Source organism: Leptonotus elevatus, chromosome 15 (assembly GCF_054856555.1).
Source record: "Leptonotus elevatus isolate MCC_2025b chromosome 15, RoL_Lele_1.0, whole genome shotgun sequence".
Taxonomy (NCBI): domain Eukaryota; kingdom Metazoa; phylum Chordata; class Actinopteri; order Syngnathiformes; family Syngnathidae; genus Leptonotus; species Leptonotus elevatus.
This window is the reverse complement of record NC_141253.1, coordinates 11,424,617-11,712,974: the sequence shown is the minus strand read 5'-3', so window position 1 is coordinate 11,712,974 and position 288,358 is coordinate 11,424,617. Positions and strand designations below refer to the sequence as shown.

Here is a 288,358-nt window from a genome sequence, read left to right as displayed (position 1 = left end):
CCTCGGGTCTCCTGGTGTTCGATTTAGGTGAACGGTATGAGATTTTTTTTTTTCTAATAGGTTTTCTGGTGAGCTAACAAACACACGCACGCACGCACGCACACACACATACTCACCCACACACACAAAAAAAAAAATGTATGTATGTATGTATGTATATATGTATGTATATATGTGTATATATATATATATATATATTTAAAAAAAAAAAAAAAAAAAAAGAGCAATGATGATGACATTTCCGAATGAACAATACTGAGCTCTAAAAAAGAAAAAAAAAAAAAAAGAAGAAGAATTTTTAGCTTTCATTTTGTGGTAGGGAATGAATGGAACTATTTAAAATTGGAACGGTTTGAAATGGTCAAAAAAAGTATAGAAATTAGAGGGGAAAAACTAACAAAAAACATCGTAATTTTGACTTTTATTTTGAAAATTTGCAAACTTTTGTGGTAGGAATGAGCTGAACAGTTAAAATTGGAACAGTTTGAATTCATCAAAAAAAAAGAAAAAAAGAATAAGAGGTAAAAATATTTATATTTTCGGCTTTTATTTTGAAATTTTGCTAAATTGTGGTGGGGATGATCTGAACAGTTTAAAGTTGGAACTGTTTGAAATGGTCAAAAAATAATGTAGAAATTTATGTATTTATTTTTGGCTTTGAAATTTAGCAAAATTTTGTCGCAGACATAATTTTTGGCTTTTATTTTGAAATTTTGCAAAATTGTGGTGGAGATGAGCTAAACAGTTTAAAGTTGGAATGGTTTGAAATTGTCAAAAAATGTGGGAATATAGAGGGTGGCATTTGAATTTCAGGTATTTACTTTTAAAATGCAACATTTTGTGATGGGAATGAGCTCTCCAACCTCTGGGCTGCAGACCATTTGATGGCTGAATAAAAAATATTTTAATGATTGATGGTGGACGAATTTTTTTTTTTGCATACGGGTGCATTCGCCTGCGCCAATAGTCAAAGTATTCATTTGGGTTTGGCGATAGGTGAGAAAGATAAACAAACATGCAAGCAAAAAAAAAAATACTTAAGCAGCTTAACTCATATTCCGCAAAGACAATATTAATCAGTGACATGTTTAGACTTGTGTGGGCGTTAGTTACATATCAATTTGTTAGGTTGTTATGTTGCTGCCGTAGCAACAGAACTTTGTTTTAAAGCGAAGATTCTCTGTAAAGGCCTCCACACTAAAAATAAAGAAGTTGGGTTGGGTCAGTTAGTCATGTATGAGGTGTGGAATCTCCCTGGACAAAGTAGCACCTTGTCCACGAGTCCGCGAGATCCGCCGGCCGACCTCTTTGAAGCGTGTTTATACAGGGAACACGCCTTTGAGCCGCTGGGCCTGTTAAAAGTGGGCGAATGCATACAGATGTTTTCATAACGATGCCGTTCAAAGCCTCCCTCGGGGCTTAACTTGTTTCCTGACTGTTTTTTTTTTTTTTTTTGCATGTTGGAAAAAAAAAAACGAAAAGAAGATGAAGGTTGCCTGGCAACAGGGTCGAGCCTGACAGTCGTTCGGCGGGAGCGCGGCTACAAAGACATCAGGTGGCACTTCCCGCCGCTCGTCCGCGGACACTTGCAGCGACATGCACACGCGACACTCGCTAACTGGGCTCCTTTCCCAAAGCTAATTATAGCGCGTGTGTTGATTTCTGCTTTAGTGATTAGTTGAGCTTAGCAAAGACACACACACACACCTCAGAGTATTCCGGTCAAGAGGAGCAGGAAAGCAAAGGAATTCCCGACCTCTTCCCACTTCCTCATTCCTTGCGTTGTTCCACTCTCATCCCTCAGCGCCACATTCCATCCGTTAGCGTTGGCAGCGGCGACATGGAAATAGCACAAGTCAGCCGAGCCGACGCTCGCGATAAGGACGTCACGTGTGTGCCCACTAGACGGCAACGTGTCGCATTCATGATTCTGAAGCGTGACCGAGTTGAAAGGAAGCGACAATCAAGACAATTAAGAGAATGAAATTGCCATTTGTATGATGAAAGTCTTAATTTACCCCCAAAATTGTAATTTTGTAAATACGAAAACAATTATTTTACAAGAATGAAGAATTTTTAGGAAAAATTATTGAAAAAAACCCCCTCAATTTTTTGTTAAAATTTTAAATATCACCATGGTCCCAAAATCGTATTTATATGTTTTTGTTGTTTGAAAAACAAAAAACAAAACCCGTTTTTTATGCTAGGGCATACAGAAGGCTTTGATGCAGCCTCTGACCTGAAAAGGTCGCTTAAAGCAATTGTAGTTATTACAAAAATCGGATAGCAGGTGGCAGCAGAGTATAAGAGATCAGCCATGTTGCATCAAGCTTTTTTTCCCCAGTGTTTACATTAGGTTTGTGAATAATGATGAAACTTAGCTATATTCGAATGCTAATTGCTGCAAAATGGAAACAGATACAGTAGAAATAAAAGAAGAGACTCTCTTTTGGTAGGTTCCATGTTTTTATAGCAATATAATACAAAAGTCTGAGGGCTTTGTAAAGTCAGTCAAAATCCAGTAAAACAGCTGGGAGCAAAGGGGGTTGGCTTCAGTGAAAATGGCTGGGAGTGAATGAGTTAATATCGAAAAAAGTTTTTTTTTATTTCTATGAAAAAAAATCATGACATTACCAAAAAATAAAACAAATCAAGTCAAATTTGATTTCAAAACAAGTCTGCTTAAGTTGCAATTTTACATAGTGTTTTTTTGTGTGTGTTAATATTAATAAAACAATATTAATATCAATAAAACTCATCATTTTACAAGACTATAGATTGAGGTTTTGGGACAAAAAAAGATGACATTTTTTGAAAAAAAGACAATTTTATGAGAAGAAAGTGACATTTTTGTATTATGTAATTTTTAAATTATTAAGAACTTAATCAGAAAGAATTATTATTTTTTTTTATATCATGAAGTAATTTCAATGTCAATAAGTCTCAATTCTGCCCGGAAAAACACTCAATAGTCAATAAAATGGCAAGAATCAGGGAGAGAAATGTCACCATTTTACAAGCTGCATCACTTCTTCTGAAATGGAGGACTCAACATCACCCAACGACGACAAACTCATTTCAGGCCTGAAGAGCCAAATGAACGACTTTCGTGTCTGACGTTGGTTGCACTGCAGCACTTGAAAAGCCCCCCCCCCCCCCATGCAGCGCACGGGGCGGGAGCGAGTGCTTGGCTCCATTTAATGCTTGATTTACTGACTCAGGAGTTCCTGCGCCCCAAAAGGGCCGCTGAGACACTTCATTCAGGAAGCGTAAAGGTCGTGATATCATTTCCTGCGCTGCCAGTCCAGGAAGCGGCGACACAGCTTTCCAGTTTCCGCTCGGGTTGACATCAGCTTCGAAAAGTTTCCCCCTTTTGAAAAAATGCTCTTTTTGAAAAATGTGTGAGCGCTCTTTGCATCACTGCCTCAATGATTTTTGAAAACAGTTTTCGACCGGGGTGTCCAGACTTTTCCCTCCAGAGCTGCATGCAGAAAATGGATGCATGTAAGGGCTACTTTAAAAACAGTGGTTCCCGTTTCCTATGCACATTCATCGAACCCTTCTGTCAACCATACATGTCCTTCACTTCCTGCTCATAGCTACCGAACAGCATTTACTGTTTCATGAGAAAGTCATCATCTAACTGTCTTGATTGCCGGCTGCTGTGTTGCAGCAATATCCCGCTTTGCAGACCTTCGGCAAAACAAGTGGATGTTCCAGGACAATGATTTGGAAGTAACAAGCGCCGCTGAGATGGAGAGGTCCAGAGGTCGAGCTGGAAGCGGCTGGGAGCCCACAGTTATTGATTTCTCTCCGAGATGAGTGTTCCCGCAGCCGAACATCTGGGGAGAAGCTTCTTCGGCTTTTTAACTCGACTCTCTCTTCCGCAATGCGCGGCCTCGGTGACCTCCGCACAGGCAAACCGAGTTGTTTTTTTTCCTACGCAGTGCACTGAGCTGCATGCCTGACCATCTTCAAAATTGTTTGATCAAAAAGACATAACTACTCCCAGAATGTTTAATTCTGTGAAATTATATATATATATTTTTAATGACCATTAGTATCTATCTCTGACAAAGAACATTATTTAGAACAGACTTTTGGATGCCCGAGTGCTGACTAGAATCCAACAATTCCAGTCTTTGAGCTACAGTAATTAATATTTTAAAACTAGGGGTGTCAAAATGTGTGCGTTAATTTTGAGTTAATTTAAAGTTCCTTTTTTTTTTTAACACCCCTTAATTTGGAAAGCCTGTACTGGAGGACTATAGTATTAAAACTGTAAATTGTATTTTACATTAATCGTGAGTTAACTATAGATGTAATGCAATTAATTACGACACCCCTCCTTAAAACCAATTTGAATCTTGCTACTACAACTTTAATCTTCTAATTTTATGACAATTTTCTCAAACTTTATTTTGAACATACAGAATTCATTCTTGGGAGAAAACTCAGACCCTCGACGACAACATATGAAAGTTTCAGCAGGAAAAGAACTCTGACGGTCCGTGTAACAGAGATGACCTTTGACCCCCAGATTCCACAAGCATCTGAGAATCAGTAAGCATTCAAAATCTATACGGTTCTTGCTTCGACACGGTGGAATAAGCTGGAAGGAAATGCGGTGTGCTGCCTGGATGCATGTGCATACCTCTCTGACCTTTTTATTTTTTTGGCTTAAAATCAATGAAGTTCTGTCAATCCTGAAAATCTGAAAGGAGGTTATTTAAGGAACGCACTCAGCGGAACTGAACTACACATACAGTATCCCTTAAAGCCAATAAGGATTTTACGCTAATGTTTGAAGGCGCTTTTTCCGAAACCTGAGTGATGCCTCGAATCATATCTTGATAGTCTAGCCTTTGATCTCCTTAACCTACACATCATAAATCCCTTAAACGCGATAAGGATCTTGTTCGACATAGCACAATCATCCTGAAAGTTTCAAGAGAAGCGCTCTTTGTGTGCCAACGAACTGTCTAGAATCATTTTACTACCAGTCAACTTCTTTGATCTCACAAATGTAACAAATCATATTCTTAAAACCAATAAAGATCTTGCTTCGACATAATCACTAAAAGTTTGCAAGTGTTTTTTTCTTGGATGCCCAAGCGCCGGCTAGAATCTTCTTTCTACCAGTCAGCGTCTTTGATCTCATTAACTCATTTGCTCCCAAAAACTTATAAATATGTTCTATTTTAAATATTATCCTGCTCCCAAAGACGTATTTGTATGTATTTTGTTTTTTGTGCTAGAGCATACAGAAGGCTTTGATGCAGCCTCTGAACTGAAGAGAATGCTTGAAGCAATGGTAGTTATTACAAAAATGGCCAGCAGGTGGCAGCAGAGTATAAGAGATCAACCAGGGCCATGTTGCAACAAGCTGTTTTTGCCCACAGTTTTAAGTTCTAATGCTAATTGCTGCAAAACGGAAACAGATACAAATATACTTTTTTTCCTGATGAAAGAAGAGACTTTAATCTTCCTTTTGGTAGGTTCCATGTTTTTATATCATGACGTCATCGTTTCCACCCACTAATGGCGGCATCTCCCCAGAGCTTGTCTGCGAGGGGAGACCTTGTTTTTAAGTACTTTCAACTTTTTATCAAGATGTTGCTTCAATAAAAGTGTCAACACTATCACAACTACTGTGCTAAATGACGAATGAACTCCCATCTTGATAAATCTAATTTTCGGGGGGTTGGATATATGGCAATTTAACTCTTTGACTGCCAGACGTTTTCAGAAAAGGGATGCCGCCAGTGCCAGCCGATTTAAGCATTTTGACTGATTTTCAAGGTCCACAGAAAATGTTCTGTTTGGACTATGGAAACACAACACAAACCAAATGAAAGATTGGACTTTCATCTTTCATCAGAAAAAAAGAGTTTGTTTCTACCTTATTCCGTTCTTTAGTAATCAACAATAGAAAATGGTTAGTTTGACCCAATTTCGCCTGTGTTGGACCAAAATACGGAGAAATCAAGCTTTTAGTGAAACGATATTATTTCATGCATTCTAGTGAATTTGACACTTCTTTTTGTCCATGAATGATGCCACAAACACCTAAATAGTGCTTTACTTCTATAAAACACTACCACCAAGAATGAAAAAGTGTTTTTTGATAGCAAAATACATTTATTTACATTCAACAGTGTAACAATTTGACAACAATTTGGCAAACTATTTACAAATGTGTGCAACTGTGGTGCTATTTACAAATATGTGGATGTTTCAACGACAGTTTTTCTTTTTGTAACACTCTCCTGCGTGCAAGGAGACGCAACAGCATTTGCACAAGATTGCCTCTTCGCGTGCGCCACTTTCTTGCCGGCCGTTTTTTTCCGGGGAATAGCAAGTATATACTGCAGTGTGTCATCAAGTCTAATATCAGGATCATGCTACGGTTACGTTACGGTGGTGTTACGTCTCGCTTCCCCGTGTCCTTCAGTTGCTATACCGGGTTGGTAGGAGATGTTCTGATCCATTTTATCCACTCCATTCATGGTGGCATCGTAGTCCAGAAACAGTGTCTTCTCCGTGATCAGACTGTACCCGCTCCTCCGATGAATATGCATTGGACTCGGGGTACTCTTCATTGTCCGATCGAATGTCCGCTTGTGCAGCTCCGCGTTTTCCGGCCTTAGCAGCGCTAGCCGCGCTAGCCGCGCTTTGCCGGTGGGGCTTACTACGTGTTCATAACAGTCACGTTGGCGTAGAGCTTCATCTTCATCATCATCATCAATCTGCATTGGTCGATGCCAACTCTCCATCGCCCGATCGAATGTCCGATTGTGTAGAAGTACCCGGCCGGCTATTGTGCGCGTTTTCCGGCCTTAGCAGCGCTAGCCGCGCTAGCCGCGCTTAGCCGTGAGGCTTACTACGTGTTCATAACAGTCACGCCAAAGCTTCCAACTTTGGCGTAGAGCTCGTTGTCATCATCATCGTTGACATCAATGCGCTTTTTAGTATTGATTGATGCTTTCCGTCTTTGAAAAAAATGCTCAAGCTGAGCTGCTTGTAACCGGTTGCTTGGTCAAGCCATTGTGGCTTGGATCAGCCATTGTCTCCTCAACACTCTAGCTCCGCCTCACGTCTTCTACTGACGCCCACGGTGGGCGGCCCATCCAACCTTGTGCAAAGAGAGTCATCGCTGCCCTCTAGGGGCCAAAACGAGTCTTTGACTAATCAGATCAGCCTGATTCTTTCAGCACAGCTGCCCAAGGCTTTCCTGCACCCGTTTTTGAAAAAAAAAAAAAAAAAACATAGGGGACGTCTTTTAACGTCCTCGGCGCCCTTCCCTAGGTTTATGCTAAACGTTTTATAACGTTTATGGCAGTCAAAGAGTTAAAATCCTTTTTTGGACATTTTATGGCAAATTTCCCCCCTGTATTTTTGTCCATCAATTTGTGTATATTGTATGGTAATTTTCAGTATTTTATAGTTACTTTTTAAAAGTTTTATTTTCTGAATTTTTGGCAATTTTCTGCTTTTGTTTCTTTCTTTCTTTACTATTCCATGTTCTGACATTTTTTGGCAATTTCATGGACATTTTACGGTAAATTTTTGCTTTTCCTCTCCCTTTTATGAACATTTTAGGTCAGTTTTAAAACTTTTTCATCTACCTGTCATCTCTCATTTTTGACTGATATATTTTTTAAAATATTTAAATCCATTTTTTTTAAACCTAAATCATTAATTCGCATGAAGAATATTTCATCTAAATAAAATAAAAATAAGTATGTAAAAAAATATATTAATTTCTACAATTTTTTGTTGTTGATTTTTTTTTTGAGATCCACAGAGAGCCACAGGACAAGTACGAAAGAGCCACATGTGGCTCCAGAGCCAAAGGTTGCAGACCCCTGGCCTAGAATCCCAGGCATGCTTCTGGACTACCCAAGGACAATAAAGTCCAAGGAGGCGGAATTACCACTCACAAGTGTCGTGTGGCTAACGTGCGACGCCGTAACGGCCAGCATGTAAATGAGGCTGGCATTGTTATCGCAAGGACCCACTGTGGTGCCGCGCTTGTCACGCGCTTCTGACGCTAATGACCCTGGAAACAATGTGTGCATCTGCCTTTTTGTCTTCGTAGAACTACACACACACACACACACAATATTTTTTTTCCACCACATCTTTTTGTCCTCTTTTTATTTTCCACAAATTCTGGAGGAAAAAGCAAAACAAACACCGAGTGGAGCCCCCGTTTTAATATTCATGACAATATGCAAACTGGGTTTGGGGTCCACGGGCACAGACAAGGAGGGGGCCACCCTCCCTTTATTTTTTGCATAACAAAAACTTGCATCGGTAACTAAACCACAGTAATCCCACCACTTACACACTTGCCTGCAAGCTAGGTATTACATCTGTTTCACAAGTCTTTTTTCCCCACATTTATAAATGAGCTTCACTTAAATAGAAAGCTAGAAATAAAACAAGACGGAAAAACAAGTTACCATCATCATGACATCATCATCCAAGAGATGATGTTTCTATTACACATGATCTGAATTCTTGATGCAAGACAGAAGAAATAATAATAATACAAAAAAAACATGCCATGTGTAAGCACAAGCATGTACACTGCGTGTTAGGGGTTCAAGGGTACTTGACGTCACATGCTAAGCTAAAGGCTAAATCTAGCTACAAGGCCGATTTATTTGGCTTTTGGGCTACTCGTCGCTCTTCAATTGAATATAAGGCACTAAAAACAACATTAAAAAAGGTCATTTGTCGGTCTTGGTACCGGTACATAACTTTTGTGTCACTTTGTCCTGATTCTGGGTTTAAATAATTCTGAAGGACAATTAGCGATCAGAATGCAAAGGGAGTCCAAATTCAAAGTAATTTTACAACTTCATTTGTGTAATCTTACTTTTTTCCCCTTTAACATTAATATTACAACCATTTGGTAGCTTTGCAATATTTTATTGGAATGGTCCAACTTTTTTCCTGGAGCATTTTGACTGTTATTGAAACATTACGACTTTTTCATGCAATATCACAACTTAATTCTCATAATCTTATGACATTTTTGCTGTAATTTTACAACACAACTCTTATACTACGACTGTTTCGTAGCTTGACAACTTTATTTTTTTAAATCATATACACACATCAAGTATTTTGTAGCTTAGAGATTTTCTTTTCTTGTAATGCTCAAACTTTATCTTCTTGTAGCTTTTTAACTTTTTTTCCCTGTAATAATTTATTATTGATGTAATATTGTGACTGTTTTGTATTATTATACACTGTGAATTTTGTAGATGAAACATCAATTTTGTCACATTACAACGATATTACCTGTCACAATGTTAAAACTTGTGGTACAAAAACTTTCTGTAAAAACTATTTTATTCTTGTAACTTTACGACTTTCAAAGCTTTGTGACTATTCTATATCATTACAACTTAATTAATGTAACTTTCCTTTTACTCTGTAATATCACTACTTTATTGTTGCAATATTACAACTATGTTGTAGCGTTCTGACTTTTCTCCTATTACTGTACAATTTTATTCACATTAGTTTTTTCCTGCAATATCACAACCTTACTCGTGAAATATTACGGCTATTTCGTAGCGCTGCAACTTTCATTGCTTTATTACTATTTCCTAACTTCTTGTAATATTTAGACAATTTCGAAGCTTTATGACTTTTTTCTTTGTAATTTACGATTTCAATTTGAGTAATTTTACAACTTTTTTTCTGAAAAAAACTAAACAAAAGAAAACTTCATGCTTGTCTTTACAACTAAAAGTACAGTTTTTTCCCCGGTAACATTCTGACAAATACATAGCTTGACAACTTTTGTCATCACGTTACTTGCATTCTTGTTTTTTGTTGTTGTTTTTTTTACAGAATGCCGCTTCTCAGTCGTATATATATAAAAACATGTTTAAAGGGGAAGTCAACCCCCCAAAAATTCTTGACAATTATATGTTCTATGTAGCCCCACTAGTCTAAATACGGTATTCTGGTTAATAAAGTGGCAGTGGAATATAAATTAGGCAGCAAAATCCAGCATTTTTTATCAATATCAGAAGGCGGCCATTTTGCCACTTGCTGTTGACTGAAAATTACATGGTTATTTGCTCAGCGCTTAGGTAACAACCAATCACGGCTCATCTTCAGAATTACGGGTGCGCCGTAATTGGCTGTTACCTGAGCAACTATGATGTCATCTTCAGTCGACAGCAAAATGGCCGCCTTCTGATATTGATAAAAACTGCTGGATTTTGCTGCCTAACTCATATTCCACTAATGCAATATTAACCAGAATACCGTATTTAGACTAGTGGGGCTACATAGAATTTTTTATTGCAAATAACATTTTTGGGTTCACTTCCCCTTTAAATGTAGCGGCACCAACATACACAGCATCGCGTTTTGACGTTCAACATATTCATTCTTCTTGCAACCTTAAGACTTCAGTTTCAAATATGTGGTGCTAGTAATGCTAACGTGCAGCCAACGAGCATCGGCGGTCATGGTCTCGACTGTCCCTATTTCACAAAGGTTGGTCGAACACATTCACAAAATCAACAAGCCTGGTAGAAATGTTTTCCCATAACAATTCTTTCGCTAACTTCAATTGTTGTTTTTTAAATACTTGCAAATATACTGAACGCAGATTACAGAGAGCCCATTTACTACATGTGCTACATGACCGATCATAGCGTATGTTAGCTTCACAGATATATATGTAGAGAATTGTTGGCTATGTGGTCTGCAAAATACACAGGTTAATAAATGCCATTATTCTTTAAACACAATAAAAATGATCAAATAGTGTTAATCCTGAACACAGCAAATATTCACAGCAAAGGATGCTGCAAGTAAATGTCAGCTACACTTCATTTGCCATCCCCAGCTTCTTTTCCTAAAAATAAAGTGTTATTTCCTTTTTAGCTCAACAATAGTTTCCTATAACTGCAGGGATGTTTTCTATTCATCGCATTTGTTTGTTTCAAGCAAACCGTCTCACAACAACTCAAACGTGTGCAATAAGGCCTAGTGTACATGTACATGTGTACATGTACATGTTGAAAATGCAGAAAACAAAGATTGAGAAGGTACACTGAGGAGTATTAGCGTCACACTGAAAAGGGAAAAAGAATCATGCGAGAATAGTGGATAGTGGTCTGTTATATTTTTGTGTAACATCACAACTGTGCTTCTCATAATAGAGAATTGCTTTCACATAATATTACAATTTTACTCTTGCAAAATTATAACTTATTTTTTGCCATTTACAACTTTGCGCAACATTTTTGTCATAGTATTACAACTTTGTTCACACCTTGTAATATTATAGCGTACATTGCAGCGAGACATTTTGGTTGTAATAGCGTTTTCCTATTCATGACACAGCAACTCAATATTACAAAGATATTAGCGTAACATTACTCTTTGTGTCATTTTATGTTGTTGCATACTTTATTGTCATGTTTCTTGTAGTATTACGTTTTCTCAGAACATTTTTCTCATATTACAATTCATATATTTTACTATTTTGTCAGTTTATAACTTGTTTCTTCTTGCATAATTTGCACAACCTTCCAACTTAATTTATATTATTGTTTGTTTTAAGGGTGCTATCTGATGCTTTTCCGTTGTTGTCTGTAAACACAACATTTTGAGGAAGCCGAGGATAGCAGCCAACCAGGAACGAGCGTGAAACCAGCCCACCAATCAGGAGGTGGAGTTTGCACAGCCGAATTAGACAAGACACGGGAATCAAAACTTCTCCGTACTTTCAATCCGTCCACCAATCAGGAGCAGGCGTTCGCACAGCGAAAATTTGCATATGAAAATGATCATAGCTTTTCTCCACCGCTTGGCTGGAAGGAAAATGTTGATTGTCCACCCAGAAACGTCCTGGACATGCCAAAACAGATCCTTCGGACTACACCGTTAACATTACAGGTGCATTTTTATAACACTACCAGCTTCATAACTACTTTCTCGTAATCATGCTTTAGCCCATTTTTCCTCTTCATTTTATTATTACATTTGCTATCAATATTACGTCTTTGTTCACTTAACATTGTGACTATCAAATTATTTCGACACCATTTACGATTTTCTTGTAATGGTGCACATTTTCTCTCAGAACATTGCATATTTCTTTCTCCTACGATAACTGTCGTGCAACTTTATTTACGTACAACTTCATTTTTATAAAGTACGTTTATTCTCAAAACTCTATGTCCTTTTTCTTGTATCATCACGTTTGTTTACGTCATTAAAACTTATCTCATAACATTACAAGTTTATTTTGTAATTTCACAACTTGTCTGTCTTGAAACATGACGACTTCATTCGTTTATTAGGACTCGTCTGTCAAGGTTGCATTTGGATTTTGAACAATAAAACTTTGTCAAAACACGACGGCGTTTTCCATTTGCATAACATTCCAGAGTTTTTCTTGTATCATGTATTTATTATTTATTCGCATACCATTGAGACTGTGATAAAATAAAAATAAAAATCCTCAGAATAGTTTATGTTGTTGATTTACAACTTGTTTTTCCTATTACGACTTGGTTTTCCTATTATAACTTTTATTGTCGTAATCATTTGTCTTCATTCATGTAACATAGCAACTTCCACAGAACTTTATGACCGCATTCTCAAAACACCACCATTATGAAATTTTTTCCACGGAACATAACATTTATTTTGTAGCTTTACAACTGGATTCTCTTATTACAAATCCATTCTCCTATGATAACTCTTTTGTCGTAATCTTACGTCTTTATTCACGTAACATTTCAACTTTCTTGCAATGTATTTGCACAACATGACAATTATATGATTGCAAGTTTATTCTCGTAATGTTAGCATTTATTTATTTTCGGTGTGGCACTAATACTCCTTGTAAGAATAAGATTAAAATCAAACGGTTATAATAAATATATAATTTTAAAAAACAGTAATCATGAATGTGGATGTGCACGGCTTGGGAGACAAAAACAAAAGGTTTAACAGCACTGTGCGTGTTTTTCTAATGCTCCTCTAATGCCGACGACCCCCCTCGTTTCCTCTTTTCTACTGGGGAGCCGTGCATGTGTGTGCAAGTGTCGATTGTGTGTGTGTCTCACAAGGGCTCATGCCGCCATCTGCCACCCTACTCGAGCAAGCCTGATCCTTATCCCGAGCCCAGCCTGGCCCAGCAGGCCCGCTGTCTCATCCCTACAAAAAAAGGCTTCCTGCTAAGGGAGGGAGACAAAGGGTGGGTGGGGGTTGGGAGGTTATGGGGGTTGCTGTAGGCGTGCAGGAGTCCCGCGGCGAGACCTCCTGACCCGGGGGTCCCTGCGGAGGGGAGGGCAGACGGCGCAGACAGACAGCACCGTGTCTGCGCCCTGCCTCCATTTTCTGTCTTTTATCAGCCACGAGGGCTGGAGGAAGGAATGAAAGGAGGGGGCAGATGACAATGAAGACAAAGACCCCCCCCCCCCCCCCCCAACATCTCTCTATTCCCAATGGACAAGCTGCTGCCGTCCTACACTGCCCCTAGCGGCCCAAAAACCATCATCTGTAGCAAGAGTCTGGGGAAAAAAATGGCATGTCTAGGCCGTGGTGAGTTTATGGATGGTGCGGTTGTAGTAGTGCGTGGTGACAGCTTCCAAAGGGCTCCAGTGGTGTGCGTGTAGCTCTACTACCTCCATTAAGAGCGAGCGGGTCAGGGGTGACTCGGCCGGGCTCAGCATCTTGTCGCGCACGGACGCAAGCAGCTCTGTCATCATCTCGGGCAGCTGCTCCTCCAAGAGGCGCCCGGCGCTCTGCAGCTGTAGGAGGAGCAAGAGAAAGTCTTGCACCTTTTAATCTGCGTCACATTCCGTCTTTTCCATTTCAATGAACACAGTAGTGGCAGATTATTTCTTCTCTCTCAATCAATCATATAACAGGAGCAGAATAGTTATAAAACAATTTGTTAAAATAATCGCCTAAATTATTTATTTTTGTTTTTCAGGAATCACAAAAAATTTAACCTTATGCATCACGAGGAGATGGTTTAAACAAAATGTTTTTTTTTAAATGACGGCCAATTATTTTAAGAGGGTGACGATTTGGAGAGAGATTAAGGCATACTATTGTCACGCAGGTACCTATCAAACATGCCCAACAAATTTCTAACTTCCTTTCATGTACAACACAAGATCAGGACTGCTTTTATGACTCGATTGTGCTTCTGAACAGGCGCCATGCTGTTTGTTATGTAAAGAAAAAAATGGCTAAAGACCCATCTTTTCAACATAAAAATTGTTATTAGATGAAGAATTTATAGGAATGCAGATAAATTAGTTGTCACTACACAGTCTGTGGCATATAAGTGGGAGGCTTTCAGAGCCTTTATTATGACACATTATTAGTTTCACAAGTTCAAAGCCAAAGAAACGTCACGAGGAGAGATTATAACTGAGGGAGAAAAAAAAAGTAAAATCTTTTTTTTTACGAGGGAAATAACCCAGAAAAGTAAACCGAGTTTGAACTGTGCATGAAGAGTAAAAAAAAAAGAAAAAAGAAGATCTGCATCTTGACAGGTGACAAATTTTGAAAGTGTTTACCTTTTCTCAACAGTGCACTGATTACTCTGCTACAGAAGCAAGTTAAACCAGCCAATTAGTTTAAAAATCTACAAGTTTCTTTATTTCTGATCTCCAAATTTTGAATCAGCGTTTGACAATAAAAAAAAAAAAGATTTTTTTTTAGTTACATATTAACAATGATCAAAACAGGTTTACGACAAACAAACAGAGCTTTCGTAACACAAGAAAGCTATGAAATATACATTATTACAAATAGATGCCAAGAACGTCTCTGATAGTGTGGAATGGTCTTTTTCTCTCTCAAAACATTAGAAAGATTTCAATTTGGTAACTCAATCATAAACTGGGTTAAATTATGTGTAACAAAAACAGCAGAAATGGTGCCCAATCGAAATATTTCAGCACACATAAATATTAAAAACGAGGCTGTTTGAATGGGGCTATGGGAATTCAGAGTTGCCCTTCTCGTTAACAACTTAATTTTAATCTCCGACTTGCCCTAGTCAATTCAAGATTTACTACATTTGACCAAATCCTTCAGCAAAAGCTCTATTAACAAAGTACATAATAGTAACTCTACTAAACATTTGGATTCCTTTAGTAATTCAATTCAATTCAGTTGACAAATTTGAATAATTAAGCGTTAAATTCTGCTGGACCAGGTTGATGATGCTATAATCATTCTCCCTTGATGAAGGAAATCAATGAGTCAATGAACGTGCTGCCAACATTTATTTCTCCTCTTCAAAACGTCCCTCTGCCACATCCATCACATTTATTCGCCAAATGAAAAATTTGACTTATACTTATTGAACCTACCAATTTGATCAAGAGGGTTTGAAATGTCCTAACTTGACTTGGTACGGGGCTTGGCAACACAAGACATGTGGTTCATGTTTTATTTCTCAGCAAATGACTCTCCCAGGTGAATCGACATTGATTTACAAGCTTGGGCATGGAACAAATTAACCACGTACGCCAAAGTACCACTGTAGTCCAACACTTACAAAAAAGAAAAAGAAAAGATTTTTCACTTTCAATTTTAGGCTCTGTTAAAGATAGAAAATGAAATTGACCACAAAGGACTGAATTTAATGTAATTTTTAATTTGTCAGACGTGTGTGGTCGTGAAATTTGGCAAGGATCCTACATTAGCTTGTTTGCGGCCACAACCACAATACCTCAAATGATTCATCAACAGTATTGCTTAGAGAAACAAAAAGAAATGACGGCTTGCACTGCTGTTACACCTGTTATTTGTTCAATCACATTGAAAAAGAAAGCAAAGATGTAATATAATCGCCAAAAAATCTTCTCGCTATAACTTTATTCGTGCATCATAACGACTTTGTTCTTGTAATATTACTTTTTGGCTGAACATTCCAGCTTTACTTCATGACATTACGACTTATTTCCCTCATAGCTTTACCATTTTATTTTTTTTTGCAATGTACTGGTAACGTCTTTCTCACATAACATTACAACTTCTCTTGTATTCTCACTTGTATAAAGTACTGTATGCCTTTTTGTCTGATCATTTTAACATTATATTCAGTGTGGCAGTAATTCCCTTTGGTAATCATGAAGCTGGTTATAATATCATGGTCATAATAATTTGATTTTAATATTTAAGTGATCAGGTTTATGTCATGGATCAATTCATGGATGGTGGCCCTGACTGACTGTGGAGGCTAACGAGCTATCTTTACTATGTAAGTTACCAAACTTCCATATCACATAAACATGACCAATTAAATATTAAATTCAAACTCAGTCAGTGCCCTGTTTTTCAATGTACTTTTTATCTGAGGCAACAATCAAATTGAATCTTGTTAGATTAAAACCAAATAGCGAATTGAGCAATCACTTCTGTTTTTTTATTTAATTTCAATAGGTCAATTTAAAATGGGACAAACTATGCACAGATTGACCTTGTTACTGCCAATGTGCGCCTGTTTTTAAAACTCATTTGGTCAAAAAGAGATTTCATCTATAATTCGGCTTCCCCTTTGCTATTTTATTATTCAGAAGACTCACGAGGACAAACAACAGGTACACCGTTGGAATACCAAATGCAACACCAGCTAAACCACGTCTAGATATTTTTTTTACTGCGTTAACCCCTCCTACACGTAAATTCATTTAAACTTGGTAAAACACACTTCTCAGCACAATGCAAGCACATTTCAACATGTGCGAAACAAAACAGCAAGCATAAGATGTGTAGAAAGTACTTGATGTATTATACAGTAACTGTGTGTTAAATACTACTACTACTCCTGGTGGGACGGCGTGAAAGAAAATGTCTCCCCTCTAAGAGGTCCATGCACCCAAAAAGTTAAGGAACTCCCAGTTTACAGTGTACTGTCTTGTGGTATGCAAATGGTTGTGTGTTTGTGTCTCACCTCCATAGCGCAGCACAGCACGGCATCCTCCTTGACGTCTTTGGACTGCAGCAGCTACATGGAACAAGAACAGACTCAGTGCCAATTTAGATTAGGGCCGATGCAAGCGTGCCGACATTGCGGTGACATCCAGCGTGGTGAGGAAGACGAGGAAGTAACAAGACAAGATGCAACTGTACAGTACGGTGTGCAAAAATAAGATCCATTTCAAGCACTTTTGTTTCTAACCGTGAGTCAAGAGTAAAAGTAAAGTTGTCATTTTATGAGAAAAAGTGTTGAAATATTGCATGAATAAAGTCGTAGTATTACAGCTTCATGTTTGCTAACAGCGTTAGCATCTGATAGCACAATATTCGGTCGCTCAGTGAGCTTGGGTGTTGAAAGCCGAACTTGCCATTGGCCCAGCACTATATTGGGCAGCGTACACAGTAGGGGTGGGAATCTTTGAATGTCTCACAATTCGATTCGATTCCGATTTCTGAGTCTGCGATTCGATTTACAATCGATTTTCGATTAAGAATGATTTTTGATTCTAAATGATTTGATTGACAATGATTTTTGCTTCAATCTATAGATGTGCAAGGAATTGTAATGATCTACTCCAGTCTTACTCGCTAATGCTAATTAGCGCGCTACTCGCGGCACTTTTATCACTCAAAAGAATGGCTCCACACTTCCTTCTACTCTAATGTGGCTACAACTTAACAGTGTATTAGACCACGTGGAACCACACTGCCCCTAAGTGGCCAAATCGGGTACAACATGAACAGCGCTCCAAATAGGGGCACACACAGACAAAACAGTATAAAATAATTAAAATAAAATAAATCTTTGGACATTTAAAATCGATTCTGAATCGTACTAAATGAAAATAGATTTTTTGGCACATAGTCACACACTTGCATAAGGCAGGCTAAATTTAGCAAGACAAGAAAGCAGGTGCGTAAAATGTGTCTAGAATTCTTGATACTTAGGGTATTTTGAGAAAAAAAGCATGTCACATCTGGGAAAGGGTCTAAATAAAAGTGTGAAAATAAAATGAATTATAATACATCTCCTTGAAAAGTAATGTCATGGAAACGCAGATTATAAAGCAAGCACAATTATATTCCAACTGTCATGTAACGCCTTTAGGCGTCACCTCAGCATACGTGGATGGACACTGTGACAGCATGACGATCCCACATAGGCGGGATGATCACCTAATGAGTTCTCTGGGGGATCTTGCACAGACGTTTAACTCAAATACAGTCATTAATCATCAATACTTCTATGAAACATTCTGATTAGATTTTTTTTAAATGTGGAAAAAGAACAAAGTTCAAAGCATCTCCTGACAAGCTGGGAGATCTGTGCCTGCTTGCTATTATATAACCAAGCTAGGAAAACCTTGGGAATTTCTTGTGATTCCCGTTTAGTTAGTCCCCACCCCCACCCCCTGCACCAATCCATCCTCCTGCATTCAAACGACATTTGATCAGAAAAGTGAAAAGTAGGACAGCTGTGATTTTTTGCAAACGTGAGTGAAGAACATCCATATTTATGCCAGCGATTCTGTCGTTGTTGTCATGGATCAAACGTCGGCGTGTTTGCCGAACAAATGACATGTCACTGATTGCTTTGTCAAAGAACGCTTTGATGGGATGCACCAATTTCCAGCTGAGACGCAAACATGTTTCATCGTTATACTAACAACAGACACACACACACAAACGCGCAGGCAGCGTTGGAAGTTGGAAGACTTCAAATGGGCTTCCAATAGTTGCATAGCAACACTATTTCTGGCATTGGGACCAGCGATCCCACCTTTTTCGTCAAGTATTAGCCTTTCTCTATCACATCCACTCCACTGAAGTGTATCAAACTAAAAGCAGACAATGGACACTTCATTAGGTACATACATACAGTACTTAATGCAGATTCACTCCACAATTATTGGGCCAAGGCACATAGTTTACATTCGAAAAAAAACAACATGGCACACCCACAAACAAAAATGTCACATTAAGTGGATACATGGTACATCACATGGCCATCTCAAGGAAGAGTATTTATTTATTGTTCTGCCTGTCACTTTACATTGCTGGCATATATAAATAAGCAAAGGTACATTATTTGTAATTAATTAATCATTATATGGCCAAATAGTTTAAACGGAATAATTTCCAATATTCAGTGCACAAGAAGAGGTAAACTTGGGGCTACTTTACCATAATAACATAGGAAGTGCTTGCAAGTGCTTGCATAGCAGCCACCCAAGAAGGAAGTCGCCCATGGCGTTTGGCATTTCATGTTAGCTAGCTGAACGCAAAAAAAAGCGGAACAACAGCTACCGGTAGTTTATCCAAAAACTTGTCAGGTCACTCATATCTCAAGGCTGTATATCCATTGTGACACCAGTCCCACAACTTTTCTATTCAGCCGGAACGAGTTAGGATAAAAACAACAGATTATTTTTCTCTTTCTGAAACAAGGTGACAAAATCTTATCTGAGAGGAGACTGAGGGCAACTACAGAATAGCGCAGCAGCAAAGAGGAGACTGTGGCAAGTCCACGGCATGCTAATTTTAGCATGTATGCGTCGAATCTGCTAGCTACCAGGAGACTACTCAAAATGGTACCCGGGTACTAACTGTTTTTTTCCAATGGAAAAGGTTCAATGAGTAGTAGTCATGCAGTGGAAAAGGAAGTCTCTGTGGTGTCACTGGTGTACTGATACTTCAGTAGGCTACACGCACACACACTCGTCACCAGCTTCAATAAAAGATGAGTTTTTTTTGCAGAAACAAGTTTCCTGCTAGAAGATATGCATCTAAAAAAGCAAAACAAATCCGTTGTATGTTTTTTCTTTGTCTCGCCTACACAACAACAGGCAATGCATCAATTAATCAAGCTTGTATTTAAGGCGACCGGCAAGAGGAAGTTGTTTCTGTACCGTGTTTTTGCTGCGGCAACATGCTGATACTTGATGAATAATTCAGAGACAAATATCCCGTTCTCAGTGATGTTCTCCTGTTTACGCTCCGAGGAAAAATGTATACAATTTAGCAGGGAAATGTATTGTTTAGATTGTCTTCAAACGTCCTCCAAAAACAGACCATTAATCTTCTAAGGCTGCATTTACACTACACGAATCAAATGACAAGCATGCTTTATGGGGATTGCTATGATGTGTTAACTGGCACTTGGCATTTCGGGGGCATTTCATAGTCGTCGTAAGCAACTAGTACAAGAGTGGCGCTTAATTTATTCACATTGCTCCCGGTAGTATCTTCCTGCAGGTGCCGCTGTTAATGAAAAAGCGTCAACAAACCCACTGTGCGGCACCTGCACTAAATGGATGAGCACTTGCCACCCGCTTGGTGGTCATAGTGGAGCACTTAGCGGCCAATAAGAGGATATTTCCCCCGGGGGTGACAACGAAACAGGAATGGGGGCGTCGGCGTTTCAATGCAAACTGACGCTAATGTGGCTAACAACACTTTTGTGTGGTTGACTTTAAATGTCAGTTGGTTTGCTTTTTTTCGTGTGTGATAACATCGCATAAGGGCACACGTGTGAACAATGAGGGAAAATGCAAGAACCGCGGAAGCAGATCTTTTTGTAACGTGGAACAGTTTTGCACATGTCACAGTCACATATGACAAGAGAGGAGTCTGGTGGAAGGTAATCACAGAATAATTTGCTCTGATCATTGTCAAAGACATGGTGCCCAATTATAAACTGCAAAAGCGGTGATTTAAAGACATGATGATCGAAATATTTGACCCGAGGTATGCGTTTCCAAACTGCAAATAATTTGCCAAGTTTGCCTGCCTCAACTCCAACATAAGACAGAAAAAAACTGAGCGAGACACCTCGAAGTGGTGCAGCGTTACATTTTCGACTACAGGCATGGATCAGACAGTATTGAAGTTCAATGGCTGATTTTATCATGTTAAAATGACGGTACATGTTTTCACAAAATGGACATTTTCCAAAGAGGAACCACTTCTTTTTTTAAGATTACCTGTAAAGAAAAATAAAATAAATAAATAAATATTTTTTAAGTTAATGTCAGTTAATGCTGGGGAAAATATATATTTTGGTATCAGGAGAAATACTGTAAAGCAAATCCCAAAACGGGGCAAAAAACAAAAGCTAAACTTTCTTTAGCATGTTTAATTTACCGAAAAATAATAATAAAATTAAAACCCAAACAGGCCCTATTGCCCAGCCCTAAGTAATAATAGTGTACTGGTATGTAATTAATTGTTTTATTATTAATTTTCTTTTTACACTTATAACAGGGTCACTAATAGTAATGCAGTACAGTTAACGGTTTGCACTGCACTGATTAACTAATTTTCTATTACTTCCAATGGAGAAAATTGATAGTACAGTAAATGCTTTATTATAGCTTGTGCTGCACATTGAAGTCAATTCATGCTGTTCTTCTACCTGTTTCATTGCCAGTTAACTTCCTGTACAGCAAATTCTGACCTGACCGCAGTTCTTCCCCGCAGCTTCCCCTCACCTCTTCTCTTTCTCCCCCCCTCCCCTGCTTCCTTCTTTCAATACCCCATAGGTCGCCTTCTGAACAGCGGTCACCCTGCTGTGGTGACCCTACCCATGGTTTCCATGGATACAGAGACGAACATGTGCAAGGCGGCGTGGCCTGCTGATGAGAATTAAACCCTGGGTCGTGCGCTTTCCTGGAAGCAATGGCGTCCTGGCAGGTTGCGCCACTAACGAAAAAGCCACTGCGGTGTATAGCGTCTAGACTGGGTCAGGACGCAAAACAGGAAACTAAACTTGCATGGTGCAATATGCGCTTAAGTGCTTTCTTCTTATTGGAAACATGTGGACAAGGATGGTTGACTGTAAATGGGACATTTTTAAAGGTGAGATTAAACAAACTTTACAAATTCACATATACTGTGGCAAGCTTTTGTCAAAATTCATCAAGGATCGAGAATTACAAGACACTTTAGGATATTTCTGGCTTGATGAAATTAACTTGTCTCGGTGGGGTTCCTGTCTCATGTAAATGAGCTAATGTTTAGCCCGCTCCACATATTGCTGGGCCATTAACAAGTACGGATTTCATTACCATGACCATGCAAACTACTAAGAACAAACAAGCGCCCCCCAAAACATCAGCATCAATTACATCAGTGTGTGGGGATCAGTGTATGTGACACATCTGCAAACACAACACAGCCTCACCCTCCGCATTGTCTTCAATAAGCTATCAGGTATGTGCTGCTAACCAGAAGCGAAAGCTAATCTGTGAATAAAACAAAACTCATTGCAGCAGACCGGATGCCACTGAGCCAGTGCTTAGCCTAGCTTCCAAGTCATGGGCGGACAAATTTGTTGGGGAAATTGGTATTATAGCTATCAGGTATGTGCTGCTAACCAGAAGCTAAAGCAAGTCTGTGCATAAAAAAATTGGTATTATAATTGTAAATTAGTGCCACTCGTATGTCACAATCCGGCAAAATAATCTGAAATACTAATTTTTCCAAGTACAAGTGCAAGGACAGTGATGTGGATGACGAGAAGTGTTTAGCGCTGTTACCCATTATTTCTTGGAAAGTTTCTACTTCCTGTTTTTGGCAATGATTAGATAAGACTATCTACTAAGTATCTACTAAGTATGCTGAGTAGCTTTTTGCAAAGGAGTGGATTTTCAGTTTGTGCTGTTTGACAAGAGAGAGCATTAAGTGACAATGTAGACTGCTAACGTTAGCTGCTCATGCTAGACTGTTTGGCAACTACATGCTTCTGGCATGTCACTTGTGATCAAAAGTGTTGAACTATCGGTCTTCATTTTACAAGAGAGTTCCATTCCTACGGCAGCGACGACACCCAAATTTGTACACAAGTCAAAATCAAAGTCAATCATCATTTGCAGTAGCAAAGTCATAATTATTATACATTTTGATGAAAAACAGTTCTTGGCCATTGATAACAATCAAATAAAAATGTAAGTACTGTGGTAACTTAGCTCATCCTCTTGTGCCCTGTATTCTTATCCCGCTGCACAATAGTAGCGCCCTGTTCATAATCTCAAAACGTGCAACAATACGCACCTCTCGCAGGCAGGTGTAGATGGGACACACTAAGACCCGAAAGGGCTCCCCGGAACTGCTTCTCATTGTCCCAAACACCTCGCACAGGAAGGTGATGAAGCCCAACCACGCCTCTGCATCCGACCGCTGCAGCTCCTCGCGGCGGGCGAAGTCCTTCTGTGGATCGTAATGGCAGGGAGAGAGATACGAGTTACGATTCTCCATCTCAGGGGTGTCCAAACTACTTATATGGAGCTTTGATAGATGTGCAAAGACACAAACAAAAATGTATTTCCATTTATTCAACCATTTATTTATTTACAACTCAAATAGTCACCAATTTTCTCTTCCGAATGCTGAGTAAAGATAATTCCATTTTGAAAGCACTTTATGCTCCTGTCTGATTTGTAAACGTTGCATGAATGAACACTGCTTTAATACATGTCGTTTTATGACAGATTGCTCTTGTTTTGGTTCTGAATGTGGAGATCTGCTCAGTGCAGGGGTACATCTACTGTAGTGGGGGTACAAGGCCATGGGCACTCCCCCAAATCCTAAACTATTTTGCCTTATTACCTTGAGCATAAAGCTGTAATATAGCAGATTTTTTTTTAAATACATACATATATAAACCAACAATATAAAATGGCTTAATGGATTGGTTTTGCACTTGCATTCTTCCATTTTTTCAAATGAGACCCTTAAATGAAAAAAAGTCTGGACACCCCTGCTTTATCTAGTAGGTGGATATTAGGAATGTTACATTTATTAGAAGCAGTAAAAACCAAATTTTTGTAGGTGGTGTAGGCATTAACCTTACAACAAAAATCCAGATAAAAAAAAGAAGAAGAAGAATTTCTAATGTTAATGCACTGTACAAGTCACGGCCAGTGAACCATGAGTGTTTGGGTTAATACTGGTTGAAGTGCAGCTATACAGATGTTGCGCCGGGAGTTACAAGTAAAACTTTGAAGAGTTCCTGCACTGACATCTGACATTTTTCTTGAATAACCTGCAAGAGTACGGCAACACATTCGCCCTCAAGTCAAGCAGAGGTGATAAAGTTGGTTGGAAAAGGCCGAGCTCTCTTAAAGATGACACGCACCAATCGACGTCTTGGCTACTAATGAGCAGAATGGTCACGCGATAATTGTCGCCCGCATTGACACATAGGTGAACCTTGAAATAATACCATTAGGCAGGGCCTTCGTGAATCCATGTGTGACATTTAAAGTGTTATGAAGTAAAATGTCAGGAGGACAAGAAAATTAAAAGAATGGAAAAGAAGTACAGTATTTCCTCAAATATTTGTGGTTCACTAGTCAGGTATACACCAATTAGCTTTTTTTTTTGGTGAAACTTATCCCAGTTATTTGACGAAAAAGTCATCTATTCACTTTTTTGTGCTCTTTCTGAAACACGTTGTCAAAGGAAGCCTGTTTAGTTAGGTGTTAAATAACTATTTAGAATTTATGCACCCCATTTGCCTATCTCAGCTGACTTGTGGCAAAAGGCAGGCTAGACCCTGGACTGGTTGCCAGCCAATCACAGAATTGACCTAATTCTTAACAATGAACTAATCAAATCCCAGTAAGATTTGCTGGAGTGAATCCCAGGTTAAAGATACAGCCATCAACGTTCACCCTCACCCTTCCTTCCGCTTCTATTCAAGCGTTAACTTTCAAAGTTGCGCTCTCGTGGCTTCCTCAAAGAAAGTACCATCTTAGCTGTTCCCCGGTGGCCTTCCTCAGCCCTCATGATCTCTGTGCTTCCCCATGCGATCGTCTCTCCTCACCCGCGACGTCACGGGCCACTGCCTCAATACAAGTCCACCACTCCTCCCTCGGTGTCTCCAGCCCATAAGCGCTCTCCTCTCTCAGCTCCAGCGAGTCGGACAAGACACCCAGGGCACAAAAGTGTCCTAAGGTGGTCGACTGAGACGAACATGTCCACGCTGTCTTCATGTGACATTTAAGGGTCCAAATGTCTCAACGGCAAGTCGCCCTCCACTTACTCCCATTGCACTCTCCTTATTTTTTTGTTTTTAAAACATATTTTTAGCACCTGGCGTGCACTTTTTGTGTTTCTTTGAAAATCATGTTGGAATTGTCTTCAGGATGCCAAATTGTGCTAGACACGTCAAGGAATTTCAATCCCTTGCCTTTGGTTTAGTTTTGAGAGCCATTCTTAAGTTTTCATTGCTTTAAAGGTATTATTTTACGCTATTTCAAGCCCATCCACAGTTAACTATAGGCATATAATGATTAAATCTTACCTTTGACACCATGGTGATGTAATTTTTTTATGAAATATTAGGTATTTTGCTGGCTATTTTTGTAACTCGGACGTAAAACGCCCGGTTCAGTAAACCCCCGCCTCTCCCCGTGTGGTTGCCGCACCCCTCTTGTCCGAGCCGGCTGCTGCGTGCCCCGCCCACAAAACTCTGGAGCGCTGCGTTCGAGTTCTCCTCTGAATGGCCACGAGAGCCAGTTAAATAAATAGAAACGTTTGAAACAAAATGGCACCTTGCCACAAGAAATAGTAGTGGAGGACAACGTAGAAGAGAGAGAGGGGGGGCGGTGGGTGTAGGGGTTGGGGGGTAAGACCCCCGAGTGGGGCGCCAACCCGGGACCTTCTAACCACTACACCATTCATTCAGTTAGGTTCAAAAGCGCAGAAATGTACTGGTAGTTTAGCCACGGAACCTCTGGGAATTTAAGACAATGCCAATTGGCATGGTAAATGTGTAGGATAATTGATTGTTTTGAATTTATTTGGACAGAATGATTACTGATAAAAGCCTACTTTTATCACTATTCTGCGAGCATGGAGGTCTCAGAGAAAGTGGGCGTGTGTTTAGTCCGCAGAGGAGGTGCGGGGATGGGGCCTCACCTAATGACATCATAGAGTGAGCACCCGCTTGTTTTCTCGAGTTGCGAGGGGCTGGTGCTTGGAGAACAGAATGATCAAAAATTTCTCATAGAGGGGTGAATGGAGGAAAACACCACTTTGGTGATGTTTTTGCTGAGGAATTAGTATTTTAACATGGCTAAAAGCTTCAAAAAGGTGATTTGTCATGTTACAGTCCCTTTATGCTGAGCCACGCAAAGATGTTGAAGTCTTTAATGTCAATGCATGAAGGCACAGATCATGCTTTTTTTTAAGATATGGCCTTACTAAGCGCTTCAATAAGAATTTGGTTGACTGTGAAATCGAGAGTTGATTAATCGTTTCTTGCATGCTACCAGATGCTAGCGTGGATGCCATTTTATTATCTGACTGTGGAATGCTGTTTAACTGTATGAAAGTACACCGAGTTGCAGCCGTATTCCACCACCATTAGATTATGTGTGTAAAAAAAAATAAGAGGCTTAAGGAGATCCTTTCTTGGTCTTTTTGTTATGGCTGAGGTGCAGAAATTTTGCGGAATCAAAGAGGATATAACATTTTTGCAATGTTTTAGTATTAACAGCCTCTTTTACAAAGCCTGTAAAACTGACCTTTTTTGTTTAGCTTTTTTTATGAGTTACTGTTCTGGACAAATAGCACTGACAAGAAATGAGGGATGAAGAATATTTCACCATCTGAGTATCATCTGAGTATCATCAGTGTAGTAACAGGTGGGATGTGTAAGGGAATGTCACAAGACACTAGAGCAGACATCTATTAATTATCTGATTGTGGGATGCTGTGTTAATGTGTGAAAATACCTACCATGTTTATATACAGTACATTGCACAAGACACTGGGGCTAATAATGCTGTGTCTCTGTGTGAACGCACACAGTTAACTAGGGATGTTCATTACCACTTTTTTCAGACCGATGTCAGTATGAGTATTCACGCTTTGAGCACTCACGGAGACTGAGTATTGGTGCGTTTAGTACTTTTGATATATAAAATATCATTTAACACATGAATGACTAAACTTTCTTTCTGAAGTATATGATGAATCGACTGTGTGAAACTGGTTATAGAAATGACACAGGCAGGTGTTCTGTATAAACAGCACTGACATTGAAATGGAGTGCAAAAGTCCTACAAACACTCTGCTTTTGGAGGTAGTATTAGAGTCGTAACGGCGGTGAAAGCGGTGCCTGTGTTTATGGGGTTACTGAAAAGGTGGGACAGGTGTCTGAAACTCCCTTCTCCCACCTTGTGGCGAAATAAATTAACATGTTTTTTATGTCACACTAGACAATGATGCAAATAATGTAGACATTTATGTAAAACGGTTACACACTGATAAATGCTGGATCCTTGTTATGCCTCTGATGCGGCACTTTAACGGGCTCTCTGAGAGAAAGCAGCTGAGGATTACCTGCAGCAAGTTGAGAAGCAGGGACCTGAACTTGGTCCCGTCCACCATAAAGAGTGCCATTTTGTCACACAGCTTGGCGGCGGTGGCGGCGAAACTCCGGTCCGACATGGCCTTGTCGTAGATGGTGCCAACAACTTGGGTCAGAGTTTCCTCGGAGCGCGCCGAGCTCTGTGCCTCCTCCATGAAGGAGGCCAGCTGCTCTTCAACACCGCTGCTGTTGCTCCTCATGCTGTTGAGCAACCTCAGCAGGCGGTCCATACTGGGTGCACTCGACATTTCCGTCAGCGCCTCCTCCTGGGGAAAGATAAGAGCTGAGTAACTCTTATTATCTGCACCCAGATTGGTCGGTTGCAAGTATTGACATCCACATTCACACCTATGGACAGTTTTGAGTTTTTCAAGGAAGCTACCATGAATGTTTATGGAATATGGGAAGTAGCCAGAAAATCTATGGTCAGATTTTTTTGTATAAAATATTAAAATAACCTTATTAAACGTTTAGTCATACCCAAATCTACAATGCTGACATTGAAAATAATGTTGTTGATTTAAGAAAAACTCAGATTTCATGGGTGTAAAAGTATGTGAACCTCTCACTTAATCGGACATTGCACCTCCTTTTGCAATGAGAACTTCATCCAAACACTTTCTTTAGTGATTAATCAGTCTTTCACATCTACATTGGGGGGATTTTTGCCACTCTTCCTTGCAAAATGCAGCCAGTTGAGAGACGTTGGATGGGCGTCTAGCATAAACTGCCCGCTTCAGGTCCTGCCACAGTATTTTGAAAGAATTTAAGTCAGGATTTTGACTGGGCACATCCAGAACATTAATCTTGTTGTTCTTCAGCCATTACTTGGTTGTATTGCTGGAATGCTTTGAGTTATTGTCATGTTGCATGATCCATCTTCTACCAGGCTGTAACTTCACAAAGAACGGCTTCAGGCTATGATCCAGGATTTCACAATATTCCTCTGAATTCATGATTATGTGGAGTTGTCCAGGTCCTGAGGATGAAAAGCCAGCCCAGAATTTAACATTCTCACCCCCATGCTTCACTCAAGGGTGAAGGTTCTTTTGCTGGTATGCAGTGTTGACTTTTCACCAACCATGACTGTTTAAGTTGTGACCAACAGAAGGGACTTCCAAAAAGCTTCAGTGTTGTCCAGGTACTCGTTGGCAAAGTTGAGATGGGCAACATTGATCTTTTTTGTGAGCAGAGGCTTCTACCTAGCAAGCCTTCCATGAAAACCTTGTCGATTTACCTTTCTTCTGATTGTTGAAGCATGCACATGTGTCCCAGATGCAGCAAAAGAGGTCTGCAAATCCCTTGATGTGATGTTCGGGTTGCCTTTTTACCTGAATTATCAATTTTCTTGTGTTTTTTTCTGATATTTTAGAAGGTCGCCCACTTCTAGGCAGGATTGTAGTAATTTTCATTGTTCTCTAGTTGCAGATTATCTGTTTCACAGTGGAATGATGAAGCAATTTTTTTTTAGATGACTTTTTAGCTTTCCCCAGACAGATGTGCTGTCACTACCCACTTCCTGAGGTCCCCTGAGATTTATTTTCCTCTCAGCATGACTGACCTGTATGGGTTTACCTGGGTAAGACTAAAGTGATGTGGTTTGGTCTCTGTTTCAGTCAATGATGCACAATTTCTTTGCTAAACCTCTCATTTCATGGGTCCATTTCAGTGGTTAGCTTAGCTACCAATTTGTTCTACCTGATCTACTTGACTGCTTATTTTAAAGTCCAAATTGTTCAAGAGGTTCACAAACCTTTGAGCAGCACTGTATGTGTATGTGTGCGTGTGTGTGTATACTGTGTATATATATATATATATATATATATATATATATATATATATATACATACATGATTAAAATCTATGGTTATAAGGTAAATTGTGTAAAGCAGTGGCTCAAGGGGTGTCACTGAAGATGAATGTTCATGAATCGTGCCTTTGTTGTCAGCTCTGAGCAGCCAAGCATCAGAGAACACAGCTGAGTCACGCAACAGTTGAGTCAACCCCCCCCCAAAACTGGATAAATGACTAAAGCACTGAGGTGTGTGTGTGTGTGTGTGTGTGATAAAGATGAAAGTAGCCTGCAAACATCCACACACGCACGTAGTCTTGATTGGCTTAATAGTGAAGGACATAAAGTAAGCAGCTTTCTCGAACCTTGTCCTTTAGTCTCCTCTGCAGCCTCTCCTTGGACGACTGCAGCAAGCTGATTTGGGGCTCCCTGGACGAGTGCTGGCCCGAGGAGCCGGGGCTTTCTTTGCCGGCTGTCACGTCTGACAAGGCGTTTGCGTCTGACTCAGCGGGACTCTTGCAGTCCCAAAGCTCCTCCATCTGTCGTGTGTGCTTGTCGCTTGTCACTTTTACATTCTCTGTCTCTTTGGTTGCTCTCAGAGGTTGTCCTCTATCAACACCAGCAGGGTTCTGCTGTCCTGGACCTTTCTGATTTGGGTGCCAGCGTCGGTTCTGGCTGTATCCGTGCACGGGTGCGCCCTGTCGTTGTACATGTCCGCCTTGATACTGGCGAGGCGACCAACTGTTGTTTTTGTTGTCTCCTGCTTCCGTTGGGCTGGGTGACTGCTGATCCCACTGGTGTTGCGGTGATGGAGATTGGTTCTTACCTCCTCCCTGAGCCCGCTGTTGTCTCCTGGAATGGGAGGTACGGTTATGGTTAGCTTGGTTGTGATGTAGCATCATGACATCAACTACCCCTAAACCACCACTATCCCAACATTTACATTAAGTAACACTTCTTACATGTGGATGCACGGTGAGGTTTCTTGTCCCGCATGGTTCTGTCCTACTGCTGTGCACTCTGTGTGCTTTGACAAGCCACTGACATATGGTTAGGGAGATTAACCACGCCGGCACCAAGAAGCTAACCTATTATCTACCTCAGCCTAAGCGTGAACAAACAACCAGCTATTGGTTTCACTCTTACCACTTCTATTTTGTTTAAGATCAAGTCTGACTTTGAAAAAATATGCTTGATATTAGATGGCCTTGATGGCTTAAACCAAAAATGTACACATTTTTCTTTGTATTTCACTTGGGAGAGGTCACAAAATCCTGATGTTAACCATCACATCATTTCAGTTTTTGGAGTCACAGTGTTGGTATGAAGCTTGACACTAATTGGCGGAAAGAGAATTATTTTTTCTATGTTAAGTTTAATGAATTTACTTTTTGCCAAGACTAATACAATAGTAGTTAGTACTTGTAGTAGCCAAGGAGGTGGGACAGAAGCAACGGCCCAGACATTGATCTCGAAACAACCTTTGTAAAGTTCCACAGCCTTCCTTGTTGCTCTTCATAGCCTCCCACAAGGCTGTGTTTTGCTTTAGTGTGTGTTTCTTTTCTTTAAGGCAATTTGAAGAAACCCAATTTTGTGTTGAGCGAGTAGTTGAATGTGTTGAGCGAGTAGTTGAATGTCTCGAGTCGGACTGAGAGCAGCTTTGTTGCTTTTTGGGTTCAACCAAAAAGTAAGGAATCAAAATAAAGCTATTACTGATAGAGCAACGTTGATCAAGGGGGAAGCATTCCAGACCAATCCACATTATAGAAAAATCATATTAAAAAAACTTCCAACAATAGCAAATTAAAACTTATATATTATATATTAAATTACTTTCATTTTTATTTTTACGTTTTGGTTAAACTCAAATGAAAAGGAACAAAGTTGGTCCCAGTCTGACTTGAGCCAGCCAAATACTCAACATAAGAGGCTTGCTTGAAATTGCCTTTTAAAAAGAGATAATGCACCCCTGTGGGAGGCTGTACTGATGATGAACAACACAGAAGGCCGTGGAACTTTACAGACGGTGTTGCAAGATCAATGACTGCGCGTCGGTTCCATCATTCCTCACAAAAGCCTGACCCTTTGCCTCGACATAAATGGCCACAGCTTTTAGTACCTTGTGAAAAATGCAACCAAAAAGAAAAAATGAATAGAAGCTAGATTCCTTGCAAAAGAAAACCAGAAAATTTTAACTTAATTAAAGACTTATTAAGCATTATGCAACCCTTTTAGATAGTTCAGTTGTTGGTGTGCTGGAGTCTATCCCACCTGACTTTGGGCAAGAGGCATGGTACACCTGGATTGCTCGCCAGCCAATCAGAGAGCACATATAGACAAGCACATTCACATTCACACCCATGACAAATTTTAGGGTCTAACTAACACTTGCTATTGGAATATGGGAGGAAGCCGGAGTACCTGGAGAAACCCCAAGCAAGCACAGGAAGAATATGTAAACTGAGTAGGAAATTCAAACCTAAATCTCCTGTCTATGAGGCACACATAACTAACCGCTTGGCTGACACGTGTAAAATTTTATTGACAATGCAAGTAAAGTGGAGCAGAAACAGGTGTTTACTGATTTTTGACAAATTAAACTCTGCGATGAGGACAACCACATACTGTATGTAGCTTTATCGAGGTTTATATGGCAGGTTCCCCCAATACATCATTTAACAAAAAACTGCATTAGAACACTGTTCTGTGCTGTGATTGGCCAGCCTCTATGGGGGTGTGGAAAGGTGAATTTGTCAAATAAGCTTTTGGAATCATATTAATTGAAATAAACACAAATCTGTTGTGTTTCTTTAAGACTAACCTATACAGTTAATAAAAAAATGTGAGTTAAGGGTTCACAGTCGTGCTATTTCGCAGACTTTTTTTGGGACATGTTTTTAATAACTTATGTTGTTCTAAATCTCGTCTATTTAGGGTGAAATTCTACTCTTGGTCTTAGATGGTAGCACACCACTTACTTAAAAAGAAGAAGATGATGATGATGATAATAATGAACGAAGAACAAAATCTGTAAATTGTCTGCCCAGCCTAGCTTTCGTTGAAAACTAATGTCATCCTGTGCAATTCTGCTTTTAATCGTTGCAGAAAGCAGCTTTCTCTCAATCTCTTATATGCGTTAAAACCGTTAAAATATATATATATATATATATATATTATTTGTGTATTTAAAGCCTTAAAAAAAAAAAAAGGTGTAAAAAACATTGCCTGGTAACCAGACTCACTGTACCAGTGAGTGAGTCTGGACAAAGTCATAATCAAGTGCATTTATGAGGCAGGGCCAACCTAATCAGACAGTGGAAAGAACCAATAAGCGGAGAGCAGAAATTACGTCTTCTGGCCACTTCCTATGTATTTTGACGTAGTGTTGTTGCCATAGTTGCGAAACAAATAGTCGACATTCTGCGCATTCTTACCGTTGAAATGTGCATGTAGCGCTTCTTCCAGTATTAACTGTGGCATTTTTGCCATAGAGACAGAAAATAACTTGAAAGAGAAAGCATTGTATTCAAGTTAGGTGGCCTTTGTGAGTGGCAACGTAAGGGGGCCGCCGGTGGCTTCACTCCCCGCGTCCCTGATCCTGACACACGTCTTCTTTTGAAATGCTTCGAGTGCCGTAAACTGCTGGGTTTTTTTATGATGTGTTTCTGGTCATTTAAAACAAAAAACAAACCCTAAAACAAACTATCGTCTTTCCCGCGCGCCATTTTAAATGGACTTTCGCCGCTAAAAAGTGATGTTTGCTCGCGAAGAATATGTCACAGAAAATAAACAAATTTGATAGCACGGTTCGTTTTGAACTGGGCCGAACAGCAGTCAATGGCAAGCTATCCAGACCCACTTTCTTTCTTTTAAGAAAGTGGGTGTGGCTCTCCGGGATAATAAAAACATGCCTAAGGAGTAGTTGACCTGTGTATTTGTCAGGAACGAAACCCCCATGATTGGGGAGGAATAATGTAATGCAATATCTGGTAATGGTAATTAATATACTATGTACAGTCGGCTGCCACCAAAAGAATAAAACTCCATCGTGAACCGAGGGCACTATGTACTCTGTTTTTAACTGAAAAGCCTGCTATAAGGAACGAAAAGTCTAAAAGGTAAGGAGGTGACTATTCAAAGGAGAGCTTAACTTCCTTATCAGACATCAAACAGACTTGTGTTTCAGAAATTTGCTTACTTTAAAGTATTTCTCCTCTTCATAAAAGCGCCAGCCCAAGTAAATGCAAATGCATTATATTTATAGGCCGCTTTGTATGCGTTCATTGGGTGTGCGTCCTTTCTGGCACCTCGGCTCCACTCTCCCGGGGAGGTTGGGAGACAGTTCATCTGGTGGTGAGCAAACAACTGCCTCAAATATTCAATATCTTTCTAAGACTGATGTTCGTTAAGCTGAGTGGAGGGCGGCTGTGTTTTTCTTCACCTCCTTCAATGAATAGACGGCTACAAAGCCGCTTTTCAAGGCCACGATATTTCCACCGGGGTTTTACGTGACTAATCCCAATCAGTCTTAATGCTGACCGACAGAAATGGCAAAATCGTGTTTAATGGGACTAAAGAGGTCGAGGTATTAGAATCTATCGTGGAGCCACGTGCCGCTCATAGGAGACGTCGTGAAAGTTGAGCAGGACAGTATCTCGCTCACACGCTAATGATTAATTTGATCTTTACGACAGCTGTTAGTAGAGGCTCACATCTCGTAAACCTTTCCCCAAAGCACCGCAGGCAAGGGGGTGAAAATGAGACGGTAATAAAACGTTAATAATATTTAATGACGGCTGAGCTCGGTGGCGGGGTTGCTCGCGCCGACCGTCCATCAGTCACATCACCGACGGGGAATCCGCGATGAAAACGTAACAACTGAGGCCGCTGATGAGCTTTCAAAGTCGCCTACACGTAAACTCAGTTGTCTCTGAAGCCATCAACTAATTAAATAGAAGTATTTTCTGCATAATGCGTTTTGTAGCATCAATGTAGTCATCATAATTAACTTGTTTGATGTTGTCTACACTGATGTTTTTTTTTTTTTTTGCTGCAGCTCATCAAGATAAAAAGACCTCCTTCAAGCCCCACAACAATCCTAAATTGGATCAGTACCAAATTGGAAACTCGAATGCATGAATCCCATTAAGATGTATGCATTATTCACAGAGAACATAGCAAAATATTTTTTCCCCCCACAAGCGTGAACTGAACTGAAGCCAAACTTTACGGGACCTTTGGTTTATTGGCCGAAGTCCAACCTTTATATTTTTATAAAAATCGGTTCAGTCGTTTTTACGTAATCCAGCTAAACCTAACATCCCCATCAGATACTTGCCATCAAAACTGTGCTTGTTGGTTTGTCTTATGAACATCTTTCTTTTACACACTAAACTACTCACATTAACTGTAATATGCCTGTCAGGCATGTAGTATGTTACTTCCTAAAGGAAAAAAATAAGTTTCTTACACATTACTACTGTTTTTAACATGGAAATGCTATTGCTTTAAAAAAACATCCACAAGACTAACATTTTTTTCCTTTAAAATTCAGCAATAAATAATAGAGATAACCAACTCAGTCAAAGTTAAACTAAATGTATACTGAGCAACAAATCCTCTTCGGAAAATGCTAAATGATGATCACTCTGACAATGCCGATCAAAATTAAGGATTATGATAGATTTATTATTATTATACAATTTTCAGCATTTGCAGAGACATGCTAATAATTTCCCAAATTTCCCAATTTTTGTCTCCACGCTTATTTCACGTTTTCAGGCTCAAGACTCATTGTCATGTAAACAAATGAACAAACTCCACTGTCTTTATCAGTTTTCAGTCAAAATTGTCTCTAGTAAAAGATAGTGGTTTAACATTTTCAAAGCACGTCAATATTGTGTTTTGAAAATGTACCAATGTTTGATCAGTCTTCCAGTGTAAGGTTTCAGTCAGGATATATGAAAAAGCATTTGTTGTCACTGTCCAATGAAAAACATGCAATGCCAAATTTGAATGTAATGATTTATCTGAAAAGCAACAAATGTTTTAATTCAAAAACAAAAGAGAGATGTTAAAAGATGATGATGCGTGCTTTTTACTGGACACTGGCATTATTTCGTGTCCCCTGTACCAAGACTAACCTGGCGTAGACGTGCCGTGTCCCCCCAGGGCCGGTAGGCAGAAGTATGGTTAATCGGTCGCTGTGATCTACTGTTCTAGAAGCAGGAGAGGAGGGGTGCGCCACAGTGTGGGTGAATGGAAGGATGGAGAGATGCATAGATGAGGAGTGCATTAAGTGTGAAGAATAATTAAAAAAAGGAGTATTTTTTGTAGGAGTCAAGCAAGGAGGCAAAGAGAGGACAAACAAAACTACAGGTTGATAACTATGTCATATGAACAACATGCAGAGAACTAGATGAAGTAAGGTTGCCATGGTGACTGAAGAGATGAATTGAATCATGGCTGTATGCCCGTGGGATATTGGTGATCGATCAGGGTTGCTGCTTTATTGGTTACCATTGGTTGACCCAGACAAATTGATTGGCCTGGGTGGATGGAGTAGGGCGACGGGAGCTTTGCAGGCAGACAGTCAATAATACAACACATAGCTTCAAACTGACCACTACACACTGCCCTTTAATGGAGTGTGAGGATTGCCTAACTCAGCCGTAGTGGTTCGGCCTCAATGTTAGAGGATCTTAGCTGAGATGATCAAGATGACATTGTCCAAAACATAAATGAATTTGATAATCATAATTAGTTTCTGATACTGTACATGAATAAGTACCATAAAAGTTGTCAGCCTATTTCAGACACCCTGTAAAAGTAGACATTTAATTCCCACTTTTATGCTGTGCCACTATTCTGCATGAATGGCACAGGCACAGAATGGGGAGTACAAACTCAACATAGCTTTGTCCTAACTATCAGAGCCGTAAGGCCGCATATGTTTACAGCCCATTTCACATGATTTGTGAAATGCATAATTTTCCTGCTTTTATTCTGTTGCTGTTCAATGAAACAGCACTGACACAGAATGGAGGGGAATTAAGTTGACTTTTAAATCTCCACCTTAAAAGCCAGTAAAGGATGCAATTATCTGTATTTTCTCTCTCTCTCTCTCTGTCGCTGTCTTGTGTAAACGGAACCAACACAGAATTGGGGGATGGAGTCAAATTTTCCACCTTTGGGGGTAGTATCCGAGCTGTAAAAGAGGCCAGACAACGCCTAGTGTAAAGCCCCTTTCCCACTGCCTGTAAATGACAAATTTTTCCGCTTTTTTTCTCTGTGTCACTGTTCTGTATAATTGGCATAGGCACAGAATAGGCCAAGCGGGATTTTCCCCACTTGCTGGTTTTATCAGAGCCAGACTGGAATACAACTGTGTGTAAAGGTTTCTCATATGCCACTAGTAAAAAGCAACAATTTTCTGTTTTTTTCTCCTGCGTCACTGTTTGAAATAAAGAAATTGGACACAAAACAGGGGGATGGAGTCACCTTTGGAGGGCGAATCAGATCCAGAGGTGGGATGATGCTAGTGTGTAAAGCCCCCTTTTACACTGACTGTCTTTTTTCAGTGGCGCTGTTTTGTATGAAAGGCACATGCACAAAATATGGAGAACGAAGTCTAAATTAATTTGACTAATTTCTTCTGGACTAGTAAGAGAACAGCTAAAGGCGGAGCTTAACGATACTCCAATCTTTAATAATTCAGGCCCGGGGCCAGTTTAGTACTTGGGACTCGGTGCCCATCCCTATCCGTGACACTAGACAATCGGGCTGTTGACATGTAATTCTGTAATAGTGAGATGGTGTGTGAAAGCACAAAACAATTGGTGCAACACCCTTTGCTGGGTTGTGCGTAAAAGGCACATGCAGATACATCTGAAGGGGCAACCTGACAACATCTCGGTGTAAAAGAGGCTTATTATATGTTACAGGATCTTGAAGACAGTCACCTGCCTATTGGTGATTTCAAGTACAGAAAACTTCTTAATGCATCTTCGCAATGGAAGAACAAAAAAAATCATGCAAAGACGAGTGCAGATATGCAAAGGCAACACAACAAAGAAATATGTTTAAAGAGTCGGGAAAGGAGCATATTGAGTCATACCTTGCCCCTTCTCTACAAGCAGCACATTCCAGTAAATCACAACTAATTTCAGCCCTGCTTGACGTGCCTTCTAAAGTAGAAACACATGTAGTGCCTTCCCTTCACTCCTCTTGCTAGACAGTGTTGCGCCTTATGGTACGCTTGCTATTTAACTTTGTTACAGGTTGCTCCTGTGTGTATTTTTAATCATATACATTTTAACAAAACGCCTGTTCACCATTTCTTTTAGACTGCACAAGATGTAGAGGGAGTAATTAACACTTGCATGCTCTCCAATGACCTGCAGAGGGTGATTCTTCGAGAAGCAAAGAAACACCACAGTGAAACCTCTAAGGTTGTTGTTGACGCTTGTCAAACTGATTTGTTTGGATCTGGAATACATTTTCTCCGAAGAGGAAATCATGGAAATAGAAAGTGTCCGTGCCAGGAACAAATGGCCGCCAACATAAAATCTTTAGTTACCATCAAGGCAATGTTAGAAGTACCGTAAAATTGAACATCATTATTATTATCATACAAGTGCCAAACGAAGTTAACTGCAACAATAAAATTGTTGTCAAACTTTGAAGACGTCTGGTACTTCACTTTTTAACATCTTAGATTATATGCAAACATAAAAATAAATTGTTAAACAAAAACTTTAAAACTATACATTGCGTACTTGCCCTTAAGTTTGTCACACGTACAGTAAGTGTAAGAATTCTGGAGTTTCGCATTTTGCATTTTGACTCAAACTTGCAGAAAAGGCTTTGGTTTTGTGTTGTTTAAGTACTTTTTCACTATAAATTAGCCTGGTATGCTTTGACACGAGTCTGCAAAAGAGAGTGATCTGACTCTTATTCGGCCAAGATTCTTAGCCAGAAGATCTGACATAAGTGTCTTGACAGTTAGGACTATGCTAATGAGTCAATGTGTTAATAAAAAATAAGACAATAAAAACAAACAGTTCTTGGAAGCAGCTGCACACCATACGCACAAAAACATGGATACAAGTGTGGTTGTAAATATTACGTTTCTGTTATTTTCCTCCTATATTTTTCAGCCGATGTACAAAAACATTGCCATGAACACCATAGTTCTGAACGGTGCCAATTATTTGCTGTGCTTTGCGCGTTGTCCATTTGGTACTTAGCTAAATTTCATTTGTCTTACCAAAAATACAACACAAATATTTTCCCTTTCCCGGTTGCTTGGCAACCCAAGAACAATTTTCCAGTGACATTATGGCAGGCAGCAAAAGAATCATGTTCCCACCGGCCCGTCCCCCGCTCTCAAGAAGCTCGTTTCAATGAAGTCGCAAATCAGATTTCATTGTGTATACAAAAAGAGCAGACGTGCCAGCACAAACTTACAGAACTGAATCAAAATGAAACATGTTTTAACATTTAAAAAAAAAATCTTAAATGTGTCTATTTTATTATTTGTCTGCAGTCTGCATTCCTGAGTGGACGCTGTTTGGCAGACGAGAGCTGTTAAGGCCAAAGGATTGGCTGCCTGACATCTGACTTCATCGCATTAAAACCTTCCCAGGAGTGTGTGTGGACTTCATGCGTCATTACCGTCGGTCGTTCCTCTTGCGTCGGAAGAGCTTTTTGGTGTGCGCAATCTCAGCCTCATTAGGAAGGGGTGGGAAGACCTGTTAGAAACAAATCATAGAGATAGCTGATGTCAAAACCAGCAATGTGCACTAGATCACTGTGTGGAAAATTTCTATACAAATGTGCATTGGAAACATGCTTGTTATATATGACATAATTCAAGATCTTTTTGCCCTTGGGTCTGCTTTTCATTGAATAGGAAGTACTTGATTTATTTGTTCTGTCAGAAAAATGTCTTACAGTTCAGTTTGGAACAATACACAGTTTGTTTGCTTTTCCACATGCAAAAGTTGTTAAGGGTACCAAAATAAGTAATAATAAATAACCAATATGGTTTAGTTCGGTATGCTTTTATCAGCCATTGTAAAGCAGGGGTAGCCATATACAGCCATCGCTGTCACTGGGCGAATTTCATGTCACTTATTACACAAAGCAAGTAATACCCTCAGGACCTGTAATTTTTCCAGTAGCACCTGCCTGGCAACTAGACTGTTACCGTTTGTGGAGTTATTGGGCGATGTACATTTAAACCCAGCAAAAATAAATTTACCGACAGGACCTGGAAACATGCTTGCACTGCAGTAAAATTTAATTTATGGTTGGACTGTCAACAATCATACCAAGCAACAAGGATTATCCTCAGGACCCGTTGACTCATTTACAGTAGCACATATCGTCTAGCAAGTATATGCCATTGAAAGAATGTCATAGAATGTAATTTATAGTTGGATTGTACAGTCATTAGCTGCCTCTTTAGTCACTTTTCATGAAGTCATTGGCAATCTGCATGTTAATTATCATTCTCAGGAACAAGTATGATCCTCGGAATCTGCTAATGTTTACAGTAGCATATAGTGCCTGGCAAGTAAATATAATTGATAGTTTGACTACTCTTTCATTGCCTGACATTGCTTATAAAGTCACTGGGTGATCTACATACATATGTCAATCATGATACCAAGCAAGAAGGATAGGATTATCCTTAGTAAATGTGAAGATGTTTACAGTTTGACTACACTGTCATCGCCCTGCTTTTCAGTCTAAGCTCCTAAAGTCATTAGACCAGGGATGGCGAGATCCGGAGTCCTGCAGGTCTTGGATATTTCCCTTCTTCAACACAGCTGATTCAAGGTCAGCTCATCAGCAAGCTCCGCATAAGACTGATAACGATCCTGTTAATTGGAATCAGCTGCAGTTTGAGTAGGGAAACCTCTAAAATCTGCAGGACTCCGGCCTTTGAGGACCACATTTTGCAATCCCTGCATTAGAAAAATAGGTGGAAACCCATTCAGTAACAAGGAAACTATGCAAACTGTACATAAACAGCCATTGTTACGTTTGATCTAATCACATAGTTGTGCTACTTTCTTAGGAAATACACTTCGGAGTAAGGCATTATACATGATTATGACATTAAGTTAATTATATGCTGTATAATCTATGAAACATCAGCGCTGCCAGTCAAACGGAGCACCCCTCAGCAACACTTTGCATCAATGTGTGTTGGTACCATGGTTACGCATCAGTCTGTAACCAGTGCTGTCGACTGGAGCCCTTCCACGTAAAATACTGGTGGCCAATTCAGCGACTGAGGAAAGCCTCAATAAACTGCTGGTCTTATCCATGTCCTCTGGCTAACATGACAGATTAGATATGAGTAAGTCTGTGCTCTGATCATCAACTCACATCTTAGCCCTGGACTTTATGGACTACCTCGACCTTGTCATCTTTATGGACGCGGCTCTCAAAAGCAATGGTCAACGCCAGGATGCTTTTTCTGGAGGTCAAACCTGACTGCCACATCATCATTGTCATTCAGAGGGCCTTGACGAGCCGGGAGAGTGCAGAGTCAGCGCATTCAGTCTCTGGAGGTGCAGTAGAGATGCAGCTCAGATACTTTATTAGCTATCTAATTAGTATGCGCAGAATAAAACACTATGCCTTACAAAGATAAGGTTAAATGTTGTATCGACCAAGAGGTATTCAGCTAGCAAAATGTGTGCCACAATTATTTAAAAAAAATATTTAGTTATGTATTTGTAAATCAACGCATGTGTGTATCCCAGTCAAAACTACAGCCAACAAACCATGCGCAGTGTGCACTGTATAATGCGCAGGCATGGAGTCTCAATGATAGGATGTTGACCTAGCCGTGAGAATTCCTAGAAAAATCAGACAGACAGCCCCCCGATGCTAGCGGGACAGCACGTCTTGTGCAGCCACGTAGTGCAAAGGAAACGATGTACGGTAGATAAACGGCCTCGCTTGAACCCGTCTGTACTGAAATATCCCAGGCCTATGTAGAAAGGTCATGATCTTATTACTATTGTTAATCATTTCATTAGAATTGATGCTGCTTTGCTTAAGAATGAAGTACGGAGAACAAGGAAGGAAGTCGGGAATGTCAACAGAAACTAGACTAACCGTTATATGGACTTTCTCGCAATAGCGCATAAAAATGAAGCGCATTGTCTTTTCCGTGCCTTCAAGTGGAACAACAATTCTGGCATAATTTCGGAGTACTCCATTGTTTCACTCTCTCTCCCTCTCAGCTTATTTATGTTGCCGGGGAACGTGGCCAAAAGCGATAAATATAAAAGTGCCCCAGGAGTGGCGTTACAGGACAGGTTGTTGAGAGCACTGAGGATTGGGGGGAGAAGTAGTGTAGGAATGACAACATGAGAGATTGTAAATTTAAGGGCGCGAGCATATACAGTAAAATCTAGAGGGAGGGATACGAAAATACAACATACAACATTTTTCCCACATTCCCACATACAGAAGATGAATGACATTTGTTTCAATCTACAAATGAGCTGCACCCCATAAAATCACATCTACATGCACAAAGGCGCATTTAAAAATAACACTAGTATTGTGTTCAAATAAAGACGTGTGTTTGTATGTGGTGAAAGTTTTATATGTTTAAACTGTGCTTGTGGATATAAAAAAAATGAACATTCACTGTAGACACAGAATATTGTATTTGTCGCTGCCTCTTTAGGAAAGCGACAAATTCTCATTTTAAAATTTATCCTGTGTGAGTGCCATACTAATACAGAAAACTAATAATTGATGACACACTTTGTGTGTATGTTTGCGTGTTTGTGTTGTGGATTGGGGGTTCAATAAAAAGAAGCAAAAAATAAGTAATTTTATTCATGGAAAAATAGTCTGAATCCCACACAATTGTCTTTTTATAAAGGAAAAAAAGGCAGAATAATGTAACAAAGAAGGGGTTTTTTCACAGCATAAATTGGAATCCTTCCAACTCCAATCTTTTTTATGGGGAAAAAAGGAGGCCTATTCTTCAACAACAAACCAAAAGAAAGATGTCATCTTTTGAGAAAAAAACACACTTTGTCATGAAGTCTCTTAATCCTTGAAGAACAAAGTTGTAACGTAAAAGTGAATTTTACTTTTCAAGAGAATTTTTTTCTCAGAGACAAATCATAATTATAGAAGTAATCAAGAATAAAGTCATATTTTGGGGGAAAGTAAAGGATAAGTATTCGTATAGCCATTTTTTGCCAGCGTAAATGAGCAATGCAAAGGAAGGATCTCATGTTATAGCCTGTTGTAGCCTATATAGACTCAAGTCCGTGCACTCCACTGAGAGTGTGTATGTTCGGAGAGGCAAAGTGCTCTCTGCTCCCATTAATTTCTGAACACACCAGTGTGTTGTATTAGCAAGACAACTACTAATACAACTACCCGGCTCAGCAGTTATCAACTCTCTAACCCACACAGTTAGCTAACATCAATGTTAGCCAGCCTAAAAACCACCAACTTAAGAAAAGTCCTAGACCTAGCGCCACTAAAGCACAAACTACCAAAAATAAAGTTCATAACGTGCCAACTTGAGAAGTATCCACGGTACACGAATGGTGGTGAATGCCAACATTTATATCCCCCGTCAGTCCACAACCCTCGCATCCTGCTAGCACCGTTTCAATCTTCTACTGCCCAATGCACTGGCGCACCGTGTCCCCAGTCGGAGTACTGACTGAGCACACTAGCACTCTGTTATTGGTGCACTGAATTTTTAAACGGCAAATTCGAGCAACGTGTTGAGTTTCCAAACGGTTTGAGCAAACCAGTGTGCACTCATGGCATATTTCTGAACGCACCAACAGTCTTCTGCTACTTTTATGACCTATCTAGAACAAATACAACTTCAACAACAACAAAAAAGGTTATCTGGGAAAACATTTTTTTATCATCTTCAAAAACACACCTTTCTTCTCAAAAAACTTTTCATCATTTTTTGGGGTTAAACTATTCAAGCATGGCCCTAATACGCTTGGGGAATCTAGGCATAGCTATAGCTTCACTTCAATCACCCATTTTTTCATGGTATGAGAAATGCTATTAAAAATCTATTTGATCAAAGACAACTTGACGAGCAGCACTTCAAGAGTAATCAGAAAATCTGCGCCGACAGTCGAGCGCTATTGCCGTCAACGGGAAGTCAAACTCAGACATGTTAGGTTTCACGTCAACGCGGAGAATTTCTTAGTGTTTTCTTGTAAAAATCCCTGTAGTATAGGATTCCCCGCAGTGTCGGATTTGCTTGGTGTTTGATGATCGCTACTCAGGGGCACTTTTGATCCAACTCTGTAAATGACGCTCGCCTGCAGTACAGAAAGGGGAGATTTGCAGCCATCACAGTCAGGTACAGTGGGTGATCGGTGCTAGGAGGCGAAAAGATTCGAGGTCCTGACATCCACATCTCATTAAATAGACGTGATCAGAGGCCAGCGCCACAACGGAGTGACAGATCGACAGCTACACCAAAGCAGCTGGTGGTCTGGATAAAGGAGGAGATGGAGCCATTGTGGGATCAAAGTGCCGATGTGGTGGGGACTGCAGTACCCTATAGAAATGTAATCATGTGACACCTACAGAGGCAGGTTTTATATGCTCACCCTCTGTTCTTGCTTTCAGTGAGACCTTCAATCATACATGCGCTCTGTGCTATAATACACTGACAGCCTGCTCATCATCTCGGATGAATCAAAGCTTTGTGCTTGTGCACTCTGGTTTACATTAATGTTGCATTTACGTGAAAACAACCAAGTAATGTCTGTGGCACGTCAAAATACCTCAAGGAACAACATTTTGAGTACAGTAAAGCCTCACTTTGTCATGGCTTGCTATTTATAGATTCACTTCGTCTGGGTTGTTGTTGGGTTTTTTGTTTTTTGTTTGTTTTTTGGTGAAAGCTATCCATCTATTTTCTCCAAAACCCACCTATTTACTTTTTTGTACTCTTCTGTAACTCCCTACGACTGTTCCAAATCCTGGCTAGTAGGAAAGTAGCAATTGGTGTGAAGAAGAGAGACTCAAGTACTTTGTTTAGTCAACATTTCAACATTTGAAGGATGTGAGGAACCGCGAAGGACGTCAAGGGTTGTTATATTGAGTGCTGTAGTTTGTTCAGAAAAAGAAGTAACATAACTACAAAACGTAAGAAGAATAAAGATATTTGATTGGAAAGAAAAGTAGTAATATTACAAGAAAGAAACAGACTGAATTCATGTTTTAAAAAAGTAATAAAAATAGAGTAAAAGTAGTATTATTATTAGATTACTTGATGGAAGTAACAAGAGAAAGAAAAAAAGAAAAGAAAAAAAGGAAGTTACAAGAATAAAGTCACATTTTGTTCAGAAGATGCAATAGGATGAGAAAAAGTTGTAAAGCTTGGGAATTGAAACAGTAAGTTTGAAAAGTAATATTACTACAGCAATGCAATTAGAAAAAAAGCTTACATTTACAAGTAATACTTTGCTCAGAAAAAAAGTAGTATTATATTATATATTATTATATAAAAAAAAAAAAGAGTAATGTAAATAACATCATAGTTAACAAAAAAAGTAGTACAATTAATAGAAAAGCTACATTTTTGTTTTCAGAAAAAGTAATATTACAAGGAAGAACGTCATGAGACTAAAGCACTTGAAAATTTATTAATTGTTTAATATTCTGACAATGAATAGAGGAAAGTCACATGACTTCTCTAGTAGTTGATACGCTCAATGTCTGATGAAAGGCATGTATCCTCATATTTTGGGAATTGCTTCTTTCTCACAAACACACAAAACAAGTATTTTTGTTTGTAAAAAAATCCAAATCTAAATCTGGAGATGCAGACTATTGATTGGATAGTGACGAGATGCAAAACCTTGCCGGTGACTAAGGTGGGAAAAGACCAAAGGGTCGTACTGCAGAAGTGACCAGCGCATAGTTAACATAGTGCAGGATCAAGAGCAGGGACAATAGCAGGAAGAGACCACAGGGTGGGGGGGCTACCGGTCACCGTGACCCCCCCACGCCTCCCTGAATACTGTTCCGCTGCCCATCAACATTTGAAGGATGTGGGGAACCGCGAAGGACGTCAAGTGGAGCACAGGGAGGGAGGATGAGACGCATGGAGAAGAAGGAGATGTCAAATATCAAGCGCGATGGGAGATAAAGTCAGATTGGTGGAAACATGAAAGAAACGGTATACGTGGAACAGAATGAACAGTGGAATGTAGTTGACAGCTGGCAGACACACTGCCACAAAGAGTCCAGCCCCAGCACCCCCCACCCTCCCTTGGTCCATTTCCCGACCCAAGTCCTGCTCGACTGCACGTACGCGTCCAGGCACAGGGGCCAGGCAGTCTGCGACACATCTCAGCTCCAGGCTGCTGCTTTGTTCCCGGGCCAGAGAGCGGATATGTCCTCAATGACTGCTCTCACTTAACCTTCCCTCTCTGCTGCCTTTCATTCTTTTAGGGCATTGTAATCATCTCCCTGACAAAGCCGTGCAACAAAACTGCTTAAGGCACCCAAAAAATGACAGCAGCAGGTCTGTGTGGTCATTTGGAATTGCAGGTTATATTTTCCTTGACGTGGCTTTGTGTGAAACTTCCAGGCAACAACCAGGTTTCATATGGTCCGGGGCCAACTAGGTATTCTTGCTCTAAGCCACTATGCTGTCATATACCTGTACAGTAAAACAAAAAAGGCATAGTTGGATATGACCACACTGTAATCCCCTCCCAGGACATCCTTCAAAACAAGTTTCATCCAGATCTAATCCAAACTGCAAATTTAACAGGGCAACACAAAAGTCAGCATGGTGATATATATTGTTTAGCACATCGGAGCAGTCCCTCTAATAGGCGCTGGGTGTGGGACCCTTTAATTGGCCGAACACTGGCACCTAATGTATGCAAAAGTTTTATGTTTGAGTTCAAAACCACAATGATTTTAGGCTTTTAGGCAGTTTCTGCAAATTTCGTAACACCGTCATTTAAAGTGAGACAACGTATCTAATCATCTTTTATTGGAGAGGCACACCCTTAACGTTTACTGTTGAGAGGCTCAAATTTAAGCATTTAAACCATTTTAAATTAAACAAGGTCTTGAACAATTAATTGACTAAAATAGTGGTCAATTGATTTGATAATCAATTAGATGTCCATTAATGGATTAACTGCTGCACCTCTACTGGTAGACTGAGTTTCTTCTGTGTGACCACTGACCACATATTTTCACACTGCTCAACAATCTAGTTCAATGTGTGCCATTTATAAGCTTGAAACGTCACATGCCGGGGCATTCGTAAACCAAATTGTTGGTATTCGGGTTTACAAAGTGTAATAAAACAATCTTAATCCAAAAGTAATCCAGACAGCAGATTTAGAAACAATCATGCAATGTAAATTGTGTATCTGGTAACATGTATAACATGCTTTTAGTATGACGTAATTAAAATTCATGGGACATAGCGAAAAGTGTTATTATTATAGATCGCTGAAGGAAGGGAAGACCAAGAGTTCCATGGTCTAATGCTGGCATACCCAATCCTACGCACACGTGAGGTCAACCCCATCTTTCTTGTCGGTCCAACATGAATAACTGGAAATGGCATTCTTGGCTCGTGATCTATACAATGAGGAAGCCATCCTTAACAGTGTGAGCAGGCCAGTCTTGGCTCAAAATGCCACGGTGCATAAAGGCAAAGATGACACAGAGGTTGAGAGGGGAAGGAAAGGGGAGCTAGTAGAAGACATTTTGGCTTGGACAGCGGGGAAGGAAGAGAGGGTGACATTGGCGAACGGAGGCTACTGCCTGACAACCCAGCCAAAAACAAATCACTTTTGTTCAACACAATACTACCCGTCTGACGATAGTAGAAACACATCTGCAAAAGCAGTTTCACACATTTGGTTCACTTGTTGACACTATCTTCAGGAAGACATTACTTCAGGAAGACATTATCTTGGAAATCCACTCACAGGGTATGTAGAGGAGAAACAAACTTAGTTTCTCTTATTTTGACAATTAGGTACCATATTTTTCAGACTTTAAATGACACTTTTTTTCCATAGTTTGGCTGGTCCTACTACTTATACACACTCGGGTGTGACTTGTATATATTTAAATTAAGAGCTTGGACAGGCACCCAAAGTGTCCATTCCCTATCGTGTTGACTTTCTGTGCATTAATACCACCGGCAGTAATACACCAAAAGTATTTGTCAAAGCAGCAAGAACTACCGCCGGTGGTGACCTTCTTTATAGCATGCTAAAAGGTGGCGTAATGCACCAAAAGAAGATAGAAGAAGAACTAGAAGATGAAGAACTGTAGTCATGGCAACTATTATGTAAAAAACCCAAAACATTTTGTCTGGCAATTTACAGAAAAATTTATCCAAACTAATAATCATCATGCTGCGACAAGACAATGACCCAAAACACACTGCTAGCACTACAACAAACACAGAAAGCAGAAGGGAGCAACCCCCAGAAACAAGAACTGAAAGAGACTGCAGTAAAGGCCTGGAAATTATAATTTTAAATGAAGAATGTAACAGTCTGGTGAAGTCAATGTGTGCAAGTAAGGGTTATGCCACCAAATATTAAATATTATTCACTTTGTGAATTTAGTCATGTCTTCTCTGTTCCAAATTCCATTATCCTCACTTGAAGTGACAACATGTTGGTTTCGAATTAGTGCTATGTCCTTCTTGTACAAATATCTTCCCTTGCATTTTTCTATTTCCTGTTTTCATTAATTTCATTCAATTGGTTGTGAAACAATGCTCATTTCCACCTTGTGGGACTAATAAAGGTTATATTATATAATATTATAAATATTTAATATACTTTTAACCTCCCTCCCTCAGCTGACACTTGTGGTGTGGGGCTAACTCATTTGCTGTTTTGTGTAGTGTTATTTTGCACTCTTTTTTTCTCTAGACACTTATTAATTTAAGACACTTATTAATTTGCTTATTATTATGCTATAATGCGGATCTGGCAAGAGCTACTGTATATGACAAGTGTAGTGTATCACCCAATCACTTAAGCAGTGCAGCACTCACTGGCCGTTGAAATGGTGAGAGCCAGCCTGCCAAGCGCCGCAACATAGGAGACAGTCAAAACAGTGTCCTAAATGATCTCCCTTGCCAGGGAGATCCAGCCAGCTTTTAAGCATACACCTGCCAGCGAGATGATGAAAGCTGTGCATGAAGTATCTCTTGTAGCAATGTTCAGGTTCTGGTAACAAAAGCCAAATTTGCCATTAGCCCATCAGTCTCAGGGGCTGGCTCACTTGTATGCGCCATGGCTGGCACCTAAAACTGGCCTGATTTAAGCAAACCTTTAGAGTGTACTATAACTTGTTCATTTTTTGATGCAATCATATCACAGACAAGTTATTGAGACACATGTGTACTGTTTTGTGAAAAAATGCCTATGTTAAATGGACCTGTTAATGTTGTACACACATAGAACCACCAGGTGGCAGTGGTGCATTTTGAAGCAGTGTACACCGCAGTTCGTCAATAAGCCACTAGATGTCACCAGAGGTTTATTTATAGACAGCCTCTCTTTAACTGGAGGTTATTATTTTTCCTCCATGGTGTCAAGGAATATGTAAAGGTTTCCCGCTTGTAAATTGTTTAACTTGTGTATGCCTACAATTATTAAATGTTTATATATCTTCTACCAAAAACAAAACACAACAAGAAATGGGTCTGTAACTCACAGAGCACAGATGGGGCAGGAACTTCTCTATGTCATTTAAGTCTAAGCAGTCGTCTTCCTCAAACTTGTTTTTGCTCATCCTGAAAACAGGGGGGGGGGAAAGAATGGACACCACAGAGATTACATCAAGATGCAAATGGCAACACAAAACTGGCCAAATTTTTAGCACAAAATGGTGGATCATACCCCTCTCGGTCGATGTGTGGCAGGTGCTTTGGCATAGCTCTTGTGTGTTTCCTATGGAAATGACTAAAGTCTAACTTCTCTGGCTGCACATCCCAACCTGTACCCCTGCAACCCACAAACATACATGACATGATAAAAATATATACAGTACAGTGAAACCCCGCTATTCGAGAGGGAAAATGACCAGACCTGCCTGTGAATTGTGAAAATCTGCATATCAATGACACCAACTGAAATGCATTGAAAATGAAAACAAACACACAAAATTTGACCCAAAAATTAATTTATATTTTTAATGAAAAAAAACTGTGCAAATTGGGGGGACAACCTACCCCCAAAAATATTTTTTTAAATGGGGGGAATACGCAGCTATGTGATCCCGCATGAGACAAACCGCAAGTCTGCAGGGTTGTACAGTATATAATTTAACTACGTAGTACGTACTGCCTGAATAAGACATCAACCTTCTTATTTTCCCAACACTGGCTTGACAGCTACAATACTCCAACCTAGGCAATAACAATATCATGTGAAAGCCCTCTTTAAAACAAAACGTGAAATTAAAAAAAAAAAATACACCAGCCCCTTTTAAAATTACAGTCAAGGCTGCAATTATTTTTCCTGTCTCTGTTCTCTATAAATAGCACCAAATTGGTGGACAAACCTGATTGGCAAATTTTCTCGTTTTGGGGGGCATTTGTGAAAGCAGAAAAATCCACCCGTTTTTATCCAGGGGGCTTCTATTTTGTCTTATACTGCCACTCACTGTCGAATGAAAATGACATCACAGTGCCTAGCAGCTCAGGGTACGAATGTCACGGCTCGTTAGTTTGATCATGTGACGTTCGCAATATGAATCAGAATGCTTTGTTTAGACTAGTGGGAGCACATTGAACATACATTAGCAAAACAAAAAGAAAAAAAAAGACGACTTCTGCTTTAAAGGTTTATCGTGTCACTGTTCGATATCAAAAGCACTAACAGAATTTGGGAACAAAGTTGCTCTGACAATTTCTCTCTTTGGCCATCGCCATAACAGGTGAGACACCATCTGTTGGGGTAGTGTAGTGATGCCTAAATCAGGACCAGGTTAGGTGAGGTGGAGGAGCAAAGCACGTACCCGCGTGAGTCCATTGTGTTAGCCGCCCAAATGTCTGTGCCTAGGATGTCAAAGGAGACTTCTTTGTTTCCATTCTAAAATGCAAACAACAGAAATGGGGGAAAAAAACACAACATATATCATCAGTATGTGACATATATTGTAGCTTAAACACACAGACATGACATGATTTGAGCTGGCACCTTGGCGGAGCCTTTGAACTGGTTGTTTCGACCCCTGCTGCCAGATCGAGAGCCGGAACCCGGTCTAGACCCAGAACTGGGCCTGGACCCTGAACTGCCGTTACTGCTGTGCTCCCACTCATCCTGCACAGGGGTGGTAAAATAATGTTTTTCTGTTCCATCCTGCTGGGAGAGAAGGCCAACTCCCGCCCTACTGAACACACACTTACTGGCTTAGAGGAGCTCCTCCCCTGTGACGACGTCCAGCTGCCATCTTTGTAGTCATTGCAGTCGTCCGTCCACTGGAAGAGAGAAACAACACATAGTGGGAATTACAACAATTACCCAACTGCTGGTATATTACATATACATAAACTACACCAACCAATAAATTTGATTTAACAACTAGTTTAATTGGTACTTTCTTATACAGTAGACTTCCAAACGTCCCTAAAGTGTTACAATTTGGACTTCAATCAAAATTGTACAAATATGTAGAGAAAAATCACAAACGTCAGTTCAAACCATCATCTTCAAGTAAGACATCAACAAATCTTGCAAGTCTACAGCGATGAAAGCATCTAAATGATTAATTTCAACAAAACCACATCATTTTTGCTTTTTCTTAGTCTTTTTGTGTTTTGTTTTTACGAATGAAGCAACCATAGAACGAGAAATATTCCCTGTGACATAGGAACACTAAGCACAACGAGTAATATGATATTTTACTAGCCAATACATTGAACAAGCTCATTTTACAAGCATATGCTGCCCTAAATATACATTATATATTATGCAACCTAATTCCAGCAGTACTGTGTAACAAAAGCCTGTTGGAACAGGAAAATCTTTTTATTTTATTTTTTTAAGATGCAAGTGCATCAAACCGAACAGCATCGAATGGTTCCACTTTTAAATACTGTATATTGAGAGACGTATCGAATCATCTTTTATTGTAACGATAAATCATAGAAGGTCACATTTACAGCACGTACTGACAAGTTCATTAAAATTATGTAAAATGACAACAAAAAAGTCATTGCATCATATCCTCTAGAACTGAGCCATACCATATTGAATCAAATCGAAATCCCACTGAGGCGAACCAAATCAAATGGTGCCACTTTCAAATGTAACCATCCTTAATAATAATGATAATAATAATAATAATAATAATAATAATAATAATAATGCCTCGGATTAATATAGCGCTTTTCTAGACGCTTTACAATGGAATGGATACATTATTCATGCACTCACACATTCACACTGTGGTGGCAGTAAGCTACTTAAGTTGGCAGGCTGACGGAAGCGTGGCTGCCAGTGTGCGCCTACGGCCCCTCCGACTACCACCAAACATTCGCACCCTCCATACACCAATGTGAATAGCGCTGGAGGCAATGTGTGTGAAGTGCCTTGCCCAAGGACATAACAACACATGACTTGGGGAAAGCAGGGATCGAACAGCCGACCTTCTGGCTACCGAACGACCCTCTCCACACCCTGAGCCACGGCCGCTTTAAGCGTTTCACACCCCAGGTATCAAAAACCTTCTCGAATCGTCTTTTGTGAAAAGATGCATGCCCCTAAGCAGTACCTATAAAACGGTACACGGTAACAACATCGTATTGCAAACACCTTCCTAATGCGGAGCTGCACCTGCCAGGTAAGTTCGGATCAAGATCGGACAATCGCTCCTTTTCATGAATTAAGTTACCTAATTTCAGAAGTCTCATCATAACGAAAAGCAAAGCATACAGCTTTGCTTTTCGTTATGATGAGAACTGTATGCTTTGCTTTTCGTAAGCATGCTGTCGCAGTAGTGTTTTATGAAGAAAACATATTGTAATTTGATCACTGTTGCAGACATATGATCACAAAATGTGTTATATACTGCAAGCCATCTTAAATTTAAATGTAGTGAGATGAGATGAAATACAAAATGAAAAGTAATTATATACACACTCGAACCGCTCACATGTTCATTTATTGTTGTTCTTAATAGCTCATCTCCAAATGCCTTGGCCTATCTGTCCATTTTAAAATTGGGCATTGTTGCTTATAAAGTATCACTGCCATTCATCGTTGAAATAATGCACTAACCTGTGGCACCTTCCCACCATCGTCCAGGTCCAAGTCACCGTCGACCTTGTCGCCCAGCAACCCTTGCACCTGGTACTCCAGCACGTAGCTGTCGATGAAGCGCTCCAGCTCCTCGATCTCCTGCGAGCGCGTACTGCCGGCTTCGGATGACGCCGACGCTACTGATGAGCTTTCCATGACAACCGAGGCGGCGGCGGCGGGTGGGTGGCGAGGAGGGGAAGGTGGGGAGGAAAGTGACCTAAGTGGTGAAAGATTGCAAGAGCAGTCAGCATCAGCAGGATATCATATTTTCTATAAACGCATCATAACAACGGCAAAGCTCTCACCTCATGATCTGAAAACAACGCATCACATTACTGCTGTCAACGAGCATCCATACACGCACCATCTTTTCACAACAGCCTTGACAGTTCTGAAATTTACATCAAAACCCTCACGCACCCCCTCTGCTACTGTCAACATCCACGCTTGCCTCTCTGTTAGTTTTTCCGCCTCATTTCACCGCCACTCCGCCCCACCCTTCTGTCAGGGTTGTTGTGTGCGATCACCTGACCCCCTGGCCCTCACCGCTAAGCTCCTTTACATCACAGCTTTGATCAGCGGCCATGCAAAGAGGATTTATCCCCATGGAGCATGCGGAGCGTTCTCTACCGATGCCTGGCGAGTCGCTGGGGAGTCCTCGGCCTTGGAAGGACAACTGACAGGGAGTATGGGTTTCACAACACTTCAAGCCAATGACAATGTTTCTATTAAAAACGGAGTAAAGAGTTAATTTGCAGGTCTACAGAATATGTGACTCACTTCTCCTTTGGCAAAAACAATCTGTAATACTGTGGCCCTTGGTGGGGTCACATCCAGGTTATGAAGGTATTTTGTGAATGAAGGAAACAAAATGCTAAGCTACGTTACTTGACACAACAAAATAATTGAAAAACAGGAGCTTTTCAAAGGGGTAAGATTTAAGGTAAGACACGTTTTTTTTTCTACCAAGAAAATGAAAGGCACCCTTTTGAAATGTATTCACTTTTGTTGAATTAATTTGCATTATAAACAGTTGTTGTTACCTATATTAATATTCCCTATTGAAATGAATTATTCTATTTAATCAGTTTCAGTCCCACAAAACACCACAAGTTTTGTTTTGTGTTTCCGATAAACAAAAATAGTACTGCTTTGTACAAAAACATAATAAAGGACAATGCAAAGACATAAAAAGTGGTTAAAAAGCTAATTACTGAACAGTGTACTTAAAGACAATTTGGAAATACAACAACTTTACATCTGAGCTGTCTGCCTTTAAGGGGCGTGGTTTAGTTGAGTGACATCATGAACCTGTTATTTTCTGCCTGAGCGAGCGTCCAGACATGAGTTTTGGCCACATATACGTGTTTTCATTTTGTATTAGTGTGTTCAGTAAAGGGTTAAAAGTGCATAACAGATTGCACTAGCAGTACATCTCTGTTTTTTCACTACATTTGTAAAGTTTAACAAATACTAAAAGTAAGTATTTTTAAACAATCGAATGCTCTGCCTGTAATTCATATCTTTATTGTCGTAAGTGTTATAGGACCAAAGAAAAAATAAGTTATTTTATTCATCCATCTTACTTTTTTTTTTTTGTTGGTCGGCAGATTAATCAGTTATTGGAATTTTATCCTGACAGATTTCATCATCAGCCTAAAAAATATATTTATCGGTCAAGTCCTACTCAGAAGTCAAGGCACCACCACTGTAATTTCCAACAATCGCATGATTTGCAAGTATGCAGCCCATCAATGTGGTTGATGCTCCGCCAGATTCTTTCATAACACTGCAGATCTGAACATAACAAAATGTTAATTGCTTAAACGTTGAATAATTCTGACTAAATCACCATCACAATCCTAGTATTTGAGACCTATACATCAATGCTAAATGATTAGGCTCCACATAACTTTTGTTTTTAATGACTGTATTTGCAGCCTAGTCAGACGTCCTTTACATGTAGGCTACACTGCCACAGGACAAAATTGCTATTGACCCGCCCATTAAATCCAATTTGCAATATTTAACCCAAACTGTGAGGTTTTCTTTTAGCTATTGTACTGTTAAACAACACCGCCACTTGTCTGGTAGCCTTTTAGACGGCTGTGGTTACACAACAAGCAGACATAAAGAAGCATAAGCCTGGAGCTAAAACAGTGGGAATGCAAGTCAGGGTTCTCACCACATACAGCGAGGGAGCGGCTAATACAGCTAATCTGGTCTACTACAGACTGGCTGTCTTAACAACCTCACACAGCGGGTTTACACCAAATTCGGCGTAGTCTATTTACCGAGAGCAGGGTCACGATGAGGGTTGTCGCTGTTTCTTGAACAGCAACAACATGTACCTGATTGAGTTAGTAAATTAAGATATATTATGATGATTTTACTAAGCTGATTTCTTGCTTAAACGTAGTGTTTAAAAGTCAAGTTAAAAATGGGACGGGTGTGGTGATGTGTTGTCAATTAAGTTCCTCCACATTCCTGCACATCATTTGCCAAACTTCTTGTTGGATTGACCTTCTCCATATTGTTTTTGGTCTACCTCTGCCTGTCTTTGCTTGCGGATTCCAATTTCGTTCTCGACATTCTACACTAGGTTTGCTGTTGGTTTCCTTCAACTGGCCTGAATACATGAGGGGGTAAAGAACAGCCTACATATGCCACATGGGAGTAAAAGGGGGCAGACTTGTTTGTGTATGGGGATGCTTGCCTATGTTTGTGTACACAATGGTCTATTGTCTCCGAGTGGCACAAAGCACTGTCAGTACAACTATTATTGCCATGTAGCACACACCCACAATCAAAATACAAAAGCTGTATCAAACTGATGCCTTTATAAAGTAGCAAGTTAAGGATTTATCAAAGCCAGCAAGGGCCGTTAGTGGTCATGGTTTGGTCACATACTAACACAACAAATAATGCCAGAGACAAAAGCTAAGCTACAATAAGACCACAACAATGAGCGTGGAGCTCCGCTAAGCTAAATGCATCATTGTTTTCAGTGGTGGCCTCCCTTTGGGCTCACTAACCTCTTTCACAGAAAGATTCCACATTAGAGCTGCAATAGAAAACTGGCAGTCTCCCTGATTTGTTGGAATTTAGATGTTTCTGGGGTTGGTGAAGAACTCTGGTTGGTGGCCCGGTGGGTGGTGTCTGGTCGGTGCTGGTTTTCACTTTCATTTGTTTTCTTTGGTCCTTCCTCGGGTCTCCTGACGGCGGTGTTCGGTTTAGGTGAACGGTATGGGATTTTTTTAATAGGTTTTTGGTGAACTAACGAATACACACACACACACACACTCGCACGCACATACAAAAATAAATAAAATTAAAAAGAGCAATGATGATGATATTACCGAATGAACAATACTGAGCTCTTTAAAAAAAAGAAAAAGAAGAAGAAAAAAACAATAACAAAAAAAGAAAACTGGCATTTATCCGACTTTGCATTTCACACAAAATGCAGTGAAGCTGGATATTGACGCAAACCATGTCAAACGCAACATCATTCAAACAGATAATTACATGATTAAGGTGCCAATAAAATACTTGAAACACACAACAAAATGCGATAAGTGAGTGACAGGGTGTTAAATGTCGCACCCTTGTCAAAACTTTCCGGTATTCCCTTGCATGTATGTTCTGTCAGGCCAGTGTTACAGCTCTGATACTACTTCCAAAACTAACTAAAATATTGCTTAAAATTGCTGGGTTGATGTCTTTGTGCCATTGAAAAGAGGTACAAAAAAAAGTCTTCATGCGCAGGCACCATCCAACCCGATTGTTGTTGTTTTAAAAAAAATACAAATTAACTTAACATATTATCACAATAAAAGACAAAGATAAAATGTTCTGCCTGTAATTAATTTTTTTATTGTTGTTCAGCATTAAAGAAACAGAAAAAATAAGTTACTTTATTCATTATATATTTTAAAATAAAAGGACCAAAAAAAGAAATTAATTCATTTATTATAAATGTTTTTGATTAATCAGCTATCAGAATTGTATTGTGCCAAATATCGAAATCTGAATCAGCATTAAAAAAAAATCCGTATCGGTCGGGTCTTACAACATTCCATGTCAGAGTGGTTTATTATACAAAACAGGAAAAAGGCGGCAAAATTAAGTCCTATATGGGAAGTGAAAAAGCCACAAATAAAACTGACGGGTCAACTTCAACTGTCCATTCCGTCCGTGTAGGTGGCCTTCCCACACTGACAGAGCAACAACTTAGCATGCAATGCCAGCTTTTAAAGGTAGTGTAAAAGGAGGCTAATCACTCCATCCTTATAGAGTGTTCTCCTGCTTTTTGTAGCCCTATGATGTGAGTAATGGTAAATGGCCTGAGGAAATAAACCTCCAACTCTCAACCTACAGCATCGTTCGTTTGGCGACAAGATAGCGCCATAGCACACATTAGACAGGGGTGGTGTATGAGCAGGAAGTTGGTGAGTTTTTCAGCGAATAAGATGACAGGTTTAAAAAACATCTGGGAATAGGTGGATTCATGAATTGTGATAAAGCAGGGGAACACTGTTCAGCTCAAGCAACTCCATCTTCTACCTTCACCAATGAAGCCACGAAGTACACGTGGCAAATGTGAATCATGACAACTGCTAATTATTCTCTCTTTCCCAGTCACTCTTTGACCTGCAGGGAGAGTCAATTGATTAATAGGCAGCAGCAGCGCTCTATTAAGTGCAACTATAGCTGAATCCCTAAAGCTTAAGACGACGGACGGCAAACATGTTTTTTCCATAGTACGCAATGGAATTTATCTGCTCTGCAACATGTTTAAAACACACACGCACACATTAACTCACAACGCGCACACCGTCTACATTTAATTCTGCATCGAGTGATTATGGATAGATGAAATGAACACCGTCGTACATTGCTTTAAAATTAGTTTTAGTTGAGTTGGTATTTTTCCTCTGGATTGCTGCATTTTAAGTTTACCTTTAATGAATTAATTGTTTTTCTTATTTTAAGTAAGTAAAAAAAAAAAATCAACAGTTATCGATATCAACCTATGTAAAAATACTTATGTCATGATATAGTACATTCAGTATTGTATTCGCGATGGTGGCTGATTCTGTAGGGCCTTTTTTTTGGGGGGGGGCATAAAAAGTGCAAGTGTAATTATTATTATTATCAGTATGGTATCTGTATTACTGACTACTCAAGAGTTGAGTACTTGTGGTATCGCTATGAAAAAAAATGCTGTATTGAACATCATCTCTAATGATTTCAGTGGCATGGCCAATGGCCCCCGGGGCCACTACATGACTGGGTCGGGCCACCTAAAGTTCACTGACGCAAGCTCGACTGGGCCAGTACACGTTCTTTTTACATAAATGCAATGGAATCGACATTAATGGCCCATTCATTCAAATCATATCTAAAAAATATACATATATATATATATATATATGTTTTTTTTTAAATAATAACAAACACTATTTTTTTTTTTGTTCTTTACAGCTGTGTTTACACTGACGGAACACATGAAATCATATTGATTACACGCATTTTTATTTGGCAGCGGATATTGTCATCCACTGGGAGTGATTCCTGCCTCGCGTCACCCCCTTCTGTGTCCTTTCACAAAGTTTTCATTTCATTTTATCACCATGATGCTCTTGTCATTACCAGCCTAACCATAACCATAACCCTTAGGCTGTTATCTGCATTATCATTATCAGCCTAACCCCTTCAGATCATATAGGATCTTGTCAAGAAATTGTAGTTAAAAAACAAATGTACAAAGCGGGTTTCAAACACATGACCACACACTTTTGCGGTAACCGCCTTAAAGCGGTAAACTAATAATTTATTCCATTTATTCAATTTCAAAACCCACTATATTTTCCATCACATCAATGTCCATTATTTATATATATATATATATATATATATATATATATATATATATATATATATATCACATCAATGTATATTATTCTTTATATAATCATAGCTCTAGTAATCACTAATTATATGACATGACTGGAGCCTCACCCTAAACAACAGTTTCGCCGCCATCTTTCTGCTACGGATGCTGAAAGGACAACTTGGTGGTTGTGTTTGCATCAAGTTGGTCGTTGCTGACTCCCATGATTCGGGCTCCCGCTGCGTGTAACCATCTGCTTTACTAGCTTTTCCCGCTAGCCGCTCGTTAGCCACTCCAGCCTATGGCTCTGACTATCTCACGCTAGCCGCGCTTGTTAGCTGCTGTGGCTAAATCCCGCTCGCCAGGCTTCACACTAGCTGCCAAGTCGCCGTCGCTTGCCGAGATGCTCGTTTGCTTGCGTAAAATACAGATTGGTGGTAAGCTTGCAGAGTGTGGTCTCTCTGAGACGCCGTAGTGTGCGTTCTTCTAAATGCATGCGCTTCGACTACGACATCTAGTGGTCAATTATTACACATTGTGCCTTTAACCACCATGCGCTAGTTACACATTCACTGGTGCACAATTTGTATTGTAGTTCTCGCGCGAATCACGGCAAAATAGCACTAAGAGGCGAGTTGCCGGTCCCGGCAGAATAGCCACTTCGTTTTTATATTCGCTGCCATGATGAACGCCCAAATGTGACTTTGAAACTTTGAACCATGCATAGTTCATCCAGCCTTGGATGCTGAGGGTCTTTAATATGCGGCATGCAGCGGCACGTGCACGTTCCAATTGCCTGCTAAAGTCATTCCTTGTGACAAGAATCCAAGGAATGTTACATGTATAAGAAGTCATACTTTTAGGCAGATGATGGGATGGTTTATTCAAGTTAGGTGACGGATTGGGAGCACACCATTTAATCTTAAGAACTGTTCGTCCAGTCCTGCTAATGTCAAATAAAGTCAATGAAAGCAAACAGAGAAAAAAAACAATTCCCATCAAAACAAACCCGTCAGTATCCTTGTACCATCTTCTGTACCATAACCACGCCCATATTGCCTGAAAAGCTACATTCGTTAGCCACGAGCTTTAGCATCCCACAATACATCCTCATAAACAACACAAAACACTATAATGTGAACAACATGCCAGTGTCCACACGTCGAGAAACAGACGAAGGTAAAACCCACTAATTGAGTCAACCCACGCGAGGAACACAACAATGCTGACCTGACGCCAACTTTGCGGCTAACCGGCCGGCTAATGCTAACAACCGCAAAACAACAAGAGCGCACATTATGGATTTAAAATCACATTATTAGCATGACAGAAAATGTCATAGCATAAGAAGACTACAAGAATATGCCATTTAACACGTCACCCATGTTATGTGTGCTTGTTAGCACTGGAAACAACATACACATACACCGGTTTATAATGAGATTAATGCTCACCCGAATTGAGAATGTGTCTCTAAAACCCGGGTTCACCTCCTTCTCGTATCAAACCTTCCGCGCCATGAGTGTGTTTGTTTAAAAAAAAAGGAAGGAAGTGTATAAAAAGGGGAGCTGGGTTAGCTATGGAGTTAATGACAACGTAGAAAAACCGGAGGGGGGAAAGGGAATGCAGGAATGTGACGTCTGGTCCGGTTTGCTGGCAGCGTTGACACGTGCAAGCAGGGTGGGGTGCATCATGGGAAATGTAGTCAATGCCACCATAAGTGAGGTCAATTGATTATTTTGTTAAACGAGAAGTGCTCACGAACAGATTTAGACAGATGTGTGAACAATATTTAAGACAAATAGCCCTTTTGAGCAGATAGGAATTTTTATTTTATTTAGTTTGGCTCATGCTGGGAACAAAAAACGTTTATGTTTTTGCTCAGTACAAGATTAAAAATAACCAGAGATAGGTTCAATTAAATACACTCTTGTGAGAAAAATAATGTACAGTATTGTGGCTTACATTTACTATTTGTATGACATTACTAATATGAAACCAACACTCAGCTCACTGCTGGCCAACAGGCAAAAAAAAGTTAAAGAAAGATATTAAGATAGTAATACTTTGTATACATTTGATGAACATTTTTGATAATTAATGGAAATAATTTGGAAAACAAAATAGAACAAATGACATATCATGAATAATTCAAATGTTTTTTATTTAAAGGTTATATGTACTGTATATACCCCCCTAACTAGAATTATTCCTCTATGGTTTTTAACGTTGCCCCTATGTAAAGTTATGAATAATAAACAGTTTATCTATTTCCTATAAATTACAATATACTTCATTTAATTCTCATGAAAGGCTTTCTGTAATTTGGCCAGCCTAACTGTAATTAGTTTAGTACATACACGACAATATTTTATTGTTTACTGCGCATGGAATAATTGTTTAGTATCCCGTTAATTGCACTCTAAGTTTTTTTTTTCCAATTCAATTTTTTTAATTATGCTATTATTTTATACACTATTTCAACCATCCGATACTGTATTGTATATTTATAATTTTGGATAGAGCTCTTTGGATTATGCAGGTGTATCTAATTAAATGGTAGTGAATAGTGAATCATAAAGTAAATGATGCTGTACGCGACGGTAAAGAAGCACTTTAACAAAATCTGTAATCATGACCCCTTGTGGACGCTATGAGAAGTGGAGTTTGCTCAAAAGAACCTATGATGCTGCAAACAAGCATTTAGCTTTGTAACATGTGTAAAAACGAGTTCATTGCTATTGAACATAAACAGAAATGATAATGTGGTGAAATCTTGGCCTATATTCATTACTGCTTGTCGCTACTTGGGAGGTGAGTCCTTTCACATAAAGTCTGAAAGCAACTCATTTGTAACTGCATTCACACCTGTGGACAATTTAGAGTTTTCAATGAATCTACATAAACGTTTTTGGAATGTCGAAGAACCCGAACAAGGATGGGGAAACCATGCAAGATCTCAGATTCAAACCTCCAACCTCAGAACTAACTGTAAGGCGGATGTGCTTACCACTTGTGCCGCCCTTCATAGTAAACAAGCATGCATGACATAGAAGTAGCTATTTTTCATTGCTCCTCAGGCCGAGGGACGGTACCACCAAGGCACCAATTAGCAGTGATGATATTTCCGTGTGCCTGTGGCTCCAACTTCGTGTGTTATAAAAGGCAAAACCACTAACATGGACTTGAGACTGCATGCCGCTCCTAAGGTCACAGGCTCTTCCCACACAACACTGTCATCTGGCTTTTTTTCTCACACACCACACACACACAAAATAAATGTATATTTACTGTATACTGTACATCAACTCGTCTGCAGAGAATGAATGCAGTAACCCAGCATGCGTAGTAACGAAATAGTTCATTAGGCCTCGTGTTGCAATGCAGTTTGACTGTGGCGTGTGTCTGTGTGGGCAGCGACTGCCCACAGACAAATGGGCCCGGAGCCATGTTGTTGAGTAACAAAAACATCGTTAGATTTGCAGCCAGTAGGTGGGGGCAGCACACAAGCTGAGAGATAGCGCTCTGTATCTAATACAATACAGCATACTTCAGTGGGTGTCAACTCATTATATCATCATCATTACAAAACATGTGGCACGACAGAGCAGCTTCATGTGGGGAAAAAAATATCATAATAAAGCACTTAAATCTTTAACAGAATATTAATGTTACGTAATGTAAAGGTTATTTTAAATTTGATCCACACATGCAACTGAAACATCATAAGCTGTACAAGGTGTTTTTAAAACAATACATTTAATTGATAATCCCACCAGCCACAACATTAGGTAACACTTTAACAATCTAACACAAACTAATACAATATGCTAAAAATGTACAATTAATGCAAGCACAGACCTCCAAGGTAATCCCATATGTCACATTATAATTTGATTAAACGTGCTGCAATACATAAAGCAGTAAAGTACTACTAATAATAATAATCATAATATTTAACTATAGATTTATATCAGTTGCACATCATTTAAATGTGGTAAACTGAATGAAAATTCACACATTTTATCATGTGAACCCGACATGGTTTAATTAAGTACATTCAAAGGCAGGGAACACCACCCTTTAATTAACTGTTCCTGTGCCTCAGTAGGGGCTGCTGTTATGGTTAGCAAATAATGCGGCGGAAACTCCACACTTAACCTAGAGCAGGGGCCTGCAGGAACCTGCGGCTCTGGAGCCACTTGTGGCTCTTTAGTCCCTTTTCTGTGGATGTTAAAAAAAAAAAAAACAGTATAAATTATTTGTATATACATATTTATCTTTATTTTTAGATAAAATATTATTTAATTGATTTAATGATTTAGATTAAAAAAAAAAAAGAAGAAGATAAATATTCCCCAAAAATGTCAGACTCCAAATTTTTAAGTTGTCAGAAAAAGAGAGACGAAAGGTAGATTAATAAAAAAAAAAAAAAAAAAAAAAATGTCCAGAAAGGAAGAGGAAAAGCAGAAAACTACCATGAAATGTCCATGAAATTGCCAAAAATGGTCAGCAAATACATTTTTAAAAAGGCAGAAAAAAATATGTTTAAAAAGTAACTGTAAAATGTGAAAAAAAAGAAGAAATCCTGAAAATGACCATAAAATGTTCACAACATTGCCAAAATAAGTTTGAAAACTGATTTTAAGAAAAGGCAGGAAGGAAAATAATTATAAAGTAACTATAAAATGTCCACACACACCCCCCCTAAAAAAAAAAGACAGCAAACAAGGCAGAATTTTTTTAAAAAAATAACCGTAAATGTCCAAAAAAAAAAGGCAGAAGAGGCAGAAAATTACCACGTGCCCATAAAATTGTCACAAGTGTAAGAAATTTGATAGAAAGGCAGAAAAATCTAAAAATACAAAGTGTTGGATGCTGCATACTTTTCTGTTATGGTGTAACTCAAATTAGCACTGTCTTGGTCCCTCAGTACAACATTAACACATCGTTTCCTTCATCACAATCTTCAAATGTTTAGATTTTTGGTTACTTATTTGGCCTAAAATGGCTCTTTTGATACTAAAGGTGGCTTGTTGTTCACATGCCTCGGTAGATGCTGCTGTTTTGGTTAGCTCGCTCGGACACGCACGCACGCGCGCAACATTGTATATGTAACATATGGTAATGTAACATTTACAACTTGCGTACGTCTAAACACAACACAAGATTGTGATGCGATCACATGTCCGATATGAACGCAACATCCCTCATATGAGCTTTATATCCACACTTTATCTGCTCCTTGGAAGTTGCAGGCCCAAAGCTCTTGACACCCGGCAGCCCCCTCCCGCTGAGCGAGTGCACCACAGTGGCGATGCCTTGCCTGCGTGTGTGCGCTCGAGCACCCGTTGAGTAGGTGGGTCTGCTGCGAGGCAGTGGGAGAGGTGGCAAAGGGGCAGATGGAACACAGAGGGAAGTTCAACCGGCAAACACATAGCGAGGAGGGAGGCTGGAAGGATGGGGGTTTGTGATGGCGGATACGTGGGGGAGTTGAGGCTCTTGGGGTGGGGGTGAAAATGATATCAGGTGCAGGGAGGACTACAGGAAAGAGCATGGGAGGAAGGATACAGGATGGGAGAAGTATACTCGTGACCTTCAACACGTGACGAAGGAAATGTTATACAGTTCCCACGAATATCCGAGGGTTAAAAAAAATCGCCTTTATTTGCCTTTATTTCTGTAATGTGGCAATAAAAGTGTAAAAAAAAAAAGGGATTTTTCAGACCAATATCAGTTGGAGTACTCAACTCTTGATACTGATACCGATACCATGACTGATCATTTATCGTTTTAAAGACACACGTATACAGTATATCCCAATTTAGCATTTTCCTTAAAATGTCATGAAAGTAATAGCAATTTTCTAATCTTTTAATTTCTAATTTTTAGTTCCTGATTGTAAAAATAGCCACAAGATATTAGTATCAGTCACCATCGCGAGTACCGATACCTTCAAATCACATCCCTACAAAAAAAATTCTACATTTTGGGCCGAAATACTGTTTACAGTAATTATATGTGGGTCATTTTTATATCATTTGATTCATAATGGTAAAGACATGCCCCACAGAATTTCCTTTTGAATTAATCTATGCTGGCTATATATGCTTGACTTAATTGTCAAGTTAATGTAAATATGAAAGTCATCCACAGAAGATTTTATTCAAAGATCAAGATTCAACGACGGATGCCCACATTTTCAGCGAGTGCTTTATAAACTTCCGAAAATGTGGGCAACCGACGACAACGGGCCTGACGGAGAGACGGAAGTGCCCACCTCTGATCATAAATTTAGAAATATAGTATACAGTAACTAACCTGAGCACTTAATATAATTCAACGCAGCCTGGCGCACAGTTTGTAAGTTCGTCCGCTGCACCTGGGCAGCCAGGAAGGCTCATTTCATTCATGTTGCTCATCTTTGTTTACTTAATTGTGAAGCATTCCCACATTAGTTATTGTGATTTTTATTCCGCACAATTTTTTTCCCGTGAAACAACTCCCACATAATACTTCCGATTTAAATTTCAATTCCCGCCTCCCGGGGTGTATATCGTCTGATTCCACATGACTTAAAGTATTCGCACAATTTAATGTTAAATATAAACTTTTCCCCATTTATTTTCAATGGGACTGACATTTAACTTTTTCTAAGTACCACTTTCCACGCCCCCTTCCATGCATAGAACTAATTATTGCCAGGTGTCCGACACTGCTCGGTGGCGCAGTTGGTAAAGTGCATTGTCCAATAAGCAGGAGGTTGCAGGTTTGAATCCCATCTCTGATTGTACATTGCAAGTATATACATGGTTGTTATGCTAAGTGATATACATGTATACAAATTGACTTTCATATCAGGAAAAGGATTATGACACAGCACAAGCATTCAGCTAATAGTTTCTGTTTCAATTTCTGCAGAGCTTGCACTTTGTCAAGTTGTTTATATTAATTCCAATTTACTTTTCTTTTTTATTTGAAAAAAAGAGAGAATACTAAAAAATATTTCAAATTAAATTACACGACAGGTGAATTTTCACTCGATTTTGGCGCCCCTTAGAGTCCACGGCGCACTTAGCATCTGCCTATCTTACCTAATGGGCGAGCGGGTCCTTACTTCTTGACGTCTTTGGGTGGCCAGCCAATCAAGGACCAAATTTTTTGTATTTGTATAAAAATTATAATGCCTTTTAAATTGACTTGTCAAAGGATTTGAAGGGGTAGAAGAGTTGTTGTTGTTGTTGTTTTTAAATAGGAATAAAAATTAAATATTAACTTGATTGGAATATTTTTGTCCTGAACGAACCCATGTGTGGTTGCGTTGACCACATGAAAAGAAAAGCTATCAAACAGCCTACCTTGTACACACTAACCCCTCATGCCGTCCTATCAATTCATCTTTAGTGCTCTTGTTATCTTTTCTCCGTGTGTGTGTGAGTGTGCAATGGGTATCATTATGAGTGTATAATTGTGTTTCCATGCACCTGTATATGTGTGTGTGTATGTGTTCTGCATGGTAATTACACGGCAGTGGACCAGTGGTGGAGGACAGTAAATTAAGTGGAGAATGACTTAGAGCCCAAAGCGGTCATCGGGGTGGGATGCGCACTCAGAATAAACACTCTGTGTGTGTGTGAGTGTACACACATGTTTATAGCCAGTATGAAGTGGTGGGGAGAGAAATGTGTGCAGCCATAGAGGTCACGAAAAAAACAAAACTGCTTTGGTATAGCTACAGCCGCACACTTTTCTGCTATAAAAAAAAAAAACTCTGCAAAAGCCACAATGAAAGACGCATCTCACCATCGAAAAAAAAAGTTTGCCCATTTTATGAGGTGGGCCGGCCTTGTGGAAGTGCAACCATGGGCTATTTTTATGATAATGCATGTACAGTATTTCAAAAATATTATGCAGTTACATTAAATGTCTTATTACAAAAGATGAATATAGTACTAGATGCATTCATTTGTGAATAATTTTTGTCACTGATTCAGTTTCAGGCAGTAGTGTCCAAACTATGGCCCGGGGGCCACTTACAGCCCGCAATACATTTTTTCTGTGACCCATGATATTCTAAAAATAACATTTAAAAATAAAAAAGTGGAGGTGGGCAGAGTGAGAAGAGTGGGTGTCAGAAAAATAGGTGCCACTACTACTGTAGTAATAAATTGGTTTATATTAAGGGTGTCAAAATTAGTGCGTTAATTAACGGCAATAATACTTTTAACGCTGGATTAACATCCGCCCCTTGCACTTTGCTGTCAACATGAAATGTTTATGCCATCTACTGGCAGAAAAATGACCTCAACATAAATCAATGTCTCACACTCTTTTTTTTTTCTTTTTTTTTTTACAGTAGAATACATCTTTTAACTTTAACTTCAAGCAGCTTTATGAAATGCTATGAAATTATTGTATCAGTGAACTAAACGATACAACCATATTTGTATTGTATTTTTTCACTTATATGTACATTTTATTTTATTGTGCATTTAGAACAGATATAAAACGTGTGTGAGTTAATTATTGAAGTCATATGATTAATTACAATAAAAAAATTAATCGACTGACACCCCTAGTTTATATACTTTAGAATTGTTCTAGATATGCAAATATACAAATAAACTATTCACGACTAAAATAATAAAACTATTTCTCTTCAAAACACTATGGTCAATAAATATGATTTAATTTCAGAATTTAAAATGGTTTCTTCCACTTTATGCTCTGTGCCAAGTTCTAATTTAAGAAAATTAATGATCCTGGTCATTTTTCTACAGTTTGTTCTTGCTTTGGTTCTGAATGTGGAGATGGGATTTGGTTACGGTTCGCTGCAGGGGTGGATCTAGTCTTGTGGGATGCAGGGCAGACTACACTCCAAAATCTCGAAAATCCTTAACTATTTGCCTGATTAGCTTTAACAGACAGGAACAATCTATAATTGCTTGGTTGCTTGATTTAAGTGTGTTTATTTAGTTAAAGTCAAAGAATTTCAAAGCAGCCCTTGCATGCTTTAATTTTTTTGTAAGTGGCTCTCAAATGAAAGTCACTCTTCAAGTAAGTCTACACGCCAATTAGCATGCATTCAATTGTATCAAGTAGCGCCCCGTGGAGCCGAGTAGGTACCATGCAGTGGTTGTGCATTTTGACTTTCTTGTTGAATGTTATGCTTAAACATGTCTTTTTTGTTTTGTTTTGTGTGTGTGTTTGTTTGTTTTAGTTTTTTGGGGGGCGGAGGAAGGTGAAATTGAAAGGGGGAAAAAAAAATCCCCGTACCTCCCCCTCCTCCTCCATTGTGGAGTCATTTCTCCTTGGGCCAGTCGTAGGCCGAGTCGGTACCGCCTGCGTGGCCGAGTCTGATTTGTTGCCCTCAAACCTGCAATTGTATTCAAGGCCAAATTTAGGGGTGGGAATGCAAGGGTGGGCTGTCTATGTGTCACACAACAAAGCTGCAGCTTGAGGGTGTAGCCCTCTCCCTTACATCCTCCCACCTAACCGCCTGGCATGGCCGACTTGTTTGTGCGTGTGTGTGTGTGTGTGTGAAGCTAGGTCCAAAACCCTCCCCACCATCCTCGACTCTCTGGTGAAGCCAGAGATTACACCCTCCCTCTCTTTCCTCGCCCCTCTGGCTGCTTTATTTGGAGACTTTCTCAGAGTCCCGTCTATAACATTGACCTTCACTGGCTCGCTTGCTCTCATTCCCCCATTTTTTTTTTATCTGTCTCACTCGTCCTTTCTTCATCCTTATCCCACTCGTTTGGAGTGTTGCCACTGACCTATGTTGGGAGAAATTCCAAAAGTCATGTATGACTTTGTGCTTTTTGTCATTGGCTGGCTTTTCAGGCATTGTTCATGCAGTTGTTGGGGGTGTCTTAATGTCACAAAAACAAGGATTACCCGGGGAGTCTGCTGACAATAAATTGACATTTAAATCTACATAACTCGTGTAACTGGTCATGCAGTCAATGGGCAGTTTATATCTAAAACATTATACCAAACAGTGGTTGCATATAGGAGCAGTTAACTGTAAGGGAGAATGAAATTTATCTTTAGACTGTATGGCCATTGAAAGTTTTCTTTTAAAAATCACATTTGGTCCCAAACTGTCATTTAAATTATTGACATTTAAGGCAACAAAGGAAGCATTTTTTTTTTGTCCAAATCATCTTAAAACATTTTCAAATTTGACTGAAGTTTGTTGCCTTGAAACTTTGAGTACACTCACATTTTTGTTATTGTTGTTTTTATTTTATTTTTTACAGTGGGTACATGCCACCGTTATAATAGTTTTGCATATTTTATTATAGTTAATTTTTAGTTTTATTGGCTTTTATTTTTTAACTAAGTTAGTTTTAATACATTTTTAGAACAAGTTTATTAGCATTTTTATTTTAAGAAAATGCTTCATTTTAGTTTAGTTTTAGTTATAGTTTTTCTTCAAAGGTACTGTACGATGATTTTTCGTTGCTGTTTGTAAACACAACGTTCACAACTGATGCTCGAGGAAGACGAGGATAGCAGCCAACTAGCAACGAGCGTGAAAGCAGTCCACCAATCAGGAACGGGGTTTCGGACAACAAAATTAGCATATTCCACTGATAGTAGCTTGCCTCTGCTTGACTGGAGGGAAAACATTTAGTCTCCGCCCAGAAACGTCCTGGACAGGCCAAAAACAAATCGTCGGACTATAGGTTTAAATATATGGATTATATGTCAATTGCAAAAGACCAATAAGTATTATGTAATAAAGTAAACTACAATTTCCAAATTACAATGAAAAATACAATTTCCAATGCAACAACAACAACAACAATATACAGCAATATCAAAATAATACTTTGCTACTTTTATAAACGTGAAGTAGAGTTTCAGTTAGTTTTCGTTTTTATATAGCATTTTTGTTATTTTTTCTTTAAGGACATTTTTTTTTTCAATTTTAGTTTTAGTTTTTTGGGTGTTTATGTTAACTATAATAACATTGGTTCTTGCAATCACTGGGTTGTACTCTGGATTAGTTAACAAGTTTGCAGCTGTTCGTGTCCATTGTTCTGTCATCGCTTTTGACTTTACTTGAGTTAAAGTGCTGCAAATTAGTTTCCTTTTAGGTTAAATCATTGTTGATAAATAATGTGAGAGAAACATTAACAGGATCAGTGTCTTCACATACAGTCTACGAATATAATCATTAATATTAGAAATTAATAAATGTAATTTGAGCAAATTTGTTATTTCAGGAGTGTGTAGCCATTAGCCAATAGCATTAATCAGTACCCAGAAAGTAACTCCCAGTTTCAAAAAGGTTGGACCCCTGCAGTAGCATATGACGCCTAGTGGCAATTAAAGGTAGTGTGTTGTTTGACATCATTGGTCGGCCTTGGTCACTGTTCATTTATGCATTCAACTCGGTAACCGGTCAACGCGTTTACTGTAGCGCGTGACAACCTCATTTTTAGCTGGACTGTCCTGTCATCTTTTCGGTCTACATGTCAGTCTCGATATCCTGGGATGAGGCCTACTCTTGGGACCTGTTAACACATGTACAGTAGTGCATAACATATCTATTTTCAAATTAGTAACAGCAACGATGAACTTGGCCCAACACTGAGTGACTTGACGGAGCCAAAAATGAGCAGAAGTCTGTCAGAATGTCATCTGAGTCGCTTTCACACGGCAAAGTGGGAATAAACACAAACACGGAAGACCGTGATTTGTAGAATGTTATAAGCTGTTTTGGTGGAAGTCCCCTTTTATTACACACTAGAGAAAAACGAGTGGCCTTTAATGTCAGGAGATGATTATGGTCTACGCGCCAGGACATCCCGATGATGTGGCCGCCGAAAGCCACGCTGAGTCACATGGCTCGTGATAGGACGCGTATGCAGGCGACTAACATGCACGCATATGGCTGCAGCATCGACAAAAAAAACAAAAAAAACATTTTGGATATTTTCATCCGCCATATGCATTTTAATTTGGCATGGGTTAATTTTAGAAGCACACATACACACAAAAAAGCACTTTGAACAATAACTGTGAACTGTGATGAAACGACTCAAAGGATGACTCAGCAATTTGTTAAAATGCTATTAAATAATTTTGTAAGATGGAATTTTCCAAAAAAAAAATAATGCAAAGATCTATCTTCACCGTCACAAAGCCTTCAATAAGTCTACAGGCTATGCTTTAAGCAACATTTTAATAATCTTAAAGCAGCAAAACAAATGTCTACTCACCTTCTACGATGCATACTGTACTTCATTTTTCACATCAGGTTCTATGGTTGTCATCACACTTTTCCTCTGAGCCATCACTGGTACCCATCTGTTATGACATCACAAGGAATAATTATGACACAAGTCAAAAGATGCATCAAAGAAGAAACAAAAAAAATTAAAGTGCAAACCTATGATAATTAAATATTTTGTTTTGGGATAGATTAAAGTTGATAATTACAAAAAAACAACTGAAAACAGAAGTCATTTTTTTCTTGAAAAGGTCAAAACTTTTGGAACAAAAAAATCAGACAATATACTTGAGTGCTATTTTGTTTAAGATATTATATAAGAAAATAATGTTACATATTTTTGTGGTATGAAAAGTTTTAACTTTACTTGAGTACAAATCACAACTTAGAAGAATGACAAAAATGTCTTAACTTACAAAAATAAGGCAGCATCATTTTTTCAACCTAAAATATCGTGAGTTACGAGAATTGGTTATTGTTGTTGGTGGTGGCGGCAGTGGGGTGTACTGCAACTTACAAGATTTTTTTTCTGGAAAAAAAGTTTCGCTATTTTTGAGCACACGTTTCTAATCAAAATGAGCAACTTAAGAGATAAAATCATTTTTTTGAGAGTAGAAAAAATACCTTAGAACAGGCGTGTCTAAACATTTTCAGTTGAGGGCCACATACAGAATAACCGAAAGATGCTAGGGCCACTTTGACATTTCTTGATTGTTTGATTTGTCAAGCAGACTAAAATCAGTCAATCAAGCTATTGCATATGGTTTATATATTACAGTGTAAAAAACAACAACAACAACAAACTTCTACATAAACAATTTTCTGTAAGGCAAATAGTTTCGGATTTCAAAAGATTTTTGGGGGAAGGGGAGAGGGTGGGGGGGGCAATCCACCCCTGCACTGAACAGCAGTCAAATCCCAACTCTACATTCGAAGCCAAAACAGGAGCAATCTGTCGTAAGATGCCAATTTTTGAGGAGAAATATTACTTAATTTTAATTACTTAATTATCATTTTCATCATTGCAAATTTAGAAAAGCTCAACAGTATATTAAACAAATGTATCAGTTGCAGACGCCATTTTTATTAAATGCCATGGGCCGCTTAAAAATGGATGCCGGTTGACAAATGGACCCCGGGCCATAGTTTGGACAACACTGCTTTAGAAGAATAAAGTCAAAATTTTCAGAGAAAAAGTAAATCACCATTTTGGAAAATGGAGTCATATTTTTGGAGGGGGGAATCCCAACAGTTAGCCTCCATGGCATTAGCTCATTTCCAAGTGTGTTTGGCTTTTTCTTCTTTTTTTGGTGTCACGTCACCACAGATGGATACCAGTGATGACAAAGAGGAAAAGTCTGATGATAGCCATACACATCAAATGACGTCTTCAACCCCAAAAAAGCGGCGTTGGCCCTTTAATTTACACACACAAGCACACACGTACACTCCCATGAGAATGGCTTGTGTACGGGTCGGTCCTGCCACCCAAATGATGATAAGCCTCAAACATGCAGCGACAGCAGCTCCACCTGTGACTCACCTGCATGCGTGTGTTCGTCCTCACACCCACACTAACACACACACACACACACAGAGAAGTCAGTGATCCCACTGAGGGCAAGGTAGCAAGGGTGGCCGGCGGGGGTTGTAGGTGCAAGACGTCGCCCGCGTGTTTTAATTTTCACCTCCCCCACAATGACCCAATGCAACGGCTGACGCAGGTGGACCCTTGCCACACCTCCTCATCCTTCCTTCACATTGTCCTTTACCCACAACGCTTTAAGTTATCCCTTTTCAAAGATAATGCTCAGCTATGATTGGCAGAAATGCATTGTTGTGGAATCAAAAAAATAATAATTTCTAGGAATGAACTGGTTTAAAAAAAATGTAAGTCTCTCTCTCTCTCTCTCTCTCTCTTTCTCTCTCTCTCTTTCACTACCGAGTTGTGCAGTCCCCGGTGCATCTGGCAAATTGCTAAAAGAAAGTAAACTCGATTTTAGACTCGGTAAAAGCAGGTCTAAATGGTAACGCAGGTGATGTAATGCGATTTTGGTGCATTTGATTAAGATGCAGACACAATGAAGAGCAATGAAGTTTGTCCTGTAAAAATATTTATCCTTTGGAAATAAATCTCAGGAAAGTCATACTATTTTTAAAAAGTAAAACTTGGCTTGTGAAAAAAGCTTTAAAAAATGATGAAACAGGTAAAAAAAGATATATATATATATATATATATATATATTGAAAAATTCCCAAAATTGTAAATCTATCAACAATTCAAAAGTCTTAAAGACAGTCAGAGTTTTTGTTTTTTTAATAAAAAAAAAAAATGTAAATAGAAAAACATAATTTACGAGCTTTAATTCTGATGTGCTAAGCTATTTTAAAAAACACACACTGCACATAACATATGATAATCTTTTTTTTTTTTTTTATCATTTACGAAATGGCTCCACACTAACCCATCTGATAAAGTGTTTAGGTGCTGATGTTTTGGTGAGCAACAAAGTTCAAAAGGTTTCGGCATTAACTCTTTAATGTCTGCAAATGAACAATAAAGTTTATGAATGGTTTATTTCACATACATTCTTTTTTTTTGATGAAGGGAAGGGATCTTTTTAAGGGAGTCGTTTATTTGGCTAACATAGATGACGTACGTTACCCGTCCAACCTCAACTGCACTGCAACATATTGAGAGCGATTCCTAATATTTTGTCATACCCATGAGGTAAATGAGGTAGAAAATCAAAAGTGTCAATCAAAATTTTGGGATCTCATGTGCGTGTGTGAATGTGTGTGTGTGTGTGTGTGTGAGAAGGTGTTTACTGGCTTGTGTCTTTTAGCCTGGAGGGAGCCTGAGCACAGCGCGGTGGCGGCCACCACACACAAGCTTTAATTGGCCTTCTCACGCTGCATGAGCTTCATTACTTGCACCCCCCCGAACGCCCCTAAACACCCCCCCCCCCCCTCACATACACCCGCAATTTGCAATGCATAATGTGGAGCGGATGGGACGAATGCTAAAACTGTTTTGATTGGCTTCACTTTTTGGACGGAAGATGCTGGATGTAGAGGTCGTACACTGCCATTCGTATTTGAATGAGTTTATGAATGGAATGGTTTACTATGTAAATCTAATAAAAAAGAAAAAGTTGCATTTGCAGAGGAGAATAGAGTGCTTATTTTTAATCAGGAAAAAAGTTAGATGTAACAGAGTGATGTGCATTTTTTCATTACGAAATAAGTGTAAGTCTGTAAGCAGTTTTAATTTACTTGAAAAATGTTGGGAAAGGGAAAAATCCCTACTTAACATGGTAGGCCCTACTTTAGTTGCCAAGCACACTCGCACTTGGCAACTAAAAAATTGGCATGTTTAAATTTTTCTGCTAGGGGAAGTCTAGTTTAGCATTTGGGAATTTGGCAGACCATGCCACGCCTCGCTAGGCATTCCAGTAAGGTGAAAAAAAGTAGACTAGACTTTACACCAGGTGAAAGCAGGTCTAAGTTGTGGTGCAAGTGGAGAAACACAATTTCGGTGGATTTGATTGAGGCTCCACTGATGTATGTGTGTGCGGGATGTCACAGAATTTCAGTGTGCAGCAAATCATCTGAAGCAGTGTAGAAATCACTTCACTGAATAAATTACACACAGAAACATGAAAGATGGTATCCAAGCATCACTTCACATGAGCCAACTTTATCAATCGCAAATGGAGATGCAGTTCCCTATAAACATATTTTGACATATTTTTATCTTGTGTGATTCTAGCAAGTCCGTTATGCTTCCGCCATGTAGACTGCGCACCTGTTCTGTGCTGCTATCAGGCTTCTACACAGCTTGCTGATTAGCTGATTAGTTGAGTCAGCTGTGTTTGAGTGTAAGTTTTTGAGTGAAAAGTTGTAAATTTGAAATGAAAAAAAAAAGAGTGTTCTTTTCTGTGGGAAAATTGCCAGTACAAAACTTTCTTTTACAGAGAGAAACTATACGTTTTAGACAATAGAACCCCTTATTTAGAAGAACAGCTTTTTTTTATTTACCACCTGGAAATAAGTGTCAGTTTCCAGGAGAAAAGTTATAATTTGCCAGAAATTTTTTTTGCATCAATTTGGGAAATTTTGGGGGAATTTATCAGAAAAAATAGTCGGTTACCACATCAAATTTACCATAAGAAACATATTTTCTCAACAACAAAAAAAGTCTGACGTTACATGAAATAAATAAATAAATATCTATCTATCTATCTATCTATCTATATATATATATATACGTACACATTTTATTTTATTTATTTATTGAATTTAAATAATAATTAAATTTTGCAATTACCGAGAATAAATTCCTATTTATTGAAAGAAAAAGGTGGAACTATTGAAAATAAATTCCTTTCCTATGAAGAAAAAGGCCCAACTTTCTCGTTATGTTTTTGTGAGATTAAGATTAAAGTTAGAAAACATTCACACCACAATTACTTCACCTTTCAAGTTTACCATGACAAACAAACGTCCACAATCAAAGTCCACTTTCGATGGTAATTAAAAACGTTTTTAGTTTTGTTCTTTTTTTGGTCTCCTCTTCCTTCTAACTACTAGCTTCTTATTTGGTGCCGCCAAAATAAACGGCTGTTTGGCTACTGCAAACATAAAAAAAAATAAAAAAAGCCTGTAAAACAGCAATGACCGCATGCTCAGCGCAAGTGCACAGTATATGTATCACACTGCTGTAAATGTCTGTCGAGCAGAACGTCACACTAATTTGAGAATTTGCGTACAAAAGGCTGCTTTTTTTTGCCACCAGTAAAAGCTTCACTTGGCACACCAAATTTGACCACTTATACCTACCGGAATTTTGTTGCATACATGCACAATTTGCTAGGAAATAATGCTAACAGAAGTAATCTGTTGGAACTCATGAGCACAAAGTCTGGAATGGTGCTTGTTAAACCCTACATAACATACAATATAATCATGGCTAATACTGCACAGGCAAGTCAAACAAAAACTTACGAGAATCACTATTATTTCAGTCAAACAAATCATGATCTATGAGAATAAAGTCCAATATTTTTAGAAAAAAAAAGTTGGAAGAGGCTTGCGCCCAAAAAATTCCATAAACATGTCCAACACGTTCCCTGGAAGATGCTATATTTTATACACAAATACATCATTTCAAAATGGTTAGTGAGGCTTAGCACTTGCATATATTCACCCCCAAAATACAGTCATTCGGTTTTCTACTATTTACAGCGCATTTCTGTATAAAATCCAACTAAATTCCTGTGAAAAGACTTTTATATGTGGTTATATACAGTAATTACCGCGTGTGTTAAATGCACCAACTGGAAAGAAGAACTTAGCCATAAACATTGACATGACTGCTCATTTAAAAAAAACTAAAAAAAATTGTGAGCACTAAGTAAAAATAATATATATATATATTTTCTAAGCAGCCCTCCTAGTCCAAACACAACATTCTGATTAACATTGTGTTTGTTGAATATGAATTAAACATAAAAAATCAACCCATTTTAATCCATCTCAGAAGACAGCCGCAGTGCCTAAGGGCCTTAGTTTGTGAACGTCACATGACCAAACCCAGAAAACAGGTGAGCCCTGAGCAACTGTAATTTTCAGTCGACAGCAAGGGACAACATGAATAAATAAATAAAAACGGGTGGATTTTGCCGCTTCATTCATATTCTACAAATGCAACATTAATAGTCAAAGATGATGACAATAAAAAAATATAATTTCAGGAAAAAAGTTGTTCACAAATACCAACAAGTCATAACTTGCAAAAGTTGTATATTGTTGTAGCTTTTCACAAAAAAGTCATACCAAAATAAAGTAAAAATCACCATCTTGTGGCTGTTTAACTCATTGAATACCAGTCATTTTCTTTAGAGCAACCCCCTTCAATACCAGCCGTTTTACTGGATTTTGATTGATCTTGCAAGGCCCACAGAATATTGTGTTCTATTGCTATATAAACATGCCAAAAGAACGATTAAACTCTCTTCTTTCATCAGAAAAAAATAAGTGTATCTTTTTCCATTCTTTAGTTATCAGCGTTTGAATATAGCCATGTTTTGTCGAAATTCCTGAAAAAAAAACATAGAAAATGAGCTTTTTGTAAAACAAACATTTCAAGCACAACTTCTTCTACAACAAGATCCTTGCGTGATACTGGCTGATCTTATACTTGCTGCCACCTGCTGGCCGTTTCTTTTAAATAACATTGCAGTCAAGCCTAATCCTTCAGTCAGAAGCTGCGCCAGACACTCCTGTACACTCTTGCATAAAAAAAAAGCTTATGACGTATTGATACGTCATGTGTACGCGGCGACTGTGACGCTTATGACATATTGATACGTCATATGTATTGAGAGAGTTAATGATCAGGAACTAGAAATTATAACAATAGAAAATTGCTATCCATTTCAAGTAAGTTTAAGGAAAAAAATAATAGTCATTTTTATGAAATTTTCACAACTACTAATGGTATCGGTTCCTGGTATCCTTGGTGACTACTCAAGAGTTGAGACTTTTATCAATCTGAAAAAAAATAATCGAACATCCCTACTTATGAAAACAGCACATTATTTCGGGAAAACATAGTTTTATAGAATAAAAGACATAATTTCACTTTTCATAACTAACACAAATAAAAACAGCATCACAACAGAAATGTTGGTGCTTTACTTATAAGAGCGCATTTTTGTACAAAATACAAATCTCCCTTCCTGTGAAAAGGCTCTTGATTGTGGCATGCTACGTGTAGCATGTGACTACTGCATGCGTTGAATGTAACCAACCACAAGCAAAACCTTCAGCTTTTTCCCGTAGTTACCGACATGAGCCTGCACTCACTTTACACTAACAATATCTGACTTTTCAGATGTCTTACTAACGTCTTTATCATCACATGTTGCACCTCCTGAACATCCACCCTGTTCCCCTCCCATCATGGCGTCATGTACCATAAGTGGCAATGATGTCACTGTTAAAGACTTGAACAGATCATTAGTTCCTGTATGTCAAACCTCCAGCAGTGTCAGCGCTAATAGGCAGCGAGAACGACCGACTCCATTCTATTTCCCTCCGAGGTGGGATAATAGCGAGACACCCGGAAGACAAGTAATGGTCATCGTCCCCCCCGGGGGTCCCGGGGACGAGGTCAGCGCCTCGAGCTGCGCCTCTGCTTCTCAGGCGGCCAGGAAAGGCATCAGAGGCGGACGGGTGGAGGGATGAGGACATGGAAAAGGGTGGGAGGAGGAGGAGGAGGGGGGTGTGACGGAAAAGTCATCGTCTTACGACCAATGCTTAATATCGACACAGTGCGTGTGTAATGCTTGGAAAGATACAAAGTGTTTAGGTGTTTTTTTGTCATTGGCTGAGCAGTAGAAGGACTAAGAAAAGAAAAAAAAGACTACCTGTAGATTAAAGCATGTGTCAAGTTCGTAGAGCAAAAACCGAGTCGTGCGTGTATCAATTTGAGAAAGTCATGTGGTCGATGCAGGCGCTATATTGATACCTGTTACTAAGGCGCCAAACTTTCCAGCTTTCCTACTTACAAATGGTGATATAAGTTTCATCAGCTGGATGATATTTACTAATTGTTTAACTCTAACATAACAATATAATATTGCAAAATGTCGACATTTGGATTAAAGTGGTATAGTGTGTGGGCAAGATCTTATGCTAATACGCATATAGCTCTTCCTCATTAAAATCACTTGCATTTATAGTGTACCACTGCATATGGAATTGAACGAGCTGGAGGCCAGCTGTGTAAAAAGTACAAAAAGCCCAGGAGGTGTGTACAGTATGGGGCTCTTAAAAAAATATATATATATTTGGAGGTTGAGGGCAATCGATAGGCATCGGGAGACATACAGGCAGCCCCGAGCCAATTTAGCTGAGAGGTCAACAGGTCGCGTGCCCACCCGCCCACTCCTCCTCATTCCCCACAATGCACCACTGACACGGCGGAGCTCAAACCGGTGGTGGGCGTCGCTTATGGAAGGTGAGCACCGGGGTTACTTTGGCCATTGGAGTAACTTATCCGGGTGCATTTGGGTTTCTGCTTAGGTCGGATCACTTGTCACAGACCACCTTGCGACACATTAGATCGCATCTCAGGAATTTTGTCCAGTACTAGACCAGGGGTCAGCAACATTTTCTGTCAAAAGATTTAGATTAATTAGAGCTGTACCACAACACAACAATTTGCAACATCCAATACTTTGACAATCATTATTTATTTATTTCTTGTGTGTAATTTTTCATACTTAATTGCTCATACATTTTATACTTTTCTGCCTTGCTGTTGAATTTCTGATTATTATTTTTTTGACAAACAGTATTATGGTCATTTTATGCCTTTCTTTTTCAAGTTTTGGACATTTTCTGTTTTTTTTAATAATTTTTTTTAATGCTTTTTCTGCCAGGAAATTTCTGACACTCTTGGCCATTTTTTGGACATTTTATTACCATAAAAATGCCCCTTTTTTTCTGGATTTCTTCTTTCGTTTGTGGACATTTGTTGAACATATTATTTTCTGTCTTTTTCTTTTCTTATTTTTATCTGACTTTTGGGGAAATTCCCTCCCCCCACTCCCTTCAAAATAAAATAAAAATAAATAAATAAATAAAAAATGATAATAATTCTCTGCCTTTCTTTGTTTTGGGACATTTTAGGTTACTTTTTAAACATGTTATTTTCTGCTTCTTTTTTTTTCAATCCGCTGACATTTCATGGACATTTTATGGTAAATTTCTGCTTTTCCTCTTGCTTTTTGTACATTTTATGATCACTTTAAAAAAATGGACTATTGACATTTGTTAAAAATATTTAATTAATCTGCACTATACCAATAGGACACAATTGCACAGATGGACCGATGACTGTAAAACGTGACAAAGGGACATATATGGATGTATAAATGGACGATGAGATGAGAGATGATTATGATGGCAACATGCGCACGATGTCTAACACGCTAAAAGTGGGTCAAGATCTGCTGACTGTGAAGTTCACACATGATTCATCACCTTCATCTTTTCTGAATGTCATCCCTTACGTGTCTCTACTCATTTCATCAGGTCACGTTGCGTCTGTGCGAAATGAAAAACAACTTTTGTTCTTGCATTCAGTAAGCCTCCCAGCATTTTCAATCCAAGCGCATGAAATTCACTTCTCTGATGTTAGCTTATTCTTGTTTTGGTTAGCTTGGGAACAAGAGCATAGTAATAAATAAAATAAAATACAGCATTTTTTTTTTTTTAAATAAAGTTGGATTAAAAAAAAACAGTTATCTAGAAAAACTTTTAAGGAAAGAAATATATTACAAGAGGAAAGTGATAGTTTTTCAGGAATAGTTAAAGTTAAAAAAAAAAATCGCGACTATCTGAAATAAATTTGTACTTTGTATATTTTCAGGGGGGAAATGGAAGTTGTAAAAATAAAGTCTGATTTATTTAAGGGGGAAATTATGTAATTTTTCAAAATAATGTGCTTTTTCCTTTTAAACATTTTTTTACTTCTGAGAATGAAGATGCATTCAATAAGCATCTCGGCGCTCTCAGTCGAAGCAAACGAAATGTAGTTCTGTGTTCACTTTACAGGTTTCAAAACAGTTTACAGAAGATAAAGCTAATGTCCATGTAGTGTGCTCACTGCTATTTGGAAGAAAAAATAAATAAATTGTAAAATTAATTGAAATTGGCAAACAATTTGTCAAATTGGATTGAATTGGAATTATTTTGATGGCGAGTGTAAGGAAATGATAGGCTGATAAAGACCTGACACACTTGCGGTCAGCAAAAAGTCAAAGGAGCGCTAAAGAGCAGACAAACACAACGGAGACTCAACACGAGCTGTTGATGTGTGAGTCAACTCCAGCTTGTTGATGATTTCTTCGTCGCTGAATCATCGCTTCTTTATAATGGTCACATTATTTTTGATTGGATGAATACACAGTGAGGTTTGAAAGGATGTGCAGGGATATACAGTAGGGCGATAGGGCACAAGGGCGCAAGGACGCAAACGCACTAGCCTAGCTAGGACACAGTGAGGTCACAAGACCGGGACAAAAGGACACCAGGACATAAGTACACTGCAAGAAACATTACACTACTGCAAAAAGACACTAGGACACAAGTAAACTAGGACAGAAATGCAATAGGATAATTGGATGCTAGGCTGCTAAAATATGAGGTACACAAGTAAGCTAGGACACAAGTACAGGCAGCTGTGGCCATCGCCTCAATTCAGCTATTTCTTGAACTTTTTGATGAATTTCAATCAGGTTTCATACTTCATCTCTAACTAAAGTACTAAATGATATAAGATTCAACGCTGACACAGGGAAGGTGTCGGTGCTCGTCTTACTGGATCTGATCAGTGCAGCGTTTGACACAGTTGATCTTCAAATACTGTCTCAGGTTAGAAACTTGGGTGGGATTAAACTGAACGGTCCCAAAATGGTTGAGTTCCTGCTTGGGGAAAAGGAACTACTAGTATTTTGTGACCATTAGAAATTTTGAATCTGAGTAAATGGCCATGACATGTGGGGTGCCTCAAGGTTCAGTCCTTAGACTCCTTTTGTTCAATCTGTATTTGTTACCTTCGGGTCAAATACTTCAGAATGTCACGGTGGGGTTGGAGGACCCAAATGCAGTGAGGCAGGAGAACCACGGCAGGGATGCATGTAATACTGAAAACGATTTATTTAACAAAAAACACTAACAGGGGAACTGCGTAAAACTCTAAATAAACAAAACCAACAAAGTTATGAAAATACCAAAAATCAAAGTAACAACAAAACACAAGAGTGGTGACAGCGACAATGATCCAACCAAGACTGAACGAAACCAGGGAACTAAATACAAGCAGAGACACCTGGACAAGACACAAGTGGCTGGGGGAGATGATTGGACGACAAGGGAACAGGGAAGTTAAGTGGAAAATCTTCTGGACAATAATAACAACAAATATTTTTATCAGAATCAGCCATCAAAAAAAGGACATTCACCTACAAGTGCACTAGGAAATGAATACATTCGGCGATTTGGACGCTAAACCACAAGTACACTAGGACACAAGGATGTGCAACAAGTACAGCAGGTCACAAGACGGGAGTCGCCTGGACTACCTAATGAACTTGGGAATTTCGGGATAGATGAGATGAACGCAAACACTGACATGGAGATTGAAAAGTAGCTGACGGACAGACAAATATCTGGACAAATGGACGGACGGACGGTTAGACTGATGGAGGGAGGGTGGCATGTCGAGGAGAGGAGTGAGGGATGAGGCTGAGGTGTGAGTTTGGCTCAGCGAGAGCAGCTGTATAGAGGACACTGTGGGTGGAAGTGGTAGAGTCGTGGGTGAGCTTTGAGTTGAACTGCCAACACGCGCACTCGCTAAACTGTCCACACACGCACACGTATATGTAAGCGTTTGACTCTGGGTGTGAGCTTCGTTAGAGACGTGTGCTACAAAAATGTAAAGTGAACTTCTTGTTTTTTTTCATCTTTTTTTTAATTGGATATTCTTAAGAGTTTGGCAGGACATAAAAGCCGGGGCGGGGGTTTGCTCGCTAGTCAATTGTAGGTTGGAGACGATGATAAATAACGAGCGCGGCGCATCCTGAAATAGAGTCGCACCACCGCCAAACCCACCCCCCGTTCCCTCCTGGTCCCTGTGGTCCGCTCTCATGAAGCTCCCGTCCGGCCTGTGACTTTTCCGGGCCATCCCCTCCCTGCTGCCTCCTCTGTTATGGTTAGCATGCTGGCTAAATTTGTAGCCTTGCGCCTGTAATTAGGACTGCTCCTCCGCCGGATTGAGTGCTACACACTGGCAGCTGGTAGACAGGGGCCGTGCTAACATACACACATGCGCTTGGGGTCTGACAACATATCCATATTGTAAGGTATCGTATCTCTTACAATAATGTATTGATACAACAACCGAGGTTCATTGTCCACGGCCCACTAGTGTTAATTTCATCGGCCATTTTTTTTTATTTAGTCTCAGTTTTAGTCCAGTTTCAATCACGCTTGTTAGTCGTTGTTTTATCATAGTTAGTCAACCTCATCCCGTTTTTATTTAGTCAACTTTTAATCGACTATAAATCTAGCATTTCAGTCTTTATTTTAGTCCAAGAAAACATAATTTTATTCGTCTAGTTTTAGTCAACAAAAACTGTTGTTTTAGTCTAGTTTTGTCAGGACAATTATTTCATCCCTGCATATTTTTAGATCTAAAACTATTTCACATAAAATGTTCTCTCATCTTTTTGATGAAAAAAAACTTCACACACAATTACAGTGGCTACTATGGCTCCATGCTACGAGCTAGCAAGTTAGCTAGCATAGGGCTTTAAATGCCCACAGTTGACACATATTAACGACATCGCCTGATCGAAACACTTTTGGTCCGGTAAAAAAATGTGTGTTGACGAAAATATTTTTGTTCAGTTTTCGTTAACGAAACACTATACTACAGCCCACTACATTTTACATTTTTAAACTATCATATTTATGGGATTTTATAGTACACTACAAAAGCAAGTCCAAATTTAGAGATGTGCGCTTTCAGTGTAGTACCGTGCCGGGCAGCATTGAGGTCTACTGGAAGAGATGCAGCATAATTTAATATTAAATGTTGGTTGTTCCCACAGAGCAGAGAGAATATATGCTCAGGTTTTTTTTGTAGCAGTTTCAAGTTTTAAAATGACTGTAACGTCAATGGCAATTTCCATTTGCCGTCTATGGAATTTTAGCATTAAGCTAGCAGACTCTGTTTATGCTCCTGTTTTTTGTTGCAGGTTTAAAGTAAAATTCAAAAAGGAGTGACAAATAAAGAATTTGAATCAAGCACACTTTGTCCTTTATTTTGAGATATGTGCGAGTGAGTCTACTTTTTCCTTCAAGTCATGTCATACGATAGTCTCTCTCCCATTTCTTGATCGTGAGAGAGAGTGAGAACAGGCACTAAGTACTACACTAGGACAGAGGAGACAAGTCTAAATTGACGCAAGGACAAATGTATCGTAGTCTGGGAGACAAGTACACCCAGAAGCAATATTTTATCTATTTAATTTTGCTAGATTTTAAACTGTACTTTTTTTGTGTGTTTATCCATCATGGATGGTGATACAGTATTTGTCTTCCACTAGCTGCATCGTGATATTATCATTAGCGTCATAGATTACCAATATGATATTATCCCGCTCATCCTCCTTTGTCCTCGCTTCTCCTCCCACCTCCTCTCCTGCTCATCCCTACTGAGTGGGCACACAGACCTGGCAAACACACACACAAAATAAAAAATAAAATAAAAAAACGGAATTGGAATTATTAAGAGAGCTTATGACAGATAGCATCTATCTACAAGTGATGTTGCACAGTCGCACACCATCAATTAATGTTGTTCAAACCGGCCTCCAGTGACATCCAAGTGATCAGACAATAGAGAGAGGGAGAGAGAGAGAGAGAGAGAGAGAGAGAGAGAGAGAGAGAAAATTAAAAAAAAAATGAAAACATAAGCAATAGAGTATTTAACGGGGGGAGGACACTTGGTGTGGAGATACACTCCATGCTTTTTCTGCCAATAACCTATTATTAAAATCATTATGCTCATCCAGTGAAGAATACATATTTCCAAGTATTGATTTCATCACTCCACCTTCCCCTCAAAAAATACACCAAAGAATGATTTCCACATTTAAACAAGTTACCGAACTGACACACTGAAACATTATGAATATATGATTTTTTGTTTCATAACAACGAACAACAACAAAAAAAAATTCAAATGAAAGGAAAAAACTTACAAAATCAAGTGATACCAGTTTTCAATGGATGATAATGTTGACCTCAATTTAAAAGTTTTGTATTTTCTGCATTTATAAAAACAAGAATAAAAATAAATAAAAATAAAAATAAAACCATAAACAGAAAAACTAAAGGGAGATTGGAAAAACCAATAAAAATCATTTAAATGACAATGACTTAAAGTCCTAAATCTGGAGTTACATTTACCCGTGTTGCTAGGGGGGTACGTGTGATCTCAGGTAACATTTAAAATTGTTGGCGTACTAGAATAAAGTGTAATTGCACATCCACTACAGTAGATGGCGGTGGCTCTCATTGTCAGAATGTGCACAAGGAGTATTAGATCCTCTGCAGAGGCGTACTTACAACAATTTTATAGACAAATGATACTATTTATAGTCATGGAGGAGAGTTTGGGGGGGGGGGGGGGCGCAAAAATATTTTCTTCCTCCTAGGGGGCGTAGCAAAAAATAAGTGAGAATCATCGCATTAGGGTCAAAAGTTTAATACAGTACAGTTCTTGAAATTGGATCACATTTAATGTAATTACTCGTTAGCTTAGCATAAAGTTATTTTATAAGGCAACAAAACTCATCACCACTTGATATATTTTATAACAAGGTGCATTTATGTAAATTGCGGTGCTTTGTCGCGCACACTAAATAAACTCGGGCTTATGAAAACAGTTTGTGAAGTCAGCGTGTCATATAAAAGACAAACGCCTTCCTCCGTAAAATCCGCCACAGGGATGCTGGAATAAAATGCTTCCTGGCTTTTGGGCTCTGTATGTTTTGATACTGTTTTTTTTGGTGTGCTTTTGACGGACCGCCGCTTGTGTCTGAGCAGCGCCTCGGCTTCCCCGTTGAGATGAAAGCCACGGCAGGCCAGTCATTTGTGTCGTTTGTGTCAGTGCGCGGTTTGCACGCCGCTGCCAGCGCACTGCCATCGCCTCGCTAGTTTTCGCTGTCACCAGGTCCGTGGCTATTTTAGCCGCTCTGAGCCACAAGTGACCAGCGCCCTCTCCACTCTGCCGGCCATAATCATCATGTGGATATTGATAGAGCACGGTGATTATTATCATCTACTAAATATACTTTTATATTGTCCCGCATTGACTGGCCCCATCCTGAGGGGAGTAAACAAGTCAAAGCAACTCCTCTGTCTGCTCTGATGACTTTTATTGAAAACATCTATAGTAGTAAAATGTTCTTTCAATTTTTTGTGAGACAGACTGACACTGGGGTCCAGAGACCCAAGGGGATCCACAACCTGTTGCTTGGTAGTTTGCAAAACTGCGATGAATGGGTCTTTTCAAGAAAAGTGTATACCTACAGCTGGAGACCATTGGGCCAAAACAAACAAACCAATTGCTCCTACCTACTTTGGGCGAATTGAAAGCTCTGATATACTTGTGATGACGTAGCAGAAAAAAAATCCTGTTATGAGAAATGGTCCTACTTGTGTAAAGAACAAAAGGCATATTTTGTCGAGAATGTAGTCCTATTTTTCGAGAATAAAGTTCTGAAAGAAAGTCTTATAAAAGAGTATCATGTTACAAATTTCAAATTCACTTGTTGAATTGTGGTTCTCTTCCCATGTTAAACTTTGACTTTAATATGAATAAATATGACTTCATCTTGGAAAATATATAACTTTTAATATTCAAAAGATTTTGATTTTACCCTGAGAAAATACATTTTTAATCTTACTATTACAACTATTTTTCTTGAAAAATTATTCTTTTACTCTCATTGAATATCCATCCATCCATCCATTTTCTGTACCGCTTGTCCTCACAAGGGTCGCGGGGGTTGCTGGAGCCTATCCCAGCTGGCTTCGGGCAGTAGGCGGGGTACACCCTGTACTGGTTGCCAGCCAATTGCAGGGCACACAGAGACGAACAACCATACTCACAATCACACCTATGGACAATTTGGAGTGTCCAATTCACCTGCCATGCATGTTTTTGGAATGTGGGAGGAAACCGGAGTACCCGGAGAAAACCCACGCAAGCACGGGGAGAACTCTCATTGAATATATATTTTTAATTATATTGCACATTTTTGTATCCTGTTATGTGTTGATGTGGGCCTAAGCACAGAGAAGCAAGGTGACGAAGCAGGTCGAGCAAAAAAAAAAAAAAATGCTTTATCAAAATAGCAAGAGGGCAAAATGGTGCTTAGAAGAATAATTAATTAACAGAAGTCCAAAATAACAGCGAGAAAGTAACAAACCTATACACTAGTAAAACCAAGATTTGAGCAAAATTGAGGACGCAAACAAACACACAGGAAACATAACATATAGCAAGGACATGACATGGACAATAAACCAACAAGGACTGAAAGAAAGAAAGCATGGAACTAAATACACAAGAACTGACGAGACAACGAGGGACACCTGGACAAGGCTGAAGAACGGATTGGATTACACAAGGGACCGAGCAGGATGACAAGCAAAGGTTGACATGATAAAACTTGATGAGACATTGACAAAGGTAAACACAAGGACAACATGACAACGAAAATCCATCCAAAACCAAACAACACAGATCATGACAGTTTGTGATTATACTTGCTAATATCTATCATTAGCTAAATCAGTAGCGCCAGAGAGATGCAAGAAAGCTAAAGTGAATGACTTACAGAATATAAGAAGAGAGTAAAAATGCCAATGTAAACATCACAAAAATACAGCAGTAAATTGAGTGTTACAAAAAGAAAAGCTGCTTTAGTAGAATGCTTGAGCTCAAACAGTAGGATTAAAAATTCAAGTTAATGATAACTTCAATGAATATAAAACAGCTAGCTATATGCAATATTCACAATTATTGTGTGGTTGCTAATCATCGGTCGTGTATTATAGCCAACCTCATTAGCTCAAATAAAGCATAAAAAAAATAGCATTAACAATTTTAGAGAAGGCAAGACCGTGAGTCCCTACATCGCTCGCGTACTGACATGCGCATTTAACGGTAAAAGTAATGATTATTTTCGTGTGATTATTTTCAGGGGATAATTGTTTCCAAAAACGTACTCGTAACAATTAATATAAACTAAAAGGAAGACGAGTTGAGGCTCCGTTTTTAATTAGCCGACAATACCACTATAGCAGTTCTCCTGGCCCAAGATGGCCGACACAACGGCCCACTGCAGTCACATAAAAGAGGCCCACAAGAGAATCCAAAATCCCACTTAAATGATTTGAATCCTGTGTTGGCTGTCATCTACCTCCAAACCGCCACCCACCCTCGAAAGCACCTGATGGTGTTATTGCCCACCACGAGCTCTTCCACCCACCCCCTCGTCTCTCTTCCTCTCTCAGTGGGTCATCTGGGCCCGGCTTGTGTGGGACGACACTGTGTATTTAGGCAGAGGGGAGCTGTGTGAAATGTGTGTAGGAGAGGCTAAGAAAAACACCACGGCCTGGCAGGAGTGTGGGGGGAGTGGAGGACGGCAGGGACGGGTGGGATAGGGGGAACGGACGCATGGGTATGACGAAGCAAAGAGTGGGAGTGTGTGCTTGTCTCTTGAAGATGGAGGTGGTAATATCTTTGGGAGATTGTGTTTAAGTGGGTGGGGGGTTTATTGGTGAGGGAGGGGGTGGAGAGGCTGAAAGGGGGTGGGGGGCGATGATGGAGGGACTTCAGAGGTAAAATCAGAGTCATAACAGAAGCAAAGATGGCAGAGTATCAGTATCACAGTCCCTGTCACACTAACAGCAGAAGTCAACATTTACAACGCTGTTGTGTATGTAGCCTACAACACAAATACAGATTGAAGCGATGAAGTTGTACCTTCTACACGGCTAGCATTTTCCAGCCTTTTTCCGCAACACTGTTCTGAATGAAAATAGCAACAACAAAAAATAGCTGGTCAAAGTATACCAAGTTACAAGTATACACGTTTCTGCCTTCGCGGTTAGTAGAGTTGTAAAAGAGTCGGTATTTTGTGTCAAGCGCAAGGTTCAAAATAAGCATTTTGCGGGCCAAAATTTTCATTTGCATTAAAAGACAATAAATGGCAAAACTGAGAATCAAACAGCAAGACAAACGTCAAAAGAAAGTAGAAGAAGAAGAAACACCGAGATGGTTCCAAAATGCTTTGCTCGGCTGTCATTACCTACCGCAGGTAGTCAGAGGTTGAGGGAGGTTCTGCGCTACGCAGAAGTAGCAAGCGAGCAAAAGCTAGCTTGCTCCTAAGCACGTTGTGGAGTTGCACTTCAGTCAGTCATCATCACCTGCGTGGTCAATAAGCTACAATTACGACAAGTGTTTTGTCATCATACTCACGAAGAGATGATGAGAAAAGATGAAGAAGCCATGCTAAATGCTAAGCTAACCTATGTTAAGTTATTAACATTGTTTTTCAGTTTTAAATTATATTTTAGCCGTTTATAATTATGTTAACTCAGTATGGCTGTATGAATAGACCTATATTCTTATCTGTGTTACTTTCATGAGAAAGAGCAACGGGTCTGTCTATTCATTCGTAATCTAAAGGGAGGTTCTGGGGATTTTGCTGTGTCGGAAGGGAGTCAGGCTTATTATTATTGTATTCTTTTAATCTGATTTATACCCATGGGAACGGATTCTCTTGTATTCAGTTGTAACCAGGTGTGTTGTGGGCTGACCTTTTTCTGAACCCTTTTTGTGAATAAATAACGATGTGAGCTGGAGAGAGGGACACATTTGAACAGAGACATCGCTTGGATGGTTTGTCTATGTGGACCAGAAGCTTCTGGTAATTAAAACCTTTGCAAAGGAACTTCTTCAACAGAATCTCACCATTCAGTTAATTGAACACGCAAAGAGTACAATACTTAATATTGTCTACTCTAACAAATGGTGACCGCCGACGCTGAATTATAACGAATGGTCTCCTCCGTTGAACCAAACGGATGGTGTTGTTGACGATTGAGCAGGCTGCGGCGTTCCCTGACGGGCGGAATTTCTGGCGCCATATTAATTCCGGTAAGTGGAGATCTTTATCCACGTAGAAGAAATTTTGTCTGTCTGGTCCGCTACAGCTGGTTTTTTCGTCTTGCAAATTATCTAAATTTTAAAAGAGATCTGTGTGAACGAGTTGTAGTTTGATGTTGTGAGTTGTGATAATTCCGACGATATTGAACTACACACGTCGTGAGGCGGTGCATTGAAGTGCAGCCTGTAGATTATAGTATTGCGCTTCTGCTTTGGCTAGTAACATAATTGTTCATGGCTCTTGGTGTGAAAACGTCCTAAACACGTAATATTTTTTTTTGTTTGAAAAAGCGCCTGTTTGAAATTGAACAGTATTGAGGGTCCAGGTTGATTACAGTAATAATTGGATTTGTGTTACTGTATTTGCAATCGAGAGATTACGTGTAACTTTTTTTTTTTTTGGCGCTTTTATTGTGGTTTGAGGTCAGGATTCCCGTTTGAATTTCTTTTGTTCCACGGTTGAGTTCGTTAGCACGTGATAAATTTCATTATTTAATAAAGCGCCTTGCAGAAATTTTGCAATAAAGGGAGAACAGTTTAGCTCAGCGGGATTGGGTAACCGCTGTGTATAAACGAGAGGTCACGTAATTCTTATGTGTGTCTGTGTGTGGCCATATGTGTTAACATATTAAACTATTAATACTAAAAGTGAGACGTCACTGTATTAAAACCGAATGTATACATCAAAAACTACAAACAAAAATGGAGGCGATTTCGACCCGGATACAGAATGGTTTGTCCTGAATGCGCTTCCGGTTCAGCGAAAAAATAAAAGCGTCGATGAACAATGAAAAAACGAACTATGGATCGATTGTATACAAAGCTTTCGCTGGACAAAATGGTATGTCAGACTTTTGTATTTTCTTTGTTGGTAATGGAAAAAGGCTGAATTTGATGCTAAAATGACTCCAGCATTTGTGGAGCAGTTTACGGATGGGTTGTTCAAAGTTACCCGTTTACTGAAATCACCGTATAAAACTGCAGTTTAAATGCTATAAGATTTGTAGACAACGAATTGAAGGAATAACAACGTTTATTTTTTTATAATGACTGAAGAGTGTGTGCGTATGCATTTGAGTGTGTGACCTAGCTTCTAAAAAAAGGTGGGGGTTTGTAAGTGAGAAGTGTGCATATGGGGATTTTGTTTGTTTTTCTTCAATATTTTAACTAAGTTTGGTGTTGTTTTGTGTGAGATGAGACTGTTGTGATAGTGGCGTTTGTTTTATTAATGGGAATGTGATAAAATAGGTTTTGCGATTTATAATGTTAAGACCCCCCCCCCCCCCCCCCGTTTCTAGGTTAGAAAAAAAGGTGGGGGCTGGGCTGTGCGCTGTGAGCATAATGTGTCCTCGTAATGGGACTCTTTTTTTGTCAAAATGGTAAGAGAGGAATGATAAACAATATAAAATAAGTAATAGTATTTGACTGAGCTAATAAATCTTTACACTTTAATGATTGATGACGATGGTTAATTTGTTAACTTTCCCTTTTCGGGACAAATGAATAAAGAGTAATGATAAAATAATGGCATTTTGTTTGAGAGTTGATATAATTATGCCTACATCTTTATAGCTGTGGCTGGAAGTAAGATAGTTGAATAAGGAGTTATGAATGTTTTTGAAATTGACATGTTGATAATGATTTTTAATATTTGTTTTTTCTCTGAGTGTGTCATTTCAGAAACTGATGTTTGAGTTCCAAGGCAGATGAGGGTTTGATGGCCTTCACTGATTACAAACTGCGAACGGGATGCGCCCCAGCTGCTGATACGTTGTATGGCTAGTAGCTATTTGAAGGGGTATTGAAAAAAAAAGAGAAATGAATAAAGAGGCTGTGTTTTTTACGAAACATTTTTGAGAAAGCAGGGAGTGAACTGTCTTGCTATGATCCCATATCCTCAGTCTGGCATTTTTAAAGCATTGTATCAACGAATGTGCATTTTTTGATCAGGTGAGCTCTCAGAAAGACTGTGTGTCATCGGATCCACATTGCAGACAGCGTCTGAATGGATGTGGCAGAGATCAAAGGTCTAAAGCCGCAGAGCAACAGTCTTCTCGTCCTGTGCCTAAGAAAAACATGATGTTCAAATTCCTCAATGCCCAGTGACTGTGTATACGCCTCATTCTAGTGACTTCTCCCCTATGGCTGTTTTGCATCCAGAGGAAATCTAAATGCCTGCTCTGAACATTGCTGCCACAGCAGCCGCCCTGCTGGCCAGGACTGAACATTGACAACAGCTGCCGTCCTGCCTTTTGCTGGGGGTCTGGACAAAGAAAGTTGGTGGTCGGAATGAGATGTGATCCATTCAGTAAAGTGCTACATAGTGATATGCAGGGCATTTTTAATGTGTTGAGTGGGGATCTGTGATCTATAGCAAGATATTTCAGGAAATTGAAAACGACATATGTAAATTTGAAATGAGGGATTGAGAAAATTTATTTCAATCTATAGCCTACTAAATTTTTGCCTATATTTTTGGGAGAATCAGTTTCTGAATTGGTACAATGGGAATTTTATTAATATGTTATTATATGATATATTTTTATTTTCCCCGTGAGGAACTTTTTTGGACTTCGTCCAGCTGCAGCTATAGTATAAAATAAATAATAGAATAGAATAAGTAGTAACGAGTAAAAGACTAACTAAGAGTTTGATGGCTAAATTAGATTTTTTTTTAACAGCACTGTGATTTATAAATCCCAGAAATATTTTGTGTGCTGTGTTTTTTATGAGCCCCGCTAATATGTGAAAGATTAGATTTTATCCTCAGCCCCACTAATCTGTAAAAGAGGTGAGGTTGATTAGCAGTTTAAATAATTTTTGGGACTCTAGGAGAATTAGAGTAATATGGTTATCTCTATTTTTTATGGCCCCAAAGTCATCATATATTAGTGTCTTAAGTTGTATCTGCTTATGCTCAGTTTTATAGTGTTTTGTAGCTCTTTTGTTTATCTCATAGCCTGATTTAGAGGGTTGAGTTATTTATGATGTTTTTTGAGAAATGAGGTCTCTATTTTGTCCTCCCTTTATCTTGACGTGTTTGAAAAAATCAGTGAATCTTTGTCAAATGAGGGAGTTTATGTTTAAGAATTTAATCAATGTAGATGAGTTAGAAAATTAAAAACGAAATTAAAAAGGTTGTGGGGTATCGGCCTACACTCCAATTGACAGGATGAGTTTGAAAATGATAATCCACAGTTTGAAGAAATCTATCAGAGGAAATCGATCGCAAAGTAAGTCTGAAGCAAGCAAGGACAATAATGCATATTCGCCGAATGAAGGTAATTATATTATATTATATCTTTTATCTCAGAATCATATTTGAAAAATGTAATGTTTGGAGCCCAGTGTTTGCAAAAGAGTATAGATAATATGAATATATGTGAGTTTTTCCCAGCATGCCAGGATTCGGCCGGTCATGGGATTCTGGGAAGAGAATAAGAGATATGAAAGGCACAGTTATGCAAATTTAGAACAAATTAAGTCATGGTAAAAAAATTACCTATTATTGAACAAAACCTATTTGAAAGATAAATATTTACAAGCTCTGTCTTATATTAATGAATGAGCGAATGTCATTCAACTCAATCAAGGGCTGGGCTCTATTTTAATGTCACAAAAATAGATCTTTTCCTGTTCCAACAGCACAGGACCTACGGATCTTAATCAAATAACATTTACTAATCCCAACTAACAAAAACTATCAGGGTTTTTTCCTCCAAATAAAATTTATGTGAGTTTATGAGAAACTAAAAATGAAAAGTTTCTGCACTCAGGAGAACGGCCCCAGGGGGTTGATGAGGAGAAATTCCACAACTGGAAAGGAGATGTGCCAGGCTCGGCCATCTCATCAACTGATGCTCTCAGGTTGAAAGGAAAGAAATTCCACAACTGGAGCATCAATCTTATCACCTCCGACCTGGAGCCACGTCAGCTGAATCCGTGCCCGGTTCCGGAGCTGCCGTTTGAGGACATCAGTCAACGGATCAAGAGCAAGTGCCTTTTCTTGGGCAATCATTCCTTTGATCAGTCACATTTTGGGCAGAATAATCCCAGGTGACAAATCGAAGAATTTGGGTAGTCTACCCCAAATTCTTAAAGAAGAGACGAACTATTGCGACACTCTTTTCATTAAAAAAAAAAAAAAAAAAAAGACCTTCAAAGAACTTCATCACAAGATGGCTTCAAAGAACACATATTCGTCTGCCGATACATTGCGACACTTTTTAATGAACAACATTTTATGTTAAGCCTCACATATGCTATGCTTATTCCACTAAAAATCTTTTAAATGTATCAAATTGTTTTTTAATGTCATATGATTGCTAAACTACCTCCTCTTCTGCTAAAGGGATGTTTTAAGGATAATTATTTTTACCACACAACCATTGAAAAAAAATGTTTTAATGTGTTGAGCTCTCAAGAGCTCAAATGAGGGATTGTTAAGTTATTAACATTGTTTTTCAGTTTTAAATTATATTTTAGCCGTTTATAATTATGTTAACTCAGTATGGCTGTATGAATAGACCTATATTCTTATCTGTGTTACTTTCATGAGAAAGAGCAACGGGTCTGTCTATTCATTCGTAATCTAAAGGGAGGTTCCGGGGATTTTGCTGTGTCGGAAGGGAGTCAGGCTTATTATTATTGTATTCTTTTAATCTGATTTATACCCATGGGAACGGATTCTCTTGTATTCAGTTGTAACCAGGTGTGTTGTGGGCTGACCTTTTTCTGAACCCTTTTTGTGAATAAATAACGATGTGAGCTGGAGAGAGGGACACATTTGAACAGAGACATCGCTTGGATGGTTTGTCTATGTGGACCAGAAGCTTCTGGTAATTAAAACCTTTGCAAAGGAACTTCTTCAACAGAATCTCACCATTCAGTTAATTGAACACGCAAAGAGTACAATACTTAATATTGTCTACTCTAACACCTAGCTAACCAGACAGCTCTGTCTAGTTTTTTTTGTTGTAGTTTATTTTCCCCTGTGTCACTGTTCTGTATGAACGGCCTCAAATGGACCAAACTAATACTGCAGTCTGATGAAGAAGCTGCAAAACTGTCATTTTGATTATCCACTTTTATCTCATGTACAGTAAATCCCATTCCATTCCATTGGAAATCCCCCAATACCACTACAGGGGGGGCTAACACCCTCACTTCTCCTGCCGTGTTGTGTTGAAAGCAATTGTCACCGTCAGGCAACTAATTGACGGCACTCAGTTGCGGTAATATCACGCCTTTGCTGGCTTTGTTGCTTATATGAAGAACACGCGTCGGCGGGCAGATGAGAGCCAACCTGCCAACACAAAATAAAGAAAAGGAGTGGGGAAGAAAAAATACATAAATGGACACATTTGGTGGATGGAGATGGCAACTCCCACTCCCACTCCACAGGTGGCCGCGTGAAAGCGGCAGCAGCATGTGGGCGCTGCCTTGATTTGTTGTTGTCAGATTATTAGGAACAGCTTGGCGTGATGCGCAGCACAATAACAAGCATATTAGTTATATAATTTTTTGATGTCGTGAGGTGGAGCAGGTGAAGCTAATGATTTGTCGAAACACTTGCTTGTGTTTTCTCGTGTTTGTTGTTGTGACACTTGATGGGAATTTTGCACGTACAGCATTGTCCTTCCTCCCCTGCTGCCAGTTTGGCGTGAATGTCTGCTTCAAACGTGAGTCACACTTGTCGACCCTGAGGATCCCTCTCTTTTTTTTGGTGCCATTTTAATAAGGTTATGGCACATAAGTAACCTGCAAAAACACAGGTTAGACGTGCTTATTCAACACAATCCCAACAATCCATTCTAGACTTCCCGGTGGACAACAACCGCAATGTAACACCTCGGTGTGTATTCTAGATTTATTTTTCTTTTAAATGATGTCAAACACCCCCAAATTCAAACAAAATGTATGGAAAAAAGTCAAAAATCACCATCATTTTACACTTTTACACTTTGTGGCATTTAAATAGCCTTTTGTTGTTGTTGTTCATTTGTACTATTTTTTATTAATTCCGAAGCGACATTCTAATGTAGTTAGACCATTTTAAATATTTTACATTAGACATTTAAGAAAAAAAAAACACATTACAAATGACCTGGCCCGTTGTCCATTTCAAAATCAAATGTGGCCCTTAATTTGGCGGTGCGAACCCCCGCTCCTGATTGGTGGACTGGTTTCCCGCTTGTTCCTGGTTGGCTGCTGTCCTCGGCTTCCTCGAGCGTCAGTTTTGAACGGAAAATGTCAGACGGTACCTTAACCATTGAATCCCAAATCTATTCAAATGGGTTACTAATTGTACTTTTGCCGAAAAACACGTCATAGTCCAAAAAATTAAGTCCAAAAAATTAAAAGTCCAAAAAATTAAAAGTCCAAAAAATTAAAAGTCCAAAAAATTTAACGTCCTAAAAATTAAAAGTCCAATTTGATCATAATGGTAAATGGAGTAAGTACAAAGCTTTTCCTTTTTAGTTTAAATACTAAATAGTTAAAAACTAGCAGGCGTGTTTTTGTCATACTAGACCTAGAAATACTCCCTGCTTCTGTATTAAACACCATATTACAATATATTAAGATTATTAAACTATCAGTGTGCAATCATGAGTCATCACTTTCTCCTTAGCTGTAACCAGCCTCCCATTAGCAGCCCCCCCGGGGGCTAAGTTTTGGCATGTGTGTGCGTGTCACACCCTTACCCCTGAGCACAGGTGGACTTGTAGTGGAAGGCTGCCAAATAGTTTTGGTTTTGAAGGAGGAGGAGGAGGGAGGACCTAGTTGGGTGTAGCACTTCTTTTTTGTTATGTTATGTTTCTAAGATAACAGCTTTTTCTTTTTTTTTCTTTTTTTACAGCGCTACCTTTTCTCTCACTCACCCCTGAAATCTCCTCCTCTTTCACTCTTGACTTGAGTGAGTGAGTGTCAGACTTCCTGAACGAGCACTGAGCAGAGGAAGTGAATCAAAGAGTTATCTATTTGGGGAAAGGTCAGTGTCTTTTTAAATATGTTTTAGTGTTTTTATCTTAATTGTTTATATATTGAGCAAAGTGTCCAATCAGTGCGAAGGCGAGGGCTTGCCATTGTTGTCGAGGATGTGTGTTTGGGAGGCCTCATACTTATTTAATGCAGAGGTTCACAATGTGCAGCATATGTCAGCCAATAGCAGCGCTTCGTGCGTGCGTGCGTGCGTGTGTGGGCGTGTGTGTGTGTGTGTGTGCGTGTGTGTTGGTCACATCTATTATTAATATGACAGTAATACATTATGTAACCTTGTTACGTCTCTCCTACGGGAAGTTAAGTTAAACTCCCTATTTTTATTAATTTATTTATTTTTTGCATTTCCAAGAACACGCTTGCTTATCGTAATAGATGATGTCATCACGTCTAGTTGCCATTCAAATTATTAGTGTCACCTGATTTTAAAAAAAAAAAAAAAGCAACAAAGAAAACACACACACATATGGGATGTTTACGTCACTACGTTTACATCACATGACTTGCACTGACTTCATTTTATTTTATTTGCCATTACTTGACTTTTTTTGGCATCATGTGACTTAGATTTTCTCTACTTAAATTTACTCTCCTATGCATGACTTTACTTGACAGTAGTTTAACTTTATTGGTGTTACTTTACTTGTCTTGACTTTGTGTTAGGGGGTATGTAAACAAAAAAAGCATAACTGAATAGTGAGAAAAAGGCTTCATGCCCATAAAATCCAAAATACTGTGGCAATTTTTTTTGATATTTTCAGAGGTTGAAGTGGATTTGAGTAGAAATGTGCATGTGAATTTTGGTGACGATTCAAAGCAATTTTGTGCCACTCAGCGACATTCAGCTTTTGGACATTTACAGTTCTGCTCAACCTATGAGCAGTATGTAAACTTATGAGCACAACTGTACTTGGTGTTCCGTTATTTGACTTCACCAAATTTTATTAAACTGGTCTTACTTAACTTAACTTAACTTTGTCAATTCTTGAATTGATTCTTGTGCATCTCACACAATTTGGTGCCACTTTTGGGCCCAATTTTCATAGACAGGCACAAATGTGTTTGGCGTTTCTTCATTTTCGTGCCCGGTGTATTCTATTGCACGCCCATTTCTCCGTGACCAAAAGTAGACTAGATTTTAAAAGCAGGTCTAAGTTGGGGCGCAGGTGTTGATCTGAACAAGACGCATTTATTTATCGTATTTCATTCATAAATTTGACACCAGTGTGGGAAAATCCCTCTGAATCATCTTATCATCTTTAAAATATTTTTTTAACCCTCACCTCATGAGATCGTGCAGGTGCCTAATGAAGTGGGCGTACTTGTGACATGTGAGAGGAAGAACAGTGAAGGTGTGTCTCAGTGGAGGTCATTTGAGGACATCGTCAGTAGACACAACCGCACCTACTCTACAGTCGCACACATACTGTACACACGCTATGATGGAGCTCAGTGGGATGATGGGAATTCGAGCTGAGCCGCGCTGAACTTTTGTCTTGGGCAAACATCACCAGAGGCGTGTTGCACTCATGTTTGCACAATCTTTGTTGGCAATCGTCTGCGACACGAGATCCTCTCACTGTTTGACATGTCACGCTGCGCTGCAATCGTTCAGGTGTGTCGCAGTAAATATGAATGGGAGCAAATTCGGTGTTGTTATTTTTGATAAAAACAAATGTTTTGGCTAAAGTGCTAAAAAAATAAATAATCCATGCTTATCCTTTGATGACATTATGAGGCACCTTGTTATCATGCACTCACAAGGTTTGTTGAAGTCTTGTGAGATTTGGCAAGGTCTCGCATGGCAATGTTATTTTTTTTATAGTTAATACAGAGTAGCAATAATAAAAATGAATACAGATACATTTGACTTACAATTCTCATTGTATGCTTTAAAAAAAAGTTAGTGCATATAATTTAGCTTCTATTTCATCGACCTGTGAGGTGAACTCTGCCTAGCAACAAGTGACAGTTTTTTTTTTCCAATCAAAGTTGATTACTTTATCTCCTTTTTGCGCCAATGCTAGTTGCTGTTCAATTTTTTTGTTTTGTTAACTTAAAATGCCAAATTCCACGTGTGATCTCACTATTCCTCAATTCGAACCTTGTTTTTAATATAACCTTTTAACGCATCTCCCGTCTCTGATTGGACATTATTGGACGATAAGTAGCATGCACTTGCTACAATTAAAATGCAATCTTTAAAATGGAATGACAGTTCTTTTCAGCTCATAGTGGGTGAAAAAATGTTTTTTTTTCATGATTCACAATGTAAGTGTGGACATACAGTAGCACGAGTGTGTCTTAGCATGTCTCCAACAGTTATGTTTATGCGTGCGTGAGCATGCGTGTCGGCCTTCTCCTCCCCCGTACAGGAGTGAAGTCCAGGTTGCTTGTGCCGAGTGGGGCTGGCTGGCTGACTAAGCCGATGAATAGAGGATATATGGGCGGAAGCTTGAAGAGGCTGTTGTGGGTGGGAGGCCCGGGCCCTGCCTGCCTCCCTCCCCAAAAGCTTGGATTTGTGTACACCCGCATTCCTCTCTAAAAATCGCAGCAGCTGACTGGGAGGCGAGAGCTTGCGTGTAGGTCGGCCGATTGAGATGTCGTTACAGTATCTCCTCAACATCGTCACTATTTCCCAATAGCATACTGGGAATATTTTGACTGATTTAGTAACATGCAATGGAAACTTCAGATGGGTTGGGCTGTAAAGTTACAATGACTTTTCCCGTCCTGTTGAAAGCAATTGTCAAAGTGTTATTTTAGTTGGTGAATTATTTTGCAAAAAAAAAAAAAAAAAAACTGTGAATAACACCCCCCACCCTAAAAAAAATCAAAGTAGGTTTTTTCTCTATATACTTGTCACTCTGTTATTTAAAAAAATAATAATAATTCTATAAATTGAAGATTTGAATATTTAATTTTACTTTATTTTATGTGTTTCTTAAAATATAAATTTACTATTTTTTTCAAATAAATGTAATCATACAGTTTTAATTTAACTCAATTACATTAGTAGTTAATTCAGTAGTTACGTAACTACATGGTTTTATCTGTATTTCATTTATTTTGTACTTGGGTTTCTTAAACTTCATGTACTTGTCTGTATTTTTTTAATTATAAATTCCTTAAACTACAAATTCAATTATATAAACAACTGCATTAAATTAATTTTAACTTTATTAATGAACAGAAATGCAATTCAATTTATTCGTAGTTTCTTCAACTACATGTACTCATATGTATTTAATCAGATTATTGACTTCATTATTTATTTTCATCGACATACACTTGCCTGTTGTTAACAACTATTATTTATTTATTTATTTATACTTTTATGCATAACTATTATTTATTTATTATTATTTATTTATTTATTACTCATACGTATTCAATCTGATTATTTATTATTTTTGTCATTGATTTATAGGCTACTTGCCTGTTTTTTGTTAACGACTAGTATTTTACACATTATTTGCATGTAGTTTATTAAACGTAGAACCAAGCTGGGTTGTCGCATAGAAGAAGAAGAAGAAGAAGAGGGAGGCATAAAAACAAGCATGGTTTCATAACGCTTTGTAGAAGAAAGCTGCGGCGTGAATAAATGGGTCCACCCACCTGAAAGTAGAGCACGTGAACGGGTGTGTGGGATGGCCTCGCTCGGCCCGCTCCTGCCACCCCATGTCCGCACACTATGATCCGCCCACCTGGCCCCCCGCTAGCGCCAGTTAGCATGTTAGCATTTACAGCAACACCTTAAACGTAGACAGGTAACACGTCAGTGTCAACATTCTGCTGCTGTTTCCGACAAGACCTCCGCCAAGGCGCAACAATACTAAGAATGGGCAAGGAACCACATTTGGTCACTAATGAACTTGTGAAGTCAATTATACATAAACAACTAAATCAAAAATAAATAATATACAATATATATTATTGGCAAAGTATGTAAAAACACACAAAATAATTTGTCTTTGCAGTCACAACCCGAGCCTGAGGAACACGAAAAATAAGAGTGACCAACAGAGACAGGACGGGAAGCCTGGCGGTTCGCTACTTAGCGCCTCCAATTTCTTACATGGAAAAAAGGGGAAATGAGAAAGGAACAATGAGTCTGTGCAATCTGTGCTCCTTTAAAGATGAGCATGTGGTTGTGCTTGAAAGTTTACATACCCTATAGGGCTATGTAAACTTAAGAGCGCACTATATGGTGAGAAAAAGGCTTAAAGGTGCATTGTGGAGTTTGTGCTTGCAGCTGCCACCTCTGGCCTAAAGCGCAACTGCAGCCTCTGTGTCAAGCTCATGCATGTCTGAGCTGGAGTTTGGGCTATGCTCGGATCCGGCGTCTTCTTGATTTTTTTCAGTTTCTATCCCAATTGTGTCGTACGCTAACATTGCAGGTCTACGGGGACGAGCATGACATATTTTACTACTGATCAGCATTAGAAATTTGAAAGTGTAAAACATAAATAAATGTGATTTTAAACAGTTGTTGTTCAAAAATAATATTTTCATTGGGTACTAATTATACAAGTCAAAGTATCATAGTTCAATGGGTGCCCTATAACTAAAAACACAGACCTCCCCCAAGGCCACTTTTGAAATTTGCGTTTCTTACTAAATAGAAATCTAACAACGATCCAGATTCGCACCGAAACATCCTGCTAATTGCTACAAATCAACTTCCTGTTGGCCACATTTATCCTTTCACTTCACGTTTTGTGGCTTGTAGTAAAAGTAAGCTAATTAGTTAATAACATGATCATTCCCAAATTATATACTGTAGGCAAATTAGTAGTTTAACACGCGCTTTAATTGTGCTTAAACGAAAGGGTGTTCATTTTCTACTTGGCTGCGAGCATCTTGCTGTTTCGTGGTTACATAGATTCCATGTAAACCTGCTTACAAATTAAAGTTTCCTTGGTGGAGGTAATCAACAGAGTGGTCCCAATTGGTCGACATCGCATCCAAAGCAAGTAACGGCACACAAAAAAAACATTTATCTGCTTGATCTGTGCGGGGGTGGGTGGTTGATAGGGGGGGGGGGGGGGGGGTCTCTTACTTGGGCCCAAAATAGTTGACCTGTACCTCACACCTTGCGCATGTGTGAGCGCTGCCTAAGTGTGTGTGTGTGTTGACAGACATGTGTCTGGCCTGCCCTGCAGCCTGACTGCTTTTAATTAGGAGGTGCCATGGAGCCTCGGGGCTCTCCAGCTGACACACACATGCGCGCACACACACGGTACCTGAAGGCAGACGGAGGCTGTCCCACTATGGCGAGGTCTAGTCCTCGTTAGCCCTCATTCGACTCGCGCGCGCGCGCACACACATGGATGCAAAAACAAGCCAAAGAATACGCTCCGACACACCTGTGGAGTTCATCTCTAAATGCTGACTAAGCAGAATTCTTGTGACGTCTGCTTACCTTTCGCTGAATGTTGTCCAACGATAGGTTCCATTTCCTGTTCCATGGTTGTCGTCACACTTGCCTCGTGTCAATTGTAGCCTAAAGAAAAGCATATGTCTAAATATGGTAAAAAAAATAAAAAATTCACAGATCAAACCTAATAGTAATAGTAACTAATAATCAAACCTCATCTGATATTAAAGTCTAGATCTTATCTAGAGAAAAAAAAGAGGGAAAAAGGTTATTTTAGTCACATTTGGTTATTGTTAAAAATGCAGATTCATTTCCGCCTATTAAACTGCTTAGTCAGCTCATTGCTTTATTCTTACTTACATAATGCCCCTTAAACCCTTTTCATACTGCAATTAGCAGGGCGCAGCGCGCCATTGTCAAACCCCATTCATTCTGTGGGGCGTTACTGGGCGTGGCAAGTGCACTCAAATTGGAAACTCAGTGGCGGACAAGTAACGATTTGGTTCAACTATCCGAGTTCCTGCCGAGCCATTAGTTTTTCGCTACTGCTTCTTCTTGTAATGAGCAAAACAAGGACTTTCTTTTGCAACAATGAACTTAATCATCTCGTTGAGGTGCGGTCTAACCAGCATCAAATGTTCTACTTCCTGGTGGACTGCTACGTCCGCACTTCCAAATATGGGCATGCTGGCAACCAATCATTTCCTGTTCCACTGAGCCAATTCAGAGTGAAAACGGTTTGTAAAGATGACGTAACGCAGCTGTTTGCATTGGTCAAGTATTGAATTATTTTTGTTTTGTTTTGGCATTGCTCAGCGCCCTACAGTAGACTAGAGCAGGCAAAAAAGTGTGCCTATGTGGCACACCTGCTTTTTTTGTTTAATTCAGCTGAATCGCAACACTAGGTAAGAAGTGTGTTACTTTTTTCAAATTACCATGGAATGTATTCAATCTTGCACACTAGTAATACACATTTATTTAAAACGAAAACTAATACCAAAAACCAACTAAAACTATGTATTTTTTTAAATAACCTGAAAACTAATTAAAACTAATTAAATTTAAAAAAAACTAAACTCAAAACAAAATCAAAACTAACTATAATGATTAGATAGAAAAGCGCTAGATAAATCCAATGCATTATTATTATTATTATTATTATTATTGTTGTTATTATTATTATTATTATTATTATTATTATTATTATTATTATTATTATTATTATTAGTGTTATTATTATTATTTTTATTATTATTATTATCATCATAAAATTCCACAACTATAATCACCCTGGGCGCCAGTCGTGTGCATGTATCTTGAACTTACTATTTTTAGTATAGTACAGCCCTTATTAATGGCCTCTAATTGTAAAACAGAAGGGCTAACATTGTGGCTCATAAATGTGACCTGATGCACGCCATTATCTTCCCCCAAAGCGCCGACAACATAAGTTTGGATAAATTTGAAAACATTTCAAACGGTTTCAAGCTTTTTTCTTTACATATACAGTATTTACAATACTAGTTTGCACTGAGCATTTTCAGGCCATGAAAAAAGTTATTTGATTTTAACATACAACCCTTTCACCCAATTAGTCCATTAAATGAAGGTTCAACTGTATGACAGCAGTATAAAGTGTAATACCAACTTGAAAGATTGGGAACTCAAGCGAGATGATTTTTTGTTCTTCTGCGAAGTAGCGATTTTTGGAGAAAATTGTTTGCTCTCCTGCGGCACAGTAGTCATGTGACCTGTACAGTAACAGCCAGGTGTTGGAGGTCAACGCTGCAAACGAGCAGCAATGTCACATAATATCCAGTCCACTACTTCCTTGTCTGGCCCGTCCTGACCTCCTCACCTCATGACGACAACGATGGCCGACCGTCATTTAAGTCTGGCCGCTTTCTTGTTTTGCAGCATCCTGATTGGTCCAGCGGGAAGTGAACACATCCAGCGTCAAAGTGACACACAGGTCGATGGCGCCATTAAACCCCCAAGCGGGTGTGGGTTCATAAGAAGGCGCTCAACGCAGGTGCCACTTAGGGCGCGAGAATAGCCGGGCCGTCTTATGTTGTTTTTCTGTCCGTCTGGCCTGCTAGCAGTTAGTGGCTAACCCTCCGTTTATATATACTGGATGCCAGTGTGAGCCGGCCGCAGCAGTGTCACTCAGCAGGAGCGCGGGGCTCTGCCGCGGAGGGGAAGTGGGCTCGTCTTGTGTTGTTTTGTGCCGGCCAGCTGGACCACGGTCACACTGTATCAGTGCTACTGGACACAAAGAAATATCTCAGGCATGTTCACACTTGACAGTTTTGTTTCAGTTCAACCGCACTCTGCTGTGATAACGTTGAGTGTGTTTTGTTTCATCAAGTGTCCAAGATACCATCTGCCCTAACCCCAACCTTAACCCTTTTGAACCGAACTCCTAATCTTAAACCTATTCCTGCACCTAACCCTGAACTATAACCACTAAATCCAACCCAAATCCTACTCTCAACCCTGAAACGGAACTCTAGTGGTAACCTTTACCCCTTGCCCCTAACCCTTACACTTACCCCAAACCATACAACTAAAATGCTAAGTGCTAATGCTAGGCTAAACTCAACACTAATCCCTAATCTGCAGTCCTAACTTTAAAATGATACAACAGCACCTTGAAGTTCAATTTGTTTATTTATCACTCTTGTAACTCTTGTGCTTTCCTATTGAAATGAATGGAAATGCAATTAATATGTTCCAGCCCCCAAGAAAACAGCAACAACAAAAATTTTAACATTTTTAACTCATTTGCTCCCAAAAACCTATAAAATCGTTCTATATGAAATATTGCCATGGTCCCAAACACGTATTTATATGTTGTTGTTTTTTAAAATGTTTTTTTTATGCTAGAGCTGGGTTCACCAATTCGGCAGGGTTTAGATGTTTCCACCCACTAGCACACCTGATTCAGCTCTGGTATCGATCCTGATCTTTAGTATCAGGTGTGTTGTTAGGCGGAAACATCTCAAACCTGCAGGACTCTGAAACTCGAGGACCGGAATTGGTGAACTCTGTACTAGAGCATACAGAAGGACTTGATGCAGCTTCTGAACTGCAAAGCAATGGTAAGTATTACAAAAATGGCCAGCAGGTGGCAGCAGAGTATAAGAGATCAACCAGGGCCATGTTGCAAAAAGGCTCTTTTCCCCAGTGTTTTAAACAGATTTGTGAATAATGATAAAACTTAGCTATATTATAATGCTAATTGCTGCAAAACGGAAACAGATAGAAATATTTTTCCTGATGAAAGTAAATACTCAAATTTTTCTTTTGGTAGTTTCTATGTTTTTATAGCAATTGGACAATTATTCTGTGGGCCTTGCAAAATCAGTCAAAATCCAGTAAAACAGCCGGTAGCGAAGGGGGTTGCTTCTTTGAAAATGGCTGGGAGTTATGACTTAGAATAAAACAATTTATGCATCATAATAATTCAACGGGCATTGTGCTGCTCATTCTGGTGTGCACACATTGGCCACCAGGGAGCAGTATAATACATACAGATATACTACAGATGTATTTGATTTGTGTTGCTGTTGCTCGTGTTAAAATTGTACTTCAATATCAATTCTAGTTTTGTTAGCCCATCTATAGTGTCTTGCATTGTGTGTTAGCATTAAGCTAGCAGACTTTCACAAGAAAGTTAATGTGGTTTGGAGTTGGAGTAAACATCTTGAAACAAGTATAACTTGGACTCTGAAGGATTTTTCGCTACCGCCATAGTTAGCTAATAGCCAGATTGATATTGTGATTCACGCAAAGGAGTTCTCCACAATGTTTCGTCACAGCTGCATATCACGCCCCAAGCACAATGACGCTCTGTGATTGGGTGGTTCGGATCGTTGGAAATGAACAGGCTCGGTACAAGATGAATTCTCGGGAGTGCGTGAACTCACAAATACCGCGAGAATTCATCTTGTGGAGCAAGGTTAATAGCTAGCATTCAAAACGAACATTTTTGCTCATAAGTGACGGCTCGTATGTTGGAGACCACTTTATTCAATTAATTTTCTTTGCATCACATTTAAACATGTCATTTCAAAATGACCAAAAGAAAGATAAAAGAAAGATTGTGTAGCATTGTCATAAAACATTCCAACAAAGTACTTTTAAATTACAGTTGTGTTTCCGTCTCTATGCTGTCAGACATCCCAGTCCAGCTAAATCTCACTCGCCTTCTCTTTTTTTTTTTTCTCTCCTTCGGCCGCCTCCCTCCATCTCCCCAAACAACCCCTCGGAGTTCCTTTGCCCCCGGTCCCCTCGAACACCACTAAAAATTCATTTTTGTCTGACCTAAATCAGAGGGTGTCTGCGCCATGGGGCTTATTACACGGTGCACATACACTTGTGTTGTGGAGGAGGATGGGGTATTATTATCTTGCAGCTACCCACCCTGCTATAAAAACTAGCGGTGCGACATCTCCGCAGCGCAGTGCTGCTGCTCGGCCCTCCCCTCCCTTTCCTCTCCCCAGCGCTCCTTTCACACACACACTCACACACACAACCTGAGTCCCATGCTTGCCTCTTAACAACACACAGACTCAACAACCTGCGCTAAACGGCTGCTTCGCTTTTGGATTCTCCTCACTGGCTTATTTTTCTTGTTGTACATTTTTATGAATGGGAGCTTGAGACTGATTGATTGGCAGTCGAAAAGGGGGAAATGCTGAGAGGTCACGAAAGGGCAGCCAGAAGTTCACACTAGTCGGGACTGGATAAAAAGACAAGCGAGGTAAGGTGATAGAGCGCAAGAGTTTTTGAGTCTGTGTGTTTTTTTGCGGTTTGTTTGTGTGATAGTCGGCGTGAACGAGCGTGGTGGAGAACACGTGTGTGTGTGGCGCACGCATTTAGTTAAGTTCATGCCGCCTCGACGGGGGGCAAAGATGTTCATGAGTTGGGTTTGATTTTGTTATTTCTATTCTCCTATTTTTTTAATTACAATTCTATGTCTTTTATTATTTAAATTTCAACAGTTCAAAATTGTTTAAATTTTTTTTTTATTACTTTGGTGATTGTTGCTTTTCTATCACCAAGTCACATTATTTCACGTTATATGAACCTTATGATAACTTGTTTTTAAAATTAGAGATAGATGCTGAAAAGGATTTAAATTGGCACGCTACGTACTTATTAGTGTGACTCTTATTGCTCTAATTTTACAGGCTACTTCTGTTTGACACAAAGTTATTAGTGTTAAGAAGAAAAAAATGTCTGACTGGATTGAAGTAACTTGATCATTATTTCCATGCTATTGCTAATTTCACAATATTTTGACTGTCACAAGCCAATAAAGCCATTCATGTTTAGTGTTTTTTGCGGTCCAATTAACCAGTAGATTAAGCTGCAAACGTCCACTTTTAAACCTAACTGGGATGTGATTGACAGCAATTTGTGCACAGAAAACTTTCACAGCCGCTCAATGTTCTTTTAATAAGGTGGGGCGAGCAACAACGGGCTTGTTTGGCCCCTCGCCGTCAACTTTTGCCTCGTAATGAATGATTTCCTGCACTGGCCTGACAGCGTTTTAGTCATTTAAGCCCAAAACCAGCGTCTGCTTGTGACACGGCCGGATGATTTGCGGGGCCTGGCCGACCAGTGTCAGGACCTCGTGGTGGTGATGAGGAGGGAGAGGTGGAGGTGACACACTGGCGGACGTGAGGGCGGGTCGCTTTAATAAGTTAGATTGTCACCATGAATCTCACGTTATATGGAGGGTTGTGTTTGGGGCAAGTAAGGTGGTGCCCCAAACAAGCCAGTAAGCATAATAGAACAATATAAGGAAATTAGTACAGAATGTGTGTGGCTTAATAAGCCCAGCGGATGTCTAGAAACGTCTGACTTCCACTTGACTGTCCCTGTCCTTCATCTGTTGTGCTGTGCGGCTGTGCCCTTAGTTGAGCCCCATAAGTTGCCTTGGAAACAGCATAGACAGCATCACTGGTGTAAAATCGTTTTTTTGTGAATTGACCTCCAAAAAAAAAAAACGATAACTAGGCTATACTTCCCAAAAATGGGCAAAGGGGCGTCTATGATTGCGTCCCATAAATTATGCTTAGCAACAAGTGGCTACATCAACCAATGTGATGTGACGAAGACAGAAGAAGAAAAAAATCCGAGAAATTCATCTACGTTGCTACATTCCCATATGCAAGGTTCATCAAAACACATTGAATAGCAAAACTAGGATTCACAGTCTTTGGAGTTTTTCCAATAATTGAACTGCTGAGACGGAAAACTGGGCTGCACACGCTAAGAAACTACACCTATAGTCAGAGGTCGAGTCAAGCTAGCTAGCTAGCAACAAGCTTCAGCTGGCCACTAATGCTGCTAAAACATTGCGGAGTTGTTATAAAGTCAGTCTTCATGGCGGCGAATAAACTGCGTTCACTACAAGTATCGTTCTCACGGAGGGATTACGTTGAAAGTAGTAAGTAACGCTAATTGCTAAGATAACCTAAAGGTTATTGTTTCACACCAGAATTAAATGCTTGTGTGATTGAGAACACGTTTCACACATCTAACTTTGAACAGCAAAATAGGCAAATTAATAAGTGTCTGGAATCATACTCGCTGAACAGATGCCTAAACTAGAAATGAATTAAGTTCCATTATGGTATACATCAGCCAAGAGGAGTGGCCTATAAGCTTTACAAGTATATTAGTAGCCTAGAGTGTAACATATTTATATTTATGTTATTTGTCTGTATTCACAATAGAGTCCTAAGATTTGATTTTGACATTTAAGGTATGCACAATAAATGTTCTCAAAATTACATTACAGTACATCTTATCATTTTAAAAAACAAAAACAAATTAGCTTTGCGAAAGGACCATATATGCATTCAAGACTACTAAGTTTCAACTGAAATTGATATTTGTTTGAAACTGCCCCACTGAAAATTTATAAACAAGAAAATACAGTTTGCTGCTATACACAATGTGAATTTAAAAGATTGAAGCAGTTGATTGTATAAAAAAAGAAATAATTGTCTTTGTTGTCGTTTTTTGTTTTTGATTAATAAAAACCCTTGTTTTAGGTCTCTGCGATAAATGTGCAAAAAAAATGCTCTGATATGCATTTTATATTTAATGCAGAGTAGTGATTTTTTAAATATTACTTTGGCAGTTAGGAATAAGCCATGTGAATTCTGCATGGTGACAAGAGGCTTCTCTGATACAAAGAAAGGGCAATTTATTTAATCTATGTTCTGATGAGCATTTTATAATCAACACAGAGTTATGATTACATTGTGAAATCAATTATATGTTGTTCCCTCACCATCCTGGGGATGGTGACTGAGTCCTGCAGTTAACCCAACAAAAAGGTTTATAATTATTCACGGTATGCCTCAACATTCTTATAGTGCCATTGTATAACTTTCTGTTGGCCGTTTGTGGGAGTGGCTTGCATGTACCACTTCGTTAGCCTAATAGCATAACTGCCCAAACAAATCAGAAGAGTCCAATTGTCTCAATTTAACCTTTGCATATTACAATGACAAGTTAAATGGACAACTATGCTAATAGGCTAACAATATTTTTCACTGTCTTACGGCACAGTTACGATCGAGCCTTGTGGATTGGGCCTAGCGACGTCGCCAAGAAAGTGAGTCCGAGTTCCAATGAGCGTTTTATATTTATTATAGTGTGATGATTAAATAAGACGAGTCGCCGCCCTAGTGGCTAAAAGCATAGCAAGGGCGTGTGGCTGAAGAAACGTCGTTGACAGTGCGGAAGCCGCGGCCACCGCGCCAACCCACCCCACCCCACCCTATGTCTATGTGGCACATCCTCCTTAGATCCTCTCCACGTTGTAATTAGGGGCTGGCCACTGCGAGCAAGAGCAGGCGTACAGTGGGAGCACGTGTACCGTCATTCCAGGACGGGGAGGGGTGGCGGGGTGGCGGGTCAGTGGGTAGTATGAGGATGGACTCTGAGCAAACAAAATGACAGAGGGTTGCGCCTCCCAGTCGGGCTGGCTGGTTCTGTCTTTTTATTGTTTGCCTTGGCGGGGGCCTTGCAGGGAGGGGCCCCTCCTCTGCTGTTTGTGCAACCTGTTAGGGAACTTTTCACAGCACCTTTTCGTTACCCACGCTTTCACTTTTAATGAAGGCAATTGTCTCCTTTGAGGGGGCGGGGGGGAAGGCGCTCAATCGTTTTATATGCACAGAACACATGCAAACACGGCAACATTACATGCTCATTAGAATCATGAGGGCTGTTTGGTGTGCTCGTGAATTTTTATTTTATTTATTATTTTATTATTTATTAATATATTATTATTTATTATATTTTTTATTTTATTTATAGTTTGCTGAATTTTATTTAGTTAAAATATAAAATATGTTTATACTATTTTTTATTTTTTGATGACTTTTTAGTTATTTTTTTAACAAAAAAATAATGGTGTTTATTTACTTGGTAGATTATTATTTTATGTAGTGCTTTAGGGATTCTATTCATATAATTGAGAAGATTATTTTAATTGTTTTTTATTATATATTTTTTTAAATGTTTAAGTGCTTTATTTACTCAATTTATTTACCTTTACATAGTATTAACAATACCAATAATAATAATATTATTATTAGTAGCATTATTATAACAATAATAATAATAATTATTATTATTATTATTATTATTATTATCATTATTATTATTATTGTTATTGTTATTGTTATTGTTATTATCATTATTATTATTATTGTTATTATTATTATCATTATTATTATTATTATTATCATTATTAGTAGCAGTAGTAGTAGTAGTAAATTATATATTGTGTTTCATTTTTTTCTTTTTTCTTTTTCTTTTATTTTATTTTTACTGCTTTCTTTAAATACATATTTTTTTATGGATTTATGTTTTTATTAAAAAAAAATTATTTGTGTTGTCTTTTTCTCAGTATAGTATTTATTATGTCCTTTTTTCTAGTTATGTTTACAGTATTTTATTTATTTCATCTTATGTCTGTACTTAAGTTTTTTTTATTATTATTATTACTATATAACCTATTTATTAAGATGATTGTATATATATATTTTTTGTAATAAATTATTTTAATATATCATCATTATATATATATTAATCATTATTTTATATATGTTGTGTACATATAGGGTCAATTCAACCCAACTTTCTGGACTGTTGGGTCGAATTGCGAGTCGGTATGATTTTCTCAAAATGGTATATTACGCATAGAAATAATTTCCTCTTTTTTATTACCTTTCTTCACTGATTGGTTGGAAGAAATCACATGTTTGTGCTTCCTTTAGATAGCTTGAGTTTTTGTCAGCAAATATGGTTGCTTGCTCCAAATCTCAACGTATTCGTGTGGACAAGGTGTGTTACGCGTGTTAACATTTAATGTAATAAATCTATCATATAGTGTCTTGTCACTGGACAGTTGCTCTTTTGTTGCACTTTTTCCCACGGGGTGTTTGCACAGGCCCGAGGGCTTGTATCCGGTTGAGCCATGTCCTGTGGACCTGTTAATCACTCGATCAATGGCGTCAACATAGCAACCGTTCCCTAGCAACAAGACAATAAAATAAGACGTAGGTGTGTGGCTGCAGGTGATTTGAGGGATTATTTGATTGTTTTCCCCCCCAGTAGGAAATAATGGAAGTCATCTGGTTCAGTGTCAAATTGCCGTCAAAACCTTTTGAACTGCAATTTAAATATTATTCACGGTCATTCAAGTGCAAAAGTGAGCAATCAACCGCTTCATCGAGCCTCTGATTTATTTGATCTGGACTGGCGTGATATATACACTAACATAACGTGCTTATTTGAATCTGTCATTGTTATTATCATGTCTTTTTTTATTTATTCCTATGCAGACTGTGTTTTAGTTCACATAAAAATGTCTTTGGAAAAATCTTCTCAAAAGTATTCATATTATTATTTATTGAATTTTAAATATTTTTTGTATATTACGTTTTATTTAACAGTATGTTTTCGTTATTTAATATTTTTATCATTGTATTTATTTATTTCACTTTATTATTAAATTGTTGGTGCATTTATTTGACTCTTAACTTCATTAGTTTGTTTTTATTTAGTATTTTAATTTTTTTAATTTATTTTATTATAATTTTTATTGTTATTATTGTTTTTTAATGTACCCCGAATATTGTAAATATATTATTGTGTTGTTGTTTTTTATTTAAAAATACACTTTTAAAAAATTTATTTTACTCAGTAGATTTTCTTTATCATTGTCCAAATAATCTGTTATCAGGTCAAATTGTCATCATTCTAAACCCCCATATTACTTTACAGGCAATATTAAATTAGAGTTTTATTTTAATTGTCAAATGTCAAAATAGGTTAACCATGGTTAATATAAAAACTGTCAAAAAGTCTTGATGTTCACGACAAAGGGAAAGTGTGAAAGTAATTTACAAGAAGAAGCACATCTTGCGTATAATACTCCTGTTATACAAGTGCATGATTAAATGAACCACATGTAGCCTTATAAAGGCAAACAAGTAAATAAGTCTCACTGCCTGTGGTCTATTCTTTTCTTAAAAGCACATGTAAGGAATAGGGTCACCCAAAAAAGGCACAAAAAAAAACTATTCAAACAATTCATCCTTGAATCACTTCTTACGAGGCTCACTAGCATCTTTATGAAGTTTTGTGCGATTTTTGAGTGTCATTATACTTGACAATTTTGCATCAACTCTAATTGAGCTGCAACTTAGCAGGCGGTAGGCAAAACTTGGGAGCACCTCATCTCGTACGAGAGTTGAAAAAAAAGTACAGAGCGAGCATTTCGTGACAGGATGTGATGATCTTGACAGCGATCTGACCTCTTTTGTGATTCTTCCGTCGCCGCGTGCTAATCTAATGGGCCATCGTACTCTTGAAAGTCACAAAAATAAACAAATGATAAACAAAGACGGTTATGAGTTGTCATTTTGTGTTGTACAAAGACGTTTTATAAAGAGGCCAGCAGTTCAAGCTACATGGCTGTTTTTGTCCTGAAGTTTGTCACTTTTTTACTCGTGACTGCCACCTCTGGCCCAAAGCGGAACTGCAGCACCTGTGTCAGGCTCGTTCATGGTGCGCGTGTGAGTACGTGCGCAATCTTAAAGCTTTAATATTACCTTTTTAAACTGCACAATGCACCTTTAAACAAGAATTATCGATTAAAAATAATTGATAAACAATGACAGTGGCATTCAGAGATCACTATATAGCATATTTGGAAACTGACCGTGTCAATCAAAACAAAAACTCTTATGCAGAAGGTCAAGGAGGATTGTGTTAGAGTCTTTAATAAATTGTCCTACAAGTTCATAAGAATTACGCATAATACATACATATGCGCTATGCTAAATATTTGTACAGACACGTGAGAGCATGTTGAGGCTTTCGCGCACTGACCGCTACGTCTCTCATTTAGCATGTTCTCAAATATGCACTGTCAAATACTGTCATCAAAAAGCCTCAAAAGTATTTTTACAAACTGGCGGTTGTTGAATGACGGTGTTTGTTGTTGTTCTAGTAAAATGACCATATGGTTCTTCTTCGTCTCTCATTTAAAAACAATTTTTTAATTTCAATTGATGTCCTAACAGGAAGTTTTCAAGAAGGAATTAGCCCATTTTGGGCAAAGAATCACATTCTAATATTTATAATACAGTTAGATGTTGGATTTTTTTCTTTTCTTTTTTTTCTGAAAAGTCATAAAACTTCTAAATGCTAATATAATGAGAAGTGCTAAAAACAAGTTGGTATGCTAACATATAGCTTGGTTCATTGATAGGAATTTGACATATCTCTTTGTATTCAGGTGCTATTTCTAATGAGAAGAGAAGAAATGCTAACATGCTAACAGTTTGTTTGATAACACATAGCAAGACAGCAGCCTGGTTATGAGAGAAAGCGCTAAGGACAATTAACATGAGTTTAAAATATGTCTTTGCTTTCAGGTCCTTTTTCTCATGTTAAATGCTAATATACTAATATGCTAGCAGTTGACAAGTTAGCATATATCAAAAAAGAGCTGAAGTCAATTGGTATGAGTTTAACATCTTGCCCTGAGGTCAGGTTTCTAATGAGATGGACTTTTTGGGTCAAAAAAAAAAAGAAGAAAAAAAAAAGAGATGGACTAAAATGCTATCAGGCTAGCAGTTGGTATGCAAATATGTCACAAAAAGTAAGGTAAGAACAATTTCTAACAGAGAATGCTAAGATGCTAGCATGCCAGCACCTGGAAGAAAGTTTTGAGGTCAATTGATATGAGTTTTAATCATCTGGTCTTGTAGAAATGGTACCTGAACTAATTCTAAATTATAAAATGCTAGCATCTAGCATTTCGTATGCTAACAGAGCAAGATAAACTGAGAACAGAAATAGTTTTAAATTTTTCATGAGTTCAGGTATTATTTGTGTAATAAGCTAACATTGCTCTATTGGTTCCTACGCAGAGAGCGGAGGATGGTCCACCATAGAGAGGAAGACCGCATCGGAATCCCCTTCCCCAATCACAGCAGCGATGTCCTGTGCAGCCTCAACGAGCAGCGTCGCGACGGCCTCCTCTGCGACGTGATCCTCATCGTGCGCGACCAGGAGTACCGCAGCCATCGCTCGGTGCTGGCCGCCTGCAGCCACTACTTCAAGAAGCTCTTCACCGTGGCCAATGGCGAGCACCACCAGCACGCCGCAACCCCCGCGCCCTCCGCGGCCATCTACGAAATTGACTTTGTGGCCCCCGAGTCGCTCACGGCCATCCTGGAGTTCGCCTACACCTCCACACTGACGGTGACGGCGTCCAATGTCAGTGAGATCCTGGACGCGGCGCAAATGCTGGAGATTCCCTGCATCATCAACGTGTGCCTGGAGATCATGGACAGCGGTGGTGGGCAAGGAGGTGGATCTGAAGAGAGGGAGGAAGAAGTGGAGGAAGATGAGGAAGAAGAAGAGGAAGAGGAAGACGGGTCGAGGAACGATGATCAGGAGGATGACGACGAAAGGTCATCGGAGAGCAGGGGCGAGCCTCTGGGGATGGACGAGTCGCCACCACCCAGCACCTCCACCTGCCAGGAACGGTCGCCTGACAGTATGCGTGGAAAGCAGGTAGACCTCTGCTAAGGCTCCCTCCGATTGACTTTTCTCCCCGTGTCAAAAGCTAAGCTGACTATCACTTACCGATTGGTTTTGAGTTTTACATCTTGTCTTGCATTAAATGACTACTGTTATTTCCAACAGGAAATAGTCAATGCTAATATGCTAAACACGTAGCAGGACAGCAACAAGACTAGTGAAAGCGCTAAGGCCAATTAGAAAAGATTTACATCTTGTGTTGACTTCAGGTACTATTTCAATGAGAACGGGATACAATTCTCACATGCTAACATACAGCTAGCAACCTGAGTAGTTAAATAGCATTCCCACTGTGTCTAAACGCTAAAGATAACTTCTTGTCCTGTTGCAGCAGAATCTGGAGAACCGCACCCTAAAGGATTTCTCCATTGAGTCGCTCCTCCAAGACGGCCTGTACCCCCGCATGTCCGCTCTGGACAGGAGGGCCAGCTTCTCCCCACTACTGCCCGGCTTCTACCCCTCAATGTGGGCCGCCGACTTCCCGGCTTTTCCACAGCACTTCCTGGAACCCGGGCTCCGTCAGCACTCTCGCACGGGCGGAGGCTCCCCGAGGGTCCCTGCCACCTACCCGACGCCTGATGTCCCCCCGCCCGGGCCCCTCGATCTGGCTGTGAAGCGAGAGATCATCAAAGAGGAAATGAAAGAGGAAGTGCTGCCCAGTCTTCTCCACGGCAACTTCCTGAAGGAGTTTGTCAGCTCGGGGCTGTGCGTCTCCACAGGGCCCGTGCCGCCCTCAGGTCACGCCCTGGGAGTTGTCAAGGACGAGGCTGACTTCTGCTCATACCTGAGCTTCCTGAATTCGGCGTCTCACCTTGGGGCACTCTTCCCTCCCTGGCAGCTGGAGGAGGAGAGGAAGATGAAGCCCAAGTCTTCACAGCAGTGTCCAATCTGTAACAAGATCATCCAGGGGGCCGGGAAGCTACCGCGACACATGAGGACCCATACGGGGGAGAAACCCTACATGTGTACCATCTGCGAGGTGCGCTTCACCAGGTGAGTCGAGCGCTACGCCTTTCAAGGTTTTTAAGGACGTGAAAGCGGCTTCTAAAACTCAGATGCTGGGAAATTGCCAGGTCGTCCTCCATTCTGTCCTGGTACATTTCACATCGAAAAGCAAAGGGAAAAGGCCAGAGATGCGGACTCGAACTCGTGACAGTGGCTACTATTTTTCTAGGCTTGCAGCTCGACTTGGACTCGTCCACTAAAGACTCGAGACTTGACTCAGACTCTTCTTTTGGGACTCGTGAACATTACGAGTCTCTGTGGTGTTTGCTTGCTCTCATTTTCTCTCCTTACTCCAAATCCCTCTCCGTCTCCCTTCCTTTCCGTGCGCCCGAGCAATGGCCAACGTTAATGACGTAAAGTAGACAAATGCGCCGACACACAAACAATCACCAGCATGGCAAACTCTGAGCTATAGTCCAGACACTTTATCCAGCGAGTCGGACTTGTGGTTAAGGACTTGGACTCGTAGTCAGGGACTTGACCTGAACTTAAAGACTTGGACTTGACTGGGGGACTTGTAGGTCAAAGATGTGCGACTTTGACTTGGACTCTCTCTGGAAAAGCTTTTCCAAGCTTTGATGGACAGACAGACCGAGTGAAAGGGGCTTCTGACACTACCGTAGATGCCCAAGACACCTCGGGATCAAACTGCATTAGGATCATGATTACCAGCACCAAGTCACTGAAAAATGGGTGCATGTGTCCTTACGACTAGAGTCGCCTTTCCACCAAGTGGTACAGCTCAAGTTTGGTTCACCAAGGTACAATCTGGTGCAAAAGTATATGCAACAAAGCAGAACTGAACCCAATCTGTGGTCAGGCAAGGAACAAGAGCCCTTGAACATAAACAGGACAATTCAGAGTCAACCAATCAACGGACAATACCATTCTGCTTTTGGTTTAGTGGTTTTTATTTGTTCGCAGCAAAAGGGTGCCAAAATATGTCAGTACCCTTTACAAAGATTGAAAATGAATCACCCACCTTTCATGTAACCCACCAATCAAAGGATCCTCTCAAGTCAAGATTTAAAATGTACGGAAACCCCCTTCTGTTAATTCATCTGCGGGTGATGTGGCGCCCGCCCACGGCTTCGACACACTTTCCACCAGCAAAACCTAACCTGACATTCTCTGCTCTCATCATGATTATGCGACTCTACGCTAGCACTTTTGTGATTGACTCTTAAACTGGTGTCAATGATATCAAAATAAATGTTTATTGTAGCGGGTTTTGGGGTATTAAATTCTGTGACAACACGGGTCACTCCCATTCTTTCACTTTCACGCAGAACTACGACACAGAGAAAATCACGTTACTTAACATCAGCTTTGAAGACCAGTGTGAAAGCAGATGAGAAAGTGTCGGGTCACCCCATATCTGTGTTCTTACCTTTTGGCTTTGATGGTTATGTTCTGATACTGCATGCCTCAAATGATGGAGATTTGCTGAGTCATCCCCATTTCCGCTGATACCTTTGACACAAAAACGAGACAGGGAAAAAGGCAGAAAAAAATGGCTCCATGTCACTCTAAAAACAGTTGGGTCAAAGATAACACAATTATGAGTAAAAAAAATGAACTGATCCTCTACTTGGGTCAGTTTGACCCAACTTTGAGTCAAAACGTGGGTCATTTTGTATAAAACAACTCAGAAAATGGAGTCAGATCATCTATTTAGGTGTGTTTGACCTTCCTTTGGGTCAAAAATTGGGTCATTTTCTATAAAGCAACTTGGGTTAATTTGATCCAACCTTGGGTAAAAATATTTATCATTTTGTGTATAACCCAGATTGACCCAAGTAGATGATCTGACCCAACTTTCTGGGTTGTTTTAATACAACATTTGGGTCAAAATTTGGGTCATTTTGAAGAACAACTCAGAAAGTTGGGTCAGATCCTCTACTTGGGTCAATTTGACCGAAAATTAGGTAAAAAAAAAAAAAGGTAATTTTGTATAAAACAACCAATTGACTATTAAAGGGGATCCACATATTTTTCCGAGGCGTTACGTCATAAAGCATTCGCCGAAAGGCGGGCATCCGTCAATGAGGGTCGATGCAACGACGGTTGTGCCCAGCGCTATCGAATTTTAACTCTCGGTATCTCAAGTCATGCCTCCCCCTTGTTGTTTTTAACACTGTGTTTGGTCCCACCTGGCAGACAGGACAAGCTGAAAATCCACATGAGGAAGCACACGGGCGAGCGGCCGTACATATGCCTGCACTGCAACTCCAAGTTCGTGCATAACTACGATCTGAAGAACCACCTACGCATCCACACTGGCGTGCGGCCCTACCAGTGCGAGCACTGCTACAAGAGTTTCACACGCTCCGACCACCTGCACCGCCACCTCAAGAGGCAAAGCTGCCGGGTCTCCCGCCCACGCCGGGGCCGCAAGCCGGCCGCCTGGCGCTCTGCGCCCGCTGCCGGCTACCTGTGCCCACCCAACACCACTCCCGCCGCGGGCGTTTTGGAAGGGAACGGGTTTAAATCATACCAGGACGGTGAGGAGAAGGATGCGGCACAACGGCAGGGAGGGGTATTCGCCTTCGCCTTGGCGGGGGACGGCATACTGACCCGCTCGCCCTTTTACACAGCCGCATCGGACCCCTGGACCGCCAGACTGGAGCGGGCCTCGCCCATCCCAGAGACCGCCACATGAACATCAAGTGCACCAAGAGAGAAATGATTGGACTTCCTGACTTTTTAGTTTCTATTTTTATGGCAACAAAACACATCATGTTCCTTCATGTCACAATTGGGAAGCCTTGTGAATGTTTACATGCACTTCGGAAGAGGTTGTACAATTAATGGTGGGCGGCACAATGTCTTAGTGTTTAGCGCCTTTGGCCATCCTTTGTGGGGTTAGCATGATCTGCTGATTGGGCGGGTTTTCCCCCCAGTACTGCACATTCCTCTTACATTCCTAAAATACGCATGTTAGGTTACTGAAGACTCTAAATTGTCCTTAGGTCTGGGTATGAATGTGAATGGTGATTTGTATGTTTGTCTCTGCGATTGGCTGGCGACCACTCTTGGATGCACACCCGCAACCCTAAAGACACTAACATAATAGAACATGGATGGGAGACTTAAATGATTTAGACTTAATCGATCCCTAAACGGGCAATCCTCCCAGTTATGAACTGGAAGCCTGGTGGTCCACCTTGCAGCGTCCCGAGTTTCAGTTGATGTCGGGGTGTGCGGGGGGAGGGGCACTATTTTCATAGGACCACACACTTCCTAACCAGATATATGACAAAAATGCCATTTTTAAATAAAAATAAAATTCATGCTCGCTCTCGAATAGCAAAGGTATGCGTATATTTCATGCCCATTAAAATGCAATGAGAAAATTTTAAATGTTTATTTTAATCCCAAAAAATCTTCAAAAAAATGTGCTGATAAGCCTCCAATGAGTTTCCATGAAAAAATACCCCCCCCCCCCAACCCCCCCAAAAAAGAAAAAAAAACTGGCAAATTTTATTTTTTTATAATACTGAAAATTACTTTGGGGGGGAAAATCAAGGTGTGGGCACGAGCTGACAGTTGGCCATCCCTTGTATAGAAAATAGATGTTTCTAAGCATTAAAGATCGATCTTACAGTTCTGATAACGACCTCAAAGGGAATATGCAGTGATACATACATTCATATGTTCAGGAAATCAAAAGTTGACAAAGATGAATGTATCATAATATTTATGTATGAATCAGGACTAAGGGTAAAAAAGGACATACACAACAATTGAAGTGAACAAAATGAGAACAGCCCTCCTTCCACTGCACTATCTATTGTACATAAGCACATTCAAAAAGCGAGTCAAGCTTCCAAAGACTTTGACGCTACATGAATGAGACACAAATCAAGGTTCTGTAAATAAAACAAAATGTGTCTCCATATGGACTCTTTTTAATCACTTTTATTTGACTTGAAATGTGGGTTAAAAAAAAAATACTATTTTTGTTTTTTTGTGTGCTATTTATGCGTATTTAAATGAATGAGCCTTGGCTATATTTTGCAAAATGTTTTATAAAGACATGACATGTTAAAGCTGGTGTGCGAGCTTTATTTCACTACATGATTAACAGCAACACTTAAAAGAATATTTTTACTTATTTTATAAGTTGAGCACTATAAGCTATAAATAATTATAGATTGAAATACACATCGCTATTTTTTTTGTAGGTGCCACTGGGTTAACTCTATTTTTGTCATTTTTAAGTTAAGTGCAGTGGAGAATAGGAAAAAAAAACTTCTATCAGATTTAAAGCAAGCATTAGTTCTACTTTTGACATATAGGCGCTCCATTATTGCATTCAGCACGCACTTTTGTTTCTTTTCTTTAAAAAAAAAAAGCCAGTCAGTCATAGAACATTATTAGCATATTTTTCTTTTCATAAGACAATAATTCAAATAATATAATCTACTCATTTTAGATATATGAGATCAGCACAATTTGTGAATCCATTGGTAGAAAGCAAGTTCGTGGGAGAAACGGCTGCTTTATGTGTAACCTACATTTTTTTTTCTACTGCTGATTAAAAAAGAATGGGAAAAAAACTTTGGATGTATGAACACATTATCTTGTGGGTTTTGAAAATGCCAAAGTGCTCTAAAATGGATGTCAGTGTATGAGTAAAATGAATATCTCAATTTTTATTTATGGAGACATAAGCCTGATTTTGTGTCATCATCGTAAACACCACACACATATAGTACAAACAACACACCTATGACAGCAATATAATCAAAACCCTGGAAGAATAAAATATCTCATTTTAAATATGTTATTGGATTATTATTTCAATGATACATTACTGATGCATTATTTGACTTAATAAACATAATATTATACAAATGTCATAAAACATTATTATATTCTTAATAATCTGAAATAGCATTTTGCTGCATGATTAAATGTTATAAGATTATGTTACACAATCAGTCAAATGCAATATTCGACTACTAGGGATAATTAAGGCAGCTCTCGTTGGGTCATTCTCCCCTCTAGTGGAAAATACGTGCAATTGCAACTAATCAAAAATACAGTAAAGCAAATAAAATTAATTTGAAAATATATCGATTAGAATGAATGTATTTAATGATATATTATATTACATTTAATTTATCTTGGTTAACCCTTTTCCACGCATTTGAAAGATTGTGCCTCAGGGTGGCGCAAGAGAGTTACATATCATATAACCCCGCTTCAAAAGGTTACATGACTTTCTACTTTCTGCTCTACTGTTTGATTATGTTCAAAACGTGCTGGTGTACTCTTGTACTTGTTTTTCTAGGTCTTTTGTTTAGAAACTGTTTCCTGCTGGAGGTCCCTAAAGAGAGCGTGGCAAACTTGAAGCACATTGTTCTCTAGCACTTCCTTCGAGGATGTGCAATTGTGCATCAACATAACATACAACACGCGCGCACTTCATACATTCATTTCTAGCATAGCGAGGTTTTCACCAATTTAGTTTTTGGTACCTCAATTAAATAAAAATAAAAATAATATTTAGTTACATTGTGAAACATAATCCTAAACAACTACAATCAAACTATTTAATAAGCATGCGTTTCATTATCATTTTTTATCAATTTAAACATTTAAAATGTAATTTAACAGCATGTGTCAATGTTTAATGGCACTCAAATAAAATTAAATGAAATAAATTACTGTATTGCATTTATTCATTTCAAATGCTCTTCTCGTGACAAATGTCATTAAATCAAACACAAAATAAACACCAAAAATAACCAAATATGCAGTAGACAATTATTTGTTTTAAACAATGAACACACATTACGTTAAATAATTGAAAATTCCATTCAAATAAATAAATGTAAAAATACTACTAAATAAATACAAATGCCACTGGATAATAAAGAATACATGATATATAAGAATGCCATCAAATAAATTCACTAAGTTTAATAAATTGAAAGCCTTTAAATAAATAGAAAATATAATTCAGTAAATACAAAAACGTCACTAAATAAATCCAAATTCCATTAAATATTTAAACAGGTAATTAATAATAAAATAATTTAATAGATTCAATATTATTATTAATGATTATATTTCCTAAATACAAGTTTAGACATTTAAATGATTTCTTTTAAAACCTTCCTTTATATTTTAATGACTACTTAATTGGCATTTCATTCTGCCATCCATAGTAACGAACGAGCACGCCAAATGATCTCCACTGCACTTTAGCACCAACAAGAGTCCAATATTAGCATCAGTTCACTAATGCACCACATAGGTCTCCTTTTTGGACTCAATTGTTGTTAAACCACAATCACTTCCAGTAAAGCTAAAGCACATTGTAAAAAATAAAAAAATAAATCCAGCGTGATAAAAATGAAGACTGTTCAATCAATGTGTTATCTTGTGTTATGCATTGGCGTGGATTCGCTTAGCAACCACCTAAAACAAACTCCAGACACTCCGTCAGGCCAGGAAATGATGTCACTGACAAAGAAACGTATCGCATGTAATGTTATGTCATGTGGACAGTATTCAAATGACATTTTCAGTCGGATTATTTATTGTATTATTAGTATTAGTATTTTTACATTACATTGGGTAGTGAGTGATGAGTACTAATGTGGACCAGTGTGCTGTGGTTAATCTTAGTGCATATCAGGTCAAAAAAGTGATAAAAAAGTCATGTTTTATGGGGGGCGGGGCTAAAATCTCTGGGACACCCATCAATCAACAGCGTGCACGTCCATAAAACCTTTTATGCTTGATCATTTGCCGCTTATGATCGGCCTCCTCCTTGCTTTTAATTGTGTTAGAATGGTTTCCAGCTCACTTACGCTGCATCTGAGTAATTTCCTGGATAACTGGCGAGCACCTTTATTGATTCCAAAGCAAACAGGAAGTGAACGGATTGTGTTTCAGTCGGTCAGCTCCGAGCCATGACGACAACAACAACAAAAAGATACAATGAAGAGTTTTTGTTTTGTTTTGTTTTTCTTTAATTAACCAGCTAAAGGACAGTTGTAGTTGGACATAACTTTTTTTTTCCAGAAGCCAAGCTAAGCTACTTGCAAAATACTAACCAAATTGACCTACATTATAAAATGATGTGGTTTGAAGTAAACATTCTCTCAATCATTTTAGCTCAAAGCTAACACAAGACTGTTGGAACATACACGCTAAACACTTGCCAAATTCACCTGCGTTATAAATGGACTCTATGGTGGGACACAACGTTTGGCGAGGAGTCGTGCTAACGTCCGGTCGCTCGGCAAACGCATAATGAGAACAATAAAAGCATCAAACACTTGATAGTATGCTCGTCTGCTGGAATTATGTCAAATTACTGTGAATTAATTACTGCCTATATCATTGCTAGTTATCCGAAAATCTATATATATAATATATAGTGTATTTATACATATATATATATATATATATTTATTTATTTATTTTGCAAGGTACACATGTAATTTTGAAGCATTAATAACAGGTTCCAAAGCTCAGCTAAGCGACATGCTAAATGCTAACAGAACCATCCATCCTATAACAAGCATCTAAGCCAGTGGTTTTCAACCTTTTTTTCAGTGATGTAACCCCTGTGAAAAAAAAAATTCTGCAAAGTATCCCCTTAACCAGCATGAAAGCATTTTTGGTTTAAAAACAGAAATAATTTAAAAAAAATAGTGTTGTGCCATCATTGTCTGGATTATTAAACTTTTGAACTATTTAATGATTGACAGGTGGTGCTGGGTGGCATATGCCAGTTTGGGTCAAACCATTCTGCTTTAGGAAGTTTTTTTTTATGACAATGAAATTGAATAGTATGAACTACATTTTTTTCTGAAATATTGTATTTCTATAATTCAATAATTATTTTTAAAGTATTTTTGCATGGACGTTCCTCTAAAATCTCACGTACACCCTGGAACGCTAAACGCACTAAGCTAATAAATGTTCATGCTAAATGCTAACAGAAATTGTTTGTGTTGTATCTTTGAAACAAACATTGTCTCATTATATTCACAGAATTTTATGCTGAGATTATTACCATTAGCGTTGACATTAGTGCTGCTTATTATCAATACGATGGAATACAAATTCATTTAAAAGTAAAGGAGTCCGCCATCATGTCAGCGAGCTGTGCGTAAACTTTGACCTGTGATTGGGCATGTCTCTTCCTCCATGTTAAAGATGAGTGGCGGCGACGACCACGTCGATACGAGGAGCGCTAATGGGTCTCAGGCAGAAATGCATTGAAGTCTGCTAATAAGTGCGCTCACATACGATACACTCTCTCTTACACTAAGCATCTGCACATTACTACAAGCTAATGCAACTTGAAATTTCATACCTTGAAGTGCAATTATATACTGCACAGTACATACACATACATCCAGTATATAACATTAATGTAAACAGTTTAGGCCAACCTCCTCGGCATCCCTCATCTTCATGCACATACAGCATAAATCCATGCTCATATTTGCATCACGGATGTAAGGCAGGCGTGCAATCTGAATCTTTCATCTGAATAGCAAATGATCTTTTCAAAGGACTGCTTTTGTTTGACAACGTTCTCCAAAACACACACGTCGTGAATCATTTGAAAGACACCATAACCGCATTAAACATAAAAACGAAACGAAAAACATACACACCAGCTGCATCTAGTCAAGCATCTTCTGTAATTACATTAATCTTCTGATGAAAAACTCCTTTGCACTGGTTTCATCTTACTTTCACATGCAGTCCTGTGCGAAAGTCTGTGGGTACGCTATGTAGCAACGGAGATTTCAGGATTTACAAGCAGCCACACAGTGCCAGGTTGATTTTTATTTTTTTGATAAAATATTCTTTAAATGTGAATGATTTCATGATGAAATAAAAAAAAAAAAAAATGAAATATCCCCCCCAAAATGTCCAAATTTTTAAGTTGTCAGTTGTCGGTAGGTGAAAAAGTTTTTTAAAAATTCCTGAAAATGTCCAAAAAGTGATCATAAAATGTCCCAGTAGAAAATCAGAAAATTACAATAAAATGTCCATGAAAATGCCAAATATGTCAAAGAATAATAAATAAATAAATAAATAAGGCCAGAAAAGAAAATGTTCAAAAAGTAATGATAAAATGCCCCCCCCACCCCCCACAAAAAAGAAGAAGAAGAAAGGCAGAAAATTACCATAAATGTCTTTGGAATTGCCAAAAAAGCAAAACAAAAAAAAGTCTCAAAATTATTATTATTTTATTTTTTTAAGGCAGAAACGAAACATTCAAAAAGCAACTATAAAATGTCCAAAAATAAAATAAGAAATCTGGAAAATTACCATAAATTTATAGCAAAAAAAGTCAGAAAAAAATGTGAAAAATATCCACAAAATGTCCAAAAAAGTAAAAAAAATAGGCAGAAAATTATAATATGTCCATAAAATTGCCAAAAATGTCAAAAATTTGACAATAATCATGTATTAACGCAGATGAATACAGTTGGATAGTTAAAGGTAGCACAGCCTGCGTTTGAGCAATAAACATAACTACATGCGTTAAAGTAAAGCATTTCATAAATGTTTGCGTTTGACATTCAGAATATTTGTTCATGTCAAACTAATGGACTCATTTTTTCCCCCATTTAAATTAACTGATTGGAAAAAGAGGAGGATGAGAGTGTGCAGTGGAGCAATAAATGTTGAAGACATCCTCATAACATTAAATGTGGAAAGAATTAACACAGAACAGGTGCTCTTTAAATTTGGCGGGCAAAAAAATGTTGCTGGAAAGCCTTTTGAATTAAGCGATTAATTGAGATTAATCAAAATTCCAAAATGTGATTCATCTGATTTAAAAATGTCATTGTTTGCCACTTATTTATTTATTTATTTATTTGGCCTCAAATGTTGCTGACCCCTGATCTAGAACAATGACACAGAACAAAAGGAAGACAATGTCATCTTTACAAGCAGTGTGAAAGGGGCTCTACAAATAAACTGATCACTCTAGCAAGAAATAGCAACTGAAGTTATGTCTCCACTGCATGTGAGGGGCCCAAAATACGATGACCACAAAGCAAAGAAGGGGGTTACCCATCTCAGTCACTCACTTGGGGGGGCGCTGCACAAAAAAAAATGTTCAAGGTGAAATTAAAGACATGGTCTTGGGGTGTAATTGCAGATGAAGGTGCCCAGTGCCCCCTTAGATGCCACGCTCTCACCCTAATGACGGGTTAGGCCAAGCTAACCTCTCCTAACTCCCGCCCTTAAACCACTTCTGGACAAACACATTACACAATGCGCTCGTTGCACTAAAGACTCGGGTCCTTATCTCCTTCTTATGGTCACTTTCCATTGCTGCATTAGAATCAATTATGGATGCCTTCATAATACTTATTACTAGATCTATATATATACTCAATGTGGGAATATGCTTTTATATGGCATATTAATAATTCATATCTACGTATATGCTCATGCCTGTCAGGTGAGCGCCAAGAATTTTTCATGCCCGTTGGCTCATCCCATCATTTGGGAGTAAATATTGATGCCAGTGCAAATATTAGCTCCTTTTCACTCAGCTACATAAAGAGGAAGGTGCAAAGCTATTAACTCCATCTCCCATATTTGTTCCTACTATTAAAGCAAAAAAAAACATTTCCTTCTCAGAAACAAATGCTAAATATGTTTTATTATACTGTTTATGCTGTGTACTGTATACCGTATAGAGGCCTATATATAAAATTCTAAGTGAATATACTAGTATATAGTTAAATAAGTACAAAATAGTTATTTATAAAGAACTAAATTGTGTGGCCCATGTAGTTTGTTATAAAAACACTAAATCAAATTTAAAAATGGTTGGGGGGAAAAGGGCGACACGGTGGCTGACTGGTTAGTACGTCCGCCTCCAAGTGCGGAGGACGTGAGATCGAGTCCATGGTCACTTTCTCCGGTTTCCTCCCACATTTCAAAGACATGCATGGCAGGTTAATTGAACACTCCAAATTGTCCATAGGTGTGATTATGAGTATGAATGGTTGTTCGTCTCTGTGTGTCCTGCGATTGGCTGGCACCCCCCCCCCCCCCCCCCCTCGCGACCCTTGTGAGGACAAGCGTTTAAGAAAATGGATGGATGGGTCAGGGAAAATAGCTCTGTGACATCAAAATGATGTCTCTTAAATCACTATTTTATCAACATTCACACACAGAAAAAGTATACAGTGTCCATATAGCCTAGCCTATATATACTTTTAAAGTGGGTTTGATATTATGAGAGGAAAAAAAAAATACTATTAGGTGTTCTTTTTTTAACATTCACACTTTTCATCCAGTCCACCCTCCTTTTTCTTTAAATAGTGCAGCCCATGTCAAACTTTTTTTTTTGTTGCTGCGAATCTTTTGAGATATGCTGACAGTTTGATGTGGATTCTTTTATTTATTTTTACGACATTTGTGGTGAAATTGTCCAACTTGAAGGGCGTCAAGTTGCCTCGTGCATGTTAAGCGCTGTTTTGCAGAGCAGCCCCCCCCCCCTCCCCCCTTCAACAGCGTCGGCTGCAGCAGTGCGGTCGTGCAACTCAAATAAACTCCCAACACGCACAATATCAAGTCCTGGCTGCCGCTGAGCAGTGGAAAAGTCCGGGGAATGGTTTTCCCAGCTGTGAGGCCGAGCCAGGCTGCGCTGCTCTCGGTAATGAGGGGGTTGCGGCTTGCAGGGCGACATCAAATGCCGTTGGCGTAAACTGGGAATCAAAACTTTGCGAGACAGACAGCGACGGCGCAAAATGCGACGCTCTAATTGCTGACGAAGATGACAAGCCCAAAACCCCAAGATGCCAGCGCTTTAGTGAGGGTGGTCCCATCGGAAAAAAATAGAGCCCTCCACCCATCTTCTTCTTCTTCTTCTTCTTCTTCTGTGGTAGTCTATGAATACACACAACCACACATTATGGCTTCCTGCTAGATGATGGTTTCATTCTTGGACCGTCGTTGATGTAAATGCAGATGTGCGCCCCACACGGCTCTTTCTTTTTTTTTTGAAAAAGCCTCTGGATTTTCCCCCAACCGTGTCCGTTAATCCCGCTCCATGATAGCTCCCAGATTTGCTCCCTGAAAGATGCTTGCTCATTCCCTGTGACTGCGTTAACAATGCTAACGGCACACACAAACATTCCTCTTGGTTCATATTCATAACCACATTCAAGTATTCCATGATTGGCTCCCACACGGGGCGGAAAAAAATGGGTTTTGTCTTTGGAAACTGCTAGAACATGTCACTGAACTTCAACAGTGCTCGATCAGCAGATCTCCAACAAGGCCGTTTATCAAACTAGAGGTTTAAAAAAAAGAAGTACATTTAAAAGTAGCAGCTTTACAAATGCCATATGTGCATCAGGATTAATAGTTTGGGTATTTTCATTATAATATAGACAATAATATATATACTAAGAGAGAGAGGGATTTATTTATTTTATTTATTTATGTTGTGTATTTGTGCTTACAGAATGCTAGGTGGGTATTTTTTATTTATTTTTTGCAAGGTACACATGTAATTTTGAAACATTAGTGACAGGTTCCGAAGCTCAGCTAAGCCACATGCTAAATGCTAACAGAACCATCCATCCTATAATAACCATCTAAGACAGTGGTTTTCAACCTTTTTTTCAGTGATGTACCCCATGTGAAATATTTGTTTCTGCTAAGTAGAGAGAGAGAGAGAGAGAGAGAGAGAGAGAGAGAGAGAGAGAGAGAGAGAGATTGGGTTTTTTCACATTCATAAATTCTAAGTAAATTTTACAAGGAAAGTTTTTTTTTTTTAAGTTACTCAAGCGTTGAGGAACGTTCTCATGACCTTCAGTTAGGGACACTACCACCTGAGCCATGCCACGCTTGCTGTTTGCCACTATACTGCATTGCTGGTGTATCCAAAATGTCAAATTTACTGAGTGAAAAAACGTTACTAGTTTTTTTTTTGTTTTTTTTTACAGTTGATGTTTTAGAATTTTACTTTCTGTTTCCATCACATCGCATCATCAGAATCATCATATTTATCATCATTGACTGTGGTCCTGCCCATCCTTCCTGGACATGAGGTCAGGTCAGGAAGACCAGAAACAAAAGGATGAGCTCGCCCCTTTCAAGTACCTCCCCTTCTCTCAAAATGTCTCCTCTCGTGGGCAGCCAGTCGTACGCCAGGAGGCTGGGCTGTGTGTAGGAGGAAGTCATCCCGTGTCATAGGATCATCTCGAGCAAAAAATAAAAACTAATTAAAACAAAGAGTCAGCAAGAAAAAGCAATTAGCAATATTTAACAACATGATAAAGCTCTCCAATCTACATTATTCTATTCAATGGAAATAAAATAACAAATCATCAGCAACATTAAACCGATTTATACTTGGTGTGAACTCTCCAATAAAATATAATTCGATATGTACTTATTCAAAAGGAAGTCCAGTTAAATCAAAAACCAAATTTTCAGACCCCAATCTATTTTGTTGCACCTCTTTTGATTAATAACAAGACGACTTGATGTATAATTGATGGGCGGGAAACAATTACGAACGGTTTAATTATTGATGATGGATGATAAGGTAAGTGAGAGGATGAATGGATGACGTGTTGGCGGCTGATGAAAAATAGGTAATGATGAGCGGATGGTTAAAAAGATTAACTAGTGGTAGGAAAAAAAAAAACTTTGGTTGGACGGCAAACAACCGTTGATGGATGGATGATGAATAAAAATACGGATGGACCAACGAATAAAGACGGATGGACTAATGGATGAATAATGAATGAGAAACGACAGATTGATATGTGATACGTAAACGGATGGATGGATTGGATGGATGGAAGAGAGCGAAGGGGGCTCCCTGTGTATTAACTTAAAGAAACACACGCGCGTATAAAAAGTGGTTGACAGAGTAGATGCAAGACGAATGAAAGCAAAACCTCAATGTATGCACTCAAGGAAGGAGGGAGGAGAAAAGTGAGGGAGGGGATGAGGAAGGGAGGGCATAGGGAAGGAGGGGTGTGACTTCCAGCCCGCCGACGTCAACTCTTGAGTTTGGAAGAGGAGGGAGAGAAGAAAAAAAACGGCTGCGATGGTGTGCGCTGTGCGGAGCGAGAGGGGATCGGGCGAGTTGGTCAACCGGGACTTTGACTTCCAAACCAAACTGAAGCTAAATGTCACGTTTGCACTTCGCATTTGGATCGACTGAAGCCTTCAAAGTCCTTCTGGTAAGTCTGCTGGACGACATCCGTCTGCTTTTCATTTAAAACTCTCACGCGGCTGTACGGTAAACCTTCAAAGCCTTCTGCATGCAAACAGGAAGTGGGAAAATGTATCTGAGTGGAAGCGTCACTTCTCTTGGCGTGTGCTCCCGACAGCCGACCCCTGAACTCCCCCGGACGGCAAAATGATCGATCCTCACATCTACCTGCACTACAACTACACGGGCAAGCTGGAGCACCGCCCCAGCGCGGACGCCGGTGCGGGAACGGGCACCCCGGACACGAAGACCCTCCTGTTCCTGGTGGTGTGCGGCTTCATCGTGCTGGAGAACCTGACGGTGCTGGTGGCCATCTGGCGCAATCACCGCTTCCACAACCGCATGTACTTCTTCATCGGCAACCTGGCGCTGTGCGACATGCTCGCCGGCGTGGCCTACCTGGTCAACCTGCTCCTGTCCGGGGAGAGGACCCTGCACCTGTCGCCCGCCCTCTGGTTCGTGCGCGAGGGCAGCATGTTCGTGGCGTTGGGCGCCTCCATCTTCAGCCTGCTGGCCATCGCCATCGAGCGCCACCTGACCATGATTAAAATGAGGCCCTATGACGCCAACAAGAACTACAGAGTCTTCCTCCTCATCGGCACGTGCTGGCTGATCGCCGTCTGCTTCGGGGCGCTTCCCATCCTGGGCTGGAACTGCCTCGGCGACCTCCCCGACTGCTCCACCGTGCTGCCGCTGTACTCCAAGAAGTACGTGGCCTTCTGCATCACCATCTTCATGGTGCTGCTCCTGGCCGTGTCGGTGCTCTACGCCCGCATCTACATCTTGGTCAAGTCCAGCAGCCGCAAGGTGAGCAAGCATAGCAATTCGGAGCACGCCATGTCGCTGTTGCGCACCGTCATCATCGTGGTGGGCGTCTTCATCGCCTGCTGGACGCCCATCTTCGTGCTGCTCCTGGTGGACGTGGCGTGCGAGCAGCGACGGCGCTGCCCTATCCTGTACAAGGCTGATTGGTTCATCGGGTTGGCCGTGCTCAACTCGGCCATGAATCCCGTCATATACACGCTGGCCAGCCGCGAGATGCGACGGGCCTTCCTGAGTTTGGCTTGTTGTCTTTGCTACCGGGGGAAAACGTCGACGCCGGGCAGCGGGAACAGGCAATGTCTGGAGGCGAGTCGTAGCCGGAGCAAGTCGTGGAGCAGCCAGAACAACCACAATCACAACCAGCAGGGCAGCAAGCAGGCGGGGCCGGACGCGGAGGCGGACTCCGGACCCGGGAAGGTGTCGGTGGTTGCGAGGCCGAGCGGGGTTGATGCTGACAGCTTCCTCCAGAATGACGGGACCGAGTGAGAGGCGGTCTTCATACTAAGAAGTGACAAAAACATACAAAGACACCTTGACTGTGAGGCACATCCTGTCCAAATCTTGACCTGGGACCGTTGGAAACTGGACCTTTTTTTAAATCCCGAACAGGTTCTGGGGCACTTGGATAGGAATCAGATTTCCAAACGATTTACTCTCCATGGTTAAAGTGACCCTATTCCGATCTCTATCTCCAGAAAAAAACATCAGAATAGGACATTCGCAGACAAAGAATTCGGTTTCAATCCCATGGGGATTCAAATCATTTCCAGTGGAAACGGACTGATATAGATATAGCCTGTTATTGGGTGATATCAAACACTAGGGGGAAAAATGCATGCAAGCAGATCAGAAAACCTGATAATCCTGGCTCAGAATCAGGCCTTGGTCTTAATTGATTAAAAACAGAGATGAAGCAGATTATTTCCCAGGTAACTGCAGTGTAAATGGGATTGATCTGGATTCAAAATAGATATGAGGCAGAATTTTTCCCAAGTAACTGCAGTGTAAACCAGATTGATCTGGATTAACAAAAAATATAAAGCAGATTATTTCCCAAGTAACTGCAGTGTAAACAAGATTGATTTGGATTAAAAACAGAGACGAAGCAGATTATTTCCCAGGTAACTGCAGTGTAAATGGGATTGATCTGGATTCAAAACAGATATGAGGCAGAATTTTTCCCAAGTAACTGCAGTGTAAACCAGATTGATCTGGATTAACAAAAGATATAAAGCAGATTATTTCCCAAGTAACTGCAGTGTAAACAAGATTGATTTGGATTAAAAACAGAGACGAAGCAGATTATTTCTTAGGTAACTGCAGTGTAAATTAGATTGATCTGGATTCAAAATAGATATGAGGCAGAATTTTTCCCAGATAACTGCAGTATAAACGGGATTGATCAGATCCAGATGGTCTTCGTGAGTCACTGAAAACATCATAACCAGACATTCACAGATCAAAATTTAGTTTTTTATCATGACGGAATTCAAATCATTTCCAATAAAATGATTGCAGTGTAAATGGATTGCTTTAGATATAGCTTGTCATTAGGCGTTGGAAATGCATGAAATCAGATCAAACCGGATACCCACAATCTGAATCAAGCTTTAGTCTCTGTGGATTAAAAATAGATATGAAACAGATTTTTGCTAATGCGACTGCAGCGTAAACAGGATTGATCAAGTCACTAAAAAGTACCTCGGATGCAAATCAGACCTGGATTGGACGTAGATAAAAATCTGATATGAATCAAAAGTGACTGCCGTGGAAACAGAGATTAAATAGTCTGTGATTGCAAGTCAGTGACGCGTGGGAAGGGGAGAAAAAATCATATTACCTCAGATCAGAACCAGGTCACAATTGTGTGCCGATAAAAATGAGACATATATCAGAGTGGCTGGTGGAGAGTGATCAGATATAGTTTGTCTTTGTGAGTCATCTACAATAAAAGCAGGAGGGGGGGGGGGGGGGGGGACAACGTGAATTTGGGTATCGTCGGCGAAGAATCAGATTCAAATCAGACATTTGACAAACTCAGTTGAGGCGTAAAGGCACAAAATCAGACAACCACAGATCAAAATCAGGCCTTACATGTATATAGATTAAAATGATCAATGATTGAAATAATGCAGTGTTCTCTGCCATATCAAGTTGTTGCCGGGATGACTGGGCCACTTCTGTTTCGATCTTGTTTACCTGTATTTTCTGCACATGCATCGTGATAAAGATAGAGCACTTAATAGTAGGCGCAAAAAAATCCGCTACAGACACTAAATAGGAATCTCTTGCATTAAGAACTCCAGTTTAAATGCAGTCATGGATCGAAAGGAACCGCTGTCAGTGTGTTCCAGTAATCGCAATCCTAATGTAGCGTTATTGTCGTGATTGTTTGAAACAATCACAGCTTATTTATTATACTCGTTCTGCACTAATTATGACTTTGTACATCTCCACAGCATCATGCTTGAATGAAAGGAGCTGCAGTATGGTAAGGCATGACTGTTGGTGCGAGGCTGCCACCTGCTGGTTGTTGACGGAAGTAAATATTCTTTAATACTGCACATTTTTCTGTGGATAACCTTTTTCTTTGTTTTACCAAATTAATCTTAAGTAACGTTTAAAGCATGAAGCTACACCCCTGAGACGCATGTGTGTTTTTACGTGCATGTGAAGCGAAAACAGTGGCTATTACCTCATGTGGCCAGCAGAGGTCACAAATCGTCCCTGTGATGCATTCAGGGCCAGCCTTAAAAGTCTTCTTTATGGAAGAAAATAAACTTCCCCTGACTTACAATGTGGTCATGTAGAACTTTTCTGTCAAAAATAAATAAATATCAATGTTACATATATATCGCATAAAAACATTTTTAAACAATTGTGAAGACTCAATAAAATAAACATTCAATACAATACTACAAATCTGACAAAAAAATAACACATTTAAATAAAGGAATAAACCAAATAAAACAATGCAGATAAAATTGGAATAACATAAACATGTAATAAATATATAACAGAAATGACTTAAAATAACATAATAAATAAAAATTACACCAAATACAAAAATATAGATAATTTACAGATAAAAGTTAAATGTAAAATAAAAATATAATTGAAAAAAAGCATTTAAATAAGGGATAAATCAATCTAAAATCAAAATACAAAATGCATTAAATTAAATATAAAAAACTGTAAAAAGTAACAAAAATATAATGCATCAAAGTTTTAAGAGTAAATGGAAAATGCTGTAGTGTATTTTAAGAAATAACTGAATGAATATATATATACATATATATATATACGTATATATATATATACATACATATATACATATATATACATATACATATATATATACATATATATATATACGTATATATATATATACATACATATATACATATATATACATATACATATACATATACATATATATATACATATACATATATATATATACATATATATATATATATATACATATATATATATATATATACATATATATATACATATATATACATATATATGATTATAATGAAATATAAATTAAATGGTACAGGAAATGTTAAATATAAATGAAAATAAACATACATAATTATAATTAAAAATAGTTTTTAAAATTAAATAAGTCTGTAAAAATAAAATAGTTTAATAATTAAAATGATGTTAATCATAATACTTTTCAAACCAAAAGCAATCTGAATGGTTAGTTTGAGTTTTTTTTTTTTTTCAAAAACAAATGTACTGTACTAGAAAGCAGAGGTTCTACACATTCACGGTTTTATTGCCAACAGTCATACAGAATAATGTGAAACCATACAACCAAAAGATTAATCTGTAAACATCTGGACTTTTTGTTTTCATGTCCTCATTTCTCTCGCTTTCTCCATTTACTGTTCCAAAAAATAGTGACCTCTTGTGTAATTCTAGTTGTAAAATGTGGGGAAAATAAACATGACATTTATACTCCATGTATATAATAAGAACAATAATAAGAGAGGGAGTGAGGTGTCAAGCAGCAACACGCAGCAGGGCCAAAACACGAGAGCTCCACAAGTGGAGAACAGGCATGCTCCATATTGAACATCACCTATTGCACTTTGAAGGGAAAACAAATCCAAAACATCCAGTAGTTTGTACAAAGAAAAGGCACATTTTCATCAACTAAAGAAAGATGTGTTCTATTTGCCTCGAGTTTCGTCTAGGGATTAAAGAATTCAAACATGTTGTAGATTCTAATTTTTGACTTCTTTTTTTAATCTCCTCATATCGTCACTGTTCATTTTAAGGTGTTTGAAGTGGTGTGATTTTCATTATTTAAACTTGATTAGGTTGTCTCTTGCAAAATGATGTCAGGTAAATGGCAACATGGATTATTTGATTCAAAATTACCTGGGAAAAAAAAAACTGGAATCCATTTTGCTGAATTCTAAGCAAGTTTCAAAGTTGGACACTTTTACAAAACAAAACGTCAGGCCAGTCTGCAAAGGGGTGAGGGGAGGGGGGGGGGGGGAGAAAAGGAGAAAAAACATGCTGTATACAAGTTGATACAAAAAGTCTACACACCCCTCTTCAAATGCCAAGATCAACCATTTGAAAACGTTTCCACTCTTGATGCAACCTATAACCTATGTGACGTGATTATTTTAATATCTTTTTTTTGAGAAGGGAAGTTAAACACCGAAACTGCAACGTGGCCGTGTTCAGAATTAACCAATCAGATAAGCGCATACTTGCCACCATTTAAAGTGCCTCTGATTCAACCCAACCTGATTTACCCCCCCTGCTCCATTCAATATATATATATAATTATTTAAAAAAAATACCAGTTACAAATTAACATTGAAAAAAATATACATCCGATAATGAAGAAAAAGTGCCCCGCGTCGATTATTTCCCCCTAAAACTCCGATGCTAAACTTGACTGTTTCCAGGTTTCCCCAACACCAGCCAATTCTATTGAATGGATGTAATAAGTGACAAACACGTATAACGTACACTCTCCCCTTGCAGCAAAATACAGGCATCACATTGCATCGGTCTCATCAAAACCCACTGAAAACGCATGCTAATTTTGGTTCGACTGCACTTGAACGCACCCCGTTCACTTGCCATTTATGGGCCGAGAAAAGAAAAAAAAAAATCAGGTTTTTGCTACTATTGCGAGGAAATGAGGCTAAATTCTAGTCGAAAGACACAGAGAGGAGGGCCTGCTTCTTTTTCTTCTGTCTTTGGTGAGGAAGCAAATGACGTTGTGATTGTGCTATTCATCATTAAAAATAGACACAACCTAGTCGTGTTTAAAACAATGTGATCAAAGCCACTCTGAACAAATCACTGACAGCTACAAAAGAATCCAAATCGTGCAAATTAAAGCGGGATTATTTTACAGTGTTTTACACACGTTGAAAGGGCATCGACGACATCACGTTAAGAAGTCATGCGACCCGGTGAGGAAACGGAAGTATTAGGTGTGAGAGAAAATTAAGTGGAAATAATGTTTTTAAAAAATTACAATAATAATATATTTTTTAAAGGGGAAAAAAACATTAATTTGGTTAGAAGTGACTTGCAAGTAGTTAAAAAATTGTGAGAATTGGTGTGATTTTATGTAGTCATCATTTCCCAAGAAAGAAAAACTGAGTAAAATATTTTATAAAGGTGGCTAGTCAAAAGTTTAGGTAATGCCTAATGACCTCACCTAAAACATTGTAGCCTAAAATGAGAATGAAGTTAAATTTTACTAGGCTTATTAATATTATAAGAATAAAGTTCTAATATTATGGGGAGAAAAGTCTGAATTTTTCAAGAATCGTCATTATATGACACTATTATAATATTAGGATTATACATTCTTGTAATATTAAAGAAATAAAGAAAGTAAAGCTGACTAGAGTTGCTGGGGTTCATTTTTGGACTATACTACTATAACTTCTCTTTATATTCATCATTAAGATTATACTCTGGCAGTATTTGGCCTTTATTCTAATAACATTTTTATTCTTAATATGAAAACAATATTACAACTACATTTGCAGCTTTACAAATGTTTCCCCGCGTTACAACTTTCCTCTCATAACATTTCAAAATAAGAAAAAAGTCTGAAGGCCTAATTTTACATGAAAAGAGAGAATTGTAACAAAAGCTGAATCAAATACACATTTACCTTACAAATAAGTTGTAATGAGAATAAAAGTTCTAATTTTACAACAATAAAGTCATTTAAAAAAGTAATTATCTTTTAAGTTTTAATGAAGGAAAAAATAATTTCATAGCAGAAAAATCCAAAAAGAAACAGGAGAATATTACACTGATTAATTTTAAATACATCCCGTGTAAATAACCATAACTGCATCTTCTTACCGGAACATTGATTGTATTTTATTTTGAAATTTACAGTGTAAATAGTCACTTCCTGCTTTGTGCTAACGCTTTTATTTTGAAGAGTCACTTGCGTTTAAGTGCCTTTTGTACTTGAGGTAGCTTTAATAGCGTAAGGACGCTAGAAATGTTTGCTGAGCAGCGTCGAGGAATGTCCTTATTTTGAATTGGCAGCCCCTCCGAAGAGGCAAAGGGCATAATAATAATAATAATAATCATTTGTTTATTAGCATTTATGCATTTCTACATGTACATGGTTTTGATTGTTTGCAAGGGCTATGTTTCAGCTCTTACGGTGATTTGGTGACTTCATGGCGATAAAAATAAAACGACAAATCATCAGTAAAGTTTCATCCTTTTCCGGGGGGGGGCTACATCCCGCATAAATAAAGTCGTAGTATTATGACTATATCATAATATTAAAGAAAAATTCTTCACTTCATGAGTATAACGTTTACGTTTGTAATATTGTAGGTTTGATAGGGTCTCTGTTTTTGGTCATGTGACGACAGCAAGTGTCAAAATGGCTGCCCCCTTGAGATGAAACCTGTCACTGCAACTTTTCTTTATCGTCAAAACTTTAAGCCTTTTTCTGAAAATGGCATGACTTCATAAAGACTGGTAATATTAGAACATTTTCCTCATTTTAAATAATATATTTGGTGTGTTTTCAGTGTGGCCCCGCAAGAAAACAATTTATGAACTTATCTTTCAAACCACGGGGAACACTATTAGGGATGCGTGTTGGCATTCAGACTACGACAAAGCGGATTTTTCCTCCTTGACAAACGGCTTTCGAGTTTGGGGCTGTGGCATTTTGTTTGTTTATCAGTAGAAATGTGGTTGTGCTTGGCAGACAAAAAGTAACATTTGTAGCTTTCGTACTCTAAAATATTCTGGTCCTGGATTTGTCTAAACTACAAGAACATTTTTATATCGTATCGTTTGAAACATCAAATCAATATATCATGGGTGTCCTATACTGTGTCTTCGCAAAAATATAGCATTTCAGTCGTCACGATAAAATAACAGTTCTATAATAAATATTCTTTTTTTCCCCCAGCGTCACCCGAGCGCTATAGCCTTTTTTTTTAAGCATCTTCCCTCACGCTTGAAGTTTCTGAGACGACAGGAAAGACAGTTCGGAGCTTCCCGTTTCCACGTGGCGAGTGCAGGGTCACTGCTTCCATACGACCGGCTGCAGCAGACATAGTTCACTTCCCGCAGACACGATTGGCAGGTTGTTGTCACGGTGATGGCCAATCAGGTGGCTAATGCTGTCGAACACGTGATCTTTCGTCCGAACCTTTAAAAAAAGAAAGAATGAGATTAAGTTTTGGCGGAAGGCAGCACGGTAGCGAATGGTTAGCACGTCTGACAATATGTCTTATTTCTTATTATTATTTGTTTTTTTTTATTATAGTATTTGCATTGCTGTTGTGTTGTGTGCGTTTGTTGTGATCCTCACCGTGCCTTCAGGGTCCACCAGCAAGAGGTGCTTGGCGATCCCGTTGTGCATGCCGGTCAGCACGTACGAGCCCGGGTTGGTGGCGCTCTTGCGCACCAGGAAGTCGCCGTCATCGTGCAGCAGCTTTTCGGCGTCCCGCCGGCTCATCTTGCCGCGGTACCACGCCTGGCCCTCAAGCTCCTCCTGCGCCCGGAAGGCGATGGAGCGCGCCAGCAGCGGGCTGGAGTTGTCCACCGACGTCGCCTTGTGCAGGGCGGATACGTGCGAGGGCGCTTGCGGCTGCGACTGGATGGCATCCTCGAAGGGTTCTGCTCGATATTCATTCAAGGACACTTATTATATTTTTATAACAATTTGTAAAAGAGTGCATTTGAAGGAAAATAGACATACAATAATTGCAATAGATTGTAATTTTATTTTTATTTTTTTTGCTCTGTATTGCCAGCCAAAATTTGAGGTACATACAAGCTTCAGTTAGTCGGTCAAGGTAAGAAGTGGGGGGATTAATGCAATTAATGTAGAGTGGAACTTTGATTCACAAACACAAACAAATCAGTCAGTTATATTTACTTAACCAGTAGTTAAAAAGGGATTTAAACGTATTTACTTTTAGGGCTGGGGTTAAAAAACAACAATAAAATTAATCGAATAATTGATAGAATCGATTTTCCTTTTCGAGCCCGACATTTATTCATAAAACCATGAAAAAAATGATTTAAATAATTGATTATTTTAATCTCTTTTTCCCATAAATTCATAAGAAAATAAAATTTTAAGGGCCATTTTTTTGTATCTTACTGTTTTATTGAAATTAACTGTTCACATATATATATATTTTATTTATTGCACTTTAAGACCATTTTAGAATAATTTTAATTATTATATTAAAATGAGGAAAATGGTTTAAAAAGTTCTTGTCTTCAAATCTATACAGTCCTTAGTTTTTTCTTTTTAAGACAAAAAGGTTTTCATTTACCTTTACTAGTTTCGGCGTCGACTGCCGTCTTCCTCACAAGCTGTCAAACTGACAGTTGTGACGTGTCTGATAAGACGACCTTTTTTGTCTTAAATAAAGAAAACCCAAAGAGCTGTATGATGAAAATAGTTTAATCTCATCTTTGTTGATGTCAAGGTTTGTGTAACACTTAAGTGGTTATAACACGTTACTTTCATTAATAAACTAAATCATTTATCAGTTACAGCTTCTGCAAAATTAAATTTGGAATTTAATGTTTGTGGAGTTTTTAATCATGTCCTTTATATTAAAAAATTATTGATATTTCATAATTAATCAATAGCGGATTGAAGTGAATCGAACCGTAAACAATCGAAATTGAATTAAACTGAACTCTTGTGAATCACTCTGCAAAAAAATAAAAAATAAATAAAAATATAGTAAAATAGGAAAATTATTACTTCAAATAAGCAAAATTATCTGCTTACAGAAGAAGAAAATGTTATTTAAATGTACCTGTAAGATTTTGAGAAAAAAATAATAATACTAGGCCCACAGCGGTCTTGAAAATAGTTTTTTTTTTGGACTAAAAACAAGTAATGCTGTAATAAATAGAACTATTTTCCTAAAATACAAAAGTATCTTTTTTTATAGCTTTATATATATATATATATATATATATATATATATATATATATATATATATATATATATATATATTACTATAGATTATGCAAAATCTTAAAATAAGATAATTCAATTTATGAAACCCAAGTTCAGGGCCTTTAATGTTGGTTAGTTGCCATCTTAAAATGTGGGGAATGCTTGTTTGAAGCCTCACAGTACTTAAAACTGGCTGTTAACACTCAATGCCAACACTGCTTGATCAAATAAAAATAATTAAGTAATAATTATCTTAAAATAAACACAATGATCTTGTCTGACAATTTAATTTTAAGTAATAATAAAAAAAAAAACTTTTCAAAGCAAATTAATCAAATTTAGGTTAAATTTAAGAAATTATATCTTACTTAAGATTTCAGATTTTGCAGTGCAAAATCTAATTGATTGAAGAAATTAGAATCAATACCAAGCCCTATTAACTTCATTGGTATCTTTTGAATCTTTATTCATTCATATTATTTACTCAGATAAGACGACACCAGCAAATCGGCTATTATACACAAGTACAGAGGGAAAAAATGCTAAACGTGTGCCCTTTAAACAACACCATGAACGACTTACTCATGTCAAAGAGATCCGTCGAAGGGTTCTCCCTCGCCGTGGCCGCCATGCCCTTGGTCACGTGCTCCGCCTCGGCCTGCAGCGCCGCCAGGACCTGCTCGTCGATCTGCTGGGTGTTCATGTAAGTGGGCATCTCTCCCGCCTTTGTCATCGGACCTTTGCTTTCGTTGCTTATATCCAAGGACCCTGGAGAGGAGCAGTCATAGCAATGGTAAAAAACGAAATGCATGCCTGAGACGACGACAAGGAATCACGATGGCATTGCTCTGCCATTATCTCCAAGATTTACATTAACATCCAATATTTCAGAATAAAAAAAAGTGGAGAAAATACAAGCGCAATTGTCCTGGACAGTTTTGTTTCATAACATGTCAACTGAGTAAAAATAAGCAGAAAAAAAGATGTTTTAAAATGTTTCTACCTTGTTCTATCAAGATAGACTTCCTCTCCTCTGGCCAGTTTTCTCCACAATGCCGCCCTTGGTAGTAGTTCTGATCCACAGAGTTCGATCCCGCCTAAAGGCAAACAGACAATCTGCATTCTAGTATGCCTGTACCTGATTATCAGCAATTGGAGTTGGTGCTACTAAATGACACACCTGGCTTCCGTCTGAGGGCGCATTCTGATTGGTCAGCCGCGCGTCGATGAAGCCTCCAGGGGGCGGCATCTTCCCGGGGATGTTGTTGTAGTACGGATGCTCCGCGGACTCTTCCTCCTCCTCCGTCCACGGCAACTCCTCCACGTTGAACACCCTGCACGCAAGTGCACACCTGGATCAATCCGTGCTGTATTTAATTGAACTGCATCTCTTAAAGCAGAATACACACAAATACGCGCTTGATGCCAAATTTTTTGTTAAAGCCGATATTTTGACAAATGAGCTGTGTTGGTACTATTGGTACTATTACCACAAAGGAGTAGGCTCCACCTGCACAAATCACATATTTACCTTTTAAGATGTGTAGCGTTTATACTGCAGATGCATCAGATACAAATCCGATTTAAATCCACATATGAAAGACACCCCGCTCTGATTTGAGAAATATCGGAATTGTACTGTTCACGTTGCATGGGGGGAAAAAAAATGTAATACACATGACAGACGGGCAAAAACAAAAATCGCAATGACCTGCAGTGTAAACACAAAAGGACTCACCTGTCATGTGTGGAGGAAGGCTTGCTGGAAGGACACTGCATGTACTGCTGGAAGCGAAGGTCGAAGGCCTGGCCGATGGTGCTGATGACGTCCTGGGCCAGCCCGTCCGAGCACTCCAGTATGTGACACGCTAGAGAGCGACAACAGGATCGGACATTAAATCATTTACTGCCATAAATTCATTAAATAAAAAAATAAAAATAAAAAAAGATTATTAAAAATGAAACGCAAGAGGCGATTACATTTTTGTAATTGTAATTAATTGCATGACTAGTTAACTCACAATTAATAACAAATGTTACATCTGTTCCAAATGTACAATAAAAAAAATTATAGGTTTTCATACTCTTGTTAACAAAAGTGGGGAAAAAATGTTAAACTAATATAAATAGTTAAAATGAATTTTTGACGTTCATAGCCGTCAATGGCAGTGAATGAATAAAAAAAAAGAAAAGATTATGAATAATTCGGGGCGTCAGGCGATTCTAGTTAACTCGCGATTAATCACAAATTTCTTATCTGTTCTGAATGTACAATAAAAATAATTCTAGGTTTTCATGCTATTGTTAACAAAGGTGGAAAAAATGTTAAACTAATACAATGGCAGTGAATGAGTTCGGAACCAAATCCACTAAGAACGCATTAATTGCTGTGCATTTGCACCCGCAATTTGCCCCTCTTAACGTCCCATTCACAAAGCATATTGCTTACTTGTGTTGATATGTCATGTCTTGCACATTGCAAAATAAAATAAAATTTCAGTCAGGATGGGTTATTAGATTATTGGTGAAATTACATTACTTGTTTTTATTACATTTTGGATCAAGTTAAATGCCAATTTGATAACATATTCAGGAAATTATTACATTATAAAATAATTATAATAATGGGCATAATGCAATGGTTGAAGGACCTAATTTATACCTCTTCTGTTAACAGGATCCTTTGCCACATACGCCACAAAGTCTGTTGTGTCCTGAAAGACGGACAGAATCATTGTAAGAAGTGCAGTATAAGAAACGATGCACGTCAATGTATGAGATACTTACAGGGTCACCGCCGGATGCGAAGGAGATGGACTGCATGTGATGATTGGCTATGATCTGCACAATTAAACAATACAGCAGGGAAAGAAATGTTCTTACTGCTTGTAAACAGCGTGACTATGATTCAACTAAGAATAACACGCCTAGTTATATATATATATTTTTTTAACACTGGTTTGAGACGTCTCGAGAGGACACAGCTGCTCTCTAATCTTGTTACGAATGAGACTTTAGCTTTCAACAAATCAGATTATTATTTTCAAAAGGAGACAAAGTCGTACTGTATGGACATTTTGATGGTCATCAGGATGATTTGACAAGGCATGCTTTTGCTTGTTTAATTATAGTTAAGCTGGGACAAGCACCAAATACATTTTGGTGCAGATTGAGGATTTGTTTTTTGTTTTTTTAAATCTGCGCGTGTCAATTTTGCATTTTACCACTCATATTTGGGAACATGTGAGGTCACCCACTTATCAAGACGCATTACTTTCACCTACAGGACAGCCATTTTCAATCGGATGAAGCCATGTAATAAGACTATACTGCACCATTTTAGCATCTTAGCTAAAGCTTTTAATACAATTTCAGTTTTTCTATTTTTCCCCATGTACTTGTAAATTATTGTAGGTGGAAGCAACTGTGCAAAACAAGCCGCACTGACCAGGAAAAGAAGGAAATGCTGTACTTGCATTTCGGAAGGAAGGTGACTCTTGTCAAGTGCAACATGGCCATGACCTGCGCTAATCGATTGAGGTAAATTTGGCACATGTTCATTTTTGTCATTTCACACAAAAAAAGTAATTGTAAATAAAACAAATGCTATTTATTTTGTTTTCTGGCCATCTCTATTTGTATGCCGTTTTACCCTGTGCTGCCTTAACCCTTGAATTTCCCCACTGGGGCTCAATAAAGTATCATCTTATTTTATCTTTAGTCCTTTATACTACAAAAAAGTATGAACTGGATCAAACCAATGAAAGACAAGCAGTGGTCAAATGTCAACTATGTGACTCGACACGCTCAGAAATAAAAGTAGCGTTAAAGTGGCCACCATCTTTGTGGAATTCATGCAATGAGCGCTTCAAAAATCCTTAGGGAGGATTTTAGCAGCATGAAGGAGTTTAATTTTATTGTATTGGGGGGGGGGCAGATTCTTTAAAGGCAACAATTGCATAAAACCATTCCGCAAAAAGTCAGTTGTCTGGAACCCATCATGCGATTTTCAAAAATCTTATAAGTAGCCATTCCACACTCAGCATTTTGAGAGATTGTCCCTTTTGAGAAATCTTGCCACGTTGCCAATTACAGTGGCATGAATATGCAATCTCATGCAGGCGGTGGGTTTCCCGGCTTACTTGTTTGCAGTCCGGCGTCATGAGGTTGAGGCTGCTGGTGGAGATGTTCAAGTTGATAGACATGCCGGAAAACTGCAGATTGCTCTTCCCCAGGATGCTGGACAGGGCTTTGGATGGTGGCTGACACACAATAAGAACACGATTAGAAAACATAGCATGTTAATTCCCCTTAGAATAGTGTTTCCAACCCTTTTTTTGGGACATGGCAAACAATTTACATTAGAAAAAAACCTTGAAAAATATCACAAAATCTGAAAACACTGTTTGGGAATCGTTGCATTAGAGCAGGTTCAAAAGCGGACAAACATGGCTGATAACGGTTGACTGAAGTTATTGATGAATAGAAGGCTAGCTACAATTTGCCAAAAGTGATCTAGAGAGTTCCGACAGATGACGTCGTCATGGATTTTAAAAAATAATAATTTTCGTCCACAGCCAAATAATGTGAACTAATGTGAAATAACATTAAATAGAGCAACGGGTATTGTTTTTTTATTTATTTTTTTTCTCCACAAAAATTTGAACGAACACTACAGAGTGCAGATTGATGCTTCGTTTCACAACGAGTGCAGATAGCGTTTGCTATGTGAGTCATTCAGCAATCGTGTGCAATTAAATACAGTGTGGGATGCAGCATGCCATGCCCCTGCGCTCACGTGCGCGCACACACTCACGCACGCACAGACGGACACACAGTGCTGCGTGTCTCATCATTTTTCTGCTCTCATTTATCAGGACGTGTTCTCCGGACAGGAAGGATGAGAGGAAGGCGACGGGCAGGGGCCATGATGCTATAAATAGACTCTAAATGAATATCTAATGATGTTTTTTTTTCCCCGACAAAATTCATATGCATACGCGACTACGTGACTCACTGCCTCCTTTTTCCACAGCTTTTTGCCTTCCTCACTACTTCCGTTCTTGACCTTCCAGGATTTACTTCACTCCTTCCCATCTGCTCTTCTTGCCTTCTACAGTCTCCCTTCTTGCCCTCTATTGTGTTCCTCATCCCTTTCCTCGAACCTGCCTCCAGCCCCCTCCTTGCTGCTGACCCCACCCTCGGAGTCATTCTGCACTCCTACGTACCTTTCGCTTCCGCAGAGCTCCTTTGGTGCCTGGAACAGCCTCACAAACCAAGCTAATGGCTTCCCTGGAGGGATAGAGAGACAATTGTATCAATATATGAATATTATGTAATAATATTGACAATTATGACGGATGTTCAGTACTACTTTTCTCAGACTGATAGCCTACCAGTACGAGTACTCAGTCCTCGATACTGATACAAAGGAGCTAATACCACTAGTAAAACTTTTGATACCTAAAAATTTCTCCCCCCAAAACTGACAGATACTTTTAAAGAAGGGCCTATATATCCCAATAGAGCTTTTTTTTTTTTAATTGCATACACTTAATAGCAATTTACTATTCCTCACATTTCTTATTCCTAGTGCCTGACCGTAAAAAACGGCCACAAGAGGGCAGCCAATAACGGTATCGGCCACCGTCACGAGTACCGATACCTTGAAATGAGGCTTATTAATAATAATAATAGTAAAGAAGAAAAAAGTGTTGTTCGTTTAGGGACAGAGAGTATTTGCAAGCACTGGATGCAACGTTCTAGAAATGAGGGACGCGACAAGTGTGCGGCCTTGCCAGCTGACATCAATGCAAGTGAAGCAGAAAAGTGGACACGACACAAAGTGAATCATCAACTTGTCGTTCAATAGTTGCACAGATATAAATAGAGGCGCGCACAACACTGTGTGAAAACAAAACAGGACTTGAAAAGGTTCTAATTGCAACTAGACTGCTGTAGACATGCTGGTGCGGAGAGCCGGGTAATGGCTATTGTTGACGCCTCATAATGTACAGTACGGTACAATTACAGGTTAAGGTTGTCATAAAAATTAAATATGGACTTACCTTGTTATTTGAGACCGTGTGGTGAAATCTAAAGATCTCATTGATCGCAGCACTTCAATGCAACCCAGATACTGGAAAGAAGGAACAGAAAGTCGTTACAAGACTACATCAAATTCAGTTAGTGAGAATATTAAAGTGGTATGTTTTTTCTTTGGTTATTTATTTTTGCACTATTTAGAGGTTGTTTTAACAAGTGGAGGACAAAAAAATGCCAAAATTAAAAAAAATACATAAATAAATATGAAAATAAAAACAGATATAAAAATATATTTCAAAAATGTAATAAAAAAATATATATAAACGGATACACATATATAAAGTAAAAATAAATGAAAAATAAAAATGACTGAAAAAATAAAAATACATATCAAAATAAATGTGGAAATAAATAAATATATACATTTAAATATCAATAAATAAAAAGACTCATATTTATTAACACAGACCTGACATGCAAAATTTCAAAGTTGCCAACTATGTAAAGGGAACTAGTTTCCACAGTAAAGAAAGTTGTCTCTTACTTTGTTTTATAATCGGTGGCCTCGAAGTATTTTCCATACTAATTTTTGCTGTAATTACGACTTTATCACTGTCTTAGTGATCAACTACGGAGAGTTACGTAAAACAGCGTCTACAGTATATTGAATTCTGCAGTCTTAGTACGCCTCATGAGATCCTCCTGTAATCCTCTTCATTAGCAGCCACCTACTCACACAGAGCACAGACCGGGAACACTTTGTGCTGATGATAAGCGTTGCATTCATCGTCGGGTCTGTAAACAAAAACATTTCCTCCGCCCCTCGCTGCTCAAGTTGGCCGTTATCGCCGCTAAAAGCTCAGGATACAAGATCATTTAAAAAGTGGCGGCCGGATTGCCAGAAGATGGTCAGATGACGTTAGTCAATTAGTTTTTTTGAATTCAGTTAGTTTTCATTCGTTTTTAGAGCAGGTTTGCTAGTTTGTTTGTTTTTTATGTTTAGTTTTTGTCACTGCACCAGGGGCTACTGGAGGCCTTTATTTGTACAAATGCATTTACAATAAATCCAAGTGTTTTGTGTCAATGTTATGGCTCAAGGTGAGGTATTTTTCAACCTTTGCGTCTTGTTTAGCGGTCCTGAGCTGTGAAAGCCTGCCATAAAGGGATTCATTGATGTGCATGTTGCGAATGACATCAATGTCTATTGACACTAATGGCACATGATGGGTGAGGGGGCGACCATGTGATGCTAATTTGAAGCGACGTTGAACTCACAGGACCTAAAGCCCAAAATGGTAGCCGCGTTCATTGACGCTGTCTGGCCTTAATATGGTTAATGTGACACGGCAGACAGACACTTTCTGTGACAACTTGTCACTGTTCTCTCATGTTGCCTTACGCACATTAAAACAAGAGGAAAGGAACATTTCAGTGTAAAAAAAATGGGGGGATAAAAAAAACCACACATTTTCTATTCATTTCACACATCGGCATCATCAGTCCCGCCGGTGACTCATTGCCGGCATGATGACATTCACAGCTCGGCACCAACGTGTGCTTCTTTCGAATGATGTATGCTTGGCGTTGACATAAGATGCTGTCTTTTTTTTCTTTCTTTTTTTTTTACCCCTGCTGTTACCGCCACAACCCACGGGGGAATAAAGTCGTCGGCATGGTTACAAAAGCACTACACAGTGCAAATATCACCCACAGATGACCTTCTACAGGAGGCTTTCCTGACATGGTGGCTGATAATGACAGTCAACCAGGTGTACCGGTGGGGATGTTCGGCGCCACTTTTTCAGCCCGATATGAAGGTACTCGACTCGAGTAGTCACCGATACCAATACCACTAGTATAGAGTCAGAATTCTGTTTGTTTTTTTTGTTTTTGTTTTTTGTTTTTTATCAGAGCCGATACCATTACCGGTTATTAGTAGACAAGGAGGCTAATAACTGATATTTGGACATTCATTTTTGACTTAAAGGGAAAATATTGGCGGCAAAATTTCTAAATTACATTTTATGATGTTATAAATTTTTACTTATCTTAATTTTTAAAAAAAATAAAAGAATATGCAGAGAGGTCCCAGAATTAGAGGCACCTCTTATAAAGTTAACTGAAATTTAAATAAATAGTTGCTTGATGTTAACACAGTTTTAAATAGATTTTTGAAAAAGGCCAATGCTGAGTATTGGCACCGATAATCTGCGGTCTATCCTTACACTAGTACTTTTGATACATAAAGAGCAACCTATATATCCCAATATTGCATTTTACCTTAAAATTGCATGGTATTAATGGCAATTTTCTATTCTTCTCATTTCTAGTTCCTGGCTACAAGATGGTGGCCGATACTGGTATCAGTCCCCGTCGTCCAATCAATGGCCACAATTCACAAAAGAGCCATCAGTATCATGAAATTTTTCTTTCAATACCATATATATCAAATAACTGTTAAATCTTTCTCCCCACTCTCCCAAAATATCAATTATTTATGACATCCATATTTTCACAAAAAGCAAAAATTACATAGATTCTGTGAATTACTGTATCATGTACACCCCCCCCCCCCCCCCACCCACAATATCACTGTATGGTGATACTGGTATTGTTAGAATAAATATTAAATATTGTTTTATTGTGCCATTCCAACTCCTACTGGCGACCAGTACATTGTCCTTGATATGACATGTCTGGCAACCAATCCAGGGTGTCGTCTGCATTTTGTCAGCAATTTAACAGGATTGTGGGTGAGTTCATGGATGGATGTTGGTTGTATGTCTGCGAGTGCCTTGCGATTGATTAACGACACGTAAAGGGTGTAGTAAACAGCCAAACATGAATGTGCATGTAAAAAGAAAAAAAATGGATGCATGGATGTTTGGTGACCAACATTCACCACATACCTTAACGATGTACGTCACTCCTGGCCCAGAGATCTTCTCACTAGAGTGCAGCCACCCTCTGAAAAGTTTGCCCATTGGGCCGCCACAGCCAGGGTTCCAGTCCTCGCCGCCGGGTGGAAGCTCATCCAGCCTGTTCTTCTTGCTCATGCCGGCGGCTGGCTCCGGCGTTGACAGGCAGGCTGCCGCCCCTGCTGTCGTCACTCCGGGGCCCGAACCCGAACCGCCGCCGCCCTGCAGCTTGGCCACCGCCAGGTCCTTGACCGCCGAGGGCAGACCCTTGATGCCGAGCAAGCTGCCCGAGTTGCTGAACTTCAGGTTGGACACCTTGTTGATAAGGGCGCACAGGGGCGTACCGCCATCGTCCGAGTGGTCGTGGCCGGCAGAGGCAGCGGGGGCGCCGGGAGCGTTGGGGGCGGGTAAGGACTGGACGTCGGCCGGGGGCGCGTAAGGCGTCTCGGGGCTGGCCGACACCTTGGGGTTCATGGACAGGCCGTGGACGATGTCATCGACGGACGTCACCGACTCATTCCTGAAGCGGTTGTATTTGGTGCGGTGAAGCATACCCTTCGCCTCTGCTCTTTCACGGCGCCTCAAGCGACACGCACCGCCCGCCTCCTTGCCGCGATGATTACCCACTCCTGTAACATGGCAGCAGCAGACGTGGAGACGGTGGTGGCGGTGGTAAACGTTTCGCAGCAATCGCAGGCCACCTTTCTCGATTCCTGATTGGTAAAATCCGGCGCTTCAATCCAGTCTGGAGAGAAAAACACAGCGGAAATCCATGTAGGAGGCAGAGGAGGATGGAGAGGTCGTCGTGGTGGTTTCCAGTGGTGATGCTTCAGCTGCTGCTTACAGCAACAACCATGATGGTGATTTCTAGCCTCCCCAAAACCAACGGAAAAATCCACAAACTGCGTGGAAGATGATGGCGACGGAATCGAACTGGCTGCTGCCTTCCTGCCGGCTCAGAGCTGGAGCATGACTCACTGATGTGAGAAAACCTTCTCAACAAAAGGCTTGCTGAACACTGCAAATCACTTCCTATTGGGAGGGCAGCACAGAGGGGAGAGAGGAAAAAAACTCCCACTTACAGCACTCTGGCAACAATCGGTTCGTAAAATCCTCCAACTGTTTAATGTAAATGAGTTTATACCATTTATCTAAATATAGTTGCAGTATTTTCTATTTATTTCATTGTAAAAAATATATTTTCAATTGAGTAATGTGAGGTAGCTTGATTATCTATTAGTAATGGTTTCAATTCATCAAAAAAAATTATATATATTTTTTACAAGTCATTCTTCTGAGGTGAAAGGTGCGGTTAAACGATCTGCTTTATAGCAATTTAAAACACTCACTTCCGAGGGCGTAAAATGCAGTTAATAGAACATAATTCGACTAAACTATATCTGTCAGCCATTTCAATACACTTAAGAAAATCCATCACCAAAATCAAATCCCCATCATAATCATAAATATGAAGTTGAACACGAGGAGCTTAAACAAGGCAACGACAGCGATGAGGATGATCCAACCCAAATAAACCCGCTATGGACGTCATCTTCCTCAGGCGAGGATGAGTCAATGAAGAGGAAAAAGCGCAAAGGAGAGTCTCCTTAAGAGCGGTGCTGCTGCTACTGCTGCTGATGATGATGATGATGATGAAACATCCGTGGTCGCCGTGGCAGCGGGCAAGAAAGCGCGCAGCCCCGCACGCACTCACGCACACAAACACAGACCATTCATGTCAAAAATGTCCTCTCGCCTTCTAGAACGGGAGCGAGCGACACTCATTCATGAGCAGCTTCCGCTCTCGCTCACTCTGCTGCATTTCGCACTGCAGTCTCCCTCCCTAACATAGCAAATATAGAAGACGGTAGGAAAAAATGCCTTCAGCCCTCAGAAACCAAGCCAAAAAAAAAATGCCTAATTTAAATAGCGGAAAAAGAAAGAGGGACAAAAGGCAATGTTTATAGTCCTGGCTGTGAATGAAAGAGCAGGTTGGCATACCAACATTTCTGTGAATGGAAGCAAGGCCGCTCCGCTGTGCTGCTGCTGCTGCTACTGCAAGGCAATCCCTCGGGACGATGTGCTCCCGTCCAATGAGCGGTCGGCTGGATGACTCATTCAGGGAAGGCTTGCAGGATAGTGGGAGAAACCATTCCCAGGCAGCGCAGGTGAAACGGTCATTGTTCAGTCTTTAAGAAAAAAAACACAAAAAACAAGTATTAACTCAAGAAACACAAACATCACATTACACATCTTCATCGGAGATGTTTGCATCATAAAAATAAAGAAAACATCCATGCTACAGCAATGGTAAAACTGCATCCCCTTCTCCCTTCCACATTGATCTTTCCTTTAACCATTATTATTAGCTCACCGTTTTCAATTCAACATTCGAGAGAACAATTAATTTTACACAATTCTAATCTACAGTGTGTGCGGGAACATAAGAGCACGCGTTCACTGTTGTGGATTTTCAATTAGAATTGACCATTTTTATCTTCATAGCACTTCTTAATGTGCTTTGGAATTGGTTTGTATTGATAATCAGACAGTAGCCCGAGCGGGGAGCACGTCTGACTTACAGACAAGAGGTTCTGGGTTTGAATCTCAGAGGAGCTTGTATTGTTCTTGTACTTCCAAAAATATGTTATTGTGGTGATCAAAAAGGGAAAGGAAGGAATGGTTGAAAGGGAGTAAAAGGACAGTGCGTCCCTGTGCCCCCCAGATTTTTACACATTTTTACATGGCCTTTCAAAATCTGAATATTGCCAATGTTTGGGTTTTGAAAGAGTTATTGACTGCTATGTCACTGCAGGTAAACGTATTCAGTGTCAAAAAGGTTGGTGACTCCTGACTGCCTGCTCTAGTGGAATGTTTTGAGCAAACTAAAATAAGCCTAAACAGCGTAAAATACTGTACAGAGAGTCTTGGTTGTGTGCTATAATGCATGTACTTTAATCTTTAATGGCGGAACATACTCATGGACAATTCCGAACATCTATCCAGGCATTTCTGAAAGCGTCCTTAACCACCCCCCCCCCCCCTCTCTTTTTTTTAACCTTATAACAACCTTTGCCACATTTATCATGACTTTACTTTTGAAAAATATATATACCACCATTTTAAAAAGTACGCTTGAAATATACATATGATGTTCTTGTACAATACAATTATTTGACACATATCTTCTTTGTGACATTATAACCAAATCAAGTTTAGCTAAAGATCTTTTGAAACAAACAAAAAAGATTAGCGGTGCTGTTCTCACCTGTTTTGTCACGAAGCAGCCATGGTGGGGAAACTCTCCTGGTCATGTGACATCAATTATCCAATCATAAGTCATGCTGAGTCTAAACAAGATGGCGGCTCATTCACACTTCTTTTTTTTATTATTAAACTGTTTCAAACATATACACATCTGCATTCACGCATTTTCCGATGGCCTTTGGTCCTTAATTGATTTAAAATGTACAAAGCGACTGCTAAATTATTATTTACCAGTACTAGTAGTTGCAGGATTACATTTAAGAAAAACACTTTAAAGCTGAAAAATTAACGATTGTTGGGATAGGCTTTGTAAAAGTAATAAAATGACAACTGTCAGGTGTCTCTGGTCTACTTTTGTCCCACTGCACAGCACACGAAGTAGTTGTTGTTCCATATCTGGACACAAGAGGGCGCCAGAGTAGCATTACACAGAATGCTAACAGAAACGGAAAAAAGAGCACATGGTAGCACAAATGGAAATTTCCTTTATTCCCGCATTCATGTCCAATAAATAAAACCAAAAGGAAGTGGGTAATAACGTTGAATTAAACTGCCGCCACATTTGGATGCTGCTGTAGCTTTTTTTTTAATGCACAATTTGCAGGTATCTGAATATTTCTGCTCTGTTCTTTATTAATGACAAGACCTTAAGTTTGATGAATTCTGAATTCATACATATCACACCAAGCAAGCTCCATTGAGCCTTATGTCCTCCATTTTTTGTACTCCCAGTGCGTCCATCGCCAGTCCCATACCCAGTTTCCCTCGCGTCCCGCAAAAAGAGGCCTTTAACTGGGACCTCCAGGTTTTCTAGTCCCCCAAAAAACTGAAAGAAAAAGAGGCATCGGTTCCTGTGCCTCCAATTATGAAGTGATGCTTTGGTTTTGGCAGCATTCAGTGGCCATCACAGCTTTCCTGTGGTGTGGACACAGAAGAGGTAGAATGAGCGGTCGAAACAAGAAACGCAGAAGAAATGGAAGAGATGACCACACAGTAACACGGTGGATTGTGGACATCCTGCAAATGATTTTGCATGCAGAGCAATCGCCGCATATCTGCTAAACTGTTCCAGTGAGTCTCGTGGCAAAATGCTAAAATCATGCTACTGAATGCATCACATTAATGAGACTCACTAGCTAGCAATGCAGCAGAGAACAAAGGTCTACTACTGTATTTACTTTTAAGTATAAGGAAGAGCCTGTGTCCAAGAGGAAACTTTTTAGTGGATCCAAATACTGCAGCGCCCAGAGGTAAGGAGCAGCTAGGTTAGCATGTGTTTTATTGTTATTCTCAGGCATTTATTAAAATGGTGTGGGTCTTCAGCATTTACATCTTGGCATAAGGAACAAGATTTTATTAATAGCGGGACTAAGGGCAATTACAGCCAAGTGGAGACAATGGAGTGTAAATAAATTGCAGCATCCAAAGCTACTGTCCCCTCTATTTACAGTGCACATTTTATATATTGTGCCAGATTTGATCCAAGAGGAGACTAAGGACTGCTGCAGCAAAGTGGAAATGTTGGAGCATACTATGGCAGTATCCAGAGTTTAGGTCTCGCGTATTTACTTTTTGGCATACACAGGTATAGATTTTATCCAAAAGGAGATGAAGGGCCCCTGCAGCAAGGTTGAGACTGCTATATAAGAAGTTATGATCCACAGCTCTTCTGCATTTGCTTTTCCGCACAAATATTTTGTTTCCCCCCCAAGAGGGAACAATGTGGAGACTGTGGAACATAGTATACAGCAACATTCAGAGCTAAGGCAAAAAAGGTTTGTTTACTCAGAAGTTGCAAGTCTTCTGTATACACGTCTCCGTATTTTGTCCGAGATTGCTGCTGCAGCAATTTGGAGATTATGGAGTGGGTCGAGTAGCTAAGAAAGATAATGTTAGCATGTGTATTTATTTTTGTCATTTGTTGACAGTCAGAAGTGTAATGACTCAATTCTGCTGTATTTCCTTTTCGGCATAAGCAGCCAGACTTGATTGAAGGAGACTAAGGGCCACTACAGCAATGTAGAGACTCGGGGTGGGAATCTTTGGATGTCTCACGATTCGATTCATAATCGATTTTCGATTGAGAACTATTTTTTATTCAAAATGATTTGATGGACAATGACTTTTGCTTCAATCTATAGATGTACAAGGAATTGTAATGATCTACTCCAGTCTGACTCGCTAATGCTAATTAGCGCGCTACTCGCGGCACTTTTATCACTCAAAAGAACGGCTCCACACTGCAAAAAAAACAACTTTTATTGGAATAACTTGATTGTGATTTTTTCCTTCTACTCTCTAATGTGGTTACAACTTAACAGTGTATCAGACCGCGTGGAACCACACTGCCCCTAAGTGGCCAAATCGGGTACAACATGAACAGCGCTCCAAATAAAGGCACACAGAGACAAAGGTAAGACAATATAAAATAATTTTAATAAAATCGATTTTGCGACAAATCGATTCCGAATCGTACTAAATGAGAGTCTTTTTTTTTTTTGCACACCCCTAGTAGAGACTGCGTATATTTAATTTTGTTATTTCTAGACATGCAGCCTCTGACGGCACGAGGTGTGTGCCTCTTGTATTTACTTCGCCATGCACATAAGGAGACAGAATTGATCCCAATGACTGCTGCAGCAATGTGGAGACTGCGGAGCATAACGAAGTGCTATTGAACGATTTAGAAAAATAATCTAATTGCAACACAAATAAATGAATCTCTATTACTAGACATAATTGTTTTGGTTTTATAGGTTAGAGAGTTATGCTGAAATGAAGGCAAATGAACCATAAATTATTGGAGTATAATAAGCAGTTCCTCCTCAACACAATTAGTCAAATGGGGTTAAAAGAGTAGATGATCAGGTGTAGCAATGAATAATGCAGCTGGTTAAGTGCCAGGTTAGAAAACGACACTTGCACCTACCCAGGACTTCTCCCATCTTTTTAGCAGCTGCTCATGCTGCGTGAGCGCACTCCTCCATTGGTTCAAATCCCTGGACGGAGCGCTCTCCTCATCTGTCGAACAACCAACAAGCTCAGCACACCAGCTGTGTCACAGCGCCGCCGTCGGGTAAAAAGGTACCTCCGACGGCGAGGTGGAGGTCCACCTGCGACGCGTCGCTCCCCGCGCCGGCCTGGGCCACGCAGCCGTACCGGGCGTCCCGGAGCAAGGGCCCCGTCCGGAGCCGGCTGCTCACAAGTACCGTGTTCCCGACCAGCGGGAGGCGGTACTCTGTTACGGCCGTGTCCGCTCTGCGCCCATTTATGAGCCAGTCAATGTGGGTGTCGCTAGGACCTGAGGAACACAAGCGGACTTTTTATGTTGACCCAACAATTACTGGTTACAGTTTTCATAGTGTTCCCCCGCTCATTCGCAAATCGCGATATTCCACTCGCGGACTGAGACCGGGATAATCTTAAAGATGATTTAATATTCGTGCAGAAAGTAACAGCAAACGAAGATGGCCCAATCTGATTTTCTCATTCTCTAAGTTAATTAAATAGGAACCTCAACCAAAAAATCCACTCAACAGTTTAAGTTATAAGCCATTAAATAGAGGGAGTTAACATGTGACAGGTTGCCCCACCAATTGGTAAATTGTCGCACTATATGGGGTAAGATGTCACACTGCATTTTTTTGTTTAAACTAATAAAACAAGGACATATCCTTGTTCTCCTGTTTTTACAGCCAGATAAATTGTTTATCACTGATCTTGAAAATTTACCATTATGAAATAGAAATAAAGTCCTTAGCTCTTATTGGCTAACACTTGCCCTGGTTTAAAGTTAGCTTAAAAGTGACATGACAATTTATGCCTGAATCTCTCTAACGAGTCCACATGATTTACTGCTAGAACTTGCCTATGTACGACGCCTGTTTCAAAATATATGAAGTTGATTTTTTTTTTTACTTTAGGTTGTGCAAAAGAGATAACGGGCACTCATCTCAGCTCACAATGTGCTATTCTCTTCTCAGACAGGACACAACCCCTGTCCATTTATACGAACAAAACTAGTATTCCACTTTTTCGTTGCGCCCTCTGGTGGAGTAGAAATTTGCAATGTGACACAACTCGCCCCGGTCTCACCCCTCAATATACAGAAATTAATATTTAATTGTTAGGGCTGTAAAGAAATTGAGATTGGATTCACCTTCTGATCCACTTTTTAATAATACACAATTTGAAATTAACAAATCGAATATTTTTGCATTTAGACCAATTACCAAGGTTATAACAGTTCTGTATTTTTCCTTAGTTTTTACTTCATTTTTACAAAAATTAAAATTAAAAAATCAATAAATTTTACGTTTTACGGTTTGTTCATTTGTATTTTTCGCAAATGCTTTGGTTTAGTTTAGTTAAAAAAAAGGTTTTAGTTTTTTTTATAGTGCATAGAGTGAAAGACACATTAAGGAATATGTAATAATTAGCCATAAAATACTAATATTCATCCATTTAGTTAGAATGACATAATACACTCAAAAGCAACGGTTCGGTATTAATCCAATTAGTTGTGGCTTGCTGATAAATCTCCAAGGAGCAAGTGAATGAGGAATTTTCACATACCACATTTCGGCTGTTCCCCATCTAATATGGCTGCAGCTTTGACGTACTCATGATGTTGTTGTTAATGGTAATACTTGTCAACAGTTGTCGTAAAGGCTGCAATAATATAGTACGGTAGCATAAAAAATATGGAGCAAAGAAAGTACTGTCTGTACTTGGGTAATTGGGCTGGCCCGAAGATTCGAAAGTGGACCGAATATTTGGGCAACTCTTGAAATTCCCGAAGGGGGGGTCTCCTCTGCTATGTTGTGTTATTCTCACTAAACCAGCAAATAAATAAAAAAAAGCAAACAAGCCAGTGTTAGACACATTTGACACCTTTTATTTGTCTCCCTGCCTACCTACTGACAAGCTCCATTTATTTACATTTTTTCCCCCATCATATATACACACAAATATCTTGACAGGTTTGCAGGCACAAAAACGGCCCAGTTGGCATAGTGGGATGCAACACAGTGAGCCTACCATAGATTTAAAAAAAACAAAAAAATACCACTGCACCCCTTCTCGGACATTCAAAGTCGGCGTGTCAGCTTCTTCTCACAGTACTTCAAAAGTTGAAGAGCTCACAGCATAAGCCGTAATGTTAGTCAGGCCATGCAGAGGAAGTCCAGACACAAATGAGCAGCAGGGTTGGAGGTGAGGAATTTTTTTTTTTCTAGACCGGAGGGTGGGCGGGGGCACATCACTCACCCAGGGCCAAGCAGAAGAGCAGGAAGGCCTCGTGGGCGTGAAGCCGCCACGCCTGGTCCTTCAGTAGGGGGGGCAACAGTCTCACTTTCGCCTCACCAGCCTCCACATGGGGCTTCGCGAAGGAAGAGGAGGAAGTGAAAGTAGAGGAGGGGAAGACAGATGAAGAGGCTGTGAAGGAAGGAAATGGTGGCAAAGGGGAGGCGATTAAAGGAAAATTGAGGAACACAGGATACGAGAGATGTGCAAGAGACAGGATGGATGCTGGAAAAACAGCAATAAATAAAACTACTCACAATAAATTCATCTTAAATACCAATTTCCAACAAATAGGGATGGGCCACTAATTGAGGGTCAATTAAAAAAAAAAAATTCAGTTAGTGGATAAAGAGTGGATTATTGAGAGCAAGTGATATCAGCGAGCAACAATATGGCAGTAAAACTGGAGAATTTGCTCTCAACACACGAGTGATTTGATTTGTCCAATAGATTTCCATTCCATCAGCCATCGTCCCCCTCCCGAAAATTAAGCTGGGCTGCGACTTGCTGAGCGAAACCTTCCCTGAGAATTGTTGAAGTCCATCGGCCCAGGATGCAGACAACAAAACGAGACTAAGCAAAAAACGATGACTTTCTCAGACAACAAAACAAGACTAAGCAAAAACGATGACTTTCTCAGCCTGTACAAAGAAAACTGAGTCCAATTTGGAAAACATCCACATAACTTACCAATTTGGTAAACAATGTTTCCAATTTGGAATTAAGGAATGAGCTTTTCTTGCTGGACACAAGCTAAAACGGGGTACACACATATTGACCATGGGGACAAATTAACAGTATTTTTCTATCCTTGCAAATCAGTGAGCAAAGGCCCGATCGGATGAAGGTTATCCTGGGTGATTAACCTGTAGCGTGATGTGGGGTGTGTAAAGAGTGAGTGAGTCTTTCCTGCCCGATCAACTAGGGACATCCAACAATCATAAATGTTAATTAAACCTGTTCAATATTTACAATCGCATATCATTAAGACAATGACACCTTGATGGCGACATCAAATGGGATAATGGCCAATTAGAGGAGCAACTGGCACAATACAAATGAAATTGTTACCAGAAAATGTAACATTCAGCCGAGCTTTTTCGGTCTTCGTTCTACTACCGTTTGTATTTTCAAGCAATCTGTATACCCTGTGACACTGTGCTGCCTCACACAGGTCAGTTTTGGTACCACAAAAGGCATCTGGTTTGTTTTGAGGAGAACTTGGTGCAAATATTGAGCTGTGTTGGTCATCTGGAACTGTATGAAGAGCACTAAGAACACGCTTGGTCATTTTTTCCCCCCCTTATGTGATGGGTTTCTCACCTTTTCAAAATGAGTTGAGAAAAATCGGTACATGTGTACTGGGGTTGCAAAATACTGTGTTGGAAATATTTCATGGGAATTAATGGGAACGAAGCAGGAATTTACAAAAGTGAAGGCTGATTCTTAATAGGAACTTAAAAGTATTTGATCATAATCCTGACAAATTAATTAATATTCTCAAATGTCTGTGTTCCTCCATGAAAGCAGACTTATTACAGTGTCTTTGTGTTGAATCAAAATAAAACATTTGTAAATATCTGCTTTTACTTTGGAAAACAAGGAATGACATTTTTGCCTATTTACTAATATGTTACAGTCAGACTAGTATTTGAATATAGGGATGGAAATTAAACTTGTCTTTTTGAATCAAATTCATCGATTAATTGACAAAATTATCAAGAGAGTAATTGATTATTAAAATAATCATTAGTTGCGGCCCCAGATTTCACCAGAAGTGGTACCTTGGACCTTGGCTTGTCAGTTTTTCAAGTTAAAATTTCAGTTTTCGATAGGCTGCCATGCGAGTGGGCAATATATATATATATATATATATATATATATATATATATATATTTGTTTTTTTAAGCAATCAAATGACAGTAATGCCCTTGCATGTGGGCAAGGACACCTACAGGGATCTATTTAGTATCATTGCCTACTTTTATGATAGCTTTCCATTAAAATAGCCTCAGATTCCAGTTAATTCCCATGGAAAGTTGGAAATTTTGAATATTTCAAAAATTCAGCATCTTAAATTCCAACAGAAACTTTCTGGCAACCCGAGTCGATACCCCGCTTTAGAGGACGCAGCAGCTTCCTGAACACAAAAAGTCAAAAGACGACGTGCGGCATTTTGTTTCTAGCAATAAGGCTCGTCGGCATCAGCGAACTGGATGGACTGGGAGTCGCAGTCCACGTCGAAGGGTTTCTGCGGGGACGGGCTTTCGTCGCTGAAGCCGTGAGAGGGCACGCGCCCGTTGCTGCACTCGGGCTCCGTCTCGTAGCCGGTATCGCGCAGCGCGCGAAGGTTCTGGCTGCTGTTCTGCGCCGGCCGCTTCATCGCGGCGACTTTGCCTGACACGGCCGGTGCCTCCATCAGGCCAGCTTCGCAGGCGCTGTACTCGGGCCGGGCGGCGTCGCTTTTCTTGTGCGAGCCCAATATGGCCGCCCGCAGCCGCAGGCACGGAGCCGGAAGGTACTGCATATAGCAGTTGTAGGCCATGGCGGCCACGAAGAGGACGAAGAAGAGCAAGAAGAGGAGGAGGAGGGCCATGCCGTTGCCGCGCTGCAAGTACTCCGCCTCCGGGGCGTCGCTCTTCGGGAGGACGTGTTGCTCGGTGGGCTGATCGGTGCTGCCGCTTGGGGTTAGTGATGAGCGGGGCGGGGACGTGAAATTGGGCGGGGCGAGGGCTGATGTTAGCGCTCTGTCAGCTTTACCTTCCACGCCGTGCGTGATCTCGTGGCTCTGGCGGTTGGTTGAGGCGCGCCCGTCGTCAAAAGTCAGGATGTATCCCGCCAGGAGGCGAGTGAAGTTCTTCCCGACGGCGGCGACGAACTCCACAGACCAGCACTCGTAGCGGCCCTGGTCCTCGGCGGCCACGCTGTAGATGAGCAGCCCGTTCTCTCGGACGAAGTGGAAGCGCGACGCCTCGGTGAGGAGCGAGCCGTTGAATCGCCACGTCACGTACGCCGCGTTGGAGCGCACCAGGCACGGCAGCTCGGCGGAGCTTCCAGGCTTCACCGAAACACGCTCGTACTCCTTCAGGGGCACAACGGGAGCTAACAAAGGAAACGTGATATTACTTTACCACCCCAAAGTCACAATACGAACGACTGGAAGGAAAAATAAGCCTCCCTTTTTAAAAGCCGTTTTAGTTTTTTAAAACTTTTTTTTTAACACTTAATGATAAAATGTGATTTAACAAACAGCATAGCGTAGTGCACTTTATTTTGACATAATTGATTGAATGGACTGCCGCTATTTTGGACATGACACACTTTCAATTCCAGACAAAGACTGCACAAAAAATCGAGAATTGATACCTTGAAATAAGGCTGGGTATCAGGGTATCAGCCCACTCGCACTTCGCTAAAGATTATTACTTTATTCTTGACTTCTTAATATAACAATGACGATTTGCTGCCCCTTGCTTTCCTTGCCGTACTATAAGAAAGTGTAATTGCACATCCACTACAGTAGGTGGCAGTGGCACACTCATTGTAAGAGAGTGCGCAAGAAGTATAAGCTCCTCTTCAGAGGCGTACTTACTACAATTATATAGACAAATTATACTATTTATAGTCGTGGCGGAGAGTTGGGAGGGCGCTGGGAGGGTGGAGGCTGTTGTGCACTTTACTAATGTTTATTCTTAAAATGTTAATATGTAACTTAATGACAGTTAATATTACAACTATTATTCAAGCATTTCCCCCCGAGTGTTTTTTTTTTTTTTTTACTACAAATTTTACTCTCACAATACGATTTTATCCTGAACAAAATAGTATCAATCAATCAACAATCAATTCCACACAATTCAAATAATACATCACTATCTATCAATGGACTTTTTATCTTTTACGGCATCTTACCTTTAGGACATATGTCTGCATCACCACTAAGGCTCTGAATTAGGCTCCTGGAAGGAAAAAAAAACGTCTTTTTTTTTTTTTTTTAAATAAAACAATACGCCCAAATATAAAGACAGAAAAAAAACAGATTCAACAGTTAGCATGAGTCAAAGGTTATATCTTGGATTAATCACCGGAGCTGCTGACTGGGTGTGTCAGAGATTTTGACGCAGAGAGCAGTGTGAGGGTCCCAGGCACAGTATGGGTCTCGGGCCAGTATGCAGTTATCACAGGACTGGTAGCTGCCGCAGAACGCTGTGGGCGACTGAACAATGCCCGAGTCGGAACCAGCATACAGAGATTGCGTCTGTGAGGACAGGGAGAGAATTTTTTTTCTCTGACATGAGAGGCAACTATTTTGTGACAGAAGTGTTTAATATACAACAATATTGACCTCGGAGGACAACACCAAGTTCTTGATGGACTCGAAGTTCTTCAGAAGCTGGATTTCCTCAACCATATGGACCTCTCCTCCGAGGACCACTGACTTGTGCAGGACCCCCTTATCTAAAATGGTGGCATCGTAGTTAGCATGGCCTGGTTCACATTCTGCGAAATGTGTTTCCTATTGACTCTAAATGTTTCATGTTTCGTACCCGTTCCGGTAAAAATGACATCAAAGATGCTCCCGTCGAGGACGCGGACCCGCTCCACGACGACCTGTGTGTAGTTGACGTCCTTGGTGATGAGGCGGGGCCTGTTGCCGATGGGCAGGACGGGGTCCTCCAGCAGGGGGTGGTCCTTGACGAACTGCAGGGTCTTGTCGGGGAGGTGCAGCGAGCTGGTGATGTTCTGCTGCCGCATGCGGCTGTTGATACACTATCAAAGCATACAGAGATGTTTTAAAACAAGGGGGAAATATTATGGAAAATTGAGTTGGATTTGTTGGATAGAAATAATTGGTACTCTGGAGTGTCTGTCCAAGTGTCTGAAAAGCTACCAAAAAGTGTCTGACTTCTTCTACACTTCACTTCAGATAAGACCTGTCCCGCTCCACATAATGAGGCTAATTTCATCGAGAACTTTACATTGTGTCTTTAAAATCAGAAAAAGCTGACGTGTGAACTTACTGCGCCAGGGCGTGGTGAAGGAGTAACGCCATTGTAGCGAACCCACTTAGTGTGGGACTGCTCCACAGTGGCCTTCTGCATGTACTTTCCCTTGGAGAAGACCTCATCCACTGCGGACATGTTGTAGGCACATACCGCCGACAGACCAACATTCCCCCTTTGGAGACAAGATGGAGGTTACGATTAAAGAGACATCACAGAAAATGCTCTGCAAAAATGTATCTTGATATAAGAAAAGCAAAAAAACCCCACTATGATAGATTAATTGAAACTAAAATGCCCATAGGTGTGACCGCGAATCCTTGCTCACACAAAATGGATGGATGATATTCAATGGAGTACAAGTATGACTGACCACTGGGAGGTGAAGACTCCGTAGATGACCGTGTCCCTCAAGTGGGCGCCCTTCAGGATGAAGACATCATGCACCACGTTGAAGACAAAGTTGAGTTCAGGCATGGAGCACACCAGCTTGGCTTTCAAGAAGGACGTCCACTTCTTCTGCAACGTCCTCTGACCTCCCTGGTCACCCTGCATCAAGAAAAAACAACAGAGATAAGCTCGGGGAAAATAGATTTCCGGTGATGGCGCTCAGAGGACTATGATGAATGACCTACCCACCTTACAAACACGTGCCACCCTTGGAATGAGCAGATTGCCAAAGAACTCGTACTCCACGGATACTTCAGTGAAGAAGTAGTAGATTTTGTCATCTTCGCCATCTGTAGGGTTCTCCCCTTCCCTGATCACGTCAGCGAAAACAAAACTGGGCTCTGCAGAAAACATGTGGGGAAGGACAAGGATAAGGTTGTGCAAAGTTGAATTATGAGCTGCAGTTTTGAGGGAAACATGTCACAGACATGTCTTTGAAATAGCGTAAAATTTAAGCAGGCTAATTCAACTTTAATATTTAAGACCTTTAAGGGAGGATGTAATGAAATAAACTGTTTGGAACTTGCACATAACATTTATTCATGACAATGACTTATCATTTCAACACAACGGAACAACAACAGTATTTTTTTAGACCTTTGAACAGTGGATTTGAGTATAATTGTTTAAGGATAATGTAGGCCTTCAAATTGGAAAATCAAATACTAGATCCAGAAAGGATCCACCAATCATTGTTTACTGTTAAGAAATGTTGACAGATCATCAGAGGTTCCACTGTTTTTAGGGGAGCTCACCATTGAGCCATGATGTGGAATACTCCGTCCTAAGCAGGTACGCTGATGGAGAGTATCTAGAAATAATGGGCTCGCTACCCAAGAAGTTATAAGCAGTCCCAGAGTACAGCTCTCCATCTGATGAAAAAAAAGGGATGTTATTACTGTGGGAGGTATATCAATTGTGAAAATGTCTTTTCATGTAAAAGGGTCCTTAACTCACCAACCATGACGGTGGTAAAGCTTTGCGAGGGATCGAAGGAGCACTTCCCCCTGCCGTCTTCTGCTCGACCTTCTAACGAAAAGTCAGCCAAAGTCTGAAAAAGAACAATACCAAGATGCATCTAAATCATTTGGGGGGGGGGGTATAGGTCTACAACCGCTACACACTGCTTTTCACCAGGACGAATGACAAATTTGGTGAGTTAATAAGTATGGGAAAGCACTCAAAATGCATAAAATATAGAAAGTGTATATCTAATAAAAACAAAAGCAAAATAAATAAATACAAAGGAACTCAATCACAAAAAAAAGTAATTCATGATGAACAGACTCGTGTACCCACTCTTCTTTCATTGCAAATCCGCAAAAAGGATCAAACTTTGGTGACATGCAGCACCCAAACCTTGGCAATGTCAGTCGAGTCACATTTGGGCGTATTTGAAGTTCATCAAAGTGCAAGCCCTCCAATTTGCATAAAATGGCTGCTTTCAAACAAAATGGATGCCTCCCTGCTTAAAATTAGGCGTGGCCCTTGAGACTTTTGTGTGTGTGTGTCCTGCTACGATTGACATGTCCACCCAAAAAAAGTGTCAATTGGCTACCGGTAATTGGCACTATTTTTCCTAGATTTCCCAAGAGGTCTTAATGAGTGACTTTTGAGCTAAATGTGAAAACAATATAGCAAACAACTCACCAAATAATCACACTGCGGTTGAAAGGCATGTGTCCCACAGACGTAGAGCCGCTGGTCGTCGACCATCTGTAGCACTCGGATGTAGTTCAGACAGTCGCTCTGTATGCCAACAGAGACAAGTGGATTGAAATACATTGCATATTCTCTGCAGTACAGTAGGTGGCACCTTGACTTATGAGCCTTATTCGTTCCTTGAACAAGCACGGGATTCAATTTAATCGTATATCAAATTAATGTTCCCTGTTGAAATTAACTGAAATGCTGTAACTCTGCTCTCCTCCCCAAAAATGCAGCACCATTTTTAAAAATTGCCTATAAATTCTCCCACTTTATGTAGCTCTCTCACCTCCTTTGATTTTCCTTTGAGAGTGCACATGTTTATGGGGGTCTCGCCAACTTGCCACAGAACCTTGAACAGAGCAGTCAAAAAAAAGAAAAGAAAAGAAGTTTAAAAACAAAAACAAATAACTTTTCGTCATACTTACCAGTTAAAACTGTCTGTATGGCCGGACAGAAGATTATGTCTAAAATGATCTTTGGATGATCAGCCCTCTCTATCCCCATCTTATGCCTTTAATTTTATTGTAATTATCATTTTAAAACTTGTCACATAGTGATAAGAACAGCCTATCAGATAGAGACAGAAGACCAGACCATGCACACGCGGACACAATAATAATGACGAATCTCCTTTATACCTTGTTGTTCCGGACGGTCACATTCTTCTTGCTCAACTCAAAGATGGCCTCCCGGGCGCCCACATAGAGTGCGTCCCGATCGTCGCTAAGCAGCAGCGTGGAGTAGTTAAAGATGCCTGGCTCAGAGAACTCCATCAGCTCCAAATCTGAGCACAGGAATCACAAAATTGCATTGAAAAATAATCGGGTTTTGCTTTTTATGTTTCCTGAGAAGTCCGACAGTCCAGCACACCTTCTCGATCTAAAATCCTAATACTAACCATGACAGTAACATCCTGGTGAGTTGCTAGGCAAGACCCTTTATGTACACTATATGTCGATTCACAGTCACTAACGGTCCCAAACCAAATAAAAATAGATGGATTGCATCAGGAAGCCATCCAGTGCACTTGCGATGATCCATGACTGGGAAAAGCTGATTGCTTGGCTGCAGTATCAATTTTCCATCAATAGAGGGTACCAATAGACTGTGAAAAGGTAATGAGTAGTTTGAATAGTACAATGGAGTTTTATGTAGACTGCACTATGTTGATGCAGTAACACGGTGACAGCGAAGCTTCAGGAATAAAAAGGTGTGTTGACCTTTTCTTGTGGTTGACTTATCCAGCTTTTTTCCCCAGTCCTAACTGAAGTGTTAACCAGTTAAAATGTTACTTAAAAATTACAGATACATTTGATAAAGATATTGTAATGGCCACAGATTCACCTTAGAATGGATTATGCCTTTAATTTTATTTGTAATTAATATCATTTTAAAACTTGTCACACAGTGATAAGAACAGCCTATCAGATAGGGACAAAAGAAGCAACAGAGGGGTTCCCTTCATATTACTTATTAGTTTGCTAGCTTTATGGTGAGTTATTTTTGCTGCCACGATCTGCCCAACTCAACATAACACAAGATAAACAGATAATTGGTAGCACGAGCTATCGGATAAAAACTCTGTGACGCCATTGAAGGAGGTGTCCTTGGATGCTGCAAAATTAACTTGAACATAGCTGCCGGCTTCCTGTGTATTTTCTGGGTTTACGGCAAGTCATCATCAACCTTCACAGATGAAATTTCAAATTACTTAAAAATCTCTGGGAAGGAAAATATACACTAAAAGGTCAAAGGTTTATATTGCACTCACTGTATTGTCCCTCCTGCTTGTCTGGGATCAGGTTATTTTCACTTAAGACATAAACACAATGCACAGACAGCACAAAAATAGTTTTTCTGTCAGCAGGAAACACAAAAAAGTTCTGTCTGACAAGTCTCTGGCCAATTTATCACACTGAGAAAAGATCAAGCGTGTATTTTCTATGTCAGTGCCAAGCCGCCGTTGTGGTCTGACTGCCAACATCGGGTTCCGACATGATAAACAGTCATTTGCAGGGAATTACATGCGGAACCGTCAATTAAAACATGATGTAGGGCGGACATCAGGAAGGCTACTATGCTCACTCTGCAACTGCTTCACACTTCAAGTGCCTTCCATTGTCTATTCTCGGCATTGTGACAAAGAACTAACGGACTGTGCTTGCTCATGAAAAAATGACCCAAGTCATATGCACAATCACACAGTCTGGAGCACTTGTTTGGCTCCTCATAGTGCCGGCGTACTCTAAAAATGAAATGTGTACATTACAGTGAATCCCAGTTATCCGTGACGGCTGGGGACTGAGCCAATGCTGCAATTAGCAAGAATCCACAAACAATTGAACTGCAGCCCCAAAAGGAATTTGTAAAACACTTAAAACAGAGAATCATAAAGCATCAACACCATACATCTAGAATGTACACAATCATGAACTCATGTTACATGAACTGTATTAGTGTAGTATTAATTAACACAAATAAACCACCTTCACATGAGGTTCATCAATAGCAATAGCTAGCATAATATTCTAAATAACAGATAGCGCTAAAATCGTAAACCCACTTCCCGCCAGATGTATGTGTTGATGAGAAAAACAAAACAAAACTGTGTTCGCTAAGCACGGAGCTGTTGTGTTTTGGCAAGTTACGGCCGACATTAACCGCTGCAAATTAGCATTAAATAATTGCCATGAAGAATAAAGTTGAAATATGACGATAAAGTAGTACAATTATAAGAGCTGTTTTTAAAGAGAACTTTTTTGTTTTAATGTTATTATACTTGGCTTTGTGCTCCACTAATTTATAATTGTATACTTTTATTCTCTTTTTGGTACGGCCTTAATATTTGCGTGGATGTGACTTTCCAAAAGGATCACTTTTTTGTTTTGGTTGCTAGTAATATACAAAAATGCTGTACGTGTGTTTCAAGCGGACTCACCTTGGTGTCTCCAGGAGGTTCGTGGCACAGCATGGGGTCCATTGGTGGACACCTCCAGGAGCAATCCCAGGAACACGCTCAGCACGCCATACCCCATGTTGGACTCCGACAACTTCGGAACCGTGAAGTTTCCTCTGCAAAACCCAACGGTGAGAGTGAGACAAATGTGGTCGCAAGCCAAAACATATTTCAAAATTTAGACGAGGTGAAGAAGGAGGAGGAAGACGTGCTCGCAGGCTTATTTTCTCACGCACCGTCAACCAAAAAAGGGAAGAGAACACAAAACCATTTCCCGACTGAAATGTGTCATGACTGATTCAGTCTCATGTCACTTCATGCTGCTTGTCACATGGAGTTTAAGTAAATCCAGTGCAACAGTAATTGTTAAATGGCAAAGACTAGAGATAATAGTTTTGATTGAAACTGTTAGAGATGTTAATTTAACATGTTTATTATTGCGGCTATTGGACAGCTGCACTACATCAAACAGGGATGCCACTTTTGGTTCATATTGTAAAGTACAAGTTAGTTACAAGTTGGTTGTTTGAGGCCATCTGAAAATCTGGGGGTGTGGGCGACTTAAAAGATTAAGTAGAAATATTAAAATGAATCCCTAACTCTGTTCTCAATCTCGCTTGTGCCACATGGACGGTTGTGGCTGCATGTAGAAATCTTTAGGTCAAGTTTTACAAGAGTCTGACATGACTTGAGGCGAGATTAACGAAAATTGGAATTACTTTATCGCTCAAAGTGATCAACTGACATAATTCCATCCACTTTCTTTTAGTCAATCATGTGATGGAAGAGCTGCATAACTTGACTTATGTGTGTTGAAGTTACATGCTCGGCTAGCAGAACCCTTGGCACCCATGCCTTCACATGACATCGTACCAACAAACACTAATATTGTGACAAACACACAGAGGGTAGGTTGTGCACTTCTTCACAAAGAGAGGGTGATCCGGACAAAAGCAGGTTGTTCTTGTTTTTCCACAACACCATCAAAAGATACCTGCAGCAAACGAGTGAGTCGGTCACATAAAAGGTACAGCTAACAGGTTATTGGGTGGCTTGTGAGAAGAGGACACATACGATAGGTAGGTTTTAGCCATTACGTTGTAAAAACCAATTTTGAGATATCAATGTGATCTCCAGCAAAAAACGACTTAAAAGGGTCGGCAATGCCACTTCAATACCTTCTTATCGCATACATGTGTACTGTTAGGCACGATAGCCGTGCAGAAAATATACAGTGGTACAAACGCTACAAGGGCTGTACTGTGTTACCAATCATGATTATACTGGTGTCATTTTTTGGTGACTGAATTTCTACCCAAAAGGTCAAAAGATAGTCATACATGGTGGCCGTGGCTCAGTGTGTAGAGACGGTTGTTCAGTAACCAGAAGGTCGGCTGTTCAATCCCCGCTCTCCCCAAGTCATGTGTCGTGTCCTTGGGCACAAACTGGCGTACCGCCACCAGCGTGAACGTGTGAGTGCATGAATAATGTACCCATTCCATTGTAAAGTGTCTTTGAGTGTCTAGAAAAGTGCTATATAAATCTGATGCATTATTATTATATATGTTGTAAAACTCCTTTTTGATGGGTAAACATTTTCACAGTTTATATCTAAATGGTAATGCTATTGTGGGATCTGCTCCCAGGATACAAAACTTTCATGAAAACAAGATCAGACTGTTCAACTTAAAATGGATATAAACAATTGACATTTGCCCATTTCTCTACAGACACATATTTGTGTTTCCAGGTTCCGTTTTAAAAATGAGTTTAAACACAATGAAATATTAACATCATTGTTATCAAAAAAACGTTCAACTTTGTGACACATTTGCATTTTCATTCTCTAAAATGTTTTTATATAAAAACAAAGAACCAAAGCATATCCACTTTCATTTAAAACGGTCTCATTTTTGGTAGTTTGTCTTATTTTAAATTTGATAATAGAAAACGTATTAGGCTTCCCTGGTATTGGAACAACCCACAACAAATAATCCATTGTCTATTGTAGCTGAGAAGGACCAAGTCCCCCCCCCCCCCTCCCGTTTCTATTTACACAAAATGTTTACGTTAATGCAAAACAATGTGGTTTTGGTTGCTTGCTTACAGACAAATGTTTGCATTTTCAACACAGCAAAGCAGTGTTTCACTGAAATTCTTTTTTTTTTTTTAATGACGTCAGCTGTTTGTTTGCAAATGTTAGCAAAAACTTGGGTCTGTTTTTAACTGAAAAGTGAAATTGGACTAAAGCAGTTTGTTTGTTATATAAAAACTATTTTTTGGATAAAAAGGAAGACTTTGCCATTATTTTGTCTACAGTACGTTTGTTGCGTTGGTCTTCTGGTATTAGAACAATCGAGTACGAATGACCCCATTGCCTGTTGTAACCCAAAAGGACCATGAAGGCTAATTCTAAATATAGGTTAGTCATTACTGTTAATAACTAGGGTATTGATGACAGGAGGGTATATAAACAATCAATCATTTCTGTTGGAAAAATGGTGTGGGTGGGGGTTGTTAATTGATTATTGATTCTCTAGTAAATGAGCACAAATTGCCTAAGGTGTTTTGACCTCCCAAACATTGGGATCACCGACCAGTTTCAGTTTCAGGCACAAATTCTGTAATCGGAGGGGGGGTTAAAGGGGTGTTGCTCCAAGTGCACAAGGACCAATTGTTTACTGAAGATGGCCTGCACTCACTCCGCCGCCAGCCAACCCCCACCTCCATCCCTTCTACATCAACACTCCAGAGTAGCAAACAATGAACAGAGAGGTAGGAGAGGACACAGTCGCAGTCTTGCCAAGCTAGTTTGGTTTAGCAGCGAGTTCACAGATTGCAGAAGTAATAATCCTGTAAAAAATTTCAGTCTTAAAAAAAGAAAGTGAGAAAACAAAGACAAAAGTCTAAATCATAACTTGTGTCTGTGAACCAATCCTAGCTAGCACTGTTCATGCGCCCCATTTAGGTCAAGGCTTAGCAAAAGCTTTAAAAGCCCATTTGGAGGGCTTGGTGGGTTACAGTAGCAGAAAGAGCAAAACTGGCAGCCACCCTCCGCCCGCTGACAGATTTAGAGGAGCTGCCATACCGGGCCTGGATATTCAAGATGGTTACCATGCTGGCATGCTTCTTTGAGCCCTTTGTGTTGCCTTTTAGGCAACTTGGGCTTCACAAGGAGGCGGACACCTGCTCAGGGCCGTGGGGTTCCCAATACAGCGCTATTGACTGAGCAATGATGTTGGCTGGATGCCCACTTGGAGCAGAGAGGGTCGAGTAAGGAACATTTTACTATCTGTTTACACAAAAACCTTGGCTGCGCGATTTGGAATTCTGTACAGTGTTTCCCAAGAAGTCTTTACAACTGTAGGCCACAATAAGATCCAAAGGAATGTCAAATTTAAATAGAATTAGGTTGGGCAACATTTATTCATTAGGGAACCAGTGTCTTGAGGATTGCGCATTCCTGTAAAAAAGTGCAGAAAAGACAAGTAAGATGGCTGGTTGATGGTACCAAATGATGATGCAAGAGCAAGAACTTAATCACCAAGCTGACCACAGTTTACCAGGCTGAAATCTCACAACATAAGCAAACGTTTTGTGAGATTTGGAATCATCTTAGATGACGTCATGCCTGGCAGTGGTTCAAAATATTTTGATGCCGCCGTAACAAACATGCCATCCCTCAATACAAGATGGTGTCTTCCCACATTTCAAATGCACTGCAGACAAGACTCTGGGCATCCGGAGAGCAGAGCAGCGAAGGCGGATGCTACAGAATTGGTCATTCACTAGCTGCCAACCTCTCGAGCTCTCACTGGCTTACACATCAATGCATCAACATCAATGCAAGAGAGATGAACAGCTTCTTATTTTTCCTCATGCCAACAGACTGCAAATCATTTTCTTCTCGCAAAGACAGGAGGGTTCTTAGGGTCGCAAAAATAGTGTTTTTTAGTGTGTCGTAACACAATTAACTCATTCACTCCCAGCCATGTTTACTGAAGCAGCCCCCTTCGCTCCCGGCTGTTTTACTGTATTTTGACTGATTTTGCGAGGCCCACAGAATATTGTGTTCTATAAACATATATAAATATATAATATATATATATAAATAAATATATATATATATATATATATATAAACATGGAGCCTACCAAAAGAAAGATTAGAGTCTCTTCTTTCATCAGGGAAAATATTTCTATCCGTTTATGGTTTTGCAGCAATTAGCATTAGAATATAGCCAAGTTTCAGCATTATTCACAAATCTGTTTAGAACTGTGGGTAAATGAGCTTTTTTTCAACATGGTCCTGATTGATCTCTTTTGCTCTGCTGCCACCTGCTAGCCGTTTCTGTAATAACTACCATTTCTTCAACCGGTCTCTGCAGTTGAGAGGCTGCATCAAAGCCGTATGCTCTAGCACAGGGATGGCTAGATCCAGTCCTCGAGGGCCGGAATCCTGCAGGTCTTGGATATTTCTTCAACACAGCTGATTCATCATCAGCTCATCAGCAAGCTCTGCATATGCCTGAAAACGATACTGTTAATTGGAATCAGCTGCAGTTTGAGTAGGGAAACCTCTATAACCTCCGGCCCTCGAGGACCGCAGTTTGCCAACCCTGCATTTAAAAAAAACCACCAACGTATAAATACGTCATTGGGACACTTAAAACATTTAAAATAGAACGTGTCTGTACGTATACGAATTAAGTGAAAACAGACAAATGATTTGTAAATATTATTTTAAGAAAACAGGAGATTAAAATACCATGACCCATTCATACCTACTTTAGAGTGACCCCCCCCCCCCACCAAAAAAAAAGATTAATCGGTCAATAAAAAATAAATGATTTTCTAAACTAGGGGGGAAAAAAACACCCTTAGCCACTGGATTTGTGTTTAAATAGTATTTGAATATATTTTTACATTGATTTATGAAAAAAAGTGTTTAAATACTTTAATTAGACTCATTTCGGGATGTTTGTTTCAAAAATTTGATTTGATTTATTTTCTTGTTGCAAACTATTGTTCAAGCAAAGAATTTATTTTACATGTACATAAACTAAATATTACAGCTCTCAAGATCAGTTGAGTGGGTAAAACAAGTACGATCCGAATCACGTTTAAGGCGTTTAATAGGAAGTTAGTAAAATGTTTACATTAAATATAAACTACCCCCCCCTCCCCCTATTCACACACATGGCTAAACCTGTCTCAGTTAATATTATTTTATGTACTTTGACGAAACAAGCTGGATTATCAATCTCCAATCCCAAATTTTTTTTGAGCAGGATTTGAAAGATCAAGCGGTGAATCACATATGGATTTTGTCCCTTCATCTGAGGCACAGTGCAATCCCAACATTTACGAGGACTACTTGGATTATACCCGTCCAGCTCCCTAAAGTCACCATGTGAACCAGAAGCGGGGCTTCCACAGGTTAGGGCGAGAACTGTGCAGTAAATGATAACGAGAATGACGGCAATCACTTGAAATGAAATGCTAAGGAGGGGACAGATTTAGGGATTACATGCAAATTTGGCTACGAATACGTTAGTGGACGTGATACTGTAAACTAAGGGGTGGGGGGCGGTGACCACACAGACCAAGAGCATTAAAACAAATGCAGGCGGCTTTTCGGTTCCCCACAGCATGATGAACTGATTCTGTCAGTCCAGCCGAGGCTTTAACAATCTCAGCGTCTAGGCTTAATTAACCAAGCATTACTACTCCAGCTGGCAATCATTCATTCGTACGCTCACTGAAACTTTTGGCCCATTCCAGCATAGTAGCTACAGGTGGATAAGTGTGGGGTTTTTTTTGGGCGTTTGAAAGGCTGCCTCGTCTTAATTACTTTTGGAACAGTGCCATTTATCTGCAGCTCGTAAAAAGATCTCCTAAATGCACCGACGTGACCTCCGGTGGTTTGCCAGACGTTGAGAGATGACACAGCAGTCTGGATGCATTATCCACTCAAACCTCACCAGATGACAGATGGATGGTTGGATGATTACATGATTAGATACAGTTGTATGCCTTTAAGCTTGTAAAATATGCCTTAAATGTCAGACAAATTTTGGACTGTCATTTCATCTCACTAAACCTCATTTTAACTAGTATGAACGATTAACTTAGCGTTTGTTCTGCTTTTTGGCATTATGGGACACTTTTTATGTGGTAACAGCGCTGTTCCTGACTAAGTGAACTAGTGGTTAGCACATCTGCCTCACAGTTGTGAGGTTCTGAGTTTTGAATTTCGGCTCCATCCTTCCTGTGGTTTGTGTTCATGCCAGCTTTCTGCCACATTCCAAAAAGAGACACATTCAGTTAATTTAAGAGTCTAAATTGTACATATGTGTTAATGTGAGTACACCCGTCTCTCACCCAAAGTCTCTGGGTACTCTGGTTTCCTCATACATTCCAAAGACATCCATGTTATGTTAATTGAAGCCTCTAATTTGTCCATTGTTGTGAATGGTTCGTTTATATGTGTGCGGCCACTAGCTGGCGACCAGTCAAGTGTGTACCTCACCACTCGCCCTAAATAATTTGGAAAAAGCTCCAGCTCCTCTGCGACCTTGATGAGGAACTTGCATAATAGAAAATGGATGGCTGCATATTTGAGCAGCACTGAGCGAAGACTGCAATGATAGCTTCTCATTAGGGTTGACTAGAAAAGCACCATGATAGCTCGCCATCAAACATGAGACAATATTAAGCTTTTCAGACTTTTGACTTCTTTATTACTTGGGATCAAAAGTTAGGCGGGTGGTTAACGTCTGCTAAACCCTTGGCGTTACTTAAAACATTGCCAGACTCTGCTTTGGTTTGTTTAACCAGCATCGCGGAACATATTGTGTTCAACCTTCGAGGTACATTCCTACAATCCGTGCCTTTCCTCAAGGATCAAGAGAACACAAGAGAACCGAAAACAAACTATTCCTGGTTATATTAAAAAGTGTGGCCAAACGATCAATGACTGACCTAAAACGGATAAGATCTTGTGTGAAAGAAACACTATACAGAAGATGTAAAATGGAAGCCCTCCTATATAATTACTAGCTGTAGGGCCACGGCGAAGCTAGCATGTCAACCTAAAGTGGCCACAGCAAAGGCAAATGAGGGGTCAGGTCCTGCAAAGGGTATATTTAGTATGCCGATGGTGAGCTTTAAAAAAACAACAACAACAACACACCCTTCCTTTAGTCACATGGTCAAGGAGGATCTGAAAAACTGAGAGTGAACATATGGGCGAATGATGTGCGTGGCGAGGATTTCCATGCAGTGTTGCCTCCCTTTCTCAGAACAGAAAGTTCCTAAGTAGTCATTGCTCTAAGTGAAAGGGAAAGCTTGAGTTTTGATTAGCATCAGCAAAGTGGGTAAAACAAGCTAGCGGAGATGCTAACATTAGCAGTCCACATCATCACTCACTGCTGATTCTTGTCAAACAGCACAAATGAATGGACACAAATGCGCCAGTCAAAGAAGATCCAAGTTAGAGTCCAAATATCCATTTGAGCCAAGAGTAAAAGCACAATGTACCATAAACGCTCAACCTCTGACCCAATGCCTGCTTTAGCTAGTTCTGTCAAAAGTCACGATGCATCTAATTATGTGAATTGGTGGCGCCGCAACAACTGTGTGAATGTGCAATGCCCTGACAACCATAATATTTTACAAACACTAGATGGCTAATGCTAAATTTAAACAAAAAACAATGAACGTGTCCAAATTTATGTCGCAGTACACTGAAAAGTTCGGGTCAAACTCCAATTTTTACGTGCTTCAGATGCTTTCAACTGTATAATAAAGTTTTCTTTTAACAAATGAAATAAATGCACCTACGCTGGGTGTGTGTGTGTGTGTGTGTGTGTGTGTGTGTGCATGTAATGAAAGGAGGAAATTCAACCATGCCACAAGAAAACCGCCATTCACAGACAAGTCATTCACTGAATGTCGTTTTACTTGGGGCCACTATAATGGCACCCAGGCCTCCGGGACACATTACGCCAGCCTATTTTGGGAAGCCGTGAAAGCCTAGGTTTAAAGCCTTGCGGTCTCAAGTGTGTGACTGGTAGTCCAATCTGTGTGTTTGGTTTTCTAAGCAGTCCAGGGCAGGTGACTTCACTCAATGTGGGGCAGGATCCATTTGTGTTTTTATAAAGTCCTCCAAGGGTAATACGTAAGTATGCACTGATCAAACGAGTGTTTTATTCAGTATTTACGAAATTGCGGGTTAATGGTTTGGGGGGCTTTTCATAACAGCTCCTCTGACGTTCTGTTTTGAGGATTGCATGGGAAAAAGTAATGACAGAGATTCAATGAAGTAGTGTTTAAAAATAATAATAATAATAATAATAATTCACAAGAATAATAAAAAAGAATGTTAAATGAAAACGTATTCAATCCTGCTCGATTGTGTTAAAATTGGAGAAGGGGACAAAGACGAAGTCTTACGAGAATAAAGTAAAGAAAATCTGAATACTACATATAAAGTCATAATATTAAGTCGTGTTTACAACAAAAAAGAAGTCACTTATGAGAATAAAGTTGTAACATTACAGGAGAAGGGATTCATCCCTCTTACATTTAACGTTTAGTTTAGCTTGTAATTAATCCATTTGTTTTTACAATTTCAAAACAAGCTGGATCAAACGCTCTCACGGTCCGTTTACGCCCCTGTTGTAGTGCACAATTAATCCTTCAAATCAACTCTACCACCAGTCACTTGAAGGAGTAGCAAACATCCCTTAACATGATCCCACATCTCATCCTCTCTGCTTCCAGTTGGCAGTCATTTCCCTCCCTCTTCGTTCTCTCAACAGTCTTTAGCGGGCACCAATTTCACGGTGGTAAATTCTGTCCCGGCATGGACAAGTACTTCCCTTTGGAGTTGTGTGTGAAAACTCACGGCATCACCCACAAAGGCCGCCACAGTAGCAAGACGGTGTCCTGCCAAATTTGGCAAACAAACAGTTTAAGGGGGGAACCTTCACAGAGCACAGTAAGGGACAAACAACACATAGAAGAGCACGGCAGAGGGATTCTCATGATCTGTTGATCGTTACGGAAACAGCTGAAGGGATTTGGAACACCAAAAAGGTAAGGTAGGTGAATTAGGGAGAGGAACCAAAGGAGTAATGGGGGCCAAATTTTCATTGTGTGCTCAAGTCAGAAAAGGCCCACTAATGCACACTTTACTAGCTGCGCAGATTCTCACACCTGACCCATATATGCCCACCGACTTCCCAACGGCTGTATATGTTCCTACATTACAATGACGACCAAACAAACACATTATATTTGGTGGATTAATTATAATTTTTTTTTTTTTTGATGCTTCATATGTGCATTGTGTTGCTTGGCAACCTGGGCAACTCTTAGTTTGCACCGTCTCCTAAACATTCAGTTATGAGCAAGGTATTTAGATTACATTTCTTGTATTGGATTTATTAAAAAGTGAATGCAAATAAGTAGCATCTAGATGAGGCGTGCAAACGTGATTGGTAAAGATTAGTATGACTTCTGGATCCACTATGCAAGTTAGCTTCACAATCAAAGTGTGGCACAATTTTATTTTAAGTATTTTAAGTACAGGTGCAGCACAAACGTGATTTCATTGGAACAAAATGGCTACTTGTGAACTTCTTAATGTTTTAAAAGTTACATAAATAGGAGATAAACCAGGCTACACAGATTTCTAAATGAGCTATAGCACCCGCTAGTATTGGTGTAATGCCGTGTCTGTCCATGGGCAGAAAATGGCCAGATTGTCAAATACCACTTCATTCCATGTTGTCATTTTTCTGAACAGGAACACTTTAAAAAAGATGGAAATGTATTATTTTTACACTGTAAGTGGAAAAGAGTTTTTACACAACCGCTATTTAACTTCTGATATTACCTCAGTAGGTGGAATAGTTGCCAGATTAACTTAATCCACAATGTTCCATGCCAGTGTCATTTATACAGAATATTGATACAGGACACGAGTAGGATAATTGCGCCTTTTAACGATAAGGTAAAAAGGGCTTTACGTTCAAGTGCAATTCTGTCTCTGATCTAGGTCTAAAATGACATGGTCACCTTAACATTTCTTTCAGCAAAGGGTTTTCAATTTCAATTTTCAATCTTGAGTGAGTTCAGCAAACTGCAGAAGTTCAATCATGCTTAGTCTCCTCTCAGGGAAGGCTTTGGCAAATGGTTAAAAGACAGGGAAGAGTGACAGAGCAAAGTATAATGTGACATTCACAAAAGCAGGCAGCTTTGCGCAAAACCATCCATCATCTCGTTTCCAAGAGGAATTGAGGATCAGATGACAACCAATCAAAAAGCACCAAAAGAAAAAGCGGGACGACATCAAAGTGGCCAGGTGTGGTCATGCAAAAGGGAGCAAAAATGAAAAAGGAGAGCAACGCCCCAAGGTGATTACAGGAGCAGGGGAGGAGCAAAGGGTGGTCCGGCGGGGGATGGTCGGGCAAGCATGCATTATTCATGTTGGAGCGTGCAAGCGCACGAACAGCTCAGTCATGGTCTGCACAGCACAGCAAAAAAACAGGGAGTGATGAGTAACATTTCTGACCTGTGGCTCCTTACAAGGTGTGACGCTCTTCCTCTGGGGAGAATTATAAAATCCTCAAGCTAGGCGGAGAGGGCGAGAAGAGGGAGATCAAACAGGACAGTTATGAAGGATTTGTGTGTGTGCCTTGAAGTCCAATGCCAAACATGAATTATCACAATATCACAGTCACCCATGAAATGAACACAATCCAAAATATTTTGAACACCTATTGACAAGAACTTCAGTCAGTCCCCAGTAAATTGACTCCAAGGTTAAAAGTTTTACAGCCAAAATGATTAACAAGAGAGATGTTATACCTTTTTTCACAATTTAATACAGTTCCTCTGTGTCTTAATAACACGCTATTGTCAAAATATACAAAGGATAAAGAATAACAGCACACTTCACTTTTAACACCCTGGTGGAAATCATTCTGGGGGTGAATGGATTACTGCTCATACCGTCCCCCTCTACTTTGGGGCTAATAGCGAGTAGTGCTTTCATTGCCATGGCAGCCGGGGGCAGGGCTAAGCGCTTGCGACAGACAATGCTAGTTGCTACTACCAGCAGTAAAGTGATTGTATTTTCACTTGTGGAGGCAGCATCTAATCAACAAGACGGCAAATTACACTTGTCAAATAGTGTAGCACATGAGTGTCAAACTCAAGGCCTGGGGACCAGATCAGGCCCACCACATCAATTAATGTGGCCAGCAAAAGCCAATCGTGTATGTCAACTTCATGTTTCTTACTAGAATACTAAAATTGTAGCTTGAGTATTCCTTTTAAAAGAAAGTGAATAATAGCATATTAATAGTATTTTAATACGAGTCGACCATACATTTCCATTGTTTGACAGTCATAATGGACCTCTTGAGCAAAATCCTTACTATGATGTCGCCCGTGACAAAAATGCATTTAACAGCATTGGTGGCACAGATCCAGAATATGCTATTTTTTTTTAAACCTCAAACTCAAAGTATTATTTTGAAGGACAATTGATTATAAAACATTAAGATATAAAACCTAAGCATCTGCTAAACTAACCTACCACTAAACCCATCACGCCTATATCAGAAACAGTATTGGTTGACTTCCAAATTGAGGTTCAAAAGATGTTTATTGGGTCTCACAGAGCATGATTTCCAGAATTGTACTTTTTATCAGCATCAAGCCACGCCAGAAGAGTGAGCTGGAGAATTCTATTATGTTGTTGACTGTAGATAAGGAGACACAGAAACATTGTGACGGATAGTTGGGCCTCCATTCATGACTCTTTACAGTCTGTTCCATCAGACCGCTTCCCTGAGCCAGAAGAAAACCATCACAACAGCGTTGAATTCCTTCTCCTTCTCACCAGCTTTTATTCCCACAGGCCAACAACAGATTAAATATTTGCCCTTTTCACTGTTCTGTTTGCAGCTCTGGCTCCATTTCCACTGTTGTATTATTAATCTCGGAATTAGAAAAACAAAATTTGGTTGGTAAACACATTAACAAATACAACAAATTTAGGTCATAGGAAAAAAAAAACATGTAGCTTTGTTAGGATGTGTGCATAAATATCAAACAATATCAGTATCCTCCTATTTATAGCAAATGAAACTGGAGTTTAAAAGAAAATGAAAACTATTATGGAGTAATGCATCAATAAGCAACATTGTGGTGTGATCAAATCTCATTTTACTGGAATGCTAAACATTGTTAAAGACATCACCACCATACAGTGTAAGATCAATACTGCGCAGGGAACTCATTTATGAAAGGACTCCATACTTAACAATAGGCTAATCTAAAATACTTGGGTTGTGTGCTTTGGTAGAGGCTACTGTTTTGAAATGTTTATGCAATGGAGTTCAAATAATGGGATTTATGGTAAGTGCGGACAACAGTAGTGCAAAACAGTACAAATGTAGAGAGGGCATAATTGATTCATTTATTGCCATGAATATTCCCAATTGTGGAAAGTTAATGAGGATTTGAGTCTTGAAGCAATTGAAAATTGAGTGCATTACTTGGCTGCAAGGTGCTGTTGACGTGTTAGATTGCAAACTATTTCAGTAACTTCAGAAATACAAAATGTTTTTATGATTATGAAAATGAAACGGTATCAAAAATAGTTACAAAAAGTTCAAGCCAATTCATCCAAGAGGTATTATTCTGCATTATACAACAATGGCACCTTAATAAGAATTCAGAACACGTTCACTTGCTGAATCGAATATTTTTCAAAAATAATCAATTATCAAACTTTCCATTGTATCTCAAATTCAATTAGGGTAAGTAACATACCAGCAATCGGATGATATATTCCTATATGAAAACATATAACGTGAGCTCAAGGTCACAAGATATCCCACGCCGTCCTTTAGTGTGCACTCCAGACTACACACCATTGTTGATCCCCACACAAAGAATCCAAACACAGATGCAAGTGAGCACAAACAAACCATACAACAAACCCCTGCCTCCTGCTCTACTCTGACAGCTTCGATTGAGACGGGCGAGATGATGACATTGGTGAGAGATTGATGAGCTTCGGGTCAAAGGCTACAACCCCTTCGACATGGTTAGGAAGCACTCAGACTGTTACCCACCCGCTCAGCTCCCACAAAACCCGCTGACAGCTGATGCAAAGCTTTTTCCTGTGTGATTCGGAGGATGCCACGCCTTCACGTCTATATCTTGGTCCGAGTGTGAGCTCTTTGGTGACATCGAGGTCTCGAGAGGGCACCGAGAGGAAGTGGGGATGTTACAGGCGTGGACTTGAATGAGGTCTCTTCAGACTCAAAACTAATTTATCAAATGGTTCCTACTCCAGAAACTCAGTGACTAGGAAACATAATGACAGATGACGAACTAAGGTCACAGCAGTTTGACACCAGACTTCCCACTCGGGACAATGATTTTCCCAGTCAAAAAACAGTCACGACCTCAAGCCACTCCATTTTAATCAGGAACCTTGAGATGTCTTTGTTTCTTCAACTCAAACTAGGCAAAACTGGCTTGGTTGTACCTCAAAAAGTGTTTTGAGAAGCCATGTTTTCAATGGCGAAATCAATTTGGCAAATTCGAACCACCTTATACTAGATAGATGACTGAAGAATAATTGCAAAACATTTTGGGTTTTGACATTGCACGTAGGCGGACCGTGGCAGCCAAATTTGATAAATAGCCATAAAACATGAAAAGACCAGAAATCAACCAATTCACCATGAAGTAACCATTTCCAGGGCCTTCAAAAATGAATGTGTGCAGCCTGTGCACCCAATTTTGAATTACATGGATAGATACAGAATTCTATACATTAATTTTGACTGTTGTTAAAATCCAGACTCCGACCTTCATATGTGGATTTGACATGTTCTCCCCCAGTGAGGATAAGTGGTACTGAGAATGGATGGCTGTACAATGGGCGATAAGTATTTGCACATTTGATTTTTCACAATTGGGTGTGTAGGCACAGAATGGTATCTAAGTTTAATAACTCCCCATATAATGCGAAACTCTTAATAACTTAACTCTGTCATGCCACAGCCAAACGTCTTGTGTGTGTACCGTGGTCCAACTGAAAAGATTCTTAGGAGACCCTCTACGGGCCAATCAATTAACTGATTCTATCTTTTAAATTGATTACTGACATTGATTCATCACTCTGCTGCACCTAACCTGAATTTATAGTATTATAAAGCGCCTTTAAAAAGATCAGAATTCGTTAAAGGCAGGTGTTTTGTGGTGAAATAACTTCTGATCTTCCTGTAGACTCAACTGTCTCGACCACCGAGATTGCAAACCACAACAGATTAGTATTGAGCGTCTGAAACTAACCACAGCTCCAACCAAGACATCAACTGCCAACTCGTATGGCTTCAGCCATATCAATTTCCAATTAATAAAATGTGGTATTTATTTATGGAGTTTTATAGATCACATTACTTGCGAACAAATAGCAGTACAGTGGAAGAACTTGCAACCCTAACCCTAAACCTGAAACAATTACTCTTAAGCAAGATTTTTATTAATTTTTTAATCTAAGGTTGCTGAATGAAATGCACTCAGAGGGTAGTTGCATTACTGTTTTTTCTTAAAAAAAAAGAAAATAAAGAAAAAAAACACCAACCAAAACAACAACATGGAGGATCTTGACTCATGCAGAAAACAAAGCCCATGGGTATACAGAGGACTGCAATGGTGGTTCCTTCCAGGAAAACGTCACCACCACCCCCGTGTCTCTAAATTTTCACACATTATCCTTTCTGCAATCCACCCCCTCTATCTATACACAATCACGCTCCCTGACAGTGCCATCAACTGGGATCACTGCATTTGGGGGAGGGAAACAAAATGACAAGGTTCGGATAGGAACGAACAGGTTTTGGTCAAAAGCAAGACAAAGAATATCCAGGACTGAGTAGGAAACCATTAGTAGAGTGTGTCAAGGTGCGCATTGGCTCACTTGCACGAGACAGAAAAAAGTGCAAAAGTGTGCTGTAATTCATGGGGTATTAGCATAAAAGCATGTCGCACACATTATTGAGACACCTGTAAACCGTTTTAAATTGAGGAGAAAAGGCCTTCATATTTGGGAATCAGCCGTCTTTCCAAATAATCCACAACAAGAGGAAAAACTTGTTCTAAGAGGGCATGAAATTCCTGTTTAGCGAAATCCTTCTCAGGAAAGGAAGAAGGGGGGCTGTGTTGAAGAGGATTACAGAGGCAAATCTGGCTTTTCAAACTTTCCTCATCCCAAAAGCTTCTGTATCGCTGGAGGCCGAGCTTTAATGCTGGTAGATGCGTAAAAAGCACACAAAATACAAGTGCCAAAACAGGCAAATATGAGCAAGGTCAACTCTGTTTAGGAGGTTGGACAGGAGCTCTGGAGAGCGGCCAGTTAGTATCTGGGAATACCGAATGGAATGCTTGTATCTAACAGGAATGTGGCCCGATCCCACACTAAACTAATGTTTGTTTCAAGGAGATAAGGGGACGTTTAGTTGCCTGTTTTGCGAATTGGAAAGCAAATAAGAAGCAGCTACTGCTTTCCTTTGTATGGATGTTAAGTAGTTTCGTGTTGAGGAAGGGGGCTTTGTTCCCTTTTGGCCGGGGAGGAGACCTCCCCCAACTTTTCCCCTCACTTGCTTTTGGAATAACATTTATCATTCCTCGCTATTGAACAATCGTACGACAACAGGCAAACAATAAAAAAAGATGGACCCTCCCCCTCCTTTTCGATCATTCTTGGTTGCTCAGATACCTTTCATCCGAGGCACACAGTTCATCAACATCATCACTTAATCTTAAAATTTTCACTTCATATTGAAAAACTCCAGATGAACCGGAATGAAATACTGTTTACTCTTATTTTAAACATAAATGTTTGTCTTTAAAAAGACAGTCCAGCAGGTATACTGGCTTAACAAAATGAGTCTGTAACATTTTTTTAAACACTATAGATGCAACAATTAATCCACAACTAATCGATGATCAAATTCATTGACAATTATTTTGATAATCGATGAATCATTTAGTGACCTTGCTTACTTAAAATTGTAAAACTGTCCCTGGAATTTCAGCCTCTCAACAGTAAATCGTTCTCAGATTTCTGTTGTCCTCCATGAGAGCAGATTGTTTGTTTCCGTGCTTAGTCAAAATAAGACATTTAACAACATCTGTTTTTACTTTGGGAAAACAATTATCAACATTTTTGCCTGTTTTTTTGTCACGTTTTGTACCAAACCATAATCATAATCCTTTTTTTTTTTTTTTAATAATGTGGTGGAAAGGTTTATTTGAATTTTTTTTTTAACCCCCCCCCCCCAAAAAAATAAAAAAAATAAGCAGGTTAAGCAATTATTCAAATAATCATTACAGCCCTATTAAACACATTCAAATACTACATTGCTGTCCGATGACAACCTTGTAAGTCCATTATGACATTTAATTTTTTGCTTTCAAACTGATTTTCCATGTTCTTATTGATGTGCGGTTAAGTGTATCTATAAAACAGATGAAAATAAGTTTTTTACTTAAATGAACCAAGTTCAGACAACCTTGGATGACGACTGTCATGTTTTTTTTTATTGATCAATGGTCACAAGTACTTCAAGACAAGACAAGCAGTGGTGACCACTACTTTGTTTTCTTCAGATAATTTTGAGAACAACCACGGGTAATGAACAAGTTTTAATTAATCGCGAGAACTGGCCGTCAAAACACACTTCTGCTTCAGACACTCTTGAAGACATTCAAAGCCTGCATCGTCAAGACAAGAACCAAAGGCGACATTGAACAATGCAAATGTAGTTCAGATGAAATGTTTTACAGAATCGAGTCTGACAAGACACTCATGGGTCACGTTCAGGATAGTGGTGCTCCGCTCGATCAGCCACCGATCTGTGGAAAGGTACGTGATCGGCATATGTCAATGAATGCCTTTCAATGCCAATCACAAAAAACAATCACTCACAGGCAGCTTGCATTTTGCAGCCTGAAGCCAAATAGAGACCAGCCTGTGTGCAATGTAGCGTCCTCCCTCCCTTTCCTTAAAACTGCACGTTACAGACCAGACCAATAACTGAAACATGATATGATTGTATTGAACCATGTGGCAGATGTGCCAACCAGAAGACCACCGTGGCTCGTAAAGTTCACATTGTGAGAAACATTTTGTGCTCAGCATTCTTGAGGCCGCTTCATAATAGGAGCAGCCTTGTTGTTTGCGAAGATCCCTTTCAGCTGACCGGCCTCTGGCGCTTATTCCGCTTATTGCCTACCGCTCCCCAATCCTTCGAACCCACATGGAGAGATGGAAAAAAAAAAGTTGACAAACGAAAGCAGAAAAAACTGAAAAGAACTTAATGAGGGAATTACAAAGAAAGTAACACATTGAAACAAAGCCTCAAAGGCCGTCAGCTTGCCGTTTTGTCAGTGGTAACAAGAAATGCAAATCAGCCTCTGTGCAAATGTCATACAATTTCAGGGGGAAGCAAAACAGTCTTTACACCCCCCACTCCTTTCAACACCCACCCACACAACCATAACCATTTACTCCTCTATGTTATGAACTCCCTCACCCCATGTACCCTTCTGGTGGTGCACTGGAACACTCAAACAACACTTCGCAAAGAGTGAGTGGAGTGTTATTGCTTGAGCCACAGCAGCAACACTGCAGGGATGTCTTACTTTCACGCTGAATAAACAGGTTAGCTAGACAAGAGTGCAGCTTGCATGAAGAGGACACGCCACTTACCTATCGGTCATGGCGTCGACTAGCGTGTAGTGGTTCATTAAAATGTCTTCTCACTTCCCCCCCTGCACAGTTAAAACGGGTTGAGGACGAGGCCCAGGACTCTCAAAACGCAATTCTGCCAAGACAAAAAAGAAGAACAGAAAGTTAGTTACAATCACAAATTGCGGTATCACCCTTGAAATTCCTTCCTCTGTGATTCGTCATATCCACAAAATGACAATCAGGCCAGCAGACAATTCTGAACTAAGCAGACATGCTTCAGTGGCTCACAATTGCCATAACGAGGCCTGCTCCCTCAGAGACAAGTTCTGTGGGATACTGTTACCGTGGAGACTGAAGCAACAACCCCCCACCCCCCACCCAGCTAGCTGAACAGAGAAAAGTAATCCTCAAGGTACAGCAAATAGTATACTGCTGTCGAAGAACACACAGGGCAAATGCTGATGGGGAAAAAATAAATAAATAAAAATCATACTGTAGTAATGCCACACAGATTGCTGTCCGTGTTGTCAAACATTTTATAGCGAACTAAAACAAAAACAAAAAAAATGTTACTTGCCAGAATCAGCATCAGTACAAGACATCACTGCTTAGGTGCTGTTTTTACTTGTTTGGAAAATCATTGTCCAAAAAAAAGGGATGTGCTTATGTAATGTTAGTTACCCTATGATGATCTGGATAGTGCCTTTGTTCTTTTCAGCTAGCAACAGTAGGTACTAGGCAAGGTAAAATAACTGTTTCAAAAAGCTTACATTGTTCTCAGTGGTTTACATTGAAATTTGCACGATTTGAGGTTAAATAGCTACTTAAGCCACCTGGTTTTGACTTGACTCAAAAATATATGTATTTGAATATATATGTTCAAAACATTTTCATTCATAAGCCAATCCAGTGGTTGTCAACAAATGTCTTACTATATCAAAGTATATGGCAAATATATTTCATCTTGCTAGAAAGTCAGACTGTTCTGTGGAAATAATTTTGCTCAAAATCCAACATTGTTGGCATTTGTTTTTGTTTTTTTAAACCAAATTGACAGCAAACTGCTTATCTTTGCTTGTTAAGCATCCATCAGAGTCAGTACTGATGCATTAATTACAGTATTTGAGGTTGTCGGCACTAAAAGAAAACCACCACAACTCTTGCCTTGACGAAAATAAACAAGAATCAATCAGACATGCTATTGTTATTTTGCGCAAACCTTTTTAGGCTTTCAATACTTGGGGTATTTGAGAAAAATAACAGCGACCTTCAAAACAAAGTGCATGGGACAGGTAGGACGAAGTTCTTGTACAAAGCAATGTTGTGATGGCAAATGGAGGTACAGTACATGTATAATAAAAAAAACCTATTGGTTGCTTATTTTAACACTTAAAAGTACATGCAGGAGGAGACAAAGAATATAATTTTTACCAATCTGGGTTTTTGGAAGAGGATATTTTAATATGATGCATCCTGTAGCTAACAGGAAAATCAGGCATTAGCTCTTCATCTCATCTGCCTTTAAGGGATTACAATAGCCGCATTAGATTCCGAGATTAATATGCTGTGTTATGTGTTAGCGTGCTGAAATAACACCGATTACGGCCCGCCAAAGTGGGATTTAGGTCCCCATAAGCAGATAAGTGTTGGTATACCAATTTTTGAAACACTGGACACTGAAAAAATTAGATTGACTTTTTAAGTCATGTTTTACAACATTATTTTAAAATAGACCGTAAACACATAACCCAAAACAGATTGCCCAATCCAGCAAATTTGACATGTTGAATCGGCGTCGGGGGCATTTGACCACTGTGATTGACTGTTAGCTAGCGAATCAGCGCACAAGGCAAGAAGACCAAGTGACAACGCGGATAAACAGTACTCAACTGAACTTTATGGTTTTTCAGGACAGCACACGTGACTATTAAAGTCCCCCATAAAGAGGATATCGTTTAAAAGGTCTTTATTGTATTTTGGAGGTCGGTAAATGACACAGCACAGTGACAGTTTGGCCGACTTCAAAGAAGGTGGCTTCAAAGCTGTGATCGATGTGGTAAATAAGACATCGTTTACATTTATTTATTTATTTTTAATAGTCGCCGTTCCTCCACCTCGGCCCGACGTCCTCAGAGCGTCCAAGTAAGTACAGCCAGTGGTAGTAAATTAATCATAGCGGTGGACTCACCAGCGATAGTCCAGGTCTCCGTCAGGCAGAGGACATCAAAGTTGTTGAAAAGGAAAAACTCCCTCAAAATAAACGTTTTGTTTGTCAATGACCGCGCGATCCTTGTGGGAGCAGCAGTGGTGCATGGCCTTTCCGTCCGGCGGTCTCGAGGAAGCTCCTTCAGAAGCTGGAGTTCGGCACCGCGTCCAAAACGCGGAGGGCAGCACAGACGAAGCTTTTTGGGTGAACCAACGATCGGTAGCAGCCAGGAGTCGACAGGGTCCAGGATATGCCACAACGGAGTACATCCATGCGTTCGGGAATGCGAAGGGGACGAAGCTTGTTCCAGCGCCCGTTTTCGCTTCACCAGCTGGCCGCCGCGTTTACCCCGGCGCCGCTGTCAACACCGGTATGAGTAAAGAGGTTGCCGGTTGCCTTTAGGAATAATGACTACCGCCGCCGATGATATGGAGGGGAATTACTTCTCGCGCATGCGCTGAAGGTACGTAATAGTTGGTGTCGGTGCGATGTGTATTTACGTTATTTTTCTACACGACGTGCCAACGTTTGGCCCAACGCCACAGGGGGTAGGCGTCGGTCACGTTTGGCTGACGTCGGATTGGTGTATCTAGGCCTTTATAGGGTTTGCTATCCATCCATCCATCCATTTTCGGAACCACTTATCCTCACCTTTTAGACATTTAACTTAGGCATAGCTCGGCTCAGCTGCCCAGTTTTGTTTATGTTGCTTCCGCCGCCTATAACATTTGCCAGACAACATTCAACAGAGGTTCCGCTGGTCGTGCCATCTTGTCTGGGCTGTTTTCAATGTAGTGAAAAGCCACTGAAACTCATATTTGTACTCTATTTGTAGTATATATTAGGACTGTGTATAATAAGGTAATATATATCGTACATCCCTAATTTAAAACATATCCACAAATTGATAAAGTAATTGATCAAGGAAATGTAGTCAAGTGCTCATCCCTAGTTCACATAGCTTACAATCAATAAATCTGCAGTGATCCTAACAAGATTAGCAGGACTGAACATTTTTTTTTTAAATGTTGTGTAAAAAAAAAACCAATAGATCCAAGATAGTGACTTTGCAAAGCAATGACTTTCCAGATTACCACCTCATACCACACATTTGCACACTGCACTGTGCACAAAATCTGATTTCTGTACCAATAATGCAACGACAGGAGTCTTACCATGACGAGTGCGGGGGGAAATCCTGCAGGTGGATAGATTTTTCTGCTCGCTCACATGGGTGCATGACAGACAAACGGAAACAGAACCATTTAAATCAACCAAATATGACATGTCATCTTCACCCACGCCGCTCTCTGTCATCCGCCATGGAAAAAGGGCGGGGAGGGACGGCGCTCATCTGCTACTGTGCAGGAGCGGTCTCGTCTCTGGAAAACCTCAATACACACACAATCGACTCGAGGAGGAAGAAGCAAGTGGAAGACGGGGGAGGGGGCATATGGGAGTGCGTCTATTGTGACGGGGGTCGCTTTCTTCTCCTTTAAGCACAGGGGCTAGCTGTTAAACTGTTAGGCACTGTAGTGGGGGAACCAACAGTGCTATGGGGAACATGCAATGCGTGTCCTCAGATGTATCCACCATTTTGGAGGTGATGGGACTGCAACGCAAGATGAGCTCTGTCGCAGTGTTCCCTCTGAGTTTATTGTCATATTTAGCCGGTTGAATCGATATGGTGAACCCTTGCTCCAACACAATCGGAAAGGGAAAAAAGTTGAAGTTTTTACGTTTCCTGTTTGGCGCAAGACTTGGTTGGTTGTCAGCTGTAACACGAAAAAAATATATATATATCACCATACGACAACCTTACGTCAAAGGTGAGGGTGTGCTCCGTACATTTGCATTAAATAATGCCACCGTTATTAAATGTATGCTTTGCCTTATCATATGTAAGAAATAAATTGTTATAAAGAGCCATTTTCCTCTTGTCAGTTGCTTTTGTCTTTTTACAAAATTTTTAAGATGTGTTTTACAATTAAGGTTCAGTAAAAGTTTGAAAAATAAATCACACTGAATAACAGATAAACAAGACTATAACAGTTTTGCAGCAACAGTGCACACAATTTAGTGCTTGCAATGTACATGTCATGTTTATAGCTTCAATCCAAGGTCAGTTTACCTGTTGGTAAACTGTACATGAGAGGCGTTTTTAAACTGCTCTTAAGTGTAGGCACTTAGACAACACACAAAGTAAGTGAAGTGATCTGAAACAAACTTGCCGGTTTCTGTTCATACCGGAAGTTGCGGCCATAAAAAAAATGCAAAGGCTGATGGGGCCTGGGAATAAGGTGGATAGGATACGAACTGTTTTCAATGTCATCAGTTTGTAAACCGTTCCAGGGAAAAGATTCAAATCTGCCACCTGTAAAAGTCAATGTTGCCTTGCATGCAGATGGCCGTAAGACAAGGATAGGAGGGGGAACAAGACAAACAGAATGTACTGTATGCGGGCTGCCTTCCTGCTGCCATTCCCTTCCAACTCCGTGCCCTAGGCAACACTAAATGCTGGGAACCTTTAAAAAAACACACACACACACACACACACACAGCCAAGTTGGTTGTCAGCGGCAATGCATCAGGAGCTTTGCGCTGCACTTATCTATGTCGTGGGGCGATAAACGATGAGTTTGATTTAAATATAAAACATTTATTTATTAACAATAACATAATTTGATTTTCAGCTACTTTCAAAATGTGCAATAAAAATAAATTAGGAATAAATACTTTATTTGGAACCTTTTCAAAATTATTTGAATGAAGAACAACTTGTGGATTTAGGAGTTGCAACTCCTGCATGGCAAAACGAAGTGAAATGGGACGCAGAATAATAGTCTTATACTGTATTACTGGACGTTTGCAAATACCCGTATTAAGGCTGGGCAAAAAAGCAAATTATTTCAATTAATGTGTCATTTTAAAAGTCTACAATTTGAATATTAGTTAAATTGTGAAATCAAGGAACGTATAAATAAATAAAGCTTTTGTTCTTCACTTGTTATATGTACCGGTAAATGTCATTGTGAGTTTTGCACAAGTGGCAGAATGCTGGATTGGTGATTAATAACGTGCATTTCCAATAACTACTTATGTATATTATTATAATATGTTACGTCTTACTTCGCGGAGCCAATCAAATTACAGCTGATCACAAAATGTGCATAATTGCAAAATCTCAGGCGGTCCCACAAAGCCAATAAGATTGGTGTTAAGAATAGATGAAACAGGGAGAATTTGAAGGTCTGAATGTTCTGAACTCCTGCTTAAATAAGAGCTATATTGCTATAAGATGAAAAACATGAGCATGCATGTATCTCAATTTCCCAGAGTTTGTGTCATGTTGTTCAAACTGACTCAGTCAGACAGGCAGAACACTGAGGTACTAGTAGTTAGCACTGCTCTGCCTGAGGTTCCAGGTTTGAATCTGGGCTCAAATGCTGCTGCTGTTTTGAAAGACATTGCCGCTGTTATTTTAGCCGCATACCGGTCATCGATCTTAAGGCTGTTGTGGCAGTATCCTGCCTTTGAAGAGTTCATGGCGAAGGCAAGGGTGGGAAAACACCAGGACTTCTGTTAAAGCAGTGATACAGTAATTTGGCGTGACCTCTTCTATGAAACAGGCTTCCATCTCTGTCCTTCTTATCAGTTTATTCTAAGGCTTGATCTACTCTATGGTTCGCTAAAACATCTTTGGAATGCAGAAATGCAGTAATGCATGGCCAGTAACAAACACATGCAGGCGCGCACCCACGCCACACACCAAATGCCTCTACAGGCATGTCTGCTTGGTCTATGGAGGCAGATGGTGCCCCTCCCTGCTAATAGCAAATTATTTCAGCCAGGGGGTGGGAAGGGGTTCAGCGGCTGTTGTGGCTGGGGAGTGGGGATGGGGAGGATGTGTGGTGTTAGGTAAGGGGGTGATGTGGGCTGGCCCAGATGTCTGATGTGTGGAGAAAACACAGCACCAGACACCTCAACATCAGAGCACCAAAGGCTGCCCCCTGACCCGATCCTGCATGGCTAGAACAATATGGGTGGGCGCCCGCCATATGTCAAAACTCCTTATGTGAAAAAGCCAGGTGGAATCCAAGTACAAAGATTTGGTGACGAATGGGACATTTAAGCATAATCATTGATTGTAGCAGTCTGAGGGAAAAGGCGGAAATGTTTTTTTGGACTGCAGAAAATGATTACAAATCAGGGATTAGAAGCCCAGAAGAAGAGTGAACGACAAAGACGAGCTTGGCTGGCTGCGATCAACAGATCAAATCTACCACGCCACGAGCGTTTGTTTTGATCGCTTTGTTACAGGTAAAATATTGCCTTCTCGCATGATTGCTCTTTGTTGGATTCTTCTACAGTAATATTTTCATCTCGTAAGTTAGACTACTCTGAAGAAGAAGAAAAAAAAACATCATACTATTTCTACTTTTAATATAACGTATTAGTACACTAAAGCAAGTTGTGTCACAATCACACTGGAGGGCGTTAAACGCTCCTGTTTACATGCGAGCACCTCCAGTCACCAAGAGGGTGACAGTATAGCGTGTCGGGATTTAGTGGAAAACATTTTAAATGGCTTGTATGTAATAATGCAATTTCATAATGTAATACAATATCAATATGTGTTATGCTGTGCAGTACTTTTGGGTCAGCAATCCAGTCTCCGTTTTAGTTTATACGCATCCAAATCGCCTAACAAACACAATTTGTAGTCATACCGCGCACTCTCCGTGTACTGTTCCCTCACTACAGATTGTCAAAGTCCCCTAAAAACCTTTCCTCGCGTAAACGAATCTACTGTAAATATTTACACTAACCAGTGTACCGGTGTTCACATTGAAAAGGGGAACTTACCTACCGCTATGGTCGGCCGCATGGGATTGTGGGATGTTGCTATTTTTAGCACAAAGGTCGGAACCCTCTATTGACCTCAAATGTTTTTGAATTGGAGCAGAAATTTGGAACACCTGTTGAAAACCCACACAAGCACGGAAAGAACATGCAAACTACACACAGGAAGGCAGGACCCAAGATTTGAACCCAAAACCTCGGAAGTTATATACTAGGGGGTCACCATGCTGCCGACTGTACCGGGTTGTTGTTGTTTCACTCATGATAATCATCTATCCCTAACAGCAACCCAGAAAAAGGTAGATAAATCTTGGCTTGAAAAGGCTGTGCAAAAGAAAAGAGTTGTCTTCTAAGTAAATATTTTGAAAACCATGGAAAATACATTGCATTGTCAACACAGTGTAAGTACACTCCCTTATTCATTGCTTGGTCATTGTTGTGTAAACATACCCAAGTAGTAACAATCTTGCTAATGAGATGGAGGTGGGGGGGAAGCATTGATTTGGGGGTGTCAGCGTCAACGACTACAGTGACTGCCACAGTGGGAGGTGAATTGTTGATCCGCCTTCTTTTCAAGCAGAGGTTGTAGGATATGATGTAACATGGAATATGCAAAACTGACATGACACACTCCATGATGCTTAATTACTGAAACCATTTTTTTTTTGCAAAGGCAATACATGATCCAACCTTTTTGGGGGTCCAAAACATAAAAAAATGTTAAGTAAATTCTGCCTGAGATGCAAGATGGGCGCCATTCCTGCACAAAGTTCACGTCTGGAACAATACTCGTTTTCATCCCGCTGATGAAATTCCCCTTTTTCCTGACCACTGCAAATTGATTAAGACTGGAAAACAAGGAGCCTCTAGAGAAGGCAAGGTTATCGTTAACAAGAAAAAGCGTGTCATTTCATTTAGCTCATGTCTGCTGGTTCAAGTGAATATGTGGAAAAACAAGTAATAGGCTGTGACCAATGCATTACAGTACTAATTCAATTTACAAGTTTGTTGGTTTTTTAAATGTATTACATAAAAATAATTCAAATATCAACGCCAGGGATGGGTAACTTTCACATTTGAACCGGCACTGTTCCAATACTCGGTACCGGTACTCAACGGGACCAATTTTCGGTACTTTTGTACTCTCTCTTTAAATTTTAATTTTGGTGGTAGTAAATGTTCATCATCATTATTTAATAGTAAAAAAAAATACATTTAACAATTACCTTTTAATATATAAAACTTAACAAATAAAAAATAAAATAAATTTTCATTCAAATAAGCCAGAGGAATAGTAAAAATAAATGTTAAAAATTTTACAATTACTGAAGTATAATTAATAAACATAAGTTAATATTACAACAAAATAAAGTGTGAATCAAAGTTCTGTGCAATGAACAACAGTAAATATATATATTAATAATAATTTATGTTATTTTTGTTTCTTGTGCAGTTGTTTTTCAAGAACGTAAACCCACAATGGACTCAAATATTTAAAAAATATGACAGTTGGAAGAGGACATGACAAAAATCGAAAGAAAAAGCAAACAGGCTGATTGTCCAATACTATTAAAGCTTGTAACCTTGTGCATGGCAACAGCTCAAACTCTGAGATTTAGAGGCATACTTCCGCCCCCATAGTTTTGAGTTGTGCAATCTTAGGGTGCCCTAGAAACAAAAGGGAACTGTTAAAGGGGTGGGGGAAATCAGTGCCTGAAGAGCAAATAGAAGCAATATGTCAATTGCTTCTCCTGGCATTTCATACTCTTTCAAAAAGGCACCAGGACAAACTCACAACACACAAACACAACCTCTAACCTGAGGCAAAGTCAGTGCAAGCAACAGAACTGCCTCAACTGCCAGCTGTTTAATGATTTGTCTGCCGGTGAAATAGTATGCAGCAATATCCTGTTAGGGCTAGCTCCCTATAGCCAACCCCCTACCTACGATGATCTCGACTGGACAGTCCATCATATCAACAAGGCCCGAGTGACGTGAACCAGGCAAAGACCAGTGCAAATTAACTTTGTTGCGTGGGGACTTGTGCAATAAGGAACGGGGCGTCGTGGCCTGACTGAAATTTTAAGGATTCCGGGGGATGCAGCACTCCGGCCAGACAGGCTTGAAGGCTTGAGGGGGAAAATGGTGGGGTCGAAATGGCTAGTTAGTAGCAGTGAAGCTGCTAATACTACATACATATACATGCTGTGCAAAATTGACTTCCCATTGCTTTTAAATTGCCAGTGTTAAAGCATTGGTACTGGTAAAGTACATGGAGCTGATGCATTGAGCGAGGTTGTAGCCTATAAATGTCAGCCTATTGTTTAGGTTGAAAGAGCATCCTTAAATTTATGCATATCAAGGGTAGAAACCTCCCAACGACCTTTGGGTGCCAGCTTTTCTGAGGAGTGCAAAAAGAAAAAAGAAAAAAAGAGTCTTCTGCTTATATTATGCTGGTTTATTAATTATGCATTCACATGAAGTGAAAATGTTACACTTTTAAATACTTTGTACTTTGTAGCATAAAGCATTGTGTTTATTGTGTTGGCCATTATTAGTGAGGCCAAGTTTCCTAAGAACAAAAAGTCTAAATATTGATGAAGGTAAAATTTGGCAAATTATTTCAAGTAAAACTAATTATATTCTTGCTTCACTTCGTTTTGCAAAATTACAATTTAAATCTTTTGATATTATAACATGTTTGTCCTTGAAAGGCAGCCACACAGGGAGAGGAGGATTTTTAGTGAACGTTAGAAGAGTACCAAAATAACTTGTATTCCACAAGAAATCGCATCAAAATTGTGCCAAGGATAAACTATGATCATATACAAGCTTACTGACAATTCCGAACATGGTAAAAACACACAGCATATTGTATTGCTTTTGCCTGTGACTATTAAAATCCAGGCAGATTGTTATAGTAGTCAGATGACATTTCATCATATTTTGAAATCAAAATAATCCTCGAAAATCAAATTACAAAGATCCAGAGTCCAATATTTTTTAATGAGCGGAGAGCGCCATTTTACCAAATAAGACTGCTTTTTGGGCTTGTAACGTAAGCTTGTCAAAAAAGACAAAGTTGTTATTATTATACATGTCCACATTGTCCAGCTTTACTGTTAAAAGTATGACCATTCCATAAAAACATAGCAGTGTTTCCCACACCATGTTAATACTTGGGCGGGCCACCCAAGTAAACTGGCCCCCACCCAAGAAGTTTTCAAGAAAATTTACTAAAAATATATTAAAAACCCCAAAACAAAAACGTGTTGCAACCAGATATACTGCATGTAACGTGAGTTCGCCATCCGCCATTCTTGAGGCTAGATGAGACGCAAGTAACACAACTGATAACCACCCCCCAACTGCATAGCCGTTTCTTGCTATAGGCGAAGTAGGCGACTGCCTAGAGCGCCCAAACCACCGGGGGGCCCCCAAGCTCTATGTGTAGTCCTATGCATGTTGTGGTCACGTCTCTGATCAACTGCTGAAAGGAGACTTTCTCTTCTCTTTCATCTATAACTGCTCCAAACATCAAAGCATTTGTAGGAATGAAAAAATGTTGGTTTGTTGTAATTTTATTGTATTGCTATTAATGTTTTATGTTATGTTTATTTTATGTTGTGTTTCTGTAAAGCGCTTTGTGACAGCTAAGGCTGTTTGAAAGCGCTATATAAATAAATGGCCACTTGTGCATGCCCTTGTGATCTTCAAGTGAATACTTGCTCTAAGTCAATTGTACTGTTTTAATTTAAAATATCAGCAATAATTTTTGATTGCACTATTTGGTACCAGAGACTGCTGACTTTTAATTTGGATTTAAGATTTGCACAATAAGTGTTATCCAAAGTAAATTTATTCTTTCATTGTTTTTTAAAATCAATTTAGCTTCAATAAAAGACTATGTAAACCAGTAAGCAAATTATTTATATTAAAAAAATATATATACTGTGATTTATTCCATTACCGTGAAGGGATACAGTTAATACCGTGATATGAATTACTGGCATAGGATTCTGACTATCTTCTCATTACATTTTGGCCTTACACTTGAATTTCTTCTTCAAAAAATACATTTATTATCATGAGATAGTAATTTATTCTCATAATATGTTTATATATATATATATTTATATATATATATATATAAATAATAAATAAAATAAATAAGACAAATCAATTGAAATATTCTGACTTCAGTTTCAGAAGATTAAAATTGTTATCGTCGTATAAACTTAGTCAGCATTTTTCGCCCCATCTGGCCTTGATCTAATGCTCTCAGAGGACAGTAAACAGTCCGCGACCCATACGTTCCTCATGCCTGCCCGTAACCCTTTTGAACCGTTTGAACTTTTAAACTTTTAACTGTCTAGACAGCGCACTTTTGCAGCAAATTCTTTTGAAACTCAGAAAAAGAAGGAGCGGTTTCTGAAAAGTGATAACAAGAACGACTAAAATAGTTTCCTTTTCTCCGTAGGGGAGCAACAAGTGCAAGCGGCATTCAAGTGCACAACTACCCGAGCCATAGCAGCATTTACATCGGCTAGCTAGCGAGCTAGCGCGATGGGGGGGGGGGGGGGGGGAACATGGAATAAAGCGGATTTCAATTTACTCAAACTCACCGCGGACGCTTGTTTCCCCCTCCTTTCTTCGTTGTCCCGGTGCGGGAGGAAGAAGCGGCGTGACAAAGCTTGCAGTGTAATGTGCCTGAGAGCGAATCCTCATGGGTGGCTGAAGCCAGACTGGTTCCAAAGTGTGACGCTCCGGGATCTCATAGCGACTGGCGTGGGGCGGGGGGGTTAGGAGGAGGAGGAGGAGGAGGAGGAGGAGGAGGAGGAGGAGGAGGAGGAGGAGGAGGAGGAGGAGGGACGAAGGAGGAAGGATGGAGCACGGATGGATGTTAACTTCTAGTCATAGAAGTGTCCTCTTGCCGATCAAACATTTTTTATTTTACATCTATTTCACTGTGAAACAATTAATTCCTCCTTCCACATTTCTTCACCGAGTCAACTCAAAGCATTTCAACTTGAAAATATTCAGTTCATTCAGGACATCAACTATTTATCACGTTCCTGAAAGTCTCTTAATTTTCAAAATCACAAATCAAGACATATTTTACATTGACAGACACGCACCTCATGGAAACTATTTAACGCATTTTAATTAATTCTTGGGCGATCAATACATTGTCTTTCATTGAATTAATTAGTCAATTCTGAAGGGGGGAAAAAATGGGAGAAACTGTTTTAGGGTGATGATGTGCAGTTCTTTTTAATTTAATAAATAATAATACAAAATTATATTAATAATATTTAGAGTTCATGAAGTTAGATAATGAATTGTTTTAATGCAATTATTTCTGATGATACATTTTGATTAATTAATGGATAACTTAAGGCCAGGTACATACCCGAAGTATCCTGGCCTAGAGATTCGGTAGCGAGACAAGAGGGTCCAAAAAGGTGAGTGCTGCAGGTCAAAGGTTACACAACATTTTCATTAAAGAAGCAGTGGGTTGCAATGGAGACAGAATGATTTGAGTCACTGAGTGGGCCTTTTCTGTGCACGCCATGAACACAATAAGATCTTTATAGTAGACGTGGAGGGAAAAAAATGTCTACCTCTGTGGTTCCTTTGTGACTTGTAAAATAACAAATTATTCAAAATTGGATGGATGCATTCATCTGCTAAATCAGCCAACTTCCTGTTCACGTTCACCAGACACACGTGGAAATTTTTTAATGGAACATGAGAAGATGTTATTCACCTTTACCACATTTAGAGTTACGTTAAAATAAATCCAGTCTAGACCACAGTGGTGAAGTGATCAGGGCAAGCAAGGCCTTTCCTGCAGAAGCACCGACTAAATGTACACTCTAATTTCAAAAATGTGTTTCACGAAATGTCATTAATTTATTCTTTTCTTAATGTTTCTCTTGGCCACACTGCTTTCAGTACACATGGATGTTGACTTTTTTTGGCCAATCAGATTTCAGCCTGTTTGTGTTGCCATGTCAGTCAAAATCTGTCAAGGGCCTTCAAAATCACTGGTGCTGGCCCATTAAACTTAAACTATATCAGCTATGGCACGTTTTCCTTGGGATTTTTCTACATTGTGAATGGCTGAGTGATTAGCATAAACCAGTTGAGTATGACTCTATTTTATTTCTATTCTGTCATTTTATTGTGTTTGTGTAAACCTGTCCTGCATTTGTTTTGTTTTGCTATGTTATTTTTGCTACCTATCTACTGATGTACTGCACTTTGGTCAACTTTTTTAAATGGGCTTTATAAATATACTGGGTTAGATTGGATATTTTATTCTATCCTTTGTGATTTTGCAGTGTTATTACTACCACTCCTGAGTTGTACTATACTGGTAGCCCAACCCACATTAAACACTTACAATCTCAGTAGAATCGCTAACAATAGTACAAATTGTTCACTTACTTCACTATTGTCTGCCGGTGATTTGAGAGTTAAAGGTAGATGATATAAGATGAATTAGCAAAGCAGCTGACTTAGTCTTCACTCACTTGCTGACATGTGTTGCTAAGAGGCAACAGGTGACCGAAGAATGTGCACCGAAAGTATTCGGTGGCGCACAGATGATTTGTTGCAACTTGAGATGATCTGCTGCTTCTGAAAAGATATACACATACAGTAGTGTGCAAAAGTCTCGCATGCTTTGTTGGTTTAACGACCTTTTTCTAAAGCAGCCAGTTAATAATAGGACACACGCAGTAAATGTCTATCCACAAACAACCATTCAAATTTTCAATCGACAATTTCAATTAAGTTAACATGAATGTTTTTGGAATGTGTATGGAAGCCAGAGAAACATACTTTTTTTTTTGTTTGTAGCACTTTGAGATCACGTTGATGAAAAGTGCATTGCAAATTGAAACAATTTTTATTTATTATTATTTAATTCCACACATGAATAGAAGGACTGATATTCAAACCGTGATCCTCAGAACTTTGAGGCCTTTGTACTAATTAGTCTGCGGATTGTGGTGGCTGCAGTATCCAGATTGTGAAAAGAAATACAAATAAAAATAAAATAAAAATAGATTATTTGATTTTCAGAAGACACTGGTGGAATGGAACTTGCACCAAGAAAAATGCCATTAGGTTTGGGGAGAGAAATAATTTACTTAATGCTTTTTGACAAAACCATCCTGCTGATAATGTACGATTACGAATCTTAACAATTGGGCTCTAAATTTGTACAAAATTTGTTCCACCTCACAAGAGCATCTGTAATGGGCATAGACACCAGCATGCTAGATAGACCTCACTTTATTGAGCAACATCCAGTAGTTTTTTCCTTTAGTTTGCGTTTTAGTTTTTTGGCACAGCACTTATTTGAAAGGAAGTATCTTCAATTCATAATTGAACAAACATTTTCTGAAAAATATGCATTTTTAAGATGGGTGCCTGTTGATGAGCTTGGTTTTGCAACTAGCATAAGTTTGTGCATCTGTTTGGCTTTCAAGTGTTTTTGGAGGTGACATTTATTTCAAAAGGAAGAGCTGCACTAGCAAGAGGTTCAATTGGCTATTCAACCTAACTTTTCAGAAAATACATGTATAAAAGTCATCAAACTTCCCGTGGTGAAAAATGGTCATGCGTGACGGGAGCTTACAATGTTAATTCTGGGCATCTATTAGTACTTTTTTTTTATAGCCTTTTTGGGATTTTCTTGCAATAGGTGAGGCTGAAGTGAGAGCTTGGTTTAACAAGGAGGAGGAATTAACTGAATATCCAAATTGCTTTTTCATTTATTTTATTTTTTTATTGGAGGTGTGGCGACATTGCAACACTTATTCTAGGAGTACCCATCAAACAAGATGGTTTCAAGACAAATATGCATTTAAAAGTCATGTCATCAAAGATGACGAGAGCTCAGTATAGCGAGGGTCAAAGGTCATCGGTTTTGCTTTTTTATTTGGCTTAGGAGCAAGACTCTAGCATCACCATACCAGTCGTGACTTAATATCAAATTGCACTTAAACATTCGACAGTGGTTAACTTCTCTTTCAACTTGTTAAACAATTAAGAATAGTAATTCATTCATTTGACTTTTGTTAGAAATATATATGCTTTTGCACTTGTGAAATGTATTCTATATTGATTATAACCTCATATAATCATATACCGGTAATATTGTTTTGGTGTTAGGGTAAAGTAGACAGGCATCTCACTGTCTCTCTTTTTCTGATGTTGTATTATCATTTTGCTGTGCAACAAAGTGAGATGCCCGGATGGGGAGCACTCAGTAGCATGAGGCAGATGATAACTGCCTGTTCATGTGTCTATGGCCTTGCTTAAGGCGGAATAGGCAGTCATCCTGGTTGTATTTGAATCTCACTACATGTAAGTTTTTATTCATTTATAGCTCAACTCACATTATTCTCACAGTGCTTGTCCTGTTGCTTGTCTACATAAAGGTCAACATTTTCCCCTTGACATCTTTAAAGGCCAAACTGACTGTTTTTTTATATTTATGTCTCAATACATACCATGCCCCAAGAACTTCATTCAGAGCGTCATGATTGATACTTTTTATTTTTATTTTGTGTGTTTGAGTAAAGGAAGGTCTGAAAATTGATGGCATAAAAATACACCAAGGTGTGGATTTCCAGTCTAAGTATACTATCTCTATGCCTGAGCTCTTCAGACACACCAGTCAGGTATATTTAGCGTCTCAAGCTGGTGGTATCCATGCTGCAAAAGCAGACGGTGCAATTATTCTCAGCCTGGCAAGGGTCAGCAGCGGCTGGTCCGGGATCAGTCTCAAGAGGACACTGTCTAGTCGCCTGGCTAAGATTATTAGTTAAAAGTCACAGGGTACGGCAAACCATCCTTTTTTTATTAATGGTGAAAAAGGAAAAAGTTAGGGGTAAAAATATATGTCAGTGACTTACAGTGCTGAAGAGTTTTCACACTTTTAAACAGTTTCTGGGTGTTTTAATGACATGTTTTTGTCAAAATACCTCAAGCATAAAGAATTTTATTTCACTTCCTATTTCCTGTTGTGCAGAAATCAGCCAGCCCTGTCTCGTGCAAGTGAGTAAGCCCTCATCCGGGAACATACTGTGTACTGTTGGGCCAATGGCAGGTCAAGCTTTGTCACCAAAGCATAGCTACATAGTACATAGGCTTCATCTCGCCAGCAAGTGTACGCATCACCAAACTGCTGAATTACACTTTGTTAATTAATGTAGCGGTGTGGTGCATGACATCACTAGACACCAATACACCCTGGACCCACATAGACAACTTAGCAGAACATTTGAGTAAGCACCGTTTATCAAAAGCAAATACTGGAAACACTGTTAGCTAAGGCTAATCTGTGCTAACACTGCAGCTCTGCTTAACTTTTGCCTTTGATATAATAGTGCTCCAGCCCCTGTTTGAGAATGGTTCTTTCGCTCTGGAACTTTGCTCAGCGTAGATTCGAAGTCTCTGGCTGTGAAATTCATTGTGAGGGTGGTTATTACCTGAATATGGCAGAACAGCTCACAGATACATATTTAGAATAAGGCATAAACTTGTATTGGGTTGTTTAATTTATACTTGACTTGATAGTTGGGAAACATACTGCACAAAAAACAATTATAACAACCGCGGAGGACAGGAAATTTGCAGTTAACGCTCATTGTCAGGACCCTTTTTGCCTCCTCAACCTTACTTTGGTAAGTAAAGTAATCATGCCTGGCAAAAGATGTTTCCCACACTTCCTGTGCACTGAAGCAATGCAATCATCTCTGAATCATGTCACGACAATGCATAACCAAGCTCTTCTCATCACTCGAACCTTGCCCAGCCTGTTGTTGAGCTGCTCAAATATCATTATATCGTACATTTCCTGTTGAACAGACGGACACAAGATATGTTGACAAAGGGAAATATTTGTGTTCTCACCTGAGGCTCTCCCTTCTCAAATGTCCATTGGCACTGCATATTTCTGTCTTATTATCAGTCTTCTTTTTCTATGGGAAACCCCTTTATGGTGTCATATGCTTAATTGAAGCTGGAGGGAATTACAAGGTTAAGAGTTCAATTATTTAAGTTCATGTGACTGTGTTGACAAAGCACCACCATCTAGTGGTAAAACCATGAATGTCACGCATGTCACGTTGCAAGAAGCATTTTAAAAGCTCAAGTTGTTTTGAAAGGTTAAATGAGGGAGCACGTGGGGATTTGTTGTTATTTTCCCTACTGGAAATCTGCCGTGGCGGAGAGAGCTCAGAGGGGAAAATAGGAACATAACGTATAGCAAGCCTACTCTCATATGTTTGTCGACTGCACTCCCTAGTGGATGGCTAATTTATATGCAGTCTTTTTTTACAAAATTGGAGGCTCGCCGTTACATAATAAAAGCAATTATAATTTAAGGTATTTATGTCGCATTTACCCATGGACACGTGACACTTTTTGCGTCTGGTTTACACACGTAAATTTAATTTCGTTTTAATTAATTAATTAATTTTTCTTTTCTTTCTTTTTTTTTAAGAAAGGGGAATAAATAATAAAAACTTATAACATCTGCCCATAATACAAAACGAATGACAGCTATAGTAAAGGTACACTTACAAACATAACAATTTCACAACATTTTACAAATATAAATTTAATATCAGAATTTATTAATGTACCCTCGTGATAAACATACGATGAGAAAACTACCTAAAACCGGATAGGCTGTATGCTTAAGTGCTCAAATAGTCAAGAATAAACTGTTATTATTTCTCTCATATTCTCGATTTGAAGCTAGCTGCGTTAAATCAACCTAAATCAGATTTTCCATGCAATGGGCGGGGCTACGCAGTAGTCATCCAATTATTACAGTAACGTCACATGTTACTGTTTGACCAATGAAAATCAATTAGAGGTTTAGCCGCACCCAAGTCGGGATGATGGTGGATAGGGAGGAGCCGAACTAGGGGGACGACCAACTCAGCGCAGGGGCCGAAATTTCACCCTGCTATCGACAGATTCTGTGGACAAAAATAGCGGAATACGCCTGCCTTCGTCTGGCAACGGTTACATTTCATCACCTCGTCTACGAGAGGGTAAGCTTCGAAAGGACGGGTTTTCGTCGTTTACCCGGCGCAACATGGCTCCTGGCTTTTATGCGTGCGCCGTATGTTTTAAAAGTGGAGGCGAACAAGCTAACGTTGTTTTGCTAATGTGTCGCTGCTTGATCAATGGAGGCTGCAGGGAAGTGGGTGTGAGCTTCTTTTTCTCCCCCAACTCCCGGACCGAGCAAGACGTGTTAAAGTGCTTTAGTCACATTTATAAGAAATAGAACATAGTATTGGTGTTTTTTTAAAACCCCTATTATATTTAGCTAACGCAGGCCTGTATAGCTGTATTGTGAATTTTCAACAGCTGCTTGGGTCTGTCCCTCTAGTTTTTTCATTTTCTGCAAAGATTCATACAATATTTGCATTTTATTTTGATGCACAAGTTTGTCATGCATTGTAGTATTCCCACATGCTAAAGTTTTACAATTGATTACTAATCAAATCTGACCACTTGTATAAAAAAAAAAAAAAAAAAAATGGGTGCAATAAGGTTTTAAGCGTTTAACTGTTTATAACCGGCTTACTATTTACATTCTAGTTAATCATAAAGACAAGATGGTGGTTAGGAAAATGGATGCATTATTCCAAATTAGGGATGTTCATTACCAATTTTTCCCCCCAGACCTATACCACCAGTAAGATTTCTCAACTATTTAGTAGTCACCCATTCGGATACCACTAATGCTTTGCTACATAAAAATTTCCCCTAAAGCCTAAAACAACAATGACATTGTATGAAATTCATGACAATTTTCAAGTCTTCTTATTTATAGTTCTGTATCATAAAACAGCCACAAGAGACCGTCGTGAGTACCGATACCTTGAAATAAGGCCAGGTATTGGCTATATACCTGGCATCGGTACTCACCCATCCCTATTTAAAATAGTTAAACATCTAGTGTTTGGCAAGTTCAAGGTACTTCATTTACTTGGCATGCCTGTGTAATGAGAAGTGAACATAAATATGATAAATACAGCTCAAACTAAAGTAAAACAGCTCACCATATTACATTGTGGAACAGGAAAATGCTATCTAGCTTAGTATCTATTTGGAAACAGGAAACTGTTCCAATCCAGTCATTAGCCCTTGTGCTTCCAGCTATTTTCGTTGGCATGTACTTGGTAAAAAAATCAATTGTGTGTCCACTTGATATTGAACGGTATGCCTCCTACTGTAAAAGGCTGCCAGACACTTTCATACACCGTAGTGGGTTTACTGATTTAATGGTTATCATCGCACTTATTTTTGTGAAGCCCCATTTATTTAGCCCCTCCTCATCCTGGATGTGGATGAGCCCTCTCCGGATTGTATATAGAATGGTTGAAAAACTCCCACAGGACTGTGTCGGTCTTGCTGTGTGTTGCTACCACCACAGTCACTATACACATCACTTATGCATGGTAGTGTGTGGGTGTTTTTTTTTTTTAACTCGCACTCTTTCCACACCCTCGACTGCAGTGCATTTTAAAGTATTGCCCTTGTTTCTATCCATCCATCTAACCATTTTTCCATCACGTATCCTCACTACTGTAATGGTACACCCTGGACTGGTCACCGGTCAATTATAGGGCACATATGGACAAACGAGCAGTCACACCTACCATCTATGATCAATTTAGTCTTCGTGAATGGATGTTTTGTAAATGTGGGAGGTAGCCAAAATGCTTGGAGAAAACCCACACAAGTAGGCCTGAGGTGAGATTCAAACCTAGAAACTCAAGTGAGGCAGACATGCTAGCAACCTTCCACCTGTGCTGCCCATCCTTGTTTCGAGTGCTGTAGATTCCAAAATAAAACTTAAAACTGATCATATGGATTTAGTTTTGAAGTAACATTTCATTCCAAGTATGTTGTTAACTTTCTTCTTTGTTTTTAAATCAGAATTGGAATGCACTTTGTATTTGTCACCTAAAACCAAATAACTAACTAACGCTATCTTAACATGTTTATTTATTGTGCATTCTATTTTAACAGGGCATTTTAAAACTCGATTGTGAAAATAAGTTTAGCCAAATAACTTGTGTGTGCTTAGCAGCTTCCTTTTAACTCCCGGCCTCACAATCTTTCCACAGGAGTTTGTTGTTTACCTGCACCCCTTAGTCTCCAAACATCCACCAGCCCCTTTGTGCAATATGGCGTGCGGCAAATGGATAAATGTGCAGCCGCTGCATTTAACACGACAGCACGATACTACATCTGGCCTGTCCTGTGCAGTCAGCAGCAGATAAAAGCCTCGTCGCAAAAGTTGCGCGCTATCCTTCTGGCCAAGCTGTAGTACAAAATGCCTGACATTGTTAGTGATCATGTGTGTGTGTGTGTGTGTGTGTGTATTACATATCTTCAAGTTTGACTGGATGGAAAGCATCAGGTTGCACATTAGCACCTGCCAGAATGACCCTGTTTTGTACAAGACTCAAGTGTGAGTTGCAGAAGGATGAGTCTATCAAGAAGCTAATGTTGGAAGTCTCATGAAGTCCGTTGTACGCAAACAAATTGTATTAAAAACAAACAAACAAATGATTATTTATTTAATTAAGCCCTATTAAATCAGCTAGTTACAAATAAACACAAGAAGCTAATGTTAGCAGTCTACATCTGTACTCTGTGCACCTTCAGTGCAAACAGATGGACTTTAAGTAATTTTGTTTTAGTTTGCTTTATTCTCAGTGCAAGCAGATGAACTCAAACCAGTCACAGAATATCCATTAAGCTGTTTTTCTCTATTGATTTGGAGCGAGCCTGTCAGTTTGTTTTTAGGGTGTGTTTTCTTGTCTTTTTTCCCCCATGTAATGTCATAAACTACGCTGATTTGCAAGCTGGTGCATCAGCTGCAGCTTTTCACCACCACACCCTTGTTTCTAATCTGTGGCCATTCCAGCAGAGTGTGCCATTATTTACATTAAAAAAAAGGCCAGTTCAGACATACAAGTTGGCTGTGTGCGCCTTTTAACACCGACTGTACTGCTACAATCTTAGCCCACAGCTGTTCTTACATAACAGTAATCTTCGCAAGACCGGCCCGTCTCCATGGCAACCTGTTGGGTCTCCATAGAGATGACACTCTCAAACAGTATTGGAGATCTGCCAAGCCCCCCCCCCCCGCCATCCCTGTGCCCACGTTTTTGAGGAGTTGAGTGTGAGATGATGCATCCGAGCTGTGTCGTGGGCGGGAGAATGCTTCCTTTATCTTCTGATACTGTTGTTGTTAACAGGTTAGCACGTTAACAATTTACTTTGGACAATATATTTTCCAAACCACTGTCACAATAAACAGTAAAAAGTATTGTTTGTTATTTTTATTTATTTTTGTTAATTTTATGCCAATGATATAGTATAGATATTAGAGCAAAATTGATTAACATATTGTATGTCCTTTTTAAAAGAAGTTATATTTAAATTCTCACGAATGGCAATTTGTACTGCCTAGCCAAAAGTCTGCATTTAGGTTAAAACTAGTGAAATAATGATCACAGGAAGTATGTTCACAGTATTATTATCTATTATTGCTGTTGGCTAACATTTTGGCCCAAGGTCAGACTTGTGGCTCATGTGGATATCTCTGTATGATAGTGCCCCTGCAGGATGGTGTTTCAGTCACTGAAATCCATTGGCTGTTGTTTGAAAGTGGCTCCGGATCTTCATCCAGCTTAGCTGATCATGCCATGGGCGGAGAAACTCACTGTGAGCTCAGTATTATGCGAATTAAGTGCAGAATGGTTTGAATATACACTACTCACAAAAAGTTAGGGATATTTGGCTTTCTGGTGAAATTTATGGAAATGTCAAAAATCCATGCTACAGTGATATCATATCATGAAACTGGGACATTTAAGTAGTAGGATGCACTGGTGATTTCCTCATCTCAAACAATTAATTGAGAAAAAAGTTAACAACAACAATGGTGGGGTACATCCCACTCCTCAGGTCATTGAGGTTCTGGGGTGCAGAGTTTCCAGCCTCTACACGTCAACTCAGCTGATCCCACAGGTTTTCTATAGGATTCAGGTCCGGAGAAAGTGCAGGCCATTCCAGTGGAGGTACACCAGTCTCCAACAGCCGTTCCCTGATGATGCCACCTCCATGAGCTGGAGCATTGTCGTCCATGAAGATGAAATTAGGCCCGTGTTGTTCATGTAGGGGTACAATCACTGGATTTATGATGTTATTCGGGTAGTATGGGCTTTGTCACTGTACCATTCACAAAGTGTAGGGCAGTTCTGTACCGACTGGACACACCTGCCCACACTGTAACACCGCCACCACCAAAAGCTCCTCTGGTGACAACAGTGGCTGATGCATAGCTCTCTCCAATATCGATGGCGCTCATCATTTCTGCTCAACGTGAATCGACTTTCATCAGAGAACAGCACTGAGGCCCACTGGTCCCTCATCCAGCGTAAATTCTCCCTGGCCTTTCAGGGCAGTCCCGTGACAGGAAGTAGCATTTACATCTGATGATGCTGACTTGCAGATACAAATTTGGTCCCATCAGCATTTTACCATCCTTCACTGGTCCCATATGTATCACATCCGAGGAATATAGACGGGATTAAAGTAGATGATATTGAATACACTTAATCACACAGGTATATCCATCCATCTTCTGAACCGCTTATTCCTTACAAGGGCCACGGGGGTCACAAAGGTATAACCATTGTAAAATAAAACTCAAGTCAAACTACTACCCTTTTAAAAATACTGGGCCATTTTTTAAAGTAAGCTTCTTTGTTCACTTGCATGTAGTTTTTAGACAGATATGTGCTAGCTCCGTTAACATCTATTTGCTGGATTTGTTGAACTGTTTCAATGACTTGAGTAACCTTACTGCTGGTGAGACCAGTACAGCCAGAAAGAAAGGTAATTGTTCACAGTAAATATGTATCAAAAGCACTAGTGGTCCTATTGCTTCTCTGTATTTGTGAGCACTAGTGAATACAACTGGTATCTGTCTCAAAACTTTAAAAAAGATCAAGATCATGCCTCCCTGATTATTAATCAACTGTCATTCAAGTTAACCACAATATGATAAAACTAAACTGAACACTCACCTCTGGAATGTGACTGAAACATGATGGAGAGGGAATTAATAAGGTACCAGACCCTTTCTGATGTCGCAAATGGTTTCCTGCTCACCAGTATCTCGTTGCAAAAAAAGCCAAAGAACTTTCACTGTCTCTTGCAGGAGGCCAGGCTAGGATGAACGGTGACTCAGGTGTTGGAGTGGTGACGGCCCACCCTCCCGCCACCGTCCCCCACAAGGAGCGCTACTTTGACCGGATGGTGGACGAGAGCAGCCCCGAGTACCTGCGCGAGAGGAACATGGCGCCCGCCCTGCGACAGGACTTTAATATGATGGAACAGAAGAAGCGGGTCTCCATGATACTGCAAAGCCCGGTCAGTGGGAGAGTTAGTGACAAACACCACAACTCATGTGATATATGCATATTCATTAGACTAAATTTCTTGATTAAATATATCAGGTGTTTCCAACACGTCAAGACCATTTCCATTTGCTCGCCAAGGAGTTAAAGATACAAACTAGGGGTGTCACTGTCTAATCTATGTAGAAATATCCTATCGATTATTCCCTTGAATAATACAGTAATAAAGGATTTGCTTTGTTCGCAGGTAGCAAGTTATGCCCATCTTAATTTTTAAGTTATAAAGTTGACTGACTTTTTTTCCCCATTTCAAGACTGCAGTATCAAGTTACTACCGTTACAGGGTGCTATAGACTCTTAAAACGGTCTTAAAGCTATGACAGTGGCGCTAGCATTACATCTCTGTGGATGCCGTAACATGGTGCCAGCCAGGGCTGGACTGGCCATCTGGCATACAGGGCAGATGCCCGGTGAGCCGGTGTCTTTTGGGGCCGATGTGGTGCTATTCAATAATATTTTTGCTTCATTTTACTCCCAAGAGACCGGCCCACAAATTAGATGGAGCAGCCCATTAATCCATTTACAATATAGAGAGCAAACCAATAAACATCAGTGGTAGAGCTACGTGGTAGCCAAGTGTGGTCAGGAATTTGACTGGGCTCAGTTGGCGGGTCAAAGTTAAAATGACACATTTTTGTAGTCAATTTATCTGATTTATTCGACTTTTTTTTGGTAGGGTTGACACTAGCAGCAGAGATTAATTCGAAACACAATGTAATGAAACATGTTTCAATTGGTCGCTTAGGTGTCTCATTCTGCACCGACATATTCACCACACTAGCATCAAAATTGACAGCCTTCCAAATAAATCACATGATGATTCCTCAACAGCATGCCATGAGGATGACCAACTGAATGCTCAGCACAAAGACATCCACTGTTTTAATAACGGTTCATTGTGATGTGTGAAACGCTTCTGTTTAGGAGTGTGCGATTATAAACCGTATATTCATAGAAGGTATGAATTTGCCTGAAGGTAGAGATGTGGACCCAACCGGCCAATCGCAGTAACACTTGGTCATTAAGTCTTTGTATCCCCCTGTGTGCTCACTGCTCAGTGTCACAGAAATGCTTGCATTGTGTGGCCACAAGAGCAGGTGGAAAAAGACCTCCATGAAATGTTTGCAATATACAGTTTATTTTTTGTCTTCTTGAAAAAGTGAGCAATTGATGTTGACAATATTTGGACAAATTTGTATTACACGAAGAAAACAGCCTGTTGCAGAGCTGCTTTATGAATTATGGATCAATTGGATTTTGTTAGGGAAATCACTGAATGCAAAAGTTTGCTTTGCATCCGATGTCACCCTAGAAAAAGCTACATTTCGGTAAGTATAATTATCATGAGGGAAGGATGAATAGTAGGACAACGGACGCGCTATGTATGTGCTAAGAAGGGATGCAATGTATACCGCTATATGAATTTTAGGCCATATCGCGCAGCCCATCCATGGAGGAATAATGTTGAATTTTCAATGGTTTCACTTTGCAGGTGTTTTGCGACGAGCTGGAGTCCATGATCCAAGATCAACTGAAGAAGGGCAAGACACCCACCAGCCTGCTGGCGCTGCAGCAGATTGCCGACTTCATGACTACTACTAGCATGCCGTCCATGTGTCCCGCCGCGCCACAGGGTGGTATGGCAGCGCTCAACATGAGTAAGTCCCGGCCCCCCACCATTGCACCCGCCCCCTATTTGAGGAGGACTGGTTTAAGGTCTATAGCACCGCTTGTTGACATGTTGCATTCCAATGTGAACCCTTTTGTTCAGGTTTGGGTATGGTGACTCCGGTGAACGATTTGCGTGGCTCGGATTCTATTTCGTATGACAAAGGCGAGAAGCTTCTCAGATGCAAGCTGGCGGCCTTCTACCGGCTAACCGACCTGTTTGGCTGGTCGCAACTCATCTACAACCATCTCTCAGTAAGATGATTTACAACAAAACGTCAGTCGATAACAATTGGTGGAACATCTGTTGTAATGGGACTTACTTCCTGTCCTCCAGGTGAGGGTGAGCTCAGACGAAGAACGTTTTCTTATTGTCCCTTTCGGGCTCCTGTATAGCGAAGTCACCGCGTCCAGCCTGGTGAGTCTTGATCACTGTTTCTGCTCTGATGTTGTTCTGTTTGCTCTGTTTTTTCATTACATTTTGAATCTTCTGTCCTTCAGGTGAAGATTGACCTCTCGGGTGACATCGTAGATCGGGGAAGCACTAACCTTGGCGTTAACGGAGCCGGCTTCAATCTGCACGCCGCCATCTATGCTTCGCGGCCAGATATCAAGTGCGTCGTCCATATACACACGGCTGCAGGCGCTGCGGTAAGTCTGAAAATAAGTTGGTGAAAATGTTTACATTTGGGGTCCTGACCACGACACTGCCCAAAACTCCCTCAGCAGTGCTGGCTGTGAAGTTGGAAAAAAAATTGCCCCCGACACCAGTTTCACCAATTTACACGACATTAGGTGGATATAACAGGTCGCTCAGAAACTCATTCGAAAGCAGCTATCTTTCGCTAAATTACAATGTTTTTGTTTTTTGTTTGCCAGTGCCATTTCATGTGGGCATCAAATTTGACTATTTTTTTTTAGTTTTGTGAGTGCAGGGGCATAGATCATTGGTTTTACAATCTTTCACATAAAAAAGACAGCAAAATTATAAGTAGTGAATTGTCCCCATCACTTCTGTACAACATAAACTTCATATCACCAACTTTTGTTCAATCCAATTCCAGGTATCGGCTATGAAATGCGGTCTGCTACCCATCTCGCCTGAGGCTCTTGCCCTTGGTGAGGTGGCCTACCATGACTACCAAGGCATACTGGTGGACGATGAAGAAAGCGTCGTCATTCAGAAGAACTTGGGCAAAAACGCCAAGGTATCATCTCAGTGTGTGCTGTTGCTCATATTCTTTGGTTTTCATCCTAAAACGCGTCCATTTCCTCCTATCTCCTCAGGTGCTTATCTTGAGGAATCATGGTTTGGTGTCTGTGGGCGAAACTGTTGAAGAAGCATTCTATTACATCAACAACCTGGTCAACGCATGTGAGATTCAGGTGAGGGAGATTTTATTTTAATTTCATTAATTATTTCTCATTGAAAAGGGTGGGGGGGCGATTTTACGGTACGGTTTTACTTGTAGTTTAGACAAATGTCAGCCAGAAGCAGAACCATTTCTAGGATTTTAAGACAGCCAATGGGGTAGATGCCTCCGACTTCCGGGTTTCACACATCGGCGTCTTTTCCGGCCAACACTTGCACCCCCCACCCCTGTGCCCAGCAACCGCGCGCTCCCGCCCATCGGCGCGGGGCGTCTCACAAAGGCGGAAGCGCAAGAACTGGGGCGCAGGATACAGAAACTAAGTTGATGTGTCAAAACCAGGAAGTCGGAAGGAAGTCCCATAGTCATTGCACTTTGGCATTGCAAATGTGAAGGATAATTGATTGTGTTGAACTCATTTGGACAGAATGTTTAACTGATAAAGCCTACTTTTGTCAATATCCCATGGAGGGTGGTCTCAGAGAAAGTGGGCGTGCGTTTAGTCCGCGGGGGTGGGGCCGCACGCAATGACGTAAAATCGTGCCAACAGCTCGCTTTCTCAGGTTGGGAGGGGCTTGTGCTTGAAAAGCAGAATGACCTAGAATTTCTCATACTGGGGCGAATGGAGGAAAACACCACTTTGTGATTTTTTTTTTGGTGAGGGATTAGCATTTTAAACATGGCTAAAAGCTCCAAAAAGTTCATTTTTCACGTTGCTGTCCCTTTAAAACTGTATGACTTGACAGTAGAGTACCATTCAAATGATCTTTTGGAAAATCTTCCCTCTCTGGTTCCATCTTGTGCCTCTAATTAAATTTTTGATTATTATTTTAAAAGTTGTCGTATGTGACAAAACTAGCAATCATTTGCTCATGCGCACCGCCGCTTACGGAGCCTCACGGGGACACATGGAGAGTCTAGAAATAATTAATTTTTAATAGTTTCTTGGATAGATTATTTAACTCCGGTGAGAACAAAAGTTCAGAAGAATGAATAGGGCAGCTCTCTACTTTGAAACCAAACATATAAACAGCAAAGCATATGGATGGCTATCATCACTTAAAAAGTCTTGAGTACTTAGCAGAGCTTTCACACTAGCCAATCTAACTAATCAAACGCATATATCTCATCTGTTGTCTTTTATAATATTCTATATCAGGTTTCATATTTTTTTTTTTTTGTAGGTGCGAACACTGGCCAGCGCTGGAGGCCCAGATAACCTTGTGATGCTTGATCCGAGCAAGTACAAGTCCCGTCCTCGCGTTCCCGAGCCTGCCGGCGACGGGTCCTCTGCCCAGCTCAAGTGGCTAGTAGGGGAGCAAGAGTTTGAGGCGCTCATGCGAATGCTCGACAACCTGGTACGTCAACCTGAAACGGGAATTTCTTAGTTTTACGGGACACAGCGTTAATCACTGCTTGTCTGGTCCCCATCAGGGCTATAGGACCGGCTACCCTTACCGCTGTCCGGCACTGCGAGACAAAGGTAAAAAGTACAGTGACGTGGAGAACGCTCACTCCACCGGTTACTCTTACGGCGAGGACAGCGACTCGGGCACTCGCTCCCCAATGAAACACAGCTTCCAGCGCGGCCAGCGCGACAAGACCCGCTGGCTCAATGCCAGCGGTCGGCCCGACGAGCCCGGCGAGGACGGGCCCGACAGCGGCAGCCCCAAGTCGAAGCCTAAGGTGTGGACGAACATAACACACGATCACGTCAAACCCTTGCTGCAGTCTCTCTCGTCCGGTGTCTGCGTGCCAAGCTGTATAACCAACTGCTTGGTCTGTGCCTACCTTATTGTTCATAGTATACGTGTGTGTGTGTGCGTGTGTGTGCGTGTGTGCGTGTGTGTGTGTGTGTGTGCGTGTGTGTGTGTGTATACAGTAACTGCCTTGTTGGCGGCAGTTGGTCGATATCTTGATGGACTGGGCTGTGAGGGGAAAAGTCTTATTGCCTTTTTGCAAATAAAAAAAACAACACGACAAAACAGTACTTAAAAGCATTTTCCCATTTGTTAGTTCTTTTTAGGTTACTAAAAACAGACTTAAAAATAGTGGTATGGGCGACGTTTTCTGAAGCTGTTCTTTTTTTTTTGCATTAGGACTCAACTCTTATTAAGATGAATTTTTTTAATGTATTTTTTAAATGAACTTTGCAAATCTATTCATATGTAACTCATATTTTTTCCCCTCGTCTTGTTGGTTTTTATGTTTTTCTGCCCTTTATGGAAGTTTCCTGATTAATTAAAATGTGGGGTTGGGGGTACAAAATGCTGCTTCGATGTGGGGAAATATTTTTTTACTTCCATGGTTTATTTGCAAAAAGGCAAAAACAGTCAATTAAAATGTAAATGAGTCAGAGTTAGCTAAATCAAGAATTCACACTAAATAAACTATCTAACTTGTATAAAAATATCTTGTTTAATTAATGGAAGGCTATTCTTGAATATGAAATAGTATGTATTGAATTGCGAATTTTGTCAATTTAGTGGAATTATCTAAGATCCTTCTAAATGCAATATGAAAAGTCATCCTTGTATTGATACATATTTACAAGTATTTTTTATTAGGACCTATATTATTTTTAGAGGATCTAGCTTTAATCACCAATTAGTTTATTGTTCCCCCCCACAGTCCTTGAATGTGTCACGACGGCCCACCAGCTGCCCCACCGCATGCCCCACTGCTGCTGTGGGTAGTGAAATGCATTATCGTTGTTGTTTATTGAGGATGTTTTTCCCAGAGGAGCGAGCAGCAGGGGGTGCTCACCACTCTGCTGCACACTTTATTTTGTATTTCTTTGCTAAGCTAAAACAGTAAATTGCTTGCATACTTAAGACCGGCTGTATGCCCTTTTTCAGATTATGCAGCTTGAATTTATGATCCCCCCCCCCCCCCCCCAAAAATGCAATTGCTTCCTATTGAGTTTATTATAATTTTCTTTAAACCTGCATGATTGGCAGCGGAGGGCGGGGAAAAAACACACTATTTTGATCTGGCTTTATAAAAATTAATTATCTCCTGTTGGAAAAGTAGGAGATGTTGTGTTGTGAGGCTCTTCCTCAGTGAGTATATTTATTGTGTTTACATGTCCATCTTCATGCTCAATCCACCTTCCTTCCCTCCTTACTCATTTAACTCTAATACTGCGTATAAAAATTCATGAGCTTCCTGAAGGCACAATTTGTAATAAGAAAATAATTCTTGCATGAAAGCTCAGTTTTTCACCTGCTGCTCATTCTTCTTTTTGTGTTGAAACTGATTCAGTTTTATTACAATCCTGCTGAGCATTACCAGGGTTTTACATAAAGAGGATCCTGGGGCTACTTGTAGAAAATCTGTATTTCCGTGAATAGAGCTGTTGATCGGGACTCAACAGCAGATGTGAGGAGATGATTATTAAGGGGCATTCATTTATGTGTACAAATAGTCATAAAAGGTATACTTTTTGGGAAATTAAGTAAAACAGAAAGAACCAAGGCAAAACTGGGCGGACAAAATAACAAGCATAATACTGCACAGTAGATGGGAGGGTTGGACACAACGCAAGGCAACTAAATGGCTCTATATAACCACATTGGTAAACAGAGCAAATTCGTAGTAATTTAAAGAGGAAAAACATTGATATTCAATGACTGAATGAGCTAAGACAGATAGCTTTAATTCATCTGGAAAACTCTTCAGGTATTCCTGTTTTGGTTAGCAACAGTTCAAATGTGTTCAGCAGTTAACGCAGTACAGACTCCCTGAAGTCATTTCTGTTGGGAAAGGGAACCGTTTAATTGTCAGATAGATGACAACTGAAGCATGGGTGAAGCATCTCTTTGAGGCAATATGGGAATTCCACTTCCAAAACAGGGTTGCTCTCGCTCTTCTTGTCTCTTTTGTCCATGTTGTTGTTGATGACGATGTTGTCTAATCAGCTTTGAAAACGACTGGTGATGCCAGCTCACCCTTCACTGCCCACCCTCCTCACTTTGTAAGCGCCATCGTCTCCTGCCCGATCCTCACCCCATTCTCTCTACTACTCTTCATCCTCATCCTGGGATGTTAACACCTCATGATCTTGTTTGTTTGTTTTAAAAAAAAAGTTTCTGGTTTATTCAACATATCACTGATGAACAAAGACAGCTTTTTTTTTTTTAGCCTATGAGCAACAATTAAATGTAGGTCAGTACAAGGTCCTTGGTTACTACTCATCATGCATATAAGTTAGATCAATAGTTGTCATTTTTTTGTCGCCTTAAACATATTGATAATAACTGCGCCTAATGTTGTATTCTGCGTGGGCCTTTATGTACTCAAAACTGCAGAAGGTGCCAGATGTTCTCAAGGGGTAAAGCATCTATTAAGGGCACGTCTTTATTTTTATGAATGCATTTTATAGTAAGATTGACTAAAGAAGTTACTTTTGGGCAATATTGCATATACTTAGCGGCTTTTGCAAGCCTGTCTTTTTAAACACCACTGTAAATGTCAGCTGAAGAGATGCCAAGTCTGCTCAGTAGGCGGTTTATGTTGTGCCAAAGGTATCTAGCGCAGTTCAGTGATGTTATTTTAATTTTTACAAAGCAGTTCTTTATTTATTCAACTGTGGAGTGTATCAGGTGTCCTCTCGATATAAAGCCTATATTGCAATGTTTTTTTTTGTATTGATAAATTATAATCATTTCATGATATAATAAGCAGTTTTTGTAGATGTCTAATCCGACTCATGGTGGTATCAGGCATAATAAATAATAGCAGCCTCCTTGAGGTATCATTTGTTTTGTTTTTTACAAAGGTTGTCTTTATCACAACACACGCAGCATACAAAGGTGTTCTTGAGATGCAGCATTTATTCATACATGTTTATAAGGCAATAAATTGCAGCGGTGTTGCTATTTGAGGATATTCTGTACTCAATGAAATATAATTTTTTTAATGAATTACATTAGGGGCTAATGCCAGTGATTTATCGGAACATTATTGTTATTATTATTATTTTTTTAATCTTTACTCATTCATTCAATTCATTTTTTTCATGCCAGCCCATTTTTGTCTTTATTCAGTTGAGCATGTTTATTTTAGTTATGGTGAAGCTTGCATAAAAATGTTTGTGTATCATTTCAGTTTGGTTCTTAGCTTTTTTGGTTTCTCTTTTGTGTTGACTTTGTTGTTGTGGGGCGTTCGCAGTGGACTAAAGAGGATGGAATGCGACAGGCCGCCGTGGCCAATCAGTTCATCCCGTTGAACACTAATCCCAAAGAAGTGCTGGAAATGAGGAATAAGGTAGCCTTGGATTCTGTTCCAGTTCATTCTTGATCATGTTTATCATTGTAGTATATCCATACTTATTATGTTTGTGTCTTTGTAGATCCGTGAGCAGAATCTGCAGGACATTAAGACCGCGGGACCTCAGTCTCAGGTTCTGTGCACTGGCTCAGTGGTGGAACGCAACTTTCAGCAGGTCGGTGCTGCAATGTCACTTCTGTCCGGACCTGGAGAGGAATATTGACTCCTATTTGGTTGTATAAATACTTGTATTTGGTTTATACACAACAAAATGTGTGTTTATATAATATAAAGAAACGCCACATTTCCACCAAGTAGGCAGGATATAAATACTGTAACTTGACATCAGACTGCCAACCTGTCGGAGGCAAGTCAAACAGAGACAGCCATGCACATCTAATGCCCAGTTCCACTTCCGTCTTGTAGATGTTGATAATGTACAAAATGCCTGAAAACTGCACCATTTGTTGGGCTGCTGCCCCACTGCAAGCAGACTCTAATGACAACAAGTCCAAATGAATGTTCTGCATCAGTGTGTAAATGTTAAATGGATGTAAACATCACCTCCTAGAGCTCATGATTTGTACTTGGCTGAGTTGAAGGAAAGGAAAGTCTTCTTGTAGTTCTGTAGGCTTTTCTTCTGTGCTGAGCAATTAGTGGACTGCAGTCGTGTGTGTGCGCATCCACCCTTTTAGGTAGTGTACCACTATGGTGCTAAAAACACAAGGTGTTACAAACTTTTAACAACCAAAACAGAAAGAAATATGTGGTTCTTTGGAGGAAATGTGGCTAAAATATATTCTTTCCAGGTCGGGAACCCTTAATACCAAAAAGCCTGTGAACATTGTGCATTACATTATTACATTTAAATTGTATAAATTTTTGGATGAGCTTTGGCAGACTTCATGGAATGCTGAGCACCCAAAAAATAATAATAATTATGACTTATTTTATGTTTTGCAATTTGCATGCATTTGTTCATCGGCGTAATGCCAGGTATTTTTCTGCCTCAAAGAAACAAACAAGAGCAAGACATGAGGGGAAATGAACAGATTTGCTATATAGTCGAGCTTGTTGATATTAAAATTCATTTTCAAAAGAGCAGATGCCGCTTTGATGCATGGTACCGCTTCACTTTGCATGTGTGCTTTTCTGCATGTTTGCTTTAGTGGATGCACAGGTATAATTAAACTAAATACAATAGCGGACCTTTCGAATGCAATAAAGTCATCCAATCTCCAGCTTCTAATAAGTCCACTGCTGCGTTTTCCTTAAATAGTGGCCTCCAGTTGAATAAATACCTCAAATCAACATCATCTCTGGAATAAAATAACAGACGGTGGCTGTTAACTACCTTTTTCTATGACCCCTTCCTGATACAGACATGGTTGCTATTGCTATAGATGTATTTAGCACAACACGCACACTGTCTGCAGAGGTGATGTAAATTCTGTAAAGTTGAGGTTTTCGCTAGAGATTAAAGAGAAAGTGGCCTTATTCCATGTGGGACAAACACAACACAGTAGAAACAGGGCACAAATCTACCCTCACCGAGGCTGAAATGCATGATAATGTACTTATCACCTCACTTAACTAAAGTAATGGCCTGTAATTTTATAATGCTTTTGTATTATATTTATTATGATTACATTTCAGGGGGTAAACATTTTAAACCCCTTAATAAATAACCCCTGTATACACTGGGCACTCTGCAGTGAAGTAAATACATCCCTCTGGCCATTATATGAGGAAATTTGGGAGGGGAGGGAGTACACTCAAGTGAATTGTGCAGTGATGATGCTTGTGCACAATCTTTCCGCTTTTGCATGCGCGTATCAAGATTCCTGGTTGCTAACATGAGTCTGCTGCCCCTCCTACCGCCTTGTGCCCTCACTGGGTTTACTATTGCAGGACGCCCCTCTGTCTGACTGTACAGACACTATTGACGGCCTCGATGCCTCCGAGGGGTCCTATAGTCCTGCTAGATCTATTAGAAAGGTACTTGAAGCTCCGGTCACTAATCTGTTACTCGCATCGTCTCCCTCAGGAGAGTCTGTAGCTATGTTTGAATGATGTGTGTAAAGGAGGCTATGCTCTGTTCAGGAGAGACTTTTGTTTCTTTTATCTAGAGATCCTGCAAATTTGAACCATTTTACTCACCTTTTGTGTTTTACCAGAACCCAGCAAAGTCGCAATAAGTGTGCGCTTTTACACGGCAACACAGGATCCTACAATCTGATAATTAGATCGTGCCAGCGACAAGTGTGACATAAAATACTTAAGATGGCAACAATTGCTTTTACCATAACAGGACAAGGAATGTGAGCGTCAAGTGTTTTACCTCACATCCTGGTCTTAACATTACACATTTCTTTTTCACACACTTTCCCGACTCTGTCAGAGCTCTTAACATTCCTTCAAAAGGCAGAAAATTGCCATTCGATTGTTCGTCAACCCCCTCATTCCATGTCTACTCTCTATGAATAGGAATGACAATCTTCTTTCTACTTCTCTAAACGTTATTGTTAAGTATAAAAGGGAATTTTTGCACACTGTTTTATTGAATGAAAAAGTGAAAATAGATGATAAATGCGTATGAATTTGTTTATTATAATGTTAGTTTTGTATTACAGCCAATCACAGCAGTTCCTAGCTACAAAAAAAAAGTCCCTAGTGACTGTGAGCAGCATATTGAGAAATTTGAATGGATTGTAGGACATTATTTTCCCGCCATTGTCTCATTGTCTAATGAAAATTGGTAGATTAAATGAAATCTGTTCATGTTGCTCATGTAAATGTCAAATTTCAGCTGGTTTTGATCTGTTACTGTAATTTTGAGGTATCGTTTTGTTTTTCCTTCCTTCCCTTCCCTTGTTTGTCCCAAAGGGAGAACTGGTGACCGCATCCAAGGCCATCATCGAGAAGGAGTACCAGCCCAAGGTGATCGTCAGCAAGCAGGGCCCCAACCCGTTCAACAAGCTCACCGACCAAGAGCTGGACGAGTATCGTCGAGAGGTAGAGCTGAAGCAGAAAGGACCTGAAGGTAAATACAGTAGCTACTGCAATCCCTATGGATGTTGTACAGCTCCCTTAGAGGTTGTGACGAGCATATGACCTCGGAGTAATCTGATTGGACCGCCTTCCATTTGCCAGTGCCATCATTTGCGGACAAAGTAGTTTGGAAACGTGCTCAAATTTAGAAAACATTGTGTTTTGTTGGAGTTTGAATTTGTCAAGAAAAGTCGACTCATTTCAGAAGTGGACATAACTTCAGAACATCAACATAGAATTGTTAATACATTAAGTTTTTAACTCATTCACTCCCAGCCATTTTCACAGAAGCAACCCCCTTCGCTCGCAGCTGTTTTACTGGATTTTGACTGACTTTACAAAGCCCCCAGATTTTTGAATATTTTGCTATAAAAACATGGAACCTACCAAAAGAAAGATTAGTCTCCTCTTTCATCAGGACAAAAAGTATATTTGTATCTGTTTCCGTTTTTCTGCAATAAGCATTAGAATATAGCTAAGTTTCATCAATATACACATTCCTGGTGAAAACACTGGGGGAAAAAGCTTGTGGCAACATGGCCCTGGCTGATCTCTTATACTCTGCTGCCATCTGCTGGCCGTACCATTGCTTTAAGCCACCTCTTGATGTCAGAAGCGGCATCAAAGCCTTCTGCATGCTTTTGCATTAAAAAAACAACATACAGAACGTGTAAATACGTTTTTGGGAGTGAAGGACAAAGTATTAAAAATGTTTTTATGTGTTTTGGGGTTTGAACGGGTAAAATATTGCCAGTATATTGCAATATCAAATTAAAGATGAGTTTAAAACAACATAAAAAAGGACTATAATGGCAAAAACTTAGGCATATTGGGTAAAACATCATCTGAGAAACTGTTTATGTATCTCTGTAGTTGTTGTTGTTTTGGTTAGCAACAGAGTTAAAATGGACTCTGTGGTGAACTCTTTACTATCCGTGAATGAATGGTAGCATGTATTACTGCAGTTACTACCAGTTTTTTAGGGGTGGGGGAGTAAGGAAGTAGCTATTTGCGGGAGCCTTTATTTGCCTGAATGGATGACGCACCAGGTAAACTGGGATTTGCTGTCAATTTCGGGAATACCACAACTTCATTTTACGCTTACTGTACATAACAATTTCCTCCACACTATAAAGACTTGTTACTATTGCAAGAGTATGAAGTTTTGAAATCAAAACACATTTGTTGCTGCATTACAACAGCGTTGTTCCATATATAAAGATCGGTTGTATAGCTGGAATAGTGGGTAATGATGTCTCTCCGCTTACACGTACACTGCCAACTTGGATACACAGTGCAGGAACATGGTGACTGTAAGGCAGCACTGTCTACCAAGCTGGAAAGTGTGCTGACGGTCGAAGCCCCCAATCCCCCTCCTGTGCCATCTGCACCCGGCACAACAACAGCCTCTGGGCAGGGCCACCCGACCCTTGGCTTTACAGATGTAATCCACCCGGACTCCCCCCATAAGGACTTCCACTGCGCCGTGCTGCGAGCCCTCAGCAAGGAGCCGATGGAGGCGAATCAGGCTGAAGGTACATGAGGTGAAGCGGGGGCGATCATCCCTGCCTTGTCCTCTCTCCCCTTTCTGGGCGGGTCCTGAGTCTGCTGCTCCCTTACCCACCCCCAATCCCATCGCTCTGATGTCAAAGGCATCCGAGAATTCTGCAGATTGGAACGAGGAGCCGAGGACGCCCGGGTGCTCGCTCCTCGCATCCAAACGTGCCTTTTGCTGTGGTGTGCTGTGCTTAACCTCTCCAATCAGAACAGCCCATATTTGGACTGGAACGGTGATGCTTCTTCCTGCTAACCCTTCCCGGATGGATATCTGTTGGTATCCACTCTCTCCTGCACCTTTGAAATTAATTACACACGTGGACAAAGTTGTTGGTACCCTAAAAGAAGACAACCTACCCATGTTTTGGTTAAATTAAATTTGGATATTAACCTGCCGGGGAACCTTGGAATAGCAAGACTATTGTCCCTAATGCATACGCTACTAAATAAAGATGTAAAATAGGGTAAACGTGTTTTATTTTTGCTACTGTAGATGGAAGTAATTTGTATCGGGCACAAGGTGTCTTGAAAGATGGTTACGTTTGCTGTATCCAGCCAAGCCGGTCTTGCATCTGTAAAATCTCAACACAACCAAAATGTGGTGCCAGTGTTAGAAATCTTGGAGTAGTAAAACCCCATTGGTCTATGATTTGATTAAAAAAAAAAAACATTGCTAAAAAGCAATCATGTCAAAACGATAAAGTACAAAGAAGAGCACACATGGAGGAGGGTTCCGTTTTCTTTTGGGGCTGCCACTGCATGTCTTGAGACTAGATTATGTTCTGGGACTGCTTTGTGCAATTCACACAGGGTGTCTTGAACCTGTGCCAGATACAGTCAGATCACCAGAGTATCAAGGCATTTTGGATTGAAATGTGCCCAGGTTCTTTTTCTTTTTCTTTTTTTAAGATCTTTTGGACCATAAAAATAAAGCATTGCCTGTTTTTTTTTTATTGGCTTAATTTCAGTGCATTTTTATGTACTGTATTATATTGCTTGTCAGTTTTTAAAAAAAAATGTCAGCGATAAATGTGGGTTTTTCTTTCTACCAAGGATTTTGTCCATGTGTCAATTTGGCTTTTTGCGATATTTTTTAGGGGGATTTCAACTGAGACTTAATGGATGAAGCCCTCTTGTCTCAAATCAATCGGTCTTTCCTATATAGTCTGGTAGTCAAATTATTTTTCTTTTTTTCCCCCCCAGATCACGAGCAATTGGCAGAACCAGAGGAAGAGGAGGAGGCCAAAAACCCAAAGGCCACCTGTACACCACCCAGCACTCCAGTCAGAGCAGAGGAAGGTAAGGTTGGCCCAATTATACCTCCTAGGGTTCCGGCTGGCCCAGCTTGGTTTAAACATGGGGTTTCCACTAGTCCTCCAGGCTGGCTGGATGACATCTCGGGTGGTCTTCCAGTGGGCAATGTGGAGTCTCCTATGCATCCGTGTGGCTGTTTAAATGTTTTAATCGCATTTCTATTGCTCTGTGTTTGGGTAATAACAGGCCAAGAGGCAAAATTTGTACAATTGTAAAATAATAATAATAATAATAATGAATTTGAACATTAAAGGTGAGGTCAAGTCAAAAGCTTTCTTTAAAATGTTTTATGCGCCCCCATTAGTCTGAACATGACATTATTATTAATATTCAATTTGTGGCATATGAATTAGCCAGCAAAATCCACTCGTTTTTTTATCAGTCTCAGGGGGCGGCCATTTTCCGACTTGCTGTTGACTGAAAATGACATCAGACTTGATCAGGGCTCAGATAACGACCAATCACAGCTCACCTGTTTTTTGAGTTTGGTCATATGACGTCCGTAAGCTGAGCCATGATTGGTCGTTGAGTGGTTACTGAGACACTTTTAAGGTTTTAGAGTTTTTATAAGTACCAATTTATTTTTATTTTTTTCACCACTTGTGAATCAAATAAGTGGATACATTACACACAAATAAACACTAATATATTTGCAGACTGTTAATTTATTTGTAAGTGGAAAAACCTAACAAATTTAGCAAGAAGTCAGAAAATGATTCCCCCTACTTTACATCCTTATTATTTATCATTAGTGATTTGTAATATTACACTTGTTTGACTGTAGAATTGTTGCTAAAATTAAACTTTCCAATATTTCCTATAGGAAAAATAGTTAAAAAAAATTTAACTTAAGTAATTTCTCATGCTAGGTTTATAAAATATAAACATATGAGAATGTCCTTCCTCTTGGTCTTTATTACAATTGGATTACACCTACGTCACAGCAGATTCCAAAATGATACTGCATAATTATTTTGTAATTATCTAATTAGTTAAAGTAAGAGGTTAATGATATGCAGCTTTGACGTCAGTTGTAATCCAAGACTTGAGCTGGTGTTCTATTACGTCTCCCCTTTGATCCTCCGCCTTCCATCTTCCATCTCGTTGGGGTCACTAAGAATGGCGGGCCGCCATTCTTTTTTTTCTTTTTTTTCCCCCACCCAAATTTAGTTTTTTATTTTAACACTGTGCCTGTGGTTTGATCTGCATAGACATTTGTTTCTACTTGTGCTTTTTTTCTTCTTTGTGGCTGCGATTTCAATCAGGAGATGGAAATGCAAAAGAGTACCTGTTACCATAGTAAGTACGTACAGTTCCACCAACCCTCACCACGCCACCTAACGACTCACCGCCAAACCACCTCCATGCTTGTCTTCCGGCATGCCCCTCCTCTTGCTGCATGGCTGTAGTACTAGAGCTATGTAGACTAATGACTCCATGACCCTTAACGCCTCGTCTGTCTCCTGGATGTGGGTGAGGTTTATTTCAGAGTTCCCCCAACTCAAATCAGTTATCACGATACCGCTTTTTGCCAAAAACGAGTGAAGAGTTTTTTCACAAGATGTTCAACTCGGGGGTTGACTTCCCCTTCAACAAAATGATCTCGCCAACCAATGATGGATAGGGGAGTTCCGATACCAGGTATGGGGCCGATACTGCCCTTATCTTAAAGTATCGAGTACTCCATGGAGGCTGCCGATTACCAGCCACAGATGCTTAAGGCAAAGCAAAATCTGACATTGAGTAAATCCTCCTCACCAGTAGTTGGCACTATTCCACGGCAGCTTGACACATTGGTGAATCGTCATCAGTATCAAAAAGGTCTTTGGTTACAATTTTTGGTCAAAATGAAATTTTTATACATCAAAAGTAGTAGAGGTATTGGTACTTGCTATATGTGAGTACTCAAGTAAATACTCGTACTAGTATTGGTCCGGAAAAAAGTGGTATCAAACATAAATAGAGTTGAAGATGGCCTTGTAGTAACCCTCACCACCCACCTTTTTGTTATTAGCTAACCTCGCTCCCTGCCAACGACGCACTGTTGAAAAATAACCACATTTTCCTTCTCAAAATGGTCGGGTGAAATCCTGAATTTTTTATTTTTTTTTATTACAGATGTCTCCTTCACCAGGTACACAAGTGCCTTATTTGAGTTTGTGTGTGTGTGTGTGTCTTGCTGCTGTTGGCTTTTTATGCTGTCGCGCTTGGAAACGCTTCTCCAAGGCCAAAGCTGTCACCATATTGTTACATGTATCTGCGTGTGGGTGTGTAGGAGAGGAACGGTTGCATAGTAGGCTGAATAGCGTTCGACTAACATTAAAACTGGTGTTTTTTGGTAGCTGTGTGAGCTTCATGTGACTTGTTACCACTTGTTTGGCTCGTGGTTGCGCCAGCTTTTCAGATTCAATTATCCTCCTGCGACCCTTTTAATCGGACAGATTTTCAACTTAGAGCCTATGAGAAGTTTGATGATGATACACTTTTAGATTAGGATCATTTCTGTTTAACTAGAGCAAGTAGTATTAGGTCTCAGGAGGTTAAGAATGTTGCCGTGTGGTGTTGTGACCTCACTTGCGTGATTTTTCTTAAAACCTTTGAAAGCACCGAAGTAGTCTGTAGCAGAGTATATAGTAATATACATGTTTTTGTCTATATACACAGGGTGGACACGATCAAAGGAATGACACTTGTTAAGATTTTGCTGTTTAAATGAAGGTAAAACTAATGAATGAAAATTTCCTCATAAAGTGGCCAGGCCTTTTTAGCTTCTTAACTGGAACTTGTACCCGATATACACTCTATGTACGGCGTCCTCTTTTCTGATTCTTTGGGGGTTTTCTTTCCTATCTTTAAAGGGCAAGTCAACCCAACACTTTTCTTTACAATAGTATCTTGTAGGGATGTGCTAAAAAAATAGATTCTCATAAGAAACGCGATTCTCATTTAGTACGATTCAGAATCGATTTTAAATGTCCCAAAATGTATTATTATTTAAATTATTTTATATTGTCTTCCCTTTTTTTATGTGTGCTTTTATTGGGAGCGCTGTTCATGTTGTACCCTATTTGGCCACTTAGGGGCAGTGTGGTTCCACGCGGTCTGATACACTGTTAAGTTGTAGCGACATTAGGGAGTAGAAGGAAAAAGTCACGATCAAGTTATTCCAATAAGAGCTGTTTTTTTGCAGCGTGGAGCCGTTCTTTTGAGTGATAAAAGTGCCGCAAGTATAGCGCACTAATTAGCATTAGCGAGTCAGACTGGAATAGATCATTACGATTCCTTGAACATCTATATATTGAAGCAAAAATCATTCAATCAAATTATTTTGAAGCAAAAATCTTTCTTAATCGAAAATCGATTCTGAATCGAATCACACCCAAAAATCGTAATCGAATCAAATCGTGAGACATTCAAAGATTCCCACCCCTAGTATCTTGTATGTGCCCTCATTACTCAGCATTCTGATCAGTATTGCGTTTGTAGTATATGAATTAAGCTGCAAAATCCACCTGTTTTTAGCCAACTCAGGGGTCAGCCATTTTGCCACTTGCTGTCGACTGGAAATGACAACGGAATGGAAATCACAGTTGCTCACCCTGAGCAAGTGTGATGTAATTTTTAGTCGACAACAAGTGGCAAAATAGCCACCCCCTGGGATGGATGAAAACAGGGAGATTTAGCTGTTTAATTCATATTCCACAAATGCAATATTAATCAGAATACCAATGTTTAGACCACTGGGGGTGCACAGAACATATTATTGTAAAGAACATTTTCTTTGCCTTTGCTTTTAATTTGTGGGTACTTGCTTTCAATACAAAAATCTGCTTTACAGTTGACACCTTGCTGCGTTGTGGTAAAGCTCCTTAGAGAAACATGCCAGTCGTAATTTTAATAGCAAACCACGTTATGGAGAAAGTAGCACTATTAAAAATAGGTGGAAAAATAATGGCTTATACTGGGAGTATGCAATGTGATTTACACACAGGCAGGATCGTTCCCTGCGACTACTTCAGAAGCCGGAAATTAGCCTGGTCAACTTTGCCCCATATACGTGTCGGTGCCATTTTTCAAAGGCAATGACTTCTGGGAAAGTTCGACATCAGCAGCCCTTTACAGGCTTTACACATCATCCTGGCTTAATGATGACTCTGATAATACCTCCACAGGTGGAAAATTGTCTGGTTGACTTCCTCTAGCCGTTCTTTGTCAGTGTTGTTTTGACAGTAGAGTGACATAGAAATAGGTGGGGGGGGCGGCCTACCTCCAAAAGCAGAAAGTGCCACAGTCAACTTTGTCCCCTCGTTCCATGTCAGTGTGGTTTGTACAGAGCTGCGATTGGGGCCTATTGTTTTGGGGGGTTCAGACAGTGTAAAAGGGGCTTGTTTCTTCCAGCAGCTTGGTTGTGTGAGTGTGAGCTCAACATCGGCCCTTTTCTGTCATTAACCGTTGCCGCTGTCCCCCATCAGAGACCTTGCCGGAGCCGACGTTTAAGGACGACAGCGACGCCGCCACCCTGAGACAGACCCTGCCCGACTTAACCCCCGACGACCCGTCCGATGCCCCAGCGCTTCCTGCCGAGGACTCAGACGCCGTCACTGCCCCTGCTGCCACCGAAACCGCCGATGACGTGGAGGAACCCGAACCCGAACCCGCTGCTGCAGAAGGCGACGAGTCTCCCAGCAAGTCCCCATCCAAAAAGAAAAAGAAGTTCCGCACTCCTTCCTTCTTGAAGAAAAACAAAAAGAAGCCCGAGACCTAAATATGGCCTCCTTCACGCGTTTACTCCCTTTTATTGTTTTAACACCACTAGTCGCTGGCTTTTTAACCTTTAATTTCCCTTTAGCGCGTGCCAATTTTGTATACAGTGTAAAAAAAAAAAATCATTATTTAGGGTTTGATGCTTCCTGTCTTTGTCCACTCTGCTGGCCTTTTTTTTTTTTTTTTTTTTTAATGCATGTCTAATAAAAAGCACCCAGTGCAAAGCAAAGACAGTTATTGTAACCACAAGAATGTATTTGGATTGTATAACAATATAAGAAAGTGTCTTTTAAGAACAAAATCAAGTGAATGCAGAAAGAAAAACCCTCTCATTTCAATGTTAAAATTGCAAAAAGTACTAATTTAGTGACTGCGGCTAACGTATATGAGCTAATTAACAACCTGTCAGTTATGGGCTTTACTCCAGTGGTTGGATTACTATGAAGGAATGTGTACAAAGATAAGCATTGATTTTTGTGTGTGTGTCTGTGTGTGTTTTTTCTGAATATTACATGTTTTATTTTGTCACACGCTATAGACGAGCCATCGTTAGCTTGCTGTGAGAGAGCACTGTGAACCACTGTTTATTTTTTCATCGTTAACCATACTCTGCAAACAATTTTAATGTTTATGCTTTTTAGGTTATGTATGTGCCGTAGAAATGAACATCCTCTGTTTTAATCTCCGCCATCTTTTAATAAAACTACAATAAAGTAAAATGACTCACCCTTTAAAGATGCCTGATTGATGCGTGACATTTTGCTTCCCTGCTTATTTCCATGCTAGCCATTAACATTAATAGCTAATTTCTGTAACTGATTGTTGTGATTCGATGGTCAATCACGTTCCCTCTTCTACCATAAATGGTTCACTTCAGGCGTGCCTAAACCACAATCTGGATAGATTTGCGTTTAGACTATGTGCCATACAAATAAACAAGTTCGTTCGATACCTTTTTATAAAATACAGTAAAAGTAAATGACTCCCTTTTTAAATAAGCCTGAAAAGCATGCAGGGTCACTTCCTTGCTAATTTCCTTTCTAACTATCATTAACATCTTCATATTTTTTCATACCATGTTCTATAGTTACCATCACATGTTCTCTTTGCCATTGGTGGTCAATTTCTAGGTGCCATCCCCCCAAAACACCCCAGAAATATATATTTTAAAAATACTATATGAATATATTTGCTTTATTTTTCGTTTGCCAAAAAAAGAAGAAATACGGTATTCACCACACAATACTTGATTAAAATGTATTTTATATAATTGAATTGTATTTGTCTCTTGTGCATTCATCATCACACTTGGCATCATCGGTACCTTCTGTGGATTTAAAAAAAAATTGTGCTGCTCCTCTTAACCACTATAGTATTAGTGGATATATTTGGGCGCATTTCTTTTTAGCTTATGTACGACACAATTGAAAAGTAAATACTGTAAAAAATATTCCACAAAATTTCTGCATTCGTCATGAAAACAATGCAATAATATATCTGTTTAAAATAATAATTCGCTCGTCTTCTTCACGTGTCAAAGATGTAATTGTATTTATGACCGTTGTAGTGGCGCTGTAGGCAAACGCGCAATAGAAGGCAGCTCCTGTTTCTGCTTGATTTCCTTTGTTTTTTGAACTTTCAACCCGTCGCGTGTACTCCTCTTGTACTCATGTGGTAAACCTGAAGCAAAACAACGTGAATACTACATTAAATTAGTTTTTACTCATTGAAGTGCACGTCGGGTCCATTTAGCGAATAAATGTTGTCAACGCGGTGGATTATATAAATTGTCTCTTCGCGACACACGGTAATCTCTCAAGTGATGGTTTGTTTACGGCTTTGCTAACAAAGCTAATGTGTTTGTTCAGAAGCAGATATGTACTGGCACTGCAATATGAATATTTATATGAATTGTGTTTCTGTAGAAATTTTGTGTGAATGCTGAAGGTCTGGCGTGGAGTTGAATGTGAAAAAAATCTTACTGATTGGGAATTTGTCTTGGCGATTCTGGTCATTTATGAAAAAAAATGTGGGTTCCTGGACCTTCACAAATGGTAGCCTAAATGAACTGACGTTTCAGATGTTGGATTCAAGCTTTTAATTTGTTTTGAGACATCTGTGAGTAAAGTTAAAAATGTAAAAAAAATTGCGAAAGTTTTTTGAGCAAATTTAAAATATTACTAACTATTGCTATTATTACTTACTGAAAGAGCTGACCAGGTAGAAGTTGGAATGGTTTGAAATCTGTTGAGTATATTTTGAAACATGGAATGATAAATTACATTTGGTAAAGCCAGATTTTAATTATATTTGAGTGATTCGGGAATTTGGCGAGCAACAATAGTTGCCCCAATGTTCTGTATCAACTAAATGTTTAGACGTCAAAGTCGGTTGCCGTAATAATAATAATAATAAATTTTGGATGCAGAAATACTGTTATACTGTTCAACATTTAATAATGGCGGTTTGTTATCAGCGCTGATAATAAATGACTATTCCAGATGGGGAAGGTGCCCAAAAAGCGGGGCGTGGCTGACAAAGTTCGCAAAGTTAAGACCTCCACCGATATCAAGAACAACCCTTTTGAGGTGAAAATCAACCGCAAGAAATTCGATGTGCTTGGGAGGAAAAGCAAGCATGATGTGGGCCTCCCTGGAGTGTCCCGCTCCAAAGCCATCAACAAGGTGTGACTCCAGACACAGCAATTGTACATTTTTCATCCCCGTAGGGAATTATTTAAATGGAACAATCTGTTCCATGGTCACTCAGTCAGTCATATTTTGTTAACCCATTAAGTGCTAGTTAACATTTTTGACACTACCAACTGTCAAGTATTTTTTTTTTTGGGTGGCACTTCATGTAAAAAATTGGACAACCACTGTAATAGATAAAGAATAGGAAACGGGCTCTTCATGCTTCAGTGCCATGCTTCACATTGAATGAGATGTATTTCCTTCATCCAATAGAGGAAGGAGACACTCTTGAAGGAGTACAAGCAGAAGAACAAAAGCAACAAGTTCATAGACAGGCGCTTTGGGGAGTACAACACCAACATGGAACCTGAAGAAAAAATCATGCAGAGGTTTGCCATGGAGAGAAAGGTGAGCCACGCCAACATTTGACTAACATTGATTGATAACTTTGATTGTGTTGAAGTCTCTTGAATGGCTTTTAAATGACATGTTTCAGCGCGCCCATGAGAAGAAGGACATGTACAACCTGAACGAGGAGGAGGAGCTGACTCATTATGGACAATCTCTGTCTGAAATGGAGAAGTTCACTGACATGGTGAACAGCGACGACGAGTCGGGGGAGAAAGGACTTTTGTCGGGTAAGAACGATGCATGCGTACTAATGCTTATGTTATAGCAAATGAGAGGAATCCTTGTTTTATGATCACATTTTGTAAAAATAAAATAAAAAATAAAAACTGATCCAAAAATGAATGAATGGGAGGGAACTTTTTTCATAACAAAGAAAAAAAGAATGACAAAATCTATGCAGGCTTAAAAAAAATCTTAAGAAATATTTGATGCTATAAATATAATGTATTGGTCAAATGAAGAAAAACATATACATTTGAATTAAAAAATGACAAAACAACATATTTTAAGCTATCTTAAACAATATATTGGCAAAATAAAAGAGAAATAAATCTATCATAATAAATCCCTGTCTTCATAAAATGAAGAAAAAAAGAAATGAAAAATTACAGAATAAAAATGGCCATTATTAATAAATACAGTAAATCAATAATTCAAGAAAAAATTGTCATTAAACTGAATTACTCTACAAAAATGTTCTTAATAAATAAATGACTGCTAAAATATACAGAATTGAAAAAAACAGTAGATTACTAAAATAAAGAAAATTTAAATATGATGACAATGACTACAATGAAATACAACAAAATAATAAAAATTTAATATATAATGTAGACGTGTCAAATAAAATAATTAAATAAATTATGCCCAGGAAAAATTCCCATAACTTAAAATTTATTGTATTTAAAAAAATTTTTGAATACAACAGTTTTAATGAACAAGTATGGAATTTGAAAAAAAGTAAATCAATACAAGAATGATATTATTCATTTATATAATAAAAATTAATTGATCTCATAAAAATATACAGAATTTAACCCAAAAAAAACGATTAACCCTTCTGAAGTTAAATTAATCTGTTAAATGATGACATTAAAAAAGGTTAAGGTCCTAAAAAGATGCAGTTTGAAAAATGTCATTAATTTGTCATAAATATCCATCTTAGAAAAATCACAAAAATAAAGAAGCACAATTAAACTGTGCTTGTGCAATGAAACTACCGGTATATTATGAATCACTAAAATTAATAATGAAAAAGGTGAAAAACTAACTTCAATGTAAAATAATGAAAAATTAACTGTTATGTCCAACCCAGGTTACATATTTTGTCAATGTTTAAAGGTCACTTTGTGCTTAAAAAGTTTGCAATTAACCAAAATATATTTTTGAATTTTTGTAGCCGAGTTGACAGCCTCTCACTTCGGCGGCGGCGGGGGCCTCCTAAGGAAGAAGACCGCCGGGGTGCACGATGAAGAAGGCCCGAAGGCCAAGTCCAGGCAGGAGCTGATCGAGGAGCTCATCCAAAAGTCCAAACAGGAGAAGGTGAGTGGCCTCCTCGCCAATGGGAATCATGAGACATGACAAAGAAAAGTCATCCTCCTCTTTCTGCTCAGAGAGACCGACAGGTGCAAAAGGAGGAGGCACAAGTGCTGACGGAGAAGCTGGACCATGAGTGGAAGAACATCCAGATGCTGATGCATAAGAAGCCCAAAGTTCAACGGGAGGACATGCCGGTGGAAAAACCAAAGGTGGGAACAACAGCTAGACTAGTGGTTGGTCGCGAACAACCATTTTCCTTTGACATAATAAATAGTTATTATTAATAATTAATTAATAACTGCGGTTATAATTTTGGCCGTTCACGTTTATGCAGTTGGAGGAGTACGACAAGATGGTGAAGGAGCTGGGCTTCGAGATGAAGGCTCAACCCTCGGAGAAAATGAAGTCCCCAGAGGAGCTCGCCAGGGAGGAGCGGGAGAAGCTGCAGAAACTGGAGGTATGTTTTCACAAAATGGCTTTCTTAAGGAGCATGCCAGTTTAAATGCAAGTGAACCGCTGTGCAAGAATTTGTATTTTTTTTAATGGAAAAGGGTGTGGACTGACTGGAAATTTTGCAGAGCAGTCTCCTATACATGATCAAATAATTTTGTCTTTGGTGAAGCAACATGTGGCTCATTGCCCAAGGTTGTTTTTGTCCAGATTGTTTTAAATAACTGTCTACAATTACTAACATACTAAACAAACAGCTTCTGTTTAGTAGTACAATAACATGTGTTCCTTTGTTAGTCAAAATACATTGTATGCTGCATTCCGTGCAATTTCTCTTCTTGTTGCACTGAATATAGAAATTCTTGGTGGTTCTCAATGTTTATATTTTTATTTTTTTCCTGATTTTTGACAAAGTAATCAAGATTTTCAAGGGGGGGAAACGGTACTTTTGAAATACCAAAATAGACAAATGTTTTAAATAATATTGAAAATATTTTTCAGTAGAAAAAAGCTTTATGTTTTTGGGGAATAAAGTTTATTTTCAAAGAAAAAATGAGTCTTATTTTTTTGTAGAGCTAAAAGTATGTCTTGAGGAAAAAAGATGAAGTTGGGAACCGGTATTTAAAAACCTAGCAATAACATTTCAATGAAAAAATATATTTTTGAGATGAAAAAAAGAAGATTTCTTAAAAAAAAAAATCATACATTTTAGAGAGAAACATAAAAAAAACAAATATTTTAATGTTCATCATTACCCCCCAAAAAAGAGTTGCATTTCTATGGACGATAGTCATATATTTTCAGGGAGGGAAAAGTATATTTCAAAGAAATGAGACCACCCACCTTGATTTCCCTCTAAGGCGGATCGACTAAGGAGGATGATGGGTGATGAAGAGGCGGAAGCAGCGCCGAATCGTACTTACATGTCGGCCGACGACCTCCAAGATGGATTCATCCTTAACAAAGAGGACAAGAAAACTTTAGCTTACAAGGTGACACGAAATACTGTACATGAACCCAATATATGTATTGTACAGGAAATATGTATCTTATACATGCTTGCTCTGTTGTAAAGGATGGCAAATGGAACCTTGACGAGGAGCCAGATGAAGATGGAGAAAAAGGTGAAGAAGAATGTGAGGAGGAAGAAGAGGGTGATGGTGGCAGCAATGAGGAGGAGGAGGAGGAGGAGGAAGAAGAAGAGCCGGATGGTGGCAGCAATGAGGAAGAAGAAGAAGAAGAAGAGATTGATGATGATGATGAAGAGGAGGAGGAAGGGGAGAAGGAAGAGGATGGTCACTCAGATTTGGAATCGGAGCGAGAAAGCGAGGAAGAGGAGGAGGAGGAGGAGATCAAACCGAAGAAGAGTGAAGAGGAGAAGGCGGCCCAGCAGGAAGCAGCCAAAGCCGAACTTCCGTACACGTTCACTGGTAACAAACCTCTCTGATTAGTCTGTTAGCAATGTACCGTTAGCTAGTGTTAGCATTCCATTACAATATTATGTTCACAAAACTTTATTGATCCCTGTGGCGCAATTAAGGGAGTAGAGAGCGGTAGTGATGGCAAAATGAAGCTTCATGAAGCATTTGCGATACTTTTGGACTCCTCTAGATGGTGCTCTTGGTTTAAAGATAAAGGCAAGTGCAATGAAAATGGATTACATTTGCATTGCATCTTTGAATCATGAGTGCCATCTTGAGGAGTCAAAAAGTATCGCAAGTGCTTCATGAAGCTTCATTTTGCCATCACTAGAGAGCGGCACAGTGATTTACTCAAGTTAACAACATAAACTATGTAAAGTTGAATTAATCAATATATAATGTATTATATATAAGCAGTATGTTGGGCTTTATGAGCTGTCTGTTTGGCGCTAGCTGATATATTAGCTTTCCTTTCAGCATTTTATTGGCCTGTGTTGCCATCTTTGATTAGCAGTGTATTAGCTACCGTTTAGCTACCTCTTAGCATTGATTTAAGTTGCTTTACCTGTCTGTTAGCTGTTTTTTTTAATGCTTCACTGGTTACCATTAGCAGTGGTAAAAGCATTAGCCTCTAATATTGTTAGCATGTATAGCAGCTTGCATTGTTTATGGTTCTTACAGTTCCAGAAAGCTCCAAAGACCTTGAAAAGCTACTTCGCGGTCACACCCCTGACAACCAGCGCCTCATCATGGCCCGGACTCAAAAGTGCAACCACCCCAGTCTGGCTGTGGGAAATAAGATCAAACTGCAGGTACAATAGAGTATTTATTTTGTGGTATTAAGGTTACGTATTATGATTTAATAATATCTGTGTTTCAGAACCTGGTAGGATTTCTGTTGGAGTACCTTGGAGAACTGGCCTGTCGGAGTCCGCCTGAACTTACCATCATTGACAAGCTAATTCCGTGAGTCGATTGTCAGCCTGCTGATTTAAATCATTTTGTCAATAAATGAAGTATTGTTTCGTCATCCTCTGTGTAGAGAGGTGTACAGCTTGTGTCAGATGTTCCCAGAAGCAGCCCGCAAGTCTATGCAGACTATCATTGCAGATGCTGCTCACAGCATGGAGGAAGTGCTTGAAGTCAAAGGGAATGCTGCCTTCCCAACTCTAGACATGGTATGAACTATTTCTTCACCCATTTTCTTACCCTAATTTTACCAATTTTATGGGCCCTCAACATAGGTTTTATTTTCTGAACCAAGCAACACCTAGTGTATTGTGTTCAGAGGCGGCAAATCCGGGTCCAGAAATTAAAAACTCTGCCACAGTTTGGCTTTAGCCCTTAGTGCTAGCTAGCTATCTAGCTCCCTAGTAGGCAAACAAGCACCATGGGTGCTAGCTAGCTAGTTAGCTAGCACCATGGGTGCTAGCTAGCTAGTTAGCTAGCTCGCTCCCGAGCAGGTAAACGAGCACCATGGGAGCTAGCTAACTAGCACCTGAGGCTAAAGCTGTGGCAGGATTTGTACTTTCTGGACCTGGATTTGGCACCTCTGATCATGTTATCCATTTTTTTCCTCCAGTAAAGTAAAGTACGGTAACCACTACATTAGACTTTTTTTGTACCATACTGTAGCAAATTTGGACAACAGGATTGTGAAGTCTTGCATTTAATTTACAATAGAAAGTCTTAAGTTTGTATGAAGTAGGAACCCTGAATATTTTCATGTCACTTCAATCGTGCAATGGAGCAAGATAGCTTTGTGTTTATTGGTTATGAATATTTTTTTGTGTTTCTAGCTAATTTACCTGAAGGTGGCAGCGTTGCTGTTTCCTACGTCTGACTTTCGACATCCTGTCACCACACCAGCGCTACTTTACATAGGCCAAGCTCTCACTAAGGTACATCACACACAGTCATAATACAACACGCATATATCACTGCACATACCACATAGCCATATCCCTAGTACGTCAGACATTGTTTGAATACATACGTAACGGTCGCTTTTCGAGCGCATCCAGTATATTCCGATATAAAGACTCCAAATGATGTGTGTGCAGTGTCCGGTGAGGTCATTACAGGACGTAACGTCGGGTTTAGTGTTGTGCTGTGTGGCGGTGGAGTACGTCTCTTTTTCCAAACGCTTCCTGCCCGAGCTCGTTAACTTCCTGTCCGGAATGCTGCACTTAGCCGTGGGGGACAAGACGTCTGCAGGTTGGCGCCAACTCCTCTTCAAGCCATCGCATTGTTGCTGCCAACAAACTGATTTTTTCTTTTTTTTTAACTTGATAATACAGGTTACAGAGTGGTTCCACCTTTTCGAAGCACGGGGAAATACAGCAATCTGTTGGTGCTGTCGGACCCGGAATCCTGGAAGAGCTGGAGTAGGAAAAGCCTGCCACTGTCTGCCACGCAGCGCCTCACGTTAAAGAAGGATATTGATGCAGATCACTACAGGTAGCAACAAGCTTTTTGTGAAATTTTCTGCACAACAGTGATTTTGACACTAATATTTTGTGTTTAGTGACACTCTGTGAAGTAGATTTAATGTGACAAACGCTCTGATCATTGATGACATTCGCCTTGTCATGACATTTGATCCACGAGATACAATGCAAACACAATATTAATCAGAATGCTTATAAATACAATATATTGTTATGGAGATTTTTTTTGGTGTTGGCTTCCTCTTTAAAGCACTATTTGTTTAATTTTTTTTTAAATAAGGTATTTTATTTTTTTAAATGAAATGAAATTAGATTTTATTGATTATTTTCTTAATTAATTTGGTTTGATTTAGTTTGTGTTTTCATCAAATTAGAAAAGCAAACTTAAAGTAAATATTTATTTTTATTTTTTTTATATATAAGCAATTTATTATTTTTAGACTTTTAGTTAAAAAAAACTTGACACTTGTATGACAGTATGGAATGTTAAATTGTTACTAAAACATCATGTTTTTTTTCTCTTACTTTTGTTGACAGTTTTCAAATACCATGTTGTGCGTTCATAAGCGATAAAGAATTGTGTAATGTTCTTGTCAGGTTGACATGCGTGTCCACATGCATGGAGCTGCTGAACAAATGCTGTGTGCTCTACAAGGACCTGGACTGTTTTACACACATCTTTCAGCCAATCACAGCGCTGCTCTCGCAACACCTCTCCTCAAACGTACTACCAGAGCCTTTAAAGGTGAGTTACCTTTAACTCGTATCTTTTTCTTGTGTTATACCAACCAGGACTTTTTTTTTTTTAATGATTGAACAGAACTATTTCCCTTTCGATTATAATTATCTACATATTATCATGTATGGGAAAAGTTTTTATTAAAAACAAAACAAAAAAACATTATTTTGAACCCAGAAATATTCCATTTTGGACGAAAATGTTAATATAAACTTTAGCCCCCCGCCCCCAAAAGTTAAGATCCCAGCCAGTCTTAAAAAAAGTTCTTAAATTGTACTGCAGGAGCTTCGAGCTTCAATCCTGGAGGTCCTTGGCGGTGCTCCGCTCGCTCGCAACCGTCTGGTATTCGATAAGAAGAAGCCTGTCCCTCTCAAGCTGTTTACACCCAAGATTGTGCAAGTGTACGTACATAACATAAAAAGAGGTCATAAGTCGCACGTCTGGTGCTTGAGTCGATGCTACATGTTCTTTCCTGCAGGTTGGACTACGGGAAGAAGCGTGGCGTGACCAGGGAGCAGAAGGAGGAGCACAGAATGCGTCACAAGTACAAGAAGGAGTTCAAGGGAGCACTGAGGGAGATCAGGAAGGACACTCGCTTCCTGGCCAGCGAGAAGCTCAACGACGTCATGAGCAGGTACCCGTCGTCGTCACGCGAGCCTCACGAAGCTCACGGACGCCGCTCACCCTCAATTGGCTCTTTGTTACCGACAGAGATGCGGAAAGGAAGAGGAAGGTAAAGGAGCTCTTCGGCAGCTTGGCCACGCAGGAGGGAGAGTGGAAGGCCCTCAAGAGGAGGAAGAAGAAATGAGAGCTCCTGCCTCACAATGGACAGTTATGTACTTTTTTTTCCTTTTTTTTTTTACACGTCAAGTCCACAGTAGACATGTTACGATACACAGTAATCTGTTCATGAAGTGCCAATGAATCAATTTTCCTCGGCAGTCTTTTATGCAGTCACTGTTTTGGTGAAGCTCATCAATAAGTTAGCAGATGAGAAGGTCCAGGTGTAGCTAATGAAGTGCCTCATTCAATAAGATACGTTTTGGGTGTTAAATGCACATTTCAATGTAAGTTAAAATGTTGACGTTTCAATTTCTTTAGCAAATGTCCGGAGGCTCTTTTGAAGAACCACATGAAAAAAAATATATATATATATAGCAAATATTCAGACATGCAATTTGCTAGTAAACATCAACTGAGAATTATCTATTCTCATTCCTAGGGTTTTAATTTGAGCATTTCTAGCAACCTTTTTCTCATGTACAATAAATTATGTACTGTAAATTAAAAACTGCTGTAATTATTGCACCTCAAACACTTTCACCATTCAAAAAAGAAATGCTATTCTGAAAAATTTCACATTTTTATATTCTTATTTGTTGGGGGGAAAAAAATATATATATTTTTACATTTGCTTATTATAGTAATTGTCCTTCATTTAAATAGAGCACCTCAAAAAACTAAATTTTCCCTATAACACAAATACAATTTGACACCTTCTTAAAATAATTGCCTAATTTCCCCCCCCCCCAGATATTCAGGAAACACAAACAAATTTACCATTTGCATCATGAGATAATTTAGGCAAAAAAAAATTCTGCAAAAAAATGACTTGGGCAATTTTAAGAGGGTGGTGAATTTTTAAAAACAATAGCTATATTTTGGCATTATTTGTGGGAAAATGATATATGACAAATTATTATTAAAACTAGAATATATTTTACAAGTATCTACAATGCCCCAATTCAGGACCAAAAGTTATGTACTGGTATGTACTTTAAAAAATATATAGTTCTAAATGAATGTACGTTACTTGAATTTAATCATTTTGTGATTGTGTGGGAAAATATATTTAATAAATAAGTTTATAGCTTCACAGATTTTACATTTAACATATACTTTATTAAACACTAAATCCCAATATAACATCATATGCATTACAGGGCCATACATACATGCTTTACAATTTCATGATGGAAATACAACATGGATACACAAACGGACGCCATAGCAAAAAATAGAGAATATTGTCTTTGTTCATTTAGAGACATGTCGGTGGTTAATTGTGGTCTAATTCCATGTGCTTGTTACTGACAAACACGCACACACAAACTCTCAGTGATAATAAATTTGAATTATCACCGTCGCAAACAAGACACATGAGGTCAATTTGCTGATGTGCAAGAGACACACAATACAAATACACACAACCCACACACACACACAACCCACGGACATCATCGAAGACCAAGACGAGGCACGACGGGACTTGGCAGGAACATGGCCTGTTCTTAAAACATGTTCAGTCTGTGTCATCCTATGAGACAAAAAAAAAAAAGATGAGACCAGGTGTCATCGATCACATCCGCTGCGAGTGTTTGTTTGAATTTTAATGGCGTCTCACCTCCGTGGCGTCAGTGGTGTCGGTATCCACCGGTGACTCGGCCGCATCTTGCGCCGCGGAGTTGTCGTCGCTCTGCAAGACATAACAAACGGCAAGACAAATTGGCACTCGAGACACTCTATTTCTCAGGTTGCGGTTCGCGACTCAGCGTAACTTGATGAATCTGGCTTTGGCACAGAAAAGATCCGTTCCCCAAACGGCTCCAACCAAAGTTGGAAGAAGCCTGATTGAATACCTCCGCAAACCTTTCATATTGATCTTTCATGTTCCCCTCTGCTAGTTGCCTGTCAACACGGTGTCGCTTTCTAATGATAAACGGCCACGGCGTCTGAAGGATGACGCTCCGACTGTCGGTTGCGTCCATCTGTCGCTCCGTCTCTGCCGCCAGTTGGGCTCATCGTCATCCGAAGCGGGCTCACATTCCAGGTGGTGTGTCGCATCCCTCGAGGTGTCGAGTCTGATTAAAAAGCCGCGTCTGTGCGTGTGTAATCGCGTTAAAGGACATTTGCAAGGACAAAAGGACTCGTTTCCTTGTCACTTCACGGGAATCTTCTCACTTGATGGTGATGCATTGTGACTCATTGAAGAGGCTCTGTCATCTCCAGACATGTTTGACATGTAACAATTGTAGCTTGTCAATTATGTTATGGATTTGTTTGGGTGAAATCTTCCTCCTGACTGAGGCGTGAACACGGCAAAGCAAACAAGAGCAGAGATGACGAAGAAGACGAACGGCTCAAGGTCACGCGGCCATTTTGAGTGGATGTGCATAGGCACGAGATGGAGGATGAGTCAACAGGAGATGTTAATCCTCCTCTAATGAGGACAGATTTGGGGAAGGTCCTTTTCTGTGCCACAGTGCACAACGCAAGGTCCATTATTACATTAAGGCGTGCTCAGAGGAGTTGGCTTTCCAAAAATTTAAGCTTTCTTACAATGTCTCCAAAAAATAAATCAGAACCACAAACCTGTCAATTACATTGACATGGTCACCATAGTAGCATTCTGGCCTCAATGTTTCACGTGACATTTTTTTTGTTGCAATTTTATGAAAATGATGTAAAAGCAGTGTAGAATTTTAACATAAAAAAAGCCATCATTTGACGCACAAAAAAGTTGAACTATTCTGAGAATAAAGTCACATTTACAAGAACAAGAATTATGAAGGGGGGGGGCTCTATTTTTACCCCCCAAAAAGTACGGTAATTTACGAAAATAACATTTACTACATTTAAAAAAAAAAAGTCCAAATGAAATTTTACAGAAAAATTTATTCAAATTAATTCCAAATATCACACCAGTCCTGAGATTTCTTTAAAGCTGCACTTTGTAACAGTTTGCCCAAAAATATCTTTACAATAGCTTTTTTTATTTGACCATTTATGACTGAAACACTTTTTTTAATTAGTAGATTAACACCTTAGCTGTTCATAATGGAAGTCCTGCAAGATTCTGGCCAATAGTTTTCAGACAGGATTCGGAAGGCAGTTTAATTGTTTGGCCACAGATGGCAGTAGCAATTCAAAATAAAATTTTCTGCGCTGGTCAGTAGCTTTAAACAAGTCAGAATTTATAAAAATAACTGTAAAAAAAAGGGGGGAGGGGTGATAATTATCCAGTTTAAATATTTGAATCAAGCCGTATTTTTACAAGAAAATTGTATTTGCGGCAAAGCTTAGAATATAGAATGAATTTAGAATATGACAGTAAAGTAACAAGAACTTTTGTTGAGTAAACTAAGAATTTAATAGTTCCATGCCAAATAACCCAGTTGGTTTAAACAAACTGATCTAGATTTGATTGATCCTCTGTGTACTTATGTAGTTATGGTACAGCTCAAAATCTCAAATTTTAGGTCAATGGGAAAAAGGGGCACATATCACCCAAACTGGTATGGTTCAAACAGGAATTCAATAAAGATTCCAAAACTGCAGTCATTTAGAAGATGGGTACATATTTCAGATTAACTTGAAATTGACCTTCCATCCATCCATTTTCTTGTGGATCTTAAAATTTCGAATGAAATGTAATTTTGCATGCTCTCTAAAACATTGCAGATTTGGAATCCTTGTTGGATTCTCTTTCCAACAATACCAATTTTGTCAAGATTGTCCCATTAGTTCCTGAGATGCAAGGATTTAAAGGCGGCCCCGCCTCTTTTTGCCAAAAATGTCACAATTCTGCGGTTCGTAGCTCCCAAACTTCTCCTCTGATTGACCTAAAATGCGAGATTTAGTGTTGTGCCACTAACACGTATACCAAGTTTCAATGACATCAAAGCTTGATTAAAATTTTCAGATTTGTTTTTGATCCAATTATACAAAAATGTAATCGTGCAAAATAAGTTATGAAAATGTTTTTATTTCACTAAAAACACTAATTTTAAGTGAAATAAGGCCATGATAAATTAAAATACGGAAATGTATTTTCAAGAAGAAATTGTAATGTTTAACCTGCCCCCAAAAAAGTACTAAAATAAAAACCAATTTTTACAAAAAAAAAAAAGTATATATATTTATTTATTTTTACACCAAAACAGTTTGTTAAACTACTTTGTCATTTTTTCCAAGAAAAAGTCTGAATTGTTGCGTGTACATTTCGGTGTGAAATTGTGAATTTTGACATTCATTTGTGAATGTTACAACTCTTAATTTATTTGTAACATTTTTGTTGTTACTTGGTATGGCATTACCAAGTGTGGCATTAATAGGTGGTATTAATGTGGCATTCATACCACTTCACGTTTACCTGGATTATATTACATGTCGGATTTTCTTTTCAACTTTTCACTTTAGCCTCGCCATGCAGGTGGTCTTATATTAAAGTAATTGTTCTCACCGGTTTGGCGGGATCCTTCTTGACCAGTCCGGTGGCGGCGACGATGCTGCCTGCCCCCTCCACAGTTTTCTGAGCCACGTTGGTCATCCCGGTAACCACTGCTCCGCCCACATGGCTCACCCCCTCCACCGTTTTACCTGCGACTGTTGAAAAAGAAGTAGGGCGTCACACACCTTCAATTGTTGTGCGGCTTTCACTTACAGAACACACGACCACACCCTATCTACTCCTGTCTGTAGTCTTTTGTTCGATTAGCGACTCTGCAGATCCGGCACATCTTGCTCTGCTTCACCTTTGTGTAAAAGGTGTTCCTTGCATTTAGCCTAACAACATGGACCGTGGAACTTGGGGGGGGGGGGGGGGGGGGGTTGCCTCACAGGAGGTCACCATGGCTCTGCTTGTTTGTGACAGCCACACTTTGCCCTCCCAGGGGGTCCACACATGGAAATTTGGCACCTAGCTGCTCACCTTCATGCTAATTTTTGTCATGTTTATTGTCAGATAGATCACTAGATACCTGTTGTGGCTCCTTCCACTGTTTTGGTGCCTGAAAATGGAAGAAAAAAAATGATGAATTAAATACAACAAAATATATACAGTACTTATGAAATGCGAATAATTCATTATATTTTCTGAATAAAATATTAGTGCTAAGTAGATACTGATAGTACGTAAATAAAATGACTTTTTTAATAGAATACTGCTATTATGCGTAGGAAATAAAAATGTAAACACTAATATATTTTATATTATACAAAGTATGGATATAATGGTAAAACCTAAAGATTTTTCACAAAAATGAAAAAAAACAAGTTTTTTTAAATGATATAACAGCAAGTGATAATTCATTATAAGTATACACGCACTATATAAAAAAATACTATAATTATTAGTTACGTTGCTGTTAACACTATGAAAAAAAAGTTAAAAAAGGGGGGTATTTAAAATGGAAAACTATTTTTTTGTAATTTAATAAGTGTTGTAACAGGCTGTAAATACTACTTTTTTGTCAGCTCGTCAAGGTTAAAAGGAGTATGTGTCGAAAATTGTATTCACTAAAATACATATATATATATATATATATATATATATTTATTTATTTTTTTACAAACCTATATTAACGTATGTTACTACTACCAATTGTAACTAACGTTAATGTTCAAATTAAATAACATGATCTAAAAATTGTCGGCTTTTCAAGGTTAAATAAAGATAAGTGAAAACCTCTTTTGAGATCTTGAAGGAGGGAAAAAATACACCTGGCCAGTAAAGCACCATGTGCAACTGCACGGCGATTAATCAATTAAACACCAACAGCTGATCAAGGAGTCGATAGTAAGAGGGGACCCACCGACGTACTGGACCCCATCTTTGGTCATCTCAGCCGCGCTACTCACTCCCTGCTTGGTTTTCGTCGCCGCCACAACCACTCCTTCCTTGGCTTTGTTCAGTCCTTTCTTCAGTGCCTCCATATTAGTCTCTTTCCTTTTTGAAAACTAAATTAGAAAAGAAAAACAGGCTCAATCAACCGCTGTCGAGATGCCAGTAAAACCAAACATGTGCTGAGCGCACTCACTCAAACACTACGACGGAGCCCTACTTTTTACCGCGGATGTAGATCATTACCACCTGTGGAAGCGTCGAATGGGGGAGACCCCTTTTATATATATATATATATATATATATATATATATAAATTACATCTATAATACATGTAGTGGCCATAAAACACATAATGTGATTTACTAAATAAAGCTTAGCTACGATATTAAAACTATAAACGTTTTTATTTTTTATTTATTTATTCATTTATTAGTTTTTCAATTTCGAGATCAGGCGACTCACGCACCTGTTGTGTGTCAACGTCCTCTCAGTTCCGGGTTGAAATCTTCCCGAAAAACCGGTTTGCTCACTCCAAAATTCACTCGACACCGTGTGTGCGTTCGCACAGAGACACGCCTCGTTGACAGGCTGTGATGCTGAGAGGTGTCATGCGCGCGCGCACACGCTTGTAGTGCTTTGCACAAGGGCGTCGGTGCAGCAGCAGCAGCCAATGATATGTCAGCTTTATTGATTTAATATTAAAATACTGTAATGATCAATATATATCATTAGCTGAGAGTGGCTGTTGTATGGTATTAAATGATATCCAATATGTAAATCCAGTAGATTGAACGGCAAATTCTGATAACGTCACAGAATCAAAATACATAAATAAATTAGTTGTGTGGAGTGATTTAATGTAAAGTAATAATGTAAAGTAATGTATTTGGGGTTTAAACAAGACTTAACATGTCTTTGTCTTCCGTTCCAGTAATAATGGTGTGACTTGTAATACTTCTAATGGCCACTTGATGGAGCCATAGCACACCAAACTGACGGATACCTTCGCGAACAAGCAGCAAGCTAATATTTTATATACAGGACAGTGTCTAAACATAACTCAAAAAAATTGTTATTGATAAATGTGTACTGTAATATGACATGAAAGTAATTAAAGGTGATGCAAGAAAAAAAACTCCCTTTAACCTAATTTTAAACTCATTTCAAACTTTCTCCCCTTTTTCCTGTCGTTTGTTGTTTTTCTGCTCATCATTTTTTTCTATTTCTTTTATCTCTAACCCCCCCCCCTTCCTCTTGCTCTATTGTTCCAGTATCCATTTTAATTTGCCCTGAGCTTTACTACCTTCCTTTGTCAACTATTTCTTTTTTTAAAGTCATTTCCTCTCTTTTGTCTTTACTTTTTGTCATTTTATATTATTTTCGTTTTCCTTTTCTCTTTCTTTTGTAGTCTATTAGTTCTTTGGAGCAAGTTAAAGGGGAAGTCAAGTCAATAATGTTCTTTACAATGTGCGCCCTCACTAGTCTGACTCTAAACACGTTAATAGTGTGTTTGTGGAATATGAAATTAGCAGCAAGATCCACCCATTTTTATCCATCTGAGTGGGCAGCCATTTTGCCACTTGCTGTCGACTGAAAATGACATCAACGTTGCTCAGGTAACTACAGTCAGGGCTCACTTGTTTTTGGAATGTGGTCACATGACATTCACAAGCTGAGCCGTGATTGGTGGTTACCAGCGCCCCTGAGCAACTTTGATGTAATTTTTAGTCGACAGCAATCAGCAAAATGGCCTACTCCTGAGATGGATAAAAACATAGAACATTGTGTATAACACAAAGGTTGTGGGATCGATCATTCCGGCAGTCGACCACTAGTGTGATGAATGTAATGTAATGCCTTGCAAAGCACTTTGAGCATCATATAGTGTAGAAACCACTATATAAGTTCAGTCTATTTATATGAAGAATGGGAACAATTGATTACATACATTGTGGGCGCCATGGTAACCACTGGCTGATTTTCATTGCAGGCCTGCTTGCACATACACTATGAACCATCTTTTTCTCACACACATACACACCATTTTATTTTATTTCTCCACATTACACAATTATAGTCACGTTTAAATATAATGTCATGAAAAAAGTCCTGTAACAATGTACACATGTGCTCCGGCCCCCAGCGTCATCATTGACGTGACCAGATGAGGCGCTACATGCAAACTCTGACAAGTTTGTGTTTGTGTGCGTGCGTGCGTGCGTGTGCGTTGTTGATGTTGGAATTGCTCCAGGCATGCAGATGGCGCTGCTTTGTGTTTGCAGCTCGCGGCTGCACGCCTCACGGCTCCCTGGCGGCCATGACTAAACCACGTGCACACTCGACACACATGCACACGCGCACACGAATGCGCAGTCTTCAAGGGTCAGGAAGGACGCAGAAAAATGTCTGCGGGATGCCAGCACGCCACAAGTTCTTTTGATGTTAGCCAAAAGGCTTCAAATTCACTTCATTCCATCAAAGACGTGAACGTAACCACCGTGACGTCAACCCACGAGTTTGTTTTTTGTGCTTTCCGCCTTCACGTCTGCTTCTTTGTGTTGTTTCTTATTTCGGTTGGTCTAAAAGGGAGACGTCAACATGAAATGAAAGTAATAGGGAGGAAGAAACGTAAAATGGAAGACGATGTAACGTAGCGTTCTATTGCTAATGCTAACTAGCCGACTAACTGAAAGTTTAGGTAGGAAAGTCGGGTAAAAAAAAAAGTGACTGAGCTGACTGACTGAATAAAGATTTAGATAAAAGTCAATAATGGAAATGATAAATAAACTAAGGATAACTACAACATTAGAGTGGGAAAAAAGATTTAATATTAAAAAAAATTAACATAGTTGTACTAAATTGACATCAGAATAATTATACTGAATTTAAGCAAATAAATGTAAATTTCAATCAAATAAAAAAGGGAAAATATACAGCAAATTGATACAATTTAAATAGTGTACTGTCTGCTGATATACAAATTCACAAAAAGACAAATTGTACTAATTTAGACCAAATAAATACCATCCAGGCGTTTGAAAAACATACTTAATTTAATAAAATAAAAATAGGGGGAACATATGCTACATTAAAAACAGGGGGGGGGGGGTACAAATGAATGCCTTGTGAAACAAGAGACTAGTTTATGAGGTTTTTTTTGCGATCCTGGTCATCATCCGCATTTTTTATTATTTTTAACTCATTCACTGCCATTGACGGCTATAGACGTAAAAATTCATTTGAACTATTTTTATTAGTTTCACATTTTTTCCACTTTTGTTAACAAGAGTATGAAAACCTAGAAAACAAATGTATTGTACATTTAGAACAGATATAAAAATTTGTGATTAATCCTGAGTTTAAATAATTAAGTAATTAAACAAAAAAAATATTATTTAAAAAATTTGAGGCGTCAGACGATTACATTTTTTAATTGTAATTAATCGCATGACTTCAATAATTAACTTCACTTTACGTCAAGGCCGATTAGCAGTTGCTATGTTGTTCAACTGTAGTTGACATTGCAAACATGTCAGCCAGTAATGATTTGTGTTATGGAAAAAAATAGTCACACGAGCTGTGACCTCATTGAGGCGTGCAAATCAAAGCTGCCGTTTCTATTTATAGCCCTGTCTCGTCACAAGTAGCAACCTGCTCTCACCTGTAGGCCCGCCCGCCACTACTATAGCAACAATAACAACAACGGGTTCGAAGAAGCGCTCCAGGGAACCCTGAAGACTTCCTGGGAGTCCTCTGGCATGCCGCCTCACACTCGGGCCTGCTGTTTGTCTGTCGGTTGCCGTGGCGACTGCGGGGGGGGGGGGTGCCTTGGGGAGGGAATTCCCTTATCTTGCTGACATCGTCGAACCGGCGTCACGGTTCAAAGGGCTGTTCTGCAAGGAATGAAAAACTGAACACACCTTCAAGTGTTGCCCTCCATCCGGTGCGTGCGTCGCCATGGTGACCGGCATGTGTTTGGCTCATAATGCTTTAAGCTCTGAGTCAGCACTTTACAGTAAACGTGCTGTATGTTCATCAATGAGTACACACACACGCGCAAAAAGTTGCTTGTCATTCACCGCACACTAGTGGTTCTCAATTTTTTTGCAACAAGTATCACCTAAAAATTATATTAATAATAATACGTTTAATAATTATAATAATAACAAAAAAGCGTACCACTATCATGGTCAACATGTTTGAACGAATTTGATTTAAAAAAATTATGCATTTTTCCCAAGTGTAAGGAAAAAAAAAACATGTTCAAACAGACAATAATAAAACCATAAAAATTACTAATAAACAACATTAGGCTTCTGGTATAGGCTTTTGTCAGAGGGGCACTTTAGACGTGTATTGCCTGTGGGTGGGAGGGTTCAACTTATATTTAAATGAGGGGTGTCAGGTGATTACAATTCTTAATCGTAATTATTCGCCTGATTTCAATAGTTAACTCGCAATTAATCACATATATTTTAACTGCTCTGAATGTACAATAAAATACAATACGTAAAAAAATACATACATACATATATATATATATATGTGTGCGTGTGTGTGTTCGGCTGCCAAATTTGGCATGGAATAGTTCCCACTATTTGCAACTAAAATTGCAACACAGTTTTCATGTGCTTTGTAGAAAATCTTTTTCTTTTCTTTTTTTCATTTGATTTGACATGTCAGGGAAATGAGCGTCAGTGTGAAAAAGCTTCCAGAATACATTTGGCACGAGGGCCAGGTGGTATTGAGTAACATAGCGCGCTAACACACACACTCTCTACGCTGGATATCCACAATGTGTGTTTTTAATAACAGCAGGCAGCTGACACAGGTGGATGTAATCTGGCTGTCAGTCAACGTAACGTGAAAGAAAGAAGAAAAAAAACAGCGCGAGTTGCTCTCCAAGGGTTAAACGCTGCGCGCATCCCCCCGCACTCCCAAACGCCAAAAAATCCCAACTGGCAGGTGGCTTGATCTGACAAATGTTATTCATTTGGCTCCGTTCTTCACGCATGTGAGAAATCTGCTCACTTTGCATCCTTGCGAGCGGTGGAAGTGTTCCAGGCCCAGAGTGCACCGAGGACACGCGCTCATGATGCGAGCGTCAAGCAGGAAAAAAAGCAAATCGAATGTTGTGAGAGAGAACTGCTGAGTCATGCCGAGGACGACTTCTACTGTCCAACCTGTGAGAAAACCCTGAGTTAGGGTTGCGATTAGGCGCTCGGGTTCGATTTCGGGTTTAGGCTGGATTTGGGATTTAGGTTAAAACACAACCCTCAAGTCACATTTCTTGGCACTCCCTGAAAACCTTCAGGAGGCCAAGCAGCACATTCAAAATGCAGATGAACTGTGACGCATTCGATTTGAATGGATCAGTAAACATGGACGTTCCTATGATGATTAACAACCAATCGATATGGCGTAAATCAATATTACACCGTGTATTCCTATAGTGTCCTCAGGAAGCGAGCGTCCTTGTAGGACGTCCCGACGCGTCACGTGACATTTCCCGCTGAGCTCAGCATTGAAGGAGGCTAATGTTAATATAAACGCTGAAATATTGAACATAATCCCCTGAGCCTCCGGGCGGGGGAAGCACATCAGACGGGGGTCCTACGCCGGGGTTGACCTGCTCAATTAAACATCAGCAAAATTTACCTTTAAGTGATTATTAATAATTTATGCAGAAATAATCCTATCGTTAAAAAAAAAAACAGCACCTTTCTGGATTATTTAATGATTTAGAACAGTACAGATAGGATTAATGTTCCAAGCAGTTAAAATATGATTGACATCCAGACAAGCATGTAAGTTATGAGTTGTCGAGGGAGTGTCATCATAAATGCTTACACGTTATTAAAGTATTATTTTGATCCACGTGGCAAATTAACAATCACTTTAGTCAACCTTATTTTGTCGTCGAACACAACACCTTTGAATGTCACGGAAGAAAAATGTCTGCAATCACAACACATCAGATACTGGAATGTTTGTTTTTTTAGCAGTGCACAAGAGGGAAGAACAAAACAAATGGAAAATTGTAATTAACAGCAAACAAGCCACTGATTCCACAACAAAAAATATGCCAAATATAATAAAATAAAGGGAAATTATTAACTCAAAGCAAGAAGTGAAAGTTTTTTCTTGCCAAAAATACAAAATTTAACTTTAAAAAGTTAAAATTACCTCATACAATAATTACATTATACAATCATATATAATAACTAAATTTTAAAAAGGGACAAAAATATACTTAATTTGAGCGAATATTATGTCGTAAAAATATGAGACATTTAATTAACTAAAAATAAGCAAAGATTGAATATTTTGAGCAAAAATTATACTTAATTGAAAAATTAAAACAGAAACAAAATTTAAGTAAAATAAATGTTCAAGCTATTTAAAAAAAAACATTAATAAAATAAAACAAATACAAAATTTAGGTAACAAAACAAAACTGAACTCTTGTGCTGAATTGAGATTGAAATTGAATTGAAAAAGTGAAGGAAAATTATGTACAGTTTTCATTTAATAATAAAAAAAGAAATGTATATTAAATTTGGTCATAATATAATTGATATTGAAATTGAAATATGCTACATTTAATTACATATGCAGGGAAGTTATTTGAGAAAAAAATAAACAAACACAAGTAAATAAAATAAAAATAAAACGGAATTAGTGTATTGCGAAAAACTAATACAAAATCAATTAAAATTATCTATTTAATAAAATAAATGAAAAAAGTCAAGGAAAATAAATCTTCCATGGAATAAACAATACACAAAATTATATGAAATAAAAATGACAAATAATAAAAACTATAACATTAATTTGAGGACAAAAATAAATAAAATAACACATAAAAAAATAAAAATAAAAATACCACAATGAAAAAAAAATCAAACAAGGAAAAATTTATTCAATTCGAGGAAATAAATGCACGCAATTTTGAAGAAAAAAAATACAAAATGTAATAAGTTGACAGTAAAAACTGATTCAGAATTTGATTAAATCCAAATTTTCAAAGACAAAAGGTGTCACCATAAAGGTAAAACTTTGATAGCCGGTGAGGACGCATAGGCCAAACTTCCTCGGTGGATTTTTCCAGAAAGTTTCCATCAAATTCCAACTAGGACTCGAGGATTCAACTTTCATAACATTCAACACACGTGTGCTAAGATAACATTTGTCTCTTGCCTGACCCCACTGGTGTTCACTTCCTGTCTACTGCGTTCCGGGGGTCACACACGGTTCGCTTGTGCATTATCTCCCGACTCCCACCCGTCCCGACCTTGTGCTTTGTATCCCAGGCCGACTTCTTCTCGGCCCCCTCAATCAAGGCGGCGCAAGATTTAGAGAGGAGGTAAACAGTCTGGTTTTATGATTGGGCCCCTTCTTATAGCGCGGCCGGATAATTGAAAAGCCCTCAGTGACTATTTTGAGACGCTAGTGGGAACGGGCTCTTTGCTGCATTCACCCCAAACGCGCAAGGCCACTTCTTCGTTTTTTCCCCGTAACAAATACGCAGGACACAAAACAAACAGCAGCCATCTCTCAGCCGTCAATCGGGCCAGCAAATAAGACGTGTCGCGTCGCTTGCTTGTGTGTGTTTTGCAAACAGGCTTTTCCACTCCCGGCAGCTGCCGCCGCCAAACATCGCGCCGCAGAAACCCCAAATTACCGTTGTTTGACTGCGAGTTTAAAGTTTAAGCAAACACAAATATCAGCAGTCAGCGTCTTGGGGGCGCATTTTGCGGACCGGTGGGACTTGGGCCACGCTTTCCTCGCCACTTTTAAGCTCACATTAAAGTTGGGAAGGAGAGAGAACGCAGGATTAGATGCGAGTAAACTGAGGGTGATGGAAATCACTGTCAGGAGCGCTGTTATTGCATCTATAAATATACTGTATACATGCAATGATGAAAGTTCTTGTTTTTGTTGTAATTTCGCGTTACCCCCGTGTTTAATACAGTGGTTCTCAAAAGGAGGCTACCACCGGAAAAAAAAAAATACTTCAAGTACTACTATCACGACCAACTTCAAAATACAGATACATTAAGCGTTCATCAAAAATGAGAGTGGTTTTATTCCTGAAATGTATATTTAATAAAATTATAACCCACTGAAACATATTCAAATGTATAATACTGTACTTAAAAGTAAAAAAAAAAAAAACTGGCAGTGATTCATTCATGGACCACTAGAGGGAGTATGCATACCACACTTATTGTAGGGGCCCCCATGTTTGATTTATTTTTTTACCTCCAACCACTAGGGGGCAGTGGTGGTGGACAATCCCTTACATATCACTTACAGTGAATCACTGATTTGTACTTAAACACAAAAATCACCCAACTTAAAGATTTTTCAGATACAAGCAATTGATCGACTCATTTTTACTTGAGCAAAAAATTTGAGTGACGAGCGCTAAATGGTAGCAGCGAACATGACAACAAGCAGCAGTTTTGCGGATACTGAACAATTCTTGGGGGGAAAAGAGGCCAAGTGCCACTTCCAGTTTAAATTTCAAGTTTACTTTCAAGTCAAACATAAAAAAAAGAAAGGCATGTTGTGTATTTAACACACATTAACGTTGTCATAGTCAGCTAATTTAATGCTAACACAAAATGCAAAACGCTGTAAACACACTAACAAAACTAGTGTCAATGTTTAATTACAAACCTTTAAATGATTCATCTTTGAACACAAATGAAGCAACACATGCAGACAGGTCATACAACAATACCCACAGGCACATGTTCTTGATCCTCTGCCAAAAACAACTAACATGAATACAGCTTATTTTGAGACGGGCATCATCAAAACGGTTTAATTCTTTACATTTTATTTAATTATGTGATAACTATGTTTTTTTATGTACATGTAGATTTTCCCATTTTTCAGCCAATTTTGTTGTATTTTGGGGGTTCTGGATTGGATTAATAGGATTTCAATTAATTTCAAATGAAATACAAGTGTTTGAGTTACGAGCATGGTCACAGACCAAATGATACTTTTAAGTCAAGGCACCACTGTATTTCATTCACATTTGTCGATTATTGTGCAAACTCTATAGGACAAATTCGTCTTTGAAATACACCTGGAAATGGCTTCTTAAAAAGCTAAATAAAAGTCTTCCTGCGTATTTTGTGCTTTTTATGCTCAGTCATAAAATTTTGCTGACATGTTCCTGCCACACGCAATAACGAAAATGTGGATTTTCAAATTTGGTAGCGGTCAGTCAAAATCTGTAGGACGAAAATTACCCCAAAATGGCCGACTTCCTGTTTCTCTTCTAGCATGGCCTGTTGAAACTTTTTTGTGTCTCTATTTGTGATAGGTGCTTCTACCTAATGTCATGTTTCTGAGTTATATGCGAGTGCCGGTACGCAGCTGCCCACCACGTGCTGGCAAGTGATATAAATACTGTATTGTGTTTTATAACAATACTTAAACAGCTTGTGCTAAAACAAGCAAATAGTAATACGCCACCAACGTGATGAAAAGGCCAACTTCAAAATAAACCTTACCTTACAAAATAATTTATGAACATCGATGCTGGCGTAATGGCTTACTTGACTCATCTTCTCGTCACAAACTGTTGCCACCGACATCATGCGGCACCTGTTACCAGCGTTTAGTGGCGGCTCCAGCGTTAGCGGATAGCAGCTAGCCGCTAACTTTCCAAAGGCAGTTGAATAGACAAAAATGACAATAGGTACAGCCCTAGTTTTATAAATGTAAAATGTTATTTCAGTTATCTTTTTTTTTAAGCATTTTCATTTACTTTTATTAAAAAAAAAAAGTTTTTTCAATTTTCGTTTACTTAATTTGTTAGTTTTCATTAACCGTTCTAACCATTCTAACCTGTCCCTATGTCCAAAAAAAAAAGAGAAACTCTGTTCTCGGTTATTTTTCTGTTCCAATTAGTAAAACAAACGCACCAGCAGACGGGAGAAGAAGAAGAAGAAGAGGAGGAGAAAGATCAGGTGAAATTGGACCGTTCTGTCAAGATTGGAACGTTTCAAATCAATACACATTCCTTACGCAACTGCAAATCAAAGTGGGTGTCCGGGAACCCGACACCGCTCGCGTTAACACTGAAAATATGCAAGTTTCATTGCAGCCAATTATGACAGATATATTCCCGCACGGATGTAAGTAAGTAAGCGCTCGGGCCCTTGCAATTATTCCAATTACACGTTGGACGTAAACCAAGCGTTAGTGTGGCTAGCGTGGATACATATCTGCACGACAGCACGCGGGCCAGCTGCAAACCATCTCGCCCGCCGCTTGCTGTGACGTCGGGAGTAAATGACAGAGAGGGTGACAGCATCCAAGTGTGAGCACCGGAGAGACGCACGCTCCTGTGAAATTCATTGTGGTTCTTGCCACTGGGACTTGGTGGGCGCTTTGAGGAGCGCTTGGATGTTAAATTCAGATGCGAGCACTAAATCATTGCATGCAAGTCCAAATTTTGTTTTGTGAGTCTTCATCCTTTAATCCGAAAGAACAACAGACATAAGTTTTTTTCTGTGTGTTTCTTGTAAACTCTACTTTTTTTTTTTGTATTTCAGATCAAATGTTTAGTTAGAAGAAAAGTACTTTGTACATGATTTTTTTGATCATTTTTGGAGATACATGCTTTTTCACTGGACAGCTACCACAAATAGAAAACAAAATGTCGCTGTCTACTAAAAATGTTTTTTAACCAGTAAGTCATCATTATTTACTGACTTAAAAATACGGTGTGACTTACCTTTTATATAAACACAATGATGAAAATGGCAAAAAGGTGAATAGAGGTGACCCTAAAAAAATATTAGCATGCCAACACAGCAGATTTAGAAGAAAGTGACCTGGTTGCTCCGGCTAAGGTCAAAATTTAGATTTTTAAGAGAAGGCTCAAGACACACGTTTTTATTGTGGCATTTAAATTATCTTTTTAACCCCTTTTATTTATTTTCTTAGTTCCTAGCTTCTTTTACCATATTGTCTTTTAGCTCTGTTTTTGCCTTTTATTCTCTTTTACTTTAGCCTTTAGCTGATTTTATTTTGTTGACTGTTTCCTATGTGTGCCTTTCCTCAATTTTTGAGGGGGGGGGGGTATGTGTGTGTGTTTTTTCCCCCTTCTTTTTATTGTCTTATAGATGTTAATTGTTTAGCACCTTAAGATGCATTTTAATTTTTTCTACCCCATATGCACACTGTGGCATTTTTGCCATAGACAGAAAATAGCGTGAAAACGCCGCAGAAAAATCAATGCGTTCAAGTTAGGCTCATTTAGCGAGTGGCAACATAAGATGGCCGCCGCACATACAAGTAGTTACTGTAGTCAAAAGACCAAGGCCCAGCCTCAATGCTCACACTACTCCCTACGCTCTTTTATGAAGTGCTCACTTAATAGAGGTGCACAAAGTGTTTGACAGCACAGGTTCAAGCATGAGAAAATTGTAGCATTGGGTCAGTGCGTGTGACGTCATCGACTGGCGGCACTGTTCGATTGCGTCATCAAACATTGCTGCAGCGTTTGTTTTTTTGGCAATTTTGATGACAGTTGTGGCTCAACGGCAGGATTTGCGAAGCATTAATTTGCGGCACCTGCACGACCTGCGGTGCATGCGCACAAGGTCGCTAAGTACGGCAACTGCACTAGGGCAAAATATGTAGGCGACGTTAAAGTTTGGTTAAAATTACACAAATATAAATGATAAAATGAATAATAGTTTCATACTTACACTTGAATGAAAATACTTTTTTTTTTGGCACGGGAATTATCATCGAACGACGCCATTTTCAACTCTGCAATGAATTGTGGGTAATCGATAAGGGCTAAGCCGAAGTGTAGAACAAGGGCACAAAGGGGGCGGGGCAAAGTGAGGTGACAGTGCACTTCGGAGAACTGGGACACACTCGCACAAGGGTGGAAGTGCGAGGATTGGGACAGGGACCAAGATTCCTTACGAATAGATCATACGCAAAACACAAACCAATATGTTTATATGACCAAAATATTGTGGTTTATTATCTTATTTTGGATTATAATGGGTGTATGGAAACCGGAATAAGAGCATATTTGGGCTTTTGCGCGTTTACATGCAATATAGCAATTCACAATCAATATTTGCCCATTTAATGACTTTAAATATTTTTTATTTATTTTCGGTGTTGTTAGATATTTAGTCGATTCAACAAACAATTTTAGACACTCGGGAATATATAAGTGCAGTTACAAAAAAAAAGAAGCTAATATCTTTAGTAATAAAGCTACCATGTTAGCTCACTATTTTAACTAGCACTTGTGCTACCGTGCTAGCTCACGATGTTGACGAGCCGCCGCGTTTCCGTTGACTAAAAGTCATGCAGTTGAGCTGCAGGCAAGCGTGTTTGTCCATTTCAAAGTCAGCCACAATCATTACATGTGATTCCAGAAAAAGAACTGAGGGAGCAGACTCCTCACGAAAGAGAAGAGGGGGGAAAAAAAGGGATGCTTGTTTTACATTTTGAGCCATCCTGAAACTCCTCACAGAGATCTTTCTTATTACAAACAATGAAAGGCACGCACGCTGAAGTCTTTCAAGAGCTAATTGCTTTTTATGTTGTTCAACATTGAACATGAAGAGCAGCCACGATGGCGCGTCTATGCCTACAGCGTGACCACAACGACGACTTAGTTAAGCGTTAGCGTCAATCAGCCGACAATAAAGCCAACAAATGAAACGCAGAGCTGTTTTGTGACATCAGGCGTTTTATAACACATGATGGGATTTCAACGTTTGCGAATAATCTCATAAAAATCCTTACTTAAAAAAATATATATATATTACGTCTAGACGATTTTTTTATTTTATTTTTTACTATGGCGATTGCTTGTAGCTATTTAAGATCTTATAGCGAACACTGTTGTTTTTGCAAAGCTTCTGTCATTCCTGGTGTCGCGGCCGACCAGCCAATATACCACAAAGAACAAACATTTTCTACTGGAGGACTATTAGCACTTTTCAGATGTAAATAAATGACTGTTGCCGAGACTTTTAGTCAACAGCTTTCTCTGACTGATGACGTAACAGCAAAGTGTCATTCTAGAATTATTTAAAACATAGTATATGCCTCAGGCCTTGGTGTATTATACTACCATTTAAGCTTGCGTGTGGCCATTTTTGGCTATGTCAGACCATGTTTATTTTAAAGTGTTTTTATTTTATTTTATTTTTTTTACTTTTGTTGCATAAGAATGATTGACTACCACTGACCTGAACTGAAATAATGGCAACAATGAATACCGCTAGTTAAAGATGTTGAATTATCAACCAAGGTAGCATTTAGCATTAGCTAAAGTAAAAACACAACCAACTAGCAATTGCATTTGTCATACTGTAAGTAGTTCCTGGTGAGGATTTATTGGATTCGATTTTTTGCAAAATTGTAGCGTCTCAGTTTTCAATTCTGAAAATCTCGTCACAGGTTTACGTACGGACACATAACACATTCAAATGACGGCGGTAGCGGATACCGGTTCAACTTGGGCAAGAGCTATAGTAGCAAGCTACGTTTCTCATTAATACAGTGCAGGTCAGTATTATTTAGCAATGGAATTTACTGTTGAAAATGACATTCTTTGTATCTGAGTCTTTAAATGAGTTTAGATAGGTATACAATTGTGAAGATTAGTCAACATTAGTGAACTAGTATCTGTGGTTTGTGACATTTGAGACATTTGTGATGTGCGTAGCCTACATAATATTCTGCCTCCCGTCATTGTTTCTATTACTTGCTGTTTCTCAATGTTAGCCATAGTTAGCATACAGCTTTCGGTCATAGTGTGATAGTGGAAACCAGAACCCCCCAAAAATGTAAAGACAACTGAAACTGAAAGTAACTAATAAGGACAGATGCTAGGCTGGTCTGATCAAGTTACACTTTATGCCACCTTTCCTGTGTATATTGCTATTCCTCTTGCCAGTACTTTGTTTACTTTTTTTTTTTTTTTTTAAACACCTCGGACATAGACCGGCTGCTCTCCACTTCACAGCTGTGTCCAAAAGTGGGAAGTTTTTCCATGCGATTCCGCAGGGAGCGACTGTCATTTTCCACGGCCGAGAGGTAAACAACAGGTGTTGTATACAGGGACACCCTGAGGCGGACTGGGCTAAATAGCGGACGCTAGATTGGATGACCCAACAAATAGCATTGTTTGTGCGTGATGGCCTAGTTTGAGCCCCCTGACAAGTTAAAAACACGCAGAAATACAGTACAGCATCTTAGTTAACACCCTGATGCAATATGACTTGCGAAATGGCAGCCATGTTAAAATTTATAGTGGTTGCTAGGATAGGTGTTAGGGAAAAATGAAATATTTTGTAATTAATAATGATTTGGATGGGGTTAAAAGTAAAAGCAATCTATCTTATATGAGACACACATTTTTTCCTTTAATTGATTAATTGACTATTACAACATTTTCATCATTGTAGCACTCGTCTTGAGTGTAGATGCATTTTTAACTTATTTTGTACAATACAGTACACTGCAGTTAAAATAATCACATTTTGAAACAACAAAGTGGTTGGATACAAGAAGGTAATAGCACGCATGTCATGGACAAGACATCCATTTTGTCCTTGATCGCAAGCTAAACTGTTAAGAAATGACGGCTCATCTAAATCTACAAGCCTAAATTCACGGTAGGATATTGCATAAAGAGTTTGATATTTCACAATCAACACGTGTTTGGCCAGAGAAAAGTAATAGCAACGCCATCCTGAATGTGACGCACATTTTGTTGTTTGATTGCAAGCTAACCTGTTGAGAAACGATGACTATAATAGAAACTGTTTGGCACTCAAATGCTTGTTTGACGTCCTGCTACGGTCCAACATGGTGCTGAAAAAGTCCAATGTTTTTGAATCAATAAGAGTTCGGACACAGAAACGTAATAGAACACCAGGTCCAAATGAGATGCACGTTTTATCCTTCGACTGCAAAAGGACAATGCTATTATAAAACGTTCGTCAATAAACACTTATTTTTCTTCTTTTTTTTCTCGAAAATGTGTCGAAACAGGAAAGAATGCGATCTTTGTGAATGGTTTGACTGACGTTGAATCCTGGCAATTCTTTCTAATGAGGATCGTTTGTCTTTGCAACCCCCTCAGGAAACGATCAACTGGGCAAATATTTTTACTGGAAACTAACTAAAGTATTTCTGCATTCCCCCCCCCCCCCCCCGGTAATTCCCAGATGTTTTGCCAGGGTTCTTTATGCGGTAACGTAGCCCTATCTAAGCTATACTCATTCACTTTGAACCAACTCGGTGCCTAAAGCAAACATGATTTACTTGAGTGGCACTTGGCACATACCTCCCCCAAGGCTCATTTAACTACAGTAACTGCAAAATTCTTTGTTGTATGCAAATGTGATGATGCTTACAAACAACCATATACCATAAAAAAAAAATATGAAAAGAGGCTTCATACAGTCTGAATTTTGTCATCATTAAGTTTAATGCATTATTCGTGGCAAAGTTATAGATTTCCTCCCCTTTATTTATAGACATGGGCACAGTTACGTGGGGGCCAGGGGTGGGCACCCCCAGGGGAAAATTTAGAAATCTTGTGATTTTTCTGCCATTTTGCCATCCCAGTAGTCTTAGACCCCTTGATACTCTGCCACAAGTTACCTATATTAACTTCACATTTAAATAATAATAAGGACATAATTGAACATTGAAAACAATAGAGATTTTTGTGTCGTTGTGCTTTTTAGATACAATTTGAACGAATGAGACATTGGCTGCAGTAAACAAAATGGCATCGGCCGATGGTGACAAGTGATGACTCATTGGCTTTTGGCTGTTAGCTAGCGAATCAATGCAAGTAGACTCTGGGAAAGTACCAAAAAATTCAAAGTAACAGCAAAGAAAATGGCATTAACTAGTACAGTGGTCACCACCAGGTAGCCCACAAGGAACACTTCGGTAGCCCGTGCGCCTATATTACTATTCTGAAAATACATTAAAATAAATAACTAAATAGTGCCATTTACATCTAAGGTGCAGCTAATGTTTGTTATGATTATTTCCCCCCAAAACATACTTACATTGTTATAAATATGTAAACATTAATAATTCAAAATTATATTTTAGTACTGTATAGCTGTATAGATGAGAAGAGTTACCCCCATAAATAATAATAATAATTTCAGCAAATGTGTTATTTCAGCAGTGTGTATGAAACCTGTTGGTCTTTGCATTATAAGTACCTAAGAAGTAGCTCACGGTTTCAAAAAGGTTGGTGACCTCTGACCTAGTAAATTAACCCATTCACTGCCATAAATTCATTTAAAAAAAAGATTATTAAAAATTAGGGGCAAGAGGCGATAAAAAAAAAAAATTGTAATTAATCACATGACTTCACTAGATTAATCACAAATTCTATATGTTCTAACAATAAAAAAATTCTAGGTTTTCATACTCTTGTTAACAAAATTTGAAAAAAAAGTTATACTAATAGAAATAGTTCAAATGATTTTTTTATGTTTATAGCGTCAACGGAAGTGAATGAATTAAAAAAAAAGAAGAAAGAAAATATTATAAAAAAGTTGGGGCGTCAGGCGATTAAAGTTTTTACTCGCGATTAACCACAAATTTTATGTGCAACACTAAATGTACAATAAAAAAATCTTGATTTTTAAAAAAGTGGAAAAAATGTTAAACTAATAGAAATAGTTCAAATGAATTTTTGACGTTTATAGCGTCAATGGCAGTGAATGATTTAAGCTGAGTTAAATGTTGCTTTTTACTTGCTCCTGCGTGTATTATGAGTGTGATGTGTATTGTTCTGGATATGAGTGAATATTATTTCATGAAACCCTGACTGTGGATGGTAGTATAAAGAATGACATGCACGGCCACCCATCCAGATGTTGTGTCACCCTGGCCACCTCACTGAAAAATTTCTGGCTACGCCTCTGCTTATAGAATGCCAATGTTCCTTTAAGAAAAAAAAAGTCCATTGAGGCACTGCGTATCCACTTTTAGCCGTGAGAAATGTTTTTTTTGGTGGGTTTTTTAAAGTGTGTAAAGCATTCACAAGAGTATCCGTTTAAGTCATAGAAGAGTCTTCGTCGTCACAATGAGCCACTTTGGTGCCTAAACGCTACTAATCCCGCCTCAGGGGCCCGAAACAGCTCGAGTAATGGCTTTTTCTCTGGAGACGAGCACCCAGACAAAGAAGCTGAGGTGGTAACCGAAGCTTTCTGGACCTGGATAGCGTGCAGACGTTGTTGGAGGGCCTCGATTCTGTCCCCGTCAGGTGGGAGAGGGAGGTGTCCTGTAACACTGGATTCACCGGCTGCTCTGGTTACTTGTAAAAAAAAAAAAAAAAAATGGGAGACACTTCCCAAATGGCGGCGGCACGGTGGCTGACTGGTTAGCACGTCCGCCTCCCAGTGCAAAGGTTGTGAGATCAAGTCCGGGCTTCGGCCTTCCTGGGTAGAGTTTGCATGTTCTCCCCGTGCTTGCGTGGGTTTTCTCCGGGTACTCCGGTTTCCTCCCACATTCCAAAAACATGCATGGCAGGTGAATTGGACACTCCAAATTGTCCATAGGTGTGATTGTGAGTATGGTTGTTCGTCTCTGTGTGCCCTGCGATTGGCTGGCAACCAGTTCAGGGTGTACCCCGCCTACTGCCCGAAGCCAGCTGGGATAGGCTCCAGCAACCCCCGCGACCCTTGTGAGGACAAGCGGTACAGAAAATGGATGGATGGATGGACTTCCCAAATGGTTGGTCAAATTAACAGTACTGTTCTGTATTACTAATCGCATATTGACTTATTTGTGTATTTGTTGTAAAGTTATGAAAATGAAGTCATACTTGGCTTAATCATTATGATATTACGGTACAGGAAAAAAGAATGGAAGCCGTGAATGGTAGTTACAAAGATTATGCAACTGAACATGAGTGAAGGTGGTGCATTAAAAACATTTTTACTACTTATGTCAATATTCAATAATAATAAAGTTTTGATTGCGTACCAAATATAGAAATTAATCACAATGTAAAAATAAAAAAGTAGTAATGAACGTACAGTATAAAGTATAGTAAAGAAAAAAGTCTTATCATATTTATTTCTTATTATGAAAAAATGATTATATTGTGGGAACAAGGTTGGTTTTCTTCCTGAATTTAAAAAAATAATAATTACAAGGATTAATCGCAATGTAATGAGAATAATTATAATCTTGTGAATATGAAGTTGTATGTACAGCATTTAGATCAACAACTCATATGTGGTCCAAAGAAATAGCAAAATCACAGGAAAAAAAGTGCATTCAAAAGTGATATTGTTTATTGTCGAGCGAGAACATTTTTTTAATTATACATTACAAAATATGTGAAGTTCCGAGAATAACAACGTAATGTTACACTGATAATATTTTTTGTGGTTTGTGATCAACAAAAAACAGTAACATTACAGTGGGGGAAATAATAGTTATTAAAATAAAGCTCTATTTAGTTGAGAAAGAAACAAATCATACTATTATATAAATAAAGTTAATTAAATTGATTATAGTAAAATGATGAAAATGTTATGAGAATAAAGCTTTTTTAAAAGTTTAAATATTATTAAAACGTTTTTTTTTAATCCTGAAAGAAAAAAATCAATATTGCAACAACAACAAAAATTGAAACAAAAGCAGCATTTGGTAAGAAAAAAGTCATAATGTTGTATTACATAAAGTGCTACAAAATGTAATGGCTCATAAATATAAATATCATGAAGGTCACAAAAAAAGGCAGTCAAAGGAATAATTATTTATATTTACTATGAAAGGAGGTTGACCATTCAGATTTTTTTTCTCCATTGCTTTTGTTTACATTTCGTCTCATCTTGCACAAGTGAACGCAAACACTTTGTGATGTTCTTGGGAAAACCTCATAAACGTCCCTAAACGAGCGCTGAAATCAAGCTGGTGTGTGTGTGTGTACACTGTGTGTAAGGAGAAAAGAGTGAAGCAATGCAAAAACATCTGTCTCTTGATGACGCACTTTTTGTGTGTGTGTTTCTTTTACGGAGCTGGACACGACTTGAGGTGCAGGGCGGACATTTTGTATGGAAAACTGACAAAGGAGTCATCCCGTTGTCCCGTTTGGCACAATCATGTTGATGTAAAGCACGCTGCTTGTACATGTTTACATGAGCGCGTGTGTGACCCGCTGTCATCAACATGGCGGCGTGCCCGCTAATTCCGCATCGCCTTCTTCTTTTTCGGCAGCCGTGCCAAAAAAGACGACACCCAATGCCTGTGTGGATCTGCTGTGATTCAGCACATGCACACAATATAACTAGTCATGTGCAGAGACACTAGCGAGTTTAGCCTACTAAGCTAGCAAGGTTAGCCACTCAGGTCACTCCCCAAAATGCTAATGTGAGCCCAAGTCAATATTTGTGGCAGTAGTGAATTTTGCCAACTAAGATAATAATTGCTATTGTTAATATGATTCATAATTACAGTCACCATCTAGCTCCTAGCTTCATTAGCATTAAGTGTAGTTACTAGCTGTGGTGCTCGTAAGTTTTAGAAGCTAAGCTACGGATAATAACCATCACTCGCGCAACAAAATGCTGAAGTTACGCTAATGACACGAGGTCGCTATCCATGACACTAGCTAGCTTAGCAGGCTTAGCTAACCAAAATGTTAGACCAAGATCAAGTCACTATTTGTGTATGTATGTATCTCTGCACTGCGACGCATCATCGGTGATGTATCCTGCGGTCACTGGGTGTTTCGGGCCTCGCAACATCATACGCCCTCGCCTCATAGGAGGTCCTCCAACCTCTCTCCCTACACTCCTCCACCAGTTCCTGGTACTTGGCCCGCTTTTTCTCATTGGCTTCCTCGATTCGCTTTTCCCAAGGCACCATTAACTCCCGGAGCTGATGCCTGAGGCTAAACTCTCTGCAATAGCCCTCAACCGTGACTCTGCCACCTCCATTGCCTGCTCAGTATGTAATGTAAGATATATAATTATATTTAATAATTTAACATCCCACTTTCCTGGATAGCTTCTTGGCACATTCAACAAAATGCTAATTTTATGCTACTGGCTTGAGGCCTAGTCTCTATCCACTAAGCTAATTAGCTTATTAACCAATATACTGACGCATCGCTGTTGACATGAGGCTAGCAAATGTTGCCAAAATACGAACATTACATCGGTAAGTTGAGTCCTGGTCTGGTCACTATCTATGGCCCTATTGAGCTTAGCTAGCTAATCTAACAAGGCAAACTACTAACGACCCAAACATTGCCACAAGTCTGCATTATATAGGCAGCAGCATGCCCCACTACACAATGTTATGCGTATGAGCCTTAATTTTAAGCAAATGCACATTTGTAACACTAAGGCCATAAAAAAGAAACAATCCCTTGGCTAACGTGACTTTTGTCATTTTGCATATTTTTAGAGTTGCATCACGCTGCTTTCGGGCCCAAAACGCGTTCCAAAAGCCATGTTTGAGGAAGAGGAGGGAAAAGAAAAGCAGATGCTCACTCGGGAGGAGGCATGCGCTCCGCTACGCTCCATCCTCTTCATATCCAACAGTCCAGTCACTTGTATTTATATAGCGCCGATTCACACAACACAACACATACATCACATACATGTAGAATAAAAAACAAATGAGCCTGACATGAGCAAGCACATGGCCAAAACTTTATTTATCTGTTGTAATAAGATCTTTGGGGCATCGGCAATTACCTGCGTTTGCCTTATGGTCCCCGCCACTGAAAACAGGTAAATATGAAGATGCAACAGCTGTGACCATAGTAAAAGCCTTGGCGTTATCACAAACAAACAAAGCATAAGGACATAAAAATGATGGAATTGCGAGAGAATTGCGAGAGATTTCCTCGGAATGCGGAGCTGTGCGCACACACATTGGTGCGTGAGGCAGCAGGGCGAGGCCGGCGGGGATTCACTCCGCTTAGCGGGCCTGCGTTTCATCACGGCGGAAAGCCTGCCAGGCTTTATCACTTTAATAAGACCGTGGTGTGTTTGCGTTGGACCGCGTTTCATTAAGCACGCCTCGTTGGGAATTGCCAAGTATCGCCTTCACTCGTGACGACGGCGCACGCGCACACATGCGCTCACGCACATAATTACTCGACCGCCGTGATGTATCCCACTAGACATTTTGGGCATGGTTGCATATGTTGCAATACGCGAGTGGATAAAAGCACAATGGGTTTAATTTAGTGTGGCTGTGGTGTGTATCGTCATTAACTTTACGGATACGCTGCAAGATTTAAACGGGAAGTCAACCCAAAGATATATACAGTAAGGAGTTGTACGTGACCCCGCGGTGTTCCGATTAATATTGCGTGTGTGGAATATGAATTAAGCAGCAAAATCCTCCCGTTTTTACCAATCTTACGGTGGAACCATTTTGTCACTTGTCGACTGAAAATGACATCACCGTTGCTCAGGGCTCAGGTGAAGACCAATCACGACAAACCTGTTTTCTGAAGCTGAGCCGTGATTGGTCGTTACCTGAACCCCGAGCAATTGTGATGTCATTTTCAGTCGACAGGAAGTGGCAAAATGACCGCCCCCTTGAGATGGATAAAAAACAGGAGGAGTTTGCTTTTTAACTCATATTCCGAAAAACACAATATTCGTCAGAATGCCGTGTTTAGGCTAGGGGAGGGGCACATACAATATATTAATGCAAAGTAAATATTATTGCTGTCCAATAAAAACAATTTTTAATTGGGAGTTTCCAAAAAACAACAGCAAATTTGCATTTGATTTTATTTGATTATATTTATATTTCATATTATATTTTGATTCTTTTTTTGTGTTGATCCCAAAAACACATTTATATATTTGGACTTATTATTTTCAAATTCTTATTAAGAAAACAAGTTTGTATGAGTTGTTTCTAATCCCCAAGACAAAAGTTTCTGAGTTAAATAACAATCATCATCATCATCAGAATAATATTAATAATAATAATAATAATAATAATAAAAGTAATAATTTTCTCTATAAGACCATTTTGTTATTTATTCTTTTTTTTAACATTATTTCTTTTTTTTTCTTTTCTTGACCAACATTTTAACCCTTTTATAACTCTTCTACAACATATGCCCAATAAAATTACACACATTTTATTATATTATGATCAGGGTACATCCTGAACTGGTTGTCAGCCAATCACACAGCTCCATAGATAATATTATTTAATGATAACTAATCACACTGTTGTTTACAAACGAATGTAAAAAAAAAGAAAAAAGAGCATGGTTACTTTTGTGTAGAGCTTTTTTGGGTCACGAGTCAGTGCAGGTGCAGCTAATGATTTGGCGCCGTGTAGCGCTATGCTAACAGGAAGCAAACAAGTGGCCAAGATCAAGGCTTCACTATGTTTGTTCCTCATTGTTTAAACATCCCTCGGCTTACACTGAACGCTCGTAAACCATTACATTCATTAATAATAATGTTGTGTGTTCATGGGTAATATGCGATGAGGTCACATGAGTTTATCAAATTGAGGGTAAAAATGAATATGGACAGATGCATGTATACATAATCAAGTACTACTTTGCAATTAAGACTTCAAATGTTTGAGGTCATTACATAAAACAACAGCAACTTGCCAAATAGTGAGCCCTCGTTAAACACTCACGCTTTAGACATATGTTTACACATTTCTTTCTTTCTTATTTACTTCATATATATCCGGACACAGGGACAGAACTCACAGTTGTAAATAAAATTACCATTTTGCTGGTCAATAACAATCGCCTGAATATACCAAATAGCAAGCACACCCGGTTTGACATCCGATGGTCAGTCAATTAACACGATGTATTATTAATACATGACAAATATTTTATGACTCCATATTATCCACAAGCTGCATAGGAGGACCCGTCTTGCAAGCACCATAGTGATGCTTGCTGTGTGTTTATTTTATATTACTATAATCCGAAAAATGCAATTGTGTCATCCCGAAACATTTTACTGCAACTTTGCGTGTCCCGGAAAACAGTCCCATTGCAATTGTGAATCATTGTCAAAGCTGCGCGAGCGTTGCTACGCTTGCATGCTTTGACGACATCAACACGGAGATCAACTTTTCTTCTCCATTTTATGCAACATGTGCATCAAGACCCAAGTGATTGTCCAATATGCGAGTTTTCCAAATTGTATTAGCTCAAGAGACAAATTTGGAATGTGCTTCCTCCCTGGGAGCAAAACTTAGGAAAATATGTCAGAACATCCACACATGGCACATAAAGTTGTAATATTACATACAAGAAAGAGGTTTTAATGCTAAAAGAATGAAGATGTAATATAATCAAGAACAAAGGTCTTAATGTAATAAAAATAAAAGGATCTTGTTTTCAAGTCATGTTTTGAAAAGTATAAAAAGGTTCCGAAAAAAAGGTCTTAACTCAACATTTTGAGAATAACGTATATTTTTAAGAACAATTTTAATTACCATAAAACTTCGAATAGTAGCAATATACAGAGAAAAAAAGTTGCAATGTTAGAAGAATAAAATTGTAGTGTGATGAGAAAAAGTATTAAAGTTATGAAAATATTTGTTTTTCCAGTGAAATGTTGTCGTTTCATGCAAATAAGACTTATTACAATGTGGAGAAAAAAAAGTTCATGTTACAAATTAGTCTGAATTATGACACAACAAAGACAAGACAAAGTGTATTGCTCCAAGAATAAAGTCAACAATATAAGGATTAAAAATTTGATATTACAAGTTACTAGATAACAAACAAAAACGTACTAAAGACTAAGCTAACATAACAAAATTTTTGTTCTACAGTACTTAAAAAAAAAAACAATTGCACATAAAACATACCACACAAATACTACTGCTAATAATAATAATAATAATAATAATAATAATAATAACCAAATAATAATGACTAAATAAATGCAATATTCTTTTCTAATTTTAGTGCCCCCACTGTGCAAGTTGTAAATGAAGTTAGATTTTCTTCTTAGAAAAATCACGTTACTATAATAAACTGAATAAAACTGAAAAAAAGTTATATTGCTATGAGAATAAAGTGTTAACTCATTCACTGCCATTGACGGCTATAGACGTCAAAAATTAATTGGAACTATTTCTATTAGTTGAACATTTTTTTCCACTTTTGTTAACAACAATATGAAAACCTAGAATTTTTTTTTATTGTATTGTATTTTATTGTACAAATATAAAATGTGTGATTAATCGTAAGTTAACTACTGAAGTCATGTGATTAATTACAATTAAAACAATTAATCGCCTGACGCGACTTAAAAATTTGTAAAAATTTGGGGCGTCAGGTGATTCAAATCGTAATTAATCGCATGACTTCACCAGTTAACTCACAATTAATCAAAAATGTTATATCTGTTCTGAATGTACAATAAAAAAATCAAGGTTTTTATACTCTTGTTAACAAAAGTAGAAAAAAATGTTAAACTAATAGAAAAAGTTCAATTTTTTTTTTACGTCTATAGCCATCAATGGCAGTGAATATGTTAATATAGATAACAAAAAGTTTTAATGTTACAAGAATAAAGTCGCAATATTGCCAGAAAAGGTGCATTTTTTGAGAGAAAACTAGTTTAAAGTCATGCGTGACAGTCCCAAAAAAAAAATCCCACAATGAGGAAATGCAACTTTTGACAGGTGAAAATTCCTGAGGAACATCATGCGATCAATAATGGAGGCTCATTACTAGTAGTACTATTACTAGTCGAGTAGTACGTTTTTCGGAATGTAAGAGAACCGAAGCAAAAAGCTGCCGTTTCAGTCCAAAAGCGGGCGGATGGGAGCACTTGTGATGAGTCACAACAACATTTGGATGTGAAGCGCATCTTCCGTGAGGATCGGGTCAGTCCTCAAATGACAGACTATAAATTGTAAAGGGGGGTTGGACACAAACCACTTTTTAAAAAACAATCCGGAACCCTACTAGAAAAAGAGACTCAAAAACAAGAAGTACAAGGGAAGCTTCATAATCCAACACAATGAAAATATGTTTTAGTTTGATTTCGTTGTGGGTGTGGCTAGCGCGTTTTTACACCAACACACGTGTTTACAGTTATGTAATGTTGCACAACATTAAAACATTGTGTCTGCATTTAAGAAAAATTATAAAAAAAAAAAAAAAGGGATTATGCAATGGTGTATTGTGCTGCTATGAATGTTTGGAATAAGTGACTTGACATTATTCACTACGGCTGTATTTTTATTTTTTTACCTTTAAAAAATGTTTAAAAACTTGTTTGTGTGACAGATGGTCTTCGTGAGCAAGATTTGATGATGGCGACCGAAAGAATTTATTGACTTCACATGAGTTCCTCTGGTGGTGAAATTTGAATAATTTCTTCAAAAAGGGACTTATTTCATTTTATTGTATTTTTTTTTTTTATATATATATAGTGGTTAGCTTGTTTATGCACTTTTATGACATTTAGGAATATTTAAATGTCACTTAAAACTAGGGATGTTCAATACAACGTTTTGTTCAGACCAATACCAGTGCAAGTACTCAACTCTCGAGTAGTCACTGATACCGATACCATTAGTACTTTTGATACATAAAATCTCTCCCATAAAACAATGTCAGATCATTTTAAAGAAAGGTCTATAGATTCCAAAATAGTATTTTTCCTTAAAGCTACATGAAATGAATGGAAACTTTCTATTCTTCTAATTTCTAGTGCGGCTGATACTGATATCGGTCACTGATATCGGACAACCTTGACCCAATACCAATACAGGGCTGGACTGGCCATCTGGCATAGAGGGCAGATTCCCGGTGGGCCGGAGTCTTTTTGGGCTGATGCGGTGCTTTTTAATTATTTTTCCTCCATTTTACCCCAAGAGACTGGCCCAAAATTTAGAGGGACTAGTCCATTAATCCATTTTGAATTTAGACAGCAAACTGAACCAACATCAGTCAAAATATTAGTGGCAAAACAATGTGTTAGACAGGTATGGTCAGGAGTCGGGCCGGGCCGGTGGGCATAAGTCAAAATGCCAGGGCCAATTTTTTTGTGCCAGTCCAGCCTGTTTGGTATCGGTACTTATCCATCCCTACTTAAAATATGAATTGAACAATTAATAAAGGTTTTATGAGGGCGACAGAATGAAGGAATTTACTTTTAACCATTCCTAACCGTCTAAAAAAAATATTCTGCATTTTTTTCAAAGGGTGAGTAACTTCACTTATCTCATTCACTCCCAGCCATTTTGGCTGAAGCAACCCTCTTCGCTCCTGGCTGTTTTACTGGCTTTTGACTGATTTTGCAAAACCCACAGAATATTGTGTTCTATTGCTATAAAAACATGGAACCTACCAAAAGAAAGATTAGAGTCTCTTCTTTCATCAAGGAAAACAAAGTATATTTCTATCTGTTTCCGTTTTGCAACAATTAGCATTAAATCTGTTTAGAATTGTGGGTAAATCAGCTTGTTTTCAACATTGCCCTGGTTGCTCTCTTTTACTCTGCTGCCACCTGCTGGCCGTTTTAGTAATAACTACCATTGCTTCAACCGTTTTGTGCAGTTGAAAGGATGCCTTTTGTATGCTCTAGCATGAAATTTTTATTTTTATTTTTTAAACCTGTATAAATACGTCTTTGGGAGCACGTAAAATAGAACGTATTTATATGTTTTTGGGAGAAAATTTGTTAATTTTAGTTGTATTATATCATGATCAGCTTTATTAATTTTCCCTTATACTTGTATGAGAGCTAATAAAAATGTTACCTAAACATTACCTGGCCAGTTAAGACAATAAAGGCGATTTCAACAAATGAAATTAATTCACTTCACATTACTTTTTATTGGTAAAATTGTTTTACCATTACCATTAATTCTTTCTTTTGTTTTTTTGTTGTTGTCAAAAGTTAATTATTTAAAAAAAAAATTGTTTTATTACGCCCATAAATCTGTTGGATCAAAAATAACCCAATTTGGGTCAAAAAGGTTCAAGTAGCATTTCGATCAAATTTTTAGATTGGATTGGATTGGACTGAAAATCGGGTCAATTTGACCCAAAAGTGTGTGGGTCCAATTTTGGACCCGATTTGTTTGTTTGTTTTACCCAGCTTTGGGTCAATTTGACCCAAGGAACAGGTCGGTCGAATGACTCAGCAGTTTTACGAGTGTATAAAGTGGTCAGCTTGTTTTTGTATGCTCTAGCATGAAATTTTTATTTTTATTTTTTAAACCTGCATAAATACGTCTTTGGGAGCACGTAAAATAGAACGTATTTATATGTTTTTGGGAGAAAATTTGTTAATTTTAGTTGTATTATATCATGATCAGCTTTATTAATTTTCCCTTATACTTGTATGAGAGCTAATAAAAATGTTACCTAAACATTACCTGGCCAGTTAAGACAATAAAGGCGATTTCAACAAATGAAATTAATTCACTTCACATTACTTTTTATTGGTAAAATTGTTTTACCATTACCATTAATTCTTTCTTTTGTTTTTTTGTTGTTGTCAAAAGTTAATTATTTAAAAAAAAAATTGTTTTATTACGCCCATAAATCTGTTGGATCAAAAATAACCCAATTTGGGTCAAAAAGGTTCAAGTAGCATTTCGATCAAATTTTTAGATTGGATTGGATTGGACTGAAAATCGGGTCAATTTGACCCAAAAGTGTGTGGGTCCAATTTTGGACCCGATTTGTTTGTTTGTTTTACCCAGCTTTGGGTCAATTTGACCCAAGGAACAGGTCGGTCGAATGACTCAGCAGTTTTACGAGTGTATAAAGTGGTCAGCTTGTTTTTGTATGCTCTAGCATGAAATTTTTATTTTTATTTTTTAAACCTGTATAAATACGTCTTTGGGAGCACGTAAAATAGAACGTATTTATATGTTTTTGGGAGAAAATTTGTTAATTTTAGTTGTATTATATCATGATCAGCTTTATTAATTTTCCCTTATACTTGTATGAGAGCTAATGAAAATGTTACCTAAACATTACCTGGCCAGTTAAGACAATAAAGGCGATTTCAACAAATGAAATTAATTCACTTCACATTACTTTTTATTGGTAAAATTGTTTTACCATTACCATTAATTCTTTCTTTTGTTTTTTTGTTGTTGTCAAAAGTTAATTATTTAAAAAAAAAATTGTTTTATTACGCCCATAAATCTGTTGGATCAAAAATAACCCAATTTGGGTCAAAAAGGTTCAAGTAGCATTTCGATCAAATTTTTAGATTGGATTGGATTGGACTGAAAATCGGGTCAATTTGACCCAAAAGTGTGTGGGTCCAATTTTGGACCCGATTTGTTTGTTTGTTTTACCCAGCTTTGGGTCAATTTGACCCAAGGAACAGGTCGGTCGAATGACTCAGCAGTTTTACGAGTGTATAAAGTGGTCAGCTTGTTTTTGCATTCGTATGACAGCGAGCGATGAAATGTGACGTAAAACGCGTCCTGTTTTATGATGCCGACAGAAGGAACGAATTGACTTAACATTGTTTCCGAAGGAAAACAACGTTTTTTGGAATTAAACGAACAGAACACGCTGTGTTATAACATAACGAAGTTCTAAAAGGAGAACTCGGCTGCAGCGCATTAGCATCAAAAGAAGGCAGCCAGTCGGAGTTAACGAGGATTCATAGGCTTTCGTTAAATTGCCTCCAGGGGGACATAATTATTGTCAAATGTGTCACTACAGTATATTCCAGCAGCGCTTCAGATGGAGCAGATTGCGCTGAAATTATCGCGGCGGAGGAATTTCAGCACCGGCATGAATCAGCGTCGCAACCCTTATAGGACAACAGCCGCGTCTTTAATGAATCGTCCTTGCATCAACATTTGCCTCGGACGCCGGCTGACTGACATCAATCAAGCCGAACGCGCTTATCTCGTGATCGCAGCTCTGCAGTTGGCGCTGATGTGGTCACGTGGCCGAGTCATGAGCTCAGGCTGGCGGAAGGTCTTTGATGAGTCCGGTTGAACTGGTTTGCACGACTGGTTTAGGCAGCAATGATGACCTGCAACCACTCATTATCGATATGTGTGAAAATGGGTTGATTACAGAAGTTTTAGTTCACTCATGTTAGCATAATATTTGTACAACAACAACAACAAAATATATACCTATGTTGTGATCGAAAATAAAGATTCACCAGTGAGGGTTTCAGAAAAAAAAAGAAGCTGGATTGTGGATTACGACTTGGTATGCGCAGGGAATTAAACCCGGGGGTCACCAGAGTTTAAGCCCCCCCCCACTCCATAACCACAACACCCTGACTTTCCACCATGTTGCTTCAGCGCTGCTTCCTTCCCTCAGCTATGCGGTGGGGAGAAACACCCCCGTGCCTTCAACGTGTTGGAGAACTTCAGCAATGCTTCAACGCTAACTAAAGATAAAACGTGGGAGGCGGCGGACCCTTACGGACCCTTCCTCCAAAATGACAGCCATCCCTTCCTGAAGAAAATATTCACTCTTTCCACCCACAATGAGCCCAGACAGAGTATGGTATTCCTGGTATTTTTATTTTTTTTACTCAATTGCAGATGGAAAAGAATATAACAATATCTTGACATGGAGTGGAACTGTAGTTTAAAAATGTAAAAAACATTGTGGAGCCAGCATGTCTTGTGGAATGCAAACAAACAAAATGTCCGACTTCCTCTTCCATTTCAAGCATCACTTTTTGAAACTGTTTTGGGATCATTCCATGCCAAATCACAGACACACACAAAAAAAAATCTGATTTTTTTTACCAAGCAGATTTTGATTTCAATGAAAGTACTAGTACTAGTAAATCTCACATTTTAGGCCAATCAGAGCTGTTTTAAAAAAAAATATTTTCGCCAAAAAGGGGCGAGGCCGCTTTCCTTTGAACCCTTATATCTCAGGAACTACTGGGTCAAGCGTCACAAAATACATATCGTTGGAAAGGTAATTCATCACGGATGCAAACTTGTAAAGTTTTTAGAAGATTGGGGTTTGTTCTAGTAACATTTTGCTTTCATTGATTTCAAAGAATATTCAAATGACTATTTACTGGATATTCAGTGAATATCTGAGGGTATGGGTACTGCCAAACAAAAACAAACAAACAAATAAATAAATAAAATACCACTGAGAATATGTGAGATAACATTTAATAAAAAATGTTGAAGTCACATGACTCACAAGGTCAATTTCAATGTCAATGTAAACAAAAGGTCAAAAGGTTACTGAAATATGCACCAATCTTCTCAATGATTTGGAATCCATGTTGACTTCCCGTTCCCCAAAAAAATACCTGTTTTGTGAAGAGTGATGAAATAGTTCCTGAGGTTCAAAGGAAGGCCTTTTGGTCAAAAATATTAAAATTCGAACAAAAACGAACAGTAGTTGTAGCATTTATGCTAGCACCTACCGCCAGGAAAAATGGCCGACTTTTTAGCCATGTCAAAACCCACCAAAAGGTGACATCATTAACTACTTCTGGAGAGTGCCAATCAAAAGTAAGCCTTATTATCCTCAGCATTTTCTATTCAATTATATAACAAGTAAAACTACTCATTGACGCCAAGAAAAGCGAGTGTAACAGACATAAGCAATAAAAGCATCAGGAGAGAAAACAGAAGACAAAAGAGTTCGTTTCCTGTAACAGAGCAAAAAGATTTTGTACAAACACATTTTTTAATGTTGCTGTTTGCCCACACGTGCTTTCCATTTGCGAGGCGGGGTCGAGGGTCATCGTACGTCTTAATCAGCACATGATAAGTGTCAGCGTGAACTCTCACCTCGACCGTCCGAGGCTCGGCGGCTCGGGTGGCCGGCGGCTGGAATCTCTGCGATCGCATGAGATAACGACATTATTCATCCATGCGCAGATGTTCTCGCGATAACCCGGCATGTTCTTGTTCCAGGGTCGTCTCGGCGCGTGCTCACACATCAGCATAATGTACCCCGGATCGTATTGTGATGTAATAGTAAACAAAGAAAAGGGAAAAGGAAAAAACGGTGACTTTGTTTTTATAAACCATGACAAACTTGGATAATCAATGTAATGTTTTAAACCGATAAGCTTACAAATAGCATTTTAACTTTGGTCAAAAATCACGATTCAAAATGGTGAATCCCTGAATCAGTAAGAGTTACTTTGTATTAACTCATTTGCTCACAAAGAATTATAAATATGTTCCATTTCATATATTAGCATGCTCCCAAAGACGTATTTATATGTTTTTCATATGTTTTTGTTTTTTTATGCTAGAGCATACAGACGGCTTTGATACAGCCTCTCAACTGCATAAAACGGTTGAAGCAATGGCAATTATTACTAAAACGGGCAGTAGGTGGCAGCAGAGTGATCAACCAGGGCCATGTTGAAAAAAAGTTAATTTACTCACAGCTCTAAACTTAGCTATATTCTAATGCTAATTGCTGCAAAACAGAAACAGATAGAAATATACTTATTTTTCCTGATGAAAAAAAGAGACTCTAATCTTTCTTTTGGTATGTTCCTTTTTTTTAAATATATATATAGCAATAGAACACAATATTCTGTGGGCCTTGCAAAATCAGTCAAAATCCAGTAAAACAGCCAGGAGTGAAGGGGATTGCTTCAGCGAAAATGGCTGGGAGTGAATGAGATAATAAAGCAAATGTGACAACCTTCGATCATGAATGTGATGTTTTAAGTATATTGATGATTTGTAAAGCCTTTTGACTGTTTTGACGACAAGCAGAGACTGGTGAAGACAGGAAGCAATCGTCATTACTTTGCTTTAATTACTTAAGTGGCAAAGTTTAATTGTGATTAAAAAAAAACACATTAAAGTTATTGAACAAGCATTCATAATGGTGAAAATCAACCAATTAAAGCAATAAATATAGTTTTTTGTCTGAAATGACCCAATCAGCATTACTTTGTATTAATTATAACCAAAAGATCTTTTCAAAATGTGTTAATCCCGTCTGACATTAATCAACGGACAATTAATCGTTAGTCTTTCAGAGAAAAGGGAACGTGTATATTATTTGCTACAATGCAGTCACTTGTTTTCGCAGGTGCCGTTCTTGCGCCTATCAAACTGAACGCACCTTCTGACCTCCATATGAGTCATAAGTATGATCTTTCTTTTTTGTTGTTTTAGTCTTTGATTCTTTCAAGATTCCCCCGTGAACCTTTAAAGACCGGCAGATGCATGAACCTGCGCAACTGTGATGGAAACACAGACAGCTCTCGGGACCCTTTCAAACACCCCACTGGCCCATAAAAATACACACAAACCTCATTTGGACTCCAACTTTGCACCATGACCCCAAAAAGAAACGTGAATGCAACTGCCACGTTGTCATTTTTGTGCATTTTGTTTCCTTTGCTTTTGGGGTGTTTGTCGCCACCCACGCCAGAGAGGGCGCTGTAGCGGGGTGGATGTGTGTACGTGAGTAAGTGAGTAGAGGAAGAGCTTAGGACGGACAGTTAAGAAGGATCATTAAGACGCAGCGAGACACACGATGTTGAGTTGAGAGAAAAACAGAAAAACGAAGATAGAAGAAAGAAAACAAGCCTAATTCCCTTTTTGGACGTCGCATCCAGCCAACAAGGTTAGTTTATTTTGTGTCTGTCAACACTTTTGTGTAAGTTAAATCTAAGCTGTTTTTATTTTCTTGGTGCTAATTGTGATGTTTGTATGTGTGTTTTGCTGCAGTTTTCACGGTGGATTTATTGTTGGCAAGAAGCAATAAATTCAGCAGTAAAAAGAAAACGACTTATTTCCGTGGCTATTAAGTGCAACTAAGGGAGCTATAGTGTAAATGTGGTAAGGACATTCAAACTCATTCTTTCACGTTAGCGCAGTCCCATACAAATACACATATATGGCGTATACACTTTCCGTTTGAAGTTTACTAGCATGACAACCATTTTCTTCAAAATTGACCTGGAACAGCCTCTTAGTACATAAACTCAGCAGAGCTAGCTAGCTAGCTTCCTAGCATGTATCCAAGCACCCGGGGAGCTAGCTAGCTAGCCAGCACCTGCAGCTATAGCCAAACTGTGGCAGGGTTTTTACTTTCTGGACCTGGATTTGCCACCTCTGAAACTCGGTAGCAACGACACTACAGAAGAATGACATTCGGGTATTTTTATTGCTGTCATACGTCATAACGCAAAACATTATGTAAGTGTTAAAGATCTGTGGACACCAATTTTGGTGCATGTATGCTCAAGTATCACTTTTCGAAAAGCGTCCACAGGATTGACTTGAAGTCCAAGGTATCCCGGTGGGATACAATAAACTCCTTGTGAGCTGTAAAGAAAACAGATAACAAGACGCAAAAGCCCGTCATAGCCGCAAACCCCGCCTCCACCCCACCGCCGACGTGTGTGTGTGTGTTCAGTAAATGCGATTAAGGGTCAACGGCCGAGGAACATTTTGACACATGTCTTGTATTTGCAGCGAGATATCGGCGACATCGGATCCAGAGTCCAGATGGTGGCGTTGTGCTTTTTTCTGCACCCGCGGAATGGTTGTTGGGAACGCGCTGCACGGCGCAAGAGTGACGTGACCTCGCGTCGCCACATGCGTACGTTCCGCGGAGGCCTTTTCCGACGTCAGCGCGCGGCTCTGGAACCACTAATGCGATGTCTTTGTTTTGGTAAACAGGCCTCTAGAAACAAACCGCTGCGATCACAACGCGGGCCCGGCCGCTGCCAAAATGAATACGCGGCTAACGACACGCTTTGGCCCGTCGCCCGCCCCCGCTGCTATTGATCCAATGTGGATTCTTCCAGTCCACTTTATTGCCCTAATGCGAAACATCCATCACGGAGGATTCCTGCTGTCCAAGTCAGCTGAAAATGCAGGATTTCCCCTTCGAGGTTCTGCATATTTGACATGCAAGGTAGAAGACGCTATGATTTAAATGGGCTAGAGGTCGCGGGGACAAGGACAGCATGCAGGGTACACACATTCCAATTCTTCTACACCAGGTACACGCATGCATGGATTTCACTTTCCTTTCTTTTCTTTGATCCTTCCTCGGGTCTCCTGACAACCTCACGACTCTGGCTGGATTCTGAAGTATTCGGTTTAGGTGAACGGTATGGGATTTTTAATAGGTTTTAGGTGAACTAATGAATACACGCTCACACGCACGCACACATGCACACATGCACACACGCACGCACACACACACACACACACACACACACACACACACACACACACACACACACACACACACACACACGCACACGCACGCACACACACACGCACATGCATATTATCACCCAAATACAAAATAAAAATTACTTTTTTTTTTTTTAAATAATAAAAAAGAGAGCAATGATGATGACATGTCAAATCTGTAAAATTACCAAATGAACAATACTGAGCTATCCAGGAGAAAAAGAAAAAAAAGGTACATGCATGCAGATTTTCAACACGTAAATCCAGGTACATGGCATTTTTTAACGCAGCACACACACATACGAGCTGTCAAAATTACTCCATTAATCAATTATTTAATTAATTGGCAACTATTTGAATAATCGAGTAATTGTTTGGAGACATTTTTTTTGTATTTAAAATTGTCCAAATCTTCAGATTTTTCACCATATCAACTGTAATTGTTCACTGATTTCTGTAGTCCTTCATGAAAGAAGACTGATTTTCTTCTGTGTTTAAAAACTTTAATTTGACCCTTTTTTTTTAACCACTATACGAATGCGAAATAAACATCAATAACCAGTTATCGTGGGGAAAAAAGCATTTGTAATACATTTTAATGCAAAATTAAAATGAATCGATTAATCGATAGTTTAATCAAATCTAAAAGTTTTCGGTTTTTGTGTGTATGTATTTTTTTCCCATTTTAGTTTTAGCTATTTCATAAGTTTTCATTGCCAATTTTTTTTTCTTTAGAGTGAGATATACAAGAACCAATTTTAACATGTTTATGCAAGGTACACACATACTGATTTTACACTCGTACCAATTAGAAGCATTAAGATGGGACCAAACATACCAATTATTCACATTTAAAGTACATGCACACAATTTTTTAACATCTTCATGTGGGTACACTACACACATACCGACTTCTAACTTTATCGTCATTTTTATAATCATCAGGAACTAGGAATTAGACATTAGAGGAATAGAGAATTGCCTTTAATTAAAAAAATTTAAATAGGAAAAATACTATATTGGAATATATAGATTTTCTTTAAAATTATCTGTCAATTTTGGGGGGAATTTTTTGTAGTAGTGGTATCGGTGACTACTCAAGAGTTGAGTATCGGTATCGGTCTGAAAAAAAGGTGGTATCGAACATCCCTAATATATACAATTGTTGACCATGACCCTTTTCCAAACGGATCGGGGAGGAAAATTCACTTAACAGACCAAATACCACAGGATCATTGCTCAGTGTAATCTTTCGATAATCCGATAATCATCCGATGCTGACTTTGAATGAAAGGAAAACACTCAAATTCGTCCCGATTATCGGTATGTGTACGCTCCGCTTGACTGAGCCAGCCCTTAAAAGTGTTGTTTACCCGTCACGTTACAGGATTACAGCATGAAGGATATTCTTACTTTATCGCAACATCTGGAGAAGATTTGACCAGAGCGTGTGGCGTAAAGTCGACTGAAGCGGCTAATTAAGAGTCGGGATGCCGTCACCGGCTTTGAGCTTCGCGACGCGCTCATTCAATCTGTCTTGTCTATCTTGACTGTCTGTCTGTCTGTCTGACCAGGAACCGGGATGAGTGCCATGAGCGTGTTGCGAGCGCTTTGCGGTGGTTTCCAAGGCTCGCCGCAAGGCTCGTGATAAGCTTTGATAAACACTCGCTTGTGATGAGAGTGGCACTTTCAGTGACGTCCATGAAAAAGTGTGGGGGGGGGGGGGGAAGCTCTACAATAGGGGTATATATCGTAAATTGATGATTTATTAGCTTGTTAACACTTTCTAGACTGCCATAAGCCTTTTCAAGAAATGTGACATATGGATAGCGTGAATTGTTCTACCTTCTTATCTCAATTTTTGCTATACTATTAATGACCAGATTTAATATAGATTTATTCACTGCCATTGACGGCTATAGACGTCAAAAATGGATTTGAACTATTTTTATTAGTTTAATTTTTTTTTATACTTTTGTTAACAAGAGTATGAAAACCCAGGAAAAAAGTTATTGTACATTTAGACCAGGTATAAAATTTGTGATTAATCACGAATTAACTATTGAAGTCATGCAATTAATTACAATTAACATTTTGAATCGCTTGACGACCTAATTTTTAATGATCTTTTCTTTTTTTAAATAATATTTTTTCAAAAAAAAATTCAAAAAAGAAAAGATTATCAAAAATTAGGGCGTCAGGCGATAATTTTTTTTAATTGGAATTAATCGCATGACTTCAATAGTTAACTCATGATTAATCACAACAATATTTTTTTCCTAGGTTTTCATACTCAAAAAATGTAATAGAAATAGTTCAAATGAATTTTTGACGTGTATAGCCGTCAATGGCAGTGAATGAGTTAAGAAAGACGATTACCGGAATGATCGAGTCTTATCAACCACACAGATGCGGAAGAAGGTCTAGCGGTAATCCATCCGAAATCCATCTTAATTACGCCCACACGGGGCTGACGTATCTTAAAAATTGTCACGACGTGCACCAAAAGAAAGAATCAGCACATAATAGAAAAGTCACAGTATCTAATTATACGCGAGAGTGGCCTAAATCTAACATACGCATAGCCAAGTTCAGTCATTAGCCCAAGAAAGCGTCAAATAATGACATCAAATGGGGCACACAAGAATGTAACAATGCATCCAAAACTAGCATCAAAGTGAGCATAATTCACTTTTTAAAAGCTGCACATTTGATACAGTGCTTGCATTGGCGTTCATTAGTGTAGCGTGGTTACAACTTTCCTAAACTGTACGCTCGAAATTCCATGTGACTATTAAAACTCAAAAGTCATTTATAAATGTCCCAAGCCTTTCCCGTCCCATCCCACGCACGCCATATACCGTAGTCACCTTCCTCTGACCATTTGTTCTCCTTTTCACCCTTTGTTCCCGCTTGAAGCCAAATCAGTAATAACTTTGTGTTGGAAACGGTGAGAGCAGCACAACGCCGATGTGGTCCAAAAAGCACACTACAAATATAAACAGCACGGAATAGCCAAAGGAAAGCCACACTCATGTTGATTGAATTAGCTTAATTGCTCCTTTTGGCCTGCTATGGACGCACGCACGCACACAAATACTCCGCGGGGTTCATCGCTTGCGCCCCTGACATCGCAGATTTTTTTATTGGTTTTTACAGTACAGTATACGGGCAAGTTCAACTTTTCGAGTTTTTGCCCCTACAGTGTAGTACCGCAACATAAACAGCACTGAGCTAGCGTGGAAGAGATGCGGTTTAATAGAAAGAGAAGAAGCGGAGAAGATCTCCAATTTAGCTCCGTTAAAATAAAACTAGAGAACATATGCCCACAAGAATTGTTGTAGGTTATGTAGCGGTTGTTGTTGGTGGTTTATAATAATCAAAATATGGACGCTAATAGCCTGCATTCATGTTAGCATTGCGCTAGTGACTGTTCCATGGTTTGGTTAAACATTTTGGTGAGAGACTATAAAATTCCTTAACTCACACACACACACACACACACACACACACTCACACAAATGCATAGTGAACCCCCCACGGGTATCGCAGATTTTGATTGGTTTTTACAGTTTACAGGCAAGTCCAACTTTCGAGTGTAGTACCACAACATAAACAACATTAAGCCAGTGCGGAAGAGAGAAGAGGCCTCCAATTAAACTCCATTAAAAATAAAAATGGAGAATATATGCCCAACAACAATTGTTATATATTATGTAACAGTTTAAAGGTTTATAATAACCGAACCATAGAAGCTAATAGCCTTCGTTCATGTTAGCATTGCGCTAATGAACTGTCCATGGTTTGGTTAAAGGGACATTCAGTGATCCCTAGCGCCATCTAGTAATGAACTAGCAATTCCTTCATTAAAAAAAACCCCGACTGTTTATGTCAATAGTATGGGAAAAAAATGTTGTATTGCATAAACTTATTATATATATATATATATATATATATATATATATATATATATATATATATATATAATATATAATCTTCCTGCTACGGATGCCCAAAGGACAACTTTGCGAACGTATTTAGCCCGGGTTGTCTTGACCTTCCACAGCTGGAGTCTGCAGGTGGTCGTCACTATCTTCCGTGACCCGGGGCCGTCACTTGTCACTTTCTGCTTTGCTCTCACACGCTTTTACTATTTTTTTTTTTTTTTTTTTACTAGCTTCTTCCGCTAGGCCGCTCTCGTTAGCCGCTCCGGCTAATTCTGGCTCGCTCTGATTTTCAGCGTCGCTCACCGGGCTTCACAACAGCTGCCAGGTCGCCGTCGTTTGCCGAGATGCTCGTATGCACACGCAAAATAAAAAATGGCGGTAGGCTTGCGAAATGTGGTCTATCGGTGCCCCCGTGGCGTGTGTGCTCCTGTGGGCTTCTAATTCTATTCTTTGACTACTAGATGGTGCTAGGGATCACTGAATGTCATTTTAAACATTTTGGTGTGGGACTACAAATTCCTTAACGCACACACACACAAATTCAGAAACTACAAACGTTATGGCCGACATCATCGGTTCCCAAAATACGTCCTCGTAATCCAAAACATACACGTCACATGCAGCCATGCACGCGCACGCTGACATGTGTGAAGGCGTCATTCTAATCCAGCTGCCTCCCATCCGAGCTCGTTCACCATTGCCAAAGGATGATGATGATGATGATGATGATGCTGTTGATGATGAAGTTGCACTGGATGCCGCTGGTCCCATGATGACATCACAGGATGATGTCATGAGGGTCGGGCGTGGCACCCTGACAAGCAGCTGAGAAGGGAAATGCTTCAATGTGTGTGTGTGTGTGTGTGTGTGTGTGCGTGTGTGCGTTCGGGCAGGGCGCAAGAATGCAGCGAGTCCGCTGAGGTCTTGCGCACTCGGTCAGATGTTTGGACGGACGCGCGCTGTTGCGTTTGCGTCGTGGGAGGAAAGGATGGAGGAAGTAGAGAGGAAAAAGTTGGATGCGCAGCATAAATTAGACAACATTAGAGTAAATGTTGCTAACAACAAAGCTAGCAACTCGGGGTGGACACAATGATCTGTGAAGTCATCCAAGGATTTGGTCCATCGTGTGGAGCTGATTAATCAGGAGGGAATTGGAGTCAAGATGGAGTGCACTACTTTGCTGCAACCAGTAGAGGCGCTGTTGATACACACAGTGAACAAAAATAACTTTAAGGGAAAGTCAACCCAAAAATGTTTCTTTATAATAATACTGTATGTTATATGCAGCCTTACTAATATAAATATTGTATTCTGAATAATATTGTGTTTGTGGAATATGAATTGAGCAGCAAAACCCAACCATTTTTAGGCATCTTGTGGGCAGCCATTTTGCTTCTTTTGGTCGACTGAAAATGACATAAGAGTTGCGCAGGGCTCATGTAACGAGCAGTCATGGCTCAGCTTGCAAACGTCACTCGGCGAATAACACATTAACCTTCAGGACACATTTCTAGTCAGACTCAATATGCATGATGGGTTGGATAGTTTGACCTTGGGGGAGGTACTATTTTCTACCGGTTTTAGTGTTAATTTGACAATTTTGTATTTATTCGTTTCTGCCATAATTTATTCATCTGATTGTATTTTAGTTTTAATTCAAGATGTTTTCCTGCAGCATACATTTCAGCTTTTATATAGAAAATTATAAACACAGCTATTTGTAACTAGTTTAAGACGCACATTTGACACAACGGTGTCTTTATCAAACTTTGTTTCAATGAAACATGTTGAAATAAGAATCATTTGTCGTCTTAAAAGTTAGTTTTCAACTAAATAAAAAAGGTGCTTAATTGCCTCTGATTAATCTTACAGTTGCATAATGCTGTCAACATGTTTGAATGTTAAATAAAATGCAGTGAACAGTTTTTGAATGGATCTTTTCTCCCACCCGCAATTCCTCCTTCTGATTGGACTTCATTTTTTTTTAGTCATCGACGAAATATTTAGTTTTCACCACCGTCTCAATTGTAATTTTTGTAAAAAATTCGTGATGGGGAAAAAAATGGTGAACATTTTTTGCCAACGGAATTATCACTGACCGCGTTTAAAACTAATTCCCAGGGCTTTAATGGCTGAACTACTAGTTGAGATGTTTCAAATTCTTCATCTTGACATGCCACATTTGAGCATACAGTGGAACCTCTGAGTTCCAACGTCTCAGAACTCGTACAAACCGGACTTCGACCCAAAAAAATCGGAGTAAAAAAATGCCTCAGTTTGACCTCATTGTCGGAGTTTGAACACACAAGCAACGCCGAACGTACCTTGATCGGGTAGCCGAGTGAAGCCGATGCCGAATGCTCACGTGCGGTAGTGGAGACGAAGCGCTGCTCATTTCCAGTCAGAGTGAATAATCCCGGAGGTGCTCCGTACATTCGCGAGTGCATTTGGATTTTCCCGCGACAATTTTCTTCGCCGTGGGCCCAAAGAAAGACAGCGGCCAGTGGCAGAAAATAAAAACGCACAGTGCTATGAACCACAGTGGATTTAGGAAGGAGATGATCTCGCCATTGTAACTACTTACGTAAATACTGGCACAAGGACCCTCCCTTAGATGTTCAACAACGTGCCTGATGCTAAACAATGCACAAGGACCCCTTGGTTGTCTAACAATATGCCCAATGTAAAATACACAGCACTGAACTAAAAGCATGCATTCGTTAACATAGCATTTTTCATCCGCTGAGGCCATCACACCACAACAACAAAGGTAAGGTATTTTTATTTTTATTGTTTAAATACTCTTATTTTACATAAATAGAAATTAACCCTGGAGAACCCACGGGGTCAAATTTGGCCCCTATAAATTCTGCTACTCAAATAACAAAGACCTTTTTTTTCTTTTTTACAAATTTAACTTAAAAAATCCAGAGTGCCACTTCTGACCCCTGCATGGGGTCATCTCGTGGATGAATATTGCACTTACATGAGCCAGAGTGGTGGTGACAAGATGGCTGGCAACATGCTGTTTTGTTGAGCTGGAAATTAATCCAAACAAAACCATCTTTTTAGCAAACCATCAGATGGTAAAATTGTGTTTTTTTTTTGTTAATCTATTTCATATCATGTTGCAGAATGCCTAGGAGTATGTTTTATATATTTTGATAAATTAGCAACTCTGAGCTATTTAAAAAAAAAAGGTTAAAATTGAAAAAACATATTTTGGTGTTCAGTGAATTTATAGCAGTCATTTAATGTATAATTCATAATTTTTCCAAAGAAGAAAAGGGTTATTGGGTTCTCCAGGAAGTTTCTGTTTTTGGAGCCTGGGAACAGATGAATTGCATTTACATTATTTCCTATGGGAAACATTTTTGGGGACTTTGAACACTTCGCAGAAACTCCGAGGTACCACTGCAATTCCACTTCCAGTTACAAAGTGCATCTCTTGCGTGTTGTAGGTCAACGGAAACTTCAGTGCCACCTCCAGACAGCGTGTGGGCAATAAAATGACGAAACACTGTAGATTCCGCAAACGTGTTTTTTCCGCTGTCCGATTCTTGTAAAGGTAAAGCAGGTGTTGCTACTGTTGCTTGGACTTTGCTCAGCCTCCTTGTGGCAGCAAATTGCAGCACAAACCTCCCACGCAGTCCATCGGTGATTAAGAAAAAAAAAACAAGCCTATCAGAAGTTGTAGCTATGCATAACTGCGACGTTGTCACAACAAAGTTACAAAGCAAAGTGAGCAAGTGCACGCGTGACGTACGATACTACGCTACACTGTCCTGTAGGGAAAAGGGCAGATAGCGGCGCGTCGGACGTGGCTGAAGTCACGGGAGGAGAACGGGCAAACCAGTTTCAGGATTGGCGATGAGTCACGAGTGGGTGTAAGCACGCAAGTAGGCCATCATTAACATCACTTATATTGTCATACATGCCAAAGAGTGACAAGGGGAACAAGTATGTTGTGTTACAAGTCAAGCACAAAAATACTTTTTTACACCGCCTTGTTTAGGTCAGTGTGTCCCAACCTGTAGTGACACATATTACACAGAGGCACATATACTTGTACAGGGTGAAAAAAAAAAAAGGGGGACCTTTTTAACAATCCAATAAAACCAAGAGTGATGGAAGAAAAATATTTTCGTCATAGCAATTGAAACCTTAAAACATGCTATTTACAATCAAACAATGATGGAATCCCAGCTGAGATGTTGCAGCGGTCAATGAGGAATCTCAACAACAGATTTCAATGGATTCCGATACAGGTAGAAGTCATGTACAGGACGTAATTAAAAAAAGAAAAAGAAAATTCCAACATTGTTTCTTAAATGGCATGTTTTAAGGTTTCAATTACTATGAATAAAATATTTTTCTTCCATCACGCTTGGTTTTATTGGATTGTTAAAAAGTTCCCATATATATATATATATATATATATATATATAATAAAAATCTCATGCCCCCGCCCCACCTCCAAAAATGTCACCTCATCAATGCAATGTCAGCTTAAAGAAAAAATAAATACCTTTAAAAACAACACACAACTAAATAAATAAATACAAATTCATGCCCCCCCCCACCCCCCAAAAAAAAGTCACCTCGTCAATGCCATCTTGAGGACAACAAAGAGCATCAATCGGTGATGTCAGTCAAAAAAACAAACAAAAAAAAAAAAAACAATAAGCGCATTAAAACAAAAAACAAAACGCCTGCTATAAATCGAAGCCACAGCAAAAGCATAGACAATAAAACATAATTAAAATATGCTACATTTTAGGTGTGGTCATCATTAAATCAACAAAATGGTTGCTGATTTTGACCAGTAGATTAATACGGAGGTTATCCTCATGTATAAATCAATGAGGGGGAAGAATCAGATGAGACTAAATAAAGTGTTAAATTTTATTTTGTTGTGTCAAAAATATTCAGCTTATTTTTTCCACATGAAACCAAACCCTAAAAAAAAAATATCCAACATTCAAAATACTCCTACATTTTGTAGATGTCTTTATTTTCCATGAGAGTTACAAAAATACCAAATTTACCAGTGCTCATCTGACTGCAATCATTTGAAAAATTCCTACTTTGCGCACTTGGACCTGCAGTATAAATCCAGCCTCGATAACCAGATCGTGGGAACCAAGGAACTGACTCGCTAAAATAGCAGAGGTTCAGCTAGCCTACCTACTGCGACTGTGCTACGTTACATAATTTGGATTTTCTTTTCCCCGCCGCGATGACGCAATTGCAAACATGGCCTCGCAAACCCCGCAAGTTAGC

At 39.3% G+C, this 288,358-nt stretch overlaps 8 protein-coding genes and 1 long non-coding RNA gene across 39 annotated transcripts; 5 read left to right on the top strand and 4 right to left on the bottom strand.

Annotated features, from left to right (window-relative positions):
* Positions 1 to 13,485: 13,485 nt before the first annotated feature.
* ctif (CBP80/20-dependent translation initiation factor) lies at positions 13,486 to 60,053 on the bottom strand. 3 transcript variants are annotated; one of them, XM_086097242.1, is made up of 14 exons: positions 59,864 to 60,053; positions 52,493 to 52,730; positions 50,620 to 50,691; positions 50,411 to 50,533; positions 50,229 to 50,302; positions 49,109 to 49,213; positions 48,924 to 49,002; positions 38,844 to 38,920; positions 35,312 to 35,386; positions 29,534 to 30,020; positions 27,349 to 27,642; positions 23,050 to 23,205; positions 16,973 to 17,026; positions 13,486 to 13,805 (listed from the first exon to the last, which is right to left on the bottom strand). In XM_086097242.1, exons 2-14 carry the CDS (start codon positions 52,667 to 52,669, stop codon positions 13,587 to 13,589), a joined length of 1,992 nt encoding a protein of 663 aa, XP_085953368.1. In that variant the 5' UTR covers positions 52,670 to 52,730; positions 59,864 to 60,053; the 3' UTR covers positions 13,486 to 13,586. The 3 variants fall into 3 exon arrangements, with proteins under 3 accessions (XP_085953368.1, XP_085953366.1, XP_085953367.1); XM_086097240.1 differs by lacking the exon at positions 59,864 to 60,053 and adding an exon at positions 52,819 to 52,965; XM_086097241.1 differs by lacking the exons at positions 35,312 to 35,386; positions 59,864 to 60,053 and adding an exon at positions 52,819 to 52,965.
* A 36,271-nt stretch (positions 60,054 to 96,324) lies between these two features.
* On the top strand, positions 96,325 to 120,050 carry zbtb7c (zinc finger and BTB domain containing 7C). Of its 3 annotated transcripts, none has more exons than XM_086095886.1 (4): positions 96,325 to 96,467; positions 114,329 to 114,977; positions 115,336 to 115,997; positions 118,170 to 120,050. In XM_086095886.1, the coding sequence occupies exons 2-4, from the start codon at positions 114,339 to 114,341 to the stop codon at positions 118,669 to 118,671; spliced, it is 1,803 nt and encodes a 600-aa protein (XP_085952012.1). In that variant the 5' UTR covers positions 96,325 to 96,467; positions 114,329 to 114,338; the 3' UTR covers positions 118,672 to 120,050. The 3 variants fall into 3 exon arrangements, with proteins under 3 accessions (XP_085952012.1, XP_085952013.1, XP_085952011.1); XM_086095887.1 differs by lacking the exon at positions 96,325 to 96,467 and adding an exon at positions 106,332 to 106,620 and having other exon boundaries at positions 115,339 to 115,997; XM_086095885.1 differs by lacking the exon at positions 96,325 to 96,467 and adding an exon at positions 106,332 to 106,620.
* A 10,032-nt stretch (positions 120,051 to 130,082) lies between these two features.
* s1pr3b (sphingosine-1-phosphate receptor 3b) lies at positions 130,083 to 133,025 on the top strand. 2 transcript variants are annotated; one of them, XM_086096799.1, is made up of 2 exons: positions 130,083 to 130,225; positions 130,376 to 133,025. In XM_086096799.1, the coding sequence occupies exon 2, from the start codon at positions 130,405 to 130,407 to the stop codon at positions 131,563 to 131,565; it is 1,161 nt and encodes a 386-aa protein (XP_085952925.1). In that variant the 5' UTR covers positions 130,083 to 130,225; positions 130,376 to 130,404; the 3' UTR covers positions 131,566 to 133,025. The 2 variants fall into 2 exon arrangements, with proteins under 2 accessions (XP_085952925.1, XP_085952926.1); XM_086096800.1 differs by having other exon boundaries at positions 130,317 to 133,025.
* Positions 133,026 to 134,848: 1,823 nt separating this feature from the next.
* Positions 134,849 to 152,818, bottom strand: shc3 (SHC (Src homology 2 domain containing) transforming protein 3). Of its 4 annotated transcripts, none has more exons than XM_086097051.1 (14): positions 152,784 to 152,818; positions 151,517 to 151,704; positions 149,507 to 150,547; positions 146,621 to 146,691; positions 145,781 to 145,844; positions 144,695 to 144,814; positions 143,340 to 143,393; positions 143,215 to 143,266; positions 142,291 to 142,420; positions 141,733 to 141,886; positions 141,556 to 141,649; positions 141,135 to 141,320; positions 138,935 to 139,242; positions 134,849 to 138,772 (listed from the first exon to the last, which is right to left on the bottom strand). In XM_086097051.1, exons 3-14 carry the CDS (start codon positions 150,065 to 150,067, stop codon positions 138,644 to 138,646), a joined length of 1,923 nt encoding a protein of 640 aa, XP_085953177.1. In that variant the 5' UTR covers positions 150,068 to 150,547; positions 151,517 to 151,704; positions 152,784 to 152,818; the 3' UTR covers positions 134,849 to 138,643. The 4 variants fall into 4 exon arrangements, with proteins under 4 accessions (XP_085953177.1, XP_085953178.1, XP_085953179.1 ...); XM_086097052.1 differs by having other exon boundaries at positions 149,507 to 150,260; XM_086097053.1 differs by having other exon boundaries at positions 149,507 to 150,260; positions 151,521 to 151,704.
* Positions 152,819 to 152,891: 73 nt separating this feature from the next.
* On the bottom strand, positions 152,892 to 197,847 carry sema4d (sema domain, immunoglobulin domain (Ig), transmembrane domain (TM) and short cytoplasmic domain, (semaphorin) 4D). 6 transcript variants are annotated; one of them, XM_086097234.1, is made up of 20 exons: positions 197,690 to 197,847; positions 186,014 to 186,128; positions 168,188 to 168,321; positions 165,888 to 166,033; positions 165,536 to 165,598; positions 165,190 to 165,288; positions 164,497 to 164,590; positions 164,295 to 164,411; positions 163,729 to 163,880; positions 163,463 to 163,638; positions 163,108 to 163,264; positions 162,634 to 162,856; positions 162,432 to 162,544; positions 162,172 to 162,344; positions 161,999 to 162,045; positions 160,847 to 161,188; positions 158,051 to 158,218; positions 155,871 to 156,083; positions 155,712 to 155,803; positions 152,892 to 153,697 (listed from the first exon to the last, which is right to left on the bottom strand). In XM_086097234.1, the coding sequence occupies exons 2-20, from the start codon at positions 186,049 to 186,051 to the stop codon at positions 153,677 to 153,679; spliced, it is 2,568 nt and encodes an 855-aa protein (XP_085953360.1). In that variant the 5' UTR covers positions 186,052 to 186,128; positions 197,690 to 197,847; the 3' UTR covers positions 152,892 to 153,676. The 6 variants fall into 6 exon arrangements, with proteins under 6 accessions (XP_085953360.1, XP_085953361.1, XP_085953358.1 ...); XM_086097235.1 differs by lacking the exons at positions 152,892 to 153,697; positions 155,712 to 155,803; positions 155,871 to 156,083 and having other exon boundaries at positions 157,659 to 158,218; XM_086097232.1 differs by lacking the exons at positions 152,892 to 153,697; positions 155,712 to 155,803; positions 155,871 to 156,083 and adding an exon at positions 178,787 to 178,845 and having other exon boundaries at positions 158,067 to 161,188.
* A 6,126-nt stretch (positions 197,848 to 203,973) lies between these two features.
* add1 (adducin 1 (alpha)) lies at positions 203,974 to 229,335 on the top strand. Of its 16 annotated transcripts, none has more exons than XR_015097216.1 (19): positions 203,974 to 204,148; positions 209,347 to 209,558; positions 211,098 to 211,263; positions 211,377 to 211,528; positions 211,611 to 211,691; positions 211,775 to 211,924; positions 212,338 to 212,481; positions 212,561 to 212,659; positions 213,828 to 214,001; positions 214,078 to 214,422; positions 217,816 to 217,911; positions 217,997 to 218,089; positions 220,801 to 220,957; positions 222,261 to 222,500; positions 223,726 to 223,821; positions 225,102 to 225,135; positions 225,955 to 225,970; positions 226,501 to 226,554; positions 228,309 to 228,365. XR_015097216.1 is itself a non-coding variant. In XM_086096328.1 (18 exons), exons 2-17 carry the CDS (start codon positions 209,361 to 209,363, stop codon positions 226,550 to 226,552), a joined length of 2,259 nt encoding a protein of 752 aa, XP_085952454.1. In that variant the 5' UTR covers positions 203,974 to 204,148; positions 209,347 to 209,360; the 3' UTR covers positions 226,553 to 226,554; positions 228,309 to 228,455. The 16 variants fall into 16 exon arrangements, 12 of the variants coding, with proteins under 12 accessions (XP_085952454.1, XP_085952461.1, XP_085952460.1 ...); XR_015097218.1 differs by having other exon boundaries at positions 225,102 to 225,139; positions 228,309 to 228,361; XR_015097217.1 differs by lacking the exon at positions 225,955 to 225,970 and having other exon boundaries at positions 228,309 to 228,404.
* Positions 229,336 to 230,229: 894 nt separating this feature from the next.
* nop14 (NOP14 nucleolar protein homolog (yeast)) lies at positions 230,230 to 239,339 on the top strand. Its single transcript, XM_086097728.1, has 19 exons — positions 230,230 to 230,407; positions 231,102 to 231,284; positions 231,567 to 231,701; positions 231,790 to 231,931; positions 233,104 to 233,246; positions 233,318 to 233,452; positions 233,578 to 233,700; positions 234,554 to 234,685; positions 234,769 to 235,123; positions 235,796 to 235,926; positions 235,995 to 236,080; positions 236,157 to 236,292; positions 236,914 to 237,015; positions 237,178 to 237,331; positions 237,415 to 237,574; positions 238,162 to 238,309; positions 238,586 to 238,704; positions 238,782 to 238,937; positions 239,015 to 239,339. The coding sequence occupies exons 2-19, from the start codon at positions 231,102 to 231,104 to the stop codon at positions 239,109 to 239,111; spliced, it is 2,637 nt and encodes an 878-aa protein (XP_085953854.1). The 5' UTR covers positions 230,230 to 230,407; the 3' UTR covers positions 239,112 to 239,339.
* An 844-nt stretch (positions 239,340 to 240,183) lies between these two features.
* On the bottom strand, positions 240,184 to 245,526 carry LOC147161919 (uncharacterized). 3 transcript variants are annotated; one of them, XM_086097761.1, is made up of 6 exons: positions 245,395 to 245,526; positions 244,897 to 245,041; positions 244,063 to 244,092; positions 243,546 to 243,688; positions 240,708 to 240,779; positions 240,184 to 240,620 (listed from the first exon to the last, which is right to left on the bottom strand). In XM_086097761.1, exons 2-6 carry the CDS (start codon positions 245,015 to 245,017, stop codon positions 240,606 to 240,608), a joined length of 381 nt encoding a protein of 126 aa, XP_085953887.1. In that variant the 5' UTR covers positions 245,018 to 245,041; positions 245,395 to 245,526; the 3' UTR covers positions 240,184 to 240,605. The 3 variants fall into 3 exon arrangements, with proteins under 3 accessions (XP_085953887.1, XP_085953889.1, XP_085953888.1); XM_086097763.1 differs by lacking the exon at positions 245,395 to 245,526 and adding an exon at positions 245,146 to 245,342; XM_086097762.1 differs by lacking the exon at positions 245,395 to 245,526 and adding an exon at positions 245,122 to 245,182.
* Positions 245,527 to 277,426: 31,900 nt separating this feature from the next.
* Positions 277,427 to 278,524, top strand: LOC147161918 (uncharacterized). Its single transcript, XR_015097188.1, has 3 exons — positions 277,427 to 277,542; positions 277,647 to 277,757; positions 278,397 to 278,524. It is a non-coding gene; the product is annotated as an uncharacterized LOC147161918 (long non-coding RNA).
* Positions 278,525 to 288,358: the final 9,834 nt, after the last annotated feature.

What these genes read in the sequence shown, in the direction of transcription:
- sema4d (XM_086097230.1), bottom strand. Translation starts at nt 186,051, where the DNA reads ATGAACCACTACACGCTAGTCGACGCCATGACCGATAG. An exon ending in AACCTCCTGGAGACACCAAG is followed by an intron (nt 166,034 to 168,187) that starts GTGAGTCCGCTT and finishes TCCTGTGCTCAG; the next exon opens with ATTTGGAGCTGATGGAGTTC. An exon ending in CTTTACCACCGTCATGGTTG is followed by an intron (nt 164,412 to 164,496) that starts GTGAGTTAAGGA and finishes TTTTTTCATCAG; the next exon opens with ATGGAGAGCTGTACTCTGGG.
- zbtb7c (XM_086095886.1), top strand. Translation starts at nt 114,339, where the DNA reads ATGGTCCACCATAGAGAGGAAGACCGCATCGGAATCCCCTTCCCCAAT. An exon ending in ACAGTATGCGTGGAAAGCAG is followed by an intron (nt 114,978 to 115,335) that starts GTAGACCTCTGC and finishes GTCCTGTTGCAG; the next exon opens with CAGAATCTGGAGAACCGCAC. An exon ending in TGCGAGGTGCGCTTCACCAG is followed by an intron (nt 115,998 to 118,169) that starts GTGAGTCGAGCG and finishes CCCACCTGGCAG; the next exon opens with ACAGGACAAGCTGAAAATCC.
- LOC147161919 (XM_086097761.1), bottom strand. Translation starts at nt 245,017, where the DNA reads ATGGAGGCACTGAAGAAAGGACTGAACAAAGCCAAGGAAGGAGTGGTT. An exon ending in AGATGGGGTCCAGTACGTCG is followed by an intron (nt 244,093 to 244,896) that starts GTGGGTCCCCTC and finishes TTCCATTTTCAG; the next exon opens with GCACCAAAACAGTGGAAGGA. An exon ending in AGAAGGATCCCGCCAAACCG is followed by an intron (nt 240,780 to 243,545) that starts GTGAGAACAATT and finishes TATGTCTTGCAG; the next exon opens with AGCGACGACAACTCCGCGGC.
- shc3 (XM_086097050.1), bottom strand. Translation starts at nt 150,067, where the DNA reads ATGCTTCACCGCACCAAATACAACCGCTTCAGGAATGAGTCGGTGACG. An exon ending in GTCTATCTTGATAGAACAAG is followed by an intron (nt 141,321 to 141,555) that starts GTAGAAACATTT and finishes GCTCCTCTCCAG; the next exon opens with GGTCCTTGGATATAAGCAAC. An exon ending in GACGGATCTCTTTGACATGA is followed by an intron (nt 139,243 to 141,134) that starts GTAAGTCGTTCA and finishes AATATCGAGCAG; the next exon opens with AACCCTTCGAGGATGCCATC.
- nop14 (XM_086097728.1), top strand. Translation starts at nt 231,102, where the DNA reads ATGGGGAAGGTGCCCAAAAAGCGGGGCGTGGCTGACAAAGTTCGCAAA. An exon ending in ATCATTGACAAGCTAATTCC is followed by an intron (nt 236,081 to 236,156) that starts GTGAGTCGATTG and finishes TCCTCTGTGTAG; the next exon opens with AGAGGTGTACAGCTTGTGTC. An exon ending in TAGGCCAAGCTCTCACTAAG is followed by an intron (nt 237,016 to 237,177) that starts GTACATCACACA and finishes ATGTGTGTGCAG; the next exon opens with TGTCCGGTGAGGTCATTACA.
- ctif (XM_086097240.1), bottom strand. Translation starts at nt 52,880, where the DNA reads ATGGTGCGTGTATGGATGCTCGTTGACAGCAGTAATGTGATGCGTTGT. An exon ending in AGAGGAGACTAAAGGACAAG is followed by an intron (nt 27,643 to 29,533) that starts GTTCGAGAAAGC and finishes ATCTTTCCCCAG; the next exon opens with GAGGAGGCGCTGACGGAAAT. An exon ending in TCTACACCTGCCTGCGAGAG is followed by an intron (nt 17,027 to 23,049) that starts GTGCGTATTGTT and finishes TGTTCCATGTAG; the next exon opens with CTGCTGCAGTCCAAAGACGT.
- add1 (XM_086096338.1), top strand. Translation starts at nt 209,361, where the DNA reads ATGAACGGTGACTCAGGTGTTGGAGTGGTGACGGCCCACCCTCCCGCC. An exon ending in GGAGGCGAATCAGGCTGAAG is followed by an intron (nt 222,501 to 223,725) that starts GTACATGAGGTG and finishes TTTCCCCCCCAG; the next exon opens with ATCACGAGCAATTGGCAGAA. An exon ending in TCCAGTCAGAGCAGAGGAAG is followed by an intron (nt 223,822 to 228,308) that starts GTAAGGTTGGCC and finishes GTCCCCCATCAG; the next exon opens with AGACCTTGCCGGAGCCGACG.
- s1pr3b (XM_086096799.1), top strand. Translation starts at nt 130,405, where the DNA reads ATGATCGATCCTCACATCTACCTGCACTACAACTACACGGGCAAGCTG.